General features: G+C 48.9%; 9 protein-coding genes and 2 non-coding genes across 23 annotated transcripts; 6 read left to right on the top strand and 5 right to left on the bottom strand.

The window, feature by feature from the left end:
• Window positions 1-27,871: 27,871 nt before the first annotated feature.
• Window positions 27,872-49,289, top strand: RUFY4 (RUN and FYVE domain containing 4). Of its 2 annotated transcripts, none has more exons than XM_012446382.2 (12): window positions 27,872-28,194; window positions 29,341-29,492; window positions 29,606-29,712; window positions 30,811-30,936; window positions 31,188-31,294; window positions 31,651-31,794; window positions 32,197-32,266; window positions 33,798-34,445; window positions 35,129-35,235; window positions 41,949-42,095; window positions 47,953-48,063; window positions 48,651-49,289. In XM_012446382.2, exons 2-12 carry the CDS (start codon window positions 29,447-29,449, stop codon window positions 48,751-48,753), a joined length of 1,716 nt encoding a protein of 571 aa, XP_012301805.2. In that variant the 5' UTR covers window positions 27,872-28,194; window positions 29,341-29,446; the 3' UTR covers window positions 48,754-49,289. The 2 variants fall into 2 exon arrangements, with proteins under 2 accessions (XP_012301805.2, XP_012301806.2); XM_012446383.2 differs by having other exon boundaries at window positions 31,729-31,794; window positions 48,651-49,283.
• Window positions 49,290-50,681: 1,392 nt separating this feature from the next.
• CXCR2 (C-X-C motif chemokine receptor 2) lies at window positions 50,682-71,994 on the top strand. 6 transcript variants are annotated; one of them, XM_012446239.3, is made up of 4 exons: window positions 50,684-51,003; window positions 61,321-61,383; window positions 64,367-64,418; window positions 69,473-71,994. In XM_012446239.3, exon 4 carries the CDS (start codon window positions 69,498-69,500, stop codon window positions 70,569-70,571), a length of 1,074 nt encoding a protein of 357 aa, XP_012301662.2. In that variant the 5' UTR covers window positions 50,684-51,003; window positions 61,321-61,383; window positions 64,367-64,418; window positions 69,473-69,497; the 3' UTR covers window positions 70,572-71,994. The 6 variants fall into 6 exon arrangements, with proteins under 6 accessions (XP_012301668.2, XP_012301662.2, XP_012301664.2 ...); XM_012446242.3 differs by lacking the exon at window positions 50,684-51,003 and having other exon boundaries at window positions 60,304-61,383; window positions 69,473-69,631; window positions 69,716-71,994; XM_012446245.3 differs by lacking the exon at window positions 61,321-61,383 and having other exon boundaries at window positions 50,682-51,003; window positions 69,592-71,994.
• A 32,843-nt stretch (window positions 71,995-104,837) lies between these two features.
• CXCR1 (C-X-C motif chemokine receptor 1) lies at window positions 104,838-109,201 on the bottom strand. Of its 2 annotated transcripts, none has more exons than XM_012446246.2 (2): window positions 109,119-109,201; window positions 104,838-107,612 (listed from the first exon to the last, which is right to left on the bottom strand). In XM_012446246.2, the coding sequence occupies exon 2, from the start codon at window positions 107,598-107,600 to the stop codon at window positions 106,524-106,526; it is 1,077 nt and encodes a 358-aa protein (XP_012301669.1). In that variant the 5' UTR covers window positions 107,601-107,612; window positions 109,119-109,201; the 3' UTR covers window positions 104,838-106,523. The 2 variants fall into 2 exon arrangements, with proteins under 2 accessions (XP_012301669.1, XP_012301670.1); XM_012446247.2 differs by having other exon boundaries at window positions 104,838-107,608; window positions 109,119-109,176.
• Window positions 109,202-114,575: 5,374 nt separating this feature from the next.
• Window positions 114,576-115,583, bottom strand: LOC105712678 (glyceraldehyde-3-phosphate dehydrogenase-like). Its single transcript, XM_064373002.1, has one exon. It carries the CDS (start codon window positions 115,581-115,583, stop codon window positions 114,576-114,578), a length of 1,008 nt encoding a protein of 335 aa, XP_064229072.1.
• Window positions 115,584-122,982: 7,399 nt separating this feature from the next.
• Window positions 122,983-123,086, bottom strand: LOC135273759 (small nucleolar RNA U13). Its single transcript, XR_010341568.1, has one exon. It is a non-coding gene; the product is annotated as a small nucleolar RNA U13 (small nucleolar RNA).
• Window positions 123,087-143,361: 20,275 nt separating this feature from the next.
• ARPC2 (actin related protein 2/3 complex subunit 2) lies at window positions 143,362-180,081 on the top strand. The gene is made up of 11 exons (XM_021666828.2): window positions 143,362-143,399; window positions 143,614-143,695; window positions 152,550-152,584; window positions 155,113-155,225; window positions 161,352-161,397; window positions 165,738-165,924; window positions 166,453-166,546; window positions 172,523-172,649; window positions 175,966-176,066; window positions 176,406-176,506; window positions 179,616-180,081. Exons 2-11 carry the CDS (start codon window positions 143,622-143,624, stop codon window positions 179,638-179,640), a joined length of 903 nt encoding a protein of 300 aa, XP_021522503.2. The 5' UTR covers window positions 143,362-143,399; window positions 143,614-143,621; the 3' UTR covers window positions 179,641-180,081.
• Window positions 180,082-184,092: 4,011 nt separating this feature from the next.
• GPBAR1 (G protein-coupled bile acid receptor 1) lies at window positions 184,093-189,447 on the top strand. 2 transcript variants are annotated; one of them, XM_012445947.2, is made up of 2 exons: window positions 184,093-185,250; window positions 188,278-189,447. In XM_012445947.2, the coding sequence occupies exon 2, from the start codon at window positions 188,323-188,325 to the stop codon at window positions 189,313-189,315; it is 993 nt and encodes a 330-aa protein (XP_012301370.2). In that variant the 5' UTR covers window positions 184,093-185,250; window positions 188,278-188,322; the 3' UTR covers window positions 189,316-189,447. The 2 variants fall into 2 exon arrangements, with proteins under 2 accessions (XP_012301370.2, XP_012301369.2); XM_012445946.2 differs by lacking the exon at window positions 184,093-185,250 and adding an exon at window positions 186,396-186,599.
• Window positions 189,448-190,040: 593 nt separating this feature from the next.
• Window positions 190,041-195,913, bottom strand: AAMP (angio associated migratory cell protein). Of its 2 annotated transcripts, none has more exons than XM_012445949.2 (11): window positions 195,715-195,913; window positions 195,132-195,287; window positions 193,705-193,824; window positions 193,038-193,177; window positions 192,666-192,810; window positions 192,291-192,374; window positions 191,752-191,867; window positions 191,501-191,604; window positions 191,293-191,383; window positions 190,941-191,095; window positions 190,041-190,533 (listed from the first exon to the last, which is right to left on the bottom strand). In XM_012445949.2, exons 1-11 carry the CDS (start codon window positions 195,833-195,835, stop codon window positions 190,458-190,460), a joined length of 1,308 nt encoding a protein of 435 aa, XP_012301372.1. In that variant the 5' UTR covers window positions 195,836-195,913; the 3' UTR covers window positions 190,041-190,457. The 2 variants fall into 2 exon arrangements, with proteins under 2 accessions (XP_012301372.1, XP_012301373.1); XM_012445950.2 differs by having other exon boundaries at window positions 195,132-195,284.
• A 329-nt stretch (window positions 195,914-196,242) lies between these two features.
• Window positions 196,243-274,464, top strand: PNKD (PNKD metallo-beta-lactamase domain containing). 3 transcript variants are annotated; one of them, XM_012445951.2, is made up of 10 exons: window positions 196,243-196,351; window positions 197,127-197,295; window positions 266,206-266,321; window positions 266,444-266,556; window positions 267,126-267,184; window positions 268,223-268,315; window positions 268,649-268,812; window positions 270,828-270,914; window positions 272,098-272,213; window positions 272,451-274,464. In XM_012445951.2, exons 1-10 carry the CDS (start codon window positions 196,285-196,287, stop codon window positions 272,622-272,624), a joined length of 1,158 nt encoding a protein of 385 aa, XP_012301374.1. In that variant the 5' UTR covers window positions 196,243-196,284; the 3' UTR covers window positions 272,625-274,464. The 3 variants fall into 3 exon arrangements, with proteins under 3 accessions (XP_012301374.1, XP_012301376.1, XP_012301375.1); XM_012445952.2 differs by lacking the exons at window positions 196,243-196,351; window positions 197,127-197,295 and adding an exon at window positions 250,890-251,153; XM_012445953.2 differs by lacking the exons at window positions 266,206-266,321; window positions 266,444-266,556; window positions 267,126-267,184; ... (3 more) ...; window positions 272,098-272,213; window positions 272,451-274,464 and adding an exon at window positions 198,322-198,701.
• On the bottom strand, window positions 199,974-219,124 carry TMBIM1 (transmembrane BAX inhibitor motif containing 1). Of its 2 annotated transcripts, none has more exons than XM_012445955.3 (12): window positions 219,036-219,124; window positions 207,773-208,014; window positions 205,879-205,979; window positions 204,818-204,882; window positions 204,564-204,617; window positions 203,998-204,048; window positions 203,399-203,438; window positions 203,111-203,148; window positions 202,858-202,945; window positions 202,472-202,567; window positions 201,796-201,849; window positions 199,974-201,385 (listed from the first exon to the last, which is right to left on the bottom strand). In XM_012445955.3, exons 2-12 carry the CDS (start codon window positions 207,972-207,974, stop codon window positions 201,239-201,241), a joined length of 936 nt encoding a protein of 311 aa, XP_012301378.2. In that variant the 5' UTR covers window positions 207,975-208,014; window positions 219,036-219,124; the 3' UTR covers window positions 199,974-201,238. The 2 variants fall into 2 exon arrangements, with proteins under 2 accessions (XP_012301378.2, XP_012301379.2); XM_012445956.3 differs by lacking the exon at window positions 219,036-219,124 and adding an exon at window positions 218,535-218,733.
• LOC135273768 (small nucleolar RNA U13) lies at window positions 256,816-256,916 on the top strand. Its single transcript, XR_010341575.1, has one exon. It is a non-coding gene; the product is annotated as a small nucleolar RNA U13 (small nucleolar RNA).
• Window positions 274,465-275,900: the final 1,436 nt, after the last annotated feature.

Below are 275,900 nucleotides of genomic sequence, written 5' to 3'. Positions count from 1 at the left end.
TCCCTGCCCCAAGAGAATGGGTCAGAAAGCAGGACTTCCAGTCCCTGGAATCCTTCCCCTCATTAGAGGTTCCTGGGGTCCTGGGGACTCTAGGTCACGATCTTGGGGTTTTCCTTGCCCTCCAGGGAGAATTTAAGGTTATGTACAGGTTTTCCAATTCCCTACTTTGTAGTTATGCCCCCACCTCCACCTCCACCCTCCTGTCTACACTCCCCCCACCCACAAACATACACACATTACACACATGCTGAAGGCAACGTCAAGCATCCTCTCTGAGAATTGCAGGGAGACTGCTGCTCAACTAGGACACGCCCACCCACAGCACTGCAGGTTCCCAGACCTCTGCTCCCGCCCCCAACGCTGCTGCTGCTCCCTCCCTGGCGCCCAGCCCCCATTCTCTCCCTGTCCAGTTCCCCGGTCCCTCTATCCTCCTGTACAAGTGGGAAATCCCTCCTGCCGTCCTCGAGCCGCCCCATTCCCTTGTCCATCTCGCTTCCTTACCTCTCTGCCTTAACTCGGCGGCTTCTAGGGATTGGGAGGCAGGGGGCATTTCCAGGAACCCACCTTCCCTTCCCATGGTAATTTAAGAGGGATGCTTAAAACCCCAGGAACTTTATTCCGTGTCCCCAAATCCACCGCCCTCCCACGGACTCCGGTGTTATCCTTCAGACTTCTGACCCAAGCCCAAGACATCCAGGGGTGTGCGCTGGGGGAGGGGCAGCAACTCCCTCTCCCGGGTCCCAGCAGCCTGGGTGGAGACTCCCCCGGAGTCCCAAACTCTGCTGAGATCCAGGCTGACGACGGCTGAGACGGAGGGTCCCTGAGAGTGGACGGTTAAAAGTTAGATCCAATGCCCAGGAAACTGCGGGAGAGGAGCACCTGGGAGGGAGGGGGCGGGAGGGTCGGACGGGGCCAGGTGTGGCCGAGAGTATTTACCTGGCTGCGGAGGCAGAAGCGCAGGGGCAGGAGGCACGAGAAAAGGTACTTGCCCCATCGGATCACGCAGGACAAGCACCAGCTCAGCCGAGTCATGCTGCCCGAGAGTGGGCGCCTGGGGCGCGAGGGTCGGGAGCGGTGGACCGGCCGCTCCTGGCGCGGAGTTCCGGGGACGGGGTGGGGTAGGAAGGCGGGCGCCCTGCCCCTGGTCTCCCGGAGGCTCAGCCTCGGAGGAGCAGCCCCTGTCCTGCCCCCTCTAGCGGGAGGAGGGCAGTGGGAGGCCCGCGCTGGGCTCCATCTCCAGGGAACCCCCCCGGGGCGCGGGCGGTAGGGGGCTCACACCCTCGGGGACTCTTCCTCCGCGGCTCTCTTTCTCCTCCCTTGGCGGCGTGACAGCCTCCGCCTCCTGCTTCCCGGGCGCGCTGCGGGGCGGGCGCGGCACCCCGGCAACTTCTGAGGTTCGGGGAGCCGCTCGAGGGAGGCGGGAGGGGACCGGGCAGAGGCGGCGCCCGGCGCAGGGCGTCCACCTGAGAGCAAGGAGCGGCAGCCGCGGGAACCCGGGCGGTGGCGGCAGCATTGTGCTCCCGGCTGCAGGGAGGGTGTGAGCCTGCGTGTGTGCGTGTGCGCGGATTCCCTCCAGAGCCCACTCCAGTTCCCATATTGCTCCCCAGGGCATAATGTGATTAACTTAAACCGAGGCCTCCGGCTTCCATGACTCAAGCAGACACACCCCTGTGCCAGGCGCGCACGTGGGGACTCTATGCCCGTCTGGACCAGCTGTCCCGTCCCACCTACAACCTCTTACCCTGGCCACACGCCCTGACTCCTCAGCCAGGATCTCTCTCTAGCCAACTCGGGTGTGAGGGCGCTCAGAGCATCGAAAGAGCCCCCACAGGTTGGAAGGGACCCTGCCTGGAAGAGAGGAGAGCTGGACCAGCGCTTTAGGGCTGAGGCTGCACCCGCCTGCTCTGGGTTCAGGGCGTCCACTTCCCATCTTCTCCCTCTGCCTGCCTTTGCCTGCCTCTGCTGTGCTCAGCTGAACAGACGATGAGGCCTCTCAGGAATATTGTGTGAGGTCATCCTATCAGCACCTAGAACTAGGAAGAGGGAAGAAAAGAGAGGGAAGGTGGAGGTCCTGGACTCTGGAGAGAGATGGGGAGAGACACAGAGATAGGGAGACAAAGGCAGAGAGAGGCCGGCGGAGACCCACAGACAGACTGCCGAGAGCTGGAGGGGCGGCCATGAGCTTTGCCCGGGGTTCTGTGGCTGCAGAGAAAGTGAGAGGGCAGGCAGCCTGCCAACCCTGGAGAGAAGAGGGGCGGAGGAGCTGCCAGGGGGCCTCTTCCGCAGCAAACACCACTGGAGCCCAGCCAGACCCCTCCCCCATACCCCTGGGGCTGGGCTGCCCTAGCGCCATCTCAGGGCCATCTTTCCAGGTGACGCTGCCTCCCTGTCCCCTTTTTCTCCAGCACCAACCAGGGTCCCTTTCCCACTGTGTGGGCTGAAGTCCTGAAAGTTTCTCAGCTAGCTCGCCCCTGCCCCCAAGCTCTCCTCTGCCCACCCTCCACGACAGACTCCTCAGGCCCTGACTGTCCCCACTGCAGCTCAGCTCTCCACCTCAAGACAAGGCAGGGGGTTCAGCATTTGGGGGCGACTAGCAGGACCCCAGGGAAGGAAAAGGAAGAGGTTCCTGCTGGCGAGTAGACAGAGAGTGGGGAAAGAGACATTAGGGACCCTCAGCCCCTAACAACCCCCCAGCAGGGGGGATCACACCCTCCTCATCCCTCCCCTACACCAACCACCACACATGCTCTGGATAAAAGCTGGAAGGGCATCAGGGAGGTAGGAGGAGAGGTAGTGTGATCCCCACACTAAAGCCAGCCCATCTCCAACAGGACGGACCTTTGTTCATGCCCACAATCTCCAGGGAAGCCCCAGCACTGCTGAGTCCTGTTCCAAGTCTGCAGAAGGGGCCTTTCTCCTCTTCCAGGGGCCTTCAATCTCCATAGCTTCCCTACCCCAACTCAGAGGAAATAGATAAGGGGAAATAGATAAGACATGAGACAGAAAGAAATAGGGTTCAATCCATAGCAAGTAGAATGAAGTTTCATCCAAAGGAATCACTTGTGGAATTTCTAAAATAAAAGGAAGTTATTCAGACAAGATTGGCTAAAGTGTGGCCCTGCCTAGCTTAAGAGAGGAGGACAAGATGACTGTTTCTTAAGAAAATTCTCAAAATCTTCTCAGCAGTTAGGCATGAGAGACACTCAGCAAACAGAAGGAAAGAAGAGTGAACCAGTAGAAAAGGAGGGAAGTAATGACGACATCCAAGGCTTCCCCACCTGCAGCCAATAATGAACTGAGCTCAGCAGGGCAGAGTCCATTTCCAGCCAGGCCCAGCAGGAGGTGCCTTAAGCCAAGGACCCTCCATAGAGAGAGAGTCCAAGGTTTACAAGGACCTAAGGCCAGGCTTGCCACTGCCTGGAGGGTATCCCAGCATCCCACTTCCAACCTCTGGCCCCCCCATACCCCTTGTAGCTTCATGCCAAGTGTCTCAGTACCTGAAGGTCAATGCCATATTGCCACAGGTACTCTGTTCTGTTTTCCTCACCAAGGGAGGTCAGAATCCCAAGGATAACAGCTGCAGAATCCCCAGACCCTCCTGAAGCCACTCCAGAACCTCCTGGAAAGTTCTAGCCAGGATCCCCTTTGCTGCTTCTTTCACCAAAATTCACATATGGGAGTGGGAGAGTTGGGTAGGGGTTCTAATCCCAAATGGTCTTCTGTCAATCTTGGTCCTTTTTCTCCCTTAAAGCGCTCAAAGCATCAGAAACTGCATCCAGGCAGGGTGCGGTGGCTCACGCTTGTAATCCTAGCACTTTGGATGGCCGAGATGGGTGGCTCACTTGAGGTCAGGAGTTTGAAAGCAGCCTAGGCAGCATGGTGAAACCCCATCTCTAGTAAAAAATACCAAAAAAAAAAAAATTAACTGGTTGTGGTGGTGGGCACCTGTAATCCCAGCTACTTGGGAAGCTGAGGCAGGAGAATTGCTTGAACCTGGGAGGCGGAGGTTACAGCGAGCCAAGATTGTGCCACTGCACTCCAGCCTGGTTGACAGAGCAAGACTCCATCTCAGTGGGGGAAATAAAAAGAAACTGCATCCAGAACCTGGTAGATGCTCAGTCCACCTTCCCTCCAGGCCCCTGAGCATGAGGAATAGAGATGAAAAGCTCCTCCTAGTGGACCAGACACAGATGCTCAGATGCAGATAACCATGTATTAGAGGCCAAAGCATCCCCCATAGGGAAGGATAGGGAAAGCCTGGGCAGGTTCTGGGCTGCCCTGGGGGCCTCATGCCATACCACATGAAGAGATCTCTCTGCAGCCCCCATGCAGAGGTCCAACAGTAGTTCCCAGCTCCTCACCCCTCCCTCCCCAGTGCAACTTTTGAAGAGCTGGTCACCATCCTTCTGGGTTAACCCATCCTCTGGGGACTCCTTGTTCCCTTGCTCATGTGACTTGGCCCTCTCCAGGCTCCCACAAACCTCGGACCCATCTCCAAGCCTTAGCACTCCTGCTTGTCCTTCCTCCTGCTCCTATCCTCAGTCACAGAGTCCAGACTGGCAAGGGAGTGCTGTACTGGGGTTCTGGCCAGGAGTTGGAGGAGGAGGAATGACTTCTCTCCACCCCACCATGTCCATGAAACCAGAGATCAGGATTCTGAGTGCAGGCCAGGGAGTGTAGGTGGGATGGAGCCCATGTTTGCGGACAGTGTCTGGCCTTTCTCCCCAAGTTTGCCCCAGCTCAGGGCTGGAAGGGCCCCTTTTTCCTACAGAGAAGCAAGAAAAGAACGGGAAACTTCTCAGAGGCAGCCAGCACAGGTGTTGGGGAAACAAGAGAGCAGGTCATGCGAGGAGGGCCCACCTGGCGCAGGGCAGGCACAGAGCCTCCTCTGTCACAGGCCCTCAGGGCCACAGTGCCCCTGGCTGGTTTTGTCTGCAGGGGCACAAAGGCAGCTCCTGTTAGGGAGAATCACTTGGGCATCTGATCAGAGACTCCAGCTCTTGCTTTCACACCCAGAGAGAGATGCACAGAGACCACTCCCCTGGGACCCCCCCGCCAGCCTTTCTCCACCATTAGATGGGAACATCACTGCAAGCCCACCTCTCCCCCATCCCCCGCCCCTACCTGCTGGAGAGATAGAGTTTCACCACTCTCCCAGTCACAGAGATTCCTCCCATGCTTCCCAAGGGGCTGTCCCTCAGGTCCCACCTTCCAGGCAGGTTCCCAGGCCCCTTAGCACCTGCACCAGGGATGGATTTCACCAGCTGCACACATGGATAAACTGCCCAGCCATATATACAAGGCACGGAACTCGCACCCAGCCTCTCTCCATACAACAGAATACGGGTTCCTGCAGAGCTGGGCTCTATCCCATACGGACTCCATGTCACAGCTCCTGGGCCTCCTCTGATCACCCCATTAAAGTCCTTCGATTGCTTTGAGCCTCAAATCTATGTGACATCAATATATTCATTTCTTCCTAGCACTTAGAACTGTTTCTTGTTGGCTGTGCCGTTACTCACACCTGTAATCCCAGCACTTTGGGAGGCTGAGGCAGGAGGATCAAAAGATCAGGAGTTCGAGACCAGCCTAACCAACATGGAGAAATCCCGTCTCTACTAAAAATACAAAAATCAGCCAGGTGTGACAGCACATACCTGTAATCCCAGCTACTCGGGAGGCTGAGGCAGGAGAATCACTTGAACCTGGGAGGCGGAGGTTGCAGTGAGCCCAGATCATGCCATTGCACTCCAGCCTGGGCAAAAAGAATGAAACTCCATCTAAAAAAAAAAAAAAAAAAGAACTGTTTCTTGTTGATACATTTGCTCACTTCTTCCCTGTCTCACCCCTTTCCCTACCAGAATGCCAGTCCTAGAGGCCCTTGTCAGTGTTCACGGCTGCATCCTTAGTGCCTAGCATGGTGCCTGCATTTGGCCTACAAACATGAGTTATTTGGTAAGTTAATTAAAAGACTGCATGACAGGCCGGGCCTGGTGGCTCACGCCTGTAATCCCAACACTTTGGGAGGTCGAGGCGGGCGGATAACCTGAGGTCGGAGTTTGAGATCAGCCTGACTAACATGGAGAAACCCCATCTCTACTAAAAATACAAAATTAGTTGGGCGTGGTGGTGCATGCCTGTAGTCCCAGCTATTCAGAAGGCTGAAGCAGGAAAATCGCTTTAACCTGGGAGGCGGAGGTTGCGGTGAGCCGAGATCACACCACTGGACTCCAGCCTGGGCAACAAGATCGAAACTCCATCTCAAAAATAAAAATTAAAAATATATATAAAAGGATGGCAGGAAGGAAGGATGGAAGGAAGGGAGGGAGGGAGGGAAGGGGGGAGGAGGAGAGGAAGAGGAGAAGGGAGGGAGGAGGGAAGGAGGCAAGGAAGGAAGGAGGGAGGGAGGGAAGGAAGGAAAGAAGGAAGGAGGGAGGGAAGGAGGGAAGGAAGGAAGGAGGGAAGGAAGGAAGGAAGAAAGGAAGGAAGGAAGGAAGCCATTTCTGTTTCTAAATCCACTGGCTCTCTCCCACAGCTGGATTATGGGCCAGGAGCAATTGTCATTTTCAGGGTTTTGCTGTCACTGTAGTGAGGACCACAAGGTCTTCATGCACCTCCGGTCCATACAACCCCTGATGAGAGCCCCCATCTCCCTGTTCTGAAACAGCTCCCCAATATAGGACTGATTTTGGTTAAACTTGAACCCCTTCCCCTGCCCCTGATTTACATGAAGACACTGAGGCCCAGAGAGGTAAAGTGACTTGCCAGGGGTCACACAGCTAGAAAGTGGCAGTGCCAGAACTGGAAGGAGGCCCTCATTCCTGAGTCACGACTTTTCCTTAGCACAGCCTTATAGCCAGAAAAGCAAAGAGAAGGGAGAGAAGGAAGGAGGGGAGGGGGACAGAGAGGGGAGGAAATGTCTCTCTGCTCATAGCTATCTCAAGGAGGTAAGTTCCTAAGTTCTTCTCCCCTTCACCATTACTAGCCCAGGTCTCTGATCTCTGTCAGGCAGGAAGTTCCTCTTGATACCTAACCTCCATCCCCACTCTCAAATTCCAGACCATTTCCTCTTAGCCTGTCTTGCCTGAGGAAGGAGAACAGCTTGATCACTCTCCTCTGTACAATGAATGCCTTCCTACCCTTGCAGCTGATTATTCAACCCCCTGTCCCCACCCCACCCCCACCCCTCTTCATTCTCCAGGCTAAGAATCCCAGGTCCTCTGGGCCCCTTTCCAAATGATTTCCATCACCACCCAGCAGCTGACAGGATAAACGGGGGTGGGGGTGGGGTGGGGATAGGCCTGGAGTGATGGTGGGTATCGATCCATGGGAAGCCCACAGGCCAGAGCAGCTGGAGGTGGGGAGTGGGACAGGGGCCTGGGTCGCCTTGATTATCCCCCTGCCCTGGTGTGTGCCTTGCAGGGCCCAGCATGGAGTCTGCAGACCTAGGAGCTGGGCGCTGGGTCTGAGCCCAGCCTCCCACAATGAGATTAAAGCAGGGACTGTCTAATTGATTCTGATGGAACTGGGAGGGAGAGTGAGATGAATGGAGAGTGCAGGAGAGGGAGGAAGGAGGGCCAGGGAAAGGGGGAGGACAGGGGAGGGTCCGTCTGGGAAGCCCAGTGGCATCAGCACTAGCTAAATCAATTACCCTCCACCCCCACCCCCAGCCACTCCCGCTGCAGCCCCCTCCCCTTCCTGGGAAACCGGCCCACTGGCCAATCTGTCCCTGAACTGGACAGAGAGGGTAGTTGCGTTGGGAGGCACAAGGGGAGGGAAGCTGAGTTAAAGCTCCCAGGATCCAAGATGATTCAGAGAGGCTGAGACAGTGACAGTGACTGGCAGGGAGCTAGAGACACCAGGGGAGAGAGACAGGAACGGGGGTGGGGTGGGAGACACAGATAGATAATCAGGACCCCGCCCACTTCAGGTCCATCCATCCAGCAGCCTCCCTCCATCCTGCTTGCTGCCACCCCACCCGCCTCTCTCCCCTTGGCTCATCTCCCTGGGCTCCTCTCCAGGGCCCACTCCCAGACAATGGTTACTGCAGTGTGAGAAGGAGTGGGAAACAGGACCCCAGGACTCTCCGGCGCCCCACTCAGCCACGGCCCTCAGCCCATGCCCTTATCACAGAGAACTGTGATAAGGACAGAGAGCAGGAGGGACCCAGGTCACCCAGACAGATCCCAGGTGGTCCCAAGACTGAGATGAGGACGGGAGGCAAGAAATGGACCCTCTCAGAGAGACAATCCAAAACAGGAGAGGCACGGGGGTTGAGCCCTGGCATCAAAGACTGGAGATGTGAGCAGGCGCCAAGCCAGTGTGAGTGGTGAGAAGGAAGCAAGCACAGCAGCAGGACAGGAGGAACCTGCAAGGAAAGGGAGACGGGGAGGAGGGTGGGAGGCTCCTGACCACCCATAAACAGCAGCGGGTGGCAGTGAAGGGTCAGCACCCTGGAGAGGGGAGAAGAGTAAAGGAATCAAAGAACGAGGAGAGAACGCAGCTGGCTAGCCAGGGAAACCGAGGCATAAAACAAGGTCGACACAGCCTCACATTGAGGCTCCCGAAGCAAGCATGACTGCGAGCTCCCAGTGACTCCTGCCTCCCCAGGCTCAGACCACCAAAGGGACAAACCCGGAAGGGAGCATGGACTGAGATCCTCAAGAGCCCAGCTGCAGCCCCTGGGATCAGGAGCCACCCTGGGCCACGGGTCTCACGGCACTTGATTCCTGTCTAGGGAGTAGGCCACCATGGGGTCAGGTCCAGGACAAACTCCTAGGGGACTTCAAGCCCCCCACCCCACCCACCCCGAGTCCTTCACTGTCCACGGAAGCCAGGAGAGATGGCACTCAGTGCACCCTGGCCGGACCCTGCATCCCCTCAAATCAAGGCTAAAGGCTCTCCTGGAGCCTGCAGACTTCCGTTCTCTCTGCTGAACTGGATGGAACTATTGGCTTCCTTTCTCCCCTACCCCAAGGGTTCCAGACTCCTCTGTGATCCACTTGAACTTGGCTTCTGGCACATCCTATGCTAATTTTGTCTGGTGGCTTTAGGGCAGAGCAGAGCAGGCTTAGCTCCAGGCAGACCAGAGATGAGGAGGTCTTTGAAGGACCCTCCCTTGGGCAGCCTGGCCCAATCCCTGCCAGGGCCTCGCCAGCCCTGTGGATGGATACGCTTGGGGCACTGCCCCTCTGGGAGCCTCAGTGTCCTCATCTGCAACATGGCTGCTGCTGTGTTTGGCTTTCTCTCCTCCCAGAGTAGCTGAGGGCATGCAGAAGAAAACGTGTCATTTGCATCATCTCCACTGTCCACACCCTCACCTCCCGAAGAGAAGGATCCAAGTAGAAAGCCAGCAAAGAGACCAAGATCAATTCCTGGTCCTGGCACCTGTGGGCCATGTGACCTTGGGGTGTTAGTTTTCTATGCTGAGCCTCTGCTTCCTCTTCTGTAAAATAGAGACTAGGATCCTAACCTCACGGAGTAATCGTGAGGATTAAATTCAATGTGAACACGCCTGGCGGGAGACCTGATTCATCGAGGCACCCTCGGGAGCTGCTGAACAGTATCTCAACCACAACCCCTCCAGGCTGTGCCAGCCGCACACCGCCCACCCCACACCCACTAGACAGACGCTCCCCGCCAGGGCACCCTGTCTGGAACATGCAGTTCGCACCACTGTCCAGGGAATGGACGCCTGAGGGAGAGGAGCCAGGAGTCCCAGCAGGATGAGGCCACAACAGCATTGTCCAGAGATGCTGGAAGCAGGCCAGGGGTGAGGTAGAACGGGGGCACATGAAGAGGCTGGAACCCAAGAAGAGAGTGGAATTGGAGGATACGATGCCGCTCAGTCCAAGAAGAGAAAGGAGGAAGCACAGCAACAATTTCCTGAGCACCTCCCAGCCCAACTCAAGACAAGCACAAGGAAACAGGCTGGGACTAAAGCAAAAACACTCGAGTTAGACGACAGGCAGAACTTCCAATGAGGCACCACACTGCCAGAGAGGCCTCTCTTTTCACCCTACTATTCCCATTCTATTCCCCATGCTCTTCTTCTAAACTCCAAATGAGGTCTGAGTCTTCAATATCCCATGACGTCGCATAACATCTCACTTTCCAAAGCCCTGACTCAGCAGAAAAACAGGCTGACGCTGCTGCCCCCATCCCCAAATCTCCAATCTCACTTAGCCTGGAACTCTCTGTATGAATTCTCTTGCAGAAACCAAAACCCATTTTGGGAAATGAGGCCGCTTCCCACGCAGACATCCGCTCCCCTGCTTCAGAGCCCCTTCCCCAACCAGGCCTCACCTGGGCCATTCAGATTGTCCCCTTAAGTTTTCTGTCTCTGAGAGGCAGACTGAAGTGCACAGCCTGAGGATGTGGGGTGGGAGCTGGGAAGGGGACAGGAAGGAGTCTAGGACTTGAATAGAAAGGGGACAGACACGTTTTCTTTATGGAGCCAAAGGAAGAAAGCAAACATTGGCCTAGAAATAGACGAATTATAGACAACATATACAGACGCACATAAAGCACCCATCCCCCGAGGAACGACAGGGTGCCCTGGAGGACAAGGGTGAAGGCTGGGACCCTTTGGACAGGGAGTGACGGACTGGGAAAGAGGAGAATGGAAAAGGAAATCCGAGTTGGGTCTTTCCAGAAAGAGAAAACTACATACTAAAGGAACTTCCTGGCCATTCGTGGATCCAAGTGACTGTGCTGACATCCAAACTGGATGCAAAAGAGCATGCAAATGAGGTAGCTTGCCAGATAATTCTTAGTCTAGGTCACCTTGACTATAATGAGGTGACAGTTTGGGGGCTGCCCTAGAGGTAAGAACTACCCCTAATCCTCCTCCATGAGCGCCCCATCTCCCTGGAGAAAGCCCCTCTTTCCCTCCAGGTTTGGGCACCAAGGAGGGGGACTCATGGGGCCTCTTTCCACCCTTGGGTCTCTTTCTAGGTCCGCAGTCCCCCTCATGCCTTTTCTCTACCCACCCTAAACTTCCTGCTTCTGCAAGGGGCTTGCCCTTCAGCCTCAGAGCAGGGAGGTCCTGAGGAAACATTTCTGTTGATGAAAAGAGGAAAGGAGTCCGGAAAGGGGAAATCAGCTATAATCATGAGGTCAGGTCAGGATCAAATCCCAGTGCCTCCCCAGTATGCCCTGTTCTCTGACTTCATACCCTGGCTGATTGGGAAGTGCCTCCTGATATCTGACCTCCCACCCTCCTGCTCTTTTCAAGCTGGCTTCAAACCTCACCCTCTTGTCAATGGCCTCAAGACTGCCCCTAAGACAAGGAAGAAGAGGGTCCAGAGGAGCCATCCCGGTGTTCGCTCCCTGGCTGCAGCCTCCCCACTGCCCTACTCTCTTTTGCAGGTGAAGGAGCCGAGCCCAGAAATGTGAAGTGGACCCTCAGGGTGCACTGGGCCAATAGAACACGTTAACTTTTGTTACCTCTCAGGCTCCCACTAAAACAACAGTAAGGGGTTCTTTTTTGTCGTTTTTAATTGAAGCATAAATCCAAGAGGGAAAAAAACGAAGAGGAAACGGCAGAGAGCGAGCAGACGTCCAGCAGTGTGCAGTGCCCAGCCATGGCAGCTGTGGGGGTGCTCAAATACTTCCGTGCCAGTGGGTGAACAGCCGTGGCACCCCACAGGTCCCATGCGCCAGCCCCTCCCCTGGATCGGCAGCCCTCTCCTCAATTCAGCAAGGAAAGGGCCAACTCCTGGCCCAGCAGGGAACCTAAGAACCCCTCCAGCCTTGCGTCCAGTCCCTAAAATTGCTGGTTAAATAACTTGATATCGCCCCTGACAACAGTGTCAGAATTCTGGGAGCCGAAGAGTGACGGGCAAATAGGAACCATAAGCCTGAGAACGCTGACCCCTAAGCTTCCTGGAGAACCGCTGAGAAGTAACCGGCTTCACTTACAGTACAGACCACCCAAAGGCTCGGGATTGGTGGCTCAGATGCCTTTGGAGATGGGGTAAACGTGACCCTAAAACAGGAAGGTTGGCCGTGTGGTGGCTCATGCCTGTAATCCCAGCACTTCGGGAGGCCAAGGTGGGTGGATCACCTGAAGTCAGGTGTTCGAGACCAGCCTGGCCAACCTGGTGAAACCCTGTCTCCACTAAAAATACAAAAATTAGCTGGGTGTGGTGGCAGATGCCTATAATCCCAGCCACTCAGGAGGCTGAGGCAGGAGAATCACTTGAACCCGGGAGGCGGAGGTTGCAGTGAGCTGAGATAGCACCACTGCACTCCAGCCTGGGTGACAGAGTGAGACTCAATATCAAAAAATAAATAAATAAATAAATAAAATAAAACAGGAAGGTTGGTAGAATATGGAAGAAGAACTTCCGTGTCCAGCTGTCATCTCTGACCCTGCAGAAGACAGGAGGTTCATTACAGACAGAGGAGAACAGCCAGGCCGTGGCCTGGGGACAGCAGGCCCCATTGACCGGACTGCAAGGCTAGAGGGGTGCTGAGTTGAGGGCCTGAGGACTAGCAAAAAGTTGAGTGTTTGCTACCTGACTGTGACCTGCCCCAGGCAGAAAAGTGGAGGCCCAAGAGCAGGAACCCAAAGATACTGACAGGAGTTCCCCCAAGGAAGCACCCAGCCAGATACCTCAGAGCAACCAATCCGCCCTTTACTAGCTCTCTACTGAGGAAGCTTGCAGGGTAAGGGAGGAGAGCAAAGGCCACTCGGAGGAATCCAGCACGAGGCGGGAAGAAGAAGCCACAAGATAAGAACCACTGACGTCCTCAGTGATGAGAGAACACAGCGCATCCACAAACAAGAACGAGACACTGTTAGCTAGAAAGAACATTCAGAGAACAAAAACCGCCTTGGAACTGTGGAAGCCGGAGTCCCTGGCAGAGCCCTGAATGCGCCTGTGCCAGGCAGCCACTGACCCCAGCCCCCGCCCCACTCCTCATCATGCTGACAGGAGGCTGGGCCCTGCAGCTCTGCACAGTCCTCGGGGCACAGGACCTCCCGATGGAGAACGAGGCCAAAATCTGGAGACCAAGAGGGGAAATGGAGGCCCAGGCTTGGGAAGGGTGGGCCACAGGCCCGGAAGGAACAGACAGAGGGGCCAGGGCAGGGAATTAAAAGGGACAGTACTGCCAGGCTGAAGAGCCTGTGGAAAGCCCCTCTGGACTCTGTCACCCATGGACCCAGCAGAGATTGCCTAATAGCAGTTCCAAGAGGCAGAAAGTGCCCATCTTCCGGGTAGGAAAGTTGATGCCCAGAGCCTAGAGTGAGCGGAGCAGGCTCATCACTCAACCTACAACGCAACTGCTGCCTGACATGTGGAGACTCTGTGCGTCTAGTCTCACGGTCTGCACCTGAGTTTGAGTTCTGCCTTTATCACATACCCGCTAGGACTCCGGGGTGGATCCGGGCACTCCCCGTGCCTCTCTCTGCCCATGTGTTGCCCACCAGTGCCAGAAACTTCCTCCCAGGAGTCGCTGGGGCCAGGCCCTCCATCCAGGCTTCCAGTTGCAGCAGGGTAGGGGAAGTTCTCAGGGCCCCCAGCAGACATGTCCCCCAAGGAGACCAGGAGGGACCTGGAGGGCTAGACCCTGTCTCTGCCCCTGATTGCTCTGAAAGCACACCAAGCACGGTCTATTTTTAGCCAGGACCCAGCAGGCAGCCAGCCACCCAGTGCTATTCTAGACTGTGGGTCAGCAGGCTGGCCAGGGTGAAGGGGAGCCGTGGCTGAGGCTGAGGAGCACTTCCAGAAGACCTCAAAGCAGGGGAAGGGCAGAGAGGGTTGAGTTGGGAGAAGTCAGGGGAAGGCTGAAATACCGGGAGGGCAGAGGGTGAAGGGGCTTCCCTGAGACTAGCATCGGGGGACGAGGAGGGTCAGACCTGGCCTCTTCTCGGCACCCAGGAAGGAAGGCTGCCCAGTGAGAAGGAGGGATAGGCATAGAGCGAGTGAGCTGGAGGAGGAGAGAGGGCAGAGGAGGGAGACGAGAGACAGAGACAGAGGAGCAAGCAGGGAGTCAGAGTGACAGGGAGACTCAGAGAGCAGCGGTGGAGGTAGTGATGGTGACAGCCCCCACTCCTGGGCAGGAGGGTCAATGTCCAGGCCCCTACCCCACCACTCCCAGGCCTGACAGCCTCCTCCCAAAAGAGCCCAGCCTCCTTTCTCCCACTAAGGCCACTCAGCCTTGGCCTAGGAGGCCTGAGACCATGCTACATCCCTGAATCCTTTCAAAACCCCTCTCTGCCCCACAAGTTACATATAAAGGATGTCAAGCTGGGACGTGGACACGCACACAAGCACACACACACATACACACACACAGGCACATATGGCCTCCTGGGAGGAGGGGACAATGGAGAGGGAACAGGGGTGTCCCTTTGTCCCCCTGCCTGGCCTTGGGAGCGCAAATCCACACAAAGAGCTTCACAAAGGGCCTCTGGCTCACAGAGGGGGAGAGAAATGGGGGGAGGGACAGAGGGGAGCCCCCAGAGTGGAAATGCCCAGTCAGTGGCTCTGGGAAGCAACATGGGGGGCTGTTCTCACAGCCCAGAGGCAGCTAAAGAGCTCAGGGGGAAGGGGCAGCAGGAAGGGGTGGGGGGCTGGGGGTGGCAGAGATGGGGGGTGGAACTCCAACTCTCAGGAGTGGGGAGAAAGCTGGGTCAAAAGTCGCCTCCTGGAGAGGGGGCTGTCAGAAGTGCCAACCTGAAGGGCGCTACTGAGGGAGCGGGAGCTGGGCTTCCTTGCCCAGCCTGAGCCAGGGGCAACAGGCCCGACCCCACCCCATCCTCAAGGAAGGTGGCTGTCACAGACACTCCCATTACGTGGCTCACATCTGACTAGAAACAGGGCCCCGGTGACTTCAGGCTCAAAGGCCAGTCTGGGGAGAAGGTCCCAGGACAGGGGCTGCACACTAGTCAAGGAAGACAATGACCTCTTGCTACCAAGGGACCATTGGGAACAAGAGGAAGTGCTCCCCACTAAAGGGTCCAGGCTGAGGGGCCTGTGCATCTCAGCAGAAGCAGCGAGGAGATGCGGGAGAGGCCAAATGCAGAGGGCTGGGAACCCCAAGACCTGGCTCTCATCCAACTCTGCACTAATAATGGATAGACTGTGGGCAAGCCACCTTCCTGGGCCTCAACCTCCCCTCTGTGAAACAGGGGAATTATGATGACCAGGTCTCCTTTCAGGGCTGCTGTGAGCATAGGGGAGTCTCTTTGTAATTTAAAGGCATTCATTATCATGATTGCTAACTGCCTTCTGGCCTGCCTGGGAGTCAGAGACCCCAAGCCCAGGGCTCTCCCCCATTCCTGGTCCCCCTCGGCTCCTGGCCAAGTCAGCAAGTGAAGGGGTCAACCAGATGACCTCAAAGGCCCCTTGCAAAGAGAGAAGGAAATGGATGTTTCTTGAGCACCTACTTCATGCTGGGAACTTTCCATACCTTACCCACCTTAATCCTCTCACTAACCCTGTGATGCACGTGTTATTATTCCCATTTTCCAGATGAGGAAACAGAGGCTCACAATATGAGTCGGTGGCAGAGCCTGGACTTGCAGTCGGATCAGCCTGAGCCCTGGTTAGGTCCACGCTTTTCCCACCAGCCCTCCTTGTTATGTTGCTGTGAGGGTCTGAGCTCATCTGTCCCCCACGCTCACCCCGACTGCCTGAACCCCAGAGAGTAGCTCCCAAAACAGCCTCCTCCCTGCACACCCATCCCCAGTTGACCTCAGAAGTCAGCGGACTGCAGAGAGTGACGAAAGAGGACAAGGAGATGCCCATAAGGACAGAGTGCAGGTGGGTACCAACCTTACTGCCTGCCCACTGTGTCCCGGAGCTTGGCATATGCTCTATACTCTGAAGCTGACGCTTTGCCGCAGCCACTGAGGTGGGCTCTAGTCTGCCCATTCTACAGGTGAGGAAGCTGAAGACCAATCAGAGTCACTAAGCAGTTGGCCCAGGGCACCCCACCAGGAAGTAGTAAGAAAGGACTCCGAGTCCCCATTCCCTCTGCTACAGGTTCCCTTCTGAGCTGAAGCCTTGGGGACGTAGTGTGGAGTCACATCAGGAGCAAAGGGGTCTTGGGAAGGATGCAAGAGAACCACAAAGAAACTACCCAGCCCAGACCCCCCGCCCCCAGAATACTACCTCCAAGATACTCACGTCCCTGCCTGCTTTGCTGCAATCCCATTAACAGGCAAGGGAATAAATCAGCCCTGCTTAGCATATTGAGTGGCGGGGGTTCAAGAGGCCGTCTGGGTGCCTCGCACATCTCAATGCAGTCCGCCAGCTGCCGCAGTGGTAGGGAGCTGTTGGGGGCAGTGGAGGCAGGGGACAGTCTGGCCTGGTCTGACCTCCCGCAGATGGCCTCAGTTCAGTGCCCAGAAATAGTCTCTCCTGCTCTAGCTTCATTCCCCTAATGGTACTGCAGCTTGGCAGCGGCTCTGAGCACCCCTGCCCCACACATCAGCCAGCCCAGGCCAGCCCCAGAGGACACCCAAGGTTAGTGTCAGGGAGTGGGAGGTTGCCCATTCTCCCCTAGCATGAGCTTTGGTGGCCAAGGCTGTGTCCAGGGGAAGAGGAGACAAGCACAATGCCTATTCCTGAATGCCCCTACCCAGACCCCTCACTAGCCCAGTGTACCCATGCCTCAGTTTCCCCCTTAGCACAGAAGCATCCCAAGCAGAAAGGAGAAATGGGAAAGGGAACAGAGATGGCGTCAGAGGCCAGATGAGATCAGCACCATGTCAACTAACACAACTAGAGAAAGGGATATTAACTCAACAGCCAAGAACCAACCTAACGCCGGGAGGGCTGGCAGTCAGGCTGAGCAGGCCTAGGCCAGGACGGAGCACGATAGCCTAGGGCCTGGCCTGCTACCTCCTTCTAGGTGCTTGAGTCACCCCTGCCCACCCCCTCCCAGGCTACCTCTGACCCCCTGGACTAAAGGCCCTGGACCCCGTCATGCCTCAAGGCCCTGCAGCAGCTACAACAATACGCTTCCCAGGCCTTCTGCTGCAGGAAGCAGAAATGACAAGGGCCCCAGCTGCGTGCTTTATTTAATTTTATTTTATTTTTTGAGACAGAGTCTTGGCTGTGTCACTCAGGCAGAAGCGCGGTAGCATGATCTCAGCTCGATGCAACCTCTGCCTCCCAGGTTCAAGAGATTCTCCTGCCTCAGCCTCCCGAATAGCTGGGATGGCAGGCATGCACCACCACTCCCAGCTAATTTTTTGTGTTTTTAGTAGAGACTGGGTTTCACCATGTTCATCAGGCTGCTCTGAAACTCCTGACCTCAGGTGATCCACCCACCTGGGTCTCTCAAAGTGCTGGGATTACAGGCGTGAACCACCACGCCTAGCTGTGTACTTCAAAATCCATTGCTGTGTTTGCTGAGGCCAGGCCTCCCACAGGCTTCTCCTTGCCATAGGCAAAGTGCAGTGGTGATATTAAGGCAGATCCCTTCCTGGGAGACAGGAGGTTTCTTTTTTTTTTTTTTTGAGGGGGAGTTTTGCTTTTATTGCCCAGGCTGGAGTGCAATGGCACAATCTCGGCTCACTGCAATCTCTATCTCCTGGGTTCAAACGATTCTCCTGCATCAGCCTCCCGAGTAGCTGGGATTATAGGCACCCACAACCACGCCCAGCTAATTTTTGTTATTTTTAGTAGAGAGGGGATTTCACCATGTTGGTCATGCTGGTCTCGAACTCCTGACTTTGTGATCCGCCCATCTCAGCCTCCCAAAGTGTTGGGATTACAGGCGTGAGCCACTGCACTCAGCTTAACTTTTTAAATTCTATTTTTTTAGAGATCACCCAGGCTGGTGTGCACTGGTGTAATCATAGCTGACTGCAGCCTCAAACTCCTGGGTTCAATTGAGCCTCCCGTCTCTACCTGTCAGGTAGCTGGGATCACAGGTGCGATCACCCCACTGGCACTAGATCTTTCTAGATGAACTTCCCCTCCACAGCACCCTGTTGGCTTTGCTGAACTCCCCTCGGAGTTCCTCCAGGCCTCTTTCCTTTCTCCTTCCCTTGGGGTCAGATTTACATTGAGGCGTGAGGCTCTCCCAGCCTCCCCTAGCTCTTCCATTTCAAAATTGAGCATTTCCTCTAGTAAAATCCTCGATTCAATCTGATCTTGTTTCTCAGAAGACTTAGACTAAAGTCCCTTAGACAATGACATCATCCCTTAGACAATGACGCCATCAGTAATAACAACTTGATTAAGAGCTGTCAATATGTCCCACACTATACTAAATGCTTTCAGAGCAGTGGGGATACCAAGGCACAGAGAGGTTGCAGAAGATGTTTATCAACACACAGCCCTTAAGTGGCCAAACCCAAGTGAAACTCAGTGTAAGCTGGAAGGCCGCTTGTGTACCTACTCCCCCACAGATGACATAGATGCCAGCCATCCCTACCACCTGCCTTTTGGAGGAAGAAAGAAGGTAGAAAAGCGACTTGAGGCTCACGAGGATTGGATGAGACAGACTCACAAGAAGACACAGATGGAGCACGAGAGCGACTGAAGGAGAGAAAGGAGGCAGAGAGGAGGCCAAACAAGACCAGGAGCAGAGCCCACTCTGGCCCCGAAAATCCTGACCCTGCAAGCGAAAGCCCCTCTATCTCCCCAGGGCAGGGTCAGGTTGGAATATTGGGCCCACGAAAGCAGAAGAGAAAGGAGAAGGTGGCTGTAGGGCACTTTCCCTCCCAACCACTTCTGTTCATCCTTGGCCAAATGCGCCCCATCCCCATCTCCCTCCAGCCCTTTCCCCACCCACCACGTGTGTCAGGAGGCTGCAACACAGGTGCCCCTCGCAGCACTGAGATCAGGAGACTCCAGCCCCACTCATCTCTCCCCTCCTCACCCTCCAGCCCCTCAAGGGCAGGGCAGACAGGCCTAGCCTGGGTCCAGGATCCCAAGAAAGCCAGGCCTGTCCCCTGCCCACCCCCCATGGGAGTGACATCTGGGCCGGCAGCAGGTGAAACTGAGCCAAGAGGACATGGCGGAGGGCCAGCCGCATGAGGTGAGCTCTCGGCTCAGATCCTCAGCAGGCTTAAGTTCTTGGGGCTACTGGCTGGGGTGTTGAGGGCTTGCTGGAAGAGAAGTCAGGGAGGAGGAAGGGCAACCGCCTTCCATGAGGCCAATGAAGGGAGAGACTTTACAGCAGACACAATACCCATGCCACACACACACACGCACACACACACACGCGCGCGCGCGCGCGCACACACACACACACACACACACAAGCTCATTCCCGTTCAGCCCAGCCATGTGAGAAACAGCCCACCAGCTCCTCCAGTCACCCTATACCCCACCCCCATTATCCTCCACCCTAAGCCAGGTATAGTTTAAAATGTCGATCCCTCTCTGGGGGGCTTTCCAGGGGCTCCTTGGCCTACACGATAAGTGTAAAGCCCAAACTCCTCTTCAGGTTGGCATTCAAGGCCCTTTCCGTGCAGACATATCTTTTTTTTTTTTTGATATGGAGTTTTGCTCTTGTTGCCCAGGCTGGAGAGCAATGGCGCGATCTCGGGTCACTGCAGCCTCCGCCTCCTAGGTTCAAGCAATTCTCCTGCCTCAGCCTCCCGAGTAGCTGGGATTACAGGCACCCTCTGCCACGCCCAGCTAACTTTTTGTATTTTTAGTAGAGACGAGGTTTCACTATGTTGGCCAGGCTGGTCTCAAACTCCTGACCTCAAGCCATCAACCCACCTTGGCCTCCCAAAGTGCTGGAATTGCAGGGGTGAGCCACCAAGCCTGGCCCCACCTCTTTTCCAGCTTCTGGTCCTGCCTCTCCCCCGACCCTACTCTGCACCCACACTTAACCACTTTACTCCCTGAGGGCGCCCCATGCTTCTAGCACCTCTGCATCTGACTAAAATGGCCTTGCCTCTCCCTCTGGGTAAGTGAAATCCTACTCAATCTTTTAGGAACTTGTTCGAGGTGTCGCCTCCTCTAGGAGGGCTTTCCAGACTGCCCCAGGCAGAACAGGTCAGTCCCTGCTCTAGAACCAGGGGACAGCCCTGGGCACAGCGTCTCAGGGTGATGTATTGGACCCTCTGCCTCTTGCACTGACCTCCCAGGAGAGGATGGGGTGGAGATGGCGTGTGTGTGCATGGGGCTTGGCAGAGGTGAGGGGACAGTGGGGGAGAGGAAAGGCATGTTGCTCAAGGCTGGAGGGTGGATAGGGAAAGAAGATGGCAGATGAGTGGAGGAAGCAATGAGCAGAAAGGCAGAGGGGCTGAAAGGTGAGCAGACAGGTGAGGATTCAGAGCCTTCCCCAGTGCACAGCCAGCATCCACCCAGAGGCTCCAGGCCAGAGACGCTGCAGACGGCAGCTGGGTCAGAAGACTCTAAGGACCGCATCAGGAGACTCTCCAGCCCACCCTGCACCCCTCTGTTTTAGCCATGGCAGGAGGAAGTGGGTGAAGTGGGATTTGGTGGCAACATTCAGAAGTTCCTGGGAATTGATGCTGGCAGGAATGCCAAGACGAGCTGGCCCAGAGGACAACCCTTTCCAGCATCCTGGTGACTGCCACCTCTGCCAGCCCCTGCTGGTCACCAGGCTCTTAAGTCCTTTCTCATGCAATTCAAACCCCAAAAGTTCTTCTGTCGGTTGACTTCCTCTGACCCTGCACACATTCCTATCTGACTTCCAGCCACGCGTGAGCTGGCCCCCACTGGCCTTACCCCACCCCCTTCCCCACACCTGCACCTCCTGCTGGGTGCCCAGAGGAGCTCAGGCCCAGGTGGGGCCCCAGGCCCAGGGGAGACCATTATTTCCCAGACAGCATGGCTCCACCCCTACAGCAGGCCACCCGGGCCTGTCACCACTATCCTCTTGCGCTTGCCCTATCTGTGTTCTCTCTCCTGTCTGTGAGGTCTCTACCTGTCCGCCTCTCACCATTCATCCAGTCACCCCTTGGGCAACCTTTATTGAGTATCCAGATGTCACAGGTCCTTTGCTAAGTGCCTGGGGTACCAGGTCCACTAAAGCTTGGCACTGGCCTGAAAAGCTTGGCTCATGGACTTCCTGGGGGGACAGACTTTAAACAGACAGAAGCCGAAGCACCCAGCATGCTCATATCCCAGGCCAGAAAGAAACTTAGAGCTTGGGGGTCTCCATCCCCTATCCCTGGGGTAGATTTGCAGCTTCCTGCTCTGGGCTTTACAGCTACTCAGGCTGGGAGGAGGAGGGGCTGGCCAAAACCACCAGATCTGGGGGTCTTGGAGGTGAAAGTGAATTTAAGAATCAGAGCTGGGACAGTCAGCAAGGGAATCTGGCTCCCAGGAATAGCCCGGGTCCCCTTTCCTCCCCACTACTTGGCATCTCTGCAGATGGCAGCCTCCACTTCCCACTCACAGGCTATGGCCCCTCTGGGGGCTGCCTTAGCTTGCCTGCCCTTGGCACCATGCTCTGTCCCAATGCCAGGAACCCTGGGCAAGTTCCTACATCAAACGAGGAGGCAGTGGCTGGCTTCTTGCCCTTCCGGAAAGAGGGAACAAATAGAGGGTGCGGCCGTATCTTCAGCCTCACACCCTTCTGCCCCTGCTAGAAGCCCAGCCCTGCCCCCAGAGAGTGGATAAGACTTAGAGAGGTGATCGGTGGGCCCCCACCCACCCACTCAGATGCAGGACTCCACAGCTTCTTCCTCCTTTCCCTCTTGAGGCCCACAGGGCTGGTGGGGCAAGAAAATTGAGAAGAATCATTATGAAGGGACATATGAGGGTGCTAGAGAATCTTTGCCCAACCCCAAGACATCCCTCACCCCCATCATCAAGGTCCTGAAGTTCTCCCTTCATCCAATGACTCCTTTGATCCTGGGACACGAGGGTCTTCCAGAGACACCATCAAAATGGAGGGATACATATACGAACCGAAATTTGAGTGTGTGATCTTCAAACAACACACATGAAAGTGTTCTTAGCAGTACTATTCACAGTAGCCCAAAACTAGAAACTACTCAAATGCCTGTCAAGAGCAGAATGGATACATTGATAGTGTCTTCACACAGTGGGACGCTGTCCAGCAATGAGAAGGAAGGCTCTATACCACACCCAGGAATATAGATAAAATTCACAACCATGATATTGAGCACAAAAGAATACATATGATGTGCTCCACTGATTACAAGAACCATTCCATTCATTAGACATTTTGGAACAGGCAACTCCCTGTGGTTAGATGTCAGGATGGCGAGCTGTCCTCCAAGGGGGATTAGTGACTGGAAGGGGCAGGAGGCACCTTCTGAGGGCTGGCACAGTTCTGTTTCTAGACTCTGCATGCCAAGTATGTGAGCACATGTGTGTGTTCAGACAGTGGGAAGTTTGTACACTTTTCTGTATTTATGAAATATTTCAACACACTAATACAGACAAATGTCTGATGCCACCTTATCAGCCACCATCTCTGTGAGATAAGAGGGGTCATTTTTTTTTTTTTTTTTGAGACAGCCTATCACCAAGCTGGAGTGCAGTGGCACGATCTCAACTCACTGCAACCTCCAACTCCCTGATTCAAACGATTCTCCTGTCTCAGCCTCCCGAGTAGCTGGGATTACAGGCACCCATCACCACGCTCAGCTATTTTTTGTATTTTTAGTAGAGACGGGGTTTCACCATGTTGGCCAGGATGGTCTCGATCTTCTGACCTCATGATCCATCTGCCTCAGCCTCCCAAAGTGCTGGGATTACAGTCGTGAGCCACAGTGCCCGGCCAAGAGGGGTCATTTTCAACTTCCTCCTGCTCCTTCTCACCCACACCCAAGCCATCTCCACGTCCAGTCCTTTCTCCCAAGTTAGTTGTGGCCCCACTCAGCCCTCTCCCCAGCCAACCATCTCTAACCCTGACCACTTGGTAACTCCCGAAGACTGCTGCCCCGCCTCCCTGGCACCTTGCTTTGCCTCTCACCCTCCCAATCCATATATACATGCAGCATGCGTGGGAGGGCACCAGGGGAGCCAGGAGCAGCAGGGAAAGCCTCTGTACACTTCTGTAACAACTCCTGGCTCTTCTCCATCCCCGGACCTTCAAGTCAGCTGCTCAGACCACCTGGAGTGCTTCTCCCTCCCAGCTGCTCCTGCTTCGGCTCCTCTTTCAGATGCCACTTCCTTCACCTTCCCAGCAATCCCTCTAGGATTCTCACCCGTCACATCCTGAACTCACCCTCCATAGCACCGTCTCCAGTCATGCGTTTCTCTGTACAGCGACTTGTTTGCAGTCTACTCCATCTCTCCCACTAAACTGACAACCCCCTGAGGCCAAGGACCGGGGCTGTCTGCTTTCTGCCCTATCCCCAGCCCCAAGCTCCATGCCGAGCCTATAGCAGGTACTCAAAAGTGCTTGAATCAGTGTTGAAACAACGAATGGCCAAGCACATCTGTCTTACAGACAGTCTCTGGAGACAGCAAAAGTTGCATCTGGGGATGAAACTCTCACTTGTCTGGACCCGGGACTCCTGGGATGTGGTCCCAGCACTTGGGACCTTGGGCAAGTCACACTGAAGAATCCCCCTCTGGCCCTCAGTGTGGTGTTTTGAAACGCAGGGGGTGGATAAATCAGGGGCATGAAGGGCTTGACAAAAATATGACATTGTGAATGTTTGCACAGTGGCTGTGTGTCTGTGTCAATGTGTGTGATATGTGTGAGCATGTGTGTGTGTGTGAAAGTGTGTGACTGTATGAGTGTGTGTCCGTATGGAATATATGTGTGAGCATGTTTGTGTGTGAGTGGGTGTATGAGTGTGTATGTGTGTATAAGTATGTATGTGCATGTGTGTCTGTGAGTGTGAGCATGTCTGTGTGTGAGTGGATGTGTGTGTATGTGTGTGAGGATGTGTATCAGTGTGTGTATCTGTGTATGAGTGTGTGTGAGCATGTCTGTGTGTATCTGTCAAGTGTGTGTTAGCATGCTTTGTGTGTCTTGTGTGTGTGAGCGTGCCTGTGTATGAGTGTGCATGTCTGTGTCTTGTGTGAGCGTGCCTGTGTGCCTGTGTCTTATGTGTGAGCATGCCTGTGTGTGTGCCGTGTGTGTGTGAGAGTGCCTGTGTGTATGAGTGTGTCTTGTGAGTGTGCCTGTGTATGTGTGTGTGCCATGTGTGTGCCTTTTGTGTGTGTGCCTGTGTATGTGTGTGTGTGTGAGCATACCTGTGTGTCTTATGTGAGTGTGAGCGTGTCTGTGTGTGTCTTATGTGTGTGTGAGCATGCCTGTGTATGAGTGTCTTGTGTGTGTGAGTGTGCCTATGTGTATGAGTGTGTGTGCCTGTGTGTATGTGTGTCTTGTGTGTGAGCATGCCTGTGTGTATGAGCGTGTGTCTCGTGTGACTGTGCCTGTGTGTATGTGTATGAGTGTGTCTTGTGTGTGAGCCTTGTGTGTGTGCCTGTGTGTATGAGTGTGTGTGTCTTGTGTGACTGTGCCTGTGTATGTGTATATGTGAGTGTATCTTGTGTGTGTGTGCCTGTGTGTATGAGTGTGTGTGAGTGTGTCTGTGTGTGCACCTTCTCCCTAGCAAGAGCACCCATAGATTTCATTAGCTTCTCAAAGGGATCTGTATCCTCAAAAGGCTCAGAAGCACTAAGATCCTTTTCAGCTCTGGGGTCTCTGATTCTACATAACGAGAGAGAGGAAGAGGAAGACATCCAACCCATGGGAGAGGGAGTCAGACCAAATCCTAGAACTTTCAAAAGGGGTGCAGCCACAACAGGAATGCAGGGAAGGCTGCAGGACCAGGCCCCAGGAGAACTTCTAACCTCAGTGGGTCTCCAGATTGGAAGAAGCAGAGCCCAGAAGGGATTACTGCAGAAACGGAAGAGGCAATAGCAGCCCCGAGTCTCCTTCCCACTGCCCCCGCCCCATCCACAAGCACCCACTTGTTCTGGGATATAGCAGAGAGCAAGGAGGCACAACTGGCACCCAGAGATGCCCGCCAGGCCCCTTGGCACCCAGAAGACATGGCAGGAGGGCCCAGGAAGGTGCCAAGCTCCAGCCTCTTGTCCCTGAGGCTGACATGTGGGACCACAGAAGGGCTCAGGGTGCAGGGCAGTTGCGGGACCTAGAAAGGCCATCTAGGAGGGGTAGGGCCCAAAGCTGCAGGCACTAAAAACCCAGAGCTGGACTTGGAAGCCTAAGAGCCAAGGCATGCACCTTCCTCGAAGCCAAGGGGAGGAGCGAGAGCCAAATGCCAGCCAAGGGAGAAAGAGGAATGGGCAATGGGGGCTGGGGGACAAGCCAGCCCGGAAGAAGGAGGAGGACAGCCTGTTTGTGGGGGAGGAGGGAGCATGGCAGGGGAAGGGGGCGATGTGGCCGGGGTAGGAGAGGGCTGTGCTCAGGGGACAGGAGAACAGTGAGGCTGGGCATGGGCACAGGCAGCAAGAGCTCAGGCTGTGGCTCAGGGAGAGATGCTGGGCCTGTGGCAGGGCCTGGGGCAGGAATGGCAGATTGTGTCTGCAGCAGGACTGACAGTAGGAGTGCCCTGGCAGGCAGCCCAGATGTCTGGGTAGCCACTGAGCCAGGGCTCCTGAGGGGATCAGCACCCAGGAGATGTTTATCCACCCCAAGAACGAGGACATCACCCTCCTCTAGTGATGGGCGCAGGCTGCTCTTACTTAAGCCCGCTCTTACTTAAGCTCTTACTTCACCCCTCTTACTTACTCTGCCTTGGGACAGAGTCCTAAGCAGCAGCAACCCCCACTGGAGGCAGAGCCAGGGCATGGCAGCTGGGATGGAGCTTGATCCCCACAGATAGAGGAGGGAGGGAGTCACAGGCAAGCTCCAGGCTCTCCCAAGAGGCCACTCAGAAACCAGCTCATCTGATGCAGACACTTGTCCCCATCCCTGTCCCTGCCACTGTCACACACCAGCACACATACGCTCCCCTCCTTCTCCCCTTCATCACCCACCTCCAGTGCCCCTGGCTCCTCCCTCCATCTCAGCCCTATTGCCTGTCCCTGTCCCTGCCCGCCCTCACATGGCCAATCAGGCACCCACCCCGTGTCAAAGCTGGCTGTGTGGGAGGTGGGGAGGCAGGAACACGGGGTGAAGCAAGAAGACCCACCAACAGCAAGTCCTGAGGTCACAGGGACTTAGAGAGGAGTTAGCCCTCGACTCCTACTCCTACTCTCCCAGAAGAAGCAGCACCACACCTATACCAGGCCTAGTGGTTCCCTGGCAGTCACCTCCTCCAGAACAGACACCTGCCTCCCAGCCCAGGCCTGTCTCCATCACCAGGTCAGCTTCTCACTTGCAAGGCTCTGAGACTTACCCAGCACAGAGAAGGCAGGGGTGAGAGGCCAGCTGTCCCCGCCATCCTGGGGCAGTCCTTGCTCTGGTGGGGCCCCCTCCCTCCTAACTCCAGAGTCCTCCTCAATCAAAAGACACCAAAGAGCTGCCCCTTGGCCCAGCTCAAGAAAGATTAACCCTTTCCCTACTTTACCCCAGCAGTCCAGGCCTGCCCCTCTTGGGTGGCTCCTAAACCAACCTCACCAAGCTATTTGCCCTTCTAGAGGTCAGGTCCTATATCACCCTCTTCCCAAAGGCACAAGATATCCAGGGCAGCCCTCCACCCAACTGGAGGCCCCTTCACCTGGTCCTGGTCCTGCCTCCCCCTGGGTCCGCCCTGCCTTGCTGCACTCCCCAAGTGGACTGGCACTGTCCTGGGCTGGCTGCTTACCTATGCCAGGTGTCCTGGGCTCTGCCAACCACGAGCTCCCGACTCAGGGCATCCTCCCTCACCCACTCCCGCAGCCCCTACCTGGAGCAGCAGCTGCCTTCTGTCTGTGTGGGCCAAACCCCCGGGCTCCTAGCACTTGGCCTGCTCAGAGGCCCAGGGACTCCCCGGGGGCTGGGGATGGCAGGGTGGCCTGGGCTGCAGCTGCTCACAGCACACCAGGCTCACAGTGCAGCCCATCCGGCCTGGCGCCCGGCAGGCAGGGCTGGAGACGTGGGAGCCCCAGGAGCCGGCCCACCCCTCGCCCTGGCGACAGCTCAGCCCAGAGCTCTGGCGACATTGGCAGGGGAGCAGCAACACCCCCAGCCTGGCCCCGACAGAGTTCCTGCCTTCCCGGCCAGCGGCAACAGGACCCCACTGTGGAGCCTGATGGGGGTCTGCACTACAGGTCCCAGACACAGCCAGTGATGAAGCCGACCTCAGGGAGCGGGGCAGTGGGGAGGTCCTTGGGACAAGGTCTTCAATCAGTCTGACTTGGGTGGCAGGGTGAGAAAGAGACCAAGAACGTGACAGGAGGGACAGGGAGAACATCAGGGGAGACAACGAGGGAGCGACAGAGATGGGGGACAGAGATGGGGATGCAGCCTCTGCATGGGGGGTACAGGTGCAGGACCGAGCAGAGGGCAGACACGCTGGGACATGCCTTGTGCTGGTTTTCACACGCGGTTTCTGGGGTTTGTGAAAACAGCAGTCCTCCCAGGACCCTGCTCCTCTGCCCCAATACTAGCTCCTGGGGCAGCCCAGCCTGGAAAAACGAGGACCCGGGATGGAAAGATCCCAGCCTCAAGGAGCAGAGCACAGCCAGGGTGGGGGGCCCCAGCCCACCTGGTCAACTCACCTGGCCCGTTGCTGGGCACAGCATCTCCTTGGTGGTCTCACTTCCATCCTTTCGGGAATGGGACCAGGATTGCAGGGGTTGGCACTGGTGACCAGAACTCATAGGGACCGCTCAGCCGACTGAGGTGGAGAGAGGAAGGAGGTACGTGGTGGGACCCTCGCCCTCCACTCCCCACCCTGGAGTGCTGCCCACAGCCCAACCAAGCGGCAGGGAAGAGGAACAGCCACAGGCCGAGCGGGCGCGGAGTTCCACGGCCTCCCTCTGCCCCCTGGTGGCGAGGAGGAAGAAAAGCAAGAGCAAGTGCTGGAAACGAAAAGGAAACTAGCAGCAGTCCCTGCTACCACAATGGATCAGACCCCATTGGGCTAACAGGTGACTCTACCCCAGGTCGGCCTGAGAGGGCCCATCCCCCTTCTCACCATTCTGCCCCAGAGCCCTGGATCCTGCCTCTACCACTTCTTCCCTGCAGCGTCTTCTGTTCCCGCTCCTCCGTGAGCCAGGTTTCCCCTCCAGGCTGCTGGGCTGGGACTGAGTCACTTCCCAGGCTGCAAACCCTGGGACAGCTGTGCAGGGCACAGTCACTAAGGACGGACTCGGGCAGCAGAGCCGCGCTGTCGTGCCCCAACCAGCCAGGCCCTCCCGGGTGAGTAGCAGGGAGAGCCCCGGAACTCATGGGGATAGGAGGGTGATGCCTGGAGCCAGGGGAGTAAAATGCATGACAGATATGAGGAGAGGAGGAGGCACGTGGAGCCCTTCATGGATTTCACACAGGATCTGGGATGGAAGGGGCTGCCGAGACCATCAGTCCAATCTTTGGTCTACAGGTGGGGAAACTGAGGCTCAAGGAAGGTGAGTGATTTGCCCGAGATCACACAATGAGTGCGTAGCCAGGTCAGGATGGAGACCCCAGTCTCTGGACTCCTGAAGCCGTCCTCCCTGAATCCCATGCCCCACCTATCTCCCTTATTTGCTTCCGTTTCCCTCTCCCCTCCCCTCCGCTTCGTCCCACCCACCGCTGCACCACTGCCATGCCACCCCAAACTCCAGCGGCCGCAGCCTGGGAGGCAAGACAGCTGGGTTTTCCACTCCATGCCTGGACTTGACTCTAGGATCTCAGAATAGAGACACCAGCTCTCAGGGCCACAGTGTTTCCCTCTGGGCCCCAGGACCCATCAGGAGGAGAACAGGATGAGACTCCCCTGGAAAGAGAGGCAGTATTAAAACCAGGCGCCCTGCTCCCCACACACACCCAGCATCTGCTCAGCCCCAGCCCTGGGGCCGCGCCTTACTTCTGCACCTTCTCCTCAAAGAACACACATTTTCCGCTCAGCTGAGGCCCAGGAAACGATGAGAGGGTGTCTCGAGGAGGATGAGTACCCACACAAGGCTGGGGCCCTCCATGGGGAAGGAGGGGACAGCCCAGCCTAGTGTCCACATGGTGTGAGCTCTCACAGGGGCACTCACACCACATCAGGGCCCAGAACACGGGCCCTGTGGGCACACAGACCTGAGTTCAAATCCTGGATACCTCTGTGATGCTGGATAAAGACTTGCCCTCTCTGTGCCCCAGTTTCTCTGGTCTAAAATGGAGTTAATAACCTCCAGGATTATGTGGGGATTGAATGGGACAAGGACATCGAGTGTCAGCACAGTACCGTCACCCAGGGACTGCTCAATTGGTGGAGGCCACACCATCATCTTCACACGCTGGCCTACAAGATAGAGCTGGAATATCCCCCCACTAGGTAACTCGCTGTGTCACCCGAAATAAGTCACTTTCTCTCTGTAGGTTCTGCACCCTCCTTTGTGTAAGGAGAAAGTCAGGCAGTGAGGCCAAGGGTCCTTCCTGGGCTCACAGTCCAAGTCACAAGGAATCACATTGTTTCCAAGTACCCATGGCAGAAGAGGGGGCCATCTTCAAGGTCACCAAGGACCTGAGAGGTGAGTGTCCTGTGAGATGTTCTGGGACTGAGTTGCGGGAGAAGTCAGGATCTGAGAGCCCTCCCTCAGCAGCCTGGCTACCTGATGCCTAACATCTGCCATCCTCCCCACAGCTGCGGTCTCTGCCATCCTCCAGGGTTATGGGGATGGGCAGGGGCCGGTGACAGACACCAGTGCTGAGCTGCACAGACTCTGTGGCTGCCTGGAGCTGCTGCTGCAGGTAGGACCTTCTCCTCCCCTTCCTCATCCATCTCCCCAAACCCAGACAATGGGCAGGACATTCCCAGAAAATGAGGGAGGAGCCAGTGCCCCCTTCCTTACTGTGCACTGTGTCATCTCTCTCTCCCTCCTGACGCCTAACCTCGCTCTTGGACGCTGTCACTGCAGCCTGAGAAGCGAGATGGGGCAAAGCGGGGCTGGAAGGGTCCCAGGGCTGGGGGCAGCCTCACTGCTTAAAGCTTTAGAGGCGTGGATGTCCTAGGACTGGCCCTTCCTGCTGCTACTCAGAGCCCCAGTCATGATCAGTACCAGATTTTATTGAGCACTTGCTATGTGTCGGACTTTGGTCTCTACATGCCCAGCTTTATTCAATCCTCACTCTCACCCTCTGAGATGCTTCATGTCCACCCCTCCCCCACACCCCGACACACATCTTCCTACTTCTCTGACTTCCTCTCTTGCCAGCCTGCCCCCAACCTGCTGCACTCCAGCTCCCCTGGCCTCTCAGATCTTCCTGGAGCACACCAGGCATGCTCCTCCCTCGGGGCCTTTGCATGGGCTCTTCCCTCTACCTAGGATGCTCTTCCACCAGAATACACAGCACACTTTCTCAGCTCATTCAAGCTGGAAGGCTTTCCTGGACACCCTAGATTTTCAACACACATGCCACACACACCACGCACCACACATACACACACATTTTCCACTCTCTTTCCCTGCTTTAGTTTTTGCTCCGCAGCAATCATCACTAGCTAGTATACTCAGTGTTTCACTGAGATCATCTGTATGTTGTCTTATCTCCTCTATGACAATATAAGCTCCACGAAGCCAGTTTGTTTATAGCTGTATCCCCAGAACTTAGAACAGGGCCTGGAACATAGTAAGTGCTCAGTAAGGGCCTCTGAATGATTGAATGAATGAATGAGAACACTGAGGCTCAGGGAAGTCAAGCACCTTGCTCGTGGTCACACAGCCAGTAAGGACAGAGCTAGGTCTGGATGCCCAGTCTGTCTACAGCTCTGTCTTCAACACGCTAGAATGCAGGCTGAGTTCTAGGAGGAAGCATTTCTACACTTTCTTTGCCTTGTTCTGGTTCTAGTTTGACCAGAAAGAGCAGAAGAGCTTCCTAGGGTCTCGGAAGGATTACTGGGACTTTCTCTGCACTGCCCTACGACGGCAGCGGGGGGACATGCAGCCAATCCACTTCGTCCGTTCCCAGGACAAGGTATCCAGGGCCAGGCAACAAGAAGGCTGACGGGGTGGAGGTGGACATAGGCCTGCTCCTTCTTCCCCTCACCTGCTCCGCACGTCTCCTGAGCCCTGCCTCAGCACCCCTCGAGATATGCTTCTCCTCCCATGAAGGCCAGGTCCCCCAACACCCTTCCCATCGCCCAGCACTTCCAGTCCTCTCTCTGTGCTGCCTGGGCATCCTCTGTCCTAATACCACCCCCCATTCTGCCCCTGTGCACTCCGCAGTTGAAGACCCCTCTGGGGAAAGGCCGTGCCTTCATCCGCTTCTGCCTGGCCCGCGGGCAGCTGGCTGAGGCCCTGCAGCTCTGCCTCCTGAACCCAGAGCTCACCAGGTGAGGCTGTTGGGACATTCTCCTGCAGATGCCATCTGAGCCACTTTCCCTCCTTTGTAAAGAGCCCTCCTTTACCCCCACATGGATGGCTTTGTATCAAGGACAGTTGCAATAAGTCATGAAGGAAAAATCAAGCAAGAAAGGGCAAAGGGAGGCTGGAACCCAGGAGTACTGGGAGCGTCAGCGTTCTGGGGCCTCCCTCTCCCGAAGGCCACAACTCTGCCTGGGGAAGAGCCTCATTATGGTGTACAGTGGAAGCTGCTTCGTTGAGGTTGAGCTGGGGTGGGGGTGGGGGCTGGTGCGGCGGAAATAGCACCAGGGTCAAAGGCCAGGGGTTCTGATCACAGTTAACACAGGGAATGGTATGGACCCCGGAGCCCTCTGCTCTGCCCAGAGCACCAAGAAGACATCCTGGACTCTCTCTATGCTCTCAGTGGGGTGGCCTTCAAGTTGGACCTGCAGCAGCCAGACCTGGATGGAGCCTGGCCCATGTTCTCAGAGTGAGTGGGTGCAGCCAAGAGGCAAGGCTCTTTCCAAGGGTCCCAGGCAAGCCCCAAGCCCTCAGCCTCCAGCCCCATCTGTCTCTGCCTCCTTTTGCTCCATGACTGTGGGTCCTCCTGGCCTTCGATGTTTCCAGTGCAAACTCACAGCATACCATCATATGCTCTCACTCATGATTTCCTGGGTGTTCGAGGTGGAGGGCTGGAGGATGAATGGATAGTGGGATGTTGGGAGAGAAAGTACGGATGAATGGAGGATGGGATGCATGAGGGTGGGTGGGCAGGACGGCAGGACGTGCCACGGAATGAATGGGTGAGTGGAAAGGTGGGATACCCTCCGTCTGAGGACCAAGTCCACCACTGAACAGAGGCCCAGGGTCCTCCTGCCTCTTTCACTTTCAGGTCACGCTGCTCCAGTTCCACCCAAACCCAGGGAAGGAGGCCCAGAAAAACCAAAGATGCCCCAAAGAAGGTGCCTCTGCCCTGCCTTCACTCTGAGTTGCCTCTTCCCCATCTCGTTGCTGCCCCCAGGTTGAGGCTTCCCCCTCTGAGTGTACAGAGAGCCCTGACCCAACCGTAGAGACAGAGCAAGAGGCCCATGTGTGGAGCAGGGGACTGGGGAGCCGCAGAGTGGGAGGGGCTCCTATTCCTGGGGTGATGAGGACAGTGGGAGAGAAAGGGAACTCTAGCACCCTCTGCTGGAGCCACTGGCCCCAGAGGAGGAGAAAGTGCTGCGGGCGGGGAGGCGTGCCACTGAAAGCTTCAGGAAACGGATGAGAGACACCCTTTGCTGAGTCCCCTGCACTGGACAATTGACAAACGTCTCAGTTCAGGAAGCGACTAAAGAGTCAGGCTGCCTGGCTGAATCCCAGCCCCACCCCTTACAAACTATGGTTCTTGAACAGTTACTTGTCCTGCCCCATAGGGATATTGTGAGGATGAACTGAGACAACTCACATCCGCACTGCGCAGGGCTCCTGGCTACACAATCCCTGCATGGCAGCGTGTGGTCACACTCATTGTTGTTCTCATCATCCCACAAGCAAACTTTGCACCCCCACCAGCTTCCAGGCACCATGTAGAGATACTATTAGAACTCTGACCTGAGAAGTTCAGGGTCTCTTCGTGGAGATAGACCATAAAGAAAAGCATTGCAATATACAAGTTCAGTGTAAGTCACACAGACACGAACAGAGGAACTTGGGGGCACAGAGAAGTCTTTTTTGTTTTTTTTTGAGACAGAGTCTTGCTCTGTCCCCAGGCTGGAGTGCAGTGTGAGATCTTGGCTTACTGCAACTTCCACCTCCTGGGTTCAAGGGATTCTCCTGCCTCAGCCTCCTGAGTCGCTGGGGCTACAGGTACTCACCACCACTCCCAGCTAATTTTTGTATTTTTAGTGGAGACGGGGTTTCACCATATTGGCCAGGCTGGTCTCAAACTCCTGACCTTGTGATCCACCTGCCTCAGTCTCCCAAAGTGCTGGGATTACAGGTGTGAGCCACTGCGCCCAGCCAAGAAGGCTTCTTGAGAGGTCACTCTTAGCTGAGTGTTGGTCTTTTTGAGATTTCATCACAACCCTAACGCCAAGTACTATCATTCCCATTTTGCAGATGGAAAAACTGAAACACGAAGTCAAGTTCAGGAGGAAAGATTAAAGGAAAGAGATGGGAGGAACTTAGGGGGAGCCAGATCAATACCCAAGACCCAGGTGCAGGAGGGAGAAGGTTGCGGGCTGGGGGAAGGGAGAGAAGGACATCGGGATGCCCTGCCATCCCTCCCCAGACCAAAGCGTGGGGCTCAGATCACCTGGGTGTTGCTAAAATCAGATTTGGATGTTGCTAAAATCAGATTTGGGGTTTGATAAATCAAAGTTTCCATGAGGGGACCTGGTACCTACCTATTTAGCAAGCCCATTAGATTAGCGCTGTGACCTAACCTAATCAACACACCAGGTCAGTGAATTGATGCTGAGAGGGATGACTGGTTTGGGGTCCTCTCCACAGATCCCAGCTGCATATGGAAGCCCCAAAAATGTCCAGGTGGAGGACTCACACACCAGTCAAGCTGTCTGTCTGCAAGATGCACCCAGTGGACAGAAGTTGGTGGGGCTGCCGAGCTCCCAGCAACAGAAGCATCTTCCTTTCTCTTTGGAAAAGAAGGGAGAAAATTCCAGGAGCCTTAGGTATCCCCAGAGCACGTGGGAACCAGAAGGGGAGGCGCCTCAGCTAGACCAGGCAGAAGCAGCTCCCTGGATTGAGATCTTCCTGGAGAACTCAATACCCAGCACCCAGGGACAGGGGAAAGGGGCTACAGGCACTCAGAAGGAGGTGAGAGGGATGGAGGCTGAGGGCACAGGGGTTCTGCTGGCTGCAGAGGGTCAGAGAACAACGGAGGGGACTCATGAAGTGGAAGCAGAGCGCGGTCATGTCAGGAGTCTGCTGACCCCCAGCCCCAGAGGGACCATAGAAGGAGCAATAGCAGGGGGCAGGCAGGGGTGGGGAGGCTCTAGCATCCTGGGGGAGCCCTGGGCTCTTCAGAGACTCACAACAAAGGAAGACTCCACCGCGGAGAATCCACAAGTGCAAACAGAAGTGACCCTTGTGGCCAGGAGGGAGGAGCAAGCTGAGGCGTCCCTGCAGGATGTGGGCAAGGTGAGAACAGTTGAGCTCCATCCCTGGTTATTCACCCCTCTCTGACTTGGCCCATAGATGAGGGTCTGCAATGATCGCCTGGGACCCCTCCCACCCATGGATCAATTTTTATTGGCCCACTCAGGATTATTATTTGGAGACGCCTTTGAAAGCCATATGCATTCTTCAGGTCCCCACAGTCCACCTCTCCCTATTGCCCCATAGTAGCCCCACTTTATTCAGCAATACTTCTTGCGCAGCCCCAGTAGGCACTGGAGTTTGAGATCCCTTTCCGGCAGTTCCTCCAGGCAGCCACTTCCTCTCTAGTTCCATATCCTCATGGTGGCAGGAGGTTCCCCAAATCTAAGTCCTACCGGTGCAGAGCCCTCCTAGTTGCTCCTATGGTACATGCTTCTCCTGGAGGTCACCCAAGGTTATCACCAAGCCTTCCTTCAACCTCCACCCAGGAACTTCCAAGTTCCTGAATTTGCAACTTCCACCCTTCAATGAGGAAGAAAACAGCAACCCAGACTCACCCAGAAGCAGGGCATAGGACAGAGCCAGGGATCACAGCTTTCAGCACTGTCCCCATCCTTGCCGGGGCATGGCCTGGGGTCTCTCGGGAATGTTGTTCAGGGCAGCCCCAACTTTGGGGTCTCTTCCCTCCTCCTTCAGTCTCCTCCTCCCCTCCTTCCACTCCTCAGAGCCTCACACTTGGGCTCCAGAAGGCCGAGGAGCGGGCCCAGCACCAGGAACGGCTGCTGAGGGAGCAGGAAGGGGAGCTGCAGGCACTTCGGGAGCAGCTCAGCAGGTAACCTTGGCAACCCACAGCACAGGGCGTCCGGAAGTGCTCCCTGAGTCCTGCTGTCAATCACGGTCAAGCCAGTGAGGTCCTGTGAACACCTCTCATGCACCAGGCCATGGGCTGGGCACACCTTTGGGATCTGAGGCCTGCAGGGCATTGCTCCTGATCCCAGGGGCTCCACCCTCCCTCCCCTGTGCCTCCCTTTCTCACAGGCCTCCCAGAGCAGCCCCAGGACAGGCCCCGCCTCCTGGCCTCCTTCCCTCCCACCCTCACCCCTGCCTTCCTCTGCTGCCTCCCCAGGCAGCTCCTCTCTCTTTTCCACCCTCTCTGCCTCCCTGCTCCACTGGGCTTCTTTTCTCCATCTCTTTCTGTCTCCCACTTTTACTCAGTTTTTTTGTGTCTCATTTGCTTCTTCCCGTTAGGCCATCTCTCACCCTCTCATACTCATAGCTATCATTTACTGAGCATTTACTATGTCCAGAGCACTGCTGTAGGTGCTTCTGCCTAACATCCTTATGAGATGAGTTCTATAGAACCCCCATTTTATAGAGGAGGAAGCTGAGGCTCAAAGATGCCGCACAATATGCCCACCGTTAGCTAGTTAGCAGGGAGCTGAGGTTCAAGGCCTGCTGCTGACTCCAGAACCAGCGGGCTCAGATGCCCGCTCAGGCAGCACGTCAGGTGCCTGCACCTGTCTCTCCGTCTCTCCTGCTCTGTGTCTCTCTTCATCTTCCGTCTTCACAGTGACCTCAGGGGCCCACAGCACGCTGTCTGTCCTTCCCCACTCAGTCTCTCAGGTCTCAGTTTCTCTCTCTCTCTTTCTTTTTTTCTTTTCTTTTCTTTTTTTTGAGATGAGGTCTCGCTTTGTTGCCAGGTTGGAGTGCAGTGGCTCGATCTTGGCTCACTGCATCCTCCACCTTCCGGGTTCAAGCGATTCTCCTGCCCCAGCTTCCCAAGTAGCTGGGACTACAGGCGTGCACAACCATGCCCAGCTAATTTTTGTATTTTTAGTAGAGATGGGAATTCACCATACTGGCCAGGCTAGGCTGGTCTCAAACTCCTGACCTTATGATCCACCTGTCTCGGCCCCCCAAAGTGCTGGGATTACAGGCGTAAGCCACCATGCCCAGCCTTTCTCTCTCTTTCTCTCTCTCTCTCTCTCTCTCTCTCTCTATCTATCTATCTATCTTTCTCTCTTTGTAGAGATGAGGTCTCACTACATGGTGCAGACTGGTCTCAAATTCCTAGGCCCAAGCTTCAGGCTTCCAAAGGTGCGAGGATTACAGGCATGAGCCACCACACCCAGCCCATCATTTATTTTGTAAAGTCTCCTCTCCCTGCAGAGACCTAATATGCTTTTTCGAATACTTAACAATTAAATGGTTTTTAGTGTATTCAAGAGTTATGCATCCACCATCTCAATCAATTTCAGAACATTTCCATCGCCCCAAAGAGAAACCCTGCACCCATTAACAGCTGCTACGCATTCCTTTCTAGGCCTAGGCAATACCAGTCCACTTTCTGTCTCTACAGATCGGCTGTTTGAGGCTGATGCGCTTTGTTGTTGTTGTTGTCATTGTTGTTATTTGGTTTTTTTTTTCTGTTTTTTTGTTTTTGAGAGAGTTTCGCTCTTGCTGCCCAGGCTGGAGTGCAGTGGCACCATCTCGGCTCACTGCAACCTGCACCTCCCGGGTTCAAGCGATTCTCCTGCCTCAGCCTCCCAAGTAGCTGGGATTACAGATGCCCGCCACCATGCCTGGCTAATTTTTTTTGTATTTTTAGTAGAGATGGGGTTTCATAATGTTGGTCAGGCTGATCTCAAACTCCTGGCCTCAGGTAATCCACCCATCTCAGCCTTCCAAAGTGTAGGGATTACAGGTGTGAGCCACCACGCCCGGCCTGACATGTGTTTTAAAGGCCCGGTGGAGCTGGCCTGTTGGCAGAGAGTCCAGTGAGGACCCTGCTGTGCAGGGGAGAGTGGGGGTGCTCAGATCATGGTGGCAGCATGGAGCAAGGAGAAGTTGCTGGGCTCTGGATCCAGTGTGAAGGAGAACTTCCCAAAGATTTGGATACGCAGTCTGAAGGAAAGACAGAAGTCAAGGATGACTCTGAGTTTTTTGACCTGATCAGCTGGAAAGCTAGAGTCACCATTAACCGAAGTGTGCAGGCTGTGGGAGGGCAGGTTTGTGAGGAAAGTTCAGAGCTTGGTTTTGAACACTTTATGTTTCAGACACCTGTTACACATGTTAGATGGGGGCCGCCGGGCAGGCAGTTGAGTGTGGAGCTCAGGAGGGAAGTGTGGGATGAGAGATCTATCCTAGAGTCCTCAGAGTAAGGACGGCGAGTAACAGCTGACCCTGAGGCTCAGAAGGAGATGTGTTCCCTTGATGCCTGGGAGCCAGGGAGCTAAGGACAAAGCTCACTCTGGGAAAGGAGCCGGTGGGCATCAAGCTGGTCACGAGTTCCTCAACACAGAGAATAGAAGTGCCAAGGGACGTATTCATTCCATCAGACATGTATTATGCATCTACAATGGCCATGAGCAGGTGTGGTGAACAAACCTGGCCAAGCCTATTCTAGAAGACCTGGGATGGATAAACAGATAGCAATCCAATGACAGGCAGATAAATAGATAGCAATCCAATGCCCATTGGATAGATGCTAGGGAGAAAAACAAAGGCAGCAAAGGGCCTGAAGAAAGACAGGATAGTCCTGCAGACGGGGGCCGGGAAGCCCACTCTGAGGAGGTGACATTTGAGCAGAAGTCCCAACCACGTGAGAGACTGGGCCTTGCAAATATCTAGTCAGAAGTGCTGTGGCTAGGGGAACAGCCGGAAGACACGCATTTGTGGACAGGCAGGCCAGATGCACAGGGGGTGGCTGAGCAGAGGGGAGAGGGGCAGAGCCAGGGCCAGGGGCCTCAAAGGCTGAGTGAGGCACTGGAATTCTTCCCTGTGCCACCAGAGGCTGGGGCAGGGTTTAGAGTGGGGCATTTCTCAGTCTAACTTCAGTGTTTAAAGGCTCACTCAGGCTGTGGTGTGGAGGACAGACAGATGGCTGATGGGTGGGAGCCCCCGTGCAGAGCACAGGCTGGGAGCAGAAGTCAGCCACAGCCGACCTGCAGGCAGCAGGCCCAGGGCAAGTCCGTGGGGCTGTGAAAACAGACTTGGGCTGAGATATGGGGCTTCCAACACCCACTTCATGGCTTTCTAGCTGTGGGCCCCTGGGGACAGTGGTCTGCCCTCTCTGGGCCTCAGGTCCATGATTTGCAAAAGGAGACAGTGGGATGGCTAAGGTTCCTCCTCCCAGCTCAGATGCTCTGTGGGGCCATCTTTCCAAGGAGGTGGGTGTCATCTGCACCTCGAGCAAAAGCAATTAGGACACGCATCAGCAGAAGAAGTCCTCAGGATGGGGAACTAGGCAGATATCACACGTCCCCCAGCCCCTGCACAGCAGCACTGAGCTCCTTTGAGTCCCGCCAGGCTCCATCAGCATCCTTCCCTCCCTTCCGCCCTCCCACCTGCTGCCCACTTGGTGCCAGTGCCAGGAATCACTGGTGATCAGGGCCTTACCTGGATGAAGGTGTAGGGAGGTAAAAAGAGTTTTGACCTGGGCAAGCCTGTGTCCAGATTTCTGCTCTCTCCACTCATCAAGCTGTATGATTCTGGGCAAGTGTCACTCTCTCTCTGAGTTTCTATTTTCTCCCTTGTAAAATGAGGATCATATTATCTGTCTCATAACAGTGTGAGAACTAAATGAATGGGGCTATAAAATACTAAACCCGGGACTGACATATAGTAAGTGCTCAGTAAACTAATTCCTTCCATGTCCCCCTCGTGTGCTAGGAGTATCCGTCACCCCGTAATTAAAATACTTTGGGGCTCCCCATTTCACTGAGATTAACATCCACTTCTCCTGGGCCACTGGCAGACAGCTCAGGTCCTGCCCACCTCCCCGCTCCTCTCCTGCCTTCCCTGCCCCCCACTGACCTTTGTGGCAGTCCAGATTCGCTCATCTTCTTTCAGTTCCTCAAACAAGCTCAGCTCTTTCCAACTTGCAGACCTTTGCATGTGCCCATGCCTGCCTCTATATTCCTGACTTCTCATCTTCTGGGTCAGCTTCCATTTCACCTTGTCTGAGAAGCCTCTCCAAGAACCCTCTCTGGTCTCTGTCTGAGCCTCTCGTTTGCCTCTGTCATAGCACTTAGTTTCGTTATTTTACAGGTCTGTCATTTATTTCACCCCTGCCCCAAACACTGTAAGATCCATAGGCACTGCTTTATTCCTGGCATCTACACATCCCCTGGCACACAGCAGGTGGTAAGTGAGTGTTCTCTCACACCCCAAAGACACATGCGCACACCACGGTGGACACATTAAGGGCCCAGGATCACTGGGCAAGTAAACTGGCTCAGGAAAATTAAAGCCAGCAGCTAAGAAATGAGGGCCAAAAGACTAGAACATTGATTAAAATTCAAAACATGGCCCTGCTCTGTGCCTGGGCACCAGAAGCCTCTTAGGGCTGCAGTGACTGAACTCTGGAATGTCAGGGACTGGGCTGCTGGCAGTTTGATGTCATGGCCCACCCAATTTTCTTCCCAGCAACGTGCTAAAAGGGGGTGTTAAAATTACATGTTCAATTCATTGTCAAGCCTATTGCAAGCCTCTTCCACTCAAACACGCTCAATCCCCAGGACACACAGGGGCACACAGACGCACATGAACCCTGAACGCAGGGACTCACTCATGCCACCCACCATCACAGCACCCTCCCAGCTGAGCCCGGGGCCTCCCAGCTGAGCCAGAGGCTGGGACCTGGGGTCAGGTCTTTTTTATTTCCAGTCTAGTCGTCTTCTCGGAACCTTCCAGAAAACCACTGCCGACAAAAAGAAAAGCCAAGAGTGGAGCTAAGAAGCTACCAAACCCACCACTGAAACAAACTTAGGAAAGCCATATTTTTACTATTACTTTTTTAATTGAAAAGACAATGTAACATAACTTTTTAAAATATTTTAAAGCAAAACATCATCTTAAATCCTACACTGCTCCCCTTCCACACACAATTATTTCCAGCTGGGCACCGACCATCCAGCCTGAGGTCCCAGGCATCCGCCTTCCCTCCAGACAGCTGCCAGGATGGTGAACATACCTGTCAAGAAAGTTACATTTTAAGTGGAAATGTTTAAAAACAAAGCAGGGACCACGTGTGGTGGCTCATGCCTGTGATCCCAGCACTTTGGGAGGCCAAGGCGGGCGGATCACAAGGTCAGGAGATTGAGACCATCCTGGCCAACAAGGTGAAACCCGTCTCTACCAAAATACAAAAAATTAGCCAGGCGCAGTGGCAGGTGCCTGCAGTCCCAGCTACTCAGGAGGCTGAGGCAGGGGAATCGCTTAAAGCCAGGAGGCGGAGGTTGCAGTGCATGCACATTATGTGCATGTTGTGTTATGTGTCTGCATTATGGATGTCTGTTTTGTGTGTTGTGCAAGTATGTGTGTATATGTTGTGTTGTTTGTGTTCTGTTTATGTGTGTGGGGTGTGCATTTATATGTGTTGTGTTGTGCGTATTGTGTCGTATGTACATTATGTGTGTTGTGATGTGTGGTGTGTTGTGGTGTGTGTATGTATTGTATTATGTATACATTATATGTGTATTGAGTTGTAAGTGTGTCTTCTGTGTTGTGTGTATGTGTTCTTTTATACTGTGTGTATTAAGGTGTGTGTTTTATTGTGGGCATGTGTGTGCTGTGTGTTGTGTATATTTTGTGTTGTGTTTTGTGTTGTACTGTATTGTGTCTGGTGTGTTGTACGTGCATGTTATGCATGTGCATTGTGTATGGGATTGTGATTGTGTGTGGTGTGTATGTGTTGTGTTATGTGTGTGCATTATGATGTGCCTGTAGTGTTGTGTTGTGTGTCTGTGTATATTGTGTTGTAAGTATGTGTTGTACTGTGTGGTGTGGTGTGCATACATGTTGTGTTTGTGTGTGCTGTGTTATGTGTATGGGTTTCATATGTGTCGTGCATACCCTGAGTTGTGTGTATGTGTTATGCTGTGTTTTATGTATGTGTTGCATTGTCTATATGTGTTGTGTTGCTTGTGTGCTGTGTGTTGTATTGTGTGGGTTATATGTAGGGGATGTTGTGCTGTGTGTATTGTCTTCTGTGTATATGTTGTGTGTGTGTGTATATGTGTTCTGTTGGGTATTGTGTCTGTTGTGTTCTGTGTTGTATTGTGTGAGTGCATTGTGTGTGTTGTGTTTTGTGTTGTGTGTATGTGTTGTGTTTTGTGTGAATGTTGTTATGTGTATGGGTTACATTTGCGTTGTGTTGTATATATGTTGAGCTGTATGTATGTGTTATATTGTGTGTTGTATATGTGTTGTGTTGTGTGTAGGTGTTATATGTAGTATTGTGTGTGTCTCAATGTGTGCGGGGTTGTGTGTGTTGTCTGTATTGTATATATGTGTTCTGTTGGGTGTTATGTCTGTTGTGTTACGTGTTGTATTGTGTGTGCATTTTGTGTATGGTGTGTTGTGTATTGTAGTGTTTGTGTGTGCATGTGTGTGTGCATGTGTGTGTGTGTGTGTGTATGGACTTCAGCTGCCGGGGGCATCACCAGCGTCTCTCCTGAGCTCCCTGTCCAACAGAGGCCCAGCCTAGCTCAGGCACAAAGGCTGAGCTTTTCCCCTGAGCACTTAGTCTTCTTCTGTACCCAGGTGTCAGAAAGAGAGAGCCGAGCTGCAGGCACAGCTGAAGCAGAAGCAAGAGGAGGCTGAGAGGAGGGACGCCATGTACCAGGAGGAGCTTGGAGGGCACCGGGACCTGGTCCAGGCCATGAAGAGGCGGCTGTTGGAACTGATCCAGTAAGAGCGGGGACAGTGGGGAAGGAGAGACAGACGGGGGAATGGTAAGGGATGTGGAGCCCAGAGTGTGAAAATTCTATTCTACTCACAGCTCCCAAGCAGGGTTCTAGACCTTTTATATATGCTAACTCTTCTGTTTCTTTTAGTCACTCCCTGCTGTTATCCCCATTTTACAGATAAGGTAACTGAGGGTCAGAAATAAGGTAGATTTGGCCAGACACAGTAGCTCGCCTCTGTAATCCCAGCACTTTGGAAGGCCAAGGCAGACCAATCGTGAGGTCAGGAGTTCAAGACCTGCCTGGCCAACATAGTGAAACCCCATCTCTATTAAAAATACAAAATTAGCCGGGCATGGTGGCGCGCACCTGTAAACCCAGCTACTCGGGAAGTTGAAGCAATAGAATCATTTGAACACGGGAGGCAGAAGTTGCAGTGAGCCAAGATCGTACCACTGCACTCTAGCCTAGGCAACAGAGTGAGACTTCCTCTCAAAAAAAAAAAAAAAAAGGCAGACTTGGTCACCTAGGACACATAGCATACAAATTCTATAGCGTCCCCTGACAATAATGCACATCCCCACCCAGACCCACCCCCACATACACACACCTACTAAGGTTAGGAGAAGAGAAAGGAACCATGGTTTGAGAAGGAATTGGGAGAAGGAGGAAAACACACCAGTGAGAACCCAGAGGTGATCATGTTTCTTACACCTGCCTGCCCACAGGACTTCCTCAGACCCTGGGCCTGTGGACCAGCCCTGGGTCAGCTGTCCTAGATTCCAGAAGCTAGGCTCACCGGGGTCAGCTCCAAACCACTAAGCTCACTGAGAGGTGGGGGAGATGTAGAAAGCATCATTCCTGCCCTGAGTTGAGGAGAAAGAGAATTCACAGATGTAGGTTATCCTCTCACACAGCTTAGGAAACAGGAGACCAGCGGACTCAGGCTCAGGTTCCATTAACATTGGAAAGTTCCTAAGGGATCTTTTTTTTTTTTTCGATACAGAGTCTCACTCTGTCACCCAGGCTGGAGTGCAGTGGTATGATCTAGGCTCACTGCAAACTCCACCTTCCAGGTTCAAGAGATTTTCCTGCCTCAGCTTCCCAAGTAGCTGGGACCACAAGCACATGCCACCATGCCCGGCTAATTTTTGTATTTTTAGTAGAGACGGGGTTTCACCATGTTGGTCAGACTGGTCTTGAACTCCTGACCTCAAGCAATCCACCCGGCTAGGCCTTCCTAAATGCTAGGATTTCAGGTGAGGGGTCATTTAGAACCAAATCCTCTTACACAAAATCCAAATGGTATTAAAGGTGAGAAAAAGGAGACATCAATTTGGAAAGGACAAATAATTTAAGGAATAGCTCCTCCAATTGGGAGGAAGAGAGATATAAAAAGTGAAGTATTGCACTTTGGGAGGCCGAGGCAGGCAGATCACAAGGTCAAGAGATGGAGACCATCCTGGCCAACATGGTGAAACCCTGTTTCTAGGTACAAAGATTAGCTGGGCATGTTGGCGGGAGCCTGTAATCCCATCTACTTGGGAGGCTGAGGCAGGAGAATCACTTGAACCCTAGAAGCAGAGGTTTTGATGAGCCGAGATTGTGCCACTGCACTCCAGCCTGGGTGACAAGAGTGAAACTCTGTCTCAAAAAAAGAAAGAAAGACAGTCAAATGGAACATATAATAGAAAACAAAAAGTGTATATCCCCAAAGTGTTAGGATTAGGGTTAGCATTAGAAGTCAGCACTGAGCATCTTGGTAGCAGGATCAAAAAGGGAAAGAAGGAAGTGACTAAGTCTCACTTTCCATCCTAAGAAAATATACAAGTCCATCAGCAGGGAAAAATGTTTTTCCTAGTGCAAAGGTGATTAATCACAGGTTATCAGACAGGAAACATTAATCTATGTAATACAATATCCCTGGCAGAAGCTTATGGAAAAATATGACCCTAAGTAAAAAACAAAAAGAAAAAGAAAAACAATAGCCACCAAGGTTGACTTCTGCGTCAGGATGGTGGACCAGCCACAGCTCATCTATTCTCCATACTGAAATTTCTCTGAAATGAATGTAAAAGACTAAAACTTAAAACAGAGAGAAAAGTGGAGGAGCTAACCACAGACGAGAGATTTCAGCTAATTTCCAAAAGCTGGAAAATGGGTGGAGAAGTGGATACTGTGTGAAGCTCAAGTTAGAACTGCAAGATTCAGAGATTCCCAGAGCCACAGATGGTAGAAGCAAGGTGAGGGTTAAAGTCATTAGAAAGAGCAGTCCATACTTGCTGCCTGCTCCCTGCCTCCCCACGTGCAGAATATCCTGTGCTCAGGGGCCTGTCTCCCAAGCAAACGATCAAAAGATCCTTTGCTAAATGAATTTAAATGCCCCAAATAAAAGACCAGTTTGTCCTGGCAGTTGAGAGTCTGGTTATATATAGCAGGTAGCTCCCTACCCAGCCCCCGTAAAGGGAAGCCACTAGTCAACCATTCCTATCCAATGTTCAGAGCTCCAAACAGCTTTTATTGCCTCTTTCTTAAATATAAAATGACAACCAAGGATCCCCAGATATTTGAGGAGAGTCTAGAATATAAAGGGAAGACATGAAGATAAAGGAAAAAGATCCATCTTCCATGAAACAGGATGCTATAAAAAGCATCTGTCAAAAGATGAGAAACATTCTTGGAAATTAAAAATTAAAAATTATGATCACTGAACTTTTTCAATTCACTAAAAGGCTTAGAAGAGAAAGATGAGGCAGTCTCTGACAAAGTAGAATAAAAAGCATAGAGAGATGGAAGTCAGGAGAGAAATAATTAGACATACAGATAATCAGTCTCTGAGTTCCAATGTCCTTTCCAACTGTGAGGACAAAATCAAATAAGACATACAAAAAGTTAAGATATGAGAGAATTCTACAGTTCTGATGGACACAGATCTTCAGATCTGAAGATTTCACTGAGCAAAGAAATGAAAAACAAAACAAAGCCCACAGTTAGATACATCATTATGAAATTTCAGCAAAACAGATAAAGAGAATGTCAAGATTGTCTAGAAAAAGAGATCACCTATAAAAGAAGTAGAATCCAACCACACAGTCTATGGTGCAATACCTTTCAAGTTCTGAGAAAAACTGACTTTTGCCCTAGAATCTTGTTTCCAGAAAAACCATGAATTAAGTGGGGGAGGTGGGGGAGTAAAGACATTTTCACATAGATGGGTTTCAGAAAATTTACCTCCCACATACCCTTGCATAGGAAGTTAGTTGAGGATGTGCTCCAGAAAAACAAGGAAGTAAGCCAAGAAAGGAGAAGATGTGGAATTCAGGAAAAAATAGCTCTAGCCTAGGAGAGAAGAAAAGGGAATTCCCAAGATGACAAGTGGGCAGCAAGCCCAGGGAGCAGTCAGTCTAGACTGTAGCAGGACCAAGGATCCAGGAGGAAGGTCTCTGGGGAGAAAGGGAATCAAGAGAACACTTGAAAAGATGAAGAATTGGAAGGAAAATAATCTGTTAAAGGCAAGTAATGCAAGGAACAAAGAAAGGCAATTAAAAACTCCTAGAAACCCAAAAGACTTCCAGGAAGGAAAATGTTATAGAAGGCATCTCAGCTCTTTGGGAAGAAATACATATATATATATATATATATATATAATCTAATAATATAAACATTATTCATTAATTATTTCAATGTTAGAATCAACTTAAAAGCAAAGAAAACAATTATATAATTATAGAAACAGAACATAAATGCTACCACCTGAACAATATGATGTATAGAATAGAATCCAATAGAATGTTCTGTAAAGGAGGAAATGTTCTACATTTATGCCTACCAGTATGGTAGCTGGTAGTCCTATGTAGAGATGGAGCACTTGAAATATCGAGCCAGTGCAACTAAGGAACTGAAGATTTATTTTATTTATTAATATTTTAATTTAATTAAATGTAAATTGCCACATGTGGGGTAGTGGCTACCATTTTGGATGCTGTGAGAAAAGATGGCAAGGCTGGAAGGTGGAGGAAAGAGGTGAATCAAAAGGAAGAGATGCTGGCATCATCGTATTACAGAACAGGAGTCATAAGGATACTACCTGTAGTTAGTAGATGAAGAAATAAATGTGTGAGTATATTCTGTAAAAATTACAATGGTAGACTGGGCGCAATGGCTCACACCTGTAATCCCAGCACTTTGGGAGGCCGAGGTAGGTGGATCATCTGAGGTCAGGAGTCCAAGACCGGTCTGGCCAACATGATGAAACCCCATCTCTACTAAAAATACAAAAATTAGCCAGGCGTGGTGGCGCATGCCTTGGGAGGCTGAGGCAGGAGACTCACTTGAACCCAGGAGGCGGAGGTTGCAGTGAGCCAAGATCATGCCACAGCACTCCAGCCTGGCTGACAGAGCAAGACTCTGTCTCAACAACAACAACAAAAAAATTACAATGGTAGCCAATAGAGGAACCAAAAAAAGGAATACAACTACATTAGAAGAAGGGTAAGTTAGTGAGGATAGTAATAAATAAACTAAATCCTCTGATATCAAAGGAAGGAGTTCTATAGAAAATGTTCTCTATTGGCAAACAAAGAAGGAGATATAGGAGCATATCACTAAAATATGGAAGTAATTTCAAGGAGAGAAAGCAAAAAGATGTCAGAAATGGTTTGCCACTGAGAATGAAAAGGAGACAGGACAGTATTGCCTTTTGATATGAACACTTTTGTTTGATTTGATTTTTAAATCATGTGTATGTATTATTTTGATAAAAATTTAAAACAACCTGTCTTCCTAAATATCCTTTCAAAAGATAGTGAAGACAGGGCACAGTGGTTCATGCCTGTAGGGAGGTTGAGGTAGGCGGATGGCTTGAGCCCAGGAGTTCAAGACCAGCCTGGGCAACATGTCAAAACCCCGTCTCTATGAACTTAGCCAGGCATGGTGGCACGTGCCTATAGTCCCAGCTACTCAGGAGGCTAAAGTGGGAGGATCACCTGAGCCTGGGAGGTCGAGGCTGCAGTGAGCTGTGATCATGCCACTGTACTCCAGCCTGGGCAACAGAGTGAGATCCTCTCAAAAACAAAACAAAACAAAACAACAACAACAAAAAAAAAAAGCAGTGAAATTAGTTTTGCAAGGGCATACACATAAATACAAGGCAGTTTGTGTAAGTGCCAGATAAGGGACAGGAGGCAAGATGTGCTGTAAGTGTCTGGAGCAAGAAACCCCACGGGCCTTTATGATTAGGGAGCACTCCTTTGTGCTCAAATAATGGGTCTTTAAATCATTGGTGAAAGTTATTTTGGGCAAAGAGGAGGCCAGATGTCAGGCGCATTCTGATCTCTCGTATGTGTCTCTCGGTGTCTCTTCATTTATCTCTGTCTTTGGCCCCTGTGTCTCTTTATCTCTCCACTTGTCTTTATATCTCTCTCCCCTGTCTCCATTTTCTCTGTCTCCGTGTCTCTTTCTCTGTGTGTCTCTCTTTCCCTCTATATATCTCTCAACTTCTCTGTGTCACTCTCTGTCTCCCTCCAATCCTCTGACTTCTTTTCTCTCTCTGTCTCTCTCTCTCTTTCTGCTTCTGTCCACCCCCCTCTCTGAATAACCATCTTTCTCTGTACCTCTTTGTATCCCTCTCTATTGCTGTATCTCTTTCTGCATCTCTGCTCTCATTTCTGTCCCTGTCTCTGAATCTCTTCATTTCTGTGTGTGTTCATGTGATTCCCTCCATCACCCTCTCTGTCTCTCTCCTCCTCTCTGTGTGATTCCCTCTGTCCGGTCTCTCTGTCTGGGTCATTTCCCATTCCTATGTTTTGATCTCTGTCTCTCTGTGTCTCTCCCCCATCTCTGATGTGTCCATCCCCCATCAGAGAGAAGGAACGCCTGTGGCAGAGGCTCCAGCATCTCTCTTCCATGGCCCCTGGGTGCTGTGTGGCCTGTAGCAAGCTCTTTGGTCGATTGTCTCGGCGGTATCCATGCAGGTAAAGGGAAGGGCACAGAATCCCCCCTCTGGGACAGCCCAGTTTCCACCAGCCCACAGCTCCCACCCACCTTAGGGAATGGAGAGACAAAGGAACTGGGTGTTTATAAAAGGCCACTTACAGCTGGCCACTCGTTCTACCACATCTGGCTTCCAACACTAAGCAGAGCCACAAAGGAGAAGAGCAGAAGGGTCAGATAAGGAGTGGGATCTGGGGGGCAGGATTGGGTCCCCCTCCAAGAGCCAACAGAAGTGGCCTCTCGTCTAGAAGGGAGTGTCTGTACAGTGGAAGCTGCTCCCTGTCCTTCCTCTGTGAGCACGGTGCTAGGACCGGCCTCAGGAGAGAGGAAAGTGAGCCACCAGGAGAAGCTGCCATGTGGAGGTGGAGGCTCCGGAGGGGTCGGGGATCAGGACACCCTTCAGGAAAGGGCATACCTCCCGGGACAGACCAAAGACCATTCCGCTGAGAGATGAGAAACAGATGTCTCAGGTGGCCCTGAAGAGGCTGGAACTCCATGACCCCAGCGCCCACCTGGGGAAGTACCAGCTGCAGAGGCCACCCCAGTCTTCCTTGCCTCTGCCTTCCAGGCTCTGCGGAGGCCTGCTCTGCCATGCTTGCTCTGCAGATTACAAGAAGAGAGACCGCTGCTGCCCACCCTGCGCCCGGGGAGGAGAAGTCCAGGTCACCTGACCAAGACCAAGACTAGCTCCCGACCAGCCTCCCACCCTCCTGCCCACTCCACTCAGTCTACTCCCTGCCCCCAGCTCTTCCCAGCCCTCTTGTTTGTCCATTCCTAATTCTAGACACTGGAGATCTAAGGCACCTGTACCTCTGTGGGCAAAGGAGGGTGTGGGGGGTGGTTCCAGCCCTGCAGCTACCACAAGGACCCAGGTGACTTTGGCAAAGCCCTCAGTGCTCAGGGCTTCTGTAACGTTAGGAGTCAGGCCACATCCTCTCTAAAGTCCCTCTGGGCTCAGTACATCCATCACTGTAGATGAGACCCCAGCAGCCCTGATGTTTCTCCTCTGTGCTCCCCACTCACCCAGCGGCGGTGCCCACCCTTCCTGATTCACGAGAAGTGATACCCTCACTGTCTTGGGTTCTTCAGTAGCTTCCTGTCTGGAGGCAGCTTCAGGGATCTGTGTTTGTGTCATTGTTTTTCTTTTTATGTTTAACAGCTTCATTGAAGTACTATTGACATATAATAAACATCACAGAGTGTACAATTTGATGAGTTTGGATTGTAATAAACACCAGTGAAACCATCTTCATAAACGTATCCATCCGCCCCAAAGTTTCCTCGTGCCCCTCTGTGGCCTCCTCCCTTCCCTTCCCTCCAGACCTAGGCAAACACTGATCTGCTCTCAGTCACCACAGGCTGATGTGCATTTTCTAGCATTTATGTAAATGAAATCATTCAGTACACCCTCTTCATTGCCTGCCTTCTTCTGCTCAGCTTAACGATGTCGAGATCTGTGCCCGTTACTGCATGTATCAACAACATATTTTATTGCTGAGTGGTATTCCACTGCATGGGTATGCCTGCATTCACCTGTGCCTGGACATTTGAGCTGTTTCCAACTTCAGGTTATTACAAATAAGATTCCCATGAGCCTCTGCTGACCTACGCTTGTTTCTCTTAGGTTTCTCCTGTGCAGACATACACCTATTTCTTTTAGGTAAATACCTAGGAATGAAATGGGGGGGTCATTATGTTTAACTTTTAAGAAACTGCCAAACTATTGCCCAGAGAGGTGGTACATCGGCCCTTCCCACCAGCAGTGTGTGAGAGTTTCTGTTACCCCCACCCCATTCCCACCAGGCCACCTGCGTTTGGAGGGCAGGGCCGAGGCACAGGTACAGAACTTGAGCCTCTCTGTCCTTCCCTGCCAACCACCATAGTTCTTGATGGATCCCAAGTTGAGAGCATCTGGAGGGAGGGGCTGAGTCTAGGTGACTCTGTGCAGTGTTCATTAGCCAGACTTTGATAAGGACCACTGATGTGGACTATGTGGTACTGTGGCATGAGATCATATCCCCTGTACTGTTCAAGAAGGCTTATGCAAGATGTATGTCCTTCACTAGGCTCCTGATTGTGGTGCTTCTGAGAATACTGTTTTGGAAGAAGTGCAGCCCACACCCTATGATAAGATGATTAGCTGCCCTACGCAGGTTCTAAGACACATTTTGTGGCCTAACAGGGATTCACACAGCTCTTACCTACTCTGCCTTGCAGGCACTGCCAGAGCCTCCACAGCAGTTGGGCAATCCCGTGGCTCTGACCAGAGCTCTGGATGGCCTTTTGGGGTTAGACCGCCCAGATTGCATCCCATTACCTTCACATAGAGCAAGAGTTTTGCAGCAGTAGTTTCTGCCCTGGAGAGCTCATGAGAACTTCTGCTTAGCAAACACAATAACAAGGTGAGGGGAGAAAGCGGGGTTGGAGGGGTTCCTAGAGCAATCAGAGCAATAGAATTGCCACTACCCTCAAGGGCAGCAGTCCCTTTCTGGAAATGAGGCTCACTCACTTATCTTTACTAGGGCAGGGTTCTTACTATAGCAGAAGTCATATTCTAGCAGGAACTCCAGCACAAAGTTCAGACCTTCCTGATGAATTGATTGGGTGTTCTCGGGGTAGGGAGGGGGACTGGCTGAAGCCCATTTCACAGAGCAAGGAGGCTGCTCCTGGAAGAGAACTCTCATCAGACGGGAATCAGGGGCCAGGAATAGGTGAGCTGGACCTTCTCCCACTGTTTGGGGAAAAGAAGGGCAATGCTGAAGACCAACATCCAGCTCAACACTGCCCCTGATGAGTCTGCACCGAGTCCAGTGGAGAGCAAAAGAGCTCCAAAAAGAAATCAGAAAAGTTTGTTAGACTTTGGGGACTCTCAAGCAGAGAGATCCATGAAGACCACCATAGACCTCCCAGAGCCTAGCACCGTAAGTACACCCGTCCTTCCTCAGTGGTGACCTAGGGTGCATGTCCAGCAACTGCAAAGCCCAGAGGAGCATGCGGGAGACAGCCCCAACAGACTTCCCCAAGACCCTGAGGAGCTCATTACAGGGCTGAAGCAGGAGCACATGGGCCCTGAGCCAGCGCCATCCAGGTTGTTGCTATTGATGTGACTTCATCTGTATTCATAGGCTGGGGATGCCCTGGGTAATTGGGGCAACGTAATTACTTCTTTAAATTAGTTGTCACTGGGATGCTCCAATGTACATCAGTTTCCCCTACCTGTCAATTTATTCAGTGCTCAACAAAAATGTATTAGGCATCTATGATATGATTGGTTTGGAGATACAAAGATAAAAATATATATGAAACCACTGCTTTCAAGAACTTCACCATGGGGGAAGCAGCAGCCAAATGGATGATCAATTATAAACCCTTGGCTACACTTGCAAGGCAAAGGGAGAGTTGGCCAAGCCAAAAGAGTGGAAAAGACCATCCCAGGGAAAAGGGAAGCACATGCCAAGACCCCAAGGGAAACCAGAACAGCAACTTTGGGGTTGAGGGGACTGTAAGTGGTTCCCTGTGGCCGGAGTCAAGGGTTCTGTGTTGGGGGTCGGGGGAGCCTGAGGTGACAGGGTTGGAGAAGTAACAGGAGTTACACGGAAGATGCCAGGTGACCAGCTCAGGAGTCTGACTTTACCTGAGTGTACCCAGGTTCCTTGATTAATTTTAAGATGAAAAGAAAGTGATCAAATTCATATCCCCTGTACTATTAGGAAGCTTGTTCTGGCAGTAGACTGGAGGGTGGGTTGAAGGGGGAACTATTTGAGGCAGAGAACATTTAGGGGAGGAGGGAGAGGGAGAAAGGAGGAAGAGGAGGATGAGGAGCAGCTGACAGAGCCAAGCAACGTTCTAAGTGTGTATCAACAAAAACTCATTTAATCCACATAACAACCCCATGTAGGAGCTGCTTTCCTTATACCCACTTCACAGACAATGAAACTGAGACCCAGTGAGATTAAATCACTTGACCAAAGTCCAGGGCCAGGTAGGCGGATCCTAACTCACACAGCCCAGTCTAGAACCCACAACTATTGCATGACTACTGCCTTAGGTGAGTTGAGAGAGAATAAAGTGTTGCCTAACACTGTCAGTGAAGACGGTGAGGAGGAGACAGTCAGGAGTGATGTTAAGGAGGGGAAGAGCGAGGGGCAGGTACATTTCTGGTTTGGCAGATGATTGAACAAGGAACCACTCAGGAGAAAGACATGTCAGGAAAGACAAAAGATCAGTTTTCTACATGTTGAATTTGCAACATCTGTGGGCTCTCAGGGAGATTTCAGGAGGTAACTACATGTCCGAGTTTGGAGTTAGGGGAGACACCTGTTGGGAGCAGTATGTATGGGAGATCCTGGCACATATTGGATGGCATCTGAAGCCATGAAAACCAGTGGACTCGCCAAGAGAGCAGGTAGAGTGAGAAGAGAAGAAAACTGAGGTAGAATCCTCAGGAACCTCAATATTTGAGGAATAAATTAAGAAATAGAGCAACAAACAAGACCAAGAGAGATCAAAGGAAATAGAGGAGAGTGGATCAGTGGGATTCAATGATATAGAGTTTAAGCTAGACCTGGACAATAACTTCCCACCGTAAATAAAGTTGAAAAGCATACAGCAGATAAGAAGAAAATGTCTTAACATAATTGACAAATATTCGAAACATAATATGCCCAAATTATATAAAAAGCTCATACAAATCAATAACAAAATAACAATTCAAGGCTGGGAGTGATGGCTCGTGCCTGTAATCCTCAGCACTTTGGAAGGTCAAGGTTGGTGGCCAGGGGTTCAAGACCAGCCTGGCCAACATGGCGTGAAACGCCGTCTCTACTAAAATTACAAAAATTAGCCAGGAGTGGTGGTGAACACCTGTAGTCCCAGCTACTCAGGAGGCTGAGGTATGAGAATGGCTTGAACTTGGGAGGCAGAGGTTGCAGTGAGCCAAGATTGCACTCCAGCCTAAGCAACAGAGTGAGACTCAGTCTCAAAAAAAAAAAAAAAAGTATGTTTATTGCCATGCACAGTGGCTCTCGCCTGTAATCTCAGCACTTTGAGAGGCAGAGGTGAGAGAATCGCTTGAGGCCAAAAAAAAAAAAAATAACAAAATAACAATCCAAAGAAAAAGGGAAACAGATAAGAATAATTAATTCAGCTGGGCACAGTGTCTCACACCTGTAATCTCAGATATACAGGAGGCTAAGATGGCAGGATCACTTGAGACAAGATATATACATATATATTATACAGTAGACATGTATTTTTTATTATGAAATGAAGGAAGGAAAACATGTTTGTATTTGCATAAGGAGAATTCCAGGAAAATGTACACACCAAGTTGTAAACAGTAGTTACCTGAGGAAAAGACATGGGTGAAAAGAGGAATGGAAGGGAGACTTTCCAGCTGTGCTTCCGTGCTTTCACTGCTTGTATCCTTCACAATATGCATGCTTTATTTTTGTCATATTAAAACAGTTTTGTGTATTTGTGCATTTCTTTTATATTTCAATAGTTTTGGGGTACAGGTGGTTTCTTGTTACATGGATAAGTTCTTCAGAGGTGATTTCTGAGATTTTAGTGCACTTGTCACCCAAGCAGTGTACATTATACCCAACATGCAGTCTTTTATCCCTCCTCACCCTCCCAACCTTATTCCCTGCATCCCCAAAGTCTATTATAACATTCTTGGGCCTTTGCATCCTGATAGCTTAGCTCCCACTTATAACTGAGAACATACGATATTTTGTTTCCCATTCCTGAGTTACTTCACTTAGAATAATGGCCTCAGCTCCATCCAAGTTGCTGCAAAAGACATTATTTTTTCCCTTTTTATGGCTGAATAGTATTGTATGGTGCATATAAACCATGTTTTCTTTATCCACTCATTGGCTGATGGGCATTTAGGTTGGTTCCATATTTTTGCAATTGTGAATTGTGCTGCTATAAACCTGTGTGTGCCTGTGTCTTTTTCATATAATGACTTCTTTTCCCTTGGGTAGATACCCAGGAGTGGGATTGCTGGATCAAATGGTAGTTCCACTTCCAGTTCTTTAAGGAATCTCCACACTGTTTTCCACAGTGGTTGTACTTTACACTCTCACCATCAGTGTAAAAGTGGTCTCTTTTCACCACATCTACACGAACATCTATTGTTATTTTAACTTTTTAGTTATGGCCATTCTTGCAGGAGTTGGGTGGCATCTCATTGCAGTTCTAATTTGCATTTCCTTGATGATTAGCGATGTTGAGTGTTTTTTTCATGCTTGTTGACTGTTTGCATATCTTCTTTGGAGAAATGTTTATTCATGTTCTTTGCCCACTTTTTGATGGGATTATTGGTTTCTTCTTGCTGATTTATTTGAGTTCCTTATAGATTCTAGATACTAGATTCTAGTCCTTTGTCAGATGCTTATTTTGCTGATTTGTTTGAGTTCCTTGACTCTGGATACTAGTCCTTTGTCGGATACATAGTTTGCGAATATATTCTTCCACTCTGTGGGTTGTCTATTTACTCTGCTGGTTATTTCTTTTGCTATGCAGGAGCATTTTAGTTTAATTAGGTCCCATTTATTTATTTTTGTTTTTGTTGCATTTGCTTTTGGGATCTTAGTCATGAATTCTTTTCCTATGCCAATATCCAGAAGAGATTTTCCAAAGTTATCTCCTAGAATGTTTATGATTTCAGGTCTTAGATTTAAAGTCTTTGATTCATCTTGAGTTGATTTTTGTATAAGATGGGAGATGGGGATCCAGTTCCATTCTTCTACATGTGGTTTCCCAGCACCATTTATTGAAATGTCCTTTACCCAATTTATGTTTTTGTTTGTTTTATCAAAGTTCAGATAGTTGTATTTGGTTTTATTTCTGGGTTCTCTATTCCATTCCCTTGGTCTACATGCCTATTTTTATACCAGTACCATGCTGTTTTGGTAATTATAGCCTTGTAGTATAATTTGTAGCCAGGTGATGTCTTCAGATTTGCTTTTTGCTTAGTTTTGCTTTGGCTTTGCAGCTTTTTGGTTTCATATGAATTTCAGGATTGTTTTTCTAGTTCTGTGAAGAAAGATGATGGTATTTTGATGGGAATGTCATTGAATCTGTAGATTGCTTTGGGCAGTATGGTCATTTTCAAAATATTGATTTTTCCACCCATGAGCACGGGGTGTGTTTCCATTTGTTTGTGTCATCTATGATTTTTCAGTGGTGTTTAGTAGTTTTTTTTGTAAAGAGGTTACACCTCCCTGGTTAAGCATATCCCTAGGCATTTTATTTTATTTTTTTCAGCTGTTATGAAGGGACTGAGTTCTTGATTTGATTCTCAGCTTGGTCGTTGTTGTTAGGTAGCAATGCTACTGATTTGTGTACATTGATTTTGTAACCTGAGACTTTAGTGAATTCATTTATCAGATCTAGGAGCTTTCTGGATGAGTCATTAGGGTTTTCTAGGTATACAATCATATCATCAGTGAACAGGGAAAGTTTGACTTCCTCTTTTCCAATTTGGATGGCCTTTATTTCTTTCTCTTGTCTGATTGCTCTGGCTGGGACTTCCAGTAGTATGTTGAATAAGGGTGGTGAAAGTGGCCATCTTTGTCTTATTCCAGTTCTCAGGGGAAATGCTTTCAACTTCTCCCCATTCGGCATGATGTTGGCTGTGGGTTTGTCATATATAGCTTTATTACTTTGAGCTAAGTCCCTTCAATGCCTATGTTGTTGAAGGTGTTTGATTTTATTAAATTTTTTGTGTCTATTGAGATGATCATATGGTTTCCTTTCTAACTCTATCTATGTGATGTATCATATTTACTGACTTGTGTATGTTAAAACATCCCTGCATCCCTGGGATGAAACCCACTTGATCATGATGTATTATATTTTTGATGTGCTGTTGGATTCCATTAGCTAGTATTTTATTGAGGATTTTTATGTCCATGTTCATCAGGGTCTATGGTTTTCATATTTTGTTATGTCCTTTCCTGGTTTTGTTATCAGGGTGACACTGGCTTCATAGAATGATTTAGGGTGGATTCCCTCTTCATCTTTTGGAATAGTTTCAGTAGGATTGGTACCAATTCTTCTTTGAATGTCTGGTAGAAATCATCTGTGACTCCATCTTGTCCTGGACTTTTTGGAGTTGGCAACTTTTATTACTGATTCAATCTCACCGCTTATTATTGGTCTGATCAGGGTTTCTATTTTTCCCTGACTTAATCTAGGAGGATTGGATGTTTCCAGGAATTTACCCATTTCCTCTAGCTTTTCTAGTTTGCGCACATAAAGGTGTTCATAGTAGCCTTGAATAGTTTTTCGTATTTCTGTGTTATCAGTTGTAATATCTCCAGTTTCATTTCTAATTGAGCTTACCTGGATCTTCTCTCTTCTTTTCTTGGTTAATCTTGCTAATGGTCTATCAATTCAGTTTATCTTTTCAAAGAACCACTTTTTGCTTCATTATCTTTTATATTGTTTTTGTTTGTTTCCATTTCATTTAGTTCTACTCTGATCTTCATTATTTCTTTTCGTCTTCTGGGTGTGGGTTTAGTTTGTTCTTGTTTCTCCAGTTTCTTGAGGTGTGACATTAGGTTGTCAATTTGTTCTCTTGCAGACTTTTTGATATAGGCATTTAGCGCTATGAACTTTTCCTCTTAGCACTGCTTTTGTTGTATCCCAGAGGTTTTGATAAATTGTATCACTATTATCATTCATCCCAAATAATTTTTTAATTTCCATCTTGATTTCATTGCTAACCCAAAAATCTTTCAAGAGCAGATTATTTAATTCCCATGTATTTGTATAGTTTTGAGAGTTCTTTTTGGAGTTAATTTCCAGTTTTATTCCACTGTGGTTTGAGAAGATACTTGGTATTTTTATTTTCTTAAATTTATTGAGACTTGTTTTGTGGTCTATCATAAGTACTGTCTTGGGGAATGTTCCATGTGCTGATGAGAAGTATGTATATTCTGCAGTTTTGGGGAAGAATGTCCTGTCAGTATCTGTTAAATCCACTTGTTCTAGGGTGCAGTTTAAGCCCATCGTTTCTTTGTTGGCTTTCTATGTTGATGATCTCTCTAGTGCTGCCAGTGGAGTATTGAAGTCCCCCACTATTATTGTGTTGCTATCTATCTCATTTCTTAGGTCTGTTAGTAATTGTTTTATAAATCTGGGAGCTCCAGTGTTAGGTGGATATAAATTTAGAATTGTAATATCTTCTTGTTGGACTAATCCTTTTATCATTATATAATGCCCTTCTTAGTTTTTGTTTTTGTTTTTTTTTTTACTGTTATTGCTCAAAAGTCTGTTTTATCTGAAATAAGAATAGCTACGCCTGCTTGGTTTTAGTTTCCATTTGCGTGGAATATCTTTTTTCCTTTACCTTGAGTTTATATGAATTCTTATGCAGGAAGTCAGGTTTTCATTAGCAACCAGGGTTAATTTCCACTAGCTCTTTACTATAATTTTGATGAATACATAAGTTAAACATTAAAGATCTGGAGAAACTAGTGCCTAGGTGTATTACTCCATTACTGCTATAAAGAAGTACCTGAGACTGGGTGATTTATGAAGAAAAGTTCTGATTGGTTTTTCTTTGTGACATATACCTCTCTGGAAATTTTTTCATTCATAACATGAACTGGTTTTTTTTTCTATTTCTTTACATTGGTTTTTACTTGTCTCTGATATCTCCTTAAGTGGCTTAATAATCAATCTTCTAGGCCAGGCATGGTGGCTCATGCCTATAATCCCAGCACTTTGGGGGGCCAAAGCAGGTGGAACACCTGAGGCAAAGAGTTTGAGACAAGCCTGGTCAACATGAAGAAACCCCATCTCTACTAAAAATACAAAAATTGCCCAGGTGTGGTGGCACATGCCTGTAATCCCAGATAGTCAGGAGGCTGAGGCAGAAGAATCACTTGAACCCGGGAGGTGGAGGTTGCAATGAGCCAAGATCACACCATTGCACTCTAGCCTGGGCAACAAGAGTGAAACTCCATCTCAAAAAATAATAATTATAATAATAATCCTTCCTTTTGAATTCTTTATCTGGTATTTCAAAAATTTATCTTGGTTTGGATTTATTGCTGGAGAGTTAGTGTGATCTTTCAGGGGTGTTACTGTGGTAACCTACCCTTTGTTAGCCTAACTGACTCTTTCTTAGCTAAGAGCTGTACAGACTCCATGTTAGCTTCTTCGCTTGCCCCCACCCCGCTGCCAACTTTTTTTTTTTTTACCTTCCCCTGAGCACGTAGCGGGGTTAAGCAGACTCCAAGCAGACCCAGGAATGTCCTTGCTGATAAGATACTGAGTTAAGCTATACCAGCCTCTCCTGGGGATGCGTCTGCTGGTGGTACCAGCAGCCCCTTGGAATGTGTCTGCTGATAACTGAAAGCCCCTACATCTGCAACTGTTTATCTTTCTGCAATAGTTTATCCTTTTAATTTAAAGGATGTCGTGGAAGCATCAGAGGTACCTTGGATACAAAGCCAAGCAGAAGACACATTCTCTCCTGCTACAGCATTCTCTATGTGGCAAGGAGCATTGGCTATAACCTTATTTCTACTTCTACTGGTTATAAGACTCCTAGATTGCTGATTCTCCAGACCCCCAGGCCATGAATATCTCTGTCCATGCTGGGTTTAATATTTCTGCTTAAATCTTGTCAGCAAGGCGTTAGCTCTCCAATGGAAACTCCATTGTGCCTACGGACCCCAGAGTTCTGGACAGGTAGAGTGCATGAATCGTACCTTAAAAAGTACTCTTACAAAATTAATTTTGGAAACCAGTGAAAATTGGATAAAGCTCCTTCCTTTAGCCCTTCTTAGAATTACTTTTCTGGTTCCTTCTCATTTGGGTAGACTAGTTATTCTTGAATTATTTTTCTTGAATTATTTTCAAGTTATTCTTGAATTATTTTTGATTGGACTATTTTTTTTAATTTCTTTTTCTTTCTTCTTAAGGACCTGACTTTAATGTTTATAGCTTATTTTAGCCTAATTTGATCCTTGGTTTTCATGGGTGAAGACTTTTGGCTTTTAGGAGTGAAGACTCTGTGTGAGTTCCTTAGTTAGAGTCTTTGTTCACTGGCTTTCCCAGATCTTGGTGGTGGTAGTTATGTACTTGGTGTGTGGGAAGGTTTACTGTCTCCTATGGGGTTGAAATGGCAGGAATCTCTTTAAGCTTATTCATTCTCTCATGGTGTACTCTTTATTTATTTATTTAATTTTCCCCCAATGTTTTATTTACTGAGTTGATCATTCAGGCTTCAGACCAGTAGGGGAAGTATCCCTGGGTAGGCATCAGTTGTAGCTAAAGCAGGTGGGTAGATGTAATACCCAATGGTAGGCAGAGATCTCAGCCTTGATGAAGGTGGCTGGGAGAGATCTCAATTAGATGTGCTGAGGTTTTCTCAGGGTTAAGGGTAGGAGCTACCTCAAGACCCCACCAGGCCAGCTGGAAAGCTATTCACCTCCCAGCCTCACTCCTGTCCCAGAGTTCCGGCTATTCAGATCAGACAGGCAGTTCTTTTCATCTGTAGAAATGTTGATATTCCAAGCAGAGAGAAATTGTGACTGCCTGTCATGCAAGCCTGAATGTGAAAAGTGCTCCTCCCATGGGGATGCAATCACCCTGGTTTTTTCCAGGAAGGCTGTCTATAGGTGCATCAATGCTGCATTCTTTTGGGAGAAGCCCCAGCTCTGTCTGCAGTGGTATAGCAGGGGGAACAAGGACCCCTTCTCTAAGACCCTTCACAATACCAGAGGCTGCCTGCCTTTTGGGGTAGAGGTGCAAACTTTTCCTCCTCTGCCCAGCATGGCAATTGTATCTCTGCTGTAGGAAACTTCCCACCAGTGAAAAGATCTGGGACTCAAGGCCTGCCATTCAAATTCTTTTGTCCCACAGAGTATTCCCCTGATGTGATGTTCTCCCCTCTCCTCTAAGAATGGGACTTCCTGAGAGCCAGACTACAGTGCTCTTCTGGGTCTAGCCAGACTCTGGCCTGGTGCTGGGGAGTGTCTACAAGGGATCCAGTAATGTGACCTGTCTTCAAGACTCCCAGCAGTGGATACCAGCACCACCTCTGACAGAAGTGGGAGGGGAGTGACATAAACTCTGCAAGATTCCTTGGCTGTAGATAGGCCTAGAGTGCTGATTATAATTATAGTGAACTTATCACATGGACAGACTCAGGACTTCTGGTTAGTCAGGACGTTGTAAGCAGTGGTGATCGCTGAAAATAGGCAGACGTTTTCTCCTTCCTGAGTCCAGTACTATTCTACCTAGAGGTGAGTTTTTTGTCTTTCTCACAGAGTAGGCTGCAGCCTGCCACTTCTTTCAAAAGTTCTGTGGATTCTTCCAGTTTTCTTGTTCACTTCCTGCATTTGTTCCTGGAGAAAAAATTTCACAGTGTGAATCTCTGCACACTACTCTGTCCTTCCAAGTAGGAGAGGCATGCTAACACTGCCTCCAATCTGCTGTCTTAGGGGGAAGAAAAGCAGTTTGGTTCAGGCATGCTAACACTGCCTCAATCTGCTGTCTTAGGGGGAAAAAAAGCAGTCTGGTCTAAAAAAAATGAATTTGCTGGGTGTAGCAACCCAGAGGTCATTGGAAACCTTGGCAAAAGCTGTTTCAGTGGAGCAGTAGGAAGGAAGCCCATTGCAGTGTATTTGTTGAGCAGCAGAGGAAGTAGAGAGAGCAGCTGTGTTAGCAAAAGGGTACTAGGACAGAGGGAATGTGATAAAGGCATGAGTAAGGTGTGATGGAAGGAAAAGAGCCAGGACAGAGGGGAGAGAAAGCAGGATCCTCAAGGATCAGAGAGGCAATGGGTCCCACAGTCAGGTGTAGGGGATTCAACAGAAACAGAAGGGGGGACATTTCTCACTCTGACCCTGGAAAGAAGGAAGAAACTGTGTGTGAGTTCAGACTAGTCTGTTGAGGGGGGCTGGGATGCCTGCATCTTCCCTGTTAAAAAAGGAAGTACAGGTTCAAAACACTCAGAGACAGAAGGTGGGTAGGCAAATCTCCACCTTCAGACTGGTAGGCTCCTCCAGAAGCCATCAGACAGGAAGATGTGAAAATCCACAGCGCTCATCCCAGAATCACTAGGTGGCACCTGTCCTGGGTCAAAGTCCCAGGACAGACCTTATTGTTCCTCTGTGGGAACACCTCCCCACGAGGGCCTCCTGGATTTCCCCCCTCTCAACCCAGAAGTTTCATCGTCCAGGCTGCTTCATTTTTTTTCTGTGTAACAGCTCTGACTACCACCCAACCTTGAGGCATATTGAAGACTTCGGTGGCCACTCCAATAACAGCAGGTAGGTGACCTGTTCAGTCTGAGATGCTGGGGACGTACTTCTAATGGAAGGGATCTGGAAACTTCAGCCTCTTCTGAGGCCCCTGAGAAGTGTAGAACCTTAGAGCTAAAGACAACTAACTCTTCACCTAGACAGCACTGTACGAAAGAATTTTCTGCAGTAATAGAATTGTTCTAGATTTGCCCTACCCAATATGGTAGCCACTAGTCACATGTGGCTACTGAGCACTTGAAATGTGACTAGTGTAACTAAGGATCTGAATTTTCATTTTCATTTTTTTCCCGTGTGTGTGTGTGTGTGTGTGTGTGTGTGTGTGTATGAGACAGGGTCTCACCCCAATGCCCAGGCTGGAGTGCAGAGGTATGATCTTGGCTTATTACAGCCTCAACCTCTAGATCTCAGGTGATTCTCCCACCTCAGCCTCCTAAGTAGCTGCAACTACAGGCACGTACCACTACACTCAGCTAATGTTTTGTTGATTTTTTTTTTTTTTTTTTTTTTTTTGTAGAGACAGGGTTTCACCATGTTGCCCAGGCTGGTCTCAAACTCCTGGGCTCAAGCGATCCACCCATCTCGGCCTCCCAAAGTGCTGGGATTATAGGCATGGGCCACCTTGCCTGGCCTTTATTTTAATTAATTTAAATTTAAATAGCTACACATGGCCAGTAGCTACCATGCTAGACAGAACAGACTTAGAAGAAGCTCCCATTTTCCAAAGGCACACACCAGGCCCAGAAAGAATGACTTCAAGCTCACCCTGCCCATAAATGGCAGAACCAGGATTAGAAGCCAGGTTTTTGTTTTGGTTTTGGTTTTGGTTGAAACAGGCTCTCACTCCGTTGCGCAGGCTGGAGTGAAATGGCACAATTTCAGCTTACTGTAACTCCTGCCTCCCAAGTTCAAGCAATTCTTATGCCTCAGGCTCCCAAGTAGCTAGGATTACAGGTGTGCACTACCACACCCAGCTAATTTTTGCATTTTTAGTAGAAAGGATATTTCACCATGTTGGCCAGGCTGGTCTTGATCTCTGGCCTCGAGTGATCCACCCACCTCCCTCAGCCTCCCAAAGTGCTGGGATCACAGGTGTGAGCCACCACACCGGAAGCCAGCTTTTTAATTCACTCCACCCTATGTATAACCGCAGTGATCTCTATGGAAATGAAATTGACCTAAGGGGCATGAAGAAAGAGGCTGACTAGGAAATGTCAAATCCAGACTCCCCTCTTTACATCCTTTGTATCTGGCTGTCTGAGACACAGGGAGGTACCTAATGGAGCTCAGAAACTTGAGGTTGGGATCCTGCTCCTTATTACAGTGAACAGGATATAGGATTTGAGAGCAGATTTTTAGAAGTGTTTTAAACTGCTGAAAACCTAGTTCAGCTGTGTCACTCTACGTAAGTTTCTTAACCTCTCAGGGTTTTCATTTCCTCATCCAGAAAGTGCCTACTTCATGAAGTTGTCCTGAGGATTAACTGACATAAATTCTGAAAAGCACTTTGCCCAGAAGCCAGAACCTGGCAGACATTCAACATTACAGTTAATATGACAATTAATACACAGGTCAAAGCAAATTACATGTCATCAAAGTCAGCCTTGAAAGCAGACCCCACTGCCCACTGTTTCCAATTGATTGGGGATGTGGTGAGAGAGGCAGCATGTTATCAGTGAATAAACTTTCCAATAATAATGATCACAACAATGAAAGCTAACATTGTACTTTACATATGTCTTAAGTGCTTTACAAGCAATCCCACATTTCATCCTTACCACAACCCCATGAGTTGTATTTTGCATTGGCCCCATTTTACAGATGAGTAAACTGAGACTCAGAAAGGAAAAGTCACTTGCCCAGAATTTGCTCAGCCAGCTCTGCTCTCATCTGCTTCTCTCCATGTGTAATGGGCTTCTATCTGGTTTTCACATCAACTGGCCAGGTGGCATCGCATTCTTCCCCAGTACGAGAAAGAGATGTAATGAAGACTAAGGAACATTTGCTGAACAGTTGGTCTCAAAGATTCTTTCCTTGGGATAGGTAGGCAGCTTAAGGGTGTCTGCCACAGGCTCTGCATCCTCTCTGGGCCCTGGGATGCATGGAGCAGGAGACAGGGTAAGGAGTAACGGAGGAGAGAGCTTGGGAGGGAGCAGAATTAGCGTTCATGGCTCTACCTGGATTAATTCATTCACTTGTAATCAATAGCAAATTGATAAAATACATTCTTAGGGTCACTCAATACTGTTTTGAAAACTGTATTTGGACTTGGGTGGGATCTTCACTTCTACCGAAAGGCTTTCTTTCCAAATTAGAGGGTCTTGGCTCCAAGGGTGGTAGCTGCTGCAGAGTTGGGGTCTTCAGACCCAATGCTAAGTGTATGAACCAAGAAGGAGTATCATTACCCTGAGATGGACTTGTGGTCAGAGCACAAGACGGTTGGGGAGTGAGGGGTAAGATGAAGGCAGGAGTGGGGCCGAGGAGTAGATGTGTCAGGTTCAGGCAGGAACACCACCAGACTCACCAGAAGCTTCAGTCCAGCTCTGTCGTCTTAGTGTGCTGCTCCCCCTCGAAACGTGAAAGACATTCAAGAGCTTTAGTACTATTGCCAAGGGTATGAGGGGGGAACCTGAGGCAGCTGGAGTGCCAGGAGACTCAAACAGGGCAGCTGAAGGAGCCAGGGACTCTGAGATACAGCAAAGATCAGAGAAATCCATGCAATCCTGGGCAAGCCATTTCCTTTCTCTGGGCTTCAGTTTCCCCATCTGTAAAATGGAAAGACTAGCTAGAAAACCCATCAGGTCCCTTTCCAATATAAACTCTATGAGTCCATGAAATGACTATGCATCTGAGGTCTAACCTGGGGACTAATTATTCAAATTTATCAGAATCATCCCGCACCCTCAGGAGCTCCACCCCTGAATTGCATTGAGCAACCTAATCCACCACTCACTTCCTCCACTGTGTTCTCACCACCACCTCCCTTTCATAGGCTGCAGCTGCTGTCCTGGAGGTGTCCTACAGGTGAAAAGCCCAGCATCCTGGTAAGTCTTGGAACACCCACCCTTCCCACCAGCTAGCATGTCTCTGTCCTCTGTTCCCCTTGACACTAAACCTACATTTATCCCAAGCATCTCTCCCCACCCTTGGGGGCCCCTCACCCTCACCCCTTGGCCTCTTCATTTTCTCGCTTTGGGGCTCCCCATCCCCAAAGGAAGAATCTCTGTTCCTCCCCCTGACAACCTTCTCCAACCCCTCAGGGCAACCAGCTGTCCATCCTCTTCCCTTGGCCTGGTGGCCTTCCAAGACTCAACCAGCCCTCCTTGCCTGGGCTAGGACTGGGTCTGAGGATGGGCCAAGCACTGTTGACTTCCCACTTACCTACACTAAATGCAAATATTTGTGGATTTTTTTTTTTTTTTTTTTTTTTGAGACAGTCTTGATCTGTTGCCCAGGCTGGAGTACAGTGGCACAATCTCTAAAGCCTCCGCCTCCTGGTTTCAAGTAATTCTGCCTCAGCCTCCTGAGTAGCTGGAATTATAGGCGTGTACCACCATGCCCGGCTAATTTTTGTATTTTTAGTAGAGATAGGGTTTCACCATGTTGGCCAGGATGGTCTCCATCTCCTGACCTTGTGATCCATCCACTTCAGCCTCCCAAAGTGCTGGGATTACAGGCATGAGCCACTGCACCTGGACTGTGGATTATATTTATAGAGAGAAAGAATATTGGAATTGTATTAAAATGACTGTTTAATTGTTTTGTTGTTAAAAAGATTGCCTTAGATGTTTGAGATCTTGTAAATGTCTCTCGTTCCATAGCATTTTTATGTAATAAATTAGAATTCACACCATCATCTATGGAATTTCCAAACTACCATGAGTCACTAAGGGGCTGGCATTTTTTTCCCTAAGTCAAGGAAGCCCCTATTTGATCCTGGAAAATATGACTGGGTGGTCAGCCGGACCCAGCAGTTGAAGGGTGTTTGGTTTATCATCCCTGCAAGAATTATTTCTTTCATTCTGGGCCTAAGAAACAGCAAAAGGAAACAATGCACAAAACATCAGAGGATGTGAGTGCACAATATACAGGTTGATTTAATGATATCTCAAGAACTTAGCTTATAAATACATTTAATATATGAGGTGCACTTTTTTTTAAGAGGCAGGGCTAGAGTCTACAAATAACACAAGTGGAGCCCTTTACACCTCACTGGACCGGAATCCTGGTTGTAGCACTTCTCCACCCTGAGATCACAAGCTGGGTGCTGAGACTTCCTGTTAGGTCAGCTGATCCTCCTTGTGCCTCAGTCTTCTATGAACAGGGCCTAATCATACCTATTTATAATGAGCCATGGAGATCATGTACCTGTGAGGACAATGTAGACCTCAGACATGTCATCTCCTTCCCTTAGTTTGTCCCTCTAACTGCCAAGTCATCCTCTGTAGAGATTGGTAAACTGAAAAACAGACATCACAACAAACACCCCTACTCCCTACCCCAGGAGCTGTCGGTCACTGGCCTGACCTGGTTCTCCTTGCTGAGCTCTCTACCTTCTGTACTGAAGAGAATGTGAGTGGACCATATGCAGGTTGACTTAATACCATGCTCTCCCTCTGGAACCTCAAGTTGACCCATAATGCCTGGGAACATGAGCTCACCCATACACCTCCAGCCCACCCCCAGCACAGCTGAGCACTAGGTTATCCACAATGAGGATTTACCTGTGAAACATGCTCTGCCACTGCTCCCTGTGCTGACAAGGCAGTTTCTGCAGCAGCCCCAGCCCTGGCTTCTCACAGCCAATGCTTATATATGCAAAGCTCTGCTCTCTAAGAGCACAAACTCTCTGTACCCAATATGCCCTATATCTACTCTCAAAGATGGGTCTTCTCCTGGGTCATTTGTTCCCTTAAGAGCATCTATAATCATCTGCTCTCAGAGGTGATCCACCTTTGACCTCGTGACTTCATTGGACATACCCTGGGCTTCTAAGCAAACTTGTTCTCGACCATGGGACTGCAGAGCTGGTGACTTCTTTCAGGTCTTGCTGGCCATACTGGTCCAGTAAGCTGTATTCCCAGCCCTCTCACTACCTCCTCAGGCTGGCCAGGCAGGGCCTGACCGTCATCCCCACGCCTCTCTAGGTTCATCAACTGATTGAATCTTCTCTATCAGTTGCCTTGGCATGCTGGGAATGCAACTTATCTGGCCCCCGTCTCTTAAAAGGGAAAGTAATCGCTTCTCAGGAAGGTGATGGCTAAGAATTCCATGACTCTTGGGGGAAAAGGGCATTATTTTTTCAGTTTTGCGTAATCCTCTTAAGCTTTCTTCTTTGCTACATCTGATGAATGACAGCAGAGACTTCCTTTCTGCTAAAGAGATATCCTCCCTGGACTTTTGTTGTTATTGCTGTAATATTTGTGTTTGCTTTGCAAGGCTGTGCACCCTCTGGTTAATCTTTTTCTTAATTGAGACGTAAGTTACATACCACAAAATTCACCCATTTAAAGTTTTTAATATATTCTACAACCATCGCCACTAATTCCAGAACATTTTCATCACTCAAAAGAAAATTTTCATACTCATTAACATCCCTCTTCCAACTCCCCTTGCCCCTGGCAACCACCAATCTACCTTCTGTCTCTACTGATTCAACCCATTTGCCTATTCTGGTCATTTCACATATATGGAATCACACAATGGGAAAACCTTTATGTCTGCCTTCTTTCACCTAGACTAACATTTTCAATGTTCATCTATGTCGTATTGTGTATCAGTTCCTCATTCCTTCTCATGGCTGAATAATATTCCATTGAATGTAATACAGTCCTAGGTTGCTTAACAATGGGGATACGTTCTGAGAAATACGTCGTGTGAACATCGTGGAGTATATGATTTGTAGCATGGGCTATGTGGTAAAGCCTACTGCTTCTAAATACTGAATACTGTAGGTAATTGTTACTCAATGGTAACTATTTGTATATCTAAACATAGGAAAGAACACTAAAAATACAGCATAATCTTATGGGACCACTGGTATATGTGATCTGTCTTTCAGTTGCTCATGACTGTGCCTCAATTTGTCTGTCCATTCATCAGCTGATGGATATTTGGCTTGTTTCCACTTTTGGACTTAAGGATGAATGCTGCTATGAACATTAGCTTTCAGTTCTCTTGGGTATATACCTAGGATGGGGTTGCTGGTTCATGTGGTAGGTAACTCTATGTTTAACTTTTCTGAGCAACTGCTAAACTGTTTTCCAAAGCAGCTGCTCCATCTTTCATTCCCACTAGCAATGTGGGAGAGTTCTGACTTCTCCACTTCCTCACCCACATTGTTCTTAGGCATCTTTTTCTGAGTGTGCCCAGCCTGGTGAGTGTGAAGTGGGTTCTGGGGCGTTTGATTTCCTGGTTTTTCTCTGACACTGGTTTCCATCTGAGGGTAGGTTATGGACTTGGACACGGTTGGTGGTAGGATGGTCATCCCTTACTCTAAGGAAATGACAGGAGGGTGATCTATTTTGTGGTTCAGAAAGAAGCTAATTAGGGAGCTGTTTGCTTTAGTTGACTTCTTCTTTGAGAAACTGGGATACATTTTTTTTTTTTTTGAGGCAGAGTCTCACTCTGTCACCCAGGCTGGAGTACAGTGATGCGATTTCAGCTCACTTCAACTTCTGCGTCCTGAGTTCAAGCAATTCTTTTACCTCAGCCTCCCGAGAGGCTGGGATTACAGCTGTGTGCCACCATGCCTGCTAATTTTTGTATTTTTAACAGAGACAGGGTTTCACCATGTTGGCCAGGCTGGCCTCGAACTCCTGACCTCAAGTGATCCGCCTGCCTCGGCCTCCCAAAGTGCTGGGATTACAGGTGTGAGCCACCGCACCCAGCTGGGATAATATTTTTGAACTGCAGCCCACCCTCTACACCAAGGCTTCCCCAGAGCAGGATCTCTGCTGTTCCTGTGGCAAGGGCAGAGCCCGCAGAGCTAGACTGAATCTGAGGGGAACAAGGGAGTCAGGGCTGGATGGAGGCACACACTTGCAGAACAGGAAGGCTCAGCAGGGCTAGAGAGCTGCCAAGCAAGGGTAATGCAGCCCGTTTTCTCTGCTTCCTGCCGTCCCTCCCTCTTATTGGGGAGCGGACTGGCTGTGTCTGCTCATCCCGCATAGTAGCACATGGCTATCCAGAGCTCCCCAAATAACCTGTTACATTTCCACCCACAAAGAGAATCAGGCAGCCCGCTTGCTTATTATTTTTAATATACTTTTCCAAACTACACACACATTCCCAGAGCTGGCCTCCTTCTACCCAAAAGAGAAATGCTGGGCCTTACTAATTAACTAAAGATTCTTCTAGCTCGAGCCTTCCAAAACTCCATGCCAATATTGTTCAAACCATTTTCCAGAATACGTCTTTTGAAATAACTTTCAGAAAATTGGACAAAGGGATTCATGTTTCAGCCTTATAGTCAAACCACAATCTTTTCTGAGGGGACAGCCCAATTGGAGGACCTGCTTAATCTCCTGACTAAAAACTGAATGGGGCTGAGTGCAATGGCTCATGCCTATATTCCCAGCACTTTGGGAGACAGAGGCAGGAGAATAACTTGAGTTCAGGAGTTTAAGACCATTCTGAGCAACATAGCAAGACCCTGTCTCTACCAAAAAAAAAAAAAAAAAAAACGAAGAAGACGAAAAGAAAAAAAGAAAGAACTGAGTGGTGGCTCACATTTCTGAACATTAAACCCAGCCTTAATAGCCAAAGATGCTCACCACTGAAGGATTCAGGTAGTATTGAGTGTTCTGTGAGAATTATCCAAAGAGAACTTTCTACAAAGTTTTATGTGATGGTGATGCTAAAAGAAATACTAAGAATTTCTCTCTTATATTAAAGAGAACTATGGTCCTTTCATAAAATGTACCGTTTATCACCAAATTTATCTCATAACCTAAGAGTTACTACTTACAAATTTGAAGGGAAAATTACTTCAATGTAATACTCAAGCCAACACAAAGAATTCTAACCCAGTTTCTTGGGTGGATGGGCAAGAATCTGGGGAATTTACTGTGCAGTAACCCTCATCTCTCTCCTGTAGGTCAGGATTTAAGTTTTCCTCAAAAATGGAGCATATTAACTTGGATGACTACAGCTTCGAAGATTTCTTTGAAGATTTTAATTACACTTACAGCTCTGACCTGCCCCCTCTTCTAACAGATGCTGCCCCATGTGAGCCAGAATCCCTGGAAATCAACAGGTATTTTGTGGTCATTATCTATGCCCTAGTATTCCTGCTGAGCCTGCTGGGAAACTCCCTCGTGATGCTGGTCATCTTATACAGCAGGGTCAGCTGCTCTGTCACCGACGTCTACCTGCTGAACCTGGCCTTGGCCGACCTGCTCTTTGCCCTGACCTTGCCCATCTGGGCTGCCTCCAAGGTGAATGGCTGGATTTTTGGCACACCCCTGTGCAAGGTGGTCTCGCTCCTGAAGGAAGTCAACTTCTACAGTGGCATCCTGCTACTGGCCTGCATCAGCGTGGACCGTTACCTGGCCATTGTCCATGCCACACGCACACTGACCCAGAAGCGCTACTTGGTCAAGTTCATATGTCTCAGCATCTGGGGTCTGTCCTTGATCCTGTCCCTGCCCGTCTTGCTTTTCCGAAGGACGATCTACCCGCCCTCTTTTAGCCCTGTCTGCTATGAGGATATGGGCAACAATACAGCAACATGGCGGATGGTGTTGCGGATCCTGCCCCAGACCTTTGGCTTCATTGTGCCGCTGCTGGTCATGCTGCTCTGCTATGGATTCACCCTGCGCACGCTGTTTAAGGCCCATATGGGGCAGAAGCACCGGGCCATGAGGGTCATCTTTGCTGTGGTCCTCATCTTCCTGCTCTGCTGGCTGCCCTACCACCTGGTCCTGCTCTCAGACACCCTCATGAGGACCCAGATCATCAAGGAGACCTGTGAGCGCCGTAACGACATTGACCGGGCCCTGGATGCCACAGAGATTCTGGGATTCTTCCACAGCTGCCTCAACCCCATCATCTACGCCTTCATTGGCCAGAAGTTTCGCCATGGACTCCTCCGGATCCTAGCCACACATGGCCTGATCAGCAAGGACTTCCTGCCCAAGGACAGCAGGCCTTCCTTTGTTGGCTCTTCTTCAGGGCACACTTCCACTACTCTCTAAAGCCTCCTGCCTAAGTGCAGCCCCGTGTGTCCTCCCTTCCCTTCAGAGTCCCTTTCCAAGCCTCATGTCCACCGGTTCTTCTTGATCTCAGTGTCAGTGCAGCCCCCACTGTGGTCACAGGAAGCAGAGGAGGCCACGTTCTTACTAGGTTCCCTTGCATGGTTTAGAAAGCCTGCCCTGGCGCCCCACACTTCACCATAATTTCTACGTCACCTGCTGGAGCTCTGTCCATCCTGCCCCTGAGCCCATGGCACTCTGCGTTGTAAGAAGTGAAAATCTACACTCCAGTGAGGCAGCTCTGAATGCTCATTAGGATGGCTAGTACCAAAAGAAAGAAAATCAGGCTGGGTGTGGTGGTTCAGGCCTGTAGTCCCAGCACTTTGGGAGGCTGAGGTGGGCAGATCACTTGATGTCAGGGGTTCGAGACCAGCCTGGCCAATATAGTGAAACCCTGTCTCTACTAAAAACACACACAAAAGCAATTAGCCAGGTGTGGTGGCAGTTACCTGTAATCACAGTTACTCCAGAGGCTGGGGCAGGAAAATCACTTGAACCCAGGAGGCGGAGATTGCAGTGAGCCGAGATCACACCCCTGCACTCCAGCTGAGTGACAGAGAAGACTCCATCTCAGTCCATGAAGATGTAGAGGAGAAACCGGAACTCTTGAGCATTGGTGATGGGAATGTAAAATGGTGCAGCCACTGTGGAAGACAGTGTGGCAGCTTTCCTCAAAACAGTGGACATAGAATCACCACATGATCCTGCAATTTCACTTCTAGGAATTGACCCATACCAAGTGAAAGCAGGGACTTGAACCAGTATTTGTGCACTAATATTCATAGCAGCATTATTCACAGGAGCCAAAAGGTAGAAACAACCCAAATGATCATGAATGAATGAATGACTAAACAAAATGTGGTATGTACATAACGAAGTATCCTTCAGCCTGAGAAAGGAACGAAGTACCGATACTTGTTACAACATGGACGAAGCTTGAAAACTTTATGCTAAGTGAAATAAGCCAGACATAAACAGATAAATACTTTGATTCCACTTACATGAGGTACTGAGAGTGAACAAATTCACAGAGACAGAAAGAGAACAGTAGTTACCAGGACTGAGAGGAGTGAGCCTGAGAAGTGACGGCCTGATAGGCACAAGGTTTATGTTTGGGATGTTGAAAAGTTCTGAAGATACAAAGTAGTAATTGTACAATAATGTGAAAGTAATTAATGCCATGAAATTGACATTTTAAAATGGTTAAAATGGTAAATTGTGTTATGTATATTTTATATCAATTAAAAAAAAAAACCTGAACCCCAAAAGGTACTTTAATCACCAAGGCTGATTAAACCAAGGCTGGAACCACCTGCCTATATTTTTTGTTAAATGATTTCATTAAATAACTTTTTTTGATAAACCATTTTTACTTGGGTGTTTCTATTACTGCTTCCAAACTGCTACAGAGAAGTGGGGCAAGGGTGAGCGGAGATCTTGAGTGAGTCTTTATAAGAAGTAAAGACTCTTTGTTATTTGTTGTGTCATAGAGAGATGAAATAGAGATGGAGCCCAGCCTTGTCAACCCCTCATCCCCAACCCAAGCTTCCTGCTATAGACCACGTATCATGGAAAGAAATGTGTTCTGGGACACTCTAGGGCGTCTCATGTCCTTGGGTGAAGCTTTAGTCAGGAGGGCCAGGGGTGGGACTTAGGAGATGCAGAGGGTTGAGTAAGTTCACCAAATCCCCCTGATCAGGTAGCAGGAAGGCAGAGAGCTCTCCCAACTCAGCCGGCAGCACCTACCGTGAGTGTCCCTCCCTCTCCCCTCTCTCCCACCCAAACACACACCCATCATTCTGGCTTTGAAAGGAGAACCCAACTGCAGAATGGGGAAGTGGTTTATAATCTGTCATTAGGGGAAAATAAAACATTCCAATCATGCCTCCAACAGCGTGGCGAGCTGACTCTTCGGGGAGTGGGGGGACACAGCAGTGACCAAATCAGACAGCGCCTAGCCCTAGGGGTGCTCGAATTCCTAGGGCTTGTCTCTGCAGGGTCTTAGTCAAGAAGGGCTCTGGCTCTGAGCAGCCTGAGAAGGAAGGAAGGAGGCAAGAGGAATTGAACGTCCACAGTTCCCAAACAGTCCCCTTAGGTTAACAACTAAATCTGGGAGATAACAGGGAGGCAGAAGCACACCTCTGAGCTGGAGGGCTTGAGGGGCAGGGAACTTCCACCCAGAAGCCACGAAAGTGCCTTTCCTATTGCATTCAGCAACAATAATCTCTTCTTCCCTGCTCATTCTATGCTGGGCACTTGCTAAACTCAGGACCAAGCATGACTCAGCTGCTCTGGCTCAGTCTTGGGAACAGCTTCTGATTCAGTAGCAGGGAAATGCAGGGGAACGTGTATTTTCCAAGGACGTAACTTGCCAGAGGAACCAATGGTGTTCTGCCTGGGCAAGGCTGAAGGACCAGGTGGCTCCCCGAGACGACTCCCAGAGGGAGGAGGCCAAACTACGCTTCACTCTGGTTTCAGGACTCTGCTCTTTCCTCTAACAAGGACTGGAGGAAACATGGTTCTCCAAGGATAATAAGGATACTATAAGCCTAGGAAGATGAGGCAGAGATTAAACTACGCTTAGGTGAACTCTGTTACTCATCTCTATCTCCAGTCTCCCTCTCTTTCTCTCTCTCTCTCTCTCTCTCTTTCTCTCTCTCTTTCTCTCTCTCTGACTCTCTCTCATAAGAAGTCTTGGCACAAATATCCCAAGACAGGCGAATCTGGGGCTTGCCTTTGAATTGTTGACTTCCTCCCTCTGATGTTCTGAGCCTGAGTCCCAGGGTCTCAGGGTCCAGCACCTTTCCGCCTGATCTGCCTGCTCGGTCTGAACTGGCCATTCTTGCTTCCCCTCTCACCATAGCACCATTGTCTATTTTTGACTGTCTCTCCGAGTTCATGATGTCTCTCTCCACCACAATCCCCAGTCTCTGCAGAATGGGCAGAGACTTGTTCATTAAATCAAGGCAGCCTCCTGTCTATTGTGGGTGACATTAAAAAGCACCCCAGGCCGGGCGCAGTGGCTCACGCCTGTAATCCCAGAACTTTGGCAGGCCAAGGTGGGTGGATCATCTGAGGCCAGGAGTTCGAGACCAGCCTGACCAACATGGAGAAACCCTATCTCTATTAAAAATATAAAACTAACCAGGCATGGTGGTGCATGCCTGTAATCCCAGCTACTCGGGAGGCTGAGGCAGGAGAACCGCTTGAACTCTGAAGGCGGAGGTTGCGGTGAGCTGAGATCGCGCCATTGCACTCCAGCCTGGGTAATGAGTGAAACTCCATTCCAAAAAATTAAAAAAATTAAAAATAAAGAGCACCCCAGTCTACATGTCACATTCGAACTCATGCACACCTGCAAGGAAAACCACACTACCATGCAATAGCAGAGTCAAAGAGGGCTGAAGATCCCCATTTCCATACATAAGTGAGGAAACTGAGGCTTCACCAAAGCAACATGGCCAAAATCTCATGGCTAGACAGTAGTAGAGCTGAAATAAGGTTCCTAGTTCAGTTCATTTTTTTACCCAATATTTAGCTTTTTGGTTTGAGCACCTGACAGACAGATAAAATACTACATGTAGATACAACGTTTTCAGACCATTTCACTCACATGGGTAAGATCAGTCTACAGTTGTCTGCACCTGCCCTCATCTATGCCTGGAGCTGGGGCTGCTAGAGTCTCAGTCACCTTGATAGGGGTGAGGCCCAGCGGAGGTTCAGCGGCACAGGTATGGGAGCAGCCTCAGGCTGGGTTCACCTATTCTCAGCTGACAGGCAGGACAATTAAAAACACAATTGTGGCTGGGCACGGTGGGCCATGCCTGTAATCCCAGCACTTTGGGAGGCTGAGGAGGGCGAATCACCTGAGGTCAGCAGTTCAAGAACAACCTGACCAACATGGTGAAACCTCATCTCTACTAAAAATACAAAAATCAGCTAGGCGTGGTGGTGCATGCCTGTAATCTCAGCTATGTGGGAGGATGAGGCAGGAGAGTCACTTGAACCTGGGAGGCAGAGGTTGCAGTGAGCAGAGGTCTGGCCAACAAGAGTGAAACTCTGTTAAAGAAAGAAAGGAAGAGAGGAAAGAAAGAAAGAGAGAGAGAGGGAGGAAGGGGGGAGGGAAGGAAGGAAGGAAGAAAGAAAGAAAGAAAGAAAAAGAGAAAGAGAGAGAGGGGAGAGAGGGAGGGAAGGAAGGAAGGAAGAGAGAGAGACAGGGAGGAAGGGAGAGAGGGAAGGAGGGAAGGAAGGAAGCGAGAGATGGAGGGAGGGAGGGAAGGAAGGAAAGGAAAGAAAGAAAGAAAGGGAGGGAGAGAGGGAAGGAGGGAGGGAAGGAAGAGAGAGATGGAGGGAGGGAGAGAGGGAAGGAAGGAAAGAAGGAAGGGAAAGAAAGAGAGAGAGAAAGAAAGAGAGGGAGGGAGGGAGGGAGGGAGAGAGAGAGTGAGGGAGAGAGGGAGTGAGGGAGGGAAAGAAAGAAGGAAGGAGGAAAGAAAAAGAAAAAGAAAGAAAAGAAAGAAAGAAAGAAAGAAAAATAAAGACACAATCAGAGCCCAACACAAATTCAGAGACAACCACAATGAACCCCTCTATGGAGGACGCATATCCATCAGGCAGGGGCCAATTAGAGAAGCAACACCACTGGGAGGAGGAATCTGTGACAGGCATTTGACCCTCGCCAACTGTGGGAGCCGGTTAAACCATTAGTGTCCGGCTGTCGGCTTTGCTTCTTGTCTGGGATTTGAAGCTGATAGGACGGGCAGCCTGGAAGAAAAGATGGATGTGAAGCAGGGGATAACAAGGAGGAGCTGGAACCTATCAGGATGGACTAACACCTGCGTTGGTTCAAGTTCAGTGTGTGAATGGCCTGTGGAGAAGCTGGCACCCCACACCAGGCAGGTAAACCCACACCTGAGGAACTACAGGCCAGCTCAGGCCCCACGCCTACAGGAGCCGGCAGATAAGCGACATCATAGGTGGTGTCTGGCGCCTTACGCTGACCTTCCTGAGCTGAAACAGAATGTAGCTGTAGCTCCAGATCTCACATAGAAGGTCCCTTCTCGCCCCCCGCTGACCTGGAAATGTGAAAGGAAGAGAATTTGGAGAAACGCGGTTCTATCTTATCTATGCTGACTCGGTACAAATCCTCCACGCAACTTATGTGCAAACTCTAAGGAAAAAGAACCATTCCCACAAAGGTTCAGGTGATATTTATTAAAGGTTTGGGGAAGAGAGGAGCACACCAGGGCTTTAGAGAGCCCTGATCATGTTCTCTCTCTTATCCTACATGACGGTTGCTTGAGAGCCATTATATTATTATTTTTTAAACTATAAACGTTAGTTTTCTGTAACCTGTGGTATGTGTGCTATTCACAATAAAAATGTTTTTCATCATTAAAATGAAGGAAAAAATAAAGAAACAGTGATCAGAAGAACAAAAGAACAACCTGGGTCATTGCAAGGAACCACAGCAGGGAGTGGAGTGGAAGCTTTTGCGTCCTATAGTTCGGGGATCAGAATTCACCAGATTAGAAGATATTACCATCCATTGCCAGTAGGAGAGGAAGTAGGAACGATCTTTTAAGAAGGCAATTTTATGATATATACTTTAATGACACAATCTCTGATCCAGGAATTATACTACTATAAATCTATCCTACAGAAATACACATCTAGGTGGACAAATGTGTACAGGATACTCCTCTAGCATTTTTTATAAGTCAAAGCTCAGAAACAACCTAAACGTTCATCATTAGGGGAATTGGTTAAAACACTTTGAAGGTGCAGCCACACTATGGAATACTGTGAATGCAATGGTTTGAAAACAATGTTTAAAACGTGCAAAGTGGAGCTGGTCAGGTTGGCTCATGCCTGTAATCCCAGCACTTTGGGAAGCCCAGGTGGGTGGATCACCTGAGGTCAGGAGTTCAAGACGAGCCTGGCCAACATGGTGGAACCTCGTCTCTACTAAAAATACAAAACTTAGCCAAGCATGGTGACAGGCACCTGTAATCCCAGCTATTCGGGAGGCTGAGGCAGGAGAATTGCTTGAACCCTAGAGGTAGAAGTTGCAGTGAGCCAAGATCACCCCGTTGCACTCCACCCTGGGCAAGAGTGAGACTCCATCTCAAAAAATAAATAAATTAAAATAAAAATAAAACATGCAGGGCCGGGCACAGTGACTCACGCCTGTAATCCAAGCACTTTAGGAGGCCAAGGCGGGCAGATCACAAGGTCAGGAGATCGAGACCATCCTGACCAACATGGTGAAACCCCATCTCTACTAAAAATACAGAAAAATTTGTTGGGCATGGTGGCACACGCCTGTAGTCCCAGCTACCCAGGAGGCTGAGGCAGGAGAATTGCTTGAACCCAGGAGGTGGAGATTGCAGTGAGCTGAGATTGTGCCACTGCACTCCAGCCTGGGTGACAGTGTGAGACTCTGTCTCAAAAAATAAAATAAAATAAAACATACAAAGTGGAAGAAGCTGATCAGAAGACCACATATTGTATGATTCCATTTACATAAAATGTCCAGAAAAGACAAAGCTATACAGACAGAAAGCAGAAGAGTGTCGCCGGGGGCTGGGGGTGGGAAAAGGGATTGACCACAACAGGCACCAGGGTTCCCTTTGGAGTGATGGAAATATCCTAAATCTGGATTATGGCGCTGGTTGTACAACTCAGTAATTTAATAAAATTCATTGGATGACATTCTTCTCTTTTTCTTTTTTTTTTTTTCTGGTAATATGACAAAGCACATTTCTTTAACAAGGATGGCATTCTTAAGACAGACTGCAAATTATGATAGTAGGTTAATGGTATCTCAGTAAGCTGTTCCTTAAAAGAATCTTTAGGCCGGGCGCGCGTGGCTCACGCCTATAATCCCAGCACTTTGGGAGGCGGAGGCGGGTGGATCACGAGGTGAAGAGATCAAGACCGTCCTGGTCAACATGGTGAAACCCCTTCTCTACTAAAAATACAAAAATTAGCTGGGCGTGGTGGCGCGTGCCTGTAGTCCTAGCTACTCGGGAGGCTGAGGCAGGAGAATCGCTTGAACCCAGGAGACAGAGGTTGCGGTGAGCCAAGATCTCACCATTGCACCCCAGCCTGGATAACAAAAGCGAAACTCCGTCTCAAAAAAAAAAAAAAGAATCTTTAAAAATAATGAAGTAGAGCATTGTGTGGTGCCTCACACCTGTAATTCCAGCACTCTGGGAGGCTGAGGTGAGCAAATCACTTGAGCTTGGGAGTTCCGGATCATCCTGGCCAACATGGTGAAACCCCATCTCTACCAAAAATACAAAGATTAGCCAGGCACAGTGGCAGGTACCTGTAATCCCAGCTACTCAGGAGGCTGAAACATGAGAATCACTTGAACCCGGGAGGCAAAGTTTGCAGTGAGCCGAGATCACGTCACTGCACTCCAGCCTGGGTGACAGAGGGAGACTCTGTCTCAAAAATAAGTAAAACAAAATATAAAAATAATGAAGTAGTTCAGCCGGGCACGGTGGCTCAAGCCTGTAATCCCAGCACTTTGGGAGGCCGAGTCAGTCAGATCACCTGAGGTCAGGAGTTCAAGACCAGCCTGACCAACATGGTGAAAGCCAGTCTCTAAAAAATAATGATAATAATGAAGTAGTTCTATGGATGGACATGGAAAGATCTTCAAGAAATAATGTGGAATGGAAAAGAAAGGCAGATGATTCATGAATTGCTGTTTGTTCAAATAAACTGTTTAAAATTACAACAACAAAAAAGAAAAAAGTAGGTAGAACAGCATGTGTAGTAAATGGCCTCCCCACCTATGTAAAAAGCACTATCATGTATATGTGGGTTTGTAAATGTTCAGAAACACGTCTGGGAGGACATACACCGAGCTGTCAACAGGAGTTACAGCTGGAGAGAGCTGGAGGATGGAGTAGTATTCATCATTGCTTTGTACAGTTTTGCATTGTTTCCAATTATTTGGTTGGGGATGGATTTTTCCAAAAACAAAGGGGCTGAGGCTGATTGTGGCAGGGTCTGCCAGGCCAGCATGGGCACAGGCCTCCTTATAGACAAGGAGGCTGGGCTTTGTGGACATGACCATTTCTATGTCTTATATTCTCTCTTGAACAATATTCATATTTTTTTAACTTTATTTCCTGGTAAAGTTGCTTTTTAAAAACATCACCTTTGTCCCAAATGAGTTAAGCAATAAAGCAGCTTGTTGATATTTGACCAAAAAAGAACTAGGCATCACTGATGGCTGTGGAACAGCCTTTCTAAAATACTCCATGATTAAAAGGGGCTTCTTGGCCAGGTGGTTCCTGCCTGTAATCCCTGCACTTTGGGAAACTGAGGCAGGAGGATTGCTTGAGCTCTGGGGTTTGAGGCCAGCCTGAGCAACAGTGAGATCCCATCTCTACAAAAAATTTTAAAAATTAGCCAGGCATGGTAACACACACATGTAGTCCTAGCTACTCAGGGGCTGAGATGGGAGGATTGTTTAAGCCCAGGAGATCAAGGCTGCGGTGAGCTGTGGTCATGCCACTGCACTCTAGCCTGGACAACAGAGCAAGACACTGTCTCAAAATAAAATAAAATAGGCTTCTTGTTTCAAATATAGATTTATGGTTAATCCCTGAATGGATCAGGGTCCTGGCAGAAACTAGACAGTGCACTTGAGCTAGGCAAGGAAAGGGAGTTTTATCAAATTCAGTAAGAGTTGAATAAAGGGACATTAAACGACAGTGTGGGAAAGATTTGGAGAAAGTAATGTGAAATTCAGTACCCTAAGGCCAGTAACAGTGGGAATCAGTCACTATCCCTAAGCCTAAAGCAACAAGGTAAGAAACCATTACAGGAGCCCGAGAGGAGTGTGATGTGGGCTGCCTGACAGGTGCCAACTCCAGCAACCAGCAGGGACAGGGCTGAGCAAAGAAATGCCCTGACCTGACGCTGCTCCTGTTTAGGGTTCCTGAAGCCTCCCTTACCAGGGTTCCCATTGGCTGAATGCAGCCCCATCTCCCAGTTGGGTCCCCATGGTTGAGCTCAACCCAATCTCCTACCAGTGAAACAGGAAGAGTTCCCCTATCCCCATCGCAAGGTGTGCAACAGGGGTGTGTCTCACTTCTTCAGTGCCCCTCTGCTCAAACCCCAAGGGGGAGCATGCAGGAGGGCAGGTCGTGGGGAGTGGAGTGTTTTTGGACTCCAACCCCACAACAGTGTCTAAGATTGAGTGTTTACAGCTCCCAAAGCCCCAGTGGGCATGTGTTACACTGCGCTCTTTCAGTTTTGCCATCTGCAGGTGTCTTGTATTAATCAGCTCAATTGGACCCTCTGCCTTATCACAACGACAGAGAGATTTCCATATCCCAGGTTCTTGCCCCAGAAAAATCAGATCACACGTGGGCTTGGAGGATGGGTGCAAGTCTTTATTGAGTGGTGGAGGTAGGTCTCAGCGAGGTGGATGGGGAGCAATAAGGAGGGTGGAGTGGGAAGGTGGTCTTCCCCTGGAGTCAGGCTGCCCAGCGGCCAGACTCTCCCCTTACCACCCCCAACTGAAATCCATGTTGTCCCACCGTCAGAGGCCTGCTGGTGTCTGCTCGTGTGTATTGATGTGTTGTTCTGCTCCTCTTGACATCCAGCCACTTGTGTGTTACCCACTAAGGTCTCTCAGGTTTATACAGGCACAGGATGGTGGGGGTGCTGGCGGGCCAGAGTGGTCTTGGAAAATGCAACATTTGGGCGTGAAAACAGGAATGCCTCTCCTCATTTAGGTCCGTGGAGCCCTCACCAGGGACCCCACCCTTCTCTACCCAGCACTTCTCTGCCTCACTCTGGTATCACCAGGATGCCCATTGGCTGATCTCAGAAACTGGAGGACAAAGGAGTACCCTGAGACAGTCCATATAGGTCGGCATCCCAGGGCACAGAACACAGTAAAGAAAGGTAAAGAGTGAGTCTGAGCCAGATGTGATGGTTCATGCCTGTAATCCCAGCACTTTGGGAGGCTGAGGCGGGTGGATCATGGGGTCAGGAGTTCGAAACCAACCTGGCCATCATGGTGAAACCCCATCTCTACTAAAAATACAAAAATTATCTGGGCATGGTGACATGCACCTGTAGTCCCAGCTACTCAGGAGGCTGAGGCAGGAGAATCACTTGAACCTGGGAGGCGGAAGTCGTGGTAAGCCGAGATCATGCTGCTCTACTCCAGCCTGTTCAACAGTGAGACTCAGTCTCAAAAAAAAAAAAAAAAAAATGATATCTGGAGGAAGACACAGACAATATCCAACTCACCACCCAAGCTTCAGGTTAAAAGTCACGGCACCAGCTCTACCAAATCTGTACAGCTGAGGGCGGATCCTGGGAATCTGGAGTCCCAGTGACTCTGATCATGACTCAAGTTTAAAACACACCAACCCAGAAGCAATAGCAGCAGAGCTACTCAAACTGAAGATGAGAAATCTCTCTTGGAATTACAATTGTTTGTGAGGGTGATTTTTCCTTTTCCTTTTTTTTTTTTGGTGCTGGTGGGGAGGGACATGGAGTTTTGCACTTGCCCGGGCTGGAGTGCAGTGGCACGATCTCGACTTGCTGCAATCTCCACCTCCCAGGTTCAAGTGATTCTCCTGCCCCTGCCTCCCAAGTAGCTGGATTACAGGCACCCACTATTACCCCCAGCTAATTTTTTGTATTTTTAGTAGAGATGGGGTTCCACCACGTTGGCCAGGCTGGTCTCAAACTCCTGACCTCAGGTGATCCACCCACCTCAGCCTCCCAAAGTGCCGGGATTACAGGCGTGAGCCACTGCACCCAGAGATTCTTGCCCTTACAGATATATACCCCACTTCCTCTCTCTCTTTCTCTCTCTCTCTCCATGTACACTTCCAGTCCCCAAGACCCCCAACTCCTGCTGACCCCTAGCCCGAAAGAAGGTGGTCTTGCATTAAAGCCTCTTCTGGCCATTCCATCTGCCCAAGGTGGAGCAGCTATGGTTGTTAAGAGGGAAAGTAGGGAGGAGCAGAGGTCATGGCCCCAACTCAAGGCCCCTCCCCTAAGGACAGCTTCAGAGACGTGAACAAAGGAGCACCTTCCCGGAGAAGAAAAACACACCACTGATTTCTCAACAGGGCCTTGCAAGATCTGATGTCAGACATGTTCCCTGCTCATAAACAGCAGAGCCAGGTTCCCATCAACACTGGCTCTGGGCCAAGCAGACCCAGAGACAGGGCTAAAGTCCTGGTTCCCATGAGGTGGTCTGTCCAGTGTTTCTTCTCTATTCTGCTACAGTCATGATTCCAGCTGGCATTTCTAGAGGACTTCCTTAGAAGTTCAGCAGCATGCTAAGGGATTAGCTATGCTGGACTGCACGGCTGGCTATGGCACTTTGAATACCTCTGCTTCCCCATGCCTAACTCCATGCTTGCCCAACAGTCCGACCCAATTGCCAAAAATGCGTAAGCAAGGCTTCCAGGGAGCTTCTGCAAGGCTCAGGAGCCTCAATGTCATAGTAGTTCCCAGAAGGCAGAGTCAGGGGTGCCCAGAAACCTTCTGTTTATGGAAAGATTCTGCTCATTCATTTTAGGACATATACACAGAAGTATATGTGTATTCATACCATTCATTCCATACTCTCCACTTTCCACTCATCACTTGTGTGAGTGGTGGCCCTGAACTGCTTTACCTAAATCTACACTGTCTGGGTGGAAGGAATCTTGAAGATCCACTTCTGAACTGACCTCCCCTTTTGACAGGTGAGTGACTGGAGGCCCGGAGCAGGTGGGTTTCGCAAGAGATCTCAAACTACAAGTGACGGAAGCAGCACTGAATCCTGATCTCCAGATTCCCCATTCATTACCCTCTTCACTACCGGGAAGCCACTCTCAAGTCACAGAAAATGATTCTAATGGGACTGGTGGCAGGACTCATAAGATTGTGCCCATGGCCTTTTTCTTCCAGTAACTGTAGATAAAGACTCAGGGAAAAAGAAGACCCAGGAATAGAGACACAGAGGACAGTCCTAAAGCCTCTCCTCCGCTTATTCATTTTTTTCCTGTCAGTCACGCAAGTCAAGTAAACATGTGGAGCTGGTTTCGTAGTAAACATTGGCATGATGACAGCTTCTTGCAAGAGCTTTTAATGCCAAGGTGCCTTGTATTCAAACAGAGAGTTGTTTCTTTTGTTTACCCAAAGACATAAACATTAAAGAAGTGTTAAAAGAAAAACTTTTAAAGTATGGGAGATATAACTGAAATAACAACCATTAATGAATAAGTGTTGGAAGAAAGGTGCCAAACTGTGTCTTGAGAGGGTGGAGCAGAGTGGTTAAGCGTGTAGGCTCTGGGGCCAGAATGCTGAATGTGCATCCCAACTCTAGTTACTTAAACATTTGTGCTTCAATTTCCTCCTGTGTAAAATGGGCTCATTATAGAACCAGTCTTATAAAGTAGTTTTAAGGATTAGATTAGTTAGGAAATACATATATAAAGCACTTAGCCCAGGGCCTAGAACATGGTAAGCTTCCAATAAATGTTAGCTATTAATCTTTATTTAAATCTTTAATTTTGTTTCAAGTTCACAGATAAAATAATTTGGGCTAAATTTCGTGAATAGAAATTTTTATATAAAGTTCAAACAAGATTCTAGCTATAGTATTAATACGAAATACACATAACCATCATCAACTAGCCTGTCATATAAAGGTAGTGACTTTTTTTTTTTTTTTGAGACAGAATCTCACTATGTTGTCCAGGCTGGAGTGCTGTGTCACAATCACTGCAACCTCCACCTCCCAAGCTCAACCAGTTCTCCTGCCTCAGCCTCCCCAGTAGCTGGGATTACAGGCTCCCACCACCATGGCAGGCTAATTGTTGTATTTTTAGTAGAGACAGGGTTTCACCATGTTGGCCAGGCTGGTCTTGAACTCCTGACCTCAGGTGATCTGCCCACCTCACCCTCCCAAAGTGCTGGGATTACAGGCATGAGTCACTGCACCCGGCCAAAAGTAGTGACATTTTTAAATCGGTTCTAGCAAGGCACAGTGGCTTACACCTATAATCCCAGCACTTTGGAAGGTTGAGGTAGGAGGATCACTTGAGCCCAGGAGTTTGAGACCAGCCTGGGAAACACAGGGAGGCCCCATCTCTATTAAAAAAAAAAAAAAAAAATTGTAAAAATTAGTCAAGCATGATGGTACACACCTGTGATCCCAACTACTCAGGAGTCTGAGATGGGAGGATTCCTTGAGCCCAAGAGGTAGAGGCTGCAGTGAGCAATGATCACATCCCTGGGCCTCAGAACAAGCCTGTCTCAATAAATAAATTAATCAAATTAATAAAATCTGTTCTAAACCAGGCCTATTCTACTTTTAGCCATTCATTTATTTACACCACCTAATAAGTCAGATTGGGCAATTTTAATCTAGGAAGCCACAGATAACCCTGTAGTATTGCAGACAATGAATCCTAAGTTACGTAGCTTCCTGAGGGCTGATACTCATGAGACTCCGATAAGCTATGAGGAACACGTGGCCAATGCAGCAAGCAAGCTAGCTGTGGTATTCTCTCTTTTTCCATCACATGCCCTGAGTCCTGCCAAGAGTGGAAGAAAACTAATGGCCTGTTTCTCTCCTTCATCTGAAAATTGAACCTGTCCCTATTTTAGACCTGGATTTTCCCTGACTCTAGAGAAAAGGAGATGATCAGGTTCTGAGTTTACCCCCAAGGATCTCATGGTCTACTGGGAGACAGACAAGAAATCAGTGAATATGACCTAAACATGAGGTGTTCAAATCAAGGTTTGCTATGGTTTTACAGGGACACATGGAGAAGGCTCTTAACTCAGCCTGAGGAGGCTTTTGGGAAGGTCTAATTCTTTTTTTTTTTTTTAATTTGTAAGAGTTCCTTTATTTATTTACACACAGACATTCCCCATATAAGTGAACAAGTCTCATCATAAGTCAAGTATTGTACACAGTGAGTGCAAGAGGCATATGCTAGTACATTTTAGTTGTTTTTATATATATATAATGTATATGTATATATTATTGCATTTTAGGTTCTGGGGTACATGTAAAGAACATGCAGGATTGTTGCATAGGTACATACATGGCAATGTGGTTTGCTGCCTCCATCCCCATCACCTATATCTGGCATTTCTCCCCATGTTATCCCTCCCCAACTCCCTATCCCGCACTGTCCCACCCCTAGTCCCCCCAACAGACCCCAGTGTGTGATGCTCCCCTCCCTGTGTCCATGTGTTCTTATTGTTCAACACCCATCCATGAGTGAGAACATGCAGTGCTTGATTCTCTGTTCTTGTGTCAGTTTGCTGAGAATGATGGTTTCCAGGTTCACCTATGTCCCTTCAAAGGACACAAACTCACCGTTTTTTATGGCTGCGTAGTATTCCATGGTGTATATGTGCCACATTTTCCCTGTCCAGTCTATCATCAATGGGCATTTGGGTTGGTTCCAAGTCTTTGCTATTGTAAACAGTGCCACAATGAACATATGTGTGCATGTGTCTTTATAATAGAATGATTTATAATCCTTTGGATATATACCCAGTAATGGGATTCCTGAGTCAAATGGAATTTCTATTTCTAGGTCCTTGAGGAATCGCCACACTGTCTTCCACAATGGTTGAACTAATTTACACTCCCACCAACAGTGTAAAAGTGTTCCTATTTCTCCACATCCTCTCCAGCATCTGTTGTCTCCAGATTTTTAAATTATTGCCATTCTAACTGGTGTGAGATGGTATCTCAGAGTGGATTTGATTTGCATTTCTCTAATCACCAGTGATGATGAGCATTTTTTCATATATTTGTTGGCCTCATATATGTCTTCTTTTGAAAAGTGTCCGTTCATATCCTTTGCCCACTTTTGAATGGGCTTGTTCATTTTTTTCTTGTAAATCTGTTTTAGTTATTTGTAGATTTTGAATATAAATCCTTGGTCAGATGAGTAGATTGCAAAAATTTTTTCCCATTCTGTTGGTTGCCAGTTCATTCTAATGATCATTTCTTTTGCCGTGCAGAAGCTCTGGAGTTTAATTAGATCCCATTTGACTATTTTGGCTTTTGTTGCCAGTGCTTTTGGTGTTTTAGTCATGAAGTCCTTGCCTATGCCTATGTCCTAAATGGTTTTGCCTAGGTTTTCTTCTAAGGTTTTTATGGTGTTAGGTCTTATGTTTAAGTCTTTAATCCATCTAGAGTTAATTTTAGTGTAAGGTGTCAGGAAGGGGTCCAGTTTCTGCTTTCTGCACACAGCTAGCCAGTTTTCCCAACACCACTTATTAAACAGGGAATCCTTTCCCCATTGCTTGTTTTTGTCAGGTTTGTCAAAGTTCAGATGGTTGTAGATGTGTGGCATTGCCTCTGAGGCCTCTGTTCTGTTCCATTGGTCTATATCTCTGTTTTGGTACTAGTACCATGCTGTTTTGATTACTGTAGCCTTGTAGTATAGTTTGAAGCCAGGGAAGGTCTAACTCTTAAGGGATGAATAGAATTTAGCCAGAGGGGCCGAGTGCCATGGCTTATACCTGTAATCCGAGCACTTTGGGAAGCTGAAGCAGGCTGATCACTTGAGATCAGGAATTTGAGACAGCCTGGCCAACATGTTGAAAACCAGTCTCTACTAAAAATACAAAAATTAGCCTGGCGTGGTGGTGCATGCCTGTAGTCCCAGCTACTTGGGTGGCTGATGCAGGAGAATCACTTGAACCTGGGAAGCAGAGGTTGCAGTGAGCTGAGATGATGCCACTGCACTCTAGCCTGGGCTACAGAGTAAGACCCTGTCTCAATTTAAAAAGAATAAAGAGGAGGAGGAGGAGGAGGAGAATTATTTAACCAGATGAAGACACGGGGAAGGCCATTTAATAACAGGAAATAGTATATGCAAAGGCTCACATGAAGAGTTTAGGGATTTTTCTGGGGCTGTCCTCCAAGCCTCCTTTCTCCAAGCTGTGTTTGTTCTCCATGAGGCTGCCTCCCTGGCCATAGCTGGGCCAATCACAATTCCTTTCCTGGAAATGGGAGATTGTGATGCTACCTGGACTTTTCAGTTGATCTGGGATGATGTAAACTCAGGGAGTGTCTCTGGGCAAACAGGGAAAGGTAATGTGCTTAGCAAGAGGAGTGACACAGATTTGCTAAATGAAGTGGAGGTAAGGAATCAGTGGCCCCAAAGAGAGTGAGCCTGAGAAAGGCACCACCTTCCTGCTCCTGGTGCTGGCCCCTCTTGGAATCTCAGAACCCTGGGGTCCATCATATATCCTTTGATCCTTCTTTTAAATTCCCTTTTAGCTTCAGCCTAAGTTCCCTTTTGACTTGAGACTGAAACAAAAGACCCAGTCGAAGGCAGACAGCATGAGGCATTAGGGGAAAGCTACGGAATCCAAAATGACCAGAGCAAAGGCCATTTCAGATGTGGGATGAAATAAAGCACATGGGCCTGGCCCAGAAGGCAAGGCCAAACCACAGAGGGCTTTGAGTACTGTGCTAAAACATTTGCACTTTATCCCACAGGTAATGTGAGCCCCGGAAGACCTTTCAGAAGATGAGTAATGCTCCCCTGAGCTTGTGTGTGAATGCACTGAAGGGGGTAAAGGCTCAAGGCAGGAGTCCAGTTAGGAGGCTGGAGCAGAGGTAGTGAGGATCTGGACAAAGTAACAACAAGGGAATGGATATGGGGAACGAGTTCAAGAGATCTTTAAGGGAAAACCAATAGGACTTGGGTAGCAACTGGATGGAGGATGGGATAGTGAGAAAAACAGAGGGAGTCAAACAGGATTCTGCAGCCCATAGCTTGGACGAATGGCTTGAAGGGGTAAGTTCTCGGGGGAAGATGCTGGCTTCAATTCTGGTCTTGTGGTGAGGGTACAAGTAGATGTGTCAATGAGCATTGGAACACCTAGCTTTGGGAGCCCAGGAAAAACTGGCTAGCCTCAACACACTTTTTCAGAGATCATTCTCCCAGAGATGCCAGATTAAAACAGAGAAATTGGGGAATAGAGAAAGGACAGAAAATGGGAGAGAACAGAATCTTGAAGAATGCCAGCATTTAAGGGACTAAAGAGGAAGAGAGCTTTCAAAGGGGACTGAAAAGAAGCCAAAGACTCTGGTAAAAGGAGGGGCCCTGAGAAATACAACTTGAAGAAGGAGGAAGTGTGATATGTGAGAAAATACTGCTCTGACGCAATCCCGGCGGGAGTGGAAATCTGATCACCTTTCACCATCTCCTCCCTCATCACCTTCATCCAAGCCACCATCACCTCTCTCTTGGAACGACTGAAATAACTTCCTAACTGGTCTTTCTTCCCCCTGCCTTTCCTGCATTCTCCCAGAGGTGCTTCCTTGGCCGTAGCTGGGCCAGCCACAGTTGCTTTCCTGGGAGCAGATGACCACGATGCTACTTGGGCCTTTCGGTTGATCTGGAGTGATGTAAACTCAGGGAGTGTCTGCGGGCAGAAAAAGGCAGGGAAAGGTGGTGTGCCTAGAAAGAGGAGTGACACAGAGCTGCCAAATGAAGTAGAGGGGAAGAATCAGTGGCCCCAAAAACAGCGAGCCTGAGAAAGGCACCACCTTCCTGTTCCTGGTGCTGGCCCCTCTTGGAATCTCAGGAACCTTGAGAAGGTTCAACCCTTGACTCAGGGTTGCGTCTTAGGGAGACCTTGAGGGCAACAGGATTTGGCATCTGGGTTGATGAAGACCCTGCTCAAAGTCTTCCACTATTGGCCTTCAAGACCCCACCTGATGTGACCCATGGCTGCCTCTGAAGCAGGAGTGGTCGCAGACAAATCTCTCGAACACCAAACTGGGAAGGAAGTGGTGTTTTATTCGGCCGGGAGCTGCAGTGGCACAGATGCCTAACCAAGCTCTCCAACAAAGAAAATCTTTGCCTGTTTAAAGGCTTACAACTGTAGAAATTACCTGTGAAAGGGTCTTGAGCTTACAACTCTAGAAATTACATGTGAAAGAGTCTTGATCCATGAAGTAGGCATGGTACGTGACTTAGGTGGGGGTCTGATCGTGTTGAAGTAAAAACAATGCCTTCCAGAAAGATTCCCCCATACCATATCCGTGATTTATAGATGGGATTGTGGTTAGCAGCAGGAATCTTATCCTTAACCTGGCCGGCAGTGCCAACCAGTCCCTCCTCTGGCTGACTTCTAACTTCACCTTTTGAAATGCAATGTAGAAGGCTGAAGGGGAAATGGCCTTAGGAGCTGAAGAGGATTAAGGATCTCCTTCCTCACCTCTTCACAGCATCACCTACAAAGCTTCCCCATCACTGCAGTCCAGCCACACCACCCTCCTTCTCATTCTGAAACATCCCAAGAACAGTCCTGCCTCGGGGCCTTTGCATTTGCTGGTCCCTCTGCCTGGAATGAGCTTCCCCTAAATACTGCACTTCCTTCAGGTCTGTGCTCAAATGTTGCCTTGCCAACAAAGCTTTCCCTCACCACCTCACCTAGACTAGCCCTCCTCACTCCCCACAGCCTTGCCCTGTTTTATTCAAAGCACTAAACACTGCCTGACATTACATTTGTGCTTACGTATTTGCTGTTATGTGCACAGCAGAATGTGAGCTCCAGGAGGACAGGGCCCACATCTGCTTGGACCACTGCTCTATCCCCAGCACTTACCGCAGGACCAGGAAAATACTGGTCGTTAAATATTTGTTGAATGAACTTAATTCAATAATATGTATCTGAAGCTCTTTCATTCAGATTCCACTTTTAAGTATTTGTTCTAACAAAACAATTACGGTGATCCACAAAGTTTTAGACACGAGGGTGTTCACTGCAGCCTCTTTACAAGAGTACATTGGTTAGAGTCACTGCAGCCTTGTTTCCGAGAGTATATTGGTTAGACGATACACAATCATTCTGGAGAGTGAAACCCCATGCTGCCAGAAATGAGGCTCTGGGCTGGGCATGGTGGCTCACACCTGTAATCCCAGCACTTTGGGAGGCTGAGGTGAGAGGATCACCTAAGCTCAGGAGTTTGAGACCAGCTTGGCCAACATGATGAAAGCCATCTCTACTAAAAATACAACAATTAGCCAGGTGTGGTGGTGGGCACCTGTAATCTTAGCTACTCAGTAGGCTGAGGTAGGAGAATCACTTGAACCCAGGAGGCAGAGGTTGTAGTGAGAGAAGATCATGCCATTGAACTCCAGCCTGGGCAACAAGAGCAAAGCTCCATCTCAAAAAAAAAAGAAGAAGAAGAAGAAATGATGATGTAGATGTACATTTATGAACACAAAAAGGATTTCACAATAAACAGGAGTTTCTGCTGCAGCATGAGCTGGATATAAGAAAAGTGCATGCAAAGTTGCAAAGACTGCTGGTAATTGTAACAATCAAAGCAGGGAACTGCGCACAGTCCTCCGGCTCCAGGAGGTAAAAGTGTGGCTCTCTCAGCACAATGGGTTATAAAATGACAGGAGCCTCTACACATCAGGGATAATAAGAGATACTAGTCTTTTTTTTTTTTTTTTTTTTTTGAAACAGAGTCTTGCTCTGTTGCCAGGCACCAGGCGCCAGGCTGGAGTGCAGTGGCGAGATCTAGGCTTACTGCAACCTCCACTTTCCGGGTTCAAGCAATACTCCTGCCTCAGCCTTCTGAGTAGCTGGGACTACAGGCACGCGCCACCATGCCCAGCTAATTTTTGCATTTTCAGTAGAGGCAGGGTTTCACCATGTTGGCCAGGATGGTCTCGATCTCTTGACCTTGTAATCTGCCTGCCTCAGCCTCCCAAAGTGCTGGGATTACAGGCGTGAGCCACCATGCCCGATAAGATACTAGTCTTTTGAGTGAAAGGAGGATCTCATCAACTCTGAATTTGCTTGGTGGTATTTAGGACTTATCACCATAGACTTAACTGTCTTCAAAAATTATCGTTATGTACGTTCCTAGAGAGCAATAACTGTTATTGTGAATTTGAGCTCTCTTGATTACAACCCTTCTTCTCCCCTTTAAGATAATTTTGGTATAGCGAAATTTCCTAGGAATACCATATGTTATTACAGCAAAACAGATTGTACCGAGAGGAAAACAAATAAGGCTACAAAATACCACTTTTTTTTTTTGACACAGTCTTGCTCTGTCGCCAGGCTGGAGTGCAGTGGCATGATCTCGGCTCACTACAACCTCCACCTCCTTGGTTCAAGCAAATCCCTTGCCTCAGCCTCCCGAGTAGCTGGGATTACAGGCGCATGCCACCACATCCAACTAATTTTTTGTATTTTTTAGTAGAGACAGGAGTTTCACCATATTGGCCAGGATGGTCTTCATCCTCGTGACCCGCCCATCTCAGGTTCCCAAAGTGCTGGGATTACAGGCGTGAACCAGCACACCTGGCCATTATTTTATTTTTTAAAGTGTTACATGCATAGACCAAGGTATGGCAGGATATACCACGAGTTGTCATCTCTAAGTGGGGAAGTAAAGGATTTATGGCCTTCTTTAACTCTTCTGAATTTTCTCATTTTTTAATGTTTTTTAATTGTGTTAATTTTTTATAGAGACAGGGATCTCACTATGTTGCCCAGGCTAGTCTCAAACTCCTGGCTGTAAATGATCCTCCCGCCTCAGCCTCTCAAAGCACTGGGATTACAAGTGCAAGCCACAATCCCCAACCCCTGAGATAATCTTTTATACGGTAAATGTTCTCCTTTTCATACGATGAATCTGATGATTTATGGTTTTTTAAAAAATCAGGCAAGAGGTATGGATTTAGGCTTTTGTCGCGCAGGGATTTGTGAACATTTTGCCTTGCTGTTCCTCAGGCACCTGACACACAGACATTGCTCCATTTCTTTTTCATAAATGAAGAAAGGATATGAATACGGCCAAATGCTACAGAGAGGAAGTGTTGTCCGGAAATCCCATATGCAGAGACCTAGGGAAGGAGCTGAAGACTGGGAGACATTGACACAACGGTAGGGTAAGAGGGGGCAGGAAGGCAGAGCAGGTTCAGCATTGCTGAGGAGGGTGGATTGATCACACACTGCAGGGGGAGATTCAACCAAATAAAAGGAACAGAGGCCACCTCCTGCCTGGACATCAGATGAGGGACAGGGAGGAGAGGAGAGTAAGTGTGGGTGCTAGTGAGGTGTCAGATTGCTGAGGAACCTCCCCCAGCAGCCTTAGTTTCTTAGATCAATGGGATGCAACTAACTGGGAGAGAGAAAGCAAGACCATGCACAACCTTGGGATGGCAAGCTGGAGATGAAACTGACTGAAATAACAAGAGGCCAGGAGAAAGTCGGAGAACATCACTAAGTGGGAGGAATATAACAGGCAAGGAAATATTAACTATGATTATAACATGAAATCGAAGCATGATGTAGGCTGATTAAAAAAATGGAAAAAATATTAAAACATATGAAAACTGCAATAAATTATTCAATGAAAATAGTATGAACCTAAGCTGTACTGATAAGACATTGTGATACTATGACGTATGACACTGATACAATAAAGAAGAAATACCACAGTGAAAAAATGTGATCAGGTGTGGTGGCTCACGCCTATAATCTCAGTACTTTGGGAGACAGAGGCAGGTGGATCATGTGAGATCAGGAGTTCAAGACCAGCCTGGCCAACATGGTGAAACCCCGTCTCTACTAAAAATGCAAAAATTAGCTGGACGTTGTGGTGGATGCCTGTAATAACAGCTACTCAGGAGGCTGAGACAGGAGAATCTCTTAAACCCATGAGGCAGAGGTTGCAGTGAGCCAAGATAGCGCCATTGCACTCCAGCCTGGGTGACAAGAGTTAAACTCCTTCTCAAAAATGAAAGAAAGAAAAGAAAAAATGCTAGAAGATTTTCTGCTCAATTTTGCTGTGAATGTAAAACTGCTCTGAAAAATAAATTCTTCTGTTTTTTAATGCTAGAAGGTAATAAACCAAAATGTGCACCGGTTTGACTTTGGGTGGTTGACTTTGGAAACCTGAGTGCTTTTTTTTATTCTTTTTTTGTCTTTTTTTGCCTCTTTCTGTGTTCACACTCTGTACCTGTGTACTCGAGAGCCAGCCTGTGACTCAGCACCTCAGGGAGCCTCCCCAGGTTCCTCCTCCCACATGCACCCTCCTCCCACATGGCTGCCTGCACCCATTTGCCAAGTTGGCCTCCACCCTCTACCAGTTCCAGCCCGGCCACCTGCAGGGGAACAGGGCCAAGTTTCCCTGAGTGTGCTGCTGGCACTGCCAAAATCTCCCCACTTTTTTTCAGTTTCACTCCCAGCCCCATCTCCCTACTACTCAGGTGAGAATCCCTGGGTCTGCACTGGTCTTGGCCTCAACACTCAACTCCTGTAGCCCTCAAGGTCTCCCTAAGCCCCAACCCTGAGGCATTGTCTTCTGCAGGCCTGTGTGCTTTCCTCTTGACCTCCAGAAATGAGCTTCTCCCTAAGAGCCCTCAACCCTCCATTCCTTTCAGGGACGTTGCTTACACTGACATACATGAATCCCAGAGTGAGCCCGGTTTAGGTTCAAACTGACACTCGGCTCAATGTTGCTAATCTCCCATCATGCACTTGAACCACCAGTAGGACTCAGACCTTAGCTGCGAAGTGATGCAGAAAACTAGGACGGTAGCTGGTGAGATGCAGGATTAAGGGAGGGTAGTCATAAGGTGGGAGCTCCTACAGCAGGCTTGTGCGAGGATGGGCAATCTAGAAGAGAAAAACATGGATGTCACAGGAACAAGGATTGCCTTTCCAAGCTTTATCTTCTCAGCTCAAAGCATCTCTGGGAAAGAGGTATATCATATATCCCAACTCTCCTCCCAGCTCCCTGGTACTATGACATCATGTAGGAAGCACTGCCGTTACAGTTAGATTTAGAGTTACGTCCCGATTTCCCAGTGGACTTGCCTTTCCGAGACTTCTCTGCTATGATAAACAATGTTTGCCATTTATGGAGACTCTAGTCTACCCCGAGAGCCTGGCATACATTGCCCTGAACCTTGACAACAAGCTTCCAATGCTGCCATCCCTTCAAGGAGGGAGGGGTCCAGAGAAGTTAAATTACTTGCTCGATATCACACGAGTCAGGATAGACTAAGCCCTGGGCTAAAGCAAATCGTCTCTACGGCTCTCTCTCCACCACAGCGGAGCAGTGACACATGACTCTCCATGTGTCACAGAGCAGCTGAGAGCTCAAACTCTGAAGACAGCTGGTCCTTGACTTAAACTCCAGTTTTGCCACTTACCTGTTGCTGTTACCTTGAGTGAGGGATTTCATTTCTTTGGCCCTATTTCCTCTTCTGTAAAATAAGAATAATAATAATTCCTACCATCAGGTCTTGATGAGCATTAAATAAAATAATTCAAGAGAAAAAGTGTTTTTTTCAGTGGCTGGCACGGAGTAAGTCTTCGATTACAATATCATGGGAAAGACACTGTACATATAAGGATTTAGATAAGGGTTCTCCTTGTGTTGTAGAATCTAAAACAAAACTCAGGGATCAAAGTGACAATTTCATGGAAGTGGAGCAGAAGCAGATCTTCGAATCTTTTTTTTTTTTTTTTAGACAGAGTCTCACTCTGTCACCCAGGCTGGAGTGCAGTGGTGTGATCTCAGCTCACTGCAACCACCACCTCTCGGGCTCAAGTGATTCTCCTGCCTCAGCCTCCCCAGTAGCTGGAAATACAGTCATTACACCACCACACTGGGCTAATTTTTGTATTTTTAGTAGAGACAGGGTTTCACCGTGTTGGTCAGGCTGGTCTCGACCTCCTGACCTCAGGTGATCCACCCACCTCAGCCTCCCAAAGTGCTGGGATTACAGGCGTGAGCCACTGCGCCCCCCAGGTCCCTTTCAACAACTCTTTGCTTTTCCATTGCCACAAAGCCCTCAGGAATCCCGGATAGCTCCTCTCTCGCGCGCGCGCTCCTTACAAAATCTTCCAACAGATTAATGTTAACATCTAAGAGGCTGTTCCTAAGTCCAAAGTGCGGTCATAGCAGTGCACACAGACCTACCTGTTAGTGAGAGGCTGAGCTTACACGTTGGACTGGAGTGTGCCAGTTTGCTCATGACCTTGAAGCCTTAGAAAAGAGGATCCTATGCAAGAGAACGACTTCAAAAATCCATTCTCATTCCTGGCTTAATGACTGAAAGAACTCCCCTAACCCAGGGGCATTTGTTCTCTTTCTAAGGGGCCTGCCTAGGCCTAATAAAAGAATGGCTGACAGACCAGGGAGGGAAGTATTGGATGGGGGAGTTGGAAGAGAGGAGAAAGAGAAGGGGACAGAGAGAGGCCTCCTAGGAACTCCTCAGGTCAGACTTGGTCAGCAGCTGGCTGGAAAGCACATTCTAAGAACTGGTCTTCTCGGGACACCTAATTGCAGATAATCATGATCTGGGCAAAGATAGACGTTTCACATCAAGTTCACTAGAGCTATAGTCCCATTTGTACATCACGGTTCACTCTTAGATTTAGAGCATCCCCTCTTAGAAATGGAAGGAAGCTTGCCTAATCAAACCTCATTTCATGGGAGCGGAAACCAAGGTTCTGAAAATTTAAGTGAAGATTTAAGTAACACAGCAACTAAGTCTGTCTTTTTGATCTCTTTTATTTATTAGAAACATTTTTCCAAATCTTCAGGTTCAGCTTGTGGTACACTAGGACCCCCAAGTAGATCTCTTTGTTCCAGTGACCCTACAAGAAGTTCCATAAACTCCTCACATACCCTCCATTCACACATTTCCTTCATCCCCCTAGATTTTATTTATTTAGCTCATTACTTTGTTTGTTTGTTACGGAGTCTTGCTCTGTCACCCAGGGTGGAGTGCAGTTGCGCAATCTTGGCTCACTGCAACCTCCACCTCCTGGGTTCAAGTGATTCTCCTGTCTCAGCCTCTTGATAGCTGGGATTACAGGCGCCCACTACCACCCAGCTAATTTTTGTATTTTTGTTTCACCATGTTGTCTAGGCTGGTCTCAAACTCCTGACCTCAGGTGTTCCACCCACCTCAGCCTCCCAAAGTGCTGAGATTCCAGGTGTGAGCCACTGTGCCCAGGCCATTACTTTAAGGACCTAGCTCGAAGTTGGATGCAAACAAGCTTTTGTTACATAGACAACTAGCAGATTCTCACTCAGGACGGGCCATTACTTTAAGGACCTAGCTCGAAGTTGGATGCAAACAAGCTTTTGTTACATAGACAACTAGCAGATTCTCACTCAGGAACATGTGGGAATGTGCACAGGGACAGTGCATGCTGAGTCTTGCCAGGGTCCCACTCAGAGGAGTGCTGAAGGATGCTGGCCAAGTAGGGAACCCTGCCCGGCACAGCCCTGAGGCCTGTACCTGCCTAGTCTCTCCACACCCTCAATGCCTTTAAAGCTGGAGCAAAGCCAGCTCTTTCAGGAAGACAGCCATGTTGTTTACAATATGGGAACCAAGGGAGAGGTACGGATGTGGCCTCTTAGGTTTCAGTTGGGCAACACAATTCCTTCCCATGTCGGAAGTGACTAGATTTCTTCAGAGGCCCCTCCCCATTTACCTTCTAGACCTTACTTTTTCCATCCCCCGATGCAAGTCTGGCTAAAAGAAGGGGTGATAGTTCTGAAATAACGTTGGGTCATTCATTCCCAAAACAGATATACATATGCACCCATGCGTAAGCAGCACACACCTCCACACTGTGGGTTGCCTAGAAATCCCGTCAATGTATCCTTCTGGAGGACACAATATTTGCTGACAGAAAATTTTTAAAAAGGGAAATAAAAAACAAGAAAAGAAATTTTGTTGTTCATTTGATGTGCTATCTGGATTTTCACTGATTTCTAGTCATGATAACAGGCTGAGGAGGCACAGCAGCAACACAGCAGCACATGCCTATCCTCCACCGGCATCATAGGTCACAATTTTTTCATTTTTAAAAATAGGATGGGGCCGGGCGCGGTGGCTCAAGCCTGTAATCCCAGCACTTTGGGAGGCTGAGGCGGGTGGATCACGAGGTCAAGAGATCGAGACCATCCTGGTCAACATGGTGAAACCCCGTCTCTACTAAAAATACAAAAAATTAGCTGGGCATAGTGGCACGTGCCTGTAATCCCAGCTACTCAGGAGGCTGAGGCAGGAGAATTGCCTGAACCCAGGAGGCGGAGGTTGCGGTGAGCCGAGATCGCACCATTGCACTCCAGCCTGGGTAACAAGAGCGAAACTCCGTCTCAAAAAAAAAAAAAAAAAAAAAAATAGGATGGGTGCGACGGCTCATGCCTATAATCCCAGCACTTTGAGAGACCAAGGTGGGCAGATCACCTGTGGTCAGGAGTTTGAGACCAGCCTGGCCAACCCGTCTCTACTAAAAATACAAATATTAGCTGGGCATGGTGGCAGGTGTCTGTAATCTCAGCTACTCAGGAGGCTGAGGCAGGAGAATTGCTTGAACCTGGGAGGTGGAGGTTGCAGTGAGCTGAGATCATGCCACTGCACTCTGGCCTGATCACTCCAGGCAAGAGAGTGAGATTCTGTCTCAAAAATAAATTAATTAAATAATTAATTTTTAAAAATAAATATCAAAGGTCAAAAGCAGGCAAGAGAGAAAGAAAAAATCTCCAAGGATCAGAAATGAAGAGGGAGCTTACAAATGTATAGACTTATCAGGGAGTAGGACTGAAGCCACAGGAACCCAGAAAGATACTAGAATTGATCATGTACCTTAAGGATGGGAATGGTAACACCAGTGACCCTAGAGGCCCCAGGTACAGCAGGAACTACAACTAGATTGCCTGTAAAATGTCAGGACCAGGAAAGAGCTGCCATGCCCCTTGAATGGGGATAGAAAACCACTTTGCAGCCTGAAACACAACCCTCAAGTGAGTTGCCTGTCCTGGGTCACAGGAGAAAAGGGGCCAATTGAAGAACATTCCAGAATCCCAAACCCAAGTATTAAGTGATGAGGACCCAAATCTGCCATTTGGAATGGTGTGGAAACTCAGGGCCAAGAAATAGCAATAACAAAAGATGCTCCGAGCCATGTACCCAGTAAGACTCCAGCAGGCGCAGCCATAAAACCACCTCTGTATAGACTTCTTCATAATCCAAGGCACATGCAAGACTCCCAAGGGGAAAAAAAATGCCTTTAAAAGATGAATTCACAATAAAATGTTACAAAGAGCTAACAATCATCACAATCAACAGTCAGCCAACAGCAAACGGGAGAATTCACACCTGAGGGGCTAAAGATAATACGGCAATTTAGATCTGACTTTAAAATAGGTACAGTGCCATGCACAGTGACTCACGCCTGTAATACCAACACTTTGAGAGGCAGAGGTGGGAGAATCACTTGAGACCAGGGGTTCGAGACCAGCCTGGGCAACATAGAGAGAATCCATCTCTACAAAAAAAAAAATTTAAGCATTAGCCAGAGGCGGTGTTGTGTGCCTGTAGTCCCAGCTACTTGGGAGGCTGAGGCAGGAGGATTTCTTTTTCTTTCTTTCTTTTTTTTTTTTTTTGTGACAAGGTCTCACTCTGTTGCCCAAGCTGGAAGGCAGTGGTGCAATCTGGGCTGACTGTAACCTCTGCCTCCCAAGCTCAAGCAATCCTCCTACCTTAGCCTCCAGAGCAGGTGCACACCTCCATGCCCAGCTAATTGTGTGTGTGTGTGTGTGTGTGTGTGTGTATTTGTTGTGGAGATGGGGTTTCACCATGTTGCCCAGGCTTGTCTTGAACTCCTTGACTCAAATGATCCTCCCACCCTGGAGTCCCAAAGTACAGGAATTACAGGCGTGAGCCATTGCCTGTAATTTTTTTTTTTTTTTTTAAATGGGTCAAGAGTGGTGGTTCATGCCTGAAATTCCAGAACTTTGGGAGGCCAAGGAAGGAAGATTGATTGCTTGAGCCTAGGAGTTCAAGACGAGCCTGGGCAACATACTAAGATTCTGTCTCTACAAATTTTTTTTTTTTTTAAATAGCCAAAGGTGGTGTTGCGTACCTGTAGCCCCAGCTACTCAGGAGACTAAGGCAGGAGGATTTTTAAATTTTTTTTAAATAGGGTGTTGTGAGGCCGGGCGCAGTGGCTCACGCCTATAATCCCAGCACTTTGGGAGGCCGAGGCGGGTAGATCACGAGGTCAAGAGATCGAGACCATTCTGGTCAACATGGTGAAACCCCGTCTCTACTAAAAATACAAAAATTAGCTGGGCATGGTGGCATGTGCCTGTAGTCCCAGCTACTCAGGAGGCTGAAGTAGGAGAATTGCTTGAACCCAGGAGGCAGAGGTTGCGGTGAGCCGAGATCGCGCCATTGCACTCCAGCCTGGGAAACAAGAGTGAAACTCCATCTCAAAAAAAAAAAAAAAATAGAGTGTTATAGCTCAACCAGCAATCCTAGCACTTTGGAAGGTAAGGCCTGGGGGTCACTTGGGCCCAGGAGTTGAAGACCAGCCTGGGCGACATAGAGAGATCCCGACTCTATTAAAAAATTTAGGCCAGGCTCAGTGGTTCATGCCTGTAATCCCAGCACTTTGGGAGGCCGAGGCGGGTGGATCACCTGAGATCGGGAGTTCAAGACCAGCCTGACCAACGTGAAGAAACTCCGTCTCCACTAAAAATACAAAATTAAGACCAGGCGTGGTGACTTACGCCTGTAATCCAAGCACTTTGGAGGCCAAGGTGGGGTGATCACCTGAGGTCGGGAGTTCAAGACCAGCCTGACCAACATGGTGAAACCCCATCTTTAAAAAAAAAAAGAAAGAAAGAAAGAAAAAAAATATACAAAATTAGCTAAGCATGGTGGAGCATGCCTGTAATCCCAGTTACTCAGGAGGCTGAGGCAGGAGAATCGCTTGAACCTGGGAGGAGGAGGTTGCAGTGAGCCAAGATCACGCCATTGCACTCCAGCCTGAGCAACTGGAGCAAAACTCTGTCTCAAAAAAAAAATTTAGACCAGGTGCAATGGCTCATGCCTGTAATCCCAGCACTTTGGGAGGCCAAGGTGGGCAGATCAAGAGGTCAGGCGTTCAAGACCAGCCTGGCCAACATGGTGAAACCCTTCCTCTACTAAAAATACAAAAATTAGCTGGGCGTGGTTGCAGTGAGCTGAGATCCAGCCATTGCACTCCAGCCTGGGCAACAAGGCGACACTCCATCTCAAAAAAAAAAAAAATTAAAATTAGTCAGGTAGGCATGGTGACACACACCTGTAGTCCCAGCTACTTGAAAGGCTGAGGTAGGAGGATTCCTTGAGCCTGGGGAGTCAAGGCTGCAGTGAGCTGAGATTGGGCCACTGCATTCCAGCGTGGGTGATACAGTGAGAATCTGTCTCAAAAATAAAATAAAACAAAGTGATTCTTTTTAGAAATTAAAGAATAAGGAAAATGAAGGGTAGAAAACTGTCAAAGAGCTAATATCATAAAAAATACATAACCTAATTTACATAACCTAAAAATTTACATAACCTAAACCAGATTAGGAAAATTTACCAGGTGCCCAGCACAATGAATGAAAAAAAACACCACCAAGGTCACATCATGCATTCTAAAACTAAAGAGATTTAAATGTTGAAATGATTGTATACAGTTAAAATCAAAACAATAGAACTATTAAATGAATTTATTTAGGTCCCAAGTGACAAGGTCAATATATATTCTGCAACTACATTTCTATATAACATAGAAACAAAAAAAAAACTGGAAAATGAAAACTTTTTTTTTCTTTTTTTTTTTTTTTAAGACCGGGTTTCACCGTGTTGGTCAGGCTGGTCATGAACTCCCGACCTCAGGTGATCCGCCTGCCTTGGCCTCCAAAGTGCTTGGATTACAGGCGTGAGCCACCACTCCCGGCCCTGAAAACTCTTTAAGATGTCATTTGTAATAGCATCCAAAAAACCCATAAAATACTTAGACACAAATTTAGCAAAATATGTACAAGATTTATGTACCAAAAACTATAAAACACCCTTCGCAAAAAAATTAAAGAAGACTTAAAGAGAGAAAGATATCTTGCCCATGGACTGGAAGACTCAATACTAAGGTGTCAATTTTCTCTAAATTGGTCTATGGATTCTACATAATCCAAATCAAAATTCCAGCTGGAACAGGTCTCTTTCCTAAGAGTCACCTGTCCAGGTTGGAAGAAGACAATGAAGGACTCCAGGAGAGAGATCTTTGAGAAAGAAAAATTAATAGATTATCCAATGAATGTGAATGTATTGAGGGAGATATTGGCACTGATATTATGATAAGTACATGGAACACCCTCTCATCAATTCCAGGGAAAACAAAACTTGTACAAAGAAGGGAAGTGCAAACATTGGACCCAACTGTGAATAATTTTTTTACATAGTCATTATAACAAAGAAATTGAATGTTTACTTAACCAAAAAGTGTGGTATCTGTTTCTGGAGAATGGAGAAGGCAGTATTTGTGTTTGCTTGGACCGGGGTGAAACCAGGAGAGAGATTGGGAGAATTTTACATTCTTATAAGCTGAAAGAGGCAGTCAGTGATGATACCTAAACCTGGAGGGCAGAAAAAAAAAGAAAAACTAGCAGAAGGCTGGGCACAATGGCTCACATCTGTAATCCCAGCACTTTGGGAGGCCAAGGTGGGTGGATCACTTGAGGTCAGGAGTTCAAGACCAGGCTGGCCAACACAGTGAAACCCTACCTCTACCAAAAAAAAAAATGCAGTAATTAGCCAGGCATGGTGGCGGGCACCTGTAGTCCCAGCTACTTGGGCAGCTGACACACGAGAATCACCTGAACTCAGGAAGCAGAGGTTGCAGTGAGCTGAGTCGTGCCACTGCACTCCAGCCTGGGAGAAAGAGTGAGAGCTTGTCTCAAAAAAACAAAAAAAAATACTGGCAGAATAAGTATGATATTTAGAAATACGTAGATCACTTCACTACCAGATGAAACAGCTATGAAAGCTGATGGTTGCTGCCTTTGTCTGCAGGGATTGGAGCTGGAAGGCTGCTGGTTTTTGTTATAAGCTTCATAAAGCCATTTCACTTTTTCAACAATGTGTATAGAATACTTAGACAATAAAAAGAAATTTTCATCTTTAAAAATCGAGTTGCCAGGTGCGGTGGCTCACACCTGTAATCCCAACACTTTGGGAGTCCGAGGCAGGTGGATCACAAGGTCAGGAGTTCGAGACCAGCCTGGCGAATATGGTGAAACCCTGTCTCTACTGAAAATACAGAGATTAGCCAGGCGTGGTGGCAATGCCTGTAGTCCCAGCTACTCGAGAGGCTGAGGCAGTAGAATCACTCGAACCTGGGAGGTGGAGGTTGCAGTGCCAAGATGGCGCCGCTGTACTCCAGCCTGGGCCACAGAGTGAGACTCTTTCTCAAAAAAAAAAGTCGAGTTAACATATTTTGATTATTTTTTATTTTATTATGTCTTTGATTCATTTCTACCCTGAAGGTTGGAAAGAAGACTTTGGATTTAAAAACTGAATACCAGGCTGGAAGAACCAATCGGTGCTGAGAGCTTTGCTGTTAGCTCCTTGTGGCTTTCTGGGTGGAGCCTAGAGTGGCCTCTCCAACCTCTGCATGGAAACAGCAAAAGACTGGACTCCACCACTGTCTCTTGGTGAGTGGTCTTCTCTAGGAAGACACATCTTTGGGACGATCTTTAGACCAAAAAGGAGACTGTCATTTTACTTCATTTGCATCTATGAGATTTTTCAGTCTCTGAAAGACTCTTATGAAAATACTACTTTGCTGAGAAAGGGGCAAATTTTAGCTCTGTGGCATAAAATGTGGATTATCAGTTAGGATTTTTGCTGGAACTAACAAGAATGGGCCACAGGATGGAGGGCAAGGGGTGGTGAGAGGCTGTGGTTGGTCAGAAGAACCAACTGCTGTTAGTAGATTGGTAAGAAGGACCAATCTACTGTTTAAGGGAAAACAGTAGATTCTGACAGTTTGGCTTAGAGTCTCAAACATTGTCACCAAGCCTACAAAACAAATTTTTGAATGTTAACATCAGGAAGCATTGTGCAGAACATGCAGTTACATCCTAATCCCGTCTCTCGACTTACCCTAATGTGCAACCCCAATCTTATCCCTGACCCCTCCCATTGCTGACCCCCACTCCCATCCTAAGATTCACCCTATCCCTGGTCCCAGCCCCATCCTGGACAAGTGTGTCCCTCCTTAGGGCAAACACTCTCCCTGGCTCTGACCAGACATCTAATCCTCACCCCATCTAGTCATTGAAACATCAGTTTTTGACACTTCAATATACTGTTAACTAAGTACCAAAATCCTGGCATTTTTTTAAAATCTGAAATCCAAATCATTTGTCTCTTGAACTATACCCAGAAAATTACAGGCTGCATTAAAATTTCCAATCAGCCTGGGTGCAGCGGCTCACACCTATAATCCCAGCACTTTAAGAAGCCAAAGCAGGGAGATCACTTGGGCTCAGGGGTCCAAGACCAGCCTGGGCAATGTGGCAAGACCCCGTATCTACAAAAAATTTAAAAATTAGCTGGCATGGTGACACACAGCTCTGATCCCAGCTACTCTGGAAGCTGAAGTGGGAGCCTCACCTGAACTCAGAAGGTTGAGGCTGCAGTGAGCTGTGTTTGCACCACTGCACTCCAGCCTGGTTGACAGAGCAAGACCCTGTCTCATTTAAAAATAAAAATAAAAAAATCTAATCGAAAAATGTTGCACTTGTTTCAAGAGTCCACTATATCCCTCCTCTGTATAAAACAGCTCTGAGTTATTTTGTTGCTGTCTGAGCTTCATTTCCCAAGTTCCTAGGGAGACTGAGCATCTTTCACATGGTTACGAGTCATTTGCATTCCCCCTGGACCCAATGTGGATCCAAACTTACTTACTGAAGCCCCTGATGGAGTCATCTTTGTGTACCAGGTATATGGTGAAGAAGGAGGAAGTTGGACTTCGAGGACACAGCAGGAGAGGTGGAAGGGGGATTAGCAGAGGGAGGAGGAGGAAAAGGAGGCCCCAGTTGTCAGCCTTCTGCCCTGGATTATCTCTGCATCTTCTGCATTATTCTTGTCCTCTCTGCTGAATCAGGTCTATCTCTTAGGGCTCGAGTGCCTAACTCCCTCCTCACTCACCTGCCTGGACAGGCTCAAGCAGGACAGACTGAGGAGCCTCTGTCCTGGCCCCTGGAAGAGCATCTTAGACGATGCTCCGAAGAGGGTGGTGACCCTACCAGGGATGTCTTCTGCTCCAGCCTTGTAGCTCCTAACCTCTCCCTGACATTCTTTGCGGGTATGACACCCCCTCCCTGAGCCTCACCTCTCCCCAACACTTATCCCATTCCAAAGCCTCACTCCATATCTGGTCCCAGCTCCATGCTGAATCTCCCTGTTCCCGACTCCTCACTGCGACCCTCTCACTCTCCCTCTTTGTGGATCTCTCCCGATCCCTGGCATTCATCCTTCTCTAACCTCATCCCAAGCTACCACCCCACCCCTGCCCCCCACCCCATCTCTGATTTCAACATCAATCGCTGATCCCCATCTCAACCTTGATCTAGGTCCTGTCTCTGAGCCTAACCCCATTCCCAACCTCAAGTTATCTCTGATTCTTCCCGGCACATCCTAAACCCACACATTCTGTTTTGCTTAAGCTAGTTTGACTTCCATTTCTATCATTTGCCATCGGAAGAGCTCTGACGTCATTAGTCCTCACTTGGGACATTTTTACATGGATAAAAATCAAAGGAAGCAGGGCCGGGCGCGGTGGCTCATGCCTGTAATCCCAGCACTTTGGGAGGCTGAGGCGGGTGGATCACGAGGTCAAGAGATCGAGACCATCCTGGTCAACATGGTGAAACCCCGTCTCTACTAAAAATACAAAAAATTAGCTGGGCATGGTGGCTCGTGCCTGTTAATCCCAGCTACTCAGGAGGCTGAGGCAGGAGAATTGCCTGAACCCAGGAGGCAGAGGTTGCGGTGGGCCAAGATCGCGCCATTGCACTCCAGCCTGGGTAACAAAAGCGAAACTCCGACTCAAAAAAAAAAAAAAAAATCGAAGGAATCTAAACCACAAAGGCAATCTTGAGCAGTAGACAGCAGGAAGCTGAAAGGGGAGAGGAAAGACAAGAGAAGCTTTGAGCAGATGATGTGCAAATGAGCTGTGGTCTTTTCAGCGCCCGTTCATCCCTGTGATCATTATTTATTGAGCATTTAACAGGCTCCAGGCACCAAGTGTAAGGTTTGTTCTTGCCGAGTTTAAAAGTAAGAAACTGAGGCCAACACAAGAAGATCCAATATGAAGGGTTTATTCAGGCTCCCGGGCAAGGTTCTGTGGTCCGACAGGAGGGGCCAGAGAAGTCACGCAGACTCCTCTCAGACATGGGGTTTTATAGGGAGTGAAGGAGCTCGATTGGTTGTGGGAGAGCAGGACTACTATTGGGTAAGGTTACAAGCCTTTGTTTGCATACAGGACTTGGCTGTTATTGGTTAGAATTATTCGGCTGCTATTGGCTAGAAAGACTTGGCTGCTATTGGCTAGAAAGACTTGGCTGCTATTGGCTAGAATCACAAGACCCGGCTTGCATACTGGGTTATTTAAGGGAAAGCCAGGCTGTGCGAGAAGAGGAAAAGGGAACATGCCCGAGCATGTCTGAGCTTTCGGAAAAGGGGGCGGGGGGGTATGCGTCTGAGCTCCCAGCGAGGCAGCCGGCCTTACACCAAGGACATAGAGTGAACAAAGAGACAGGGTCCTGTCTCCAAGGAGCGAAAACAGCCTAGGAAAACACCGCAACTCAGGGAAAGCATTTGGGGAGGGAATGGAGAGCTCATATAATTGAGGAAGCCAGACAAGGTCCAACCCAGAAGATGACGTTCACCTCAGGGTGAAGCTGAAATCCCTGGAGGAGCATTTCCTTTTACTTATGGACAAAGGTGTCCTCCATGGCCTGGGTATGGGCACCAACAGGAGTTTCTGTGCCTCAGGAGACTGTTCTAGCAGGCGTTAAAGCCCCAGGGAACACCTTCCTGCAGCCCAGAGTGACGCCTTTTTGGGAGGTGCTGCCCCCATTCTTCTGCAGTAGCAGCCAGCAATGCTGCACACACTAGACCTGTCACACCCAGAAGACTTCCACGGGGGCAAGCACGGAACAGAAATTTTATTAGGAATGTCTGCCTGCCCAGTGGACTGGTGACTGTGCATGGCTTTCTGGGGATGCTGATGCTCCATGCCAGCCTGGAAGCTGCAGGAGGGTGGGGCTAAGGGCAGCTTGTCTTGTTCCACCTGGGGCTCAGCAGGTGGCCGGCACATGTGCCTGCAATGTTGGTCACGGGCGTAAAGGGGATTCTTGTGGCATAAGTCTGGCTTCCACACCCTCCTCCTCTTTGTTCACCCATCACCCCCAAGGGAAACATGTGTTTCCAGCTCCTCACAGGGCCACCTGGTGGGTCAATGTTTTGGCATTGAGTGGCCGGTTCAATGTCTCCAGCAGACACTGCAGCACACCCAAGATGGGAAAATCATTCCCTGAGCTCGGATCAGAGCACACAGAGCCACCAGCCTGTCGGGTCAACACTTAACACTCAGAGTTGAGGAGATGCTCCTGAGAGGGTCAACGAGAGCGTCCAGCCCTTATGAGGACGTAGCTTCAGCCCTGTTCTCTCATCTAATGTCAGATTCGGGGCTCGGATGTGACCATGCTAATTAGCCAGTTGGTGGGTTAAAGATGCGGCATTCAGCAGGAATGGCGGTGCTTCCTTTCCATGGAGGTGCGAAGGCCTGTCCTTGGAGGTACCTCAGCAGCTCCTCAAAATGTTGACATGGCCCTTGAAGACATCAGTTCCTAACTTCCCCACATCCCATAGCATCCCCGCAAAACCCAGATAGTGTCTGTCCAGAGCCAGACGACCTTCCACACACAACCTCAGGGTACTGGTTATTCTTTCCTTATGAGGAGAGATATTCCTTCATTGATGGTTTTTAGAGGTTGGAAGAGACATTGACAGAGGAAGAAGTGTAGGAGGTAACGTGATGACGTGCCAAGAACTCCTTGCTGACCAGGCCATGCATGGCCAGGATCTTGAGGAATCCATGACGAAAATTTTGGCCAATGAAGGCGTAGATGATGGGGTTGAGGCAGCTGTGGAAGAATCCCAGAATCTCTGTGGCATCCAGGGCCCGGCCAATGTCGTTACGGCGCTCACAGGTCTCCTTGATGATCTGGGTCCTCATGAGGGTGTCTGTGAGCAGGACCAGGTGGTAGGGCAGCCAGCAGAGCAGGAAGATGAGGACCACAGCAAAGATGACTCTCATGGCCCGGTGCTTCTGCCCCATGTGGGCCTTAAACAGTGTGCACAGGGTGAATCCGTAGCAGAACAGCATGACCAGCAGCGGCACAATGAAGCCAAAGGTGTGGGGCAGGATCCGCAACACCATCCGCCATTTTGCTGTGTCATTTCCCAGGACCTCATAGCAAACTGGACTGGAATTGTTTGGACGATAGGCCTCGCGGAAAAGGAAGAAGGGCAGGGACAGAATCAGAGACAGTCCCCAGCAGCCCAGACAAACAAACTTGACCAAGTGACGCTTCTGGGTCAGTGTGCGTGTGGCATGGACAATGGCCAGGTAACGGTCCACGCTGATGCAGGCCAGTAGTAGAATACCACTGTAGAAGTTGACTTCCTTCAAGAGTGAGACCACCTTGCACAGGCGTGTGCCAAAAATCCAGCCATTCACCTTGGAGGCAGCCCAGATGGGCACAGTCAGGGCAAAGAGCAGGTCAGCCAAGGCCAGGTTCAGTAGGTAGACATCGGTGACAGAGCGGCTGACCCTGCTGTATAAGATGACCAGCATCACCAAGGAATTTCCCAGCAGGCTCAGCAGGAATACTAGGGCATAGGTGACGACCACAACATACTTGTTGAGTGTCTCAGTCTCTAACTTACAGGGGCTGTAATCTTCTTCCAGAGGTGGTATGCCAGTGAAATTTAAAAGGTAGTCATCAAACCACATCCATGGGTCTGTAATATTCCACATGTTTCCTTCAGTTTCAGCCATGGTTTGATCTAGCTGGAAGGTTAGAAGGAAGGAAATTATTTAGTAGCTCAGATTCAAGGCTTTCTCATCAAGGATCTGAGAGCAGTCACTGGGGTGTCCTCTGCTACCTTGTTGGTTTGGCAACCAGAGATCCCCTTCCTCCTTTGCCTCCAACCTGGGCTTCTTTAGAGGTTGGCTTTCCCAGTGTTCTCCACCTTCCACAGCTCCAAGGCCTGGCCTGAGTATGGGGTAAGATGGAATATGGGGAAAACCCCTGAGCCCTAGCTCAGCCCACAGCTGCCTCCTCTCTGTCTGCATCTCTACCTCTGTCCCTCTTCAGCCTTCTCCACCCTCAGCGGTGTCTCTGCATTCAGATGAGGGGACCAGGTTGGTCTTGGACATTCAGGGAAAGGCCAGAATTAAGGAGAACACAAGAAAGCAAACCTGTTCCCAGGTGGCCCCTTCCATTATTTCCTTTTTATTTATTTATTTTTTTAAAATGAATGAGAGGTTCTCATATTGCCCAGGTTGGCCTTGAACGCATAGCCTCGCCTCCTCAAGCGCCAGGACAACTGGCTGGAGCTACCGCGGCTCCCCATTATTTCCTTTTCTATTTTCTCACTGATTCTTCTTTATCCTTCTTAAAATCTACTGGGAGAAGGAGGTGATAACAACACATTGCGTTAAACTGTATATTCTACGCCTTGTCTTTAAATCAGCAGCACACGTTTTGCTCCTCTGTCTAAAGGAGTTTCAAGCATTTGAGGAGATAAAGTCATAAAGTCTCCATCTTGGTCCCTGAAACCCTCCACCCTCCACAAAATCCACAGAATCATTCAAGAGTTTTCAAATATATTTCCTATTGTGAAACATTTTGCTGAAATAAAATCTTCCCAGAAGCCCAATACGTGAAACAGATAAAAGTTGAGCCACTGTGGGATAGAGTGCGCTAATCTCCCAACCCCGATGGCCCCTAAAGAGACCCTCAAAGCTCCAGGACTCTCCAGAGAACAGTCTGAAAACCTTTGGAAAGTCACCCAGGTTGGTTGTAAGGACACCTAGCATCTAGTTCTTATTGTATCCTGATTCTACCATTAATAAGTCTCGTGACCTTGAGTGGGGTCCCTACCCCTATAGATTTCAGTCTTCTCATCTGCAAATCAAGGAAGACAGTTGTCCACCTCTCACTTGCTGCCAGGCCTGAGGGTCTATAGTGAGTCCACTCAGATACACACATTTTAGCATGTTCTCTCCCTACCAGTATTTGCATTTTCACCAAAGACAAAGTCTTAAGGTGAAGCAGTAAACATGAAATTGGGGAGCTGTCAGCCTCTTCCCACAAAAGGGCGAGGCATCAAAAGAGAGGACGAGGAGGCGGTCCTCTTCACCTGCTACCTCCAAGTATGAGGAGCGGTCACAAGAGAGAAGGGGGAGCAGAAATCCTCAGCTCCTACAGAAATGAACACATTTTCCAAAATAAAGTCAAGCCAAGCCACCCTACCCCAAAGAAAGTACTAGCAAACAGAGGTGGCTTCCTACCTGAGGCACTAGCCAGGTGTGTCCAACCGGAGGATCTGCAGTCAGAGATCAGAGTGACTTAACAGTTAGAGGGCACCTGATGAATAAAGGGAAATAAGGAAACCGCATCAGATGACACTTCCCTTCTGAGCCCCTCCCATGTCTACATTTGGAGAAGAACAGTTTAAGTCAAGGGATCACGGGGTATCAGAGACTTCCAGGGTCCATATGACCAAGCGGGGGCCCCAGGCGTGAAGCTGGGGTTGAGGGTGCATTATCTGAATTCTCCACTCTATGGATGATCATTTTTATTTTCTTCCTTTCCCTGAATTTACTTCCATGTGTTTATTCCTAAATTCCCTAGTAGATCACCTGTGAAAGCTTGCAACTTGCCTGACAACAATAAAGGGGAAAGGATTTGATTTACAGCAAAGATTTCAGAAGGAGTCCCCTGTAGGAGGGACTTCAGGGCAATCCGGCGGGAAGAAGGAGGAGGACTGCACTTGAGCTGCTTGGACAGCAGGCACACCATCTCTGCTTATTTTGCAGGCTTCTTTGAGGCAGCCTGGTGGGGATTTGAAGGGAACACAAACCCTTCCTTTTTGCCAGCCACTCTTTTGCACAACCATTGCCAATGATCAGTTGAATTAAATGGCTCTGAGGCTGCAAGCGTAGGTCACTTCTGGAGTCTGGCCGGTTAACAGAGAGACCATAGAGCTGGAGCAGTCCATGAATGGAAGAGCTGGGGTCAAGGTCACGGCTCCTCCCCATCTCAGTAATGAAAGACGGCTTCTCTGGGAACTCACCTTAGCTGCGTCCAGCAGCTAATGGTGTCCCCTAGCTTGAGTCTTCTGGCACCTTCGTCACTTCTCCATAGAACCTGAACCCTACTGTACTGCAATGAGATGTTTGCTAGACAGCCCTCTGAGCCGTGAGACAGCAATTCGTTTTTGTGTTCTCTTTCAGGGAATATAGTAAGTCCTCAATCAATGGCTGTGGAGTAAACGAAAGGAGACGCTTCTCCCGTGATTCATGGACCATGCGTCACCACCACGATTCAGTGTCTATTGCTTTTGGCTACACACTAAAACCACCGGTATGCCCGATAGCTTCACTTCCATGCGGCCCAGCTGGTTTGCCTGGCATTGTTTCTTCCCAACCTCCCTCTGATGTTTGGAGCTAGTGCCAGTCTGTGCAAGCATACATCCTGCCCTACCACAAATGCCAAATTTAGCATGTCCTGGATTCCTGCAGTTCTGCCACTGGCAAGCCTTTTTTTTCTTTCTTTCTTTTTTTCAGAGACAGGCTCTCACTGTGTTGCCAAGGCTAGAGTGCAGTGGTGCGATCGTAGGTCAGTGCAACCTCAAACGCCTGGACTCAAGCAATCCTCCCACCTCAGCCTCCTGAGTAGCTGGGACTACAGGCAAGAGCCACCACATCTGGCTATTTTTTTTATTTTTTCTGTAGTGAAAGGGTCCTGCTATACTACCCAGGCTGATCTTGAACTCCTGGCCTCTAGTGATCCTCCTGCCTTTACCTCCCAAAGCACTGAGATTACAGGCATAAGCCACCATGCCTAGCCTGCAAACCTATTTTTTAAGCTAAGTTGTGCTCTCCTCCTGAGCTCTTTTATCATTTGTAAATAGTAATAGGAAGTGTAAGGAGACAATAGCCACTCATGCTTTGCTATTACTGATGTTGGACTAGAAAGGAGTTAAAGATGGGGTAGTCCCAGGAGGTAGGAGATATTCTCTCTATTAATCATCTAGGGAAAAGGCAGCCCCAAGGGCAGAAAATGGTCACTGGAGACACAGGAGAAAAGAGATGAGCGCCTAGACTGCAAAACACCTGCCCATACTCAAGAGCAATCCTGAGGCCAGAGAAGGATAGTTTTTGCCACAAGGGGGCAGCAGTCACTACAGGGAGGCCACTGCAAGACATCCCTTAAAAAAGACCAGGGCCAAGAGCAGGCATATTTAATACCCAGTGTTAAGTTCTTCTTGGTCTATAATTCCCTTCTGCTTTTCCTAAGCCCTCAGTAAAAGTCAGTTCATGATTCCAGTTGATTTCGAGGAATCACTGAGGGGTTAGGGAAGGGTCTGGTCTCCTGGAGCCCTAGGAGTGAAGGGGGAGCAGCCCACTGCATGAGTGTGGTGGGGGGAGCAGCAATGCTGGTGTCTCCAAGAGAAGTTGCATCTGGAGGACAGGAGTGGAAAGAACCTTTCGCTTTGCAGTAGGAGTGAGCAATTTTTTTTTTTTTTTTTTTTTTTTTGACACAGAGTTTCACTCTTGTCGCCCAGGCTGGAGTGCAATGGCATAGTCTTGGCTCACTGCAACCTCCGCCTCCTGGGTTCAAGCGATTTTCCTGCCTCAGCCCCCCCAAGTAACTGAGATTAAGGCATGCGTCACTGCGTCTGGCTAATTTTTTGTATTTTTAGTAGAGATGGGGTTCCACCATGTTGGTCAGTCTGGTCTCAAACTCCCGACCTCAGGTGATCTGCCCGCCTCAGCCTCCCAAAGTGCTGGGATTACAGGCATGAGGCCACCACGCCTGGCCAGAAGAGAGCATTTCACTGAAGGAGGGAGAAAGCACATATAGATAAGTTCAGAATAAAGTTTACCCACTTGAAAATGTTCCAGCAAGTCAGCCCACCTGACCTATCTTCTATACCTCACTTCCCACTTATACCTGTGCCCTCTTAAAATGGCCTAGAATGTTCCTGCTCTAAAAGCATTTTTTTCATTCCATGTAGAGCTCTCAATGCCACAAAGAAAGCTGTGACAGGTGCAGCCCAAATGCCAGTCAACTGGCAAAATGTGGCATCTCTTTGGGTGACATCTTCTTACCACTCTATTTCAACCATGGCGGCTTCTACACAGACCACGTGAACAGCACACAGTATGGCTGCAAGAACATCTGTTTTGTCCCTGTATCAGCCTTGTGCCAGCTTAAGCATCTCTTCTCATTCCTCCAGAAGAATCCACTTGGATCTGGGATCAAAGTAGGGGAAAGGGGTACAGAAGGAGCTTTCTCCTCTCTCCCCTGTGATGTCATCATAACCACAGCAACAGGTTCCGGGAGTGAGTCTGTGACCTAAGATGATCTGGTGAGAGCAAAGGTCAGATGTTTGCTCAATGAATGTGGAAAAGCAAGTATGCAGTCTTGTTGCGGCCAGCAGCCATTTTGCTACCATAAATGGCAAAAACAGTCCAAGGGAAAGAAAAAAAAAAAACAGCACAACACGCAGAAAAAGGCAGAGCTGAGAGAAATAGAGCTGGAGTCCCGAACAAACCAGGCCCAGAGGCCATCTTCTCCCTGTACTTTCTTCAGTTGCATGAGCCAATAAATTCTTTTTATTGTGAAGACCAGTTCAAGTTGAATTTCTGTTACCAGCAATCAAAACATGCCCAACTGTGAGAGTTCTGGAAACTAAACATGATCTAGGATGAGAGAAGCAGGGAGTAGGGTCAGTGAGACACTGGGTCCAGGCTTCAGTGGTAAAGACACAGAGGCATTGACAGACACATGACCTGGCCAGGCACAGATCTCCCAGCCCTGATCGCCAAGCTCCACAGGAAGCCAGAGAAGGACCTAGAAAAGTGAGCATATTTGTTTCCTGTAATCTCCATTTTTAAAAAATTAAATTAAATTAAAAAATTGTTTCCTGCAATCTCAGTTAAAAAAAAATTAACAAATAAATAAATAGACCAGGCATGGTGGCTCATGCCTTTAATCTCAACACTGGGAGGCCAAGGCGGGAGGATTGCTTGCATTCAGGAGTTCAAGACCAGCCTAGGCAACATAGCGAGACCTTATCTCTACTAAAAATAAAAAGTAAAAGTAAAAATTAGCTAGGCACGGGTGAAGTGTGCCTGTAGTCCCAGCTATCACGGAGGGTGAGGCAGGAGGGTCCGTTGAGCCAGAGAGATCAAGGCTACAGTGAGCTATGTTCACACCACTGCACTCCAATCTGGGTGACAAAGTGAGATCCTGTCTATAAATAAATAAATAAAGTGAGCATATGAGCCTGGGCCACATAGCGACACCCCATCTCTACAAAAATGTTTTAATTATCTGGGTGTGGTGACACACACCTATAGTCCCAGCTACACGGAAGGCTGAGGCAAGAGGATCGCTTGAGCCCAGGATTTCGAGGCTGCAGTGAGCTATGATCACTCCACTGCACTCCAGCCTGGGACACAGGTGATAAACTGTCCCGAAAGAAAGAAAAATTAAAAAAGGAAAGTGAGCATCTGAGCACACCCATCTGAAAGAAACCCTCTGGAATGGATTCAGAAAATCCTCATGAAGGACCCAGAATTCCCTGCTTTGGAGCCAGACAGACCAGGATGGAAATACTGGCTCTTGTTCACTAGTTCGTGGGATACTGATCTTGAGATACTGATGGAAAAGCATTTTTTCATTCTATGCAGAACACCCATTGCCACGAAGAAAGCTGTGACAAGTGCAGCCTGAATGCCAGGCAACTGGCAAAATGTGGCATCTCTTAACATCTACCAAAATATCCTTATCTATAAAAATGGGGATAGTAATACTTGCCTCGGGCCGGATGCTGTGCCTCATGCCTGTAATCCCAGCACTTTGGGAGGCCGAGGCAGGCAGATCACGAGGTCAAGAAATCGAGACCATCCTGGCCATCATGGTGAAACCCTGTCTCTACTAAAAATACAAAAATTAGCTGGGCATGGTGGCACACGCCTCTAGTCCCAGCTACTCAGGAGGCTGAGGCAGGAGAATCACTTGAACCCAGGAGGAGAGGTTGTAGTGAGCCGAGATCGCGCTACTGCTGCACTCCAGTCTGGAGACAGAGGGAGACTCCATCTCAAAAATAATAATAATAATAATAATAATAATAATACTTGCCTTTCCCAGTTGTTGTGATGATGGAAAGCTTGAGCACCAAACCAGCTGGTACAAATTCCAGCTCTGTCCCTGGCTGGCTGTGTGCCCTTGGGCAGCTTAGATGCTCACTCTGTGCCTCAGTTTTCTCACCTGTAAAATGATAATAAAAATAGGACCTCATCTATAGGATTGGCATCAGGATCAATGAGTTAATATATGTAACGTGCTTGGCACAATGTCTGGCAGATAATAAGTGTTCAGTCACTTTTAGTTTATCCTGATCTGTCTGGCTCCAAAGCAGGGAATTCTGGGTCCTTCATGAGGATTGCTGAATCCATTCCAGAGGGTTTCCTTCAAATCAGTGCTCAGATGCCCACTTTCCTTTATTTTTCTTTCTTTTTTTTTTTTTTTTTTTTTGGCTGAGCACAGGGGACTTTATTGATGGTACACGACAAGGTGGGGCTCCCTAGGCCCCTCCCTCTTCAAGGGGTCTGCATGGAAACTGCGAGGAGGAACAATTCAGTGTGGTGGGGGACTCAGTGTGGCAGGGACTCCCCAGCAGTGAGAGCCTCTCTTCCTCTCGTGCTCTCGCTGGGGCTGCTGGTCCAGGAGTCTTACTCCTTGGAGGCCATGTGGGACATGACGTCCACCACCCTGTTGCTGTAGCCAAATTCATTGTCATACCAGGAAATGAGCTTGACGAAGTGGTCGTTGAGGGCAATGCCAGCCCCAGCATCGAAGGTAGAAGAATGGGTGTCACTGTTGAAGTCAGAGGACACCACCTGGTGCTCAGTGTAGCCCAGGATGCCCTTGAGGGGACCCTCTGACACCTGCTTCACCACCTTCTTGATGTCATCATATTTGGCAGGTTTTTCCAGACGGCAGGTCAGGTCCACCACTGACACGTTGGCAGTGGGGACACGGAAGGCCATGCCAGTGAGCTTCCCGTTCAGCTCAGGGATGACCTTGCCCACGGCCTTGGCAGCGCCAGTAGAGGCAGGGATGATGTTCTGGAGAGCCCCACAGCCATCACGCCACAGTTTCCCGGAGGGGCCATCCACGGTCTTCTGGGTGGCAGTGATGGCATGGACGGTGGTCATGAGTCCTTCCACGATACCAAAGTTGTCATGGATGACCTTGGCCAGGGGCGCTAAGCAGTTGGTGGTGCAGGAGGCATTGCTGACGATCTTGAGGCTGTTGTCATACTTCTCATGGTTCACGCCCATCACGAACATGGGGGCATCAGCAGAGGGGGCAGAGATGATGACCCTTTTGGCTCCCCCCTGCAAGTGAGCCCCAGCCTTCTCCATGGTGGTGAAGATGCCAGTGGACTCCACCACGTACTCAGCGCCAGCATCGCTCCACTTGATTTTGGAGGAATCTCGCTCCTGGAAGATGGTGATGGGATTTCCATTGATGACAAGCTTCCCATTCTCAGCCTTGACAGTGCCATGGAATTTGCCATGGGTGGAATCATACTGGAACATGTAGACCATGTAGTTGAGGTCAATGAAGGGATCATTGATGGCGACAATATCCACTTTACCAGAGTTAAAAGCAGCCCTGGTGACCAGGCGGCCAATAAGACCAAATCCGTTGACTCCGACCTTCACCTTCCCCATGGTGTCTCAGGGATGTGGCTGGTGATGAGAGGCAAGAGACGGCTATCTGTGGAACAGGAGGAGCCTATTTTTCTTTCTTTTGGGACAAGATAACACTCTGTCTCCCAGGCCGGAGTGCAGTGAGTACAGTGATCATAGCTCACTGCAGCCTTGAGCTCCTGGGTTCAAGCGATTCTCCTGCCTCAGCCTTCCATGTAGCTGGGACTATAGGTGTGTGCCAGCACACCCAGATAATTAAAACGCTTTTGTAGAGATTAGGGTCTTACTATGTTGCCCAGGCTCTTATGATCACTTTATTTATTTATTTATTTTGTATACAACCCCCTATGGTACTGTATCAAACACACCCAAAAATGCAGACCCTTTGATCCTGAAATCCCTTTAAAATAGGGAAGGGAGGAAGGGAGGAAGAAAAGGAGAGAGGGAAGGAGAAGGAGGAAGGGAAGAAAGGAGGGAGGAAGGAAGGAAAAGAAAGGGTTGTTTATAATAATAAAATGGCAATAATTTCAATGTTCTTCAAAAAATGTTTACACAAACTATACTGGATTTATAAAATGGAACACTATGCTTAAATTTAAAATAACATACAGCTATATTTAATGCTATGGAAAAGTGTAATATGATGCTAAGTGGCAATAAAGATTAACAAGCAGAATGTACAGTATAACATTTTGTAGCAAATACATATATGTATATGTACAGGGAAAACATGGGAAGTATAGTCAAATGGTAGCAGGGGTTATCTTAGGGGAGTGGGGTTGTAGATATTTGCTTCCTTCCTTATGTCTCTTGATGTTGCCCAATCTTTAAAATGAACATTACTTTTGCAATCAGAAAAAAAAAAAAATACACACCAGGCGCAGTGGCTCATGCCTGTAATCCCAACACTTTGGAAGGCCAAGGCAGATGGATCGCTTGAGTTCGGAGTTCGAGACCAGCCTGGCCAATATGGTGAAACCCTGTCTCCACTAAAAATACAAAAATTAGCCAGCCTCAGTGGCATGCACCTGTAATCCACGCTACTCAGGAGGCTGAGCCAGGAGAGTCAGACCTAATGCATTGGCCTCAGAGGAGGAAAACTAGAGCAAAAACTACCCTCCAGCCTCAGCACATCTCAAATGACCCCGCTTCATACCAGTCACCAATTCTTAAGCCCTGAGACTCTCCAGGAGAAGAATGCCTGGGGCAGGGGAAGGGAAATACATCCCTGGCTCACCACTCCTCAGGCACATGAACAACAGGAAATAGCACAGGATTGCATGTGGGAGGTGGACAGGTCAGTGATGTAACCGCCCAAGGGGTTCACCTTGCCTGCTACGTAGACAGAGCCAATTCATCAAGACGGGGGAATTGCAATGGAGAAAGAGTAATTCACACACTGCCGGCTGTGCAGAAGGCTGGAGTTTTATTATTACTCCAATCAGTCTCCCCGAGCAATCAGGGAGCAGAGTTTTTAAGGACAACTTGGTGGGTAGGGAAAGCCAGTGAGCCAGGAGTGCTGATTGGTCAGGGATGAAGTCATAGGGAGCCGGAGCTGTCTTCTTGTGCGGAGTCAGTCCCTGGGTGGGAGCCAGTCCCTGGGTGGGAGCCACAGATCAGATGAGCCAGTTTATCGATCTGTGTGGTGCCAGCTTATCCATCAAGTTCAGGGTCTGCAAAATATCTCAAGCACTGATCTTAGGAGCCATTTTGGGAGGATCAGAATCTTGTAGCCTCCAGCTGCATGACTCCTAAACCTTAATTTCTAATCCTGTGGCTAATGTTAGCCCTACAAAGGCAATCTAGTCCGCAGGCAAGATGGAGGTCTACTTTGGGAAAGGGTTGTTATCGTCTTTATTTTAAACTATAAACTATAAACTGAGTTTCTCTCAAAGTTAGTTCAGCCTACGCCCATGAATAAACAAGGACAGCTTGGAAGTTAGCAACAAGATAGAGTCGCTTAAGTTGGCTCTCTTTCACTGTCTCACCCCTAACTTTGCAAAGGTGGTTTCAGTGATGTGTGGGGTGAAAAAGCAGGCTGATAAAGTTCCCTTGCTGGGACTCATTTGTGGAGCCAATGGATATAAGTGGTGAAGAAGGTTCACATTGCAAATACAGTGTTCTCATCTCAAAGCAAACTATAATTTCCAAAGAAACCGTGTGTGTCAGGGCGAGCAGACAATACCATTTTGTTCAAGATGTGTCCCTCATGCCCTGAAGCAAAGCTCCTCTCAGCTTCCCTACCAGTGATAGGTAATAGCTCCTGTTCTTAGCTGCCCTGGCTCAGCTAATCCATGAATGCTTCACTCCCTGAGGAGGACACCTCCCATCATACCCCTGAGTGGAGTCAGGGAAGGATCCTACTTCCCATCAAAGGATCTCTCTCTTGGGCCGGACGCAGTGGCTTATGCCTGTAATCCTAGCACTTTGAGAGGCCAAGGCGGGTGGATCACAAGGTCAGGAATTTGAGACCAGCGTGGCCAACATGGTGAAACCCCGTCTCTACTAAAAATACAAAATTAGCTGGATGTGGTGGCGGGCGCCTGTAATCCCAGCTACTCAGGAGGCTGAGGCAGAGAATTGCTTCAACCCAGGAGGCAGAAGTTGCAGTGAGCCGAGATTGCGCCACTGCACTCTAGCCTGGGTGAAGTTAGACCCAGTCTCAAAAATAAAAATTGAAAAAAAAAGACCTCTCTCCTAACAGAACTGTTACCTCTGCCACAGTTCTTTTGGCCAAACTGGGAAAGTGGGGTGAGAGCTGCCCAGCATTCTCCTCTCCTCTGCTTCCAAATGACTGTCATACAAAGGGCAAGGGAAGCCAACACCCAGAGCTCTTTTGCTGGTCAGAGATTCCCTGAGTGTCTGTCCTTACCCCAGCCTGCTCCATGTGACTGTGTCATAAAGCTTGGGACTCTGATAGGAAATGAGGAAGCAGGAATAGGTAAACGTTGCCCTAAGAATGAGTCCCATTCTTCTGTTCTTGTGGGGATCTGTTCTTGGGGAGGGTGGGATTGGGGAAAGCTTGACTTTGTGTCTTCATCAATAAGCTCATTTACACACACACACACACACACACACACACACACTCCTCTTTTCAGTCAAGGGAAAGACCAAGGAAGAAAGGAAAAAACTTTCTCCAGCACTTAAACAAGGAGCCTGGCCCAGCACAGTGGCTCATGCCTGTAATCCCAACACTTTGGGAGGCCAAGGCAGGCAGATCACTTGAGTCCAGAAGTTTGAGGCCATCCTGGACAACATGGCATGACCCTGTCTCTACAAAAAATACAAAAATTAGCCAGGCATGATGGTGTGAGCCTGATAGTGTGTGCCTGATGGTGTGTGCCTGATGGTGTGTGCCTGATGATGTGAGCCTGATAGTGTGTGCCTGATGGTGTGTGCCTGATGGTGTGTGCCTGATGGTGTGAGCCTGATAGAGTGTGCCTGATGGTGTGTGCCTGATAGTGTGTGCCTGATGGTGTGTGCCTGATAGTGTGTGCCTAATGGTGTGCCTGATGGTGTGAGCTTGATGGTGTGTGCCTGATGGTGTGAGCCTGATGGTGTGAGCCTGATGGTGTGTGCCTGATGGTGTGAGCCTGATAGTGTGTGCCTGATGGTGTGTGCCTGATGGTGTGGCTTGATGGTGTGTGCCTGATGGTGTGAGCCTGATGGTGTGAGCCTGATGGTGTGTGCCTGATAGTGTGTGCCTGATGGTGTGTGCCTGATGGTGTGAGCCTGAAGTCCCAGCTACTTGCAGGACCTAAGCCCAGGAAGTTGAGGCTGTAGTGAGTCATGATCATGCTACTGCACTACAGCCTGGGTGACAGAGCAAGACCCGACCTCAAAAAAAAAAAATTAATTGTAATTTTAAAAAATTAGGCCGGGGTGGTGGCTTGTGCCTATAATCCCAGCACTTTGGGAGGCTGAAGTGGGCGGATCACGAGTTCAGGAGTTCGAGATCAGCCTGGCCAATATGGTAAAACCCCGCCTCTACTAAAAATACAAAAATTAGCTGGTTGTGGTGGCACACACCTGTAGTCCCAGCTACTCAGGAGGCTGAGACAGGAGAATCAATTGAACTTGGGAGGCAGAGGTTGCAGTGAGCCAAGATCGCGCCACTGCACTCCATCCTGAGTGACAGAGTGAGACTCTGTCTCAAAAATAAATAAATGAAATAAAAAGGTTTTAAAAAATGCCCATCAATGATAGACTGGACAAAGAAAATGTGGTACATATACACCATGGAATACTACGAAGCCATAAAAAACGATGAGTTTGTGTTCTTTGTAGGGACTTGGATGAATCTGGAAACGATCATTCTCAGCAAACTGGCCCAAGAACAGAAAGCCAAGCACCGTATGTTCTCACTCATAGGTGGGTGTTGAACAACGAGAACACGTGGACTCAGGGAGAGGAGCATCACACACAGGGGACAGTTGAGGGGGACAGGGGGGAGTCAATGGGGGGTGGGGAGGGAGGAGAGGGTGGGGAGAGAGAACATGGGGAGAAATGCCAGATATAGTATGCACCTAAAGTAAAATAAATAAATTTAAAAAAAAAAAGATTGTTGCTCTGACAGTAGAGGTTAGACAATCCTTTCCTGGGAGAGACTGAGACAGAATTTTTTAGATCTTGTATTGTTTCTAAATTAATCTGTGTTCTGCAAAAAGCAATGAAAAGTATGTTAAATCCAGTTTGACATTAAATTCCTCCTCTCAATAGAATGGTGATTGAAATTTGGAAAACCAGTTATACTAGCTGGACTATGACATAGTAACTGGCTCATGACATGTGCTTACAGTGTAAGCAACTATAAAACTCTACAAAATTTATTAGGAGACTATTTGGGGGCATCGTAAAACAGGCAGTGCAGAATTGTGATCTTTGAAAGAATAAAATCTCATGAGATAAAAAAAAAAGAGGCCCACATTTTCATTTTGTATGGGTACTACAAATTATGTAGCCAGTCTTTACACCAATTAAATATGTGTTAGATCGATGAAATATTGAAGGAGTGGAGAGGAGAAACAGCGGAATGGGATTCTCATCTTAGCTTGATGGATGGCAACTATTCTTCCAATTGCCAAACTCATGGACTCATTGCTGATGCCTCTTTATCTCTCACACTCAACATTCAATCCACCAGGAACTGCTGCTGGCTCTGCCAAAATAAATTGCAGCTCCTGTTTTCTCACCAACTCTACTGTATTGCCCTGTCTTCTGCCACCCCACGTCCATTCTCACCTATATCGTTGAAACAACCCCTCTCATCCCTGCTCCTGCCCATTGTGTTCTATGGTATAGTCTCAACACATCAGTGGGAACAATCCTTTTACAGTGCATGTCAGATCATTGTCACTCCTTCTTAGTATCCTGCAATTGAAGCAGGATATTTCCCTGACCCCTTTGCAGGCAGGAACTGGAGTGTGGGTGCTGGAATTAGCCAGCTACTTCGGCGTTAGTTCAGTGGGCAGGGGCAAACTCCACTTGCTAAGACTCACTGCACTCCTCACTCGTGGGAGGGGGAGCATGCAGGTGAGCAGGTACAGGAGCCAGGGTGAGTGCTTTTGGACACCAGCAGGAACAAATTCTACACTGGGCCCACAGCAGCATCTGGCGGGGGTGCCAGCAACCCCTGAAGCCCCAGAGGAAGTGTTATGGTACTCTTTTAGCTCTGCTGTCCATGGATGGCTCAAGTGTCAACAGCTCAGTGGAGGGTCAGTGTGACAGACTTTGGCACCCACCCTTGTGGCACATCAGTTCTTGTCTGGTGTCCAGGAGGAAAGAGGTCGCATGACCCAATCTGAAGGATGGTAAATGAGGGGGATTTAATTGACGATGGAGGTGGCTCTCAGCAGGATGGGGAGTTGAAAAGGGGACAGGGTGGGAATGCAATCCTCCCCCGAAGCTACACCATCACACTGTCTCTCTGAAGTCAAGAGACTTCTCTCTGACATCCAGGCATAGTCTCCGATGTCTAGCTGCTTCTCCTCTCTCTACCAGCTGAGATGGGGGTTTTTTATGGGCACAGGATGAGGGGTAGGGAGGGCCATGGGTGATTTTGGAAAAGGCAACATACGAGTGGGAAAACAGCGATGTAAGTTCTCACTTTAGGCCATGGTATCAGGCTTTTCGGCTTAAGGGTGGGGCCCTTGCCAGGGACCAGCCCTCTTCTGGCCAGAATTTCCCTGCCTCCTGTCCCTATCGCAATGTCTCCAAAGTACGAATTCTGTTGCTTTAAACATTTTCAGTGCATTTTAATTAAGTTTACCACAGAGAAACCTGGCAAACACTACCTTACCCAAGTGAGGAAGGCTCACATCACCAGGGATGATGTAGGGACCTCAGGTACACCTGATACATTGTGATGAGAAGGCACCTCACCTCCAGGGTATACCCTCCAAAACCCGCAACCTCAGCGTCATCATGACAAAAACATCAGGCGAGACTGAGGGACATTCTACAGGACACCAGGCCAGTATTTCTGAAGACTGTCAAAGTCATAAAAAATAAGAAAAAACTGAGCATAAAAAATGAAAAAAAAAAGACCACTGGAGATTGGGGAGACCTAGCAACTAAATGAAATGTAGTGTCTTGGATTGGATCCTAGAGAAAGAGGGGGAATGGAAAAACAGGCCAAATCCAAACAAAACCTGGAGTCTAGTTAATATGCGCTTTTAAAGCACTTACAAATGCTTCTTGACTTGCCATGGTATTATGTCCTGATAAATCCAACATAAAGTGGAAAATTTTGAGTCAAATCATCCTAAGTCAGAAATCATCTTTATTTTATTTTATTGAGTTTATTCTTTATTTTTTTCTTTCTTTTTTTTTTTTTAGAGGTTTATTCTGAGCCAAGAGTTTATTCTTTAAATCAAGAATACGTCAGCTGACCGAGGTGGCTCACTCCTGTAATCCCAGCACTTTAGGAGGCCAAGGTGGGTAGATCACGAGGTCAGGAGATCAAGACCATCCTGGCCAACGTGGTGAAACACCATCTCTACTAAAATACAAAAAAACTAGCCAAGTGTGGGGCCGTGTACCTGTAGTCCCAGCTACTCAGGAGGCTGAGGCAGGGGAATTGCTTGAACCCGGGAGAAGAAGGTTGCAGTAAGCCAAGACTGTGCCACTGCACTCCAGCCTGGCGACAGAGCAAGACTCTTGTCTCAAAAAAAAAAAAAAAAAAAAAGAATAGTTTTTGAGCCAGGCGTGGTGGCTTATGGCTGTAATCCTAGCGCTTTGGGAGGCCAAGGTGGGTGGATACCTTGAGCCCAGGAGTTCAATACCAGCCTGGGCAACATGGGGAGCCCCTTATCTATTAAAAAAAAATAGATTTTTAATTTCGTCAAAGGCTTATGAAGATAGTTATATGACTTTTTTATTCTGAGGTACATTTGTATGTGAATTATGTATATCTTCTTCGTATCAGATGGGAAATGTGCTGATGTTGTGACAAGGTTTAAGGGAGGCACATCTCACACATGCACTTGAACCCCCAACCATCACGCTTAGGAGCTACAAAAGGACCCACTATGTGAATGATATTGATGGTTTTCCAGTGTTGAATAATGCTTGAATTTTTGGAATAAATCCCACTTCACCACAAGAAAAAGTGAATCTGCTAAAAGCTAAAGTCCTTAAATGGCCTTCAAGGCTTTCCTCTATCTCCCTGCCCTCACTCTCTACCCCCATCCCGCCTCATGACCCCTCTGGATTTGTTTGCTAGGGCCGCCATAACAGAGTACCACAAACTGTGCAGCTTGAACAACAGAAGTTTCTTAGCTCATAGTTTTGGAGACCAGAAGTTCCAGACCAAAATGTAGCAGAGTTAGTTCCTTCCAAGGGCTAGAAGGGAGAAGCTAATCTGTTTTGTGCCTCTTCCCAGCTTCCTGTGGTTGCTGGCAATCTTTGGTGTTCCTTGACCAGTGGAAGCATCACCCTAATCTCTGCCTTCAGCTTCACGGTGCATTCTTCCTGTGTGCATTTGTCTGTGTCCAAATTTCCCCTTTTTATAAGGACCCCAGTCATAGTGGATTAGGGTCCCCTCTAATGACTTTATCCTAACTAATAACATCTGCAATGACCCCAGTTCCAAATACAGTCACCTTCTGATGTACTGGAGGTTAGAACTTCCACGTGTGAATTTGCAGAGCGAGGACACTGTTCAACCCAGAATACCCTCTGATCATATCCTCCCACTTTGCCGCTGTGGCTCAGCTCCAGACATACTGGCCTTGCACTGCTGTTGCCTTAGGGCGTTGACTCTGTTCACTCCCTCAGAAAGTTCTTCCTTAACTGCTCCTGCAGGTAACTCCCTCGCCTCTTCTAAGTGTCTGCTCCAACACACCTCTTGCTGAGGCCCACGCCATCCCCGTCTCTGCAGCTGCACCTCCCCCAGCCTTCCTGATGTCCCTTGCCCTGATCAATTTAACGCATGTTTCTTTCCTCGCTGCAGTCGTCCCTTCCTAACATACCATCCCATTTGCTTGTTTATTACACAGGCTATTGCTCATTGTCTCTCTCCTCCAGTGCATTTAAGCTTCAGGAGGGCAGGGATCCGTATCTATTTTGACTACTGTATCGTTGGCATTACACATCCGCTTGGCAAGTAGAGGGTGCAATAAACAGTTGTTGAAGAAGGCAAAGCAAAAGAAGGAAAGGATTCTATTGTCCTATGTTTCTCTTGCCTCCAGTCTCTGGGAAATAACACTGGAGGGAAAGTTAAGCCCACCGTGGCTTTAAGAAATGACTTAGCAAAGCAGGAGGCCACTAATTGTTCTGATAACACCTGAGATCAAGCAAGGATGCTTGGGGCGGAGGATGGGGGCGAGGTTGGATGCAGAATCTACTCTTGGAGGCCAGGGCCTGGAGTTGCAAGACCAGTCCAGGAGAGGGCAGCATTATCTTCAAATCAAACCAAATAACTGGAGGAGCCCAAGGAAGTAACCCACGTGAAAATTCCTCTACCCCATGGAAGTGCAATTGTAAATTGGACTAGGCACCCACGTCTAAAACTTAATACCACCCTTTAAGGTTTGCAAACCCTTTCACACACATTCATTCTCTCCTTAAAGTCCTCCTAGATGAGAGTGTAGCCATTGCCAGAGTGTGAGCAGAATTTGCACTGAGCAATTAAACGATATCACCCATGTGGTCCCATGTTCCTCCACTTGTCACAGGCTTCAAGCACGTAACAGTCCTGTCCCTGTGGTCAACCCCCATTTCCAGCCGACAGACCCTTCTTCCAGAAGGTTCTCAGCCTGTCTGAGTTAACCCACACTTTCAAATACAGTGCATTTGGACTGACTGGCAAAGCAATTAAAAGGTATACAGAAAGCAAGTTTCAGAGAATGAAAGACTGTTTCACAGTTTTTTGGTCCTCCAGCTTGGTCTGCCATAACAAAATACCATACACCAGTGATCTAACAAGAGAAATGTGTTTCTCACAGTCCTGGAGACTAGAAGTCCCAGATCAAGGTGCCAGCGTGGTTGGGTTCTGGTGAGGGCCCCCTCCTGGCTTGCAGATGGCTGCCTTCTCAATGTGTCCTCACATGGTGGAGAGAAAGAAAGAGAGGTCTGGTCCCTTCCTGTTCTTATGAGGACACTAATTTCACACAGGGGCCCTACCCTCATAATCCATCACTTCTCCAAAGGCCCCACCTCCAAATCCCATCGCACGGGGGTTAGGACTTCAACGTATGAACTTGGCGAGGACACAAACATTTTGACTCCATTGCAAGCACCATGTCACAGTTCAGCCAGAACGATTTCCTTCCCGATAACACTCCTTACCTATTCATGAGTCAAGGCTCTAGCAAGTTCTAACCAACTTTTATCCGTCTTTGATGCAGGCTTGCTTATTTTCTCTTACATGTGGCCAGCTGTACCAAGCTCTACCTGACGTGGCCCAACCTACAGAGTCAACATTCTGTCTGACGGACTCGGCTGCCAAAGTGGTATCCATGGTTGCAGCAAAAGTAAACCTCACGCATGGTGACCAGGGAGGTGGAGGGTGGAGGGGTTGGAGATGGGAACTGGACAGATGGGAGACAGGTGGGAAAAAGACTTTTTGTGAACAGCTTTTAATTTTTTTTTTTTTTTGAAACATGTGACATAGTTCCCACTACACATTTTCAATGTTTAAAAAAAATGTTTAAATGTTAAACAGTCATAACTCAGCCATGGTGGTGGGAGGCCTGGGGTGCAGCTGAGAAGCCTGCTGTGAGCTCTGGTGTATGTGGTTGTATGTCTTCTGGCTGCTCTGTCTCAACTTCCATCCAGAGAGCCGAGGAAGCCTTCGATTTTAATTCCAGGGAGCGTCTTTCTGGGTCCTGTGCTTAGAGACCTGTGCTTCTCTTTATTCCTTCTGCTCCAGACTCTCCAAATCAGCCCACCCTGGCCTCTCTTGGCCCCGTGTCTTTCCTGTCACGGGTTTGTCAACTGCCTCCATTTGTTGCCTCCCCTTAGCCCTTCCTGTCCTTATGGTTTCTAAATGCAATTCTAATAGCTTCTCAAATGTGCTCCTCCACTTTGCTAGGCACCGAGGAAACCTTGACCCGTGGCTTTCATTTCACCCTCACAGTGAATTCTAATTCACTTTCACTGACCACTGGAACCCATCTACTTGCCCTGAGAACATTCCCGTTATCTTTCAATTAAAATAAGACCCTTGATTTAGGGCTGGGCATGGTGGCTCATGCCTGTAACCCTAGCACTTTGGGAGGCTGAGGCAGGTGGATCACCTGAGGTCAGGAGCTCAAGACCAGCCTGACCAATATTTTAAAACCCCATCTCTACTAAAAATACAAAAATTAGCTGGGCATGGTGGCACATGCCTGTAGTCCCAGCTCCTCGGGAGGCTGAGGAAGGAGAATCATTTGAACCTGGGAGTTGGAGGTTGCAGTGAGCAGAGATCACACCACTGCACTCCAGCCTGCACGACAGGAGCAAGACTCCATCTCAAAAAAAAAAAAAAGATCCTGGATTTATACTTTAATATACATATATCCAGGCTGGGCACAGTGGCTCATCCCTATAATCCCAGCACTTTAGGAGGTCAAGGCAGGAGGATCCTTTGAGCCCAGGAATTCAAGACCAGCCTGGGCAACATAGTGGAACCTCATATCTCTACAAAGCAATTTTTAAAATTAGCCAGGTGTAGGGGAGCACACCTGTGGTCCCAGCTACTCAGGAGGCTGAGGTGGGAGGATTGCTCGAGCCCAGGAGTCAAGAGTGCAGTGAGCCATGATCACACCACTGCACTCCAGCCTAAGCAACAGACCAAGACCTTGTCTCAAAAAATAATTTTACATGTATATATATATCTGTCTCCAGATTCCTGCTGAAATTACCTCTCCCTGTTCCAATGCCACATGTCTGGTTCAGCCTGCAGATGGGTTTCTTTGACTGCATGGGATTGGTTTCTTTGTTTGTTTAAATTAGAATTGGTTTCTAGCTTTTAAAACTTGAGGCTTTTTCACATTTAAAAACATCTGGACTTATACACCTTCTTTAAAATTTTGAAGATCTAGGCTGGGCACCGTGGCTCACACCTATAATCCTAGCACTTTGGGAGGCCGAGGCAGGTGGATCATCTGAGGTCAGGAGTTCAAGACTCAACCTGGTGAAACCCTGTCTCTACTAAAAACACAAAAATTAGTTGGACGTGATGGCAATTCTACCTCAGCCTCCCAAGTAGCTGGGATGACAGGTACGTACCACCATGCCTGGCTAATTTTTGTATTTTTAGTAGAGATGGAGTTTCACCATGTTGGCCAGGCTGGTCTTGAACTCCTGACCTCAGGTGATCCACCCGCCTCGACCTCCCAAAGTGCTGGAATTACAGGTGTGAGTCACCACAGTCGGCTGTGATCTTGGGAAAATTAATTCTCCTCTGAGCCTCAGTTTCCTCATCTGCAGAACGAAGTGAGATGGTGAATGCAAACTTCCTGGCACACAGTTGGCACCAGATATATGTTAACTATTATTACACAGTTTAATATATTGACAGATAAAGTGATGACTGATTTTCACAGTAAGAAACTCCCGAGAGTTTAGACTCACAGACTAAGGATGGGAATACCATTTTCCTAAAAATTGCCCTATTTGCCTTCACTACATTTCCTCTCACATAGAAGAAGCTACCTTTATTCAATACTGTTTAACAAGCAACCCACTACTACAAATACTAGGTGTACCTGTGGCTAAGCACAGTCTCTGCAACAGCGGAGCCAAGGGGGTAACTGCAATAATAAATGTATGTTCAAGCTGCAGTGGCGGCAAGGAACACTTCCAGAAAGAGGCCACACTTGAGCTGGGTCTTGCAGGATGAATAGGGGTTTCCCAGATAGACCTGGGGAAGGAGGCTTGTCTAGGCACAAAGAACAGCATATGCAAAGGCACCAAGCAATGAAAGAGCAATGGGATCCTCAGAGTTAACAGAGAGTTTGTATCATGAGCAACCAGGGAAGTAGATGAGGCCAGCAAGGGAGGTAAGAATTAAATCATGCCCTGTGTGCCATGCTACAGAGTTTGGATTTTGTGCTGCAGATAAAGAACCACCAGTGTATTTCAGGAAGATACTTCTCCAGTAGAATGGGGCTAGATTGACAAGAGAAAGAACTGAAGCAAGGCCAGCCAGGTACTAGTGCTGCCCACCGCTCAGAAGAATTGCCTGGGGTACTTGTTAAGAATACAGATTGCAAGGCCTGATCCAGACCTGCTGAGTCTAAGGCGAAGGGCCTGGGAATCTATATGGTTAAAAAGCAACCCAGGTTTTCTAACAACCAAGAAAACACAGCGCATAGGAGATTGCGGCCACCATCCTCTGTAGGAGAATAAAGGGAAAGGGGGAGGGGCGTGTTACTGTGTAATTTAGGGGAAGGAATCTGCATGATGTCAAGGGGTTGTGTGCCAGGGTGAAGACAGCCTGGCATGGCTGCGTAGACGGTTGTGTCATTTACCAAGATAGGGAATGCAGGAGAAACAGCACGTTTAGGGGAAAAGAAATCATGATTTATTTTTGACCAGGAATTCATCAAAACGTTGGGCTCTCCAGGTGTTGTCTTGGTAGTGATAAAAACTACAGGTGGTTGAGGTCACCCAAGGAGAAACTATGACGTGCGAAGGGAGAAGGGTCGCAGCTCCCAAATGCACTTACTTTCTCTTGTGCTTCTCACAAATCCGTGACTTGAACAGCTCACATCTTCCAACCACGTTGAGTTATAATCAGGACAATAAATTACACACATAAAGTTTGAAAATAGACAAACCGAAAACTAAACATTCCCTAGGTCTCTAAAGTTCAGCGCATGACAGGGCCAAGCTGCCTCCTGCCTTTCGACTTAATCCAGGGACAGAGTTGATGGGCAACATTGACAGGCCCCAGAAGAAACTCAGTCTCTCATGTATTTATTCCCTTTGTCCTCTTGGTGCTATTTAAGGAACAAATACTTCCCCTTTAAAGGTAGTAATCTTAAAAATAGAAAGACAGCATGAAAAACGTGTTAGTTGTTGGAAAACCTGGGTTAGAGTCACATGGAGTTTGCCAACTTAACGCAACCTCTTGGAACCTCCTTCTCCTCTTTGTAAAATAAGGATAATAATAACCACTGTAAAGAAGAAATGAGAAAACAAACTTTAAAATGCATCCAGAACTCTGCTCCAGGCTGTAAAGAAGAGAAACCCACTCCCAGGAGCTCATGTCGCAAGAGTCGATGGAAATGTTACAACAGGCAATCTTGCCAACTTGCGAGAACAGGCAATGCAGGACAGCTTGTCACTCGGGAACTGGAGCTGGAAGCCTGACACTGCTCCCACTGCAGCGTTCTCTCTGGGGCCATATGATCCGCATCTCTGCTTCCCTCTGCGGGTCCGCGCACTCCCACACGGCAGACACGGCAGTTGTCTATCCACTATCCATTCCCCTTCCTCCCTCACCAACAGTACCTCCACTGGATGAGGATGGTCTAAGTCAGTTATGGAACCTATAGCTCACTCTCCCAGCCCTCTTTACACCTAGCAGTGGCCACAGATATGCTATGTAATGATTAAAATTAAAATAGATTCACCATGAATCACCCAAAACCATCCCATTTTTACCAATGGAACACTTTGCAAAAGTGTCGGTGAAGCTCAAGGAGAAGACTAGTGGGAGCTCTGAAAACCTCGCTTTTCCTCCCAAAGAGAAAGAAAGACACTGCTTGCCACCCTCGCTCCTCCTGCCTTCCTTTTGCTTGTGACTGCTAGAGCTGCAGCAACCATCATGGGACCATCAGGAAAAGGACAAAAGAACTGGGAAGAGGGCAGTCAGCCTTGGACATCACTGAGTCCCCAACCAATACCAGCAAATTTTATATGTAAAATTACAACACCAAAAAAACACCTCACCCCTATGTTTTTAAGCCATTGGGAGCTAGGTTTTTGAACCAGCAGCTGAGAGCGCTCTTGATTAGTAATATTAGTAATATGATCATCTAATTTGGGGTCTTCCAAACTTCCATCATCCTCAAACCACCTCAGCATTGTTGCCATGTCTGCTCAAGTACCATGTTCTTCTGTAAATTGAGTCACTTTTATTAACGTGACTTAAATATGTGATGATTAAAATTAAAATACATTCACCATGAATCACCAAAACCATCCCATTTTTACCAATGAAACACTTTGCAAAAGCAAACCCAGCTCCGGCTATGTCTCTGAGGTCCCCACCCCCAATTCCCTGGAGGGAAGGCTCTGGAGCAGGGTCTTCCCCGAGTCCCCTGGCACCTAGGGCCACACACACCTCAGGAACTCTATGGAGATGGAGATGATCAGCAGGTCTGCAGAATAGTAAGACTGACACAGGATTCGTGGTTGTAGTATTAAATGGTCTCTTTTCAAAACTAAGATTTTTGCATTTATTTCTGTGGATAAGTTAGGGAATACTGGGCAGTCCTTTTCTGTGTCAGTGCAGAGATAGCTATGTGGCTGGGGAAGAAACAGGAATACCCAGGCCAGTTGATACCACTCGTCCAGCAGAAGCAGGAAGCTCCTTCAGATGTTCCTGAACATTTTGCTCGGCCCACTTCCAGCTTTGTCCATTTAATGTCCATTCAATTATGACAGTAATAGTTCAAGTCAGTGGAGGAAAGATGGGTTATGCAACAACACATGGTGATAGAATAGCTGGGAAATCATTAAGAAAAAATAGTTAGGGCTGGGTGCGGTGGCTCACGCCTGTAATCCCAGAACTTTGGGAGGCCAAGGTGGGTGGATCACGAGGTCAAGATATCGAGACCATCCTGGTCAACATGATGAAACCTCGTCTCTACTAAAAATACAAAAAATTAGCTGGGCATGGTGGTGCATGCCTATAATCCCAGCTACTCAGGAGGCTGAGGCAGGAGAATTGCCTGAACCCAGGAGGCAGAGGTTGCAGTGAGCCGAGATCGCGCCATTGCACTCCAGCCTGGGTAATGAGCAAAATTCCGTCTCAAAAAAAAAAAAAAGAAAGAAAAGAAAAAAGAAAAAATAGTTATATCCTAACTCACTCCACTCATACACACATATGCAAAAACATTCAGATGGGTGAAAGCCTTGAATATAAAAGAATTTATCCCTAAACTATGCTACATTCATACAATAGATTATTGCACAGCAGTCAGTTAGAAAAGGAAGAAGTAGCCGGGCACGGTGGCTCACACCTGTTATCCCAGCACTTTGGGAGGCCGAGGCGGGCGGATCACGAGTTCAAGAGATCGAGACCATCCTGGTCAATATGGTGAAACTCCATCTCTACTAAAAATACAAAAATTAGCTGGGTGTGCAATCTCAGCTCTAGGGAGACTGAGGAAGGAGAGTTGCTTAAAAAGAAAGAAAGAAAGAAAGAAAAAATAAATAAATAAAATAAAAAAGAAAGAAAGAAAAGCAAAGGAAGAAGTAAATATATATGGCTGACAAGGAACTATCTAATATTCAGTGAAAAGCAAATTATAAGCCAGGCACAGTGGCTCATGACTGCAATCTCAGCACTATGAGAGGCCAAGGCAGGCAGATCACTTGAGGTCAGGAGTTTAAGACCAATCAGGCCAACATGGTGAAATCCTGTCTCTACTAAAATTACAAAAATTAGCCAGGTGTGGTGGCCTGTGCCTATAATCCCAGCTACTAAGGAGGCTGAGGCAGGAGAATCGCTTGAACCCAGGAGGTGGAGGTTGCAGTGAGTGAAAAATCACACCACTGGACTCCAGCCTGGGCAACTAGACTCTGTCTTTAAAAAAAAAAAAAGCAAATTATAAATAACATATATAGAATAATACCATTTATGTTAAATGCGTGCATATATATCCATATAAACATATGAACTGAATGCATTAATAGAGTCTGAAAGGATAAACCTTAACTAGCTAACAGTCATTATTCATATTTTCATGGAAATGCAGAATTATTTACTTATTAGTTGCATAAGATCAGCTATTCTACTTAAGTTCACCAAAAAAAAATGTATTTTCCATCATCCCTCTTTTTCTCCTCTCTGCTTTTGAAGTGTGTATGAGGGCATTATGAGAAGATAAAGTGATTATATTCAAGGATGCAACTGGGATATAATCATATATTGCCCATCTAATTTTAAAAAGCAGAAAAGAACAAAACTTAATGAAAAAAGTTAAACTACAAAGTAGTAGAGAAAACATGAGGCCGGGCACGGTGGCTCACACCTGTAATCCCAGCACTTTGGGAGGTCATGGCAGGCGGATCACAAGGTTAGGAGTTCAAGACCAGCCTGACCAACATGGTGAAACCCATCTTTAAAAAAAAAAAAAAAAAAGAAGAGAGAGAAAACATGAAAGAATTTTTTGTAATCTTCATGTGGCAATTAGCTCTCTTAGCAATATGGCAAAGACAAAGCCATAAGAAAAGGAAAGATTGACAAATACAAAATGAAAATCTCTATATGGCAAAGCAAAAGACAAGAAAATAGGAAAAACATTCACAACACAATGCAGAAAGAGTAAGATTATTAAACTGTGAATTGTCTGGAAATAATAAGAAAATTACAAACCCAGTAGGAAAATGAATAAAAGGCATAAAGAAACACTCCATATTAAAAGAAGACAGCTGGGTGCAGTGGCTCACACCTGTAATCCCAGCACTTTGGGAGGCTGAGGTGGGTGGATCACGAAGTCAGAAGTTCAAGGCCAGCCTGGCCGAGATGGTGACACCTCATCTCTACTAAAAATACAAAAATTAGCCAGGCATGGTAGTGGGCACCTGTAATCCCAGCTACTCAGGAGTCTGGGCAGCAGAGTGAGACTCCATCTCAATAACAAAAGAAGAAGACAAGAAAATGTCCAAAATTCATATTTAAGGTGTTCAACTTCACTAATAATTACAAAAAAGCAAATTAAAATAAGATATCAGCCAGGCACAATAGCTCACGCCTGTAATCCCAACACTTTGGGAGGCTGAGATGGGCAGATCACCTGAGGTCAGGAGTTCAAGATCAGCCTGGCCAACACAGTGAAACCCCATCTCTACTAAAAAATAAAAATAAATTAGCCGGGCATGGTGGCGGGTGCCTGTAATCCCAGCTACTTGGGAGGCTGAGGCAGGAAAATCTCTTGAACCCAGGAGGTAGAGGTTGCAGTGGGCCTAGATCGCACCATTGCAGTCTTGGCAACAAGAGCAAAACTCCAACTCAAAAAAATGAAATTAAAAATTAAAAATAAATAAAATTATATAACCTTTTTCACTTAGGTGGAGAGGACTAAAAAGATTTCTAGGCCAGGTGCAGTGGCTCACACCTGCAATCCCAGCACTCTGGGAGGCCAAGGTGGGCAAATCATGAGGTCAGGAGATCGAGACCAGCTTGGCTAACACGGTGAATCCTCATCTCTACTAAAAACACAAAAAAATTAGCCAGGCCAGTGGCACACGCCTGTAGTCCCAGCTACTCAGAAGGTTGAAGCAGGAGAATTGCTTGAACCCATGAGGCGGAGGTTGCAGTGAGCCGAGATCACACCACTGCACTCCAGCCTGGGTGAGAGAGCAAGACTTGGTCTCAAAAAAAAAAAAAAAAAAAAGATTTCTAGTAGCCAGTTTTTGACAAGGGTGGGGCGGAAACAGGTGCACTTCCATCTGTTGATGGAAGCCTAAACTGGCTTCAGCAGGCAAACTTGGAAGATAAGTATCAAAAGTTGAAATGCACATGTTGCTCTCTTCTAGGAATTTATTTTCAGAAAAGAATGGTGCACGGTGCAAAGTTGGGTGAACAAGAAAGGTCATTGTACTGAAAAGTTAGAAACGGCCTGAATGCCCATCAATAGGGATTTGGTTAAATAAATGTATGAGACTTGGAGGTGTTATGGAGACCAGGCAGGTGTTACAAAAGATAAAGCACATCTTTACATATTGACACAAAGCACATAATGTTCACATGAGAAAAATGGCTAGCGCCATTCCACATGTCAACTGATCCTCTTTTGTTTAATATATAACCCACTGGGAAGGCCAACACTTAACACTTGTTATCCCTGTTGGTTAGAATTTGAGGGAAATTTTCTATATTATTGAAACTTTTTACAAAGAGCACGTGTTATTTGTATGATAACAAAAGTGAATAAAGATTTCATTTTGAAAAACTAGGAAAGAAATATGCTGTTATGTCCTTTAAGGCTGTATTTTCTTTTGTTCAACAAATATGAATGGTTTATTACGTAGAAGGTAATGCCTCCAGGCCTGGGGTAGATACAAAAGACAATCAGACTGAGCCTCTCTCTGCTTCCTGACACCAAACCAGTATTATCACTGCCCCCACCTGACACACAGACACACACACACACACACACACACACACACACACACGCCTTCCTCCTGCCACAAATAAGTTGGTGTCCCTTGGCCAATCCCACCGCCCTGTGCCCTAGAGTCCATCTCCCCACTATTTTCTCAGAAGCCTCACACTATTCATTATCATTCTTACCTTCCAACTTCTCCCTCTCTCTTGTCCATCTAGTTACTTGAAACCTCTCAAGTCTCTTTCATTCTAAATAAAAGGGAGGAAAGGAAGGAAGGACATTCTGGACAGAATTATTGGGGAGAGAAGGGAGGAGGAAGGGGAGAGGAAAGAGGTATCCAAGCATATTCTCCAAGTTCGTGACTTTTAAACATTCTTTTTTTTTCTTTTTCAAGTCATCATGGCAGGGTATTGGAAAAAGTTTTCAATTAGCAATATTAACAATATTAACACTCCTAACCCATGAACATGGGATGTCTTTTCATTTATTTAGGTCTTCCTTAGTTTCTTCCATCAACATTTTTAGTTTTTGGTGTACAAGTCTTTCACCTCCTTAGTTAAATTTATCCCTAGATAATTTATTCTCTTGGATACTACTGTAAATTGAATTGTTTTCTTAATTTCCTTTTCAGATAGTTCACTGCTATGTAAAGAAATAGAGCTGATGTTTGTGTGCTGACCTTGTACCAGCTTTGCTGAATTCCTTTACTAGCTTGTAGTAGGTTTTTGGGGTTCTATGGGATTTTCTATACAGACAGCCATGTCATCTACAAGGCGCCCACCTATAGTTCCAGCTACTCAGGAGGTTGAGGCAGGAGAATCACTTGAACCCCAGAGGCAAGAGGTTGCAGTGAGCTGAAATTGTACCATTTCATGCCAGCCTGGGCAACAGAGTGAGACTCTGTCTCAAAAAAAAAAAAAAAAAAAGGCCAGGCACAGTGGCTCACGCCTATAATCCCAGCACTTTGGGAGGCCGAGGCGAGTGGATCACGAGGTCAAGAGATGGAGACCATCCTGGTCAACATGGTGAAACCCCGTCTCTACTAAAAATACAAAAATTATCTGGGCATGGTGGCACACGCCTGTAGTCCCAGCTACTCGGGAGGCTGAGGCAGGAGAATTGCTTAAACCCAGGAGACGGAGGTTGCAGTGAGCCGATATCGTGCCATTGCACTCCAGCCTGGGTAACAAGAGCGAAACTCCGTCTCAAAAAAAAAAATTGCATGTCGTGGGGATTTGGTGTAGAAATTATTTCATCATCCAGGGTAAAAAGTATAATACTCAATAGTTTTTTTGATCCTCACCCTCCTCCCACCCTTCACCCTCAAGTAAGCTCTGGTGTGTCTTATTCCCTTCTTTGCATCCATATATACTCAATGTTTAGCTCCCATTTACAAGTAAAAACGTGGTATTTGGTTGTCTTTTTTTTTTTTTTTTTTTTTTTGAGACGGAGTTTACCTTTCTCACCCAGGCTGGAGTGCAGTGACCAGATTTGGCTCACTGCAACCTCCACCTCTTAGGTTCAAGCAATTCTCCTGCCTCAGCCTCCTGAGAAGCTGGGATTACAGGCACCTACCACCACAGCTGACTAATTTTTGTATTTTTAGTAGAGAGGGGTTTCACCATGTTGGCCAGGCTGGTCTTGAACTCCTGAGCTCAGGTGATCCACCCACCTCAGCCTCCCAAAGTGCTAGGATTACAGGCGTGAGCCACTGTGCCTGGCTCCTTCAAGTTTTGAAAGAACATTTTACGGACTATCATATTCCTGGTTGACAGGTTTTTTTCTTTCAGCACTTTAAAGATATCATCACTCCACCGCCTTCATGGTTTCTGATGAAAAATTAACTGTTGTTCTTATGCAGGGTCCTTGTAAATGATGAGTCACTTCTCCCTTGCTAAAGATTTTCTCTTTATTTTTGACTTTCAACAGTTTGATTATAATGTGTCTGTCTCAGTGTGAATCTCTGAATTTATTCTGCTTTAAGTTTATCAAGCTTATTTGATGTGTTGATTCACATCTTTCACCACATCTAGGAACTTTATTACTTTTAAAAATATTTTTCCTTCTCCTTTCTCTCTCTCTCTTCTGTTTCTGTAACTCCCATAATGTGTTTTGATATGTTTAATTTGTGTCCCACATGTTCAATAGGCTCAGTTCAATTTTTTTCTTTTTGTTTCTCAAACTGGGTAATTTTAACTGCCCTATCTTCCAGTTCGCTGATTCTTCTGCCTGCTCAAACGTGCTGTTGAGACCCTCGAGTAATTTTGTACTTCAGCTATTGTACTTCTCAGTCCCCAAATTTTTATTTGGCTCCGTTTTATTATTTCTATCTCTTTCTGATAGTCTATTTGTGTATATCCATCATGCTTCTGATCTTCCTTAGCTATTCTTCATGGTTTCCATCAGCTCTTTTTTCCTTCAGCATAAAACGACAGTTAAATCTTTTTATATAAGTCCAACATCTGGGCTCTTCAGGGATAGTTTCTGTCAATTTTCTTTCTATATTCCTTTTACTATGAATGAGTCATACTTTCACTTTATGTTGCATGCTTTATAATTTCGTGATGAGAACTGTAAACTTTGAATGTTAAAATTGTAACTCTTGAAATTAGATTTTCTCCTTCTGCCCCAGTTTCAGGGATTATTGTTGCTTGAAGAAAGCTACAGTCATCTGTTTATTTGGTGCCTTTTCTAACTAATTGTAACTTAGCAATACAGTTGCTAAGACTGTATTCCTTGGCATGTGTAGTCACTGAAGACTCTGTTTTATTATTTCTGCAGTTAGCCAGTGACCTGACAGAGATTTCCTTAAATGCCTGGATCCAAAAAGGAAAGAAAAGGGCTGTTTTGTCTCTTGAAATCCCCTCCATTACTCAGGAGGCTGAGACAGGAGGATTGATTGAGCCCAGGCATTTGAGTCTAGCCTGAGCAACATAGCAAGACCTCTTTTTTTTTTTTTTTTTTTTTTTTGATAAGGAGTCTCATTTTGTCACCCAGGCTGGAGTGCAGTGGCATGATCTCAGCTCACTGTACCATCCACCTTCCAGGTTCAAGCAATTCCCCTAGCCTCAGCATCCCGAGTAGCTAGAATTACAAGCACATAACCAACCCTGGCTAATTTTTTTATTTTTAGCAGAGATGGGGTTTCACCATGTTGAACAGGCTGGTCTCAAACTCCTGACATCAAGCGATCTGCCTGCCTCGGCCTCCCAAAGTGCTGGGGAATTACAAGTGCAAGCCACCTCATCCAGCCAAGACCTCACCTAAAAAAACAAACAAGCAAACAAAAAACCTTTTTTTAATCCCCTCCACCAATAAGGAAACCACTTCAGCTCAGCCCATGGAGGCTGAAATAAAGGCCAACTTCTGTGGTCACCCCTTAGCAAACTGTAAGGCATATCAAAACACATAAGCCTGATTTTTGGAGGACAAGGTCCCTATGGCCCAACCTCACATCCGCCAGCACATCAGGAATACAGACTGTCATCTCCACAACTGGCTGCTGTGAAGAATTCACCAAAACTCACCAGCCTCTTTCCTCATCAAGTACTCCCTTCAATGCTGCAAGTGCTCCACTAGAATCTAGAGCTCCAAATAGTTGATTGTGACAGTTCTTGCCAGCCCAATAGTCGTTTCAGTGAAGGGATCAATTCTACTCTGTCATCTTCCATGACATCACTCTTCTCCAACCCCACCACATTAGCTTTTATCCCATAGGAAACAGATGGCATCCTCAAGATAGGACAATTTGAGGAGAATGTATTTAAGAAGGATTATTTACAAAAGTGTGGATACAGGGTAACCACAAGAGACAATGCAGTAACCCAGGACTAACAGCAGCCAAGCTGATACTATCCCTAAGCCCAAAGGGTTGAGGAGAGGGATCGGGACCAGGAAGGAAGGAAGGAAAGAGTTGTGCTGAGGTGGCCACCGTGAGAGGAGCAGTGACATTTGGTTGATGGACACAGCTAGCATGAAGCAACCTCAAAAGATGAAGGAAATCTAAGATTAAATAGCCTGATACTACTCTCTTGCCTCCTCCTACTAGTGCTATTTCTGTTCCCCTTCCTCCTTCTGGGCTCCTTATTTGCCGACCAAACACCCAGGCATAAGGGAGTCCAGTTGATTGCCGGGTGCGGTGGCGCATGTCTGTAGTCCCAACTATTCAGGAGGCTGAGGCTGGAGGATCTCTTGAGTCCAGGAGTTCTGGGCTGTAGTGTGCTATGCCGATCGGGTGTCCGCACTAAGTTCGGCATCAATATGGTGACCTCCCGGGAGCAGGGGACCACCAGGTTGCCTAAGGAGGGGTGAACCGGCCCAGGTTGGAAACGGAGCAGGTCAAAACTCCCGTGCTGATCAGTAGTGGGATCGCGCCTGTGAATAGCCACTGCACTCCAGCCTGGGAAACATAGCAAGACCCTGTCTCTTAAAAAAAAAAAAAAAAAGAAAAAGAAAAAAAAAAGGGAGTCCGGTTGATGGAGGGGTGAAAAAGGATGAAGAGTGAATCTGGAGGACAAATTTGAGAATCGCCAGACAGCCAAAAAACCCCAGAATGACCTCTAGCCTCTATCTTCAAGACTGAATGCAGCAAATTTCCGGCTATTTAAGAACAACCACTTTCCAAACACAACTGGAGGATTCTTCCCTGAAGAGACGACCTCCTGATACTGACATTCAACATCTGGCACATCATCTGTGCAACTTATGGTGAATCTAGTGCTTCTCAAAACATAATATGCACTTGAATCACCTAGTGATCTTGTTAAAATGCAGATTCTAAATCTGCAGATTACAGATTTAGGCTGAGGTTCTGTAGGCTGCGGTTCTCCATTTCCAGTGAGCTCCTAGATGATGTCAATGCTGCTGGTCCTTTTTGAGTGGCAAGGAGCTAGTCAACTCATCCTGCCCAAACACTTAAGAGTCTTCACTCGGGCTTTTCAGTGTCTCATTCTTAAAGATGAATAGATTGCTAAAGTAGCCTGAAGTCTGAGATGGCCATTAACATAAGAGTAGCCAAAAAAATTAGCATTAAAAAGGACCCAAGGAAACAGAGACAAAGCGGAGAGGAGAAGAAAAACTAAAATCACTATTATAATATCCTCACAGATAGGAAAAGTTATGCCTGTCCATAAAACCAGGATAAAATAACATGGAAAAGAGACACTCAGCAGGAAAAAATTCTTGGGAATTAAAAATAAGAAAACTGAAATTTCAACCTTGGACAACATAGGGAGACCTCACCTCTACGAAAATCAAAAAATTAGCCAAATGTGGTGGCACAAGCCTGTGGTGCCAGCTACTTGGAAGGCTAAGGTGGGAGGTTCGCTTGAGCCCAGGAGGTCAAGGCTGCAGTGGGCTGAGATTGCCAACTATACTCTAGCCTGGGCAACAGAGCAAGACCCCATATCAAAAAAAATATTAAATGGTTGAAGATAATGCAAGGAGATACCCCACATAAAAAACAAACAATGGGTTGGTTGAGAGTTCAGCTTTGCAAGATGAAAAATATTTTGTTTTTTGTGTTTTTTTGTTTAAGGCAAGTTCTCTGTCGTAAAGGCTGCAGTGCAGTGGCATGATCCTAGCTCACTGCAGCCTAAAACTCCTGGGCTCAAGCAATCCTCCCTGCTCACCCACCCAAAGTATTAGGATTACGGGCACGAGCCACCATGCTCAGCTCTATGAATTTCTACTTTGAATCAGTGCTCAGGACAACAAATTGAGAAAGCGGTACAGCTGGGCACAGTGGCTCATGCCTGTAATCCCAGCACTTGGGGAGCCAAGGCAGGCAGATCACGAGGTCAGGAGTTCGAAACCAGCCTGGCAACATAGTGAAACCCCATCTCTACTAAAAACACAAAAATTATTAGCCTGGCATGGTGGCATGCGCCTGTAGTCCCAGCTATTCAGGAGGAGGCTGAGGAAGGAGAATTGCTTGAACCCGGGAGGCGGAGGTTGCTGTGAACCGAGATTGTGCCACTGTACTCCAGCCTGGGTAACAGAGCAAGACTCCATCTCAAAAAAAAGAAAAAAGAAAAGAAAGTGGTACAATAAAGCACATCATTATAAAATTTCTAACCAACAGGTTAAAGAGAGAAAATCCTAAGGCCTCCACAGATGGGGGAGATGTAACACACAAAGGATCAGAAATATAAATCGGAATTTTTTAAATAGCAACCCTAGAAGGTATGAGAAAATGTAGTATACCTCCAAAATAATAAGGGAAAATTATTTTCAAACTTAAATATCAAGCCCAACAACATGTCAAATATTAAATAGAAGTAAGACATTTACAAATATGCAAAGATTTTAACAACATATATCCCCCATCTCCTTTTCTCAGGAAGTTACTAAAGGAGACGCTTTAGCGAAACAAGGAAGTAAACCAAGAAAGAGGAAGACATGGGATCTAGGAAATGGGGAAAACCAGCCCAGAACAGCAATGAAGGAAAATTCCAGAATGACAACTGTACAGCAAGTCTAGTGAGCAGCCAGTCCAGACTGAAACAAGAGGAAGGAAGGCTCTGGGACCAAAGCTCCAAAGAAAAAGTAGAACTTACATATTGACTATATGGAAAATATTATTGCTAGACTTTTTGATAGAGTCTTAGAGCATTCGAGGGGAAAAGCCAACTGTAAATACTGTTTATAGAAAACCAAATAAGAGAAAAGCAATAATTAACCCTAAGAAAAATGAAGGGCCATATAAACTAGAAGTCATGATTGTAATGCATTTCTTGGCTCATCAGTAAATAATATTTGCATACATAGTAATTTTAATATAGTTGGATGCATATTATTGGTTTAACCAAAAATTGTTACACAACTATATATGGTGGGCAGCAGAAGTGATAGAGTCAAGTTCTTATCTACCGTGTCAGGAAGTCAACACATAATGCTAAAAATTAACAAACCAAGAAATAATGGTATAAACATTTACTTAGAAATATGAAGATAGGCTGGGCATGGTGGCTCACGCTTCTAATCCCAGCACTTTGGGATGCCAAGGGCAGATCGCTTGAGTTCAGGAGTTCGAGACCAGCCTGGGCAACATGGTGAAACCCTGTCTCTACTAAAAATACAAAAATTAACTGGGCATATTGGTGGGCGCCTGTAGTCCCAGCAACTTGGGGTCTGAGGTGGGAGGATCACTTGGGCCCGGGGAGATTGGGGCTGCAGTGAGCCAAGAGCATGCCACTGCACTCCAACCTGAGTAACAAAGTGAAACCCTACCTCAAAAAAAAAAAAAAAAAGGAAAAATATGAAGGTAGAATCAGGATGAATTTGTGAAAGAGTTGAGCATATTGCCTCCAAAGAGTAGGACAGGGAACTCATTTTTTCTTTACAAGTCTTTTAGTATTATAAGCATACATATTTTAAACAATTTATAAACATTATTTTAGTTGAGACATTAATGTTAAAAAGTTAGCATATTGGTTGGGCACCATGGCTCACGTCTGTAATCCCAGGATTCTGGGAGGCCGAGGCAGGCGGATCACTTGAACCCAGGAGTTTGAGACCAGCATGCCCAATACGGCCAAACCCCGTCTCTACAAAAAATACAAAAATTATCCCAGCATGGTGGCGTGCATCTGCAGTCCCAGCTATTTGGGAGGCTGAAGCGGGAGATCACCTGAGCCCGGGAGGTGGAGGTTACAGTGAGCCGAGATAAGCGACACCACTCCAGCCTGGGTGACAGAGTGAGACACTGTCTCAAATTAAAAAAAAAAAAAAAAATAGGTTAGCATATAATTTGGGGGGATCAGTAATATCTTGAAGCTTATCCATAGCACGTTAAGTAATGTTTCAAAGGGCTATCTGTGCCTTAATGATAGGAGCTAGTTTCTTTTTCATTTTTTATCCCCACCCCAAACACATAGCAGAAAATAAATTATTTCCTTGTATGTAGAAGAGACTCACCTAAATTTGTTATATTCTTCCCGGAGGAGGGAAAACACAAAACAAGTCATAAAGGCAGAAGGTGCAGATGTAACACAAAGATGAGTTAAGCTTCCACACGCAGGTAACAAGGAGGGTTATGTTTCTGCCAGAGGTACTGGAAGGTATAGGTTTAAAAGGCAGGGAAAAAATCATGTTCTGGACACCTGGACGCAGTTCCCCAGGCATATAGAATTGGAGGCATGACAGGAACTCAGGGCGGCCTAAGTTGCCTATTCACCCAGGTGACTTCTCATTCCTTTCCCTCATTGCCCTTTTAACAATACGGGGAATTTCACACAAGGAAAGGCTCCCCTCTCGCCCCAGCGGGCAAGGAGGCTCCTCTGGCGCGAGTTCCGTCCCCAGCTGCCCCCACGTCCCACAGGTGTCCTGCCCTGGGCATGCACAGGTCTGACCACTCGCTGCTTCCGCATCCCTCCTCTGAGCCTCTCCCTATCCTCTCGGCCTCCTTATACAATTGAGAATATGTTTATTGTCTGTTTCCTCTACCAGACTATAAGTTCATGAGGGCAGGACCTCGTCTATTTCATTCGCCACTACATCCCCAGTACAAAGAGCCCATAAAATAGTTGTTAGAGAAATGAATGAGTGATGGTGTCGCTGGACAGCTATTAGCTTGGATTGAAAAAGGGGCACCCATAGCAAACAAGCTGGGAGCAAAGAAGCCCGCTTGGGAGACGACAAGGGCGAGCTTCTTGCGAGGTCTCTGAAATGACAAGACAGGAAGAACGGAGTTGGATCTCTGGGACAGGCGGGAAGGAAAAGCTGGACAATCAGGCAAGCCTCAGGGAACGACAGCTTCGCAGGGGACTCAGTGGCAGGCAGCGGATGTAAGGGGGTCTGTGGGAAAGTAGAGGTGGAGCGGTGGCATCACACTTGCGCAAGCGCAGCGTCCGTTTCCTCCGGCGCGCCTGCGCTCGCGTGCACGAGGGGGTTGAAGCGGAAATGGCGCCGCGGGATCGCGCCTCCGGGCGGCGAGCGGAAGTGGGTGTGAGAGCGGAAGTGGCCGGCTAGAGCCGGGGGCTGGGCGGGGACAGGGCTTGTCGGTGAAGCGGCAGTGGCGGCGGCGGCGGCGGCTCGGCAGGCGGGTTCAGGCTTCGGGGGCCAGGTCGGTTGGGTGGGTGGGTGTCTCCACAGTCTGCGTGCGTGGGCCAGCGCGTGCGTCTTCCCCTTCCCTCCACCCCGGTCCCTCTCCCCTTCTCCCCTAACCTCCTACCCCACCCAGCCCCCCTCCTCAGGGAGCAGCAGGGCCGCTCCCTCTGTCCTTCACTCCTTTACCCACCCTCACCGGCCCTTATTTCTCCTTCCCCTGCTCGGGGCAGCCGCCGCCATGATCCTGCTGGAGGTGAACAACCGCATCATCGAGGAGACGCTCGCGCTCAAGTTCGAGAACGCGGCCGCCGGGTGAGCGCGCGCCCGGGGCTGGGGGTGGCGGGGGAGGCAGAGTTGACCCCAGCTAATCCCCAGTGTCGTCCAGTCCCCCAGACCTGGAGGAGAGCAATGGGGTGCCTGGCAGGGTGTAGGGTCTGCCCCGGCGGGGTAGACGTGGGAGGCGATTAGGCGCGGCGGGGCGAGGGGCAGAGATGCGTGGGGAGAGGCTCAGAGGAGGGATGCGGAAGCAGCGAGTCTTGAGGACTGTGCGTGCCAAAGGGCAGGAGACCTGTGGGACGTGGGGGCAGCTGGGGCCGGAACTCTCGCCGGAGGAGCCCCCTGCCCGCTGGGGAGAGAAAAAGACCCCTTCCCTGTGTGAAATTCCCCAGCATTGTTCAGAACCCAGAGAGCGCCTGTTTGGAATTGGGTTGGAAGGAGTTTTCAGGAATTCTCAGGACTGGAGGAGGGAAGGAGATGCAGGCCCACATCGCCACCAGCATTCTCGTTCCCCACCCCCATCTCCTCTAAAAGGAGCAAAAGAGAATACTGAAAGCCGACCGAGTCTCAGAGCCGGAAAAAGCCATCTCTGGTTTCCCTTCCCCGAACCCTTCTGTGAGAGACACTGGGCCATTTTGTTACATATTTTTCAAGCAAAGCTAATTGTCTCTCGGTCCGCACCCCTTCCTTATCTCTCCTCTGAGGTTCTAACGCTCTCTCCTCATCCACTAGTCTTTATCTGGTTATCTTGTAAATTCTTATATCAAGACCCTTGGTCTGTGATTTCTTCTGTGGTAACCCTGGCCCAGTGACACACTTCAAAGCCTCCAGAATCCGTAGTTCTTAGATAACCTTTCTTTAGGGTTGGACTTTTTAAAAGATGGATGGGCTTAGAGTATATTTCCCAGGCAGCCTTCTCTGCCACACAGGAATCAGTAGAAGACAACCTCCTCCTCCAAAGCTGCTTTGCTTTTCTAATATAATATTTAAAACATGAGCTCAGGGTTTTAGGTTCTAATTTTTGGTGGCCTGTGGCCAGTCCCTTTGCCTCATTTCCCTTTCTGGGAGCATGGGGCTTCACATCTTGGTTTCACAGTTGATGAAATAAGTGCAAACTGTTTCTGGTGAACTGGGAACTAGTAATAGGAAAGTGCTTGGAGAGCCACAGATGGGAGAGGATCGGTAGAGGGGAATTTTTAAGTGGCCATAATGTATTTGTGTCTTGGGGGCATTAAAAATTATTAACTACCATTTAAACAATATATAGTATGTCCTGTCTCCTTTCTAAGGCTACAGATTTTATCTGTAAAACAAAGCACTACTTTCTTGAAGTTAATATGTGTAGTGAGCAGTACTGTTTCCTGCCAGGGGCTGCTGTTGCTTATATTTTAGGCTGACTTGCTTCTTTCTTGTCTTAGCCTCTGTTACCAGTGTCTTTGCATTTTAAATATTCAAATGAATCAGCCCAGAATCTTATTTTGGATGACTGCTGTATACTTTTTTCTGAGCAGTGTAGCATTTAGGAGGAAGTTGAATTAACTTCTGCATTTTCACAACTGATCTTAATGCATTCTCAGGTCCAGACTAGCAAAAGAATGAAGCCTGGGCGGTCCTAAGCTGATCTACAAGATAAATGGCTGTGTATTTTCAAGTAGAAGCATGTCATTTAACATAGGAATGCATTCTTGTCTATTTATGTATTTATGACTTGTGATTCCAAAATGTGCCCCATTATTCAGAACTTTACCTCTTTCTTTTAGAAAATTATTCTTTAAAAGAGTAGCTAACCATTTCAGAGGGATTAGAATAGGCCCTCAAGTCTGGAAAACATGTTAGAACTTCCAGGACATTTTTTTTTTTTTTTTTTTTTTTTTTGAGACAGTCTCACTGGCTGGAGTGCAGTGGCATGATCTCTGCTCACTGCAACCTCCCCCTCCCAGGTTCAAGTGATTCTCATGTCCCAGCCTCCCAAGTAGCTGGGATTACAAGCACGTGCCACCACACCTGGCTAATTTTTTTATTTTTAGTAGAGATGGGGTTTCACCATGTTAGCCAGTCTGGTCTCAAACTCCTGGCCTCAAGTGACCCGCCTGCCTCAGCTTCCCAAAGTGCTGGGATTACAGATGTGAGCAGCTCCGGCTGGCCTCAGGACATGTTTCACAAAGATACGCATTGTAGGGAAGTTGTATAGGGGTGCATGGGTGTGTGCACTTGTGCACGTGTGTGGGTGTGTATAAGTTTTGGATTTTATTCTGGCCCATCTCCCCCTTTCAGATGTGGTTTTCAATAAGTGGGCTCAAAACATTCTGCTGAAAATGGAAACTTTGAAAATCTTTTAAAGGAGCCATGCTTAGTAGGCAGGGCTTTCCTGGGATTACAGATATATCACCCAGCAGAAGCCTGAATGAAGCAAGTGTAAATTATCAGACATCCCAGTAAGGTAAGGCAAGGTGCATGCCTATTCTAGAACTTCCATCAAAGTTTGCCTAGTGTGATTAACATAAACATTTGTGGGATTCTACCAGTGCTCAGCCCAGGCAACATCAGAAAAAAAAAGGGGCCTTTTTGAAAGCCTATTAGCCAAGTTAGGGAGGAGCTAAAGGGTGAGAGGTGTTAGGGTGGAGATCAGAGAAAGACATTAAAGAAAGGGAGTAATTTGGAGGAGAAACCCTGGAGATTTGAAAGGCTTGGCTGGTGTGGGAACCTGCTAGGAGAGGTCATCTCCACCCTGCTTTTTGCGCTTCTCAGAATAAACTAATTCAGGAAATCATAGTTTGGGGCAGCCTTTTGCAGAGAATATCTTCCATCTCTGTGATGTCCAATAAGATAGCCATACAAATGTCTGGCTAAATTTAAATAAAAATTAAGGTGAAATAAAGTTGAGTTCCTCAGTCACACTAGCCACATTTCTAGTGCTCATTTGCCACATGTGGCTAGTAGCTGTGTAGCACAGGCGTAGAATGTTTCCATTATTGCAGAAAGTTCTATTAGACAGCACTGTTCCCGCTTCTGAAAATGAAAGCATTAGATGGTCTTAAAAATAGTTCTGTGGCATATGCTTCAGAAGATAGTTGCATTAATTTTCCTTTTGAACTTGACCTTTTTTTTTAAATTTTTATTTATTTTTATCCTCTAACATAGGTCATAGGAAACAAGATCTTTTTTTTTTTTTAATGATTCCTCTCAGATTATCCTCCTGGATCTTCTCACCAGTGGCCTCCTACTGAAAGTATCAACTTTCTTCTGGTTGAAGTGGTGCTGTCATCTAAACTGTTTAAGAATACATTTGTTCATGATAACCTTTTCATTTGGAGGCAGTTCGACAAAGCCTAAGGTTCATTCCGAACAGATTGCTTTTTAATTTTTTCCTGCCACACTCCTGGGAAGTGGCTTATTGAAACAATCTATGTATTGTCACAAAATAATAAGTATTGGTAAATTGTCTTCCCAGCAGCCTACAAACTAAGAGAATGTGACTGACTTAAAAGCTATGCCCAGCACTACAGATAACGTCATGCACAGATCTTATCAACAACATTGCCTTTTCATTGGGGAATTCTTAACCCAGACTCTCAATTTAAGCAAGAGTAATCAGGCAAATTAATTCGTTAGTATATACACCAAGAACCATTTCATCCTCAGAAGCTAGGCCTGTCAACTTAGCTGGAGTCTGGAGTCGAAAATTGAGGAAATGCTGTCAGATGCAAATTGCTGTTGGATTTAAGTGTGTGCTGGCTCTTTGCCACAGCCAGCGCATATTGCGGGGAGCTGTGGTTCCATGAGGGGGAGTGAAACTCAGTAAGCAAGCAGTGCCAGTTGGAGTGGGTGAGGAGGGTGGGAAGAGAAATTTGAAAAAGGAATAAATTAAATCTTGCTGGTACTCTGTTCTCATTCCCAAATATATTGCATATGTCCTCAGAGAGAGAGGCTGGTTTGCAGTGATTTGGAATTATGGCATTGTTTAAGCATTTAGAAGAAATGGAATGTAGTGTCCGACTTGATAAGAAGACCTGGTTGGTATTTTTACAGGTCATTGTAGTTAATTGCACACTGCTGCCTGTCCTGTGGCCTACTTGGTACCACTTTGACCAAACTGATAACTCCTTACGGGCTGGGTCTATCACTTTAATCATCTTTGTTTCCCCAGCATCCTCATTGTATATATAGTCAGCTCAGTAGATGGTTTCTTGAAGAAATGACTGAAGCCAGATAGAATGACTCCTTGTTTCTTTAGGAGCTGACATTTTTCTGACATTGAGTGAATCAGCTTTTAGGTCTCTTTGTTCTCCATATTTTGGGTTATGGCTTAGCAGAGAATAGGACCACCTCTTACCAAATATGATCTATTTTTATAGGCTTTGCTCAAAAGAATAATGGGAGCCTTATAGAAGATTTAAAGGAGAATGTTCAGAAACCTTTATAGTGGGCAGAATTCAATAATTCCTCTAATTCAGGACATAAGAAGGGATAAGTAGGAGAGAGACATAAATGCCCAAATGGGGGATTGAGACCGGGCACCCTCACTCATGCATGTAATCCCAGCACTTTGGGAGGCCAAGGAGGGCAGATCACTTGAGGTAAGGAGTTTGAGACCAGCCTGGCCAACATGGCGAAACCCCATCTCTACTAAAAATGCAAAAATTAGCCAAGTGTAGTGGTACACGCCTGTAATCCCAACTACTCAGGAAGCTGAGTCAGGAGAGCCACTTGAACCCAGGAGTAGAGGTTGCAGTGAGCCAAGATGGTGCCACTGCACTCCAGCCTAGGTGACAGAGCAAGACCCCATTCAAAAAAAAAAGAAAAAAAATGGGGAATTGGATCCTAGGGTGCAATAGGAGTAAAAAACCCAAGGTTGTTAATGAGAAAAGAAGACAAGATAATACAGTTGCCAGGAGCCCTTCTGGACTGATTGTTGACATTCTAGAAACTTCCTTAGAGAAAAGATAGAAAAAAATTGTTTCTAAAGGATTTGAGAATAGCTCTTAAAACTTAACTGAATGAATTGATTATGTTACAGTGTCTTGGGTTGTCCAGTCAGTAACTCTGAGGACTTGTCCAGCAGACTTGTTCTAGGATTCCAGACATTACGGCAGTCTGATGCTTATAGGAGTTCTGTTTCTCCTTGTACTGCTAACCAATTGCTGATTCAGGGAATTACCACAATCCCAAAACCTCTCCCAACCACAGCTTCAGAGTCTGATCTCTGACTCCACCTAGGAGAAGAACTAATTTATTGATTACCTTTTATGAACTGGGCACTGTGCTATATGCCTTAACATGGTTTCATTTCATCTCAAAGTGTACCGGTGTGACAGATAGTAGATCTCATTTACAGTTGAGAAAACTAGGGCTCTTGGGGTGGGGGTAGACATTGAGTAAGTAACTACTGTGTATTAAGTAAGCGCTGTGCAGGCATCCTTCACTGTGATTCTTGACCTTGTTTATCGTACGGCACGCACAGAACATCATATTTATATGGCACATTTGGGTAAATGGTCTAGCCTCTCAGAGGTCCTGCTACCTGCTGCCTGCCCTAAGGAATATGGGGATCATTATCTTCGCATATCTGTAACTTAAGAGACACTGCTTGAGAAACTTTGCTGTACCGTAGTCCCCTCTTATCTGTGGTTTTGCTTTCTGTAGTTTCAGTTACCTGCAGTGAACCATGGTCTGGAAATATTAAATAGAAAATCCCAGAAATAAACAATCCATAAATTTTCTTTTTTCTTTCTTTCTTTTTTTTTTTTTTTTTTTTTTTGAGACGGAGTCTTGCTCTGTTACCAGGCTGGAATGCAGTGGCATGGTCTCGGCTCATTGCAACTTCCACCTCCCCGGTTCAAGCAACTCTCCTGCCTCAGCCTCCCATGTAGCTGGGACTACAGGCGTGCACTACCACGCCCAGCTAATTTTTGTATTTTTAGTAAAGACGGGGTTTCACCGTGTTGGCCAGGATGGTCTCGATCTCTTGACCTTGTGATCCACCCACCTCGGCCTTCCAGAGTGCTGGGATTGCAGGCGTGAGCCACCGCGCCCAGCCTACAATCCATAAATTTTAAATTGTGCACCAGTCTGAGTAGCATAATGAAATCCTGTGCTGACCTGCCCTGAATATGAATCACCTTTTTGTCAAGCATATCTACAGTGTATACACTACCCTCTGTTAGTCACTTAATAGCTGTCTAGGTTATCAGATTGACTGTCACAGCATTGTAGTGCTTGTGTTCAGGTTACCCTTATTTTACTTAATAATGGCTCCAAAGCACAGGAGTCATGATGCTGGCAATTTGGATATGCCAAAGAGAAGCCATAAAGTGATTCCTTTAAGTAAAAAAGTGACCTTGGTGTTTCTTTGCTAGGGTTCAGTACTATCCATAGTTTTATTTGTCCACTGGGTGTCTTGGAACATATCCCCCACACATAAGGGGAGACTACTGGACTACTGTACATATGTCATCTCGGTCTTCACACAACCTGAGAGGTAGGTGTTTTGTCCCCTTTTTGTAGAAGAGGGACCTGAGGCTCAATGACATTTGAGGAGCCTGTGGTCACATAGCCAGTAAGTCCTGAATTCTAAATAACTTGCTTTTTCTCAGCCCCAGCATCCGAAATTTTAGCAGCTGGTAGAACAGTAAATAACAAAACTATTGATTTTGGGGGGACCTATTTAGTGGAACACTTTTCCCAGGCCAGTCTTACTCCTTTGTCTCTGTAATTTTAAACTACAGAAGTTTAATAACAAATACCAGGTCTTGGCATTGAGAAGCAGTCTTGGGATGGTATACCTCACACTCAACGAACTCGTTAAGGCCCTGAGTTCTCGGACCTCTAACTCCCAGAAGACAGCTCATGAAGTCTCCTTTGGCCTAATGCTCTCCTCAGCAGCCTTTCTCTCTCTTCTTCAACCCTTTATGTAGCCATAAATAATAAACTAAAATATTAATGGCAGTAATTTGACAAATATTCCTAAGTCAGACTGCAAACCACTTAAGATTGATCGTAGCAACTTTTCCCACAGGGATCTGTGCTCAGGGTGCTTTATGCCTAGAGAAATTTGAAATTTCAGACTCAAAGCATTTATGACTTAGAGTCCAAAGGTTATTTATTTATAGTTGATTTTTCTCAAGTCTTCTGATAAAGTAGGAGAGTGAGGAACTCAGCCCTTCTTTGGCTGAATTAAAACCTAAAGGTTAAAAAAAAAACCTAAGTGATGGAATATGAGCTTTTATGAACTCTGACTCTTCAGCACAGCCAGCCTTCCCCAGGAAAATATGCTTCAGTGCTTCCTTCCATTGGACATCTTCTTAATATTTCATTCAGTTGGGCCATGATTAATGTTTCTATATTTTTGTTCTTTCCTCTCATTTTCCAGAAGTAAGGAATGATATTGGACTCATTGCCTTTGTTTCTGGGCTACAGTTTCAAAATGAAGACTCAGAAGCAGTTTAAATTTTCCTTCTTTTTTTTTTTTTAAGAGATGGGATTTCACCATCTTGGTCAGGCTGGTCTCTAACTCTCGGCCTCCCAAAGTGCCGGGATTACAGGCGTGAGCCACCATGCCTGGTCGCAGTTTAAATTTTCATCTAGTTTTTGCCTCCTATTCTGAACTCAGTGCTTTTCCATAAACCCTCTTGATAACTTCAATTCTTCGAGATACCCAATATGCTTGTCTTAAGTCACATGTAGATGGCTTTGAAGAAGCAGGGTGAAACTTTGTATGATTCATGTAGGTTGATTTTCAGAAGGGCTAGCATGCTTCATAGAAGCCAGTTTCCTTGAAAGGTATTGTCTGGCCTCTGTATCAGCTTTTTAACATTCATAAACCATGATATATATTCCATTATTTCCCAGAAGCCCTGGAGAGCAACTTAGTCACGGTTCCTTTCACAGGTGATGGAGCAGAGATCACGTAAAAGATAGGTACTTAATTAAGAGGTCTTGAGCAAGTTAGGTACTTAATTAAGAGGTCTTGACAAAAATAGATGTACAAATGTGTGTATCTTGTTTGCTAGCCCCTAAAACAAAGTAGAATCATTGAGTTACAGGTAGCTAGTTGGTAAGGCAATAGAGTCTTCATTTGTTTCCTGCTTTGGACTTCAGGTCCATTCTTGTGTTATCTGTAGAGTTCCATGAGGTAAATAGGAGCATTTGTATTCCCCCATTTTATTGATAATAGGGGAGAACACAAAGGTGTAAGGGTGTTAGTTTGTCCCAAAACATGAGTGTGATGAGAAAGCTAAAGTTGTAAAGCAGATGTCCTGACTATTCTCCTCAGTGATTTTGTGGTGTTATTTTGTGCTACACTGTCTATTTTAAGTTCAGAGCTGGAATTTAAAAAGCAAGACAAAACTAGGGTAGAACTAAAGAGGGCTTTGTGAAGGTGAGTGGTAAGTCCTTTGATGATGTAAAGGAAGAGAGAAAGATGAGTAGGAAGACTTATAGATGGGTTTTGAAGTGGAATCGAACTTGCTGTTTTGTTTATGGCCTGAAATTACCCTTTCACTTCAGGCATATTAAAACCATTCTACATTATACTTAGCCAGTTTCCTGCTGAACATAATCACTTCTAATACCACTCTCGAGTGGGAGGGGCATTTACCAAAAGATGGCTTTTTGTGGTTTACATATACAAACAGATATTTAGGATGCATAGATTCAACAGCTGGTGAAAAACAAAAGCTATAGCTGACCTTCCTTTTTTATCTTCTACTTAAAGCAAATCCAAAGGTTCAGGTCCATGAGAAAATGAATTGTGTACTCTGATTGGCTGTAACCTAAAATTTATACAGAATGATTTGATCTTAAGTGAAGCTCAAGAGCCTTTCCAGTTCCCCTTGAAGGTAAGCAGCAATACAGTCATCTTAACTGAGGGCCTTTTTTTTGTTGCTTACAGAAACAAACCAGAAGCAGTAGAAGTAACATTTGCAGGTAAGCATCTTTATCTCAACCCTCGTAAGAGGAGGCACAATATGAAAAATAGGAAATAGGCCAGGTGTGGTGGTGCATGCCTGTAACCCCAGCACTTTGGGAGGCCGAGGCAGGTGGATTACCTGAGGTTAAAAGTTCAAGAAAAACCTGGCCAACATGGTAAAACCCCGTCTCTACTAAAAATACAAAAATTAACCTACATGGTGGTAGGCGCCTGTTATCCCAGCTCCTCAGAAGGCTGAGGCAGGAGAATCACTTGAACCTGGGAAGCAGAGTTTGCAGTGAACCGAGATCGTGCCACTGCACTCCAGCATGGATGACAGAGTGAGACTCTGTCTCAAAAAAAAGAAAAAGTAAAGAAAATGGTTCCCAAAATAAGCTTTGACATTTTGGATACTGTTCCTCATCAGGTCTTTTTGAGCTCTTTGTAATAGATGACCATTTCATGTATTTAATCTATTGATGACTGACAATGTAAAATTACCTGCTGATAAATTAGAAGTTTGGATTTAATTTTGTGGTAAAAACTAAGGTTGTTTTTTTTTTGAATTTGGAAATATTACATTATCTTCAAGTAGCTGTCAGTCTTAGTTTGCCTAGCACTAGAGTAGTAGGGAAACGTGAACAGCTAAAGACCTGTTCATCAAGTCAAAGAGAGATGTTCCTGGTTTCTATTCCCTATAAAGAATTAGGTGTTGGTACTATTCACTTGTTATGTGAATGAACTCAGAGGAATTATACAACTACCCTTTCTAAAACGAGAGTTCTTGATAAGATGATCTTGGAAGACTTTTGCAGCTCTGAAGTGCTGTTATTGGAGGCCAGGCACTATCCCTTTACCCTTCTTCTAACTGGCAATGCCAGATATCCCTTCGTGATTCTCATGATAGCTCCCTAAAGTGATGGCACTCAGCACCTAGTTCTAGTTTCAGGAACCTATTCCTAGTTTCAGGAATTAACATAGGCTGAGTCTGTCCTGTGTGTACTGCAGAAAGATAGAATCCAAAAAGAGGGGAGGCCTATAGATTAGAAGCGACTTAAAAGATAACCAAATGTAATGTATGGATATTGTTTGCATCTTCTTTTTTTTTTTTTTTTTTTTTTAGACGGAGTCTCACTCTGTCTCCAGGCTGGAGTGCAATGGTGCAATTTCTGCCTCTCGGGTTCAAGAGATTCTCCTGCCTCAGCCTACCATGTAGCTTGGACTACAGGCACGTGCTACCACGCCTAGCTAATTTTTGTATTTTTAGTAGAGACAGGGTTTCATCAGGGTGTCCAGGATGGTCTCTATCTCTTGACCTTGTGATCTACCCGCCTTGGCCTCCCAAAGTGCAAGTGCTGGGATTACAGGCGTGATCCAACATACCCAGCCTTTTTTTTTTTTTTTAAACAGAGTCTCCCTCTTTTGCCCAGGCTGGAATGCAGTGGCACAGTCTCAGCCAACTGCAACCTCTGCCTCCTGGGATCAAGCAATTTTCCTGCCTCAGCCTCCAGAGTAGCTGGGACTACAGGCGCATGCCACCATGACCGGCTAGTTTTTTTGTATTTTTAGTGAGAGATGGGGTTTCACCATATTGACCAGGCTGATCTCGAATTCCTGACCTCGTGATCTGCCCACCTTGGCCTCCCAAAGTGCTGAGATTACAGGCTTGAGCCACTGTGCCTGGCCTTGACTGAATATTTGATATTAAGAAATTGTTTTTAAAAATTTAGGCATGACAGTAGTGTTGTGGCTGTGTTTTTTTTTTTTTTTTTTAACAAATAGTCTTTTGTATCTTCCAAAGATATATTCTGAAGTATTTATGGATGAAATTATGTGTTGTGTCTGGGATTTGCTTCAAAATAAATCATTGGGAAGGAGGGCGTCTAAATGAAACAAGAATTGGCCATGTATTATTAATTGTTGAGGCCAGGCGTGGTGGCTCACGCCCATAATCCCAACACTTTGGGAGGCCAAGGTGGTCAGATTATGAGGTCAAGAGTTCGAGACCAGCCTGGCCAATATAAAAAACCCCATTTCTACTAAAAATACAAAAATTAGCCAGGTGTGGTAGCATGTGCCTATAGTCTTCAGCTACTCAGGAGGCTAAGGCAGGAGAATCATTTGAACCCAGGAGGCAAAGGTTACAGTGAGCTGAGACCACACCATTGCACTCCAGCCTGGGTGACAGAGTGAGACTCCGTCTCAAAAAAAAAAAAAAAAAATTGTTGATGCCTTATGATGGGGATCAGAGTTCATTATACTGTTCGTTCTGCTTATATACATGTCTAAAATCCAATTATTTTAGCACCAAGCTGTGATTAAAGAAAGTATAGCTTTGTAATGTTAAGGAAGAGCAAAGAGATGAGTACTCAGCATTTCTTTCCCAGTGTTTCTGCTGATTTGTCACATGAATGTAAAACAAATTCCATTTTACTTATATGCCTCCTTATAAGAGGTCTTCCTGTGGCCTACAGCAATGTAGGTGCTTGAAGAGATTATTTCCCATTCCCAAGTTGTTAAGCAGTGTTATTTGCCTTCCTCACAGATTTCGATGGGGTCCTCTATCATATTTCAAATCCTAATGGAGACAAAACAAAAGTGATGGTCAGTATTTCTTTGAAATTCTACAAGGAACTTCAGGCACACGGTGCTGATGAGGTAAGATCTACATCATTTTCCTTAGGACTCTTGTTTCCTCACCTTTTATTGGCAGCTTGCCATTCACGGAAGATCCATGGCACTAAATCAGCCCGGCTGGACAATATGCTTACCTAACTAGGGGCTCTTGACTTGATTGCTGTAATGAATTAAGTGTATTTCCCAGAAAAGGTTTTGACTCTTTGCTTGCTTACTTTAAAACAATGGAAACAAAAACAGCTTTAGTTCTCCAAAAACAGCAAAGAGTACTTTTCCTTGACCAGTACAAAAATAGCTGTTGCAAGAATTAGGTTCTGTTCTATTTTTGTAACGTTATCAAGGCAGATAGATAACTTCTGGCTTGCTCAAGTTTTATAGTCTCAGGTTCTCATTCTGGAAATTTGGGCACTAATAGCTATCTTTTGACATTTTTAATTTAATGTTCTTTAAAGCTAGCCTCTTTAACTATCTCTTCTTCTTTATAACTACCTTAGGGGAAATAAGAAGGGATGTCCAGACACCAGACATTACGAAACTTTGGTGGCCATGCCTTGTTCACTGGCTTCTTTGAATAGTTAAGTAGCAGGTTTGGTTCCTGTTGAACTGTATTTGCTCTGGGGAGAGCCATTTATGGAAGAAAGAAAATGCTATTACACCAGCGTGTGCACGTTGTGGTTGGGTCTCAAAGCAGGAAATATGACTCAGTTCCTGAATCAGTTTTCAAATTTCTTACTGTTAACAAACTAGGTTCTCCTTAATCTGTTAAATGAAGATGTAGCCATAGCTGTTTTCTTTCTGAGGAGTAGCTTTTGAATTATTTAAAATTTATATAATAAAAAATGGTTTATAAAGGAATATGACCAAAAGCTTGATTAATTTTTTAGCATAAAAACTAAAATTGGTCTTACTTAATACCAAGAGCCATAGGTTGCTTCCCTTAGTTATTCAAATGCAATTGATTTACTCATAAATTCAAAGAAATAAGAAACATTTAGAGAATTTGGAATACAGATTACTTCACTGGAGAAAGAAAGGCTTCAGGAAGAAGACCTAATCCCTAAAAGCTTAGGAAGAATTGTTTTGCAAAAGATAGTGGCTGACACTTCTTTACCAGATAAAGAGTGAAAGAAAACAAATGGCTGTTAAAGCAGCCCAGCTCTTTCTCTCTCTCTTTCTCTCTATCTCTCTCGCTCTCTCTCTCTCTCTCTCTCTGTCTCTGTGTGTGTGTGTGTGTGTGTGTGTGTGTGTGTGTTGGAGTCTCACTCTGTTGCCCAGGCTGGACTGCAGTGACGCCATCTCGGCTCACTGCAGCCTCCACCTCCTGGGTTCAAGCAGTTCTCCTGCCTCAGCCTCCTGAGTAGCTGGAATTATAGGCACACACCACTACACTCAGCTAATTTTTGTATTTTTCATAGAGATGGGATTTCATCATGTTGGCTGGGCTGCTCTCGAGCTTCTGATCTCAGGTGATCCCCCTCCCTTGGCCTCCCAAAGTGCTAGGATTGCAGGCTTGAGCCGCAGCGCCCGGTTGTTCTTGTCGTTGTTGTTTCTTGTTTTTTTGTTTGGTTGGTTTGGTTTTTTTGACAAGGTCTTGCTCTGTCATCTAGGCTGGAGTGCAGTGGCACAGTCACAGCTACTGCACCCTCAACCTCCCAGGTTCAAGTGGTCCTCCCACCTCAGCCTCCTGAGTGGCTGGAACTACAGGCACATGCCACCACACCTGGCTCAATTTTTGGCTCTTTTATAGAGAGGAGGTTCCACTATGTTACCCAGGCTGGTCTCAAACTCCTGGGCTCAAGCAATCCTCCTTCCTGGGCCTCCCAAAGTGCTTGGATTATAGGATTATAGACATGAGCCACCACACCCAGCTGTAGCCCTGCTTTGGATTAGCTATAACTACCTGAAAAGAAGTGTTAAAATATTTGAACAGACATTTTTTTAAATTGTGTAATCATTCTCCCTAGACAGTCTTCACTAGGTGCAAGCCTGCACAGTGGCATGCACCTGTAGAGCCAGCTACTTAGGGGCTTGAAGTGGGGAGGGTCGTTGGAGCTCAGGAGTTCAAGTCCAGCCTGGACAGCATAGTGAGACTCCATCTCAAAAAAACGAGAAGATCTAAATACAATAATAATACTCCTGGAAAGAAAGAGTTAAGCTAGATTGGTTTTTTCTTTTTTTTTTTAATTTTATTTCTTTAGTTTTTTAGAGATGGGGTCTCACTGTCGCCCAGGCTGGAGTGCAGTGGCTATTCACAGGCGCAGTCCCACTGCTGATCAGCACAGGAGTTGTGACCTGCTCTGTTTCCAACCTGGACCAGTTCACCCCTCCTTAGGCAACCTGGTGGTCCTCCGCTCCCAGGAGGTCACCATATTGATGCCAAACTTAGTACGGACACCTGATCAGCATAGCACACTACAGCCCAGAACTGCTGGGCTCAAGCAATCCTCCCACCTCAGCCTCCCGAGTAGCTGGGACTACAGGCATGCGCCACCATGTCTGGCAAGCTAGATTTCTTATATCTCCTTTTCCCTTCTGTGCTTTTCTAACAGTGGAGCTCCAGAACACCTTGTTATTCTTGTAGCCACCACAAGGGTCAAAGAACCACCCCCACCCACTCAAGTGGGTGGAGTAAGTAACATTCATAGTGTTGGAGCAGAGTGCACAGTAAATGGCTCCCTGGGTTGGTTAAACAGTGACCAACCCATAATAAACACAGGAAGCTTATTACTTGGTCACAGGCCATTTTTAAAGGCAGAATGCCTCTGCTGCTGGAGTGGGAAGGTAATGGTGATGAGTGATAGGTGGCCTCCACCCATGTCCTGGTGTCATACTGGGAGAGAGGGTACAAACTGAAAAGTGAATCATGGTTAAAAGTGCAAGTGAAGTATCACGGAAGCGTTGGCTGGTTTTACTAAGGGGAGGGAGCAAAGGAGTTGAACATGATAGAAATTTGGCTCTCGGTACCTCTTATCTCAGAATATTAACTTTGTAAGCTTGAAATTAAACTAAATCTTAGGGATTTGAACTAAACCTGTGGTTTCTCCCACATCTGATTTCCCCTTCCTCAAAATACCAACAGTACGTGCAACACAGAATTGTAGCTCAGAGGTAGCATGCTGTTTCAAATTCTTGGGATATGCATGTTACTTTTTTTTTTTTTTTTTGAGACGGAGTTTCGCTCTTGTTACCCAGGCTGGAGTTCAATGGCGCGATCTCGGCTCACCGCAACCTCCGCCTCCCGGGTTCAGGCAATTCTCCTGCCTCAGCCTCCTGAGTAGCTGGGATTACAGGCACGCACCACCACGCCCAGCTAATATTTTGTATTTTTAGTAGAGACGGGGTTTCACCATGTTGACCAGGATGGTCTCGATCTCTTGACCTCGTGATCCACCCGCCTCGGCCTCCCAGCATGTTACTTTTTTAAAAGAAGTGGTGTATCAGACACCTGAAGGTCAAGTCTCTCTGTGTCACCAACAAACTCTTGTGACCTTGAGCCCCTCCTCTCAGTTCCTCTTTGGTAAAAGAGGATGCCTCACAGTGGCTGTGCCAACACCAAATAGGAACTACATTTGGCATTATTTATTTTTTGCCCTTGTATAAAAAAATACAGTCTTGCAGGTTGAAAGTTTCTTCTAGCTATAGGAAAATGGTTAAATAAGTATGTGGAATATTAAGAAATTATTGTTGTGCTCATGCCTGTAATCCCAGCACTTTTGGAGGCCAAGGCAGGAGCATTGCTTGAGGCCAAGAGTTCAAGCCCAGCGTGGGCAACGTGGTGAGACCCTGTCTCTGTATATAAATAAATAAAGAGGACGGTCACGGTGGCTCATGCCTGTAATCCCAAGACTTTGGGAAGCCAAGACAAGTGGGTTGCTTGAGGTCAGGAATTCGAGACCAGCCTGGCCAACATGGTGAAACCCAATCTCAACTAAAAAATACAAAAATTAGGGCCAGGCACGGTGGCTCACGCCTGTAATCCCAGCACTTTGGGAGGCCGAAGCTGGTGGATCACAAGGTCAGGAGATCGAGACCATCCTGGTCAACATGGTGAAACCCCATCTCTACTAAAAATACAAAAATTAGTTAGGCATGGTGGTGCATGTCTGTAGTCCCAGCTAGCTACTCAGGAGGCTGAGGCAGGAGAATTGCTTGAACCCGGGAGGCGGAGGTTGCGGTGAGCCAAGATTGTGCCATTGCACTCCAGCCTGGGCAACAAGACCGAAACTCTGTATCAAAAAACAAAACAAAGGTCGGGCGTGGTGGCTCACGCCTGTAATCGCAGCACTTTGGGAGGCCGAGGCGGGTGGATCACCTGAAGTCAGGAGTTCAAGACCAGCCTGACCAACATGGTGAAACCCTGTCTCTATTTTAAAAAATAAAATAGAATAAAATAAAATAAAATAAAATTAGCTGGACATAGTGACAGGCATCTGTAATCCCAGCTAATACGGACTGAGGCAGGAGAATTGCATGAACCCAGAAGGCAGAGGCTGCAGTGAGCTGAGATCACGCCACTGCACTCCCGCCTGGGCAACAGAGTAAGACTCCATCTCAAAAAATAAATAAATAAAATGAAATATTTGTTTCTTAAGCCATGTCATTCTGGAAGCAGTTTTCACCAGGTAAAGCAGTCACAGTGACAGAGAAAAAAATAGGGAGTCTCAGTCTGTTTTTTGTTGCTATAACAGAATACCACAGACTGAATAATTAATGAAGAAAATATGATTATTTGACTCACGTTCTGGGGCTGGGAAATCCAAGAGCATGGCACCAGCCCTTTCCCATCATCCTATAGCAAAAGCCAGAAGGGCAAGAGAGGGCCAGACTCATTTTTTTTTTCTAACAACGCTTCTTGTGATAACAAACCAACATCCCCGTAAGTAACAACATTTATCCATTCATGAGGGCAGAGCCCTCACAGGCCTAATCGCCTGTTACATCACAGTGGCAGTTAAATTCCAACATGTGTCCAGGCATAGTGGCGCACTCCTATAATCCCAGCACTTTGAGAGGCCAAGGTAGAAGGATCACTTGAGCCCAGAAGTTCAAGGCTGCAGTGAGCTATTGTATCACTGCACTCTCACCTGGACTACAGTGCGAAACCTTGTCTCCAAAAAAAAAAAATCATAAATTTTGGCCTGGCTTGGTGACTCACACCACTAATCTCAGCATTTTGGGAGGGCAAGGTGGGTGGATCACTTGAGGTCAGGAGTTTGAGACCAGCCTGGCCAACATGGTGAAAACCCCGTCTCTACTAAAAATGCAAAAATTAACCAGGCACTGTGATGCACACCTGTAGTCCCAGTTACTCGGGAGGCTGAGGCAGGAGAATCACCTGAACCTGGGAGGTGGAGGTTGCAGTAAGCTGATATCGCACCATTGCACTCCAGCCTGGACAACAGAGAGACTCCATCTCAAAAAAAAAAAAAAGGTCATAAATTTTAGCATGAGTTTTCAAAAGGACATTCCAACCATAGCGGAAGGTATTAAAGAGGTTCTTGGTTTTTTGGGTATTTTTTGTTATTGTTGTTTTCATTTAATTCAAAAACCTGGAAAGTAGCCAGCATAGGGACTGGTGGGGAGAGGACATATAGAGTGTATAACCTTCTGTGGACAACAATATTAATAACTAGCTGAGGTTTCATTATTCACTGTCCTTTGCCTTAAAAGCTGGTTATGCACTGAGTAATTTTAAAGCATACAAGATCAGCAGACAAACAGATCAGTTCCCAGCAGTCCTGGTTTTTCCTCTTCATTCACCTGGGTTAGTGGCTCAGCCTGTGCTTAGGTTGATGACGTAACAATCTGTTCTCTCACTTGACATTTGCCATCCTTTTGCTGTCTTGAAAACAAAACATGGTTAAGTACAATGTGGGATCTGGAGGAGAACAGAGAACACATTAAGGGTATAGTCAAGTCCTAAAAAAGTAAAGGATGAGCTTTGATTAAAGATTCTCATCTCAGCTTTGTGGCCTGTTTGGTGACTAAACCCACTTCCCCTCTGTCTCTCCTTTCCCATACACCAAATGAAAGTTAGGAAGAATGCTGATTTAGAAAATGCTTGGCAAGTACAGTACTTTAAAAATAATGAAATTATCATGGCCTTTGAATTAACGTATGTGATTTTGTTTTGTTTTTGTTTTCTAGTTATTAAAGAGGGTGTACGGGAGTTTCTTGGTAAATCCAGAATCAGGTATGTAGTCATGTTAGCAACTATGGAATGATGTGGGAAGAGAGGTGTCCTTTATACATTATGCTTTTTTTACCCAAAGGATTTCATTTAAATATTACAAATATTTCTGCATGAACCCATTCCTAATTCAGTTCCCTCCATAAAAATAGCTTTTAAGGGGCTTTGCTTTGTCCAATATGGAACACAGTAGAGGGTACAAAGTTGATGTATGACATTATTAACATTTACTTGATCGGGCCACATGACCCTTACTTAATCTTTCAGCCAGAGGGCCACAGTTGTTTGTTCGTGGTGATTAAAATGCCTTTGAAAAGAATGAGCAAACATTGATTCCCACCCTCAGCCCTTAGTAACACCTTTTTCTGCATGCTACATATTTGAAGAGGGAAGAGGAACATTTTCACAGCACTATTCTTGTGATTTCAAGTAATAAAAATATCAGACCCTTTCTTAATCCAGTCTTCTAATAGGTGGTCTCAGCATTTATGGCCAGAGGAATTGAAAGGCACCATGTCATCCTTGAATAGAACAGCTATGTTATTCTGCTTTCAAGGAGGTTTAAAGCGAAGAGCCTTTTTACCCTTTGATTCAGTGGCATGTCTCAAATTCTGAGGCATTTAGCAGGACCCCAGAGTGAGAACCAGGTAGTAAGACCATTGGTACATAATACTTTTTACTCAACTGTTATAACTTGGGTACCTTAATTATAAGTCTTCTAAGAAGGAAGTTCTCTGTCACTCTTTTTTTGGAAGACAGAGTTTTGCTCCTATTTCTTGTTGCCCATGCTGGAGTGCAGTGGCACAATCTCAGCTCACTACAACCTCTGCCTCCCAGGTTCAAACAGTTCTCTGCCTCAGCCTCCTGAGTAGCTGGGATTACAGGTGCCCACCACCACGCCCGGATAATTTTTGTTTTTTTAGTAGAGATGGGGTTTCACAATGTTAGCCAGGCTGGTCTTGAACTCCTGATCTTGTCATCTGCCTGCCTTGGCCTCCCAAAATGCTGAGATTACAGGCGTGAGCTACCGTGCCTCTGTCACTCTTAGCAGTTGCTGGTGCTAACTTACTTCCTCACCTCACCTATTTTTTTAGACAGAGTCTCATTCTGTTATCCAGGCTGGGATGCAGTGGTCCAGTCATAGCTCATTGCAGCCTCCTTCAAATCTTGGGCTCGAGCAGTTCTCCCACTTTAGCCTCTCAGTAGCTGGGAACTACAGGCACTTGCGACCATACCCAGCTAATTTTTTTATTTTTTTTAGAAACAGGGTCTCACTGGCTGCTGCCCAGACTGCCAGAACAGACTAAGGAGGTTTCAAACTCCTAGCCTCAAGCAATCCACCCACCTCGGCCTCAGCCTCCCAGAGAGTTGGGATTACAGGCATGCGCCACCATACCTGGCACCTTTTTTTTTTTTAATCTCCAAATTGGTGGGATGAATGTGTCACAGGAATAAAAGCCAAGATAACACTGTAGGCTTTTGGCAGAATCAGCATATTAAAGAAAGAGAAGTAAAGAAACAAACAGATCTAGAACAGAAAAATCATGTCCAGAGTCTTGGGCATGCTTGTCAAAGCCAGCATCCTGACGTGGAAAGTAGGTTTCTGTCTCTGGGCCTCCTCCTGCCTCCCACTAAATCATAGACATGACCACATTGCAGACCCTGTCTTCACACAAGTGTAAAATGTAAAAGTATGTGATAGTAGTGTCAGTCAGGCACAGTGGCTCACACCAGTAATCGCAGCACTTCAGGAGGCCAAGGTGGGTGAATTGCTTGAGCCCAGAAGTTCTATACCAGCCTGGGCAACATAGTGAGACCCCTGTCTCTCCAACCTGGACGACAGAGCAAGATTCAGTCTCAAAAAAAAAAAGACAGTAGAGTCTCCTCTTTTTTAGTGGGTTTATCTAGGTACGTTTGGAAAAACTAAGCAAATCATACTAGATTTTTACTTCTCTTCATCCTTAGTATATTCTGTTCATCATGTTAGAAGCCTTACTTAGAAACAGATTTTAGCTTAGCTGTGGTTTTGTTTGCTTTGTTTTATTTGGCTTCCTAAAACAAGCAAACCTCAGCTCTAAATCTTTTCTTTTTTAATCTAATCTTGTAGTCTGTGTGTTTATCTGGTTTTCAGCTACCCAAAATGGAATGATGTTATTTAATACTAGAGTGCCAAAAATGTGCTAAGCATTATCTATTCCAAAGATTTAGACACCCATCCTTCCAAAGAGCCCCTGCTCAGCAAAAAATATAGACCTCAGGAATGCTTTTGAGAAAAAATGAAATAGTAATGAGGTGTAAAGATTTCAGATACTTAGAAGTGCGATATCCATACATACAGTTCTGGCAAAGTTATTCCCGTCAGTTGCCTAGAATACAAAATGATCCTCAATGATACACAAATATTCTTGCAAAAACATCTCTAGGCCTTTTGACACTTATTCATCATTTGATTCGCTAATCAAGTGTTCCAGCCCTGCTTCTGGGAATTCATAGTGGACATGCTGTCGAGGCAGGTCAGCCAACGGTTTCAGTACCTGTTCTGCACCTGTTGTGATGACCTGTCATGTTCCACACATTTTAAGTACTATACATTTTTTTAATGCTCGCAATAGTCTCCCCCATCTCCATACCCCCACCTCACCTTTTTTTTTTTTTTGAGACAGAGGTTTGCCTTGTTGCCTAGGCTAAAGTGCAGTGGAGCGATCTCAGCTCACTACAACCTCCGCCTCCCGGTTCAAGCGATTCTCCTGCCTCAGCCTCCTAAGTAGCTGGGATTACAAGCACCTACCACCATGCCTGGCTAATTTTTATATTTTTAGTAGAGATGGGGTTTCTCCATGTTGGCCAGGCTGGTCTCCAACTCCTGACCTCAGGTGATCTGCCTGCCTCAGCCTCCCAAAGTGCTGGGATTATAGGTGTGAGCCACCGTACTCAGCAATTTTTTTTAAGGTCACAAAATGACAAGGCCAGGATTTGGACCCAGTTCTGTTCAACTCAAAATAGAGTGCCCTACACTTAAGTATCATGCTGCATTTGACAAGTCACGTCACTTCTTTGAATCTCCTTTCCCTCTGTAAAACAGTAACCTTATCTAACCTGCAGACTTCAAAGCATTGTTATGGAGATCAAATGAAGTAAATGTTTTTTTTTTTTTTTTAGACGGAGTTTCGCTCTTGTTACCCAGGCTGGAGTGCAATGGCACGATCTCGGCTCACCGCAACCTCCGCCTCCTGGGTTCCGGCAATTCTTCCTGCCTCAGCCTCCTGAGTAGCTGGGATTACAGGCACGCGCCACCAGGCCCAGCTAATTTTTTGTATTTTTAGTAGAGACGGGGTTTCACCATGTTGACCAGGATGGTCTCGATCTCTTGACCTCGTGATCCACCCGCCTCGGCCTCCCAAAGTGCTGGGATTACAGGCGTGAGCCACCGCGCCCGGCCCAAATGTTTTTAAAAATACTGAAAATTTTACAATGTATGCCAATAAAAGCTATTGGGGAGGTATATGTATGAACAGATAGTTGGTTTTTCTACCCTTCCTCCTTAGAGTTAGCAGTGGCACGAGAAGGGTCTATATTATTATCACAAAGCTACCCATCTGTTGGCCATATTGATACTTGGCACATTAAACTATCAGAGAAGGATATGTGGCTCCTTTACAACTGTATCTGAAAGAGTAAAAAGTTAATTTCCAATCAGAGTTCCCAGGTTATGACTTTCTCCCATTACATATTTGTAATCAGTCATCTTTGATACTGATTCAGATTTTTTATTAACATTAGTTAAGACTGGGCGCGGTGGCTCATACCTGTAATCCCAGCACTTTGGGAATCCGAGGCCGGTGGATCGCCTGAGGGCAGGAATTCGAGACCTGTCTGACCAACATGGTGAAACCCCATCTGTACTAAAAATACAAAAAAATTGGCTGGGCATGGTGGCGTCCACCTGTAATCCCAGCTACTTGGGAGGCTGAGGCAGGGGAATTGCTTGAACCAGGGAAGAGAAGGTTGCAGTGAGCTGAGATCACGCCACTGCACTCCAGTCTGGGTGACAGAGCAAGTCTCCATCTCAAAAAAAAAAAAAAAAACTTGTTAATTATATATATTTACAAGAATCTTATAAAAATTAAGATTTTATTTCACCTCATTTTGCCCTATGAGGTAGATGGAAATGGACCACCTGGATTAAAAGTACAGACACTGAGACAAAGTTAAAATGTCAGTAGAACCTAGAAAAAGAAATTGTTTAATTGCCTCTAGTCTCTGTTTACTTGGTTGAGATAGTATGCTGCTTTTTTTTTTTTTTAATATAACTGCTGGTTGGTTGGTTTGTTTCCTCCCTCCAGGATACAATGTCTCTTTGCTATATGACCTTGAAAATCTGCCTGCGTCCAAGGATTCCCTTGTACATCAAGCTGGCATGTTGAAGCGAAATTGTTTTGCCTCTGTCTTTGAAAAATACTTCCAATTCCAAGAAGAGGGCAAGGAAGGAGAGAACAGGGCAGTTATCCATTATAGGGATGATGAGACCATGTGAGTATAGAATTTGGTCCTAAAGCCTGGGTATGGCCATTACGCCACCATGGCACCTACTGAAAGAAATATGGCTTGTATTGCATGAAAGTGTTTTTATCATAAAATATCTTAAGCCAGGACGTAGATGATAGGGCAAAAATCAGCCACTCCTCATACTCCAGATACTGAGAGCTGACAGATGGTGGAAAGAGAATCCAGTGCTTTCCTTTAAGGCACCACTGTTCTGAGTCCTCTTTAAGAGTATAGCCTGGATAATCAGCAGGCAGGGCGACCATAGGTTCCATGTTATATTTACAAGGCAATAAAATCTACTTCTGTTAATTTCCATCTCCTGCCTCTCTTAGGGCAGGGCATTCATGTTTTACACTGACTTTGTTGACCATAAATATCATCTCATTTAGCACACCTTTATATTATGATTCAAGAGATTTATGACTTTAGCCTTCTGATGCACTTGTAGATCAAGTTATTGACAAAACCCCGTTCTGATTCTGTACTTATCCTCCTGGGTTTTGTTCCCCTCAGGTATGTTGAGTCTAAAAAGGACAGAGTCACAGTAGTCTTCAGCACAGTGTTTAAGGATGACGACGATGTGGTCATTGGAAAGGTGTTCATGCAGGTATGGAGCAGACATCTTGGGGGAAAACCATGCATGGTGACTTATAACTTTGCAACAAAACATACCATAAGCATAAAAAATAAAAAGAGATCTAGCAGCTCTGTTAATGTTAGAATTTGTTGAAAATTTAGTAGACAACTCCCGCAAAACTCAGTGAATGTTGTTTGGTTTTGGTTTTGCTGTTGTTGTTGGTTTTTTATTTGTGTTTTGGGGGGTTTTTTGGTTTTTTGGTTTTTTTTTTTTGAGATGGAGGCTTGCTCTTGTCGCCCAGGCTGGAGTGCGATGGTACAATCTTGGCTCACTACAGCCTCCACCTCCTGGGTTCAAGCGATTCTTCTGCCTCAGCCTCCCGAGTAGCTGGGATTATACCCACCACACCAGGCTAATTTTTGTAATTTTAGTAGAGACGGGGTTTCGTCATGTTGGCCAGGCTGGTCTCAAACTCCTGACCTCGAGATCTGCCCTCCTCAGCCTCCTAAAGTGCTGGGATTACAGGCGTGAGCTACCACACCCCGGCGTTGTTGTTTTTTGAGATGGAGTCTCAATCTGTCACCAGGCTGGAGTGCAGTGGCATGATCTTGGCTCACTGCAGCCTCCTACTCCCAGGTTCAGGTGATTCTCCTGCCTCAGCTTCCCGAGTAGCTGGGACTGCAGGTGCGTGCCACCACGCCCAGCTCATTTTTGTTATTTTTAGTAGAGACAGGGTTTCACCATGTTGGCCAGGCTGGTCTCTATCTCCTGACCTCATGATCCGCCCACCTCAGCCTCCCAAAGTGCTGGGATTACAGGCATGAGCTACCACGCCCAGCCTGATATTTTTTTTTCAGTGGTTCCAGTTTTACAGGACAGAACTAAAGGGTCAACTGAGAATTAAACGTACTAACTATGAATATTATGTATCCTTCCTACTGTTGGGTCTTTGACCTAACCTCTCGTGATTCTTCAGATTTCTAGTAAGGTCTGCTCTTGATTTAGAATGGACTCTATAGTGAATTCTTTGGTAGTAGATAACCCATTAACAGGCAGAGTTGTTGAACTGACAGGCTGGCCCTGAATTTGGATGGGTCACCGTAGAGTACTTCCCTCACAAGAAGCTCATCTTAAGAAGAGTCATGAGAGTTAGCAGGGCATTTAGCAACTGGATTTGTGGTGTAGTTGCATTCAGGTCATGTGTACAGTTAGTTCCTGGCTCGAGGATGGTATGAGTTCATTGGTCAGGTGACATTCAGGCTGATTTCTTCTGAGATGGCTCAGCATTCTGGATCTAGTACAGTGGTAAAATTTTTTAAAAAACATTAGTGCCGCCAGCACGGTGGCTCACGCCTGTAATCCTAACACTTTGGGAGGCCAAGGTGGGTGGATCACCTGAGGTCAGGAGTTCAAGACCAGCCTGGCCATCATGATGAAACCCCATCTTATATAAAATAAACAAATAAATAAATAAACAAACATTAGTGCCTTCATTCTGTTCCTTGGCAGGTTGGTAAAGATTTTTAAATTCTGAAGTAGACTCTCTTTTGCCAAATATAATTGAAAGACAGCTGTGCTTAACAGTGAGGATACTTTGCATAGCCTTCTAAGTGGCTAGGGAAATCTTCAAAAGTGATATCCTCAATTTGATCCATCCCTAGTGGCTTTTGTGTTTTGACTAATTAATCAGAACCTCTAGTTTGGGAGTCCCTATACAGAAAAATAGGAATATTGACACTTCAGCATTTGCTAGTGCTGAACTTGATGAAAGAATGTATAAATATACACATATCTCGTGGGTCCTAAAAGTAAGCCTCTAGATAGGCATTGCATGTGTTTTTATGCAAAATTGACAGGGGAATTAAAATCAGTAGCTCAGAAATTGGGCTAAATCCAGAGTAATAAACTAACTTTAAAAGCTCTGAAGTATATATTTAGATTTGGCTGGTTTTTTACCAATCTTGTTCCATTTTATTCCAGGAAACAACTTATTTTTATACTTTAAACAGATCTTTGGAGAGTGTACCAGAGATTTGTTCCTTAGGAGAATTTTGTGTATTCTTTTTTGGCATATGAATTTAAATGCCTCCTTCAGGGTACCTGTGGTAGGGCACTTATCTAAAAGGGAAGACAAAGCCTCTTGCATTTTGGCACTAACAGGATCTCTAGATAGTAACTGGCCTGGTGCAGTGCTAGACTCAGGAAGTCATCTGCCCTGCCACCCTTTCCAAATTCAGAGGCTGAGGTAGTTGGTTGGAAATGACCATCGAAAACTGGACTTCTGCTGGGTTTTCCCAAAAAATAAATAGAACTTTTTCCTAGGCCTGGAATTGTAAATGTCTCGGAAAAAGAATAGTGGACACCTGGCACAGAAAGTTGTACCCTGCAAACACTGAAGTTCCTCGTGGTCATTAGTCTACTTGTTGCCGGCCTTTGTGGGCTTTCCCTTCCATCATGCACATCCAGCCTGGTCAGAATTCAAGTCTTGCTTTTGTCGTTTGGCAAGCAGGCTCCGCGGGATGCTTTCTGCCTTTCAGAAAAAGACAGAGACTTTATTCCTCTACTCTCATGGATGTCTTACTGCTAGTGGTGTGGACATACCAGCTGAGTACTAGAGAATGTCTGATAGAAGCCATCATTTCAACTCTTATTCCATGAAAAACAATAGGACCAGTAGTTATGCTTTTGGAGATTAGCTTATGGTGAACTAGAATTCTTTTCTTTTTTTTTTTTTTTTGAGAAGGAGTTTTGCTCTTGTTACCCAGGCTGGAGTGCAATGGCGCGATCTCGGCTCACCGCAACCTCTGCCTCCTGGGTTCAGGCAATTCTCCTGCCTCAGCCTCCTGAGTAGCTGGGATTACAGGCACACGCCACCATGCCCAGCTAATTTTTTGTATTTTTAGTAGAGACGGGGTTTCACCATGTTGACCAGGATGGTCTCGATCTCTTGACCTTATGATCCACCCACCTCGGCCTCCCAAAGTGCTGGGATTACAGGCGTGAGCCACCGTGCCCGGCCTAGAATTCTTTTCATATTGTAAGATCTTAAATTCAAGTTAGTAATAAATAACTGGGAAAAGTTAAGTGGAAACCACTGGTTTCTATCTGTTCAGGGACAAAGACACAAGCATGTGCCTCTTAGGCAGTTGTAAAGATGTTATTTTGAGGGCTCTTTCTGCCTGTTTACATATGTGGTTATGTCTGTAGGAAATTTTCCTGAACCAAGTCTTAGTAATTTTGGTAGATATTGCCAAACTCTTCTCCATCAGGGTAGTACCATTTTATCATCCACTAGCGATGGATAGGAGTGCCTGTTTTCCCAGAGTGTGTTGTAAACTTAGATTTCTCCTGATCTGATAGGTGAAAAGTGGTATCTCTGTCCTCTCATGAAGTCAGAACATCTTTTCTTATGTTATAGACCATTTGATTTGCTTAGGAAGTGTCTCTGTGTCATTTACCCATTATTCTGTGGGGTCATCGATCTTTTCAGTTTCTTCACATCCTAGGGAGTGTAGCCTTTCATCTGTGATTAAGAGTTGAAATATTTTCTCTGCTTTGTCATTGAACTGTGTTTTGTGGGGTTTTTTCCCCCATGTTGAAGTTTGTTTTTACGTAATCAAATTAATCAGTCTTGCCTTTTACGGCTTCTAGATTTTGAGTTACAGTTAGAAAGTCATTCCCTGCTCCAAGGTTATAAAGAAATTTCCTATGTTTTCTGAGTATTTTACAGCTACATATTTTATATACAATTTTTTCTTATTTGTTGAGAGCTCCTCTTGGTATATGGTATGAAAGAATTATCTATCTTTTTTTCTAAATGACTGCCCAGTGGTCCCAGTAGCAATTATTTCCATGTTTACATCCCTGATTTAAGATGCTACCTTTATCTTATACTAAATTCTTGTATATATTTGGATTTATTCTGAACTTCCTATGAAAATAGTACTTTGGAAGAGAGAAATAGTCTGATGCTCAAAAGACATCCTAACCAGAAGGAGAGTAAAAAGACAGTATTACTGGTTTACATATAACAAAGATGCTAATGAAGATGGATGGCTGTTTAGGTATGTTTGTTTGTTTATTTAAGTTTTATTTAGGGGAGAGAACCAAGGAGAAGCAAAGACATCAGATAATCTAAAGAATAGGCCCAGCCAGCCACAGAGGCTCATGCCTATAATCCCAGCACTTTGGGAGGCCTAGGCAGGCAGATAACTTAAAGCCAGTTTGAGATCAGCCTGGCCAACATAGTGAAACCCTGTTTCTACTAAAAAGGCCAAAAATTAGCTGGAGATGGTGGCACGTGCCTGTAATCTCAGCTGCTCGGAAGGCTGAGGCATGAAAGTTGCTTGAACCCAGGAGGTAGAGGTTGCAGTGAGCCAAGATTGCACCAGCCTGGGTGCTAGAATAAGACCCTGTCTCAAAAAAGAAAGAATAGGCCCAAGCCAGAAACATACTGTTGACTGAGTCTTAAATACATTATTTTCCATATACAAAACTGACGAGTGCTAATAAGTCACCACTGGTTTATAAATACCCCATTTCGCTGTGAATACCTTGTGTACCTATGAATTGGAGCCTTAGAGACACTTAATAAACACAAGAAGATGCAGACGGTTATATATCTGTTCTTTTTAATCCCCTAACAAGTAAAACCTGCAGAAATAAAAAAGCTTCATAACCCCTTTGTAGAATAAAAGATGTTTTCTAGAGAAGGGCAGTTTTAGAAGCTTTGCTCTAGAAATTTCATTCGAGATAATCTTGACTCCTTCCCTTCCTTTGCAAATACTTTTCCTTTGGGGAACAAAATGTGTTCAAAACGGGGCTAATCTAACCCAGATCCGTCATTTCTTTTCCTACTGGAGGCTTAGTAACATTAGCATGAGGGGCAGTATGTAAACTAGATGAGGTCCCAGGCTGGGCATTGGGACTCTTCAGTCATCATCTTTCCTTTGCCACTAATTGGTGAGGCCTTGGCTCATTCCTGTACAGTGTGATGATACTCAGTCAGCTCGGGTAGAAGCAATTGCTTTCTCTCAGCAAGCCATGTGTTGTATAGCCTCTTTGAAGGACAGAGGAATAAATTACAAAGATAAATTAAGCAAGATCTTTGACTTGAACTCACAACCTGGTAGAGGGGCCAGATACATTAATGAATAGTAAAATGTCATAGTAGAGGTTTGTAGAGAAGACATGGCAGCTCCAGCAAGAGAGCAGCACCTGCCTGGGTTGGTTGGAGATGCCATTAGGAAGTGATATTTGAGCAGCAGTGGAAGAGCACTGCGGGCCACATGGCTGTGTAACCATGCCTTCAGAACTCCTAAAACCAGGAGACTTTGGAGAGTCCTTGGCTGCATCCTCCTGCTATCTATCATCTTGGAAAGCCCACTTGATGAATTTAGATCATCCAGTTTTACTGGCATTGCTAGAAAATCTGCTTCTGTTCTTACAGATCTGGCTGAGAGAGGGAAGCCTTGTATTACTTGTCTATTTACATAGGAATGCATGGACTGTAGACCCTGAGGTTTGGAGATTGGAACATAGAAGGAAGGGCTTTCTTTATGAGCACCAAGACAACTTAGCTTCTTTCATTCCATTGTCTTCTGTCCCCAAGAAGAGCTTAAGTTTGCTCTAAAGATTTTATTGATGAATTCTAAACAGCAACAGGATCTAAGATAACCTCAGTGAAAAAAGACTTATGTAGAGGCCCAGAGAAAGCACGGTAGTTTATCACCTATGTTGGTCCAAGGCAAAAGGATTATCAGTACTTTTCATCCCATTTTGAAGATCTTAGTTGTTAAGTACTTTGCAGTTTCTCCCTTTTGAATCTGAAGTGCAGTGGTAGCAGCTAGCACTTGTAATATTTCAGGTTTAGTGTAGTTTATTTTTAACCACCTGCTGGTCTGGAGGGCTTCAAAGGTCACACCACATAGAACAAACCCCATAGCATGAATTACCACTCATCTTACACCCATTTCTCTTCTGATTGCTTTTGCTTTGTCTTGGCAGGAGTTCAAAGAAGGACGCAGAGCCAGCCACACAGCCCCACAGGTCCTCTTTAGCCACAGGGAACCTCCTCTGGAGCTGAAAGACACGGACGCCGCTGTGGGTGACAACATTGGCTACATCACCTTTGGTGAGCAGGGTGCACTTGCTGCTTTCATGCTGCTTTAATGAGTTCACACTGCAGAATGCCTGAATCTGCACAGAACCTTGGTTAACATTTTAAGGTAGGCAGAAGCAGGCATACCAAGTTGTTCCTGTTGCCATTGCTGTGACTAAAGGAGGGATGCCACAGGGTATTAATTACAGAGCAGGCCATGTGCTATTTTTGTACAGTAATCATTTCCTTTTTATATTTTCCCCATTTTTCTTAAATCTTGAAGAAAAATAAGACTGAATTCTGATATCAAGAGTTAAGGAGGCTGGGTGTGGTGGCTCACGCCTGTAACCCTAACACTGTGGGGCTTGAGGTGAGGAGTTCAAGACCAGCCTGGCCAACGTAGAGAAACTCCATTTCTGCCAAAAAATACAAAAAAAAATTAGCTGGGCGTGGTGGTGGCATGCAGCTGTATTCCCAGCTCCTTAGGAGGCTGAGTCAGGAGAATCCCTTGACCCAGGTGGCAGAGGTTGCAGTGAACCAAGATCACACCATTGCAGTCCAACCTGGGTGACAGAGTGAGACCTTGTTTCAAAAAGGAAAAAAAAGAGTTAAGGATAGGCCGGGCACAGTGGCTCACGCCTATAACCCCAGTGCTTTGGGAGACTGAGGCTGGTGGATTGCTTGAGTCCAGGAGTTTGGGACCAGCCTGGACAACATGGCACAACCTCACCTCTACCTGTAATCCCAGCACTTTGGGAGGCCAAGGCGGGCAGATCACTTGAGGTCAGGAGTTTGAGACCAACCTGGCTAACATGGTGAAACCACATCTCTACTAAAAATACAAAAATTAGCCGGGCGCGGTGGCTCAAGCCTGTAATCCCAGCACTTTGGGAGGCCGAGGCGGGTGGATCACGAGGTCAAGAGATCGAGACCATCCTGGTCAACATGGTGAAACCCCGTCTCTACTAATACAAAAAATTAGCTGGGCATGGTGGTGTGTGCCTGTAATCCCAGCTACTCAGGAGGCTGAGGCAGGAGAATTGCCTGAACCCAGGAGGCGGAGGTTGCGGTGAGCCGAGATCGCGCCATTGCACTCCAGCCTGGGTATCAAGAGCGAAACTCCGTCTCAAAAAAAAAAAAAAAAAAAAAATACAAAAATTAGTTGGACATGATGGCATGTGCCTGTAGTCCCAGCTTCTCGGCCAGCTGAGGCGTGAGAATTGCTTGAATATCCGGGAGGCAGAGGTTGCAGTGAGCCGAGATCATCCTGCTGCACTCCATCCTAGGCAACAAAGGGAGACTGTCTCAAAAAAAAAAAAGATAGCTAGGCATGGTGTTGCATGCCTGTAAGTCACAGCTACTTGGAGGCTGAGGTGGGAAGATCATTTGAACCCAGGAGGTCGAGGCTGCAATGAGCTGTGATTGCGCCACTACACTCCAGCCTGGGTGACAGAGCAAGACCCTGTCTCACCACAAAAAGGAGTTAAGAAGAGAACCACCTAAGCAGCCAGATGGAAGCTCTCTGTCATTTGGCACTTCTTGGTTTTTTGCTTATTAAGCCCAGGCTCCAGCCATGATGCACGGACTCCACTTTTTCATGGCAGAAATTCAAGTCTTCTTCAGTTGCTCCAGCCTCATGCACTAGCTGATTATGATAGCTTACAGTTTGGAGTTAACAGTTCATTCATACTGCACCTGATGCCACTGGAATGCCTCCTTTTGTGAAATGTAATTTAATTCACCTTACTGGTAAAGGTGAACCTGTTTATCTTTAAGAATAAACCGAATGTGTTGTTCTACCAAATTTCATTAAATCTGAACTGTACACTTTTTTCTTTCTCTCTGTCACCCAGGCTGGAGTGCAGTGGTGTGATCTTGGCTCACTGAAACCTCCACTTCCCAGGCTCAAATAATTCTCGTGCCTCAGCTTCCCGAGTAGCTGGGACTACAGGCACATGCCACCACACTGGGCTGATTTTTGTATTTTTAGTAGAAACAGGGTTTTGCCATGTTGGCCAGGCTGATCTTAACCACCTCAACCTCCCAAAGTGCTGGGATTACAGGCATGTGCCACCGTGCCCAGCCAGCTATAAATTTTTTTTTTTCAAGATTTTATCTTTGAATCTGGGGTACATTTTACCACTCATGGCATGTCACAGTTTGATTGGCTGCATTTTTCTCTTGTACATAAAATTAAGGCAGACTTACAGTCATAAGCACCTTAGATTCTTTGAAATACAGTTATCTTCTATTGTGGTATTCATTTTCAGGTCAGGGCAAATTTACACAGAAATTCCATACATCCTTAGGAGGCATTCCTTTTCATTTCAACAAAAACATCAGAGAACTCAGGGTTTTGCAGATAGTGAGTAGGGGAAGTTCAGCAGATAAAGAAGATTCCAGAAAATCAGGGCAGGGAGGGCATGCTGGTCTGCTCCAGTGCAAAGGACTGAGTGATGACCACACAGGTCTTTTTTTTTTTCTTTTGTGAGACGGAGTCTTGCACTGTCACCCAGACTGAAGTGCAGTGATGCGATCTCAACTCACTGCAACCTCTGCCTCCTGGATTCAGGCAATTCTCTTGCCTCAGCCTCCTGAGTAGCTGGGATTATGGGGAGACACCATCATCCCTGGCTAATTTTTTTATTTTTAGTAGATATAGGGTTTCACCATGTTCCCCAGGCTGGTCTTGAACTCCTGACCTCAGATGATTTGCCCACCTCAGCCTCCCAAAGTGCTGGGATTACAGGCATGAGCCACCGAGTCCAGCCTCACACAGGTCTTTAGGTGGCTGGTGCCACAGGGTGGACTTCATTCAGGCCCAGTCAGAGCAGCTCTTCCTACCTGGCCTATCAAGAGGGTTTCAGGTGCTGGTTTTCACAGTGAGAGTATGGGAAATTCTCTGGCATCTTATTTTCTGTGAAGTTTACTCTATTTCAGCACCAAGGACCTAAGACGGGCAGCTTCATTTCCTAATCCTGCTTCCTTAAGGTAAACTGTTACAGCCAGTTAGTGTGATTCTGGAGTGTGCCCAACTGCAGAGGCAGGAGCTAGGACACATGCGGGAGACCAGGAATGGATTTCAAAATTCATAGCTGCAGAATCCAGACCTAGAATGGAGGCTCAGGGTCAAGCCCTGTTTTTCCATGGGCTCCTCTGTTCACACTCATTGACACCTCTCCTGGTCATGCTGTGTATCCTTCCATGTCTCAAAAAAAACAACCCTGACACAGCCTGGTAATACTGACATGAGTGGAGTGTACTTCAGAGAGAGCGAAGTTCACTAGACTGTTGTTCTTCCCCACCCTTTGGCATTCGTGTTCTGAAGCCTTGTGTTCTCCACTTTCAGTGCTGTTCCCTCGCCACACCAATGCCAGTGCTCGAGACAACACCATCAACCTGATCCACACGTTCCGGGACTACCTGCACTACCACATCAAGTGCTCTAAGGTGAGGGCAGGCAGCATCTGTGCTCTGGGTCTTTCCCTCCACCAGAACTCATAACAAAAAGTCATTCCGTTAGTCTAGGCTGTGAATATTGACTCTTAGGTAGATAGTTCTAGAGGCTTCAAGAAATCATGGCCTTTCTTCGTCAAGCCACTGTCCTCCTCCCCTCCCCATAGCAGAGATGAATATGTTTCCAGAATTGCTCACCTTCCTGCTTCCCTGCAGGGGAATATTCCCAAGGTGTCTGCTCCCAGATGCCCCGATGACCTCTCCTAATGAAAGCAAAGCTGTCTTTCTAGACCGTGACTGCACTTCAGTTCCTTCTTTTGTGTTTGTTCCCAGGCCTATATTCACACACGTATGCGGGCAAAAACATCTGACTTCCTCAAGGTGCTGAACCGTGCACGCCCAGATGCCGAGAAAAAAGAAATGAAAACAATCACGTAAGTTAGCCAGCACACCAGCAGGACCGTCTTCCTCTCCTGAGTCACCGAGAAGGAAGCAGTGGACGCTGGTGGCCTGGTCCTCCACGTATCCGGGCACTGGCTACATGTGAGGTCAGCAGGGCTAAGCAGATAGACCAAAAGTGGGATTCTAGGTTTTCGCTGCCATATGGGCCAGGGTGGGTTTCCTGGTTTTCTCACATTTTTGTGAGCTATGAGAATGGCAGCTAGGAAATAAAGTTTACCAAGAAACTTCTTTTTGGGCCTGAGTTCTGAGGTCAGTCTTGTCCTTCTTGTGGTCTTTCTGGAGAAATGGAATAAGTTGCTTAGGGACCTTTAATTGGGTAAATAGGGCTGAAACCACCCCACTAAGCGCTGTGTCGCCCAGGCTGGAGTACAGTGGTGCTATCTCAGCTCACTGCAACCTCTGTCTCTGGGTTCAAGCAGTTCTCCTGCCTCAGCCTCTCAAGTAGCTGGGATTACAGGTATACACAGCCACGCCCAGCTAATATTTTGTATTTTAGTAGAGATGGTTTCACCATGTTGCCCAGGCTGGTCTTGAACTCCTGAGCTCAGGCAATCCACCTGCCTTGGCCTCCCAAAGTGCTGGGATTATAGGCATGAGCCACCGCGCCCTGCCCATCTGCTGTCCTTTATACCAGTTGAACTAAAAGTCTTGAGGTCATAAGCCTCCCTCACAACCAGTGTATTTGCCAACAGCCCAGTAGTTTTTTGAGACGGAGTTTTGCTCTTGGTACACTGGCTGGAGTGCAGTGGCATGATTTTAGCTCACTGCAGCCTCTGCCTCCTGGGTTCAGGCGATTCTCTTGCCTCAGCTTCCCAAGTAGCTGGGACTACAGGCACTTGCCACTACGCCCAGCTAACTTTTTTGTATTTTTAGTAGAGATGGAGTTTAACCATTTTGGCCAAGCTGGTCTCAAACTCTTGACCTCATGATCCACTGACCTTGGCCTCCCCAAGTGTTGGGATTACAGGCGTGAGCCAACATGGCCAGCCCAGTATTCTTTTTTTTTTTTTTTAACACAGAGTCTCACTCTGATCCGCAGGCTGCAGTGCAGTGGTGAAACATCGGGGTGCAAATAATCCTTTCACCTCAGCCCCCCAAGTAGCTGAGACCACACGTATGCACCATCATAGCTGTCTAATTTTTGAATTTTGTAGACGGAATTTCATCATGTTGTCCAGGCTAGTCTCGAACTCCTGGGCCCAGGTGATCCTCCCACCTCAGCCTCCCAAAGTGTTGGGATAACAGACATGAGCCACTGCACCTGGCCCAGCACTCAATACTCTTGAGGCAAACTTTTAGAGGGTGTGGTGTCCCTAGGGCTTTACACTCCCTCTCTTGGCATTTGAGGGCTCTTCTACCAAGTTAGTTTCTGCTGCCATTTGAAAGGATGACAAAGAGATCCCAAGGGCCTGAGCAGTAGGTGAAGGTTTTCAGACATTTTCAAAAAGCAGGTTAAGTCACCCCTGACTTATAGCAAAGGCCTGTCTCTGTAGCAGCTCAGAGAGGAGTGTCCAAATGCCATGTAATGAAATGGCAGCATTGTTTCTTTTCTGCAGCTTCTTAGGCAGATCCTTAAATGGGCAAAGCGACGAACGAGGTGGGTGGGCAGGTGAGAGGATGTTTTCTTGCTGTTCCTCCAGAACCTGGTCTCTATCCTGGTGTCTCCATTTTCCCTTTTCCCTGCCTACTCTACACAGGAGTGCTTTTCTCACCAGGTACCTGTTTGGTGACCTGGAGTGTGAGGCAACGAATTTCATGCTGCTTTCAGGGCCCAGTAGACAGGCTGTTCCGTAGAAGCCAAGAGGTAAACCAGCAGCCAGGTACCGTGAAAAGAAAGCCTGACCTGGCAGCCTGTGATTACCAGACTGGAAGGCTGGGCGTCGTCATAGCCTTAGTCCTGCCTGCATCACCTTTGGTGCTGGTAGCTGCTTGTGCATCCAGGAGGAAGGCCTATCAGGCAGCTGCCACCCTATTCCACAGCCAGCGGGCAGTCTTGGGAGTCCCTGCCCAGTGAGTGCAGTTGTGTAGGTGCAGGGATAGCTCCCTGTCCTGATGAGAGACCTGGCAAAGGATGAATCCTTAAGATAAACAGTTCATCAACCTCCTCTCTGGAACTTAGAAAGAGCAACTTTGCCTTCTGTGCTGCAACTTCTTTTTGGCAGAGTTGGGCCCTAGACAGGAGAAGCAGGAGACAAACAACTGCATCCACCCTGAAAACCAGATTATGTTACTAATGGTGGGTAGGAGTTAAGTGACTCAGCTGTGGGCAGATGCCGGGAACCCTCGATGGTCTGCCCAGAATTGAACACTCATGAGCTTTTCATTTGGAGCGAAGGGTAAATAAGATGTAGCTTCATTTTAGAATGATCAATACAGCCAAGGCAGGGAAAATGGAGAGCCCTCATTTTTGCCCTGATTTCCCATAGTTCTTAGCTCTAGCTTCCAACCTATTTTCCCAGATACTGTTAGGTACCAGTTATAGGCTCTGTCCTTGTGAACCAGCTAGCCAGTCTGGAGAAATACTAGCTGGAACAGGACACCACAATTCAGGAGCCTCAAACCAGGCAGGTGTTCTATAAGCCAGAGGAGGAGTCACCACATAACAGAAATGCCTTTAACCATGGAAGTTCTGAGGATTGCTTTGAACCACCTGTCCTCATGGTGACAGATGAAGGAACTGCTGTCTGAGAGCCCTGAAAGGTAGAAGCTCTGTAGGAAGAGCTGACAAATGAGGTAGTACTACGAAGACAGATGAGCCCAGTTGGAAATTCAGGTACATGTAGGCCATCCCGAAATTGTGGACAGGTGATTCTTCTATCTAACTTGGTACTTGAATGTCCTTACAGACTTAACACTGATACTCCTGGGTGTCCAGAGTATCCGATAGGAAGGAAGAGCTGGTGAAATCATTTTATGAAAGCCGAATTTTAGCCCATGCCCTGTGGTTCCAGTGCCTCTACTTAGGAAATCTAGCCCTTTCTACCTCTTGTTTGGTGTCTCTTTGGGATCCCATCTAGTCTAGGACTGTGGAGTGGGAGGAAAGGGCAGCCAGAAACTGACTTCACACTTCTCCTTTTGAAGGGGGAAGACGTTTTCATCCCGCTAATCTTGGGAATAAGAGGAGGAAGCGGCTGGCAACTGAAGGCTGGAACACTTGCTACTGGATAATCGTAGCTTTTAATGTTGCACCTCTTCAGGTTCTTAAGGGATTCTCCGTTCTGGTTCCATTTTGTACACGTTTGGAAAATAATCTGCAGAAATGAGCTGTGCTTGCAAGGACTTCATAGTTCCCAAGAATTAAAAAAAAAAAAAAAAAAAAAAAAGAATTCCACTTGATCAACTTAATTCCTTTTCTTTATCTTCCCTCCCTCACTTCCCTTTCCTCCCACCCTCTTTTCCAAGCTGTTTCGCTTTGCAATATGTTACTGGTAATGAGTTGCAGGATAATGCAATCTTAACTTGTTTTTTCCTAAGTATTTGAGTTCAAAACTCCTGTATCTAAAGAAATACGGTTGGGGTCATTAATAAAGAAAATCTTTCTATCTTACATGAGAATTTGCTGGGTTTCTGGACTGCGAGTCCAAAATGAGAAGAAGAGGAAGAAGAAGGAAAGACCTGTATTGCCCTTGAACCTGCAAACCTAAGCTGGGAAGCCCTAGTTTCAGGAGCCCATCAGGTTTGGGTCCTACCTCCCCTAGAGGAGAGGAAAGAATGGCTGGTCAGTGAGCTACAAACTTTTTTTTTTTTTTTTTTTTGAGAGAGAGGCTATCATTACCTCCTGGGCTCAGGTGATCCTCCCACCTCAGCTCCCAAGTAGCTAGGATTACAGGAGCATACCACCATGCCTAGCTAACGTTTTGTATTTTTAATGGAGATGAGGTTTTGCCATGTTGCCCAGGCTAGTCTCAAACTCCTGGATTCAGGCAGTCTGCTTGCTTCAGCCTCCCAAAGTGCTGATATTATTAGGCATGAGCCATGGCACCCAGCAGACTAGTAATATAAACTTAAACATGCTTCCTTGTAAAGCTTGGTTCCTGAGACTCTGTGGCTGCTCTGGAATAGCCAAGAAGCTCCCAGGATAGTGACAGGCAAATTAAAGGGTTTTCTGGTTTGTCCTTTTATTGTGACTAATGTATGGAATTTCCCAAAATGTGTTCCTTAGTGTATGGTCCTGCAGGACATTGATGGGTATTCTGATGTGGAGCTGACACAGACTAACTCTCCAAAGTTTCTCCTCACATTCAGCCCAAAAAGACTGCCCTCAGGGAGAGCAGCTGTCAAGTAAACACAGTACAGAGCCTAGTCGAGCGTGCTGTCCCCCAGCAGGACTCTGGTCCCTGAGATGAAGTTGCTTCAGAAAGTTTGCTTGGTGGAAGGAATCATGAGAATTTTAGGGGCACCTGCAGTGGTCTGAGGGTCACACTAATGGTTTCTGCCTTCCATCTAGGGCAGTGTTTTTCATACTGACTTAGCACCCATTAATTGGGATGTAACCTATGTCACAACCAGCATTTTTATTTTCTAAACTTTTGATTTTGAGATAAGTGTAGAATTAAATGTGGTTAGAAGAAACAATACAGAGATCCTGTATACCTTCCATTTGGTTCCCCGCCGTCCCACCCCGCTAGCCGCCCCCCACCCCCGCCTCCCATGCTAACATCTTGTGTAACTGTAGTAGAGCATCACAGCCAAGAAAAGTCATTGGTATAGTCCACCCACCTTCTTCCGATTCTCTCGGTTTTACCCGCACTCTAGTGTATGTGGCATACATCTGTGCATTTTTATCCTGTGTAGCTTTATGTGACACCAGCATTTTAAAGCAATTTAATAGTATCAGAGTGCATCACATCTATTAAGGGTAAGTGTTGATTTGGAAATGTGTTTTAGTTACATGTGCACATCATGACTGGATTGCAGAAATGTCTTTTCACTGTGAGTCACAGTGAAGACTTTTTGAAAACCAGGGGTCGTTCAGTCATCAGACTTCATTTTATTTCACTAAAATGGGCTGCTAGAGAGCTCGAGGCATTCTGATTTCTAACTGGCTGCTCAGGGTGTCCCTGACTACCCACTTTCAGTACATGGAAAACCTAGATTAGATATATTGAGAGCAGCATGTGCATTCTCAACCCATGAGTTAAATTTAAGAGGTTTTCAAGTGTAATTTTGACTAGAAGTAGTTTTTTGCTCTTTTTTAATTTTAGTTTTTAGTGACAGGGTCTCACTCTGTTGCCCAGGCTGTACTTAAGCTCCTGACCTCCCAAGCAGCTGGAACAACAGGCACCTGCCACCATGTCCAGCTGAGTTTTTGCTTTCTTGCTTAGAACATAACTAATACGTTGGGACTCACTGTACTCTCTTGCCAGTAGCAGGAATCTCATTTCTGATAAGTACTGTAATGGCAGAACCAAGGTTGCTTAGAAGATACAGAGTTAGGAGAAAAACAAAACAACATAAATATTTTCTACAGCGGTAAATCCTAAGGAAGTAACTAGTTCCAAGACACTTTGTCAATATTAAAATTCCATCATGCAGGCTGAACACAGTGGCTCATGCCTGTAATCATAGCACTTTGAGAGGACAAGGAAGGAGGATTGCTTGAACCCAGGAGTTTGAGACCAGCCTGGGTAACAGTGAGACTCCATCTCTGTTAAAAAAAAAAAAAAAAAAATGGCTGGGCACGTTGGCTCACACCTGTAATCCCATCACTGGGAGGCCAAGGTGGGTGAATCACCGGAGGTCAGGAGTTTGAGACCAGCCTGGCCAATGTGGTGAACCCCATCTCTACTGAAAATGCAAAAATTAGCTGGACATGGTGGTGGGCACCTGTAATCCCAGCTATTCGGGAGGCTGAGGCAGGAGAATCATGTGAACCCAGGTGGAGGTTACAGTAAGCCAAGATCATGCCATTGCACTCCAGCCTGGGTGACAAAAGCGAAACTCTGTCTCAAAATAAATAAATCCATAGCGTAGCCTGGACAACATGGTGAGATCCTGCCTCTACAAAAAGAGTTAAAATTAGCTGGATATGGTAGTGCACGCCTGTGGTCCCGGCTCCTCAAGAGGCTGAGGTGGGAAGATTGCTTGAGTCCTAAAGGACAAGGCTGCAGTGAGCTGTGTTCATGCCACTCCACTCCCACTTGGGCAACAGAGTGAGAGACCTTGTCTCAGAAAGAAGAAGAAAAATCCATACTGGTGTAAACCCCTATCCAGATTGACTTCTCTTAACAAGGACACACTTGGTGTTAGTATGTATCTACTCTCAAAGACCCTCACAGTTGAAGCAGCCCACTGTGACTAGTCAAGGCCTTAGGACCTCAGAAGGAACGTCTCAGGATGAGGATCAAGCACACTGAGGGTGTGGGCTGGAAAAGGGGGATCTAGTCTGTTTCTTCCTAGTCTCAGGAAGCCAGTGCCCCAAGGGTTCACACCTGAGAGGTGTAGGTGTCCTTGGATATGGGCTGTAGAGAGACAGTTTGAATCCGTGTTCCGCCATCTAATAGCTGTGTGACAGCAAATTTCTTCATCTGAGCCCCGGTAGCCTCCTTTAAATTAGACGTAATACCACCTACCTGAGGGTTTGTAAAAGGAAAAGAGAATACATGTCTGTTATATCATAAGCATTATAATGCTTGTAATTATTTATAATATCACTTAGCAAATCTTGGTTCCCTTTATACAGTCAAGGGGATCAGAAGTGACAAGCTGCTGCCCCAAGAGTCTCTCAGAAGCCAGGCCTCATTTGGTGCTTGGGGTTTTCCAGGCCTTCCCTAAGGTAGTTGGTATTTTGGTGTTTTCCCCACTTGAATGGCCCTTACTGTCAGGGGCAGGCAGATAGGAATCTCCATGTCTGGAAAAAGTGGGACCTGGGGCAAGCTAAGAATAAGGAGTTTGGCAGGAAAGACACTAAGACTCTAATAGGAAGTGGAAGGGTGGACTTGGAGGGAGGAGGAATTGAAATCAAGGAAATAGCCCTAGCTGTTGCCTCAGCCTTCTTGAGGGGAGTTATACTTGGAGTTAGTTGCCATCAAGTTACCCTCATTCAGAGTAGTACCTGATGGCACTTAACCGGAACCTGGGTCTAGTCTGGTGGCAATTTTGCATTCAAGCAATGCTGCCCCCACTGGGGGTTGCTAAAAGCACTGCCATTTCTGTGGTTTTTTAAAATCATTATTTCTGAGGCAGCGTCACTCTTATCGTCCAGGCTGGAGTGCAGTGGCGCCATCAAGGCTCACTGCAGCCTTGACCTCCTGGACTCCAGCGATCCTCCCACCTCAGCCTCCCGAGTAGCTGGGACCACACATGTACCACTGTGCCCAGCTAATCTTTATTTTTTGTAGAGTCAGAGTCTCACCACGTTGCTCAAGCCTCAGCCTCTTCAAGTGCTGGGATTACAGGCATGAGTGTGAAGTGCTGAAGAGCGGCTCGGAGAGGCCAACTGGGGTCCAGGAAGGCCCGTCCCTGCTGCCTCCACTGGTCCAGAGCTAGTACCCCCAGCCAGTATCACATTCACCCTGCCCCAGACACTTTGTGTCAACAGAGAAATTCAGATACCTAAGAGAGCGGAAGCAGACAAAGGAGGCACAGGAGGATTCCATGAGAGTTTGGATTGGTCACCCCCATTCAGGCTCTGCCTGGGGAAAGAAGAATAAGGTCAGGGCTCAGTCAGCTGGACGGAGCGCCTAAAGACGGCTTGCACCAGAGCCCTCCGTGGCTGAAGGGAGAAGCCAGGGGGTGAGTCAACCCCAGGGCTTGATGGAACAAACAGGAACTAGATGATCTGGTAAGGAAGAAGTGAGGCTGAGCAAGAGACAGCCCAGACTCCCCGGCTGCCACCGCCTAATCTGTCCCCTTCATACACATTCCACACACGGTGTTTAGACAGAGCAGCAGAGAAGAAACAGACATCCTGGATCCCTCCAGGAGCAGGCCGGGGCTGGGAACAGGAGGTCTGTTTATTCCTGGCAGTCCCATATCTGAGGGGTCCCACACCCACTTCTGTCCAGGCCCCAGGCTGAACTCGCCCAGAGTCTGTGACTTCTGCCCAACCAGATCGTGTGGGTCTGAGGGCCAGCACTGGAACTCGGCATCCTCCCCATCCGCCGGCTCCCTTGAGGATGGATTTGAGGCTGGATGCTTTCCTCTTTCCACTTTTTGTCCCAACAGAAGTCCCTCCTCTCTGGGATCCCTGATTGGCTGTGCAGAGCTGGCAGCCACACTCCGCAGGCCTCCAGCCCTTCAGGCCCAGCTCTCCTGGAGAGCAAGGAAGTTCCTTTGTTCCATTTACTTGTGCTTTTCAGCCTGAAAGTGTTTCCTAAAGTCTCACCCCTAGCCCCAGCTTTCCTGCTGTTCCCTCCCAGTTCAGGCTGTGAGGGAGTGTGGCTGGGCTTCTCTCCTCCACCTCACTCCAAAGCCGCACTTGATACGAGGTAGAAATCGGGGCACCAATCCTCCTGGCTTCCCAGCCTTGAACTTGCCCATCCTTCTGTGTACCTGGTTTCCTCGGTTTCCCTGTGCAGCAAAAGTGTCACTCCCCTCTTGCTTTTCCCAAGCACCCTATGCCCTTCTCAGCAGATCTGTCTTAGAGGGGCCAGGTGCAGAGAAAGGCAGAAATCCTAATAATGTTCCTAGCGATCGCTGCTTGTCATGGAGTGCGGAAGTGCCAAGTGCTGATCTGAGTCCTCATCACAGGGGACCTCACTTAGTCTCACGATAGGTGAGTACAACTATGGGCCCCATTTTACAGATGAGGAAACTAAGGCAAGAGAACTTTAGTCATTTGCCCAAGTTCACCAGCTTTTAAGAAAAGGATCCAGCCGGGTGTGGTGACTCAACGCCTGTAATCCCAGCACTTTGGGAGGCCGAGGCGGGCGGATCATGAGGTCAGGATTTCAAGACCAGCCTGGCCAACATGGTGAAACTCCATCTCTATTAAAGATACAAAAAATTAGCTGGCATGGTGGCACGTGCCTGTAATCCCAGCTACTTGGGAGGCTGAGGCAGGAGAATTGCTTGAACCCAGGAGGAGGCGGCGGTTGCAGTGAGCCAAGATCAAAGCACTGCACTCCAGCCTGCGCAACAGGGCGCAAGACTCTATATCAAAAAGAAAAAAAAAAGGATGCAGACAGCTCTGATTCCAGCGCCAGCTCATGCCTCATCTCGGGGGAGGAAAGGGAGTGGTTTGTTGAGGCAAACCCGTACCCATCAAGGGCCAAGCACTGGGGTATAGGCAGCCACATGGGGAATATCCCATGATATTCCCCACCACAACCTTAATTAGAGGTGGTTTTTCTTGTTCTCATTTTACCATAGGCGAAAACCGAGGCCCAGCACATACCTTACCTAAGGTCACATCCCCAGAGCCATTTGTCCCTCATAGTTCAGAACTGGACTCAGAAAGCAGTTGAGAAAAGTGTGGAATGATCCCAGATTCAGGAAGGCAAGTCTGGCCTTATAAACAGAGAGGCTCCTCAGGCGGTGGGATGGGGGAGTGAAGATCCTCAGGCCCCAAACACCCTGCCACTGCCACCATCACACTCACACGGAAGTGCGGAAGTGCGGAGGGAGCCTGGTGTGTTGTCAGCTGGCTGGCCAGTCCAGGGGATTAAATGTAAATGCATCAGTGGAGGCAGGAAGTCGGGAGGGGTAACTAAATCATTATTATTCATTAACTGGAATGCATTTCTCAGATTACTCCAAGCTGGAGTAGGGAAACTGTCACCTAGGTGGCAGGGGAGGGGGGCACGGGGTGGGAAAGGGAAGCAGGCCTCCCAGTTGCTGCAGTTTAGAGTATGCCAGGTCCCACCCCCCTAGAGGCGGGGCTGAGGTTGAGCCCCGCCAGCCTCACTTCTCCATCCCTCTGAGAACCCAGATAGAGGCAGAGCCTGGGTAGGAGAGCCTGGCCCTGCTGTCCTCACCGGACGGAGGCACCATGCACTTGGTCTACTTGTGCTCTTCAGCCAGAACACCAGACATGGTCCAAACTCCTGCAGGGCTGGCTGCAGCAACTCCCTGACACTCAGGAAGGCCCAGGCTGGGCAGGCAATACCTGCTCCCAACAGCCATGTGAGTAGCTACTCCCCCCACCCCGCAAACCCCAGATCCTGGAGAGGCCACTGCACCCAGCCCAAGCCACCAGACCCTCGGGGGTGTGAACCCTGCTGGGAAATCACCCCTGGGGACTGCTCCCTGCCTTTCTCATTGTTCTGGTGGAGATGGGGTGGGGGAATCATTCTGATTAGGGCTAGGAGCTCCAGCTCAGGCCAGGTTTGGGGTAGTCTCTTGGGGCTTAAGAGAGTTGACGATGCCAGTGGGGGGTGGGTAGGGAACAGAAACTGGAAGGCCTCTAGAGAGGAAAAGACGTCCTGGGTTGAGGGCACTAGAGGAGATTAAGCAAGAGGAAACAGGCTTACGGGAGGGTAAAGGGGGCACAAGGCCTTGGAGACCCAGGTTCAGGATGCTGGGGGAACCTGGGAAGGAAGGGGAGCATCTTCCTTCCTCTCAGCTCAGGGTGGCCATGGGGCCCTGATTCCCCTGTCCTGGAGGAGGGAGAGGTGTGAATCCTTTCCTTATTGACTCGGATCCTAGCAACAGCACCTGCTCCCCTGTTGACAGAAGCAGGAGTTCCCACAGGACCCAGGACCCCTCCCCCTGTCCCCAGGATGTGACAGCAGGGCCATGACACTGGAGGACTGAGACCAGGGAGTGACGGGAAGGTCAGGGATAGATGATAGCCACAGAGAAGCCAGGCTCTGCCCACTGGTTCCTCTTCCCTCTCCTCTGGGCTCAGCCTCAGCCCTGGGGGTATGGGGGAGTCCCTCTCCTTGCTGCTGGCTTCTCCCTCCAGCTCCCAGGAAGGACCCTGTTGCTAGTGTGGAGCAGACGAGTCAAGTTTATGGGCTGGAAGTCCTACCCGGAGGCTGCTTACTGAGCTGTGATGGCTACAAGGACAGATGGGGGGAAGGGCTCAGGGTGCCCGAGACCTGGCCCACTGGAGACCACTACACACCAGCCTGCCTGGGCCTTTCTTTCAGCTCATTTAGGGGCCTCCCCTGTGGAGGCAGGGCTACACAAAATGCCTTGGGGCTGGATAGGCCCGCCTTTCAGTCTAAACAGAGGCCTAAACACAGCTGCCCAGAAGAGGCAGATAACAGAAATGGATAAAGCTGGCTGGGCGTGGTGGCTCACGCCTGTAATCCCAGCACTTTGGGAGGCTGAGGTGGGCGGATCACATGAGGTTGGAAGTTCAAGATCAGCCTGACCAACATGGAGAAACCCCATTCCTACTAAAAATACAAACTTAGGCAGGCACGGTGGCGCATGCCTGTAATCCAAGCTACTGGGGAGGCTGAGGCAGGAGAATCGCTTAAACCCAGGAGGCAGGGGTTGCGGTGAGCCAAGATCATGCCATTGCACTCCAGCCTGGGCACACAAGAGCAAAACTAAAAAAAAAAGAAAAGGATAAAGCTGGCTGGGTGGGGACTATCCGAGGGACAGCCACCAGTGAGCTCTGCTAGTTGCAGCTACATAGGACATATGTGTTGCCAGATCTGATTTTTCAATAGAAACCAGATAGGAGTTTTTTATATAAATGTTTAATTGGCTATTAATTGAAAACTTCTATGTATCAGTGAACATGATAGAGCCCACAGCCTGTGGGTCTGCGCCCCTGGATTAACATGCAGCCCCGTCAGGAAGCCATAACCTGTAGTCCCATCCTAACTCTGGCCACCCCATCCTCCAGGCATGCCGGCTGCTGCTCCAAGACTCTCCTGTCCCCAGGACTAAGATGATGCCCAACAACACTGGGGAGGTGCCCAGCTCCATTCCCAAGGGGGTTGTGGGGCTCTCCCTCGCCCTAGCAAGCCTCATAGTCACCGCGAACCTGTTCCTGGCCCTGGGCATCGCCTGGGACCGCCGCCTGCGCAGCCCACCTGCTGGCTGCTTCTTCCTGAGCCTGTTGCTGGCTGGGCTACTCACGGGTCTGGCGTTGCCCACGTTGCCAGGGCTGTGGAGCCAGAGTCACCGGGGTTACTGGTCCTGCCTCCTCCTCTACTTGGCTCCCAACTTCTCCTTCCTCTCTCTGCTTGCCAACCTCCTGCTGGTGCACAGGGAGCGCTACATGACAGTCCTGAGGCCACTCCGGCCCCCTGGGAGCACACGGCTGGCCCTGCTCCTCACCTGGGCGGGCCCCCTGCTCTTTGCCAGTCTGCCCGCTCTGGGGTGGAACCACTGGAGCCCTGGTGCCAACTGCAGCTCCCAGGCTATCTTCCCAGCCCCCTACCTCTACCTCGAAGTGTACGGGCTCCTGCTGCCCGCCGTGGGTGCTGCCGCCTTCCTCTCTGTCCGTGTGCTGGCCACTGCCCACCGCCAGCTGCAGGACATACGGAGGCTGGAGCGGGCAGTGTGCCGTGATGCACCCTCGGCCCTGGCCCGGGCCCTCACCTGGAGGCAGGCAAGGGCACAGGCTGGAGCCATGCTGCTCTTTGGGCTGTGCTGGGGGCCCTATGTGGCCACACTGCTCCTCTCAGTCCTGGCCTACGAGCAGCGCCCACCTCTGGGGCCTAGAACTCTGTTGTCCCTCCTCTCCCTGGGAAGTGCCAGTGCAGCGGCTGTGCCTGTGGCCATGGGGCTGGGCGACCAACGCTACACAGCCCCCTGGAGGGTAGCTGCCCAAAGGTGCCTGCAGAGCCTGTGGGGAAGAGCCTCCCGGGGCAGTCCCAGCCCTAGCACTGCCTATCACACAAGCAGCCACAGCAGCGTCGACCTGGACTTGAACTAAAGGAAGGGCCTCTGCTGACTCCTACTAGAGCATCCGTCCATCCCAGCCACCCAGCCTGTCTCCACGTCTCTGGATCAGAGCCCCTGCCTCTGTTTGACCCCACACTGACTGAATAAAACTCCTCTGGCCGTTTATGGTTATCTCATTCCATATCTCAGAAAGGGCGAAGCAGGAGGAAATGATTCAACATGCCAGCAATAGAAAGAACCTACAGACAGGCCAGGCGCAGTGGCTCACACCTGTAATCCCAGCACTGGGAGACTGAGGTGGGTGGATCACAAGGTCAGGAGTTCAAGGCCAGCTTGGCTAATATGGTGAAATCCTATCTCTACTAAAAATACAAAAATTAGCTGGGCGTGGTTGCGGGCACCTGTAATCCCAGCTACTCAGGAGGCTGAGGCAAAGAACTGCTTGAACCTGGGAGGCAGAGGTTGCAGTGAGCTGAGATCACTCTACTGTACTCCAGCCTGGGCAACAGAGCAAGACTCCGTCTCAAAAAAAAAAAAAAAAAAAAAAAGAACCAACAGACAGACGTGTGGATCAAGGCAGAGTCTGACTCCAGGCAGGCAAGAAGTGTCCGTGCACAAAGATCAACCCTGGACACGGGGAGCTGGCACATCTTGAGACATCCAGCAGATTCTGTGGGGCAGCCTTGCCCTGATGGGGCCCTCACTAGCTCCTCCTAAGTAAGGTTCAGCCACCACAAAATCCACACAGACACTGTCTCTGGGAAGTATATTTTATTTACATTTTTAAAATTTTTAACTAGTATCTCTTCCTCCTTTCCACCCCCAGAGACTTGGGAAGGGAAAGAACGGGAACCTCAAATACCTACTCCCCACATACAAATACACACCCCATGGCTCACACCAGCAAATGAAAGTGAAAGAGAAAGAGGTCTGCCCCTCCCTCTCAAGGGCCCACCAGGTGTGGGCAAGGGGCAAGGGTCGGAGGGCCCTGGGCTGGGTCTCTAAAGAGAAGAAAAGGAGAGGGGAGCAAGTCAGTTGAAGAGGCTGGAAAGTCATCCAGGGCCCCGCCCTCCTCTTCCCTCTGTGCCCTACTGCCTCTACTGGTGGGCGGGGGCGGGGGCGGGGGTCCCTTCGTCCCCTCGACAGCAGACACACAGGCGGGGGCTGCAGCCATTAACGATCAGGCCTCTGGACACAAAATACTTTCGCTTTGTGGTCTCCTGATGTGGTCACCACCAGGGAGGCATCTCTGTCAATAGAAAGCAGGTGACTGCAGAGACGAGGGGACCCAAGCCCACCAGCCAGGGCCCTCGAGTGGGCTCCTCCAGCACACCTTCAGTTCTAGGGCCCTAGAGCCCAGCAATGGGCCGAGAGCTCCGCAGCCAGCATGGAGGGGATTAGCAGAAGCCCCCAGCATGGGAGCAGAGCTGACTCCAATGGGGAAAATCAGTCTCGGCCTCTCCCTCATGACTGAGACGTGGGGCTCCTGAGGGTCACTGGCAGCCACTAGGGTGGGGGCTGAGCTGTGAACCCTCAGGCTTCCCAGCATTCCTGCCTTAGGAATCCCCTCCCACACCCCAAGGATCCTGTGTCCCCCCTGTACTACTCCCACCTTCCAAATACACAGAGATCCCAGCCTGTGGCCAATTTGCTTACTTGCTGAGAGCGAAGTCCAGGATCTCGGCCGTGTGGCCCCGGTAGTCGGTAAGCAGGCGGCCAGTCCGGGCATCCCAGAGACGCACGATCCCATCCAGGCTGCAGGTATAAACCACGGCGGTGCCTGCCTCCCACAGCAGCTGCACGATGCCCGACTGCCCCGAGGAATGACAGAGGCAGGGCGGAGGTCAGAGGGAGAGCTGAGAGCCGTCTGCTCCTGATTCTCAAAGAGGGACAGCCACACACAAGGACCAGGCAGGAGCCAGATGCTGGGGCAGATGCTCCTGGAGGCCTGGGCTTCCCTACTACCATGGCCACATCCCACAGGGACCCCAGCTGCAGCTGCCCATACCTGGTGCTGGCACTGATGCCTAAGAGTCTGCGTAGCCAAGTCATAGATGGCCAAGGTCCCATCCAGGTAGCCGACAGCTGCCAGAGGCATCCTGAGCAGAGGATCACACCATGAAGACTCATGAGAGTCTGGATTCACATGCCCAGCCCTCCCCCAGGGCCCCCAGTCCAGGTCCCTCCCACAAGCCCCTCTCCCTGTCCTCACTCACACGCTGCAGAAGCCCAAGGACTCCACCGAGTTGGACTCACTCTCCTCTCCTTCTCCCAGGCTGGGCTGGGAGGCCACAGTTTCAGGTCGAAAAACACCCACCACCTGAAAGCCAGAGAGAATCAGAGGAGAGCCCGGAATCCGGGTGCTTGACGGAGAAAGACGGTGGGGAGGGGAGACAGTGAGGACCCAGGCAGGAAGGAGAGAAGACGGGAAAGTGGAGGGTCCTGGCTGGGCTCCAGGTCCACTCACCTTGCCGGTGGTGGCACTGACCAGCTTGGCCTGGCAGTCCACAGAGCCAGTTAGGATCAGGCTGCCATCCTGGTTGGTGGCAACACAGGTCAGTGGGCCCTGGTGGCCCTCAGTCCCTAGCATAGAGCAGGGAGGCAAGTCAGGCTTCATCCTATCTTCTCTCTGACTCCTGCCCCAGGTTCTCAGTTCCTCCCCACAAAGGCCCAGGTTGGCCGGGCGCGGTGGCTCATGCCTGTAATCCCAGCACTTTGGGAGGCCAAGGCGGGCAGATCACGAGGTCGAGATTGAGACCATCCTGACCAACATGGTGAAACCCCGTATCTACTAAAAATACAAAAATTAGCTGGGTGTGGTAGCACACGCTTGTAATCCCAGCTACTCAGGAGGCTGAGGCAGCAGAACTGCTTGAACCTGGGAGGCAGAGGTTGCAGTGAGCCGAGATCGCACCACTGCAGCACTCCAGCCTGGCCACAGAGTGAGACTTGGTCTCAAAAAAAAAAAAAAAAGGCCCAGGTTAAAACTTCCCCCACCTCTGATACCTTTCAGCACGTGGATGGGGCTTCCCTGCTTCAGGTCCCAAATCCTGATGGTGCCATCTTCGTAGCCTACCACAGCTCTCTTCCCTGAAGAGAGGCACAGATGAAGAGAGGGCAGAGGGCAGGCTCAGATACACTAAGCAAGGGAATGGGGAGAGGGAGAGGAAGGAAGAGTGGAAGAGCCCAGACACTACCCCAGGAATCACAGGTGAGTTCAGAGCAGGAAGGAGGCGCTATGAGCTTTAGGGCCCGGGAGGTCAGTGCTCCCAAGAGCACGCCTGAGTTTGCTGGCTGTGGCCCAGAAGGCAGCTCCGAGAGGTGTATATCCTGGGACTCAGTCTCTGCACTGGAAAGGACACTCAAGGGAGCTGCTCTCACCATCAGGGAGGACTCGGCCACAGGTGGCTGGACAGTTGGGGCCCTGGAAGGTCTTGCAGTCACCGTTCGGGACTTTCCACATCCAGGTGTTGCCATCAGCGGTGCCCGCAAGTAGGACAGGTGCCCGAGGGTGCCATTCCATCCACTGGACAGGGAGGTAGGGCAGCAAGGAGACCCGTCACCCCATCCCACCTAGAAGCCTGCCCCATGAGCTCCACCCAAGGTTTCCTGCCCCTAGGGTTCTGCAGGGACTTTCCAGGTAAAAGGCAGACATTCTTCCTGTGCCTTGGGTGGCTTAGAGCTGGCCTCCCAAGCTTGCACCCCCCACAACCCAAGGACCCCCAGAGTTGACTCCCACTCTGATGATCTTACCTCCAGATCTCCTGCTTCAAAGGACCAGACCTCCTCCTTAGTGTCCACCTGCCACACTTTCAAGAGGCCACTCATGTCCCCTGTGGCGACTAGAGTGGAGTCATGGCTGAAACCAGCACAAGTCACAGAGTCTTTATGGCCTTCAAAGAAAAGTGGGCAGAAAGAGAGGAAAATGATAGGGTACCTGGTGCTGGTGGCATCTGGTATCTGGCCCCCTGAAAGGACCAGTTAGGCAAAAAAGAGGGGTGGGGCTGAGCAGAACAGGTGATGGAACTCACCACCACCCCAGGAACCAACACTCCCATGAACGCCAGGAGAGAAACTGCCGGCCCTCATTCAACCAGGCTGAGCTCAGGCCTCCCATGCCTTCCCCTTTCTGTCCACTCTACCCCTCTGCCCACAATCCCCCATCCTCCCCTCTGCCCAGCTGCTCCTACACCAGTGTGGCCTCCTCTGGCCTTTCCTGGACTCCCTTGGCCAACTAGTGCCTCCTGCCTCTGTGCCCAAAACATACTAGTATTCTCCCCATGTCCTGGGGCCCAGCACAGAGATGGCACAAAAGAGATGTCACTAAGTGGCTGTTGGATGCACAACCATTGCAGGCCACCCTCCTAAGACCTCCCAAAGGATTGTGACCTCTCCCAGGCCTCTAGCTCGGCCCCCTCACCTGCACACTCAAACAGCAGCTCCCCATCGCTGAGCCTCCACACAAACGCTTTGTCATCTTCACCCCCAGTCACGGCCAAGGTGTTGGTCTTGGGGTCCAGGCTCACACAAAACACAGATGCTGTCCCAAGAGATATTCCATGGGTAAGGGGACAGAGCTCCCACCTAGGGCTCTGCCATTCAGAACCTTCAGGAACCCCACCGTCTTTCACCTAAACCAACATGTCTTTCCTCCTGGAAAAGACGGGCACATCCAAGTTCTTCTGAGTTTTAAAAATTGGGTTGTTAGATCCTTCCCACATTTGCCAAGCTGCAAGTCCTTCTCCAAAGCAGATGCCCTCACTGTGCGACTCACCACCCATACCATGGACAGGAGGTGGGTATAGAGGCAGGGCTTACAGTTCTCAGCATGGGATGCCGCCGGATTAGGTACAGAGTGAGGAGAACATCACGTTAAGGGTTTCTTACTAAGAACTAGCACTTGAGAAAATTATATAAAATATGCTCAAAAAGATACAATTATCTCTAATTTTAATTAATTTTTTTTTTTTAAGACAGAGTTTGGCTCTGTCACCCATGCTGGAGTGCAATGACTCTATCTCGGCTCACTGCAACCTCCGCCTACCAGGTTCAAGTGATTCTCCTGCCTCAGCCTCCCACATAGCTGGGATTATAGGTGCCTGCCACCACACCCAGCTAATTTTTGTTTTTAGTAGAGACAGGTTTTCACCATGTTGGCCAGGCTATTCTCGAACTCCTGACCTTGTGGTCGCCTGCTTTCAAACCCCTCCCCAAAGTGCTGGGATTACAGGCATGAGCCACCATGCCCAGCCAATTATCTCTAATTTTATACTCACTACTTTTATTAACTTTTATCAAAGATAACTTTTTTTTTTTGAGACAGTCTCACTCTGTCACCCAGGCTGGAGTGCAGTGGCGATACCTCCGTTCACTGCAACCTCCGCCTCTGCCTCCCAGGTTCAGCGATTCTCCTGCCTCAGCCTCCAAAGTAGCTGGGATTACAGGCATTCGCTACCACACCTGGCTAATTTTTGTATTTTTAGTAGAGATGGGGTTTCGCCATGTTAGCCAGGCTGGTCTCGAACTCCTGACCTCAAGTGATCCAACTGCCTCGGCCTCCTAAAGTGCTGGGATTACAGCCATGAGCCACCCACCAGGCCAAATACAACTTTTTAAAAGAGAACTAAGAAGTTAATCAAGGTTAACTGGCAAAGTAGAGGAAGGACTTGAAGCCAGGTGTCTCGACTGAGGCCAGATGACAAGCAATCATCCCCACCTGAGGGCTCCTCCAGCAAGGCCAGCACCTTGCCCATCTCTGTGTCCCCCATAAGGCTCTTTCCATGGCGGATGTTTAATGCTTACACGCCCACCTAAACTGATTTGAGGTGGATCGCCTCAAAGACCTACCTGAGTGTAATGCAAAGGTGACCTCGCTATCGTCGGGGCCCTCCATGCTGCCGACCACCCCTTCCTGGGGTTCCACAACCCAGCCCTCTTCGTTGCCCTCTTCCTCCTCTTCTTCCTCAAAGTCCACATCTTCCATCTCCTGGGCCAGGTCATCTGCTTTGGGGAGAGGGTTAGAATATGGGGCTCAGGAGACAGTAAGAGGTACGGAGAGAAGCGTGAGGAGGCCTGAGGCTGGGGCGGGTCATGTGGCGAGAGGGGAAGGTGGAGTCCGACACACGGGGGTCTCGGGGGCGCGCGGGACGCAGGACGGGAAGCCAGGGCTGGCCAGAGACCGTGCGCGTAGGGAGGGCCAAGGGAATGATGGGAAGGGGGTGTGTGAGGGGAAGGGCTAGAGGAGGCGTCAGGGAACCCCGACCCCAGCCAGGCCTGAGAACTAAGTGTGGGGGTGGGAGTGGGGGAGGGGGGCAAGAGGGATATCGGTAGGAATGACTGGTGGGATGTGGAGGGGAGCAGGGAGAAGCAGGGGTCAGAGCCCAGGGGTGAGCGTCTCCTGTCCCATGGCCTGAGGACCGGCACTTCTCACCTGGGTCCGGCGGACCGGGATCAAGTTCTACCACCTCGATAATCTCTTCATCGCCATGGAAGCTTAGGGTCTCCAGTGGGGGGGTGTCAGCAGCAGCCCCGCTTTCCGATTCTGACTCCATGCGGCGCAGGCGGCCGATCCACTTCTCTGGGCCCAAACGCCTCCCAGAGTCAGCTCTGCGCGACGACGCGGAACTCGAGCCCCTCCTCCCGGGAGGAAGTAGGAGTAGGCGACTCCCCGGCAGGAAGAGCGACAGTCGTTCGGCCAATAGCTACGATGGTTGGCTGGCCGTACCACCAATCACAGGGCGGCATTGGAAGACAGGGTCGGGGCGTGGCGGAGAGAACCCAAACTCCTCCCCACCTGACTCCGCCCCCAACTGGAGAGAAACAAGCGAGCGTGCGCGCCTCCGGGGTCTCCTGAGGAGAGTAGTTCTCCTGGGTCCGCTCTGCGGGCTTCTGGGAGTTGTAGTTTCTAGTCTGTAGGCAGGACGGAAGGAGCTGGGGAGGCCCGTTACGCAAACTACAATTCCCGGCGGGGAGCGCGGTGAAGGGGGCGTGGGATCTAAACATGGCGGCGGTGGTAGCTGCTACGGCGCTGAAGGGCCGGGGGGCGAGAAATGCCCGCGTCCTCCGGGGTAAGGAGAGGGACCCCAGGGAGGGCAGGACTGCAAAAGATCCCTTTTCTTTCACATCCAGCCCGACGATAACAGGAGGTCAGGGCTCTCGATTCCTGCCACACTTTTCTGCAAGATCTTAGAGTCTGGGGGTGCAGAGATGCTCTTTAGAGGTCACCCTCTGCATCCCCCCCGCCTTCGGGTCGCTCGACACCTCCGGGGTCTTGCTGCGAGAGGGAGCTCCTAGGAAGCCTGTTAGACTCCCGCGCTCCAGGTGTTTCACACTCACCGCAGTGCAGAGGAAAAAGCCCCGAGCTTCTGGAGGCTTGGGTTCTAGCCCCGGATAATTAGCGGTTTGACCTTGGGCAAAGCAGTTTGTCTCTTAGGGCTTCAGTTTTCTCTTCCATACAGTGCAGGGCGTGGAGTAGACTATCTTTAAGGTCCCTTCCAGTGCTAACATTTGCAGTTTCAAAACCTTTTGCCGGGTTTCCTTCATGCGTCTCATGTGAGTCCCACTGCAGTCCTTAGCATCCTGTCGTCTGAGGAAGAACAGCGAAGCTTTTCGTCCTGGCACCAGGGTGATGAGCCCGCAGTGACGTGGAAATGGCTTCCAAAGGTGCCACCTTGGTGGCGATTTTCCCATTTCCCTTTGGATTCGCCCTGGCACTTGTTACTTCAGACTGCAGTCACTCCCCTTCCTCAGATCTCAACCGCTCCTCCCCAGCCCTTACTGCTCCCGTCTCCACTTGCTCTCTTCTCATCTCCTCTTACTGACCTTCCTTACCTCCATCCACAGGGATTCTCGCAGGAGCCACAGCTAACAAGGCTTCTCATAATAGGATCCGGGCACTGCAAAGCCACAGCTCCCCAGAGGGCAAGGAGGAACCTGAACCCCTATCCCCCGAGCTGGAATACATTCCCAGAAAGAGGGGCAAGAACCCCATGAAAGCTGTGGGACTGGCCTGGTGAGTTTTAACCACCCCTTAGCCCACCAACGGGGCGTGGCTTCTAGGGGAGGGCAGGACTCAGAAACTTCGGAAAGTTTCAGACGGCGAGCTGAATCCAAAGTTCTGGGAACAGAATTGTTGGGTTCTATTGGAATCTCAGAGGGGTGGGGCGGGGGAGGTGGGAAAGTATGTGAAATTGAGAAGACATTGGGTTTACTGTGGAGTAAGCCAAGTTGATCTGATTTAGACTTGGGTCCCTGGCCTCATCCTCCCTTTTGGGAGTTTGGAGTGAGGCCCAAGTTGAAGTAATTAGTTTGTTGAGACCATATGAGATTGTACCACTTGTATAGTAGTACTTAGAAGGTGTTACGAACATTGTGATTGGGATCTGACTCTGACGTTAATACATATTGACCAATAATAAAGGGAAAGAAGGAAGAAATTAACATTTTTTTGCATGTGAGGTGTGCCAGTACTTTAAACCTGTAATGTTTTAGTTTTTCTGAGATAAATATTACATCCCCATTTCACAGAGGAAGGAAGTGAGACTGAGCTAGGATCCTCACCCGGTCTGTGACTCCATGTTCTTTGCCCCACACCAAAGTGCCTCCCAAGCAGTGGCTACTTAGCTTAAGAGGGGAACACTGGGAGGGGACTTTGACCAGGACTCAGACGGAAAGCGTCAGGGCTGCCTGGAAAATCCTGCACAGGTGCTGTTGCAGGAATGCGGGGTTCGTGCTGAGTATCAGGCTCTAAGCGGGAGGAGGAAAGTAGGCGGCAGAGACCCAGCCACACTGGGCCTTTTGTGCCATGCCTAGGAGTTTGGACTTGGTCAGGAAGTGATGGAGCACTGTTACGGGGTTTTAAGCAGGGCAGTGACGGGATCTGATTTGCGTGGATCCCTCCAGCAGCCAGCACGGAGGACGTGCAATTGATGAAGCAAGAACGATTCATGCAATTGATGAAGCTAGAATGATTGCCCCCAGCTCCTCTGGCTCAGGCTTGGCCCCTCCCCAAACCCCGTGCAAATCTCCCCACCCGTAGGGCCATCGGCTTCCCTTGTGGTATCCTCCTCTTCATCCTCACCAAGCGGGAAGTGGACAAGGACCGTGTGAAGCAGATGAAGGCTCGGCAGAACATGCGGGCGTCCAACACGGGCGAGTATGAGAGCCAGAGGTTCAGGGCCTCCTCCCAGCGTGCCCCGTCCCCTGATGTTGGGTCTGGGGTGCAGACCTGAGGAGCGCTGCAACCCTCCTAGACTGTATTGACGGTGAAGTCCTCAGGTTTGGCCGGGATTCCAGTTCTTGCCTCTGAGGTCCACCAGAGGGCGCATGAAGCCCAGGCTGCTGCCAACCCCTACCCCGCCCCACACAGAGGAGCCAGCCAAAGGCGAATAAAGTTATTGAGTGTTTAGTGGAAAGGAACCAGGTCTGGGTTTGTGAGTCCCTTGGGATGGGAGGGGCAGAGGGTGGGGCTGGTTACTCTTGTGTGTTCCCTCTCACAGAGCTGTGTTCCCGGCTGGATGGTGGGGCAAACCCAGACTTAAGTGCAACAAGCCTAGGCCGGGGCCCTCCAGACCAAGCCCTCAGAGCTGCGGGCAAGGAGGGTGGGGTCCCGCTCAGCCTTGAAACAAATAATAAAGAGAATCAAAGGAGGTATTTAGGGTGTGGAGGCAAAAAAGCACTGCTCTTTACTGAGTCCAAATGACTCAACTCTGGGCCTGTTTCCTCATTTGTTGTTGTTGGTTTTTTTGTTTGTTTGTTTCCTGACCAGAGATTCGGTTCACAGCCAAATGTTTTTTTTGTTTTGTTTTGTTTTGTTTTTTGAGACAGAGTCTCACTCTGTCACCCAGGCTGGAGTGCAGTGGCGCAATCATCAGCTCACTGCAACCTCCACCTCTTGGGCTCAAGTGATCCTCCCACCTCAGCCTCCCAAGTAGCTGGGACCACAGGTGAGTGCCACCATGCCCAGCTAATTTTTGTGGGTTTTTAATTTTTTAATTTTTGAGACACAGTTTCACTCTTGTTGCCCAGGGTGGAGTGCAATGGCGTGATCTCAGCTCACTGCAACCTCCACCTCCTGGGTTCAAGCGATTCTCCTGCCTCATCCTCCAGAGTAGCTGGGATTACAGGCACCCGCCACCACGCCCAGCTAATTTTTTGTATTTTTAGTAGAGATGGGGTTTCACCATGTTGGTCTAGCTGGTCTCAAACTCCTGACTTCAGGTGATCCGCCCACCTCGGCCTCCCAAAGTGCTGGGACTACAGGCGTGAGCCACCGCGCCCGGCCCAGTTTCCTCATTTGTAAGAGATGGGACTGGTGATTTCTAAGACAGGTTGACATGGACTGAACCTGGAGTCCATCCCCTCCTCCATCTGCAAAACTGTAGGTGTACATATAGCTCTTTGGGGAAGAGAGTTAGCTCTCATGAGCTTTTGGAAAGGGTCTATGGTGCAGAAAAGGTCAAACACTAAGGCCAAGGGGTCTCTTCCAGATCCAGTGATCCAGTATGACAGGGTTGAGCTCTCCCTTTCCCCACCCAATTCCTGAGCCTTCACCAGTCTATTGCATCCTCCCCGGGAAAGCTGCAGTCAAGGGTATTTGATCACCTTGGAAAAGGTGGGAGAGACCAAGCCAGAGCCCAGAAGGAAGAAGTGGATCCTTTGGGCAGAGCCAGACATAATCCTAGAGCCATACAGGGTTTTAATTTCTCAACATAAACTTTATTACATTGATAGTTGTGTCCCTTTGTGTGATATATTTAGGATTAATTACTTAATAGAGAAATCCTAACTATATCCTTGGGCTGATTTGATTTCTGCCCCCACCCAACAGACTGACCCTTGTCCCCCCTTCCCCATTCCAGCTTAAGGCACTTAATTTTACAAAGAAGGCAGTGGCTGGCTGGAGAGATGGGCCCAAGTCAGAAATCCCCCAGTGCAAGTTAAGACAAACAGAAGTCACCTTCCTCTTAGGACCCTCCCTGGATTAGCAGAAGGAAAGAGCACAGAAGTCTTCAGTACCACAGTAGGCTTCAGTATCTCCCAAGCCAGGTGAGGGACCCCCAGTCATTTTCCCTACCCCCACCAAGTCTCTCTTCACCCTGGCTACTTACTGGCCACACTTATGACTCTGCCCCTTCTGCTCTGAGCTGCCTGAATACAGGAAGCAAGAGCTCACTCTGACCAGAGATCTCAGAAGCCCGCAAGGAGGCCTCAGCAGCTTTGAAGAATGGGGAGCAGATGGCCACGTGTACTCTGCTCTTATACTGTCACAAGCCAGGAGCAAGCCCAGGGGAGATGCTGTTCCGTGCTGGCCTGTATAGGTTACTTTGCTCATTCTATTCTCCATTCCCAACCCTATCCCATATAAACAATACATACATGTCATTGAAACAAGAAGGGATTGAAGCAAGGAGACCCATGGGCACAGATCTCTTCTACCTTCCTGAGCTAAAAGATGCCAAGCCAAAGGAATACAGGATAATGGCCTATGTGTCCAGGAGGCTGGGGACTAAGCTCTCTGGCTTTGTTGGGTTAAGAAACAGCTCCAACTATCTAGCCAAGAAGCCTTGTGACAGAGGTGAGAGGGGAACCTCGTGACCTTGAAGTCACTTCTACCTTTTGTATTCCCTTCTAGCCATCGAATAGGCTCTTTTCATCTTCCTCCCAACCCCGGCTGATAAGAATGTGGTGTCATGTAGTAGGTGGCGGGGAGAAGACACATCTTCAGCCTAGTCCCTGCCAAGGCCACCAAGAGCAACAGTGAGTCCCTAGCTCCTCCATCCCCATCAGGTACCCACACATCCATGGCCAGAGAAGCCACCTGTCTCCAGGACAGAAAGGAAACTGGGCATGTTACTCAAGGGGAAGGAAAGTGGCCTGGAGCCCAGACCAGTCACAGGGCCCAGCCCTCTAGCTTGGAAGGGAGAGCCCAGGGTCGGGTGAAACAGGGTTGCTCCTTAATTGCGATCCCCCATCAGCTGCAGCACAAAGGTGAAGATGTAGATGATGTCCGTGTAAATCTGCAGGGCACCAGTGATGTAGTCCTCCGGGCTGATGGTGTGCTTCCGGTTCCCCAGGACCAGTTGTGTGTCGTAAGCCAGGAACTGCAAGAGCAGGAGAGCCGGAAGTGAGAACTTGGGCATCAGTGTCCAGAGCTCATTTCTGGTCTGCAGATTTGTCCTGGGGGCCTATGCGCCACACAGTGCTTAGGGACACATTCATGCATAGCATAACACAGACTCTATGCTATAGGCCTTCACAGTCTAGGAAAGGAGCCAGACACATCGTTATCCATGATGTGGCCTACTAGTGTTCTAATAGCAGGCAGCGTGAACAAGAGATGGCGAGAGTGCCCACAAAAATCAGTGGAACTTCTGGACAGTAGCGAGAGGAATGGCCAGCTATGGCCCCATGCCCTGCCTCCCAGGTAGTCTAAATTCATGCCCCCTTCCCTGAGTTCTTCCCCTCATCCCTTCAGCTCCCCGCCTTCCTAGTCCCTTCAGCTGGGACTTACCAGGGTGAAGCAAATGGCCCCCAGAGCAGCATAGAGCATGTGGAGCCAGTAAATCTGGGGAAGAAACGGACAGGGAATGGCATTAGAAACCTGAGCCCCTCTGGTATCAGAATCCAGAAGCACCCACAGGACAGCCCTCATGACACGCCCACAGGTGGCCGTCCACAGAAGGGCAGAGCTGGCCCATTGGCAGGTGGCCGTCCACAGAAGGGCAGAGCTGGCCCATTGGCAGGTGGCCCTCATGTCCCCATCCTTCCCCTTCAGCACTGTTCTCCCCCAGCTGAATGGAATAAAGGAAATAATTGGATCCAGAGATCCCTAAGGTCCCTTCCACCCAGGCCCATTATCTCAGTCCTCTGGGTTCCTCTCCCAGTCTGCCTCCTAGAACCTGATTCTCAGCTGCCAGGCAGAGTTAATCCACCCCTTACCCTAGGAGTGCAATGATGCAGTCCAGGGCTTCAGGTGCTCTGGCTCCAAGGCTGCCCATCTCCACAGAGAGTCTACCCTTACCCACAAGGATGCTGCCTCCTCCACGTTGGTGCCTTTGCTAGCCAGTCGGGAGGTTCTGGAGGTCAGAGCCTGCCCTGGGGGTCTTTGGGGCATGCAACACCATAGTATATAGAAAGGCTGCTCTAAGCACTGGGTTCACTGACCCCAGCTCCCCTGGAACACTCACGTATTTGAAGTACAGCACAATGCTAGTGACAATCCCAGTCACCATGAGCACAATTCCCAGCACACAGAAGAGGCCTGTGCACGAAGTGAAGTCCACCTGCCAGGAAGGGAGAAGGAGGCACCTGTCAGATGGCTGCCACAACCAGCCTAGCCAGATTGGCCCTGCCAGGGAGTCCCAGGGATGCCTCCTAGGGGGCATGGGAGTGCCCACAACATTCTAAGGACAGAAACAGGACACGGTTTTGTAGGTGCAGATGAGGGGAAGGGGATCAGGGAAAATCTCTGGTGTTTAGGGGTCCAGGCCTGCTTAAGGGCCAAGCACAAAGGGACAGGCCTGATGAGAAAGGGGAGTCGGGGGGGGCAGGGAAGGGCCCTTCATGCCCTCACCTTGGTCTGAAAGCAGAAGATGGTGACCGCAATGGACACCACAGCAGTGATGATCATTGCAATGATGACAGCTCTGGTTTGGTACATACTGGGGAGAAGCAGCAGTTAAGAGACACATGAGGCATTCAGCCACATATGAAAGACTTTCAGGTCACCACTTCCAGAGGAGACCTCCCCAGAATCCACCCATGCAGCTGGCTGCCAGCCCAGGAACAGCCCACTCCCCCACAATGCACACTTCCCAAGAGTGTACCTGGAAATGGTGCCTGTCATGAAGCCCATGGCAAAAGTCTGAGGGAAGGAAGGAAACAGGAATGAAACACTTAAGGCAGGGCGCTGGAGAAGTGACCATGGTGGCCTCTGCCAGAGCTGGGGAACACCACCAAGTTGGAAAGAGGCAGCCATAGAGACCAGAACAGGCGCCCAGATAAGGTGGGGGAGACAGCAAGGACATCTTTCTGCAGTGGGGTCCCCATCCCTTCCCTGGGACCAGCCTCCCTCCCAACATCTCCACACCCTCCTGCCACCCTTCCAGACTTACAAACAGGGTCAGCAGGATGATGTTCCATGGGAAACGGCGTCTGAAGGGAAAGAGAGGCTCTGATTAAGTGACTTGGGGCCACTCAGGTTACTTCCTTCTGTTACAGGCTCCTGTAGCAGAAGGAAGTGCTTGGCTCCTGTGCCTGGAGGATTAAGCCTTGTCTCCAAGGAAGGAGGCTGGCATGGCCTTTGGCACCTGTTCAGATGTTCTACGCAGGGACAACATGGGCCAGTGGGACAGATCTGCACTGTGGCACCAGAAACACCTGGATTTGTTTGCAGCTCTTATACTGCCTGCCTATGTGACGGGGAGAAAGTTACTCAGCCTCTTTGAGCCTCAGGTTCTTCCTATTTGTTAACTGGTTAAAATGCTACCTGTCTTGTCGGGTTGCTATAAGAGTGACAGCTAGTTAGCTCCTGCACACACATGGTCCTTTGGATATAATTGAAGGTAGCTGCCATCCTCCTCCTCCCCCTCCTCCTCATTTCTTGTTAGTTTCCATTCGGCTGCTATAAAGGAATCCCTTTTCTTTCCAAAATATTTGCCTCCCCGTCCCAATCCCCGCCACCCCTCTCACTGTCTAAGTGTCTGGGACTCACCTGGGTCCCTGGCAGCAGGCAAGGGTCAGGTAGGTGATGATGAAGACAGCACTGGGGAGAAAGACGGGGAAGCAGTTCAGGCCCAAACCTGCCCCGTCTGGCAGCACACACCAGGCCAGTGAGTCGGGGTCCAAACAGCTGTTTGGAAGTCTGAGGGGAAGCAACTCGGCAGGAAGCTAGAACAAGATGACCCCCAGCCAGGGTCTCTGAGATGCTCTGAAGCACCAGGCTGTGGCCAGGAAGGAGGTCTGGGGAGGCTGCAGCTGATGGGCTGAGAGGACACGGGGGCTGCAGCGCAGTGTGCATGCCAGCACCAGCAGGCCCCACCCTTGCTCTCTTGAGCTCTAGGGGTCTGTTACTCATCTGGGCACATACACCCACACCCTCTGGCTTAGGAAACTGGCACCAACTTGGGGGCCCTCTCAGAAAGCATTTTGATACTGCCCTGAGCAAAGCTCGTCGCCTATTGTGAAAATGCTGACAATCCAGGGGATAAAAAAAAAATTAAAAATCTGGTCACCTAAAAACATGCCTCCCCGCCCAACCACAGAGGAGCACACACTCACTAGGACACATAGTAGACAGCCACGTTTCTCCTCACAAAGGCGCTGACAGGTTCCCTGTGGGGCAGGGAAGGATGGGAGGAGTCACCCTGAGGCTTGTCTGCCCCCAACCCAGGCCCACCAGGCAGCCCTGGCTCCACCTTCTCTAATCCCCCATGGTCACCCTGAGAGCAGGGCCCACCGCCACCCACAATCCCAGCAGGTGACCCTGAACTCCCAAGGCTGGTAGGAGTAAGTGACAAGGCCTAGAGACTTACACAAAGGTGAAGATAGCGATGATGGCCACAGTGATGAGCAGCTGCACGGAGATGATGGAGTAAACCTGGGACAGAGACAGCCAGGCCTGGGTCACCATCCTGCGCCCCGGCCTCCCCAGGAAGCTGTCAGCCCCCAAGAAAGATCTGCTCTTACTTTCCTCCCACTCTAGAGCCCTCCCCAGCTGCAGCCTGGCCCAGAAGTGACGCCAGTGAGGCGCCTGGCTCAGATGCTATGTGCACTTCTTCCTCAGCCCCTCCCATGCTCCCTGCCGTCTCCCCTGCTGTCCAGCACCACCCTGTGACTACTGACTTGCCCTGCCTGGCTGCCATGCTCCACCTGTACAGCCTCTGTACTCCCAGCGGCTCATTCTGCACACTCTGTGCAGCTGTGAGATGCGGAGCGTGGGTTACAAGCGAGTAGGGTCATTTCTGGCTCCAAGCTGCCTGTAGTCTAAGGGGAGAAAGATGTCTGGGGAAGACAAGCACTGGCAGAGCCCACCTAGGACATTTTCCCAGACTGCATGTGTCCTCCTGAAACATAGTCAAGAAGAAGTGTGCAAAAAGAGGGGGATCTCTGGAGTTAGAGAAGCTGGGTGCCCTTGTCAGCCGGGCACGGTAGCTTACGCCTGTAATCCCAACACTTTGGCAGGCCGAGGTGGGCAGATCACGAGGTCAGGAGTTCGAGACCAGCCTGACCAACAAGGTAAAACCTCGTCTCTACTAAAATACAAAAATTAGCTGGGCGTGGTGGTGGGTGCCTGTGATCCCAGCTACTCAGGAGGCTGAGGCAGGAGAATCACTTGAACCCAGGAGGCGGAGGTAGTAGTGAGCCAGGATCACACCACTGCACTCCAGCCTGGGTGACAGAGCGAAACTCCACCTCAAAAAAAAAAAAAAGTTAGAGAAGCTGGGTGCTCCTCTGAGAAGCAGACAGGGCTAGAGAAGGCAGGCAGCGAGTGTATTTCATGAAATTGGTGCCCCGGGGCTACTGTGTCCTACCCACTCCCCATTCCCACAGCCTGAGGGCCCCAGGTACACCCACCTCCCAGCACATATCTTACCTTTCGGATAAAAGTGTGTCGCACTTTCCGGTCATCCCACTCTCCAGCCGCGAAACTGTCACTCACCGCTCTCTCCTCCCCGTCATAGCCATGGCCTGGGCCTAGGGACAGATGACACTTGACCAGCTGGGGACCCGAGACATGCAGCCTCAATCCTAAAGCCTCCCTGACACTCTCAAAGTCTCAGGTATCTCCAGCCAAAAGACAAGTGTTCTAACAGGAACTCTTCTCCCAAGCTGGGGTCCTCTAGACACCCTCAGAGTGACCCAGAGCTGGCCTGTCACCAGGGGGGTTGAGGGGAAACATTCCCCGCACACATCTGTGGAGGGCTCCTATGTGCCCAGCCCATGCCACTGGGGGTTCAGTGGGGGTCATGATGTAGTGAGGAAGCCAAGCAGGAGCAGGTGCGGGCGTCTACTGGGGCAGCCAGCCGGGGCAGAACGGGACGGGGACAGAGGGTGGGAGAAAAGGAGGGTGGCAGAGCGCAGTGTCTGCAGCAGCGAGGACCACACTGTGCCTGGAGGATTAAACCTTGTCTCCAAGGCTGGCATGGTCTTTGGCACCTGTTCAGATGCAGACCCAGGGATGTGCATCAGCCTCACAGCGGCAGGTGTGTAGAGGGTGTGCGTGACTGTGCAGGACCATGCGCAGATCCGCACCAGCACACACATGTCCAGGTGAGAGTTGGCCGACACCCTCCAGGGGGTGCAGAGATGCTGCAGGGCTGCAAACATTCCCTGAATGCCTCTCTGGGAACTACTTTTTTTTTCTTTTTTTAAGACAGAGTTTTGCTCTGTCACCAGGCTGGAGTGCTGTGGCATAATCTCGTCTCACTGCAACTTCTGACTCCCTGGTTCAGGCAATTCTCCTGCCTCAGCTTCCCAAGTAGCTGGGATTACAAGCAGGCACCACCATGCTAACTTTTTTTGTATATTTTTAGTAGAGACAGAATTTCACCATGTTGGCCAGGATGGTCTCGATCTCCTGACCTCGTGATCCACCTGCCTCAGCCTCCCAAAGTGCTGGGATTACAGGCGTGAGCCACTGTGCCCAGACTGGGAACTACTTTTAAAATCCACATGTGAGCCACCCAGGAAGACTCACTGCACTCTAACTTCACCTCATTTCTTTTTTTTGTTTGTTTTGCGACAGAGTCTCACTCTGTCGCCCAGGCTGGAGTGCAGTGGTACGATCCTGGCCCACTGCAACCTCTGCCTCCTGGGTTCATGCAATTCTCCTGCCTCAGCCTCCTGAGTAGCTGGGATTACAGACGCCCACCCTCACACCTGGCTGATTTTTGTATTTTTAGTAGTGATGGGGTTTTGCTGACCTTAGATGACTCCTGACCTTAGGTGATCCGCCCGCCTCAGCCTCCCAAAGTGCTGGGATTACAGGCGTGAGCCACTGCACTGGGCCTCATCTCATTTCTGACCAAGCAGCATGTCCCTGCCATGATGGTTAGTGTCTTTTGCAAAAGTCAGATTTCACTTGAAAGGATAAGGAAAGTGCTTCGGGTTTCCAAAGGAGTTCCTAGGGAGGTCTTCCTAGGAGGTGGCAGCGGCTTGTTGGGAAACAGAGCCGGTCCTGAGGTAACCCCCCAGGTGTCATTGCTTGGCCAGCCCCTGTCTCCTGTGGTGTGTCCATTCCAGGACATGTCTCATGAGCTGGGTCTCCTTGAACAAAGGAGCCAGCAGGTGGCTTGTTAGGAGGGTAATTGCTGAAGGAAAAAGTGGAGGGTAACAAAGATGAGAAACAGAGGGAGAGATCTTAACAGAGAAGATGAGAAAAGGGATTTAAGGGGAACTAGAAGAGAAAAGGGGCAGGCAGTGGTGGCCTCATCTGCTCCAAGCACTGTCCCTCTGACCCACCCTCCATCTGCCCCTCCAGGACTCACCATAGTTCATGGGCATCGGGTGGATGGGGGGCATGGGCTGTGGGTAGCCAGCAGGGTGACCGTAGCCAGGCTGTGGGTAGCCAGGGTAGGCAGGATACCCTCCCGGCAGGACAGAGGGCTGCCCATAGCCCCCGGGGGGTGGAGGGCCTGGGTACAGGGGGTTGCGGTCCTCATATGGCGGTGGTGCGCTGGGGTTGGACATCGCCGCTCACGGGCTGAGGGGAAACCCCAGCTGCTGGGACCTGAAATGGGAGAGGAGAGAAGCAGTCATGAGCGCCCAGGCCCAGCTCACTCAGCCCCGTGGCCCCACTTCCAGCCTGGCCCAGGCAGCCTCCGCGGAGAGGAGCACCTCCTATTTCTTCCTTAGAGGATGCGTGTTGTTTGCTGTCCACAGGCCGCCTCCCCGACAGCTGGGCTCCTGCCCCTCCTGCCTTTGTGCCCACTTTCTGTCCACAGGCCTCTCACTGTGCAGCTCCCCAGACATAGGAAAGCAGGAGGAAGGACTTGCTCAGCAGAGAGGGACCCAGGGAGCCTGGAACTCCCTGTTCTCATTTAAGAAAACCTTCTAGTGTTGGTGGCTTGACAGCAAAACCAGCAAAGAGCCAGATGGCCCAGGCACAGTCTCCTGGTGACTCACAGGGTCAGCTGGGACCCTCTAAAAGGGTCAGCCCTGCCCCTGCAGCAGCTGACAGGGATGCCAGGCCTGGAAGCCAGAGCTGGGATGGAGCCAAGGCTCAAAGTGGAGAGCCGGGGGGAGGAAGCGGAGGAAAACAAGCTAGCCCCAGTGCCAGGCCCCGAGGGGGAAGGGACCCAGGGACCAGGGAGCCAGTGGCAGGCTGAGTCAAGAAGCCTGAGAAGCAGGGGCGAGTGGTACAGGGCCGGGAGGCTGTGCCAAAAGGCAGGCCTGAGACAGGACTTTCTGGTTCCTTCCAATAACAGCCGTGGCATGTCACAAAGGCATGCGGCAGCCTGCAGCCTCGGCTGCTCTCTTCACTGGCCTTGCTAGGGAGTAGTTAGTGAATTCAGGGCTCCTCGGCCCCCCTGGAGGGGGAGACAGATGTTCTGAATCCCAGGGTCTGTGCGAGTTCTGCCTGTCTTCTGTGCAGTGCTAGCAGGGAGCAGAAAGAGTTGGAGTCAGGCCCCAAGGTCAAGAGAATGCCTCCCCTGCAGCAGGAAGAGCCCCACAGTCAGGGGAGGGCAGGGGGAGGGAACCCCAAACTGGAGCTAGAAGGGACCTCGAGGCCGTAAGCCCCAAATGCTCATTTCAGATGAGAAAATGCAGGCCCTGAACGGGAAGTGATTCCCTAGGACCCCAGGACTCCCAGGTCAGTGGCATAACCACAACAGAGGCCTTCCCAATGCTGGGCCCCTGTCCTTCATGTTATGCAGTGCTCTTATGCCTGCTCTGCCAGTTACCGTCCTCTGGGCCTGGTGGTCCCCTCTGGTGGCAAAGATACAGGCTTGGGAAGAGCTAAGGACACCCCTAGAGGGCCCCTGCATCCCCAGTAAGGACAAGCCCTGGCAGTCTGGGCTTGACAGAGCCACCACTCCTAGAGCATCTCCCAGGAGGCTTTAGGACCCCCAAGGAGGACACCCCCAGACACAAGTCCGCAGACACCAGAGGCTCTCAGAGGCTCTGCTGGAAGCAAGAGAGACCAGTGTCTCTTTTTAGGGCACGCTGCACAGTTCAGGGATCAGATAAAGGACTGTTTTATCTCTTCTCTCTTATGACAACTGGGATAATTCAGAGAGGGGAAGGTGGCAGGGAGGGTTGGGGAGGGGGAGCTGAATAACAGTCCAGGTCTCTAAGTGGGTAATTTTGAGGAAAGCTAGTCTCCATCTCCCCAGAGGAGCTGGGATAGAACCAGGGCAGGAATGTCAGGTCAGAAATATGAAGCTGGCCAGGCACCGTGGCGCACGCCTATAATCCCAGCACTTTGGGAGGCTAAGGCGGGCAGATAACTTGAGGTCAGGAGTTCAAGACCGGCCTGGCCAATACAATGAAACCCCGTCTCTACTGAAAAATATAAAAATCAGTCGGGCATGTGCCAGGCACCTGTAATCCCAGCTACTTGGCAGGCTGAGTCAGCAGAATCATTTCAACCCAGGAGGTGGAGGCTACAGTGAGGTCAGATCGCACCACTGCACTTCAGCCTGGACAACAGAGTGAGGCACTGTCTCAAAAAGAAAAAAAAGAGGCACTGGCCGGAAAGGCCCTGTGGGCAGAAACCCCAGCTGGGCCATCAAACCATGATGTCACCATGACGTGTCCCAGCACCTCCTCAGGGTGCACCTCTGTGAAATAAGGTGGGGCCACATGACCTCTAAACCCACTGCCCCCTCTAACAACAGACTATGATCCTGGGAACTCAGCTCTGCAGGGCCTGACCTTTGCTCAGCCAGACAGCTGCCCCTGCTTCCTCCTCTGAGCCAAGCAGGGGAAACAGGTCCCTTTCCAGACAAAGGGGCTGTGGTAGCCACTGGGTGAAAGGTGACTCAGAGAGAAGGGTCAGCCTTGGATGGGCCGCCGGGACTTCAGCGTTCTGGTGCAGCTCAGTGGGTGCTGACTCAGAGCCTCACTCTTGCTTCCCTCGAACCTCCCTTTCAGGCTTTTGGTTTCAGAGGCATGAGCTAGGAGGCCTGCCTGTACACAGCAGTTTCCAGGTCAGTCCTCCAGGCACCTCAGCCAGCAGCCCATCCACACCAGAAACTACTGTGACCACTTCACCTCACTATGCCTCAGTTTCCTCACCTGGAAGATGGGTCTCACACTAATAATAGTACCCTCCACGGGGTTGCTCTAAAAATTAAATGAGAAAATACACATAGAAGGCTGGGCACAGTGGCTCACGCCTGTAATCCCAGCACTTTGAGAGGCTGAGGCAGGTGGATCACCTGAGATCAGGAGTTCAAGGCCAGCCTGGCCCACATGGTGAAACCTTGTCTCTACTAAAAATATAAAAATTAGCTGGGTGTGGCAGCAGACGCCTAGAATCTCAGCTACTCAGGAGGCTAAGGCAGGAGAATCACTTCAACCTGGGAGGCAGAGGTTGCAGTGAGCCAAGATCACACTACTGCACTCCAGCCTGGGCAACAGAGTAAGACTCCATCTCAAAAAAAACACAAAAAAGAAAATACACATAGAACACTTAGAATGATGCCCGACCCCTGTATAGGGGCAAATATTGGTTATTTTCATTAAATCCTTACAACAGTCCAGCAAGTTAATACTGTTATTATTCCCATTTACAAATGAAGAGATTGAGGCATAAAAGAATTAAATCACTTGACCAAGATAACCTAGCTAGAGTGTGATGAAGTCAAGATGAGACCCAAGACTGACTCCCAAGCCCCTGCTGTTAATCCAGCCTTCTCATCACTTCTGCCATGCCTTCCATCTAAGACCCTCTCATGACAACAAGAGGCTGACACAAGTGGAAGCCAAACCACTCAGGCCCTCCACATCACCACGGGGCTCACACCCTGTCCAATGGCCCCAGGAGAAGAGGGTGGCCCAGAGCTGAAAAGAAATTCACCCAAGGCCAGCCAACCCCTCACGTTACCAACTAGACAGCCAGAGTGCAGGGACCTGTTCATGGTTACCGAGCTGGTCCCGGGGACAGGACAGGATCCTAGCTGTCTACATAGAGACCTGGGCACAGGAGAGGAAACCCCAGCATTAACGCTAGTCAGGGGATTTGCTCAACTCAGCCATGCTCACCTCTGAGCAATGCCAAGAAGAACACTGTCAGACTGGCAGGAGCCTCCGGGGCCCAGGGCTGCTGGGCTTGGCAGCGTTAGAGCCTGCTCTTGGGCTTCTGCCAGTCTCCATGAGGGCCCTGGCCACTTCCGCATCATCAAGGCCTCCACTAGGGATGAGCTTTGGGGCTGGCACCTGCCTAGGTAGCAGCAAAAGGGGGAAGGGATCAGCTTTACTTTCCTAGCTATATCATATGGTGAAGGCTGGAGAAGAATGAAGGGTGAGGGAAGGAGGAAGAAGGGGAGGAAGATCACGAGATTGACAGAGTGAGGACGATACCCAAAGACTAGAAATCAGGTCTTCTGGGTTCTGCCGGCAGCTACTAGAGGGGCTCACAGTCTGCAGGGGCTAAAAAGGAACTTCAGGGTTCCTACTGGAAGCCTGAGTTTTCATAAAATGCAGTAGGCATTCACCTTCTGCTTGGTTTTTTTTGAGACAGAGTCTCGCTCTGTTGCCAGGCTGGAGTACAGTGGCATGATCTCGGCTCACTGCAACTTCCGACCCCCTGGTTCAAGCAAGTCTCCTGCCTCAGCCTCCCAAGTAGCTGGGATTACAGGCACGTACCGCCACACGCAGCTAATTTTTGTATTTTTAGTAGAGACGGGGTTTCATCATGTTGGCCAGAATGGTCCCAACCTCCTGACCTCACTACTCACCTGCCTTGGCTTCCCAAAGTATTGGGATTACAGGCATGAGCTATCGCACCCGGCCTTGTTTTTTTTTTTTTTTGGTGAAGACGGGGTTTCACCATGTTGGCTAGGCTGTCAAGCTCCTGGCCTCAAGTGATCTGCCCACCTCACCTGGGATTACAGGTGTGAGCCACCACATCTGACCCACCTTCTGCTTGAAGGAACTCCAGCAACATGAAGCAAGCCTTTTGTCTGCAGGCAGCTCGAATCATTAGAACATTCTTCCTCGCCTCACAATGCCTGTTACTGAGGCGTTCAGACTGTGTCCTATCCTTGCCCATTAGAGATCTAAGTTTACTCCTCTCTCAGGGCCCCAGCCCCCCATGAGGAAGGAACGAGCACCCCTGCTTTCTACCACAGTGGTGGCACAAGTAGGTGAGCTCAGACAGCAGGACTTGCTGGGTATCAAGGTTTTCAGGTGCAGAGGTGGAAGCACCTCCTCCCCTGGAGCCCTCTCAGTGTGGTAATCCTGCTACCAGCCTACTGAGGCCCCAGTTGGGCCTCTCCTGGGGCCATCTGAAGGGTTAAGCCTTTGGAATCTGCAGAGGAGGCCTGAGCTACTGAGGTTACAGCAAGAGAAGCGTGTGTGTACTGGAGGGAGGGATGGAAAGGAGCAGCTGACTGGTCCAGGCAGCCTGCCCTCCTCCCTGCCAGGGACGGATGCCCAGAGTGGAAAGAACAGCTCAGAATGTGCATCTCAGGAAACCCCACCCAGCAGGCCAAAGAGCACAGCCCAGATCTGACAGTTTCCTTCCCTCCCTTTTCCTTTATCTGCCCCAACTCCACCATAAGAAAACACTTTATCCTCCTACCCCAGGGCACAGCTGACCTCATAGCCACAAGGGCAGACGAGTAAAAAGATACACTTGTCTGAGCAAGTCACCAGGTCTGATTCTGAACCAAGGGGGCCCAGAATCAACTGAATATCCTTCCATCAGCCTGGACTTTGGGATTAAGAGGATGAAGCCACAGGGATCTAAACACTAAAATATCAGAGCTGGCTTAGACTTTGGATATCATCCGGTCATTTGACAGACAAGGAAACCCCAGAGCCAAGAAACTTCCTGCTCTGCCCCAGAACAGGCCCTCTTGGTCATGGGTTTGGAACTTCCCTTCACAGCCCCGCCTACTCCGAGTGACGGACATCAGCACACACTCCCTCCCAAGGAGGAACCAGAACAAGCCACCATTCCCCCAGTTCTCTAGTGACCTCTCAGCTCAGAAAGTTAAGGCTGCTAGCCCTCGACTTCTGGCCCCCAACTCGAGGCCACCCATAACAGCCCCCTCTCTAGCCAGGGTGGCCTCTCTCTGGACCCTTAAAAGCTCCCAGGAGGGAGAGGCTGTCCTGGGGATCATGAGAAGACCCAGGCACTGCAGCACCACCACCCTTGTCTGGAGCAGAATCTTGTGATTAGAGTGGTAACCTTAGGGACCCCACCCAAGTCAGGTCTGGATGGCCTGGGAGTACAGATAAGGGAAGAGGAGGCCATTAGCAGGCTGACGCCTTCAGGCTTTCATTCTTTTTTTTTTTTTTGAGACACAGTCTCGCTCTGTCTCCCAGGCTGGAATGCAGTGGCTCAATAGATCTCGGCTCACTGCAACCTCCGCCTCCCTGGTTCAAGCGATCCTCCTGCCTCAGTCTCCCAAGTAGCTGGGACTACAGGTGTGTGCCACCATACCCAGCTAATTTTCAGTAGAGACAGGGTGGAGTTTCACCCTGTTAGCCAGGATGGTCTCCATCTCCTGACCTTGTGATCCCCCGCTTCAGCCTCCGGAAGTGCTGGGATTACAGGTGTGAGTCACCAGGCTGACTGTAATATTTCTCAGCACAGTCCCAGTCCACCTCCTTCTTTGTTTCATTATCTACTGTGTTTTCATTGAACTTCAAGATTTGGAGGGGAAAGAGACAGACAAATGAAACTGATAACCAACCTCACAATAAAGAACTAGGGCAGGAAGAGAACCATTTAGAGTAATGGAAACATTTCCAGTAATTACTACACAACTAAGGAAGTACAGGCTAAATATCTGTCATTTCCAAAATCCAAAATGCTCCACAATCGGAAACTTTTTGAGCACCAAGATCACACTCAAAGGAATGCTCACTAGAGCTTTTCTGATTTCAGATTTTCAGATTAGGGATGCTCAACTGGTAAGTATAATACACATAGCCCCAAATCCGAAAAAAAACAAAATCCATGTGCTTCTGCCTCTGTAGATGTCTGCCCCTATGGCTATGGTGCCTGTCTGCTGGGGTAGGCAGGTAAAGTGTTTTCTTGGGGGTAGAAGGGAGTTGGGGTAGGTAAAGAAAAAGTGGGTCAGGCGGGGTGGCTCACGCCTGTAATCCCAGCACTTTGGGAAGCCAAGGAGGGTGGATCACGAGGTCAGAAGATCAAGACCATCTTAGCCAACATGGTTAAACCCTGTCTCTACTAAAAAATACAAAAATTAGCTGGGCATGGTGGCATGCACCTGTAGTCCCAGCTACTCAGGAGGCTGAGGCAGGAGAATCACTTGAACCCAGGAGGCAGAGGTTGCATTGAGCCGAGATCGCACCACTGCACTCCAGCCCGGGCGATAGAGTGAGACTCCGTCTCAAAAAAAAAGAAAAAAAAAGGAGGAAAGGGAAAGGAAACTGTCAAAATGGTCCCCATTTTGGATAAGGGATACTCAACCTGTAGCAACTAAGGCACATGTGATCCTCACAACAGCCCTGTGAGGTATTCTTACCCCTATCCCACTGTCTAGATGAGAAAACTGAAATTCAGAGAAAAAGAGAACTAGGGTCCCACAGCAGGCAAACAGCAGGATGGGTTTAAGCCCAGATCTCATGACTGATTTAAAATTCAGCCTCTTTGCTTTTTTTTTTTTTAAATGCTACTGGCAGGATCAACCAGGTAGCCTCTTTGCTTGTATATCAAGCAGGAGTAGAAGCCCCTGAGGCACCCCTAGCAGGCACCTGCGTGAACAGGCAGCACTGAGGGTGGGGGCCAGGCAGCAAAGATCAAAATGATAGAAAGGAGCTGAGCAAGCTGTTTCTACCAATTTCTTTTCCCTGCAGAAAGTTGATCTGAAGCCTGGGTCCTGGGTTAGGAGGCAGGGACCTGAATTCTTGTCCTGGTTTTGGGACCGACTCCGCTTTGAGAGCTAGAATGTAAGAGTCACATCTCTAGACCCAGTTTTAACATCAGTAAGATAATTCCCCTGAACTGAAAGATCAGCCAGGTGCGGTGGCTCACACCTGTAATCCCAGCACTTTGGGAGGCTGGGCCTGGCGGATCATTTGAGGTCAGGCGTTCAAGACCAGCCTGGCCAACATGATGAAACTTTGTCTCTACTAAAAATACAAAAATTAGCCAGGCGTGGTGGTAGGTGCCTGTAATCCCAGCTACTCGGGAGGCTGAGGCAGGAGAATCGCTTGAACCCAGGTGGCAGAGGTTGCAGTGAGCCGAGATCATGCCCCTGCACTCCAGCCTGGGTGACAGAGTGAGAGTGAGAGACTGTCTAAAAAAAAAAAAAAAAAAAAAAACAGGGCTGGGCACGGTGGCTCACGCCTGTAATCCCAGCACTTTGGGAGGCTGAGATGGGTGGTTCACGAGGCCAGGAGTTCAAGACCAGCCTGGCCAAGATAGTGAAACTCCATCTCTATTTAAAACAACAACAACAAAACTAAAAGATCAAAGTCCATTCTAACTGCCAGTCTCTGATTTTGAATGAATAGCCTAAAGAAAGCTTCAGGGCAGAATGGCATGGCTCCCCAAGAACCTATACCAGGGAGTCACTACTAATGTGCAGCTGTTTCAGAGGACATCTTCAGAGGCAGAATTACATGGCATGTTCTCAGTATGGGGCTGTCCATAATTCTCCCTCCCAAACCGTCCCCATAATGCTGTCTGGTCTCACTGGCCAGCTTTTCCTGGATGATCAGTTACCCCCAAGCTAAACAGTATTACCCTCTAGAAAAGAAAGAGTAGGACCCGGAAGGAAGTCCACTGACCTGGGTTCATGAACTAGCTGCAGGAATCCAGGCAAATGACCTCCCCAGGCCTCCTTTTATCCCTAAATCAGCCCACATCAGGGAAAGGTGTAGGGACTCATTTATGGGAGCCAGGGAGTGGAGAAACAGAATCACCTAGCCAGGCATTTCCCAGACTGCTCTAAAGAACACGCCCCAGGAGACATTAATAGATGAGTGCTGGAAACAGATGAGTCTGAGAAACAATCCACACCCCCTTCTTGGAAACTGGCAATGGCATATTCAGCCCCTGAGAAGTCCTGCAGCAAGCAACCCTGTTCAGCTTTGCTTAACCCAGCGTTCCTTCAAACTTCCTTAAGCCTGAGCCACTTTCATCAAGGAAAACCTATTAAAATGCTGTGGGATGCTGATCCAGGCCACCTTTTTTTTGAGACAGAGTCTCGCTCTGTTGCCCAGGCTGGAGTACAGTGATGCAATCTTGGCTCACAGGAACCTCTGCCTCCCGGGTTCAAGCAATTCTCTGCCTCAGCCTCCCGAGTAGCTGGAATTACAGGTGCCTGCCACCACACCCAGCTAATTTTTGTATTTTTAGTAGAGATGGGGTTTCACTATCTTGGCCAGGCTGGTCTTGAACTCCTGACCTTGTGATCCACTCACCTAGGCCTCCCAAAGTGCTGAGATTACAGGCATGAGCCACCGTGCCAGGCCTCAGGCCACCTTTGTATTACAGACATCCAACCCTGAGAATCATTCATAACTCCTGGTCTCTTAAAACCTCTGTGCGTACACCCAGCTGCCCCTCAGAGCAGTCACATGAAGTACTAGACATGCCCTCTCACTGTCAGGGGGTCAGCCTGGTGCCAGGATCCTCAGCGAGGGTCCTCCTCTTTCCCCATTCCACACAGCTGCTATCCCGCTGTGGGATTTACTGCCAAGGGCTGGGGGACATCTCCAGCTAGCACAGAACCAGGAAACGGGCACCCCACCCCCAACCTCACCTCTGTGCAACAGGGCAAAGCACAGATCATTACAGACAAAAGTGGGGACTCATTATTATCTCCCTCCCCACCAATGGAAGTACCTGCCATGGTGGCCCACAGACTTCTGGATATCATTTCTACTTCAAAACAAGACCCAGGTTTTGGCTTAGAATCCCAGACTCCTAAGGTTGGAAGATTCTGTCAAGGTCATCCCTTTCACAGTGTCCCCAACAGAATAATAGGTCCAGAAGGCCCCTGTCACAGTCAGCCATTTTGTTAGCAGAACTTCTTCCCAGAGAATTGTATGAGCTTCCACTCTCTGGTCCTCCCAGTTCAGCCCTCTGCAAACACACAAGTGTGTGTGTCCCTTCTCTGTGGCTTCTGCTGTTTCTGAAGGGCCCAGGGTGAGGTCTGGGGTTGGAGGTGCTCTGAGGTAGGCAGCATCCGGCAGAGGCAACCATTCCCAGGGGAGGAGGCTGAGCCCAGGCGGCTATTACCCCAGCTCAGGACATGAGGCTTTCCCAACACTTACGGGATAACCCATCATTACCTCTCTGATGTGCTCATTTTTAGGAGTGAGGCCTTGAGGTCATGACACAAGAAGACAGGAAGACAGGGCCCCTGACACTGTGGTTCTGCCACTTACATTTAAGTTATAAACTGGTTCTCTGGATCCTCATGACTAGAGAGACAGGGAGAAGAGGTAGGTGAGGAGGAAGGATGGCTCCCCCTTTTGTGCCGACAAAGCAGCCCCTGGAGGCAGCTGGCTCCCCTGCCACCGCTGGCCGGCCCAAAGGCGCCAGCTTTGAAACCAAAACTCACCAATGAGATGAATATTTCAGAGCCCAGAGAACTGGACACCTGAGGGCCCTTCCATGACATCTGGCTCTGACCCTGGTTCCCACGCCTACTTATCCCATGTCCAGGGTGCTCAGGTAGAACCCCAAACTCCTGGGTACCATGCAGAGGCCACAGCCGAGTGAGAGGAGATGGAGACCCCACAGGACAAGAACTGGTGCAGATCCCACAAGGTCAGGGCCATGCCTCCCAGCAGCCTCCCTCTGCTTCCTCCCACTGGTCCCTGGCTCCTGCCCCAGCCTCTCCACTTGCTTTCCCTTTTCCCATTTCCCATTTCCCTGTTTTGTTTTCACTCTGACCCAAAGAAGTCACGAGGAGGCTGGTACTCCTCTGTAACTGTGAAGCCAGCCTGGGAACAGTGGCTGGAAATGGGACAGGCTGAGGGCAAAGTCATGGTGACAGAGATGGCCACTTCCCCATGCCAAACACTTGGGCTGCCCACTGACTTCCGCCCCAGCTGCAAGCTAGGACCCCCCTTCGCTACCCCTGAAATATTCACCTGTCAACACCAAGACGTGCCCCCACGTCGTGCGGGGGCAACCTGGGGTCCGGGCCAGGCCCTGGCTGTCTCACCTCCCTCTTCCCTCTTCTCACCAGCTGAGGGCCATGAAGTCCCTCATCCCACACAGCTGGACACTCGGGCTGGCATGGTGGACAGGCCCTGCGACAGAGAGGGCACTCGTGCCCGCAAGAGGGGACACGAAGACACCCTCAGACCCTGGCTCCGCTCACCGGTGCCCACAACACGCTGCTGGGCTCCCAAGGCTAACCAGGTGCCACAGACCCGGTCGCCCACCGGGGTTCCCAGGGAGAGCGAAACGCCAAGGGCCAGTGCGAGAGATCCCCATTCTGGGGCGGGCTCCTTGGGCCCGGAAGTGGGCCAGCCGGGAGCGCGCTCCGAAAAGTTTAGGGGCCCCGACTCGGGGCCGCCCCAGCCCTGGCCCAATCCCCACCGCCACCCACAGTCCCGAACGGCGCGGTTCCCGGCCCCCAGGCTTGCCTGCGCCGCAGCCGACGGAACGTTCCGAGCAAGTCCGACTGCTGCAAGTCCTGCCGGGCGAGGCAGGGCTGGGCTCAGCAGGGGCTCCGCGCCCCGCCCCGTCGCGCGGGTCTCGTGGGGCGGGGCCTCGGGGCGCCGCCAGGGGGCGCAGGGGTCCGTCCCGGGCGCGCGGGTCTCTCGGGGCCCCGACGACGTCTCACTAATAACACGGGGTATTTTCGGATTTAAATACAATACATGATATTGATGGGAAGCTAGAAAAGACAGAGAAATGCAGGGAAGAAAGTAAATTCTCTTCACTCCTATTTCTCAGGGGGAAGCGTTCGCTTGGGGTCCTTTGGTCATTGTATTTCTGTGTCTATTTTGTTTTTCTGCAGTGGGGTCATATTGTATGATGTTTTGCTTACTGCCCTTCTTTTTACTTAATATTTCATCATGAACATTTTTCTTCTCACTAAATAGTCTTCAAAAGCATAATCGTAATATTCCATTGCATGGCTATGCGGATTTATTAAATTAATTTCCTACTGGAGACCGTTTCCCATTTTTACATTATAAACAAATCAGTAATTAAAATTCTTGATAATTCTGTGCTTTTGAGATAAACGCACTTTTTGATTTTAAAACTGCAAACATGCAAATCTAGAGATGGAACTTAGACTCTCTGTTTAAAATTACTCAACCAGCTGGGCCCAGTGGCTCACGCCTGTAATCCCAGCACTTTGGGAGGCCGAGGCAGGTGGATCACGAGGTCACGAGTTCAAAACCAGCCTGACCAACATCATGAAACCCCGTCTCTACCAAAAATACAAAAATTAGCTCGGCGTGTGGCACTCGTCTATAATCCCAGCTACTCAGAAGGCTGAGGCAGGAGAATTGCTTGAACCCAGGAGGCAGAGGTTGCAGTGAGCCGAGATTACGCCACTGCACTCCAGCCTGGGTGACAGAGCAAGATTCTGTCTCAAAAAAACAAAAAACAAAAAATTACTCAACCAGGAAAGTTGGTGTTTTCCTGGAGTCAGAATTCCGAAGTCCTGACTTGAGATGTAGATTACTACTGTTAGCAGGTTACACTGGGCTGGGGGCCTTTGTCCCTAGGCTTAAACCTCAACCCAGTGAAGAATCCAGTAGCAAAGAATACAGTTACAGGTGAGGAAACAGGTTCAGAGAAGTTTTGAAATATTACTGGAGGCTGGGCATGGTGACTCACACCTGTGATCCTAGCACTTTGGGAGGCCAAGGCAGGAGGATGGCTTGAGCCCAGGAGTTGGAGACCCAGCCTAGGCAACATAGAGAGACTTTGTCTCAATTCCAAAGCAAAGAAACATTACTGAGGCTTGCCTGAGTTTCTGTGGTTCCAAAGTCCAAGTTCTTTCCATGACATCAGGCTGCCAGTAGTTGACCAATTCTGTTTAAAGTGCTTATCTCGTGTTAATAGCTACAGCTCAGCACCACACCACCACTGAATGTCTTTTTTTTTTTCAGACAGGGTCTCGCTCTATCGCCCAGGCTGGAATGCAGTGGCGCCATCTCCTCACTGCATCCTCCTCCTCCTGGGTTCAAGTGATTCTCAGCCTCAGCCTCCTGAGTAGCTGGAATTACAAGTGTGTGCCACTACGCCCAGCTAATTTCGTTTTATTTGTTTTGTTTTGTTTGTTTGTTTGTTTTGTAGAGACGGGTTTTCGCCATGTTACCCAGGCTGGTCTCAAACACCTGAGCTCAACGCAATCTACACTTGGGCTCTGTCTTAGTCCATCTGGGCTACTACCACAAAAATACCTTAGAGTGGGTAATTTAGAAACAGCAGAAATGTGGTCGGGCACAGTGGCTCACACCTGTAATTTGGGAGGCCCATCTTGGCCTCCCAAAATGCTGGGATTACAGACATGAGCCACTGTGCCCAGCCCCAAAACAGATTTTGTTTTTTCTGAGAAGGAGTCTCACTCTGTTGCCAAGGCTGGAGTGCACTGATGAGATCTCAGCTCACTGCAACCTCTGCCTCCAGGATTGAAGTGATTCTCCTGCCTCAGCCTCCTGGGTTGCTGTGATTACAGGCTTGAACCACTATGCCTGGCTAATTTTTTTTGTATTCTTAGTAGAGACAGAGTTTCACCATGTTTGTCAGGCTGGTCTGGAACCCCTGACCTTGTAATCCGTCTGCCTCAGCCTCCCAAAGTGCTGGGATTACAGGAGTGAGCCACCACGCCCGGCCTAACAGAGATGTTTTTAAAACTGTCCCCCATACACACACTATGTATGTTTATGTAGATATAGTTTAAGTAGGAATTACTTAGGGGGACTGGTGGCCATTCTGGTGGGCTAGCTCCCCCAGACACCCTTCAATTTACATTCTATGGGCCAAGAACCTCATTTTAGGAAGTCCCCACCCAAGGTGTGATCTCACCAGAGCAAGTAGAGTTCTCCTCAGTTTCTGTCTCCCCCTTACTCAAGGAGTAGAGCCGGTGTGATCTCACCAGAGCAAGTAGAGTTCTCCTCAGTTTCTGTCTCCCCCTTACTCAAGGAGTAGAGCCCTAGGTGAAATGCATGGCCCCGTGGAATCCGGCCAGATCTCCGACGTCCTTTCATGCTCTCTACACTTGCACTGTGTCTTAGTCCATCTGGGCTACTATCACAAAAATTCCTTAGAGTGGGTAATTTAGAAACAGCAGAAATGTGGTCGGGCACAGTGGCTCACGCCTGTAATCCCAGCACTTTGGGAGGCCAAGGTGGGCAAATCACCTGAGGTTGGGAATTTGAGACCAGCCTGATCAACATGGAGAAAGCCCATCTCTACTAAAAATACAAAAATTAACCAGGTGTGGTGGCGCATGCCTGTAATTCCACCTACTCGGGAGGCTGAGGCGGGAGAATCACTTGAACCAGGGAGGCAGAGGTTGCAGTGAGCTGAGATCGCACCATTGCACTCCAGCCTAGGCAACAAGAGTGAAACTCTGTCTCAAAAAAAAAAAAAAAAAGAAAAGAAAAAGAAACAGCAGAAATGTATTGCTCACAGTTCTGGAGGGTGGGAAATCCAACATCAAGGTGCCACCAGCAGGTTAGGAGTCTGATGAAGGCTCCCTCTGCTCTTCATAGATGGTATTGTCTAGCTGCATCCTTTTATGACCAAGGAAGGAACAAACAGACACCACCCCCCCACCAGCCTTTTCTTTTCTTTATTTTTATTTATTTATTTATTTATTTTTGAGACCAGGTCTCACTCTGTCACCCAGGCTGGAATGCAATGGCACAATCACAGCTCAATGCAGCCTTGACCTCCAGGGACAACCAATCCTTGCACCTCAGCCTCCTAAGTAGCTGGGACTACAGGCATGCGCCACCACACCTGGCTAATTTTTGTATTTTTTGTAGAGGCACGGTCTCACTATGTTGCCCAGGCTGGTCTTGAACTCCTGGGCTCAAGCAATTTTCCTGTCTCCACCTTCCAAAGTGTTGAGATTACAAGTGCAAGCCACTGCACCTGGCCACTAGCTTCTTTTTTGCTTCCTTTTTTTTTTTTTTTTTTGAGACAAAGTCTCTTTCTTATCGCCTAGGCTGAAGTGCAATGGCTCACTACAGCCTCCACCTCCTGGTCCAAGCAATTCTCCTGCCTCAGCCCCCTGAGTAACTGGGACTACTGGCATGTGCCACCACACCTAGCTAATTTTTTTGTATTTTTAGTAGAGAGGGGGTTTCTGTAGGGCTGAAGGCCCCACAGGGTCGTTGGGTGTCCTTATGCTATGCTGAGGCGCAGGATCCGAGAAATAAAGAGACAGGACACAGAAGTACAAGGAAAACACAGCTGGGCTCGGGGGGCCACGCCACCTGTGAGCAGAGTCAGGCGAGGCCCTGAATGTCCAGTAGCGTGAGTATTTATTGTGTATAGGTTAGGGGGCAGGGCAGTGAGTGAAATCATCTTTAAGGATAGTGATAGGGTCATGAGCAATAAAAAAGGGGCCCACCCCCATTAGGTCACCTAGGCTAGGAGGTGGACAGTGAGCAGCAAGGGGTCCACTCCTATTAGGTCATTGAGGCAAGGGCCGTGTGCAGTAAGGGGTCCACCCCCATTAGGTCACCAAGGCTTGCAGGTGGGTCATGCGCAGTGAAGAGGGTGCAGTGGGCAATACCTCTGTCTATGGGCAAGCTACCTCTAAGAAGATTTATGGGGGAATGCTTTAAGTCACACAGTAGTGACAGAGTTGTCAGGGTTACCGCCACCTGCTCGCAGCTTCCAGTGATTTCTGTGGGAAGATGCTTTTCAAGCAGCACAGTAACAAGAGCTGATAAAGTTCACAGTCACCAAGGTGCAATTGCCAGTCTGAGGGCAGCCTTCCACAAGAACTGGAGCAAGGTCCTACAACTCCTTTATCAGGAGGAGTGGCTCTTGCCCCAAGCCTGCCATACAGCGGGTATCTTTACGACACTGAACGTTGCCACCTGGGCCATGGATTGTTGTCCTGGTATAACTGTTTTGCCTTAAATCATGTTCTGCACTGTGTCTGCTCTAGGCATTCTTCTGATATAAGCTGCTTATTTCTTAATTCATGCTCTGTACTGTGTCTACTCTAGGCATTCCTCCTATTATGAACAAATATATAATTATATATATATGTAGGGAAATATTCTTTAGGCACTCATAACACTATAAACAGATAATCTTCAAGCACTAATTCTAGAAACTAATATATGATTATATAAAGATTATAAAAAAGGAAATCACTGAGTAGTAACACTATAAACTGAGATATTCTTCAGGCCTTAATTGTGCCAGGATTCTGCTTAGCTCTCCTTCCTCGGTGCCTATATGTGGGGTTACCCACAGGTTTCACCGGGTTAGCCAGGATGGTCTTGATCTCCTGACCTCGTGATCCACCAGCCTCCGCCTCCTAAAATGCTGGATTACAGGGGACAGCCACCGCGCCCGGCCTCACCAGCTTCTTTTCTAAGAGCAGGAATTCCATTCCAGAGCGTTCCACTTCATGACCTAATCACCTCCCAAAGGCCCCACCTTTTAATACTATCACATTGAGGGTTAAGTTTCAACAAATGAATGGAGCAGGGACAACAGCATTCAGAACATAGCAGGCCCCTTCTCCAGAAAAACCCTCCACTTTCTAGAACCACCAGGACGATTGGTCTCCAAGGAAATTCCCTTTCCAGCCAGCAATCACCGGTGACTCACATCCGCCCTACTGGGGGAGTGGAACATGGGGCACATGAGGCAAGCCCACACAAACCTTGCTGCGTGCTTTTCCTCCGGAGCCCCTTTTCTGACTGTGGGATCAAAAATAACACCTGAGGCCGGGCGCGGTGGTTCACACCTATAATCCCAGCACTTTGGGAGGCCGAGGCGGGTGGATCACGAGCTCAAGAGATCGAGACCATCCTGGTCAACAAGGTGAAACCCCGTCTCTACTAAAAATAAAAAAATTAGCTGAGCATGGTGGCGCACACCTGTAGTCCCAGCTACTTGGGAGGCTGAGGCAGGAGAATTGCTTGAACCCAGAAGGCGGAGGTTGTGGTGAGCCGAGATCGCGCCATCGCACTCCAGCCTGGGTAACAAGAGCGAAACTCTGTCTCAAAAAAAAAAAAAAAAAAAAAACACCTGAAGCAGCTGGCTCAGAGCAGCAGTGCTTCAAGGGCAATAGGCATTCAATAAACGATGTTTCTTTTCTTGGGCCTTATCTGCAAAATTATTAAGTAAGCTCTTATTGTCTGCCAAGGAGACAGGAATTTCCAGTTCTAGAAATAAGACAGCTGAAAGGACACAGCCTCTGTTCTCAAGAAACTCACAATCTAAGGGAGCCAGTAAAAGGACAGGTTATTACCATGTTGACAGCTTGACAAATGCTGGCAGGTAAAGAAATAGTCACTTGGTTCCTCCAGATCCCAGAGCAGAGAAAGCTCCTAATCCAGTGTGAGGAAAGGGGTGGGGGCTCAGGAAGGGTCTTCAGAGGAGCTGACATCTGACTCGAGTGTTAAGGTTTGTTAGGAGCCAGCCTAGTGGGAAGAGGGGAGAGGGTTCTCCAGGCAGAGGGCGGAGGGCGAAGGGCTTAGGGCCAGTTGTCCCAGCAAGCTAGGATGGGAGGTGGGGGGTGCAGTAGGGTAGAAGGGGTAGGAAATAGGGCTGGGCAAGGAGGCAGGGGGCCAGGAATTGAGATTTTACCCTGAGAGCAGTGGGAAGCCACCTAGAGGGAGTTTGGGAGGGTCAAGGAGGCTCTGGTGGTGCCCCTGGGGTAGGGTCCCAGCTTTTTAAACAATAAACCTTTTTTTTTTCTCGAGACAAGGTCTGGCTCTGTCACCCAGGCTGGAGTGCAGTAGTGCGATCTTGGCTCGCCACCACCTCCACCTCCCAGGCTCAAACCGTCCTCCCACCACCACAGCCTCCCAAATAGCTGGGACTACAGCCATGAGCACCACGACACCCAGCTAATTTTTGTATTTTTTGTAGAGATGGGGTTTTGCCATGTTGCCCAGACTGGTCTCGAACTCATGAGCTCAAGCAATCCACCTGCCTCGGCCTCCCAAAGTGCTGGGACTACAGGCATGAACCACCGTGCCTGGCCAAACAATTTTTTTCTTTTTTTTTTTTTTTTAAAGACAGGGTTTCACCATATTGGTCAGGCTGGTCTTGAACTCCCGACCTCAGGTGATCCACCTGCCTTGGCCTCCAAAGTGCTTGGATTACAGGCGTGAACCACAGCGCCTGGCCAGTTTTTTTTCATGTGAGCGTATCCCACTGCCCCATATAATATTTGGAAATACTTAACACTAAAAAAGTACTCATTGCTTTTCTGAAATTCACACTTAGCTGAGCCTTTGTATTTTTCTGGTAAGGCTATCTGGAGGAGAGTGGAGTCAAGTCCATGGCTGCAGCAAGAGGGGTTGGGGAGTAAGAGGGATTAGGCTGATGTTTATTTTAGGACTGATGTAGCTAAAGCTTAGTGATTGGTGGGAGGGGGTGGTGGTAGCTTGGAAGGGGTGGGCCCAGGTGGAACCTAAAAGTCATGGGTGGGGAGAACTTAACTGGAGCAGTGAATCCGGAGAACTTTGTCTCCACCCTCCAGCCCAGCCCCAGGGCTCCACTAATTGGTCCTCCAAACTCTTCTCATAGCTGCCTGATTACCCTGCATTTAATATGTCACTCCACCCAAGCATTGATAACTAACTTTCTCAAAGAAGTTGCCTTTTTTCTGTTTTATTTATTTATTTATTTATTTTTTTTTTTTTTTTTGAGACGGAGTTTCGCAATCTTGTTACCCAGGCTGGAGTGCAATGGCACGATCTCGGCTCACCGCAACCTCCGCCTCCTGGGTTCAGGCAATTCTCCTGCCTCAGCCTCCTGAGTAGCTGGGATTACAGGCACGCGCCACCATGCCCAGCTAATTTTTTTTTTTTATTAGTAGAGACGGGGTTTCACCGTGTTGACCAGGATGGTCTTGATCTCTTGACCTCGTGATCCACCCGTCTCGGCCTCCCAAAGTGCTGGGATTACAGGCTTGAGCCACCGCGCCCGGCTATTTATTTATTTTTTAACACAAAGTGTCACACTGTCACCCAGGCTGGAGTGCAGTGCCACGATCTCGGCTCACTGCAACTTCTGCCTCCTGGGTTCAAGCAATTCTCCTGCCTCAGCCTCTCAAGGGATTACAGGCACGTGCCACCGTGCCCAGCTAATTTTTATATTTTTAGTAGAGACAGGGTTTTGCCATGTTGGGCGGCCTGGTCTCGAACTCTTGGCCTCAGGTGATCCACCTGCCTTGGCCTCCCAAAGTGCTGGGATTACAGGCTGTGCCCAGGCAAATTTGCCTTTTTTTCAGAGGACATATTTACTGAATGGAGGCATTGAACCCAGCCTGAGGTGAATGTGCTTCTTTCTCCCCACTGAAGGGCAGTGACAATGTCTCATTCACCCCTAGGCCTGAGCACGGCCCTGACCCAGCATCTGTTAAGTTGAATGCTAATATTCTAAGGTGGGGTGAGGGAAGGCTCTCAGGCTTGAATGATAGATGTATGGGGGAGGTGGGGGTGGGGCATGGGGCTCCTCCCCCTAAAAATTGGCCTTATTATTCATAAACATTATTTAGCACTTTCCTAAGGAAATAGGGAGTGGAAAGAATGATGGAATTGGATGTCTCAGGAGTGAGGGTTTTGTTACACTCTGGTGCTAAAGGACTGTGAGGCCCAGGGCCCATCTCTCTACTTAGAAATCATACTGCAGCTGGTTGCAGTGTCTCATGCCTGTGACCGAGCACTGTTGGAGGCCAAGGCCAATGGATCACCCAAGGTCAGGAGTTCGAAACCAGTCTGGCCAACATAAAGTGAAACCCTGTCTCTACTAAAAATACAAACAATTAGCTGGGCATGGTGGCACATACCTGTAGTCCCAGCTACTCAGGAGGCTGAGGCAGGAGAATCGCTTGAACCTGGGAGATGGTGGTGGGAGGTTGCAGTGAGCCGAGATCATGCCACTGCACTCCAGTGTGGGTGACAGAACAAGACTCCGTCTCAAAATAAAAAAAAAAAAGGAAAGAAAGAAAGAAAGAAAAAGAAAAAAAAAGGAAATAATGCTGCAATTGTCTACCTCCTATGACTTCTGAAACCGCCCTCAGCTGAGGACATCTAAGTGAAAGGCAGTGAGAAAGGCGCGTGGCGATGTTGATGGTGTCTGAAACTGCTAGAACTGGAAGCCGGGCCACGGAGCCAGCCTAGCATCCACCATGCTGCTGTCAGGGCCAGCAAAGTGCTTTCCAGTGTCCCCTGATCCTCAGAGTCACCTGAGCTGCTCGTGAAAACATGCATGTTCCCCTGGGGATACCACTTTCCAGACCTGTGAGTCAGAATCTTCAGTGGAGGTATAAACAAAGGCTCCCAGGTGAATCGCCAGCCACACCAGCAAGCTTTGGTGCTAGACAGACCGGGGTTTGGATTCAAGTTCAGATGTCTTTGGTGGCTGTGTGACCTTAGGCATATTACTTAACTGCTGTGAGCCTTGGTGCCTTTTCTATAAAAAGGGAGCTAATAATATAGGGTAGTTGTAAGAATGAAAAATAGCAGTTGTCAAGTGCTTGGGGCAGAATTAAAATGTCCATTGTTATTGTTGTTTGTGAGATAGAAGCCAGTCATTCTCCCAGCGGTGAACATAACCTCCTTTCACACTAAGCAGGGCCTGGAGGGATGGACTTGCCCGAGCTGCAAGCTCAGCAGGGCCAGGCTCCAGCTGTGCCCTCACACCCTGCCCTCTCGCCATGGACCTCAGCCACCTCCGACAGCCAGACCGACCTGGGGATTCTCAGCTTTCGAGCCCCCTCCTCGTCTATCTTGGACTCCATCTTCCCACTCTCCTGCCCCCCAGTTAGGAAGCTCCTTCTCATCGTTCACTTGCTTTTCTCTAAACAACTCTACTCCCCAGGAAAAGCCAACAGCAATTTCCTCTTATTCCCAACCCAAGATATTAGCTGCCTGAGAACCTCTCCTTACCAATAACTGCACCCCCTCCATCATCTCGATTCCAGGCACCCCACACTCTGACCACCATCTCCTGTCTTTCCAGCTCTGTGACCGTGATTTGACAATTCTCTGACCATATCAGGATCATCAATCTATTAATCTTAACACCTATTTCTTTATTTAATGTATTTATTTATTTGATTTTATTTATTTTGAGACTGAGTTTCGCTCTTGTTGCCCAACTTAGAGTGCAATGGCAGTGCAGTGGTGTGATCTTGGCTTACTGTAACCTCCGCCTCCCAGGTTCAAGCCATTCTCCTGCCTTAGCCTCCTAAGTAGTTGGAATTACAGGTGCCTACCACCATGCCCAGCTAATTTTTGTATTTTTAGTAGAAATGGGGTTTCACCAGGTTGGCCAGGCTGGTCTCGAACTCCTGACCTCAGGTGATCCACCTGCCTCGGTCTCCCGGAGTGCTAGGATTACAGGCGTTAGCCACTGTGCCCGGCCTATTTATTTATTTATTTATTTATTTTTGAGGTAGAGTTTTGCTCTTACCCAGGCTGGAGTGCAGTGAAGCAATCATGGCTCTCTGCAGCCTCAGCCCCTGGACTCAAGCCACCCTCCCAACTTAGCCTCCTGAGTAGCTGGGACCACAGGCACACACCACTGCACCTAGCTAATCTTTATAATTTTTGTAAAGATGAGGTCTCCCCATGTCGCCCAGGCTGGTCTCGAACTCTGGGGCTCAAGTGATCTCCTCTCATGGCCTCCCAATGTGCTGGGAATACAGGAGTGAGCCACCACGCCTGACCACCACCTCTTTCTTTTTTTGAGACGGAGTTTCGCTCTTGTTACCCAGACTGGAGTACAATGGCACGATCTCGGCTCACCGCAACCTCTGCCTCCTGGGTTCAAGCAATTCTCCTGCCTCAGCCTCCCGAGTAGCTGGGACTACAGGCGTGCACCACCATGGCCAGCTAATTTTTGTATTTTTAGTAGAGACGGGGTTTCACCTTGTTGACCAGGATGGTCTCGATCTCTTGAGCTTGTGATCCACCCGCCTCGGCCTCCCAAAGTGCTGGGATTATAGGTGTGAGCCACCACGCCCGGCCAACCACCTCTTTCTTATCCCTCACATCCTGACGTTCCTCCTTGACCAACATGGATTTCAGTATTATAATTACTCCTTTGCATGCAGCCTCAACTCTGCCTTATGGTTCTCAGCAGCAACATCTCAGCTCTGCCTCCACACAGCCAAAGGTGACCATTGACTCAGCTCTGCAGTGGTTCTGACTGATCTCACTTTAGGTTCATGAATACTAACTTTCCATTCATACTAACACACCCATCCTAGGCAATTACTTCACGCTTCCTCCGCTTACTTCAGAACTCCCACACCGCCTCTGCAGCCTCACCCTCAGCCTCCACCTTGCCTCCTATGCCTCTGAGCAAGCAATCAGAGAATTACTGCCTATATCACCACTTGGTTGTCTAAAAGACACTGCTTCTAAAACTTTAATGTGCAGATAGATCGCTTGGGGATCATGTTAAAATGCAGATTCTGCTTTGGTAGGTTGACAGTCTACATTTCTTTTCTTTTCCTTTTGTTTTTTTGAGATGGAGTCTCTCTCTGTTGCCAGGCTAAGTGCAATGGTGCGATCTCAGCTCACCGCAACCTCCGCCTCCCAGGTTCAAGCAATTCTCCTGCCTCAGCCTTCCAAGTAGCTGGGCTTACAGGCATGCCCCACTACACCTGGCTAATTTTGTATTTTTAGTAGAGATGGGGTTTCACCATGTTGGTCAGGCTGGTCTTGAAATCCTGACCTCAAGTGATCCACCCGCCTCAGCCTCCCAAAGTGTTGGGATTACAGGCGTGAACAGCCACGCCCAGCAACAGGTGAATTTTTAATGGGATTTTTAAATACTAAGTCTTCAAAATCTGGTGTGTATTTGACACTTACAGCATATCTATCTCAATTAGGATGTTAATTTTTCATCAGAAATATAGGATCTGTATTTACATCAAGTCTAAAAAGTCTTTGTACAATGTACATACTTGGGGGTTTTCCAATAACTGAAATAAGCATCAAGGTTTATTTTTAGAGTAAAGTGAAAGCAAGTTTATTAAGAAAGTAAGGGAATAAAGAATGGCTACTCCATAGAGCAGCCAATGTTTGAATTCAAGTTTAAATGAATTAAAATGACATAAAATTTAAAAGTCAGTTACACTAACTACATTTTTTTTTTTTTTTGAGACGAAGTTTCGCTCTTGTTACCCAGGCTGGAGTGCAATGGCGCGATCTCGGCTCACCGCAACCTCCGCCTCCTGGGTTCAGGCAATTCTCCTGCCTCAGCCTCCTGAGTAGCTGGGATTACAGGCATGCGCCACCATGCCCAGCTAATTTTTTGTATTTTTTAGTAGAGACGGGGTTTCAGCATGTTGACCAGGATGGTCTCGATCTCTTGACCTCGTGATCCACCCGCCTCGGCCTCCCAAAGTGCTGGTATTACAGGCGTGAGCCACCGTGCCCAGCCACACTAACCACATTTTAAGTTCTCAATGGCCACATATGGTAGCTAGTGGCTACCACATGATACAGCACAGATCTATAGTGCTGGCCATTGGCTTGAGGGGGAGCTCTGAGGGTCAGGGTCTAGGTCATAATTCATCTTGGTCAGATGCCTAGCCCAGAGCCTGCACTCAGTACTTTTTACTGAGTTCCATTTACTTCCAACAAGTCAAAAACTGAGATCTAGGAAGGGGTTGGAGCAAGTCACAATCATTTCCCAGATATGACCACTAGGGGTCAGACTCTGACTAGCATTACTTGGCTAGAAAAAGGGAGCCCTGGCTGGCACAATGGCTCACACCTGGAATCCCAGCGTCAAGGATCTCTTGAGCCCAGGAGTTCGAGACCAGCCTGAGCAACATAGTGAGATCCATATCTTAAAAATAAAATAAAAACATTAGCTGGGCATGGTGGGGCGTGCCTGTAGTCCCTGCTACTTGGAAGGCTGAGGTGGGAGGTTGGCTTGAGCCCAGGAGGTCAGGGTTACAGTAAGCTGTGATTGTGCCACTCCAGGCTAGGCAACAGCCTGAGCTACCATCTGTCTTAAAAAAAGGGGGGCAGAAAAGAAAGGGGAACCCCTTATTAATAGCTGGGACTCAACCCTAGTGCTATTGTTTATTTAGCAAGCATTTATGGAGGGGCCAACTGTGTGCCAGACCTGTAGGGAAATGGAAGCAAATAAAATACAGTCCCCTCTCTCTTGGAGTTTACAGTAAGTGAGGAAGGCAGGACAGATATTAGCAACTCATCTCATAAGCAAAGGTATCGTTACAAACTGTAATACGTGCACTGAAGGAAAGTTGACTCAGTCCCCTAAAAGAATGGCACCCAGGCACCTCACTTAGATTGGCAGAAGGTGGCATGAAAGAGTAGCTGCAGGGAAGTAGGGGACAAGGTGTGGGGGCGGCGGGCAAGGGTGCTATGACCCCTCTCAGCAGAAGGACCAAGCTGAAGGTGTGGAGACACGCCTCAAGCTGAAAGAGCTTGGCGTGTTCCAGAAACTTCTAGGAAAGCGGTGTGGCTGGAGAGTGGTGGGCACTGGGGCATAGCCCAAGAGGAGACTGTGGAGGTGGCAGGGGCCAGGTCTACAGAGCCTCAGGGCCTCCTTAAGGACTTCACATTTCACCCTAAAGATGCCAATGAAAACAGTCAAACTCTGTAAAATATTTGAAGAAATTTATTCTGAACCAAATATGAGTGACCGTGGTTCTTGACACAGCCCTCAGGAGACCCAGAGAACACGTGGCCTGAAGCAGTCAGGGCGGGGGGGACAGGGCACAGAATGTGTGTGTGCGTTGAGGGGAGCCTCCAGATTATAAAAATTTCTGATTGGCAGTTGATTGAAAGAGATCTTATCTAAAGACCTGGAGTCCTTTTTTTTTTTTTTTTTTTGAGGCGAAGTCTTCCTGTCGTCAGGCTGGAATACAATGGCGCGATCTCAGCTCACTGCAACCTCTGCCTCCAGTGTTCAAGCGATTCTTCTGCCTCAGCCTCCCAAGTATCTGGGACCACAGGAGTGCACCACCACACCCAGCTAATTTTTGTATTTTTAGTAGAGATGAGGTTTCACCATGTTGGCCAGTATGGTCTCCATCCCTTGACCTCATGATCCTCCTGCCTTAGCCTCCCAAAGTGCTGTGATTACAGGCGTGAGCCACTGCACCTGGCATTTTTTTTTTTTTAGATGGAGTCTCACTCTGTTGCCCAGGCTGGAGTGCAGTTGTACCATCTTGGCTTACTGCAACTTCTGCCTCCTGGGTTCAAGTGATTCTTCTGCCTCAGCCTCCCAAGTAGCTGAGATTACAGGTGCCTGCCATCACACCTGGATAAATTTTTTCGGTATTTTTAGTAGAGACAGGGTTTTACCATGTTGGCCATGCTGGTCTTAAACTCCTGGCCTCAAGTGATCTGCCCATCTCAGCCTCCCAAAGGTGTAATCCTTGGAATTACAGGTGTGAGCCACCAGGCTCAGCCCTGAACCAGTCTTTCAGGTTAACTTTGGAATGCCCTGGCAGAGGAGGGACTCCATTCAGATTGTTGGGGGGAGAGATTGAATTCTATTTTTGGTTTACAAAGAGAACCCATTGAGTGATTTTGAGCAGGGCTGGGACATGGGACATGATCTGGGTGATATTTTAGGAGAATCACCCTGGCTCTGAGCAGCAAATGGGTTGAGGGGATGGAGCCTGAGAGCAGGAAGGTGGTGAGGAGCCACCTTGGTCACAGAATGAAAAGCAATGATGCCAGCCTCCACCCTGAGGTGTCAATACCCCACCACCCCTGTCCCAGACCCGCATTTCTTTGGTCTCATTTGGCTGGCTTCCATTTGCTCCCCACATCCCCTTCCCTCTTCTCTACCGTGCTTAGAGCTGGTCCTGTGGACACCTCAGTGGACTCTTGGTCCTCCAGCTGTAGCTGGGCTTGGCAGTGGAGCTCTGTAGGAGGAGATGGGAGTGGAGGTGGGGGCTTTGTCTCCTCCTTCCTCCCTGAAGGCCCGCCCCAGACCAGTTTATCCCTCAATCAGTGGTCACAGCCCCTATTAGTTGGGCCTGTCCACACAGCTCTGTCTGTGTTTTTTTGTTTTTGTTTTTGTTTTTGAGATGGAGTTTCACTCTTGTTACCCAGGCTGGAGTGCAGTGGTGCTATCTTGGCTCACTGCAACCTCCACCTCCCAGGTTCAAGCAATTCTCCTGCCTCGGCCTCCCAAGTAGCTCAGATTACAGGCGCCTGCCATCGCACCCAGCTAACTTTTTGTATTTTTAGTAGAGACAGGGTTTCATCACGTTGACCAAGCTGGTCTGGAACTCCTGACCTCAGGTGATCCGCCCGCCTTGACCTCCCAAAGTGCTGGGATTACAGGCATGAGCCACTGCGCCCAGCCTGTATTTATGTTTTATAATGGCTCCCTTCCTGACCCTTCAGACCCAGGGGTGGCAACAGTGTCACTCGCCTGGAGATTGCTTCCAGCACCTGCTGGTAGCCTTGTAGAGCACTAAAACTTAACTTTTATCAAGCGCTCCTCAGCTTTGCCAGTTTACGTGTGTCATCTGTTTCCCGGAAGATACTGACTGCCATGCTTTCTACCCAGGCGGGTGACACAGGGTCAGTGGAAAGAGCATGGAATTGGTGGTCAGATAAAACCAGAAGTGAATTTGGACTTTGTTGCCTGTTAGCTCTGTGATGGCACGAGATATTTAGCCTCTCCAAGCCTCTGTTGTTCATCTCTAAAGTGGGGCGACTGTCACCTTCCTTGTGGAGTCATGACAATGAAATACCGCATGTGAAGGTGTGTGCAAAGGCCTCGCGCTCAGTCAACAATCTACATTCGGTTATTCTGTTCTTCCTTCTCACACAACCGAACAAACATTATCACGCTCCATGCGTCAAGCCCGGTGCAAGGTGCTGGGGGTGAGAGAGAGATAAACACGTGGAGGGTGCCATTTTTTGCCTACAGGGAGCTCTGTATTGTTTTTGCTTGTTAGTTTATATGTTCATTTGTTGTTGTTGTTTGAGACGGAGTCTTGCTCTATTGCCCAGGATGGAATGCAGTGGCGCGATCTTGGCTCACTGCAACTTCCGCCTCCCAGGTTCAAGCGATTCTCCTGCCTCAGCCTTCTAAGTAGCTGGGACTACAGGCATGTGCCACCAGGCCTGGCTAATTTTTGTACTTTTAGTAGAGATGGGGTTTCACCATGTTGTTCAGGCTGGTGTCGAACTTCTGACCTCGTGATCCACCCGCCTTGTCCTCCCAAGTGCTGGGATTACAGGAGTGAACCACCGAGCCCAGCCCTCATTTGTTTTTGAAACAGGGTCTTACTCTGTCACTCAGGCTGGAGTGCACTGGCAAAATCATAGCTCACTGCAGCCTCAACCTCCAACCACAAGCGATCCTCTCCCCTCAGCTGCCCAAGTAACTGAGACTACAGGTGCATGCCACCATGTCTGGCTATTTTTTTTTTTTTTTTAGATGGGGTCTCATTGTGTTGCCCAGGCTGGTCTCGAATTAGATGATCCTCTAATCCATCCTCCCGCCTCATCCTCCTAAAGTGCTGGGATTACATGCGTGAGCCACCATGCCCGGCCTAGCGGTCACAGTCTTGTAAAGGAAGGCAGTGGCTCCTCGGGTATGCCCCCCGCCCCCCGCCACCATAACCAAACCATTCATTTCTGTTTGTCTGTGAAATGACATTTTTTTTCCAGGGTCTGGAGATAGAGTAGTGACCAGGCAATGCAAATAACTGTGGTAATCAGAAAAGCCTTCGAAGAGGGGGTTGGATTTATTTTTAGCCTTAAAGGAGCTATACTCAAAGGAAAGGCATTATCAGCCTCTTTGGGGACTAAACTCACTCTCCTCCCTCCTCCCTTGAGAGCTGCCAGACTCCCCAGATTGAGAATTGGACCTTCATTAGTTACAGTTACTCCCGGGAGGGTATCCTGTCCCGTGGGGTATGGTAGGGCCAGAAGGTACCTAGTATCTTGAGGAGGCTGCCTTAAAAGGATTTCTCCAGGTGGTGTGGGGCAGAAATCCAGGATGGCATCCAGGGCAGCCTGGGAGACAGGAAGCATATGGAGGGGAGCAGCAGGAGCACCACACACTAGAGAACTGGGCTGAGACCATGTAGCTAAACCAAGGGATGCAAATTTGATTGTGTAGACACTGCCTTTGAGCAGGGGGAGCCCCTGCTTGGAACTGATGTCTAGGGGCTACAGATGCCTGCAATGGGCCAGGCATGAGGACCCAAGGGCCTGATTTTGGATGATGCAATGGGAAATGGAGGCAAAGATCATACCCTCTCATCATTCATTCATAAAATGTGGACTTGAGCACCTACCAGGACAGATGCGGATGTTGCAAGAATGAGATCAATAATATCAATGAACATGTGTGGAGTACCTGAGATGGCCCAAGGGCAGTGCCCTTTCCTTGGGGAATCATAGTTAATCCTCAGAGTAGCTCCATGCAGATTACCAGGCCCTCGTGGAGAGAAAGAGAATGAGGTTTGACTAGATTAACAACGTTGCCCCAAGGTAATGAGTATACAGAAGTAATGAGTATACAGCGGGTAGCCTGTAAGTAATGAATGTAGAGATAGCAGAAGGGGAGCTTGTCAGAGAGAGGAAAGAAGAGCCGGGAGAGCCAGAGAGACTGTGGCAGGGAAGGCAGAGGAAAAAGAAGGCATGCTCCATTGTCACAGCTGCCACCCAGAGGTTCAGTGATAAGGGCTGAACAGTGACAAATGGGTTTGACCTTCAAGGGGACAGAGCCACCTGAGGATGGAGCGGTAGAGGCAGGGGCCCAGTTGAGTGGCCTGAGAATGGACGTGAAATGAAAGGTAGAGACAGCAGAGAGGACTACGTTCTTTGTTTTAATAAAAAAATTTTTTAATTAAAATATTAATATGTTATCATTATAGAAGTTGAGAAAATATTTTAAAAGCACAAAAAAATAATAAACAAATGGTACCCCATAAGCCAGTCAACCAAAGATTGGAAGCATTTTATTTTATTTTATTTTATTTATTACTATTTTTTTAGAGATGGGGTTTCACCATGTTGGCCAGGCCAGTCTGGAACTCCTGACCTCAGGGGATCCACCCACCTTGGCCTCCCAAAGTGCTAGGATTACAGGCGTGAGCCACTGTGCCCGGCCAATTTTATTTTATTCTTTTCTTTTTTTTTTTAAGAGATGGAGTCTTGCTATGTTGCCCAGGCTGGAGCTCAGTGGCTATTCACAGGCGAGATCCCACTACTGATCAGCATGGGAGTTTTGACCTGCTCTGTTTCCAACCTGGGCCGGTTCACCCCTCCTTAGGCAACCTGGTGGTCCCCTGCTCCCAGGAGGTCACCATATTGATGCTGAACTTAGTGTGGACACCTGATTGGCATAGCACACTACAGCCCAGAACTCCTGGGCTCAAGCAATCCTCCCACCTCAGCCTCCTGAGTAGCTGGGACTACAGGTATGTGCCACTGCGCCCAGCGGAAGCATTTTAGATTTTTTTTTAAGCTTTTTTTATTTTTTTGAGATGGAATATTGCTGTTGTCCAGGCTGGAGTGCAGTGGTACGATCTCGGCTCACTGCAACCTCTGCCTCCTGGGTTCAAGTGATTCTCCTGCCTCAGCCTCCCAAGTAGCTGGGATTACAGGTACCCGCCACCATGCCCAACTAATTTTTTGTATTCTTAGTAGAAACGGGGTTTCACCATGTTGGCCAGGCTGGTCTTGAACTCCTGACCTCAGGGGATCTGCCTTCCTCAGCCTCCCAAAGTGCTGGGATTACAGGCAGGAGCCACCATGTGCCCCACCTTACAGCACCTTTTCTAGGTTTAGATACACAAATATTTGCTATTGTGTTGTAATTGCCTACAGCATTAGTACAGTAACATGCCATGCCTATTTGTAGCCTAGGAGCAATAGGCTAGACCAGTCAACCTAGGTTTGTGTAAGTACACACTATGACGTTTGCACAACTACGAAATCACCTGAGGACACATTTCTCAGAATATATCCCTGTACTTAAGTAACACGTGATTGTACATCCTCATCCCTTTTCTTTTCTTTCTTTTTTTTTTTTTTTGAGACAGAGTTTTGCCCTTGTTGTCCGGGCTGGAGTGCAGTAGTATGATCTTGGCTCACTGCAACCTCCGCCTCCTGGTTCAAGCGATTCTTCTGCCTCAGCCTCCCAAGTGGCTGGGATTACAGGCACCTGCCACCACACCAGGCTAATGTTTTGTATTTTTAGTAGAGATGGGGTTTCGCCATGTTGGGCAAGCGGTCTCCATCTCCTGACCACATCATCCGCCCACCTCAGCCTCCCAGTGTGTTGGGATTACAAGCGTGAGCCACTGCACCCAGCCCATCTCTTTTTTTTTCTTTCTTTCTTTTTCTTGTTTTATTTTTGTTATTATTATTATTTTTTTTCAAAGAGTCTCACTCTGTCACCAGGCTAGAGTGCAGTGGTGCTATCTCGGCTCACTGCAACCTCTACTTCCCGGGTTCAAGTGATTCTCCTGCCTCAGCCTCCTGAGTAGCTGGGACTACAGGCTCATGCCACCACGTCCAGCTAATTTTTGTATTTTTAGTAGAAACGAGGTTTTACCATGTTGGCCAGGATGGTTTGGATCTCTTGACCTTGTGATCTGCCCGCCTCAGCCTCCCAAAGTGCTGGGATTACAGGCGTCAGCTACCACACCCAGCCCATCCCTTTTTAAGAACAAGGAGAACCTTCCTAGAAGGCCTCCAGCCTATTTGCCTTCCCATCTAATCAGTTGTGTGACCTGGAGCCATTGACCTGATCTCAGTACCTCGTGTGTCTATCTGTGTAATGTTAAATGTAATTGCATTTGTTGTGAGAGCTGAGGGTTAATCTATGTAAAGCACTTAGAACAGTGCCTAGCCTGTGATTTGTACTATTTAAATATTTGCTATTGTTATCTGATGACAAGAATTGCATTACATTCCTGGGTCTAACCAATAGCTTGGCTGGCAATATCTGTACCAGTTGGCTTGGACCAAGCAAGATCCACCCACCAGGGGTGGGGAGTCACCTGAAGGCTGTGGCTATTCAGAGGAGAGCTGGCAAAATAGGGGTTAACAAGGAAAAAAGGGAGGGGTGGAGAATGGGTGTTGACCACCAGGATCTGCCACACCTGTTAAAAAAAAAAAAGAAAAGAAAAAAATCCTGGCTAGGAGAGGTGGCTCACGCCTGTAATCCCTGCACTCTGGGAGGCTACATTGAATGGATCATCTGAGTTCAGGGATTCGAGACAGCCTGGCCAACATGGTGAAACCATATCCCTATTAAAATTACAAAATTTAGCCGGGCATGGTGGTGCGCACCTGTAGTCCCAGCTATTCGGGAGGCTGAGGCACAAGAATCGCTTGAACCTGGGAGGCAGAAGTTGCAGTGAGCCAAGATCTCACTGCTGTACTCCAGCCTGGGTGACAGAGTGAAAACGCCATCTTAAAAACAAAATAAAAAAACTCTATCAACATATGAACATTCTTCTATTCATGTGTGTTCTATATCTTTTTAACTTTTTATTTTGAGGTAATTTCAGATTTACAAAATATTTGTGAAAATGTATAAGGAGATCTCACTGGGCGCGGTGGCTCACACCTGTAATCTCAACACTTTGGGAGGCTGAGGCGGGTGGATCACCTGAGGATAGGAGCTCTAGACCAGCCTGACCAACATGGAGAAACCCTGTCTCTACTGAAAACACAAAATTAGCCAAGCGTGGTGGCAGGCGCCTGTAATTCCAGCTATTTGGGAGGCTGAGGCAGGAGAATTGCTTGAACCTGGGAGGCAGAGGTTGCAGTGAGCCGAGATCCTGCCATTGCACTCCAGCCTGGGTAACAAAAGCAAAATTCTATCTCCAAAAAAAAAAATTGTTTAAGATTTTATACCTGCCACCAGCTTCCCGAAATGTTCAAATATTACTTAACTGCCCAGAAATTAACCTTGACACAATTTTTTTTCTTTTTTGAGACAGAGTCTTGCTGTGTCACCCAGGCCGTAGGCTGGAGTACAGTGATGCAGTCTTGGTTCACTGCAACCTCCGCCTCCTGTGTTCAAGCAATTCACCTGTCTCAGTCTCCTGAGTAGCTGGGACTACAGGTATACATCACCATGTCTGGCTAATTTTTGTATTTTTAGTAGAGACTTGGCTTCCCCATATTGGTCAGGCTGGTCTCGAACTCCTGACTTCAGGTGATCCACCTGCCTCAGCCTTCCAAAGTACTGGGATTACAGGGATGAACCACTAAGCTCAGCCTTAATACAATTATAATAACCTAGCTATAGTCTTTTTTTTTTTTTTTTGAGGCAGAGTTTCGCTCTTGTTACCCAGACTGGAGTGCAATGGCGCAATCTCGGCTCACCGCAACCTCCGCCTCCTGGGTTCAAGCAATTCTCCTGCCTCAGCCTCCCGAGTAGCTGCGATTACAGGCGCGCGCCACCACCCCCAGCTAATTTTTGTATTTTTAGTAGAGACGGGGTTTCACCATGTTGACCAGGATGGTCTCAAATCTCTTAACCTCGTGATCCACCCGCCTCGGCCTCCCAAAGTGCTGGGATTATAGGTGTGAGCCACCGCGCCCTGCCCAGTCTTGATTGATATTGACAGTTGTTCCCCAGTGTCTTTTTTTGTGGTCCAGGATTCAATTCAGGATTGCATATTGCATTGATTTCTAATTTTAAACACCATTGTTTTTGGAGTCTCACCCTGTTGCCCAGGCTGGAGTGCAGTGGTTCACTGGAATGCCTGCCTCCTGGGTTCAAGCAATTCTCCTGCCTCAGCCTCCAGAGTAGCTGCGACTACAGGTGCCCACCACCACGCCCAGCTAATTTTTTTTTTTTTTAGTAGAGATGAGATTTCACCATATTGGCCAGGCTGGTCTCGAACTCCTGACCTTGTGATCCACACGCCTCGGCCTCCCAAAGTGCTGAGATTACAGGCAGCCTCCCAAAGTGTTGGGATTACAGGTGTGAGCCACCATGTCTGGCCTTTAAAGACCATTTTAAAGCAACCCTGAGTTTTATAGAACTTAACTCTTGTTGCAGGACCTCCGGGTTGTTTGTAGAATTTCATCATTACCAGTAACCCTGGGCCTTCAAATTCTGAGTACATTTCAGATTCTATCTTTTGGACAGATTCCTAAAGCCGAGTTACTAAGTAAACAGTTATGAACATTCTTAAGGCCTTGATACATATTGGTAATTGCTTTCCAGAAAATTATACAAATTTGATGTCCCCACAAACAATGTAGGAATACAGTCACCTTTGCATATTCTTAGAACTTCAGGGTTTTATTCTTGTTTTTAATATTGGCTTTTTGGTTAAGTGAAAATCAAGCCTCATTGTTTAATTTGCATTTTCTTTCTTTTTTTTTCTGAGACAGAGTCTCTGTCTACCAGGCTGGAGTGCAGTGGCACGATCACAGCTCACTACAGCCTGTACCTCCCAGGCCCAAGAGTCTCCTACCTCAGCCTCCTGAGCAGCTGAGAGCACAGGCATGCACCACAAAGCCTGGCTAATTTTTTAAATTTTTTGTAGAGATGAGGTTTCCCTATGTTGCCCAGGCTGGTCTGGAACTCCTGGGCTCAAGCGATCCTTCCACCTTGGTGCCCCAAAGTGCTGGGGTTACTTTGGGTGCAGGTTAGCTACCATGCCTGGCTAACTTGCATTTTCTTGATTCTTTTGAGTTTTCACTTTTTTTTCATATTTATTAACCATTTATCCTTTTCTTTTTCTTTTTTTTTTTTAATTTTTATTTATTTATTTATTTTGAGACAGGGTTTCACCATGTTGGTCAGACTGGTCTCAAACTGCTGTCCTCAGGTAATCTACCTGCCTCGGCCTCCCAAAGTGCTGGGATTACAGGCATGAGCCACCACGCCCGGCCCATTTATCCTTTTATAATTGAGGTCATTGCATTTTCACATTTATTTAAGGTCTGTAATAACTCCTTGGCCTTTTGGTTAAGATCAAGTATATTTAAGCTCCTTTTTTTTTTTTTTTTAAATACAGTCTCACTCTGTCGCCCAGATTGGATCTCGGCTCACTGCAACCTCTGCCTCCTGGGTTCAAGGGATTATGTGCCTCAGTGCTGGAGTAGCTGGGATTACAGACACCTGCCACCAGGCCCGACTAATTTTTGCATTTTTAATAGAGATGGCGTGTCGCCACTTTGGAAGGCTGGTCTCAAACTCCTGGCCGCAAATGGTCTGCCTGTCTCAGCCTCCCAAAGTGCTGGGATTCCAGGCATGAGCCACGGTGCTTAGCTGAGATTTTCTTTTTTTTTTTTTTCTTTTTTTTGAAGACGAGGTTTTACCATGTTGGTCAGGCTGGTCTTGAACTCCCGACCTCAGGTGATCTGCCTGCCTTGGCCTCCAAAGTGCTTGGATTACAGGCGTGAGCCACCACACCGCCCAGCCATTTTTTTTTTTTTTTTTGAGAGATGTGGTTTCACCATATTGGCCAGGCCGGTCTCGAACTCCTCACCTCAGGTGATCTACCCACCTAGGCTTCCCAAAGTGTTGGGATTACAGGTGTAAGCCACCGTGCCCAGCCTTGTTTTCAATTTTAAAGTAACTAAAGCAGTAATTCTTTCCCTTGTTAGGTCTTCTGTTGCTTTTTTCTGAATAATATATGTCTTTAAGGAATGATAGGAATAATACATGCCTTTAAGAATAATATATGCCTATTAAGGAAAATTAGAATGATGCATTTATTATTTTTAGCCTTAGAAAATCCTCTGTTATCCAGATTGAGCATGTCTTTCATTTTCTTCTAATTTTGTGTGGTTAAATTTTATATCCTTAACCCTTTAATTCAGGTAGAGTTTATTTTGGTGGACTCTGTGAGACACAAGTCTAAATTGCTCTTTTGTAAATAGCTAGTCACTCATCCACCATGTCTTTCCAGCATCATTAATGTTCTGTTTCCCTCTGTCACTGTCAGCTGTTGTTGCACTAATGCTACATAAGAAGCCAATTCAAAACTGAGAAGCATACAACCTCAGTTGTATCTCGCTCATGCATCTGTGGGCAGGCTGAGTTGGCTTCCAAGCTGAGTGGGATCTAGGTGGCTCCATGTACCTTTCATCTCCCTTAGACCAGCAGGATCAGTGGCATGGGAAAATATACCTTGCCTCCATTGAAATAATGCACAGTCACAGGGTGAAGAGTGTGTTTATAGCAAAAGATGAAGAACTGGGAACTGCAGTGCCATCTGCCACCCCTATGGAGACAGCCTTTCAGGAAACTAGATTGTGTTGAGATAAAGGCAGAACAGAGTCTAGAAAATAGCCCAAGGTCAAGGGAAGTGTTTTTTCTTTTTTTCTTTTTTTTTGAGACAGAGTCTCACTCTGTTGCCCAGGCTGGAGTGCAGTGACTCTATCTCAGCTCACTGCAACCTCCACCTCCCAGGTTCAAGCGATTCTCCTGCCTCAGCCTCTCGAGTAGCTGGGATTATGGTCACCTGCTACCACGCCCTGCTAATTTTTGTATTTTTAGTACAGACGGGGTTTCACCATATTGGCCAGGCTGGTCTCAAACTCCTGACCTCAGGTGATCCGCCCGCCTCGGCCTCCCAAAGTGCTGGGATTATCTGTGTGAGCTGCCGCACCCAGGGTTACACAGAAGTTTTCTTCAGCCCTGTCCAGGAGGTAGGAGACTGTCAGGTTGGTTCAGGTAGGTCTGGAGGTTGGTAGGTGAAGGTTGGGGAGACAAGGGGGTCGCGGCTCAGGAAGCTGACAGGTGGTAAGTTGTTCAAGGGATTGAACCTAAGTTCAAATATGAGCACAAGAGGGCCTGAAGGGCTGGAGGAAAACAAACTGCCTGAGGAGCTGGAACCGGAGGGGCCATGTGTACTGGGGATGGGAGGGGATCAGGGAAAAGGACACTAGAGTTTAGGTTTTCAGAGGCAGAGAAGTTCCCGGTGAATCCAGGGTGTGACCAGGTGAGCAAGCTGCTGAATTATGCTGAAGGCATTGAAATTGAAGTCAGGGGCCGGGCCCGGTGGCTCACGCCTGTAATCCCAGCACTTTGAGAGGCTGAGGCAGGCAGATCACGAGGTCAGAAGATCGAGACCATCCTGCCCAACATGGTGAAACCCTGTCTCTACTAAAATACAGCCAGGCATGGTGACATGTGCCTGTAGTACCAGCTACTCGGGAGGCTGAGGCAGGGTAATTGCTTGAACCCAGGAGGCGGAGGTTGCAGTGAGCCGAGATAGTGCCACTGCACTCCAGACTGGTGACAGAGCAAGACTCCGTCTCAAAAATAATAATAATAATACTTGCCTCTCCCAGTTGTTGTGATGATGGGAAGCTTGAGCACCAAAACCAGCTGGTGAACTCCTTAGAGAGTCTGAGCTGGGTCAGTGGATGGGACTGATGAGGAGGGGTAGAAAGAAGTTTGTCCATGAGTCAGGAAATGCAATGGCCTTGACCTGAACTAGAACTAGCGCATCCCTTTCCAGCCCAGAGACAATGTAGGAGGCTGAAGGTTTCTACTGCAGAAGGCAGGGCAGTGAGAGAGAAGGGAGGGAATAGAAGGCAGGGATCATACTCTGTCCAGACAGGGTGGGAGCTCTGTGAGAAGGCAGAGGACTTTGGGGGAGGATTTGTTTCCGACCAAACCAGGGTTCCACAGGGTACAGCACAATGGCTCAGATGGGAGCCCGTGAGAAAATGGTCCACGAGGGAAAGTGAGCTTTGGTTGGGGGCAACAGATGAGGGGATGGGATGCTAGGCAGAGGCCAGATGATCCCAGTCACCACTTCTGCGTTGGCTTCACTTTTCTAAATTGCACTAATTTCTCCACCCGGGTCCAACAAGATGTCTCTTTTCTCTAACATTTAAACAGCTCCAACCATCTCAGCTCCTTCATGATTGTTTCGTCATCATCACCGTCGTCATCGTTGTCACCATCATCATCTTCATCACCAGTGATTTCCTGAATGCCAACCAAGCACCAGTCATCAAGCTTGAGCCACGGTGCCAAGATGAAGGCAGGCTCTCCATTCTAAGGGAACCTCCCAGGCCAGTAGGGAAGGCAAGATTCAGACACCAGGGGCGGGCAGCATGAGATGACAGGTGGAACAAGGAGGAGATGCAAGAACCCCCACCCCTGACCCAGGAACCCACATCGCAGGCCAGACCTGCATGACTTCCAGGCACCCAACTCGGGTTATGAAGGTGTCTCTTCCGAGAGAGTGGCAGAGGCAAACTTCAGCCTTGGCAGTACCCCTCAAGCTGCTCAGGGGCGGAGTCACAGCCAAAGCCCTGGAATGCATGGGTTCCTTAGCCATGGCGCTCCTGCAGCTTCCTCTTATATGACCAAGCACCTGCCACCACCAGGCTTGTCCTGACTCCTTTACATGATCCACCCTTCTGAGTGGGGTTTGGCTTCTGTACTGCTCTCCTGTGGGCACTGAGCCCACTAGTCAGAAGGAGAGGGCTCCAGTCTCCTGACAGTCACAGTGCTTGGTGGCAAAACATAAACTGTCATTCATCCATTCTTTGTTTCTATCACTCACTCATCATTCAGCAGATACTCAGCTGAACACTCGCTCGGGGCCAGATATCATTCACACCACTGGGAATACGGTGGCGTCAGCACAGGTCTTTCCCTGACTTCATGGGGCTAACATTCCAGTGGGAGTGCCAGAAAAGATCCACAAAATAACATCAGATTGTGAAAAATGCTGTGAAAGTGAAGGAGATAAGCAGAGTAATATCACTAATGCAGTCGAGAGTGAGGAGGTGACGCGGAAAGGCCTCACGGGGGGGTAACATTTTTTCCTTTAATTCGATGCATAACTTACATATGGTAAAGTGCACAAATTTTTTTTTTTTTTGAGACGGAATCTCAGTCTGTTGCCCAGACTGGAGTACAATGATGCAGTCTTGGCTCACTGCAACCTCTGCCTCCAGAGTTCAAGCGATTCTTCTGCCTCAGCCTCCCTAGTAGCTGGGACAACAGGCGTGTACCACCACACTTTGCTAATTTTGGTATTTTTAGTAGAGATGGGGTTTCACTGTGTTGGCCAGGCTGGTCTCAAACTCCTGACCTTGTGATCCGCCCACCTCAGCCTCCCAAAGTGCTGGAATTACAGGTGTGACCCATGGCACCTGGCCATGCACAAATCTTTAATGTACAACTTGGTGAGTTTTTCAATTTGCATATGTCAGAGTTTCTCAATCTCTGTTCTGCAAACATTGGGGCTATTTGTCGTGGAGACTGTCTTTTTTTTTTTTTTTTTTTTTTTTGAGACAGAGTCTCTTTCTATCACCCAGATTGGAGTGCAGTGGTGAGATCTTGGCTCACTGCAACCTCCACCTCCTCCCAGGTTCAGGCAATTCTCCTGCCTCAGCCTCCTGAGTAGCTGGGATTACAGGTGCTCGTTACCATGCCTGGCTAATTTTTGTATTTTTAGTAGAGACAGGGTTTTGCCATGTTGGTCAGGCTGGTCTCAAACTCCCGACCTTGTGATCCACCTGGCTTGGCCTCCCAAAGTGCTAGGATTACAGGCATGAGCCATCGCCAGACCCTGTTTTCTTTTTTTTCTTTTTTTTGAGATGGAGTTTCACTCTTGTTACCCAGACTGGAGTGCAATGGCGCGATCTCGGCTCACTGCAACCTCCGTCTCCTGGGTTCAGGCAATTCTCCTGCCTCAGCCTCCCGAGTAGCTGGGACTATAGGCGTGCACCACCATGCCCACCTAATTTTTGTATTTTCAGTAGAGACAGGGTTTCACCATGTTGACCAGGATGGTCCCGATCTCTTGACCTCGTGATCCACCCGCCTCGGCCTCCCAAAGTGCTGGGATTATAGGCGTGAGCCACTGTGCCCAGCCCCGACCCTGTTTTCTATATTATAGGCTATTTAGCAGCATATCTGGTCTCTACCCACTAGATGTCAGTAACACCCCTCCCCACCCAGTTGTGACCATCAAAAATGTCCCCAGACATTGACACATATCTCCTGGGAGGCAAAATCATCCCTGTTGGCCGGGTGTGGTGGCTCATGCCTGTAATCCCAGCATTTTGGGAGGCCGAGGAGGGCAGATCACCTGAGGTCAGGAGTTCAAGACTAGCCTGACCAACATGGAGAAACCCCATCTCTATTAAAAATACAAAATTAGCCAGGCATGGTGGTACATGCCTGTAATCCCAGCTACTTGGGAGGCTGAGGCAGAATTGCTTGAACCTGAAAGGCAGAGGTTTCAGTGAGCCAAGATCGCGCCATTGCACTCCAGCCTGGGCAACAAGAGCAAAACTCCGTCCCTCCAAAAAAAAAAAAATCCCCCCTGTTGAGAGCCACTAGTATATGCCACGTAGCCAGTGCTCAGCTCAAGATACAGGTTATTTCCACACAGGGGGTTGGTGTTTAAGCTGACACCCAATAGCTAAGAAGCTGCCTCCAATTCAGAGAACTGGGGAAGGAGTGTTCTGAAGGGAGGGAGCATGGGCAAAGGCCCTGAGGTGGGAAGGAGCGTGGCACATCTGAGGAAGTGTGTCTAGTTCGCGGTCAAACTCCTAACCATATCCCACAAGGGAAAGGCATCTGAGGAGGTTGAAGAGACAGGCGGGGCCATATCAAGCAGAGGCCTTGTGGGATACAGTTAGGAGTTTGACATTTCAAAGAACATTTGTGAGTATTTAATATGTACCTGGCATCGTGCCAGACACTGGAGAGTTGAAGATGAATAAATCAAATCCTTGGCCGTATTCTTTTTTGCTTTTATTACTGTTTATAGTTGACACATAATAATGGTACATGTTTATGGGGCACAGTGTGATATTTTGATACATGTATATAATGTGTAATGAGCAAATCAAGGTAATTAGCATATCCATCACCTCAAACATTGATCTTTTTTTTTTTTTTTTTTGAGACAGAGTCTCACTCTGTTGCCAGGCTGGAGTGCAGTGGCGTGATCTCAGCTCACTGCAACCTCCACCTCCTGGGTTCAAGCGACTCTCCTGCCTCAGCCTCCTGAGTAGCTGGGATTATGGGTGTGAGCCATCATGCCCAGCTAATTTTTGCATTTTTAGTAGAGATGGGGTTTTATCATGTTGACCAGGATGGTCTCAATCTCTTGACCTCGATCTCTTGACATCGTGATCTGTCCGCCTCGGCTTCCCAAGTGCTGGGGATCATATCTTTTTCTTTTTCTTTTTTATTTTCTTGCCCTGTTGCCCAGGCTGGGGTGCAGTGGTGCCATCTCAGCTCACCGCAACTTCCTCCTCCTGGGTTTAAGTGATTCTCCTGTCTCAGCCTCCCGAGTGGCTGGAATTACAGGCACCCACCACCATGCCTGGCTAATTTTTTATATCTTTAGTAGAGATGGGGTTTCACCATGTTGGCGAGGCTGGTCTCGCACTCCTGACCTCCACCCGCCTCGGTCTCCAAAAGTGCTGGGATTACAGGCGTGAGCCACTGCACCTGGCCAACATTGATCATTTCTTTGTGCTGGGAACATTCAAAGTCTGCTCTTCTAGCTATTTGAGAATATACAGGCCAAGTCCTGTGGCTCATGCCTGGAGTCCCAGCTACCAAGGAGGCTGAAGCAGGAGGATTGCTTGAGCCCAGGAATCTGAGGCTGCAGTGAACTATGATGGTGCCACTGCACTCCAGCCTGGGTGACAGAGTGAGACCCTGTGTCTCTATTTAAAAAAAAAAAAAGTATGAAGAAGACCCAGAGTTGGCACAAAAGAGAACATACTTAAGCCCATACAGGCGCTGGGAGGGTTGAAGAAGCGCTTTCTTGGAGAGACCACACCCAATCTGAGTCTTTGGGGAACAAAGGATAAATGGCACTCCACGCAGAAGTCACAGCATGTGCAAAGGCATGGGGGTGTGAAACCATATGGTAGGTTTAGGTAATTACAAGTAGTTAGGTATTCTAGAGTATAGAGTGCAGATGAGGATTAATAATAAGGCATCAGCCTGGATAGGATAGATAGATAATTTTTTTTTTTTTTTGAGACAGAGTTTTGTTTGCTCTTGTTGCCCAGGCTGGAGTACAATCTCAGCTCACCGCAACTTCCGCCTCCTGGGTTCAGCGATTCTCCTGCCTCGGCCTCCCGAGTAGCTGGGATTATAGGCATGCGCCACCATGCCTGGCGAATTTTTTGTAATTTTAGTAGAGATGAGGTTTCTCCATGTTGGTCAGGCTGGTCTTGAACTCCCGAATTCAGGTGATCCACCCGCCTTGGCCTCCCAAAGTGCTGTGATTATAGGTGTGAGCCACCGAGCCCAGCCTGGGATAGAAGATTCTCATGGCAGAGGAGATGAAACTAAAGCTGACTTGTAGCAGACATTGGAAGTTTTCCAGAACAGTCTAGGGGTGGGAGTTACGGCTCCCTGGGCCTGCATGAGTCCCCTAAAACACGCACCCTCACTCCTCATCCCAGTCCCGCCTTGACTCCATATATTTCTTTCTTTTTCTTTCTTTCTTTCTTTTTTTTATAAACAAGGCCATGGATGACTCCATATATTTCATCAAATGTATCTTGGATTTATCATCTATCATCTTGTTAATTGTGTGCCTTGAGATTTAGAATTCGGTCATCTCTGTGTTCCCTGCAAGCTCATGTTTGAGCATGCATTTCCTATTTCAGATTACAGGACTGCATTTTAATTTCTCAATAGAATGCCTGGCACAGCCTTACCTGCAGAAAGGTGTGTGCACAATGACTTGCTGATGCCCCATGATCCTTCACTTTGCATATATAGACACAGACTTAAAAACACAAACTCCTGCATCCTACAAGGGCCATCTGCAAATTGGCTTATCAGTTTCCTCACTCCTCTGCCTCCTCTGTGACACCAGCCCTTTATACCCCAGGCACTGAGAAGAAGCCTAAATACAGGCAAGGAGACAGGGAGGGAGCAGGCCAGAGGCTCTGTCCCTTAAGATGTACTCACATAGGAGAAACTCCATGTCTGCTTGGGTTTTCTGGATTCAACCCAGATTCAGGTGTTGGAATTACAATTCAGTTTGAAGATAACATATCCCTCATCCATCTCCCTCCCAGCAGCAGCAGCAGAGGTGAGCTTGACTTTTTTTTTTTTTTTTTTTTTGAGATGGAGTCTTGAGCTGGAATGCAGTGGCATGATCTTGGCTCACTGCAACCTCCGCCTCCCGGGTTCAAGTGATTCTCCTGCCTCAACCTCCTGAGTAGCTGGGATTACAGGTGCCCCCCACCATGCCAGTCTAATTTTTGTATTTTTAGTAGAGATGGGGTTTCATTATGTTGGTCAGGTTGGTCTCGAACTCCTGACCTCAGGTGATCCACCTGCCTCAGCCTCCCAAAGTGGTGGGATTACAGGGGTGAGCCACTGCGCCAGGCCGAGCTTGACTCACTCTTTAGAGCATTTACTTACCTTCCTGTCCTGGGCCAGAGCTAGAGCTGGAGCCAAAACGAGCCCAGCCCTGGCCCCTGTGCCTAAATTTGTAGGTTTCACCACCACCTCGCCTGCCCTACTCCTACTTCCATTCCAGGGACCTTAACAACTTCTAGAATCCGTCAGGAGGGCAGCAGTGAGGGGGCTGGGAACAGTGATGTGGAAATCGCCCTGGGCTTGGGAGTCGGGATGCCCAGCCCTAGGCTCCTCTGTGCCACCCATGGCTGCATAACCTAGGTCAAGTTGCTCCCCCAGAGCTTGTGTGGCCTCTTCCTATCCTTCAGGGCAGGACTTAAATGTCACCTGCTGGGAAGGCCCTCCCCCACCTAAGCTGGCCCTTTCTGTGCTCCCTGTCATTGCCCCCTCCTTGACTTCCTGCCACAATTTGTCATCACGCGCATCTGTATGTGTGTGCGTAAATAGATATAATTTTGTTTGCCCGCTTATTTGGTTCGTCTTCCTACTAGATTCCGAGCTGTAGGCTCCAGGAATGAGGACGGTGTGCCTTTGACCCTTGCAGCCTCCTCACAGCCTGGCAGAGTGCCGAGTACATAGGAGGAGCTAGAAAAGTCATTCGGCGAATGAATGAATCCATGACTGGCAGCTGACCCAGATGATCTCTCAGGTTCCTGCCAGCTGAGAAAGTATAGCAGCGCCCTGGACAGGGAAGCGGGAGGGGCAGGCTTCGAGCTCCAGCCCCCTCCCAGGGCTCGGGAGACTGTGGACCCCGATTGGCGCAGGCTCGCGGCCGGCTGTGGCCCCGCCTCCTGGCCGCCAGCCGGGGGCGGGGCAAGGCCGCCCCCCAAAGCTGGGTGGCCTTCAGGGTGCTTGCCCGGCCGCGGAGGGCGAGGGGGTGGGTCCGAAGAAGCGGTCAATGGCCGGGGCGGGGCCACAACGCCCCCGAGCCCCCAGCAGGCAGTCAGGTTCCCCGCGGGGGGCGGGGGGGGGGGCTGGCGCCAGGCCGTTGCCTAGCAACGCCTAGCCCCGCCCGGCGGGCGCGCGCCTGCCCCCGGCATGGCTTGGCAGGGCTGGCCCGCGCCGTGGCAGTGGGTCACCGGCAGCTGGCTGCTCCTCGTCCTTGTCCTCGTCCTGCTCGTGAGACCTCGCGGCTGCCGAACGCGGCCTGGCCTCCGCGGCCTGCTCATGGCGCACAGCCAGCGGCTACTCTTCCGAATCGGGTTAGTGCCAGGGCTCCGAAGCGTGCGGGCTCGGGAGGCGGGCGCGCTGGGAAAGGGGCCTGGGAGGCGGGAGCCGGGGCTGGGGGTGGGCGTGGCGGTTGGGACTGGGCTCCGTCCCAGACAACAGGGATCGAGGAGATGGGCTGGAGAGGCCACAGAGTTGGGGAGTTGGAGAATTGGGATAAGCTGGGGAAGGAGGATAGGAGAGGCGGGCCAGGGTGGCCACGGAAGGGGACGTGAGAGGGCATCTGGAGAAAAGTGCCACAGAAGGGGCTAGAGACTAGGAGGCTGGACAGGGGGGTAGTGCAGGAGCCAGGGCTGGGAAGACCGTCCCTGTCCGGGGATGAGGTCAGCAGGTGCTCGGGCTCCGATAGCAAATGCCGGAGAGAAGGACTGCCTCCCACCGTCTGCAGTCTGACATTTGAAACCGCCAACTCCTTCCGTACGTCCCTGTCCCACTCCCCAGCACCCAACTCCTTACCAGTCAAGTTAGGTTCTTCTGTCCCAAGCAAGAGTCCCAACGCTGTTGGATTCCAGCCTGCCCCTTTCCTTCTAACCCTAGCCTGGTCCATGTGGAAGCCCCACGCTGTGAAATCTGACGCAACTGACTCTGCCTGGTTTTCCAGTGATTTGTCTGCATCGACCCTCCCCAGCTCACTCTGCCCTCCTGCCTCCCTCTACCCTTTCCTTCCTGGCCCCAGGGGAAGGTGGTAACTAGCAAGCACTGTTCAGCCCCAGAGATGCTGAGAGGCAGGGAGGAAGACAAGCCTCCGAGGGCCCTTGTCCCCTTCCTACTACCGGACGGGCCATGGGTCAGGACCTCAAGCCCCAGTTTTGGGACAGTGATGTTGGGGATGGGAATTTTGAGAGCCCTGGCCACGGGCCAGGTTGTGGGAAGAGCCTAAGCCTGGGAATTTCCCAAGCTTCCGAGCAGACATTGTGCAATTCACCGTCTTCTCCCCAGACCACCCCACGTGCCCAGAAGCTTCAGGCCCAGGAATCCACTCACTCTCAGCCTAAGAAATGGAGGTATAAAGGTTTCTGTGAGCTGGAAAACTAGAAAAACATGGTGCTGGAGGGTGGGGTGGAGACCTTGTGTTTGTGCCTTTTGGGGCATTCACGTCTCTAGTATCCTAAACCTTGGTCACAGTTTAGATAATGCGCCAAGTAAGTTATCATTGCTCTGCACGTTACATAGGCTGGCTACATCAGTCCTACTCTTCAAAAAATAATAAATAAATAAATAAATAAAAATATTTAGGTTGGGCATGGTGGCTCACGCCTGTAATGCAAGCACTTTGGGAGGCGAGGCGGGTAGATCACCTGAGGTCAGGAGTTCAAGACCAGGCTAGCCAACATGATGAAACCCCATCTCTACTAAAAATACAAAAATTAGCCAGGCGGGGTGGAGGATACCTGTAATCCTAGCTACCTGGGAGGCTGAGGCAGGAGAATCCCTTGAACCCGGGAGGCAGAGGTTACAGTGAGCAGAGATCATACCACTGTACTCCAGTCTGGGTTATAGAGCTAGATGAGCTAGACTCCATCTCAAGAAAGAAAGAAAGAAAAAGAGAGAGAGCGAGAAAGAAAGAGAAAAATATTTAGATACCTTCATATTTAGGATTTTTTTTTTTTTTTTTTTTTTTTTTTTTTTTGAGACAAAATCTTGCTCTGTCTCCTACGCTGGAGTGCAGTAGAGTGATCTCGGCTCACCTCAACCTCTGCCTCCAGGCTTCAAGTGATTGTCTTGCCTCAGCCTCCCGAGTAGCTTGGAACACAGGTGTCCTCCATCAGCCCGGCTAATTTTTGTATTTTTAGTAGAGACAGGGTTTCACTATGTTGGCCAGGCTGGTTTCGAACTCCTGACCTCGTGATCCTCCCGCCTGAGACTCCCAAAATTCTGGGATTATAGGTGTAAGCCACCTCGCCTGTCCCATATTCGGGATTTTTAATAAAAACATTTCTCCCCACAAAATTTCTGGGAATTTTACAGCCCTATCTGGGGAAAGATTTTTAAATCTACTTCTAGCTTTCAGAATTGGTAAGTTTGAGGTCATATGAATGGCCTGAGGAAGTGGAAAATAGAAGTTTCCATAAGGAACTAGAATCCGAGATCAGAATGCCAGGATCACTATCTCAGAATCTTGAGAGTATGGGTATGCCTGGAACTTGGGAAGATTTCCCAAATCCCCAAAACTGGAATCATCAGAGAGCTTCTTCGAAATGCAGTATTTCTACAGGCTTTCCTGTGTCTGGATGTCAAGGTTGCCTTGGAATCTATTCCCCAAATTTGCAGAGCAGAAGGGTGTGCCCGGAATCAGAATTCCAGACCCTGCCCCTCATGGTCTGCAAAACAATCAGTCCAGTCCCCAGGGGGAGATGCTGCTGGCTGCTGGGAGGGAGAGGGGATATTTACAGGAAACTGTAGTGGGGAAATGGGCAGGTATTGGTGCTAGAGGTGCCTCCAGGAAGGATGGGGAGGGAGGGGGAACGGGATGGGACAGGACATGTTGCGAAGGGGGAAAGCGAATGCACTACCAACCTGAAGGTGTGGCTGGGAGGATCACAAATAGAGGATTCTGTTGGGGGTGGAAAGGAAATGATGGAAACACCAGCCTCACGGGGAGGAGAGCTGTTAGCCATGTTATCACTAATAATCAACATCCCTGGTGTTTGGCAATTTGGCAATTTTATAAAAGGCTTTCCTCAACCGTACCTACAGTCGTCTTAGGATGAGGATAACCGAGCACAATGGGGAGGGGCCCCAGGTGAACCTGGTGTGAGACACATGTGGGGCCTGGGAGACAGTGTGGGTAGTAGCTAAGCACATAGCATGTGGAGTCAAACAAGTCTGCTTTTGAGTCCTAGCTTTGTTGCTTAGTAGCCATGTGACCTTGGACAAATAACTGCTCTGTGCCTTGGTTGTTTGAATCTGTAAAATGGGGTTGCGGATGCCTATCTCATAGGGCTCCTGTGAAGATCAAATGAACTGCACCTGGGCCTGCCTCAAAGGGAGTGGTCCATAAATGTTAGCAGGTGTTCCTGCTGTGGCCTGGAGATGGGAGAGGATCCATGGCCCTATGTCCTTCTAGAGCTTCCTTACATAATTCCACTCCTGTCTTCCAAGTCTATCCTATCCACCACCCAGCAGAAAACTCCACATCCCTTCATTCAGCCGGGGAACACGTAGCTGCCCTGGGTAGGGACTGTGGGGTCCCAGATATGAACAGGTTCTGATCACTGTTCTCCAGGGAAGGGGAAAGCACATGCGAACAGATATAAACAAGGGCCCAAACCCAGGAGAGGGCAGGGTGTGGCAAGCTCCCCAGGAGCAGTAGGATAAGCCTGGGGAGTCGGATCAGGAGTGTGGGACTCGCTGGTGCGTGCCCTCTGCTTCCTGCTTCAGTTGCCCTTTTGCCTTCTTAGGGGTAGTTGTGGGGGTTTTGCAGAACAGAGTGTTGAGGAGAGCCTCTGTCTTCAGAGGGGAGGCAAATAGCACACAAGCACATCTGGAAGTGTCTTGCAGAGCCGAGGAGGTGGGTAGCAGCTGGACTGTGGGGAAAGCCAGTTCTAGTGAACAGCCTTCGCTCCCTGACCAAGTCCCCTCTTCATTCCTAGGCACAGGAGGTCTTTTTTTTTTTTTTGAGACAGAGTCTCACTCTGTTGCCAGGCGCCAGGCTGGAGTACAGTGGCACAATCTCGGCTCACTGCAACCTCCGCCTCCCGGGTTCAAGCAATTCTCTTGCCTTAGCCTCCTGAGCAGCTGGGACTACAGGCACCTGCCACCATGCGCAGCTAATTTTTTGTATTTTTAGTAGAGATGGGGTTTCACCATGTTAGCCAGGATGGTCTCGATCTCTTGACCTCGTGATCCGCCCGCCTCGGCCTCCCAAAGTGCTGGAATTACAGGCTTGAGCCACCACGCCCGGCAGGAGGTCTTTCTTGACCCTCGAAACCGTCCTTGGGACAGACCTAGCTTGCTCTTCTTCTGCAAGAGGAAACCCCTTATCTGGGGCCAGTGAGTCCCACTAGCTCGATTTCAAGAGTAGCAGGAACCTGATGGGAGGGTCCTTGAGTGAATCCTCCCAGCCCCTGCTAGTGGCCGGAATGTCAGGTAGATGCAGTGAGCTGGGCTATCCACGTCACAGTCTGGCAGGAGGGGAGCAGAGTCCTTTTCCTTTCTGGTGCCTATGGGACCTTGGAGAGCTGTGGCCGGAGCACCCACCACAGCCTCGTGCTCCCCTGCCGCTCTCTGCTCTCCCCAGCCACACAGCTTCCCCCTGCTGCCTGGCTGGTCTTCAAAGCATGCCTTTGACCAAGTGTTCCCTTCTGAAAGCCACATTGCAGAAGAATGAAGCCCCCCACTCCTCACCCAGGCCTTTGCGGCCCTCCCACACCTGCTCCAGACCTGCCCAGTTTCATCTCCCCCACGCCTGAGCTCTTCCTGCACTTTTGTCTCACCTGTCTAGCCTTCCTTCCTCCCTACATCTCTACTGTCAAATTCTGTTGCATCCTCAAAGCTCACCTTCAAACATACCCAGAATCTGAACACTTCTCCCCTCCTCCAGTGCCACTACCCTGGGCCAGCCAGGTCAGCTCTCACCCAGCCTCCTAGATGCACTGCTGCCTTCTGTCTTTGTACCCCAGTGCATTCTCCACACTGCAACGCAAATGAAATTGTTATTTAGGCTGGGCGCTGTGGTGCACGCCTGTAATCCCAGCACTTTGGGAGGCCAAGGCGGGTGGATCACCTGAGGTCAGGAGTTCGAGACTGGCCTAATCAACATGCTGAAACCCCATTTCTACAAAAAATACAAAAATTAGCCAGGCGTGGTGGTGGGTGCCTGTAATACCAGCTACTTGGGAGGCTGAGGCAGGAGAATTGCTGGAACCCAGGAGGCAGAGGTTGCAGTGAGCCGAGATTGCGCTATTTACTCCAGCCTGGCTGATAAGAGTGAAACTCCATCACAAAAAAACAAAAAAAAAAAAACCTGTTATTTAAGTCAGGAACGGATCGCTTCTCTGCTCAAACTCCTCCAACTATTTCCCACCTCTCATGAAGTCCAAGTCTGTTTGAAGATTGGCTTCTGGGCCCTCTGTGACCTGCCCATCCCCATTGCATCATTTTTTTTTTTTTTTTTTTTTGAGACAGAGTCTTACTCTGTCGCCAGTCTGCAGTACAGTGGTGTGATCGCAGCTCAATGCAACCTCCACCTCCTGGGTTTAAGCAATTCTTCTGCCTCAGCCTCCCGAGTATCTGGGACTACAGGCGCCACCACCACACCCGGCCTCCCCACCACATCTTTTAGCACCCCTCAGCCTGCTCCTCTGCCTCAGCTACAGCTGGTGGCCTCTCCACGGTGCCTTCTGTGGTTCTCACGTGGCTTGCTGCCTCACTTCCTTCAGGTCTCTGCTCAAATTTCGCCTTGAGAGCCCTGCCCTGACCACCCCACATAAAAATAGCACCACCCTCTGCACCCTGTCCCCTCAATGGCTTTATGTCCCGTCTAGTTCACATCACCACGAGACACACTGCATGTTGATTGTTTTTTTCCCCTAACCAAAATATGGCTACACAGGGGGAGAAACTGTTCAGGACTGTATCCCAGATTCCAGAACAGTGCCTGGCACCTTGGTGGCCCTTATGAAATGCCTCTGAATGATATTTTTGTAGCTTCTAAGTGTGATCGGGTTTTCACATGCATAGATAAGATGCGCCTCCCTCAAACCTTGTGATGATGTCAGCACAGTATCTGTCTGATGTGAAAGAAAAAGTTTCTGAATGAATGCATGCATAAATGAATGAATGAAAAGTTTGGCTCAGGTGCCCTTTTCTCCATGAAGGCTGGCCCAGCCTCCTCAGTTAAAATGAACGTCTGTCTCCAGACTGCACCCGGCACTGTCTTCCCTCTTCGAATTTCCCTGGCACGTTCTTGCTTTTTCTGGAGTTAGGTGTTCACAGGTCAGACTTGCTGTCTGGGTTCCTAAGGGGCCTCAGGGCTGGGCACAGTGGCTCACACCTGTAATCCTAGCGCTTTGGGAAGCCAAGGCGGGCAGATCTTTTGAGGCCAAGAGTTTGAGGCCAGCCTGGCCAACATGGCGAAACCCATGTCTACTAAAAGACACAAAAATTAGCTGGGCATGGTCACGCACCCCTGTAATCCCAGCTATTCGGGAGGCTGAGACTTTAACCCGGGAAGCAGAGGTTGCAGTGAGCCAAAATTGCACCACTGCACTCCAGCCTGGGTGACAGAGTGAAACTCTGTCTCAAAACAAACAAACAAGAAAAAACTAAAGGGGCCTCGGAGCAGACCCTGGCTCCAGTAGAACCCTGTGTCCTCGGTGGCCCTCGGGACCCTCAAGCCCAGATTGAATCAGGAAGGCCTGGGATTGGGATGAGCGAAGAGAGAAGAGGAAAGCCACAGGAAACACACCAAAACCAAAGCCCAGAGCCCTTGGCCGCCCGTGGTGGGATTACACACATGGCGACAGAAGTAGCCAAGGCCTCCCAGCCAGGGCGGAGACACTCCCACTGTGCTTCTGGCCCTAGCCGAGAGCTCCCAGTAGCCCCTCCCCCATGGAGAGGGCTGAGAAGTCTGGGGAAGAACCCATCCAGGGATGGGCAGGGCGATGGCAGACCCTCACCCTGTGATCTCCCGTTTTGACTGCAGGCAGCCCTGTCCCTCTCCTGGGCGTGAGGAAGTCTCCCCCGCCCCCGGGCATGCTGGCAGTTTCGGGAAACCCTCACCCTCAAGGGCTTTTTAGCTGTCTCATTATCTTCTTCAGTTTCCTCAGTTTTGAGAATGCACAAGACGTGGAGCTGCTCTCTGTGTTTCTGAGGGGCCCCTGAGCAGACCCCGGGTCCCGTAGAACCCTGTGTCCTGGTGGCCTTCCAGGTCCCCCAGCTCTCAGACAGGCATTTCCAGTTCCATTTCATTAGGAATGCCCTGTCTCTGGTGAGATGCAGAGCCTGGGCACACGAAGGGAGAAGCCAGAGCAAGTCCCCGGCTTCCTGATGGGTCCCAGTGGAGTCTGGGGCCCTGTGGGGTCCGGGGACCATTTAGGGGGCACAGTAGGAAGGAAGGAGTCAAGGCAGGTGACCCTGGTGATAGGGGCTTTCCAGGTCATTTTTTTTTTTTCTTCAGACAGAGTCTCGCTCTGTCACCCAGGCTGGAGTACAGTGGCATGATCTCGGCTCACTGCAACCTCTGCCTCCTAGGTTCAAGCGATTCTCCTGCCTCAGCCTCCCGAGTAGCTGGGACTACAGGCACATACCACCATGCCTGGCTAATTTTTTGTATTTTTAGTAGAAACGGGGTTTCACTGTGTTAGCCAGATGGTCTCGACCTCCTGACCTCAAGTGATCCGCCCACCTCGGCCTCCCCAAGTGCTGGGATCATAGGCATGAGCCACCACGCCCGGCCTCCAGGTCATTCTTTTGGAGGCAGAGCCCCCTTTATGTTCCTCCCTGCTCTCCACCCTCCCTCCTACTCCCCCTGGCCTGGGGCCGGCCCTGGACCCAGTTGGGACAGAGGCTTAAAAGCCTTCAGGCTTCTCAGGGCTGCCCAGGATGGTGAAATGGCCCCATGGAGGAGAAAAGAAGAGCTTCATTGTGTGTTTTCCACTGTGTGCCAGAGGGAGGGGCGTCTGGGGGGTGGTGGCTCACTGTCCCCAGCTGTCCCACATGGCCTCCCCTGGGGCTGGAGGCTCACATTCAGATACCAGAGAGGTCACCTGCTGGCTCACTGAGGCCAGGAGTGGAAGGTGCACTTCGACCCTCCAATGGGGTGCTGCCCTGTCTGCAGCTGTAACCTCACAGGGAGGGCCCCTCAGGGCAGCTGCCACTTGCCTAGGCTGGCTGCTCCCTACCTTGCAGAATGATTGTTCTGTTTCCCACCTGGGTCCCAGAGGACCAATTAGGAAACTTTATGTTCTTTATGGTGAGGTGATGATGGGTAGTTCCTGGCCCCAAACTGCCAAATCAAAATTCAGGAAGAAGGAGGGAGAGAAGAAGGCACGGTGGCTCACACCTGTAATCCCGGTAATTTGGGAGGCCAAGGCAGGTAGATCACCTGAGGTCAGGAGTTCAAGACCAGCCTGGCCAACATGGTGAAACCCCCGTCTCAGCTGAAAATACAAAAAAATTAGCTGGGCATGGTGGCAGGTCCCTGTAATCTCAGCTACTTTGGGAGGCTGAGGCAGGATAATCACTTGAACCTCGGAGGTGGAGGTTGCAGTGAGCCAAGGTCGCGCCATTGCACTACAGCCTGGGCAACAAGAGCGAAACTCTGCCTCAAAAAAAAACAACATGCATGATGGTTCTGCATGCTTTTTTGTTTGTTTGTTTTTGAGGAAGTCTCGCTCTGTCACCCAGGCTGGAGTGCACTGGCGTGATCTCGGTTCACTGCAACCTCTGCCTCCTGGGTTCAAGTGATTCTCCTGCCTCAGCCTCCCAAGTAGCTGGGACTACAGGCGTGTATCACCACACCCGGCTAATTTTTGTATTTTTAGTAGAGAGGGGGTTTCACCATATTGGTCAGGCTGGTCTCGAACTCCTAACCTCAGGTGATCCACCTGCCTCGGCCCCCAAAAGTGCTGGGATTATAGGCGTGAGCCACTGCACCCGGCCATGCTTTCGTATTTGTAATTTGTAATTGTAATTTTGTATTTTGTGTTTGTAATATAGTCATATTGTGTTCTCTGCAGTGTGTTTCGGCATAACGGTAAGTGCTTGAGCTTTGTGAATGTTGAAGCCTGTTGCTCTAGAGCATGTGTTTTCCTTACTGTGTAGTTTTCCAAGGGCTGAGTATGTTAGGATTTATTTGTCCATTTTGCTGGTGGGAGTCATGTAGGGGGTTTCCGCCCTTTCACTCTTGGGAGCACGGGATTATCATTGGGCGGTGGTAGAGGAGGGGAGGAGGCAGAGACTCCTGTGATCTCAGTTTCCAGAAGGCCTGACTGGGAGTTGGACACTCGCTCATAAGCAGTGAGGAGCCTCCAAAGACTTTTGAGCAGGAGCAAGCCTCAGCCAAACGTGGCGCTTTAGGAACTTATTTTTGCCAGAGGTCTACGGTTTGGGTTGGAGGTAGAGAGCTGGGGATGGAGGTTCTTGTGAGGCTCTAGGTGAGTTTCCAGGGCCTGTTCCCACAAGTGAGGCTGTGTTGGGAGCGGTTGAAGCTAAAATTGAGAGGGATTCTGTTTTGGTGCATATGCCAGGGAGAGGGCTAAATGCAACTGCGAGGACAGGGGCCTTTCCCAGAAAGAGAAGGAGCAGGACAGGGAACTGACTGTGGGGATTGTGACTCGCCAGCTCTGCAGGCAGATGGAAGAGGAGCCTGGGGGAGTCCTTTGGGCCTGGGCGCAGTGGCTCATGCCTGTAATTCCAGCACTTTGGGAAGCCGAGGTGGGCGGATCACAAAGTCAGGAGTTCAAGTCCAGCCTGACCAACATGGTGAAACCCCATCTCTATAAAAAAAAATAAAAAAATTTTTCTAAAATTAAAAAAAAATTAAAAAGAAAAAAAGAGAGTCCTGTGGAAGCCCTTGGGGGGCAGGGTACAGGGCTGGGGAGAGCCACTAGGTCCTCAGGCTGCTCTCCCCTTCCTTTCTTCATTCCTCGCCTCAGCCCTGCCTTCTCCTGCTTTGCCCAAAGATTAAGACCTCAGGCTAGCAAGGACTGCAACCTGTCCCTAGCCCATGTCCAAGGCAGGCACAGATCTCCCGTCCCTCTGCCACCCCACCCTCTCCACCTCCGGCACCCCTCTAGCCCAGGCCCCTGTCTCTCTCCCACCTGGATGACTCCATACCTCCTGCCCCTTTCCTCCACCCAGCAGCCCAGTGAGCTCTCAGAAAGGGAGTCCAGGCCAGGCGCGGTGGCTCACGCCTGTAATCCCAGCACTTTGGGAGGCCGAGACAGGCAGATCAGAACATCAGGAGTTGAAGACCAGCCTGACCAACATGGTGAAATCCTGTCTCTACTAAAAATACAAAAATTAGCTGGGCGTGGTGCAGTGCGCCTGTAATCCCAGCTACTCAGGAGGCTGAGGAAGGAGAATTGCTTGAACCCAGGAGGCAGATGTTGCAGTTAGCCAAGATCACGTCACTGCACTCCAGCCTGGGCGACAGAGTGAGACTCCATCCAAAAAAAAAAACAAACAAAAAGAAAAGAAAGGGAGTCCAATCCTGTGTGCCCTGTTCTACGCCCACCAGCCATTTTCCACTCTCTGCATGCCCTGGGCCCCTGCCCACCTCACCGACCCCTTCTCCGGCACTGATTGTCCCTCCTGCCCCAGGTAGAGACTCCGAGGCCTCCTGGCAATTCCTAAAATCCCACACTCCTCCTGCCTTGTGCCGCATCACCCAGAATTGTCCATGCCGCTGGCTCGGTCTTGCATTTTCCAGCACAAATGTCACCCTCTTGGGGCGAGCCTTCCCCGGGCACCCTGTCTACAGTAGGGCCTCTTCCCTTCTAGCCATTCTTTCCCACCCCCAGCCATAGTTAACTGGCAGTGTGCTGACTAATCCAGTTTCTGCTTCGATATCTGCTGGCCCTCCCTTTCCCCACGTGACGACCTCCCCAAAGCCAGGGCCCCTTCTGGCTTGCTTCTGCTGTCTCCACTGTGGCCATCACGCACAGTATTTGCCAAACACAGCGAGTGACAGAGAGGGGCCTTGTTTACTGCGGCTTCTTGGTGCACAGTCCCTGCCCCCACAGATGGTGTCTTTTGTTAGGGACAGAACCTGGGCACATGTAGTCAGCATTTAGTAAGGGGGGCGGGAGCTTATCACCCCTCCCAGATGTGCGTGACCGTGCTCTAGCAGCTGGGAGGACTGCCCGGCTGAATTGGGAAGGAAACAACAGTTGCTAAACATCTTCTACCCGCCATTAGCTTTCTTATTTTAGGCACTTAATCTTCACACAGTCCTTCAGGGTAAGTCATAGCATTGCCACGTTATAGATGAGGAACCTTATCTGTAAAAATCATGACTTGCCCAAGGTCACAGAGCCAAGAGGGGCCAGGCTGTAATGGGAGCCCAGATCTTTCTGTTACCAGAGCCTCTGCTCGTTCCATAAGCCCATGTAGGGAGAAATGAAGACAGAAACAGGACTCAGGTGTTGGTGCAAGGTGGTGTCTGGCAGAGGAAAGGGTGATTTAATTTAATTTAATTTAATTTATTTATATATATATATATATTTTTTTTTTTTTTAAATAAAGACGGGTTTCACCATGTTGGTCAGGCAGGTCTTGAACTCCCTACCTCAGGTGATCCGCCCGCCTTCGCCTCCAAAGTGCTTGGATTACAGGTGGGAGCCACTACGCCCGGCCTTAATTTTATTTTTTAACTTTTCATTTTGAGCCAGGCACAGTGGCTCACACCTGTAATCCCAACACTTCGGGAGGCCAAGGCAGGTAGATCACCTGAGGTCAGGAGTTCCAGACCAACCTGGCCAACATGGTGAAACCCCATCTCTCCCAAAAATACAAACATTAGCCTGGTGTGGTAGCACGGGCTTGGAATCCCAGCTACTAGCAAGGCTGAGGCAGGAGAATCACTTAAACCTAGGAGGTGGAGGTTGCAGTGAGCCGAGATCATGCCACTGCACTCCAGCCTGGGCGACAGAGCAAGACTCCATCTAAACAAACAAACAAACAACAAAAAAAAAAAACTTTTCATTTTGAAATGATTTCAGATTTGTCAAAATAGTATGCAGCATTCCCATGTGCCTTTTGCTTCTAAATACCACCGTCTTTCATAACCACACTATAGTCATCAAAACCAAGAAATTAACATTGATACTATCCTGGGAACTACTCTCAGAGCTTACTCAGATTCATCGTGTTTCCCCACTGCTCCCCTTCTCCGCTCTAGAATCCAGTCCAGGATCCCACGTTGCATTTATCTCCTCCTGATCTCCTCCAGTCTGGGACAGTTTTTCAGTCTATCTTTCATCTTATCGATACATTTGAAGAATACAGCCTGGGCAACATAGTGAGACCTCATCTCTGCTAAAAATTTTAAAAATTAGCTGGCATGGTGACACGCACCTGTAGTCCCAACTACTCAGGAGGCTGAGGTGGGAGGATTGCTTGAGCCCGGGAGATTAAGCCTGCAGTGAGCTGTGAATCGCATCACCGCACTCTGGCCTGGGCGACAGAGCAAGACCCAAAAAAAGAATTATAGATTTGCATTTTTGGCTCAAATACCACCAAAGTGACGTTATGCCTTCCTCAGTGCATCAGACCAAGAAGCAAATGATGTCTATATATTGTTACCGGTGACATTAACTTTGATCACTGGCTTACGGTGAAGTCAGCCAGGTTTCTCCATGGCCTTTATAATTAGAGGTTATTTTATGAAGGAGATATTTTGGGATTATGCAAATATCCTCTTTCTCATTATACTTGGTGATTTGACTAGGGTCCCCAGGTGTTAGAGCGTGCTCTTGTGTGTTAGAAACTCTCAGTGTTAGCCGGGAGCAAAGCGAGACACCTTCAAACAAATAATAAAAATAATTAGCTGGACATGGCTGCTATCCCTGTAGTCCTGGCTACTCGGGATACTGAGGTGGAAGAATCACTTGAGCCCCGGTGTTGCAGGCTGCAGTGAGCTGTGACTGAGCCACCACACTCCAGCCTGGCTGACAGAGCAAAACCCAATCTCTTTAAAAAAAAAAAAAAAAAAAAAAAAAAAGGTGGGCACAGTGGCTGTATTCTGTAATCCCAGCACTTTGGGAGGCCGAGGCAGGTAGATCACCTGAGGTCAGAAGTTCGAGACCAGCCTGGCCAACATGGCAAAAACTCTTCCTACTAAAAATACAAAAATCATCTGGGCGTGGCAGTGCATGCCTGTAATCCCAGCTGCTCGGGAGGCCAAGACAGAAGAATAGCTTGAACCTGGGAAATGGAGGTTGCAGTGAGCTGAGATTGCGCCACTGCACTCCAGCCTGGAGGTACAGTGAGACTCCATCTCAAAAAGAAAAAAAAAAAAGATGTTAATTGTCCTGTCTGTTCTACTAGACAGAACCTTCACAAGGACGGCGACTTTGCCTTGCTCAGTGTGTGTTCAGTGCCTGCCCAACAGCAAGGGTTCAGTAAATATTGTTAAAGAAATGAAAGCGTAAGTTGGCCAAATCCGATTTAGAAATAAATAAAATAAATAAAAAAGAAAGAAGGCCTCCAATAAAGGAACATAAAGACTAAAATAAAGGTTGGCAAAGCCCTTCAATTGTGTGCCCAGACTGCCAATCAATATAAACCCATGGGTACACAGAGCTGACAGTGCAGTGATTAAACTTTACCTAAATCATTTCTACAAATTGCCATGGTAACCTGCTTGGTTTTGACCCAACTGTTTGCAGGCAAATCAGCTAACTCTTGGGTCTGAAGAACGGCTGCCCCTGCCCCCATATACACACCTCCACTTTTCTGGCTCATGCTTAGTCAGCCAGAATCCCTCCCCCTTTTCTGATTAGCTGGACGTATAACCCTAAGCACTGCCGCCTCACCCCATCCCCACCCAGCCTCAGTTTCCCTTCAGTGAGGCAAGGGCCTGAGACAGCTCCTTCCTTTGCTGACAGGGCTGACTACATGATTTGCAGTGTAAAATGAAATTTGGAACTAATTGTTCAAAAAGCAGGGAAAAAACAGCCATTAAAAGTATTACATATGAAGCTTTTTTTTCTTCTACAATCTCTATTTTGACCTGTGATGGTTTTGATTTGCTATTTAATGTCATTCTAAGTAAGAAGCATTTAAATTATTAGCAGGAATTTTACTATTCACTTAATATTGTGCAATGCCTGTTTTAAATACAAATAAAAGAACATTTAACTCATGTAGCATCTCAGAAACTACATATTTCTTTCTTTCTTTTTTTCTTTCTTTTTGAGACAGAGTTTCGCTCTTATTGGCATGTCGGAGTGCAATGGCACGATCTTGGCTCACCAAAACCTCCACCTCCCGGGTTCAAGAGATTCTCCTGTCTCAGCTTCCCAAGTAGCTGGGATTACAGCCATGTGCTACCAGGCCCGGCTAATTTTGTATTTTCAGTAGAGACCAGTTTCTCCATGTTGGTCAGGGTGGTCTTGAACTCCCGACCTCAGGTGATCTGTCTGCCCCAGCCTCCCAAAGTGCTGGGATTACAGGCGTGAGCCACCGTGCCTGGCAATAATATTTCTTAGCTTATACATGGATATGTATTTTGTTCTTACCAGGACAGGGTCTCCTCTGTCACTCAGACTGGAGTACAGTGGCACAAACATGGTTCACTACAGCCTTGACCTTCTGGCCTCAAGTGATCCTCCCACCTCATCCTCTCAGGTAGCTGGGGCCACAGGTGGGTGCCACTATGCCTGGATAATTTTTGCATTTTTAGTAGAGATGGGGTCTCGCCATGTTGCCCAGTCTGGTCTCAAACTCCTGGGCTCAAGCACTTCTGCCACCACCTCCCTAAGTGCTGGGATTACAAGTGTGAGTCACCACACGCAGCCTTCAATTCTTTTTCTGTTTTTTTTGAAGAGTCTCACTCTGTCACCCGGGCTGGAATGCAGTGTTGTGATCTTGGCTCACTGCAACCTCCGCCTCCACCTCCCAGGTTCAGCGATTCTCCTGCCTCAGCCTCCTAAGTAGCTGGAATTACAGGCACGCACCACAACGCCTGACCAATTTTTGTATTTTTAGTAGAGACAGGGTTTCACCATGTTGGCCAGGCTGGTCTCAAACTTCTGACCTCAGGTGATCCACCCACCTCGGCCTCCCAAAGTGCTGGGATTACAGGCGTGAGCCACCTCGCCTGGCCTCTCCAAGTCTCTTCTGTGAGTTCCTCAGTTCACATTCCCAATAGACTGCGAGTTCTACATGTGTCCGTCTCATTCTCCATCTTGTCCTGAGTGCTAAGCAGGGCAAACAGTAGGCACATAATAAGTGAGGGTGGAATTGCATTGGCTCATGGGGTGGCCAAAGGAATGGAGCTGTGGGGCCTGCAGCCATCACGAAGGGATCTAGGGGAGCTAGGGAGAAAGGCTGACCATAGGCCACCTGCCCGCCCTCTAGGTACAGCCTGTACACCCGCACCTGGCTCGGGTACCTCTTCTACCGACAGCAGCTGCGCAGGGCTCGGAACCGCTACCCTAAAGGCCACTCGAAAACCCAGCCCCGCCTCTTCAATGGTGAGCTCTGACTGCCCCTGGCCAGCAACCCCCATTCTGTGGCCCCATCCTCCCCGCCTGCTCCCCTTCCCAGCCCTGGGCTCCCTGCCGATTACGCCGCCATAGCCCATCTCTGTCCCCAGGAGTGAAGGTGCTTCCCATCCCTGTCCTCTCCGACAACTACAGCTACCTCATCATCGACACCCAGGCCCAGCTGGCTGTGGCTGTGGACCCTTCAGACCCTCGGGCTGTGCAGGTGAGGGGAGGGCGGGGAGCAGGGGTTGCCTGGGGTTGCCCTTGGGGACTGTCAGCTTCCCCTTGCTAGAGAGGACTGTCCCTTGTCCGTCTGCCCATGGGATGTGTCCTGTATGTTTCATGTTCACACGTGCACACGCACACACATGGCCTGGGGGAGGGGGGTGTATAGGGCATGGCTGGGCAGAGGGGAGGGCAGGATTAGAGGCTGCAGAGCCAGAGGGCTTGGGGTGTTGGCCCAGGACTGAGGCTGTCTCTCACTCCCATTGGCCCCCTTCTGACCCCCTTTCTTCCTGTTACCTCTGCCTGTCAGTATCTGGGTCTCTCTGTCTTTCCCTCCCATTCCTTATTTCTCTGTGTCTGTCTCTCTCCATGCACAAGTGTCCCTCTGCCCTCCATGTGCCCTGTGCTGCACACTCCCACCTCCAGCTCCCCCCTCCCTGCCTTGCTCTCCTCTCCTCTCTGCCAGCACCCACACTCCACACTCCACACTCCACACTCCTGGCTCTGGCTGCTCTGAGTCTCCCCTGCATTCTGCTCCCCTGTCTCCAAACCTCCTCTCTCCCGCAGGCTTCCATTGAGAAGGAAGGTGTCACCTTGGTCGCCATTCTCTGTACCCACAAGCACTGGTAAGGGGCTACCGTCTTCCCTGGTCCATCCTGGTCCCGGCTGGGCTTGCTGGGACTGGGCCCAGTGAGGATGGCCAGGGCTGGAGGTCAAGAAGTCAGGCCAGGCCAGCACCACTTTCCTTTTGAAGCCACCTGGACAACAGCAGAGCGGGAGGGGAGGGCAGTCTCCCCCCCACTCCATTCATCGAGGTTCTGAAGCCCCAGAGGAGGGCAGAGCAGTCATTTCTCTTTCATTTCATGAGCATGTATTAGATACCTACTGCACATTGGGCATGGGCAAAACTTAGGACTCTCCATAAAGAAATTCTAAGACCAATAGGGGAGATTACCCTGTATCAAAGTGTATAACACCTGAGGCAAGAGAATTGGGAGTTCAAGCCCAACCTGGGCAACATAGTGAGACTCTGTCTTCAAAGAAAGAAGTATTTAGGTAGCAGTTGGCACAGGGTACAGGGATGGGAGGCCCCAGGCAGGGTGTGATCAGATCCACTTGGAGAATTATAAGATGATGACTGGTCAGGCACGGTGGCTCACACCTGTAATCCCAGCACTTTGGGAGGCCAAGGCGGGGGGATCACGAGGTCAAGAGATTGAGACCATCCTGGCCAACATGGTGAAACCCCATCTCTACTAAAAATACAAAAATTATCTGGGGGTGGTGGTGTAGTCCCAGCTACTCAGGAGGCTGAGGCAGGAGAGTCACTTGAATCTGGGAGGCGGAGGTTGCAGTGAGCAGAGATTGTGCCACTGCACTCCAACCTGGCGACAGAGCAAGAATCTGTCTCATAGGGGAAAAAAAAAGATGCTGACCTGAGCTGAGAGTCCAGGAAGATCGGCTGGCACTGGGCAGGCTAAATTATTGGGGGTGATGTTCTGGGCACAGGAATAGCTCAAACAAAGGCCTAGGGGTGTGGACAAGTTGGCTCAGTCCAGAAGCCATAGCCCCAGAACTTAAAGGCCTGGAGATGCTGCAGGAAAGAGGGGGGCTGAGGTACAGTTGCCTCTTGAAGCCCCCTGCCTGTCTCTGCCACCCTGCAGGGACCACAGCGGAGGGAACCGTGACCTCAGCCGGCGGCACCGGGACTGTCGGGTGTACGGGAGCCCTCAGGACGGCATCCCCTACCTCACCCAGTAAGTCCCGGACCTAACCAAGAGACAGCCCTTCCGTGGGCCCTTTCCCTCACCCCTAGCCTTTGGTGAAGTGTTTCAAGGGTATCAGCGGGTGGATCTTTGCCAATGCCCTTCCTGGCCCTATCTGAAGACTGGCACTGCCCATCCCCTAACTGATCCAGCCATCATCCCCAAAAGAGGAATGGCAGGGTTCAGACCCTGGGCACTGGGGTAGCTTCTTTAGTGTGGAAGCCCACCCTCTTGTGATCACCCAGCCCCTTGGGCCTGGGATGGGGGCAGGGATCAGCATGGCACACCTCCTGTACCTTCTCTTCCCTACTGCCTTTTCCCCAGTCCCCTGTGTCATCAAGATGTGGTCAGCGTGGGACGGCTTCAGATCCGGGCCCTGGCTACCCCTGGCCACACACAAGGCCATCTGGTCTACTTACTGGATGGAGAGCCCTACAAGGGTCCTTCCTGCCTCTTCTCAGGGGACCTGCTCTTCCTCTCTGGCTGTGGTGAGTTCCCCCGAGAGAGAGGAGCTGCGAGAGGGAGAGAGAGAAGAAGCCAGGGCAGCCACAGTCCCACGAAAAGCACTGAAGCATTAGTTTTAGCACAGATGTTGCCGTGGTGGTTACTTCCATCTGTTACTCAGGTTGACTTTAATCCTTGAGAGTTCCCATGGGACACCTTGGGAGGCTAAGGTAGGAGGATCACTTGAGGCCAGGAGTTGGAGACCAGACTGGGCAAAATAGCAAGACTGTCTCTACAAAAAAAATTTTTTAAATAGGTTGGGCGTGGTGGCTCACGCTTGTAATCCCAGCACTTTGGGAAGCTGAGGTGGGTGGATCACCTGAGGTCAAGAGTTTAAGACCAGCCTAGTCAACATGGTGAAACCTCGTCTCTACTAAAAATAAAAAAAATTAACCAAGTGTGGTGGCATGTGCCTGTAATCCCAGCTATTCGGAAGGCTGAGACAGGAGAACTGCTTGAACCCGGGAGGCAGAGGTTGCAGTGAGCCAAGATCACACCACTGCACTCCAGCCTGGGCGACAGAGCAAGACTCCGTCTCAAAAAAAAAAAAAAAATTTATTTTATCCAGGCTAGATCACTCACGCCTGTAATCCCAGCACTTTGGGAGGCTGAGGCAGGTGGATCACCTGAGGTCAGAAGTTCCAGACCAGCCTGATAGACAAGGAGAGAAACCCTATCTCTACTAAAAATACAAAATTAGCCAGGTGTGGTGGCCCATACCTGTAATCCCAGCACTTTGGGAGGCTGAGGCAGGTGGATCATGAGGTCAGGAGTTTGAGATCACCCTGGCCAATATGGTGAAACCCCGTCTCTACTAAAAACACACACAAAAAAATTAGCCGAGTATGGTGGCTCGAGCCTGTAGTCTCAGCTTCTCGGGAGGCTGAGGCAGAAGAATTGCTTGAACCCGGGAGGCAGAGGTTGCAGTGAGCTGAAATCATGCCACTGCACTCCAGCCTGGGAAACAGAGAGAGACTCTGTCTCAATTAAAATAATAATAACAATAATAATAAAATAGCTGGGTGTGGTAGTGCACACCTGTAGTCCCAGCTACTCGGGAGGCTGAGGCAGAAGGGTTGCTTGAACCCAGGAATTCAAGGTTGCAGTGAGCTGTGATTATGCCATTGCACTGCAGCCTGGGCAACAGTGAGACTCTGACTCAAAAAAAAAAAAGAAAGACTTCTAGCAGCCGGGCGCAGTGGCTCACACCTGTAATCCTAGCACTTTGGGAAGCCGAGGCGGGCAGATCATGAGGTCAGGAGATCCAGACCACCACATCCTGGCTAACACGGTGAAACTCCGTCTCTACTAAAAATACAAAAAAATCAGCCGGGCTTGGTGGCAGCTACTTGGGAGGCTGAGGCAGGAGAATCGCTTGAACCCAGGAGGCGGAGTTTGCAATGAACCGAGATCGCACCACTGCACTCCAGCCTGGGTAACAGAGCGAGACTCCATCTCAAAAAAAAAAAAAAAACTTCCCCCAGCTGCTGGACAGAATGAGAGAATGTCTGTAGCTGAGTAGAACCCTGCAGGGAATTAGTTTCCCCTGGATAGAGCCTGGTTCTCTGATACAGTGATTGGCAGGACTAGGTTGTGAAAAGTTAAGACCCCCTGGGTGAGGCGGTGAGTGAGAATCACAAGTCCCAGGCTTCATAGAGTCCCGAAGGGCAGCACGAGTGAAGACGTTCCCTTCGGGAAAGAGCAGTCCAGCGTCTACCATGCCTGGGGAAGAGAGCTCAGCCTGAAGGTTCTGCAGCCCCGCCCTTCAGATGTCACTGTGTGCAATGGAGACCTCAGATGGGCTTGGCCAGGGGTGACCAGTTGGGCCCAGCTCCCAGTGAGAAGGAGGAAATAGATACCAGGGTGGGCCTGGCAAGGGCACAGTCAGGGCTGGTGGCCAGCCAGAGCATTACAAGCTGGTTCCCACCCGTGTCTATGTGCCTTATGCCACACTGTGTGATCCGTGCACCTTGTGACATACCCTCTGATCACCACCCAGGACGGACCTTTGAGGGCAACGCAGAGACCATGCTGAGCTCACTGGACACTGTGCTAGGGCTAGGAGACGACACCCTGCTGTGGCCTGGTGAGATGCCCCTGCTCCTCCCCATCCTCCAGCCCCATCTCAGCCAGGGACAAGGGCCCTCCCTGCCCCTCCCTCCCCTAGAAAGCAGGCCAACCCAGTTTCTGCCCAAAAGCGACACAGCTCCACCTCTAGGGGTAGGGGCAGCGCTCTGGCCTCCCTTCTTCCTGGAGAGGGGGCTCCATAACACCTCTGCTTCTCATTCCACCTTCCCCTGGCAGCCACCCTCCAGCCTCCTGGAAGCTCTGCAGGCTCCAGGACATTCCAGAAAGATGTCTAATTGTTCATAGCCCAAGCCCAGAACAGAAAATAGCCCTTGCTTCTCTGGGGAGAAGTCAGTAAATCCACTCTGCATGTAACCATTGCCTTGTAGTGCATAAAAACATTCACAAATATCTCAGTTAGCTGGGTGCGGTGGCTCACGCCTGTAATCCCAGCACTTTGAGAGGCCGAGGCGGGCGGATCACAAGGCCAGGAGTTCGAGACCAGCCTGGCCGACATAGTGAAACCCTGTCTCTACTAAAACTACAAAAATTAGACAGGCATAGTGGTGTGCTCGGAAGGCTGAGGCAGGAGAATTGTTTGAACCTGGGAGGCGGAGGTTGAGGTGAGCCAAGATGGCACCATTGTACTTTAGCCTGGCAACAAGAGCGAAACTCTGTCTCAAAAAAAAAAAACTCAGTTAATCCTCAGAATATGTATTCATTCATTCAACAAATACTTTATATGCACCTAACACACACCAGGCTCTGTTCTCGGCACCAGGAACACAGCAGGTCCATCTGTTTCCGGTGGCATTATTGTTTTCTCCATTTGCCAAATGAGAAAATTGTGCCTCAGAGGGGTGCCGTGACTAGCCCCAGGTCACACGCTGGGCAGTGGTGGAGTCAGGGCTAGAGGCAGGCCTGCGGCTCCGGGCCTGGCGGTGGCGGAGTCAGGGCTAGAGGCAGGCCTGCGGCTCCAGGCCTGGCGGTTTTTACCCCGGAACTGTTGCTGCCTTTTCACCCATGACTGACTTGTGCCCACAGTTAGAGAAGCAGCTCCTGGAGTTTGGGGTTTTCCTGGAAGTGCTGCCCTCGTCCCTGGTTGTCGGGTGCCCATCGGCCTGGACCTGGGGCAGGGAGGACTGTTCTGACAGTTCCACCAATCTCTCTGCTGTGTGTCTCATCCCTGCGGCTGTCGGTAGGTCACGAGTATGCGGAGGAGAACCTGGGCTTTGCAGGCGTGGTGGAGCCCGAGAACCTGGCCCGGGAGAGGAAGATGCAGTGGGTACAGCGGCAGCGGATGGAGCGCAAGGGCACGGTGAGGGTCTCGGGGTCCAGGAGGAGCCTCGTGGGTGGGAACTCAGCGTGGGCGGGCACCTGTCTGTGCTGACCCCAGGCCTGCCAGCACCTCCCCAAAGCTCTGACCTGTGTGGTCCATGGGCACTCAAATCGGAACTCCTGAACTCCAGGATGGGGCAGGGGGCGGGGCACGCTTCTCTGTCTCGGGTCCGTTTCCCAACTTCTCTCCACCAAGCCTGGCTCCTCTCGCCCACAGTGCCCGTCTACCCTGGGAGAGGAGCGCTCCTACAACCCGTTCCTGAGGACCCACTGCCTGGAGCTGCAGGAGGCTCTGGGGCCGGGCCCGGGCCCCACTGGGGATGATGACTGCTCCCGGGCCCAGCTCCTGGAAGAGCTCCGCCGGCTGAAGGACATGCACAAGAGCAAGTGATGCCCCAGCGCCCCCAGCCAGCCCACTCCCCACACAGGGAGGCCACCGCCACCCGCACCTCACCATCCTTCTCATCGCTAACACCACCACCTCCATTGGCGCCCAAGCGGGCATCACCCCCACACTGTCAGGGGAGGAAGGGACCAGGCGATGAGACTACGAGCCCAAGAGAAGGGGGCTGGTGGGAGACTGTGAACCCCGAAGTGGGAGGCTGCCTCCTCAGTGGAGAAAGGAAAGGAGGGGTCTCGGGACATCTCCAGACCCTACCGACTGGGAGGGTCCCCTCCTCCTTCCCTACTCCTGGGATGGCAGCAAGGACATGGGGGCTGCTGTTAAGCTCCTCCCTCGGGAGGTCTCATCTCACCGTAGCCCTGGAACTCAGGGTGACAGGGCCTAAGACCAGGTTGAGTCCATCTTGCCCATCGCCCATCCAGGGTTGGGGAAGAAGCTCAGCCCCTCACAGTGGCCTCAGGTGTGATGCCTTGCAAAAGCAGCACTCAGAGGGACAGCTGGACTCTGGTGTCCTGAGACTCTGCCCTCCTCCCACAGCCTCCCTGCCCCACCCACCCCTACAAAGGCATTTTTCAGACAGAGCCATTCCTAAGAACACTGAAGGGCTGGAAGGCTGGCTGGCCACTCTCTGCCTCAGTGGCCTCCCTACAGCCTGGAAGAAGGAGGGTCCTGGTTGCCATGGAAACCTCCTCCTTGGGCTAAGGAGACACTGGAGGCTCGGATGTGGAGCCCCACAGTCTTGCAGGTCACATGCTCTCCTTGCACATCTGGCCTGGTTGTGCCCGCTGTCCTCTGCCCCTGCCCTGAGCCACAAGGGCCCCTCCTTGCCAGGGGAGAGAGAGCTATGGTCCTCTTTGGCCACTGCGGTTTTCTTATTTTGACCCTTGTTCTTAGGCCCATCTGCCTGCCTTCCTCCATCTAACTAATCTCTCCTGCTTTATCCGCAGCCCCTTTCTTCTTTGAGTTAGTAAAGATTGATTCTGTAACCTGACACTCATCTGGCCCTTTGCGGTTTGCCAGCCACATTCCCCCGTGACTTCCCACTGGATACAGGCCCTCTCCCTGCTGGGAGGAGGAGACCCGTGTGCAGGATGGAAATCAGAAGTCTGTGAGCAGAGCGTGGGAGTGCACGGCAGCTCTGGGCCCCAGGCCTGGCCCAGCGCCTCTGCTCACTCCACCTCCAGCTCTGCTGCTCCTCTAGTCTTGGGTCCAGATCCCTTTGGGACCACAGCGAGGAACCCTGCGGTCCTCAGGCAGGTGTACCTTGGGTCAGCCAGGAGCCCTCTCTTCCAGTGTCAAAGTCTGCCCTCGGGCTCTGCTCACCTCTGGTGAACCTCCAAGATGCCCCTGCCCTCAGTTTGCCCTCATCATCTGGCCTCTGCACCCCTCTCCAGCCACAGCCTCCAGTACACTTTAGCAATACCACTAGACTAGTTAGAGTTCCTCACTCACCAAGAAAGACATGCAGTTTCATGCCTCTGTGCCTTCGCTCATGCTGTTTCTTCCGACTGGAATGCCTTCCCCTGCCCCTCCTGCCTCGTCTGCCTGGCAAGCACCTGCTCATCTCTCACGATCCCCTTAAAGGCCCCCTCCTCCAGGAAGGCACTCTCTGTCCCCTCCCCTCCAGGCTACCTCTGCACTTTGTCAATGCTTCTCTTGTGACACTTACCACACTGTAATTTCCTTGTTTACATGTTTGTCTCCCCTTCTAGACTGTGAATCCTTAAGGGCATGGACTGCATCTTATGCATCTCTGTATTTCTGCGCCTAGCACGGTGCCTAGCACACAGTAGGCGCTCAATAAATGTTGAATGAATGAATGATTTAACCAAGGCTTGATCATTCAACAGCTTGTCTTTGTTGCTACATGAGCGAACGCAGCAGAGAATGTTCTCGCAGTTTTCCGAGCTCAGTTCCAGGGCTGCTAACTTGGTGTTAGGCACTTCAAGAGCCTTGATCAGAAAGGATGTCCTAAATATATTCCTTCCTTCCACGGCCAGGAGCATTGGTTCAGGGATTACAATTTGCTTATCTCAGTGTTTCCCAAAGCTTGGGATGCACAAGCGTACCACTGGCCGAAGTAGGGTGTCTGTCCATGGTCACAGCACAGCAATCGATCCTACTTCAAGGGCACGGCGTTGGCACTAGTGTGTCTTCAATGCCTTTGGGAAGAAAGACCTGGGATCCGGGTTCATACTTTAGTTAGGGCAAGTGTCTCTAGTTAAACTTTAACAACATCATTTTGTTTTCATTGTATTTATCGCTGGGGTCAATTTTTTTTTTTTTTTTTTTGAGATGGAGTCTCGCTCTATCACCCAGCTGGAGTGCAGTGGCACAATTTTGGCTCACTACAACCTCCGCCTTCCAGGTTCAAGCAATTCTCCTGCCTCAGCCTCCCAAGTAGCTGAGACTACATGCCTGGCTATTTTTCGTATTTTTAGTAGAGACGGGTTTTCGCCATATTGGTCAGGCTGCTCTTGAACTCCTAACCTTGTGATCCACCTGCCTCAGCCTCCCAAAGTGCTGGGATTACAGGTGTGAGCCACCATGCCTGGCCTTTTTCTTTTTCTGGAGACGGAGTCTCACTCTGTCGCCCAGGCTGGAGTGCAGAGGTATGATCTCGGCTCACTGCAACCTCTGCTTCCCAGGTTCAAGCGATTCTTCTGTCTCAGCTTCCCGAGTAGCTGGAACTACAGACGCATACCACTATGCCTGGCTAATTTTTGTATTTTTACTAGTGACGGAGTTTCACCATATTGGCCAGGCTGATCTCGAACTCCTGACCTCGTGATCTGCCCGCCTCAGCCTCCAAAGTGCTGGCATCACAGGTGTGAGCCACCATGCCCAGCCAATTATTTATTTTTGACAAGTGACACTGGTTTTCAATTCATAAAAATGATTAAAGATATTTATTGAAATAGAAGAATACTATTCTCCTATTTCACTTGGCTATAGCAAAGCTCTTGAAGGTAGCCTTGATATGGCTGAGGACCAGGAAGCCCTGGCTCAGCTCCAGACTTCTTTGGGGCCAGCCCAACACACAGCGTTCCCACCCCTGGCCACAGTTCAGCCTCCCTTCTTAGGTGCCCTTCACCCCAGGCCAAGGACCTTGGCACTGGCCCCAGCTGTCTTGGATCACAGCTGCACCTGGGCTGGAGTGATGGACTGTGTCTTCACCTTCCCGAAGAAAGTGGTTCTGTGTGCTCTGATATGTTTGAGTCACTGCTATTTTGGACAGACAAACCACAGGGCCAGGCCCTGGCA

The sequence above is a fragment of the Aotus nancymaae genome, unplaced genomic scaffold (assembly GCF_030222135.1).
Source record: "Aotus nancymaae isolate 86718 unplaced genomic scaffold, 86718_ANA_hifiasm-v0.15.2.pri h1tg000008l, whole genome shotgun sequence".
NCBI lineage: Eukaryota > Metazoa > Chordata > Mammalia > Primates > Aotidae > Aotus > Aotus nancymaae.
Note: the sequence above shows the minus strand (reverse complement) of the source record. Positions and strands in the feature narration are given on the sequence as shown.

Coding starts and splice junctions, on each gene's coding strand:
- RUFY4 (XM_012446382.2), top strand. CDS start 29,447: ATGGCAGAAGAGGGGGCCATCTTCAAGGTCACCAAGGACCTGAGAG. Junction 31,795..32,196: donor GCCTGGCCCATGTTCTCAGA/GTGAGTGGGTGC, acceptor TTTCACTTTCAG/GTCACGCTGCTCCAGTTCCA. Junction 34,446..35,128: donor CCCTGCAGGATGTGGGCAAG/GTGAGAACAGTT, acceptor TCCACTCCTCAG/AGCCTCACACTTGGGCTCCA.
- CXCR2 (XM_012446241.3), top strand. CDS start 69,498: ATGGAGCATATTAACTTGGATGACTACAGCTTCGAAGATTTCTTTGAA.
- CXCR1 (XM_012446246.2), bottom strand. CDS start 107,600: ATGGCTGAAACTGAAGGAAACATGTGGAATATTACAGACCCATGGATG.
- LOC105712678 (XM_064373002.1), bottom strand. CDS start 115,583: ATGGGGAAGGTGAAGGTCGGAGTCAACGGATTTGGTCTTATTGGCCGC.
- ARPC2 (XM_021666828.2), top strand. CDS start 143,622: ATGATCCTGCTGGAGGTGAACAACCGCATCATCGAGGAGACGCTCGCG. Junction 172,650..175,965: donor CATTGGCTACATCACCTTTG/GTGAGCAGGGTG, acceptor CTCCACTTTCAG/TGCTGTTCCCTCGCCACACC. Junction 176,067..176,405: donor ACCACATCAAGTGCTCTAAG/GTGAGGGCAGGC, acceptor GTTTGTTCCCAG/GCCTATATTCACACACGTAT.
- GPBAR1 (XM_012445947.2), top strand. CDS start 188,323: ATGATGCCCAACAACACTGGGGAGGTGCCCAGCTCCATTCCCAAGGGG.
- AAMP (XM_012445949.2), bottom strand. CDS start 195,835: ATGGAGTCAGAATCGGAAAGCGGGGCTGCTGCTGACACCCCCCCACTG. Junction 192,811..193,037: donor TTGAAGCAGGAGATCTGGAG/GTAAGATCATCA, acceptor CTCCCTGTCCAG/TGGATGGAATGGCACCCTCG. Junction 191,384..191,500: donor TCCTTGGGCTTCTGCAGCGT/GTGAGTGAGGAC, acceptor TCCTCTGCTCAG/GATGCCTCTGGCAGCTGTCG.
- PNKD (XM_012445951.2), top strand. CDS start 196,285: ATGGCGGCGGTGGTAGCTGCTACGGCGCTGAAGGGCCGGGGGGCGAGA. Junction 196,352..197,126: donor AAATGCCCGCGTCCTCCGGG/GTAAGGAGAGGG, acceptor CTCCATCCACAG/GGATTCTCGCAGGAGCCACA. Junction 267,185..268,222: donor CTCTGTACCCACAAGCACTG/GTAAGGGGCTAC, acceptor GCCACCCTGCAG/GGACCACAGCGGAGGGAACC.
- TMBIM1 (XM_012445955.3), bottom strand. CDS start 207,974: ATGTCCAACCCCAGCGCACCACCGCCATATGAGGACCGCAACCCCCTG. Junction 204,049..204,563: donor GCTGTCTACTATGTGTCCTA/GTGAGTGTGTGC, acceptor CTTTCTCCCCAG/TGCTGTCTTCATCATCACCT. Junction 203,149..203,398: donor TCATCCTGCTGACCCTGTTT/GTAAGTCTGGAA, acceptor TCCTTCCCTCAG/ACTTTTGCCATGGGCTTCAT.